General features: G+C 34.4%; 28 protein-coding genes and 2 pseudogenes across 47 annotated transcripts; 14 read left to right on the top strand and 16 right to left on the bottom strand.

The window, feature by feature from the left end:
* Positions 1–6073: 6073 nt before the first annotated feature.
* On the bottom strand, positions 6074–10377 carry LOC108205300 (3-ketoacyl CoA thiolase 1, peroxisomal). Its single transcript, XM_017375203.2, has 14 exons — positions 10070–10377; positions 9229–9305; positions 9010–9094; positions 8754–8880; positions 8242–8340; positions 8094–8161; positions 7885–7992; positions 7726–7803; positions 7430–7562; positions 7251–7347; positions 6946–7069; positions 6751–6859; positions 6522–6605; positions 6074–6416 (listed from the first exon to the last, which is right to left on the bottom strand). The coding sequence occupies exons 1-14, from the start codon at positions 10154–10156 to the stop codon at positions 6325–6327; spliced, it is 1368 nt and encodes a 455-aa protein (XP_017230692.1). The 5' UTR covers positions 10157–10377; the 3' UTR covers positions 6074–6324.
* A 2242-nt stretch (positions 10378–12619) lies between these two features.
* Positions 12620–20098, bottom strand: LOC108203436 (uncharacterized). 2 transcript variants are annotated; one of them, XM_017372362.1, is made up of 9 exons: positions 19734–20098; positions 16090–19532; positions 15916–16002; positions 15141–15293; positions 14907–15070; positions 14680–14827; positions 14163–14285; positions 13974–14061; positions 12620–13207 (listed from the first exon to the last, which is right to left on the bottom strand). In XM_017372362.1, exons 2-9 carry the CDS (start codon positions 18967–18969, stop codon positions 13017–13019), a joined length of 3834 nt encoding a protein of 1277 aa, XP_017227851.1. In that variant the 5' UTR covers positions 18970–19532; positions 19734–20098; the 3' UTR covers positions 12620–13016. The 2 variants fall into 2 exon arrangements, with proteins under 2 accessions (XP_017227851.1, XP_063942234.1); XM_064086164.1 differs by lacking the exons at positions 12620–13207; positions 13974–14061; positions 14163–14285; positions 19734–20098 and having other exon boundaries at positions 14694–14783; positions 16090–19114.
* A 2986-nt stretch (positions 20099–23084) lies between these two features.
* Positions 23085–32487, top strand: LOC108204309 (sterol 3-beta-glucosyltransferase UGT80A2). The gene is made up of 14 exons (XM_017373682.2): positions 23085–23551; positions 24453–24640; positions 27050–27289; positions 27482–27593; positions 28482–28652; positions 29366–29429; positions 29546–29603; positions 29852–30029; positions 30462–30592; positions 31133–31235; positions 31352–31428; positions 31752–31799; positions 31896–32045; positions 32118–32487. Exons 1-14 carry the CDS (start codon positions 23371–23373, stop codon positions 32298–32300), a joined length of 1884 nt encoding a protein of 627 aa, XP_017229171.1. The 5' UTR covers positions 23085–23370; the 3' UTR covers positions 32301–32487.
* A 1614-nt stretch (positions 32488–34101) lies between these two features.
* On the top strand, positions 34102–38136 carry LOC108204310 (probable pectate lyase 8). The gene is made up of 6 exons (XM_017373683.2): positions 34102–34349; positions 34843–34902; positions 35411–35485; positions 36357–37103; positions 37230–37368; positions 37454–38136. Exons 1-6 carry the CDS (start codon positions 34240–34242, stop codon positions 37667–37669), a joined length of 1347 nt encoding a protein of 448 aa, XP_017229172.1. The 5' UTR covers positions 34102–34239; the 3' UTR covers positions 37670–38136.
* Positions 38137–39497: 1361 nt separating this feature from the next.
* Positions 39498–59372, top strand: LOC108208015 (transcription factor ABORTED MICROSPORES). Of its 4 annotated transcripts, none has more exons than XM_017378502.2 (10): positions 39498–39627; positions 39814–39881; positions 39985–40090; positions 40195–40404; positions 40513–40594; positions 40699–40767; positions 41135–41797; positions 41887–42189; positions 42272–42448; positions 42736–43088. In XM_017378502.2, exons 3-10 carry the CDS (start codon positions 39990–39992, stop codon positions 42946–42948), a joined length of 1818 nt encoding a protein of 605 aa, XP_017233991.1. In that variant the 5' UTR covers positions 39498–39627; positions 39814–39881; positions 39985–39989; the 3' UTR covers positions 42949–43088. The 4 variants fall into 4 exon arrangements, with proteins under 4 accessions (XP_017233991.1, XP_017233975.1, XP_017233999.1 ...); XM_017378486.2 differs by having other exon boundaries at positions 39526–39708; XM_017378510.2 differs by lacking the exon at positions 42736–43088 and adding an exon at positions 59216–59372 and having other exon boundaries at positions 39577–39708.
* Positions 46500–47949, top strand: LOC108208042 (uncharacterized). Its single transcript, XM_017378527.2, has 2 exons — positions 46500–47170; positions 47258–47949. Exons 1-2 carry the CDS (start codon positions 46658–46660, stop codon positions 47939–47941), a joined length of 1197 nt encoding a protein of 398 aa, XP_017234016.1. The 5' UTR covers positions 46500–46657; the 3' UTR covers positions 47942–47949.
* Positions 59373–59536: 164 nt separating the features above from the next.
* LOC108208000 (B3 domain-containing transcription factor ABI3) lies at positions 59537–62211 on the bottom strand. 2 transcript variants are annotated; one of them, XM_017378468.2, is made up of 6 exons: positions 60618–62211; positions 60435–60527; positions 60239–60339; positions 60063–60115; positions 59903–59979; positions 59537–59790 (listed from the first exon to the last, which is right to left on the bottom strand). In XM_017378468.2, exons 1-6 carry the CDS (start codon positions 62124–62126, stop codon positions 59629–59631), a joined length of 1995 nt encoding a protein of 664 aa, XP_017233957.1. In that variant the 5' UTR covers positions 62127–62211; the 3' UTR covers positions 59537–59628. The 2 variants fall into 2 exon arrangements, with proteins under 2 accessions (XP_017233957.1, XP_017233965.1); XM_017378476.2 differs by having other exon boundaries at positions 60063–60109.
* A 6901-nt stretch (positions 62212–69112) lies between these two features.
* Positions 69113–70027, bottom strand: LOC108200652 (uncharacterized protein At4g13230). The gene is made up of 3 exons (XM_017368876.2): positions 69894–70027; positions 69663–69785; positions 69113–69434 (listed from the first exon to the last, which is right to left on the bottom strand). The coding sequence occupies exons 1-3, from the start codon at positions 69960–69962 to the stop codon at positions 69270–69272; spliced, it is 357 nt and encodes a 118-aa protein (XP_017224365.1). The 5' UTR covers positions 69963–70027; the 3' UTR covers positions 69113–69269.
* Positions 70028–71663: 1636 nt separating this feature from the next.
* LOC108194351 (glycine-rich protein 5) lies at positions 71664–72472 on the top strand. The gene has a single exon (XM_017361304.2). It carries the CDS (start codon positions 71727–71729, stop codon positions 72192–72194), a length of 468 nt encoding a protein of 155 aa, XP_017216793.1. The 5' UTR covers positions 71664–71726; the 3' UTR covers positions 72195–72472.
* Positions 72473–74603: 2131 nt separating this feature from the next.
* On the top strand, positions 74604–79750 carry LOC108204702 (26S proteasome regulatory subunit 4 homolog A). 2 transcript variants are annotated; one of them, XM_017374265.2, is made up of 6 exons: positions 74604–75204; positions 76695–76940; positions 77706–77875; positions 77947–78163; positions 78318–78458; positions 79547–79750. In XM_017374265.2, the coding sequence occupies exons 1-6, from the start codon at positions 74731–74733 to the stop codon at positions 79628–79630; spliced, it is 1332 nt and encodes a 443-aa protein (XP_017229754.1). In that variant the 5' UTR covers positions 74604–74730; the 3' UTR covers positions 79631–79750. The 2 variants fall into 2 exon arrangements, with proteins under 2 accessions (XP_017229754.1, XP_063942233.1); XM_064086163.1 differs by having other exon boundaries at positions 74654–75204; positions 77658–77875.
* Positions 79751–80900: 1150 nt separating this feature from the next.
* LOC108205474 (uncharacterized) lies at positions 80901–88128 on the bottom strand. 2 transcript variants are annotated; one of them, XM_017375447.2, is made up of 11 exons: positions 87910–88128; positions 87767–87829; positions 87557–87658; positions 87328–87449; positions 85890–86162; positions 84979–85112; positions 82218–82332; positions 81714–81809; positions 81558–81629; positions 81391–81473; positions 80901–81209 (listed from the first exon to the last, which is right to left on the bottom strand). In XM_017375447.2, the coding sequence occupies exons 1-11, from the start codon at positions 88001–88003 to the stop codon at positions 81125–81127; spliced, it is 1239 nt and encodes a 412-aa protein (XP_017230936.1). In that variant the 5' UTR covers positions 88004–88128; the 3' UTR covers positions 80901–81124. The 2 variants fall into 2 exon arrangements, with proteins under 2 accessions (XP_017230936.1, XP_017230937.1); XM_017375448.2 differs by having other exon boundaries at positions 81391–81470; positions 87910–88098.
* Positions 88129–96219: 8091 nt separating this feature from the next.
* LOC108225296 (pre-mRNA-processing factor 39-1-like) lies at positions 96220–104012 on the top strand (annotated as a pseudogene).
* Positions 104013–106756: 2744 nt separating this feature from the next.
* Positions 106757–108911, top strand: LOC108199114 (B3 domain-containing protein Os06g0194400). Its single transcript, XM_017366873.2, has 6 exons — positions 106757–106879; positions 107353–107387; positions 107480–107639; positions 107741–107947; positions 108261–108330; positions 108465–108911. Exons 2-6 carry the CDS (start codon positions 107374–107376, stop codon positions 108623–108625), a joined length of 612 nt encoding a protein of 203 aa, XP_017222362.2. The 5' UTR covers positions 106757–106879; positions 107353–107373; the 3' UTR covers positions 108626–108911.
* A 10385-nt stretch (positions 108912–119296) lies between these two features.
* Positions 119297–125941, bottom strand: LOC108225288 (uncharacterized). The gene is made up of 16 exons (XM_064087424.1): positions 125878–125941; positions 125683–125788; positions 125318–125380; positions 125030–125176; positions 124848–124921; positions 124543–124645; positions 124330–124429; positions 123579–123641; positions 122675–122895; positions 120985–121105; positions 120825–120913; positions 120585–120698; positions 120331–120504; positions 120109–120252; positions 119880–120025; positions 119297–119412 (listed from the first exon to the last, which is right to left on the bottom strand). The coding sequence occupies exons 1-16, from the start codon at positions 125939–125941 to the stop codon at positions 119297–119299; spliced, it is 1845 nt and encodes a 614-aa protein (XP_063943494.1).
* Positions 125942–132089: 6148 nt separating this feature from the next.
* LOC108205002 (uncharacterized) lies at positions 132090–141748 on the bottom strand. 2 transcript variants are annotated; one of them, XM_017374742.2, is made up of 17 exons: positions 141670–141748; positions 141509–141579; positions 141325–141427; positions 140132–140191; positions 139818–139982; positions 139650–139723; positions 139327–139429; positions 137985–138027; positions 137144–137206; positions 135535–135764; positions 134325–134445; positions 134147–134247; positions 133603–133716; positions 133352–133522; positions 133132–133275; positions 132902–133047; positions 132090–132518 (listed from the first exon to the last, which is right to left on the bottom strand). In XM_017374742.2, the coding sequence occupies exons 2-17, from the start codon at positions 141570–141572 to the stop codon at positions 132367–132369; spliced, it is 1854 nt and encodes a 617-aa protein (XP_017230231.1). In that variant the 5' UTR covers positions 141573–141579; positions 141670–141748; the 3' UTR covers positions 132090–132366. The 2 variants fall into 2 exon arrangements, with proteins under 2 accessions (XP_017230231.1, XP_017230232.1); XM_017374743.2 differs by having other exon boundaries at positions 141689–141707.
* A 2173-nt stretch (positions 141749–143921) lies between these two features.
* Positions 143922–146108, bottom strand: LOC108204301 (GDSL esterase/lipase At4g28780-like). The gene is made up of 5 exons (XM_017373665.2): positions 145734–146108; positions 145490–145617; positions 145056–145298; positions 144711–144963; positions 143922–144396 (listed from the first exon to the last, which is right to left on the bottom strand). The coding sequence occupies exons 1-5, from the start codon at positions 146020–146022 to the stop codon at positions 144164–144166; spliced, it is 1146 nt and encodes a 381-aa protein (XP_017229154.1). The 5' UTR covers positions 146023–146108; the 3' UTR covers positions 143922–144163.
* Positions 146109–149295: 3187 nt separating this feature from the next.
* LOC108204299 (uncharacterized) lies at positions 149296–156002 on the bottom strand. 2 transcript variants are annotated; one of them, XM_017373664.2, is made up of 6 exons: positions 155807–156002; positions 154836–154976; positions 154101–154174; positions 150612–152393; positions 150221–150371; positions 149296–150139 (listed from the first exon to the last, which is right to left on the bottom strand). In XM_017373664.2, exons 2-6 carry the CDS (start codon positions 154966–154968, stop codon positions 149442–149444), a joined length of 2838 nt encoding a protein of 945 aa, XP_017229153.1. In that variant the 5' UTR covers positions 154969–154976; positions 155807–156002; the 3' UTR covers positions 149296–149441. The 2 variants fall into 2 exon arrangements, with proteins under 2 accessions (XP_017229153.1, XP_017229152.1); XM_017373663.2 differs by having other exon boundaries at positions 154830–154976; positions 155807–155946.
* Positions 156003–159546: 3544 nt separating this feature from the next.
* Positions 159547–163050, bottom strand: LOC108208225 (protein LOW PSII ACCUMULATION 1, chloroplastic). 5 transcript variants are annotated; one of them, XR_010288286.1, is made up of 6 exons: positions 162746–163050; positions 161389–161961; positions 161258–161308; positions 160837–160993; positions 159972–160151; positions 159547–159858 (listed from the first exon to the last, which is right to left on the bottom strand). XR_010288286.1 is itself a non-coding variant. In XM_017378760.2 (5 exons), exons 1-4 carry the CDS (start codon positions 162943–162945, stop codon positions 160855–160857), a joined length of 963 nt encoding a protein of 320 aa, XP_017234249.1. In that variant the 5' UTR covers positions 162946–163050; the 3' UTR covers positions 159547–160151; positions 160837–160854. The 5 variants fall into 5 exon arrangements, 3 of the variants coding, with proteins under 3 accessions (XP_017234249.1, XP_017234228.1, XP_017234241.1); XR_001804274.2 differs by having other exon boundaries at positions 159972–160041; XM_017378760.2 differs by having other exon boundaries at positions 159547–160151.
* A 1197-nt stretch (positions 163051–164247) lies between these two features.
* On the bottom strand, positions 164248–166486 carry LOC108198837 (probable indole-3-pyruvate monooxygenase YUCCA8). Its single transcript, XM_017366620.2, has 3 exons — positions 165720–166486; positions 165081–165452; positions 164248–164787 (listed from the first exon to the last, which is right to left on the bottom strand). Exons 1-3 carry the CDS (start codon positions 166380–166382, stop codon positions 164563–164565), a joined length of 1260 nt encoding a protein of 419 aa, XP_017222109.1. The 5' UTR covers positions 166383–166486; the 3' UTR covers positions 164248–164562.
* Positions 166487–174126: 7640 nt separating this feature from the next.
* Positions 174127–179001, bottom strand: LOC108211937 (uncharacterized). Of its 2 annotated transcripts, none has more exons than XM_064086162.1 (13): positions 178984–179001; positions 178479–178560; positions 178275–178364; positions 177942–178019; positions 177780–177854; positions 177490–177542; positions 177039–177189; positions 176285–176395; positions 175544–175670; positions 175238–175335; positions 174628–174766; positions 174354–174406; positions 174127–174224 (listed from the first exon to the last, which is right to left on the bottom strand). In XM_064086162.1, coding segments are annotated over exons 1-13 (1143 nt in total). In that variant the 5' UTR covers positions 178986–179001; the 3' UTR covers positions 174127–174140. The 2 variants fall into 2 exon arrangements, with proteins under 2 accessions (XP_063942232.1, XP_017239148.1); XM_017383659.2 differs by lacking the exon at positions 178984–179001 and adding an exon at positions 178715–178862.
* Positions 179002–180178: 1177 nt separating this feature from the next.
* Positions 180179–189822, bottom strand: LOC108212345 (DEAD-box ATP-dependent RNA helicase 16). Its single transcript, XM_017384092.2, has 15 exons — positions 189560–189822; positions 189063–189221; positions 188888–188977; positions 188664–188792; positions 188427–188527; positions 188095–188209; positions 187120–187251; positions 186877–186942; positions 186557–186727; positions 185797–185892; positions 184897–185031; positions 183738–183820; positions 182899–182936; positions 182595–182809; positions 180179–180493 (listed from the first exon to the last, which is right to left on the bottom strand). The coding sequence occupies exons 1-15, from the start codon at positions 189731–189733 to the stop codon at positions 180407–180409; spliced, it is 1791 nt and encodes a 596-aa protein (XP_017239581.1). The 5' UTR covers positions 189734–189822; the 3' UTR covers positions 180179–180406.
* Positions 189823–191634: 1812 nt separating this feature from the next.
* On the top strand, positions 191635–196957 carry LOC108205267 (NADH dehydrogenase [ubiquinone] 1 alpha subcomplex subunit 9, mitochondrial). 2 transcript variants are annotated; one of them, XM_017375155.2, is made up of 13 exons: positions 191635–191818; positions 192073–192169; positions 192331–192395; positions 192514–192599; positions 192706–192790; positions 192887–192957; positions 193853–193984; positions 194560–194675; positions 194781–194904; positions 194979–195047; positions 195964–196084; positions 196326–196517; positions 196679–196957. In XM_017375155.2, the coding sequence occupies exons 1-12, from the start codon at positions 191734–191736 to the stop codon at positions 196463–196465; spliced, it is 1191 nt and encodes a 396-aa protein (XP_017230644.1). In that variant the 5' UTR covers positions 191635–191733; the 3' UTR covers positions 196466–196517; positions 196679–196957. The 2 variants fall into 2 exon arrangements, with proteins under 2 accessions (XP_017230644.1, XP_017230645.1); XM_017375156.2 differs by having other exon boundaries at positions 191659–191818; positions 196326–196521.
* A 441-nt stretch (positions 196958–197398) lies between these two features.
* On the top strand, positions 197399–199901 carry LOC108205266 (subtilisin-like protease SBT1.2). Its single transcript, XM_017375154.2, has one exon. The coding sequence runs from the start codon at positions 197499–197501 to the stop codon at positions 199797–199799; it is 2301 nt and encodes a 766-aa protein (XP_017230643.1). The 5' UTR covers positions 197399–197498; the 3' UTR covers positions 199800–199901.
* A 1425-nt stretch (positions 199902–201326) lies between these two features.
* Positions 201327–204163, bottom strand: LOC108199465 (nuclear transport factor 2). The gene is made up of 9 exons (XM_017367290.2): positions 203696–204163; positions 203442–203576; positions 202865–203300; positions 202485–202693; positions 202113–202281; positions 201875–201996; positions 201732–201797; positions 201570–201657; positions 201327–201494 (listed from the first exon to the last, which is right to left on the bottom strand). The coding sequence occupies exons 1-9, from the start codon at positions 203729–203731 to the stop codon at positions 201394–201396; spliced, it is 1362 nt and encodes a 453-aa protein (XP_017222779.1). The 5' UTR covers positions 203732–204163; the 3' UTR covers positions 201327–201393.
* Positions 204164–205434: 1271 nt separating this feature from the next.
* Positions 205435–212369, bottom strand: LOC108204012 (pre-mRNA-processing factor 39-1). 2 transcript variants are annotated; one of them, XM_064086161.1, is made up of 14 exons: positions 212210–212369; positions 210760–211220; positions 210198–210301; positions 209280–209509; positions 208982–209149; positions 208526–208886; positions 207885–208028; positions 207507–207659; positions 207308–207424; positions 206961–207041; positions 206673–206822; positions 206193–206489; positions 205904–206020; positions 205435–205696 (listed from the first exon to the last, which is right to left on the bottom strand). In XM_064086161.1, exons 2-14 carry the CDS (start codon positions 211217–211219, stop codon positions 205583–205585), a joined length of 2496 nt encoding a protein of 831 aa, XP_063942231.1. In that variant the 5' UTR covers position 211220; positions 212210–212369; the 3' UTR covers positions 205435–205582. The 2 variants fall into 2 exon arrangements, with proteins under 2 accessions (XP_063942231.1, XP_017228753.2); XM_017373264.2 differs by having other exon boundaries at positions 205435–205693.
* A 3322-nt stretch (positions 212370–215691) lies between these two features.
* LOC108200122 (uncharacterized) lies at positions 215692–216816 on the bottom strand. 2 transcript variants are annotated; one of them, XM_017368203.2, is made up of 4 exons: positions 216735–216816; positions 216445–216595; positions 216249–216341; positions 215692–216086 (listed from the first exon to the last, which is right to left on the bottom strand). In XM_017368203.2, exons 2-4 carry the CDS (start codon positions 216536–216538, stop codon positions 215893–215895), a joined length of 381 nt encoding a protein of 126 aa, XP_017223692.1. In that variant the 5' UTR covers positions 216539–216595; positions 216735–216816; the 3' UTR covers positions 215692–215892. The 2 variants fall into 2 exon arrangements, with proteins under 2 accessions (XP_017223692.1, XP_063944918.1); XM_064088848.1 differs by lacking the exon at positions 216735–216816 and having other exon boundaries at positions 215812–216086; positions 216445–216627.
* Positions 216817–218711: 1895 nt separating this feature from the next.
* Positions 218712–231709, top strand: LOC108225260 (uncharacterized). Its single transcript, XM_017400091.2, has 14 exons — positions 218712–220073; positions 220165–220293; positions 220373–220509; positions 220708–220924; positions 221041–221278; positions 221365–221515; positions 221607–221904; positions 228043–229413; positions 229504–229620; positions 229813–229949; positions 230355–230571; positions 230652–230889; positions 230973–231123; positions 231301–231709. Exons 1-14 carry the CDS (start codon positions 218777–218779, stop codon positions 231601–231603), a joined length of 5001 nt encoding a protein of 1666 aa, XP_017255580.2. The 5' UTR covers positions 218712–218776; the 3' UTR covers positions 231604–231709.
* Positions 223366–226917, top strand: LOC108225271 (G-type lectin S-receptor-like serine/threonine-protein kinase At4g27290; annotated as a pseudogene).
* A 2018-nt stretch (positions 231710–233727) lies between the features above and the next one.
* Positions 233728–248543, top strand: LOC108205225 (DNA glycosylase/AP lyase ROS1). 2 transcript variants are annotated; one of them, XM_017375086.2, is made up of 20 exons: positions 233728–233894; positions 238688–238993; positions 239492–240319; positions 241865–242179; positions 244306–244396; positions 244490–245015; positions 245114–245193; positions 245285–245369; positions 245449–245540; positions 245674–245742; positions 245886–245922; positions 245993–246075; positions 246637–246987; positions 247159–247195; positions 247274–247346; positions 247476–247597; positions 247688–247753; positions 247848–247962; positions 248042–248080; positions 248218–248543. In XM_017375086.2, the coding sequence occupies exons 2-20, from the start codon at positions 238726–238728 to the stop codon at positions 248358–248360; spliced, it is 3420 nt and encodes a 1139-aa protein (XP_017230575.1). In that variant the 5' UTR covers positions 233728–233894; positions 238688–238725; the 3' UTR covers positions 248361–248543. The 2 variants fall into 2 exon arrangements, with proteins under 2 accessions (XP_017230575.1, XP_063942229.1); XM_064086159.1 differs by lacking the exons at positions 245114–245193; positions 245285–245369.
* Positions 248544–254779: 6236 nt separating this feature from the next.
* On the top strand, positions 254780–265671 carry LOC108204719 (probable inactive histone-lysine N-methyltransferase SUVR2). 2 transcript variants are annotated; one of them, XM_017374287.2, is made up of 11 exons: positions 254780–254934; positions 255589–255687; positions 260098–260330; positions 260415–260453; positions 260536–261064; positions 261825–262822; positions 262953–263218; positions 263767–263833; positions 263926–263976; positions 264725–264818; positions 265339–265671. In XM_017374287.2, exons 3-11 carry the CDS (start codon positions 260148–260150, stop codon positions 265365–265367), a joined length of 2256 nt encoding a protein of 751 aa, XP_017229776.1. In that variant the 5' UTR covers positions 254780–254934; positions 255589–255687; positions 260098–260147; the 3' UTR covers positions 265368–265671. The 2 variants fall into 2 exon arrangements, with proteins under 2 accessions (XP_017229776.1, XP_017229777.1); XM_017374288.2 differs by having other exon boundaries at positions 254893–255017.
* Positions 265672–267582: the final 1911 nt, after the last annotated feature.

The following is a 267582-nucleotide window of genomic DNA, read 5'->3' as shown; positions in this document are numbered from 1 at the left end:
TGCGACAACATTCACGTACACGAATGGCAGTTGTACACTTTTAATGCGACAAAGACAGGACTTGCGATTTGTCTGCAGAGCTGAGTTTACATTACACAATTTCTCATTTGAGTAACAGATTAACAAGGTTCAAGTTTTATGGTGTACATGTAAATTGTGTGCTCGTGTTGTATGTGTTCTGTAGAGTGGGGTTCAGGGAGGGTAAGATGTAAAAAGTTGATCAGTGGGTAGATAAAGCGTTTCCAGTGTAGTTGCTTGCAACTGCAGTATTGAACTTTGTCACTTGTCATGTGTGCATGTGTTTGATCTTTCCCAGATCTTTCCTTACCAGCATGTCTGCAATAGATTCAGAAAGTAGGTGACATGTCACAGCATTATCCACCTAAAGGTTTGGGCTCGACGACGACGTGGTCTCGTTGCGTTGGGAGCAGGACTTATCAGGATCTATTATATTCTAACGTTCTCCCTCACTCGAAAGCCCATAAAATGGGTCAAGCATTGATCACAGGCGACCATCGTTCTAATACCATGTTAAGTGACCAATTCTCTCAAAATCTCAAGTTGTTGGGAGCAGAGCTTATCAGGATCATATTATATTCTAACACAATCATAAAAAAAGCGCCAGCTATCAAGATTGTTCCCGTTGTAAGGGAAGTATTGGAAGTTAGATTGCTACACAGAAGACAATCTTTCCACTTCTCAATTACTCCAACCCTCAATTCCGGTTTAGAAAACTTTGAGGCTTCGGCCAAAATCATTAGAGATAGAGCCTCGAGCTCCATGATTGTGGATTTAGGCTAATACTTCTACTGATCTCAACATGACAAGCTCCAACAACAGTAATGTACTACTTACACAAGCAGAATTAACCAAAATTTTGTCGTCTAAAAGTAAGAATCAATACTACATGCCAGGATTACGCGTGTTTTTGATTCAGCAAGTACTGCTATACTTGATCAGTTGTTCTATATGTAACACCCCACTTTTACAATAGGCTAAACAATTCTAACAAGTCTATATTCATTTAGAAATATAATAATTTAGCAAACTAAGAAATCATAGTAAATACTAAAATCTGAAACTCCATAATAAAAACTCTAACAAAGTCTTAAAACAATATGAATATTAATCCTGAAGTCTTATTATAGCCCCTAAAGCAACTAAGTGTGGGTGTCACTCAATCACGCTCCCTGCTACCCCTGATTACCTGCGGAAAGAGAACAAACGGAGTGAGCCAATGCCCAGTACGAATATAAAAATAATGTCGGTGCAAGTGCAAGGAGTGTCAATAATCTCGAAACAATGATGTAATAAACTAGTACAAATAGTAACTCAAGTCACAATAATCGAGATAAACAATGAACTATAAATAGGACTCAGTGATGAATAGATGACACAATACGGGTCTCTTACACAAAACTGTACTTGCTCAACTCCAATCACCGAGCAAATACAGAACAATGATTTCTTCTTCGGCTATCCACAAGAAGAAATAAAGAATGTATAAAACATTCCCCAAAACAATAACGATCATGATCTTCTCACGTCTCATACCCCAGAAACGTGCTCGTATGCTTAAATCACCGATACGAGTTGGTGTCTAGTTCACCTTTACTACGAACTCCATGTGAACATTGTCCGTGATTTACCCACACGGATAAGTTTAAGAGCCCAACCAATTACAAAAGTTGCCGACTCAATGAACAAAATATATACAGTGATACAATAATAAAACGAAAGGAAGCAATATGGGTCAAGGCAACAATAACTCAAATATATGGAGGCCAAATGAAAAGAGTAGTGTGTAATAACAAAAGAGATTTTAAAGATGTCACAATAATAAATATAATAAATATTTATTATTTAAATAAAAGGAGAGAAAGAAGTAGAATCCGTACCTGATATGAATACTAAACTAACTCCAAAATATCCGCAACAAGATATGACTACTCCTTCAAAATCTAAAATCATATTTATTAACATTAGTCAGCGAAAGAATTCAACGTATAATAATAATAATAATAGTACTCCCTCCGTCCCCCTCAATTGTTTACATTGGAGAGGGACACGGAGACCAAGATAATGTATGAAAAATGAGTAAAGTTAGATGAAAAGTGGGTAAAGTGGTGGGACCCATCAATTTTTAATAATAGATTTGAGATAGTGGAGGAAAGTAGTGGGTGTAATAGTAGTTTTTATTATTAAATATGAGATAGTGGGGGAAGATAGTGGGTGTAATGATGGAAAAAACTTACTATTTATGGTAATGTAAAAAAATGAGAGGGACATCTCAAAATAGTAACTGTAAAGAAATGAGAGGGACAAAGGGAGTAACAATTTAGTGATCACTGTGACACTAAAATATAACAGTTTGCGGACCAAGTCAACATATCAGTAACGTATACTATCATTTAGTATAGCACCAACCAATCTGCTAAGCCCATGATTATTAAACTAAATATTGTAAATTGTAAAATTAATGAATCCTTAATAAATTATTTATTACAAACACAGTAAATAACTCTAATTCTAAATTCATGAATAACCCGTAAATACTAATTAGCCAACAAAGCTACTGCTTTCGATAATCAATCCAAAATCAGAAAAACTAATATATACATAAAATTATAATACACCACATTATTAAGTATTTCTAAAAGAATTACTTTTAATGATATTCATAATGAAAATAAAATAAAATGAGTTAAGAATCTAGTAAATCATTAATGTAGAATAACATAGCACGTGTTTGTCAAAACTAAATTCATTTAAAAAAAGACATAAAAGAATTATTTAAACTAACATGAATAGTGTGACCTGTGAACTGCTATTCTCCTGCTAGACATTAACGACATCATTGTACATATTCACGGTGTAAGACTTATATGCAGAAATACGAGTTAAAATAAAATTAGAAGTACCAGTGTAATTACTGTGACGCATAGTTCAATGTATTCCATAAAATAACTTTAAAAAAACAAACTCTATTTCGTCCAATGAAATATCATCCTTACAATAAATATAAATATAAATTATCTTTAAGATATAAATATAAATAAATAAATATAAATAGAAAAATATTTCTCTAATTAAGCTAATTACAATAAAAACATTTGCAGTTAACACTAATAAATATAAGAACAACAACTAATCATATCGCCATCTATACTATACTATTAAAGCCGAAACATTAAAAGTTTGGTCGGTCGGTACTTGGGCCGAAGTACGGGCTTATTTGTATAATTAATTATTCTTTTAATATTGGGCCGAAATCTATTCCATACTTTTAAAACCGAAACATTGAAAGTTTGATCGATCAATATTTGGGCCGAAATACGGGCCTATCTTTATAACTAATTATTCTTTTTAACTTTGGCCCGAAATAAGACCTATTTGTATAACTAATCATTCTTTTTAACTATAATATGTTATTTTTTTATATTTTCTAACTAAAAAAACTCAATTTTCTAAAATAATATCGAACGATATAATTATTACCTTTTTAACTAAAATATGTTATCTTTATTAAGGTTCACAATACTATTAAAATTGAAACATTGAAAGTTTGGTATGTCAGTAATTGGACCGAATACAGGCCTATCGACATAACTAATTATTCTTTTTATGTTTGGGCCGAAATATAGGCATATCTATATAACTAATTATTCTTTTAAACTAAAATATGTTATCTTTTTATATATTTTCAAACTAAAAAAAAATCAATTTTCTAAAATAACATTGAACAATAGTGATTACCTTTTTAACTAAAACACGTTATCTTTTTTATGATTTACTGACTGAGAAAATTGATCTTCTACAATTAACACGGCGACATATATATAAATATATAATATTATTATTATTAAATAAATGGTGATATTTGTCGATCAAAATATATTAACGTTATTTTAAATACTCTATTTATCTAAATTTAAAAGTAATATAACAAATATATACTATATTATATATTATTGTACTATTAAAATAAATAGAAACATGAAAAGTTCAGTTGGTCGGTCGAGTTTGATAAACCAGTTCATATTCGATCCATGGACCTCCTTAATTTATAAAATATTCTAATATATTTTTTTATTGTCTATTAAACTACAAAACTAAAAATAAAGTTAGTTTTATGGATTAGTACACTTCCCTTTCGCTTACAATATGTTTTAAACTTCTATGATTTTATTTTAAAGAATGGTTCTATATTTTATAACAAAATATTAAAAGGTTGATTGGGGTGTTTATATCTAGGTTTATATGTCTTCTTAAATTATAAGGTATAAAAAATATAATATATTTTAACATTCTTATTAAACTATATACTTGACTTACTTTTAAATTAGCTATTTGACGGATTTAACTATTAAGAATTTATTCAGTCGTTAAATAAAAGTTTTATTTAATAACATTATTCTATCATAATTTTAATTTCAATAAAATTAGTTAAATTTGAAATATATACGATAAAATAATAAATATCATAACCGCCCGTGCATTGCACGGGTTTTAAGCTAGTAATATTATAAACAATTAAATTACAAATACATGGCAGAACACATTGGGTAATCGCAAAACTAATAAAATAAGCAATTTAGAGGAACATATTCTCATACCAAAACTAATATTTAAATCAAAATTAAATCTATACAATTTATTATGCAATGAAAGAGAATAACGAAAGCATGATCTTACATTGATTTAAACTCAAACTAGTACGTGAGGTTGTGCAAATGGACGCTGAGAGCTAACAGGCTCCTGCTCACGCAAAGTTTATAAATCATTATATTAATATAGATATCTAACAATTGAAAATACAACTATAGATTACTGAATTCACGCACTACCTCGAGACTCTGCTTCCTATACACTTTTGTGGCTATACGAGGTACTATATCTATAAATAGAATAGGATAACTATTACTCCCTCCGTCCCAATCAATAGTATACATTGGGGGACGGGGGCGCGGCACGGACTTTAATGCTTCAATATAATATAGTTCTATAAATTATTTTTAAGATTTTCTTTTTCTGTATAAAAGTATAACATTTATACTTTTATAAAAAAAAAAAAAAACTTAAAAATAAGTTGTAGAACTATGTTTTATAAGCGCCTTAAAAAGCGTGTCGAGCAGTGAAAAAAAAACGTATACAATTGACCGGGACAGAGGGAGTATTAATTTGAAAGTAGTTGTCGTAGATATCTGTTAAACCAAATATCTTATCTATATTATTATCTTCCTATTGTTCAGGTAGAAACTCCTGACGCCTTTCTAGTCGGATGCCATTAAAAATGACTAAATAAAATATCACTAATAATTTATATAATCATATAATAAATATTTTATATTACTAACATAGAGAATATTGGGATATTATACTATAAGCATGCCAGCCTGCTAAGTTAAGGTAAACTAAGCTTGTTAAAGTGGTCACCTGACTCATTCTGGATCAGGAGAACCACCAGGCAGTCAGGGACCAGCTGCATGGTACAAAATGTATTAGTAGTGACTTGAGAGGCAAAAAGCGTAGCAACGTGAACTATTCATTGTATAGCAATTAATACAAACCAGATTTGAAGCTGGCTGAAAAGAAATTAATGTGTCTGTCCTTGGGGACATTGTTGGAGCTAGATACATTGTACTGGGAGATTAAATATCTGGACAAGTCCATAAGACCATAACAATAAGTATCATAGATGCTGATAGCTGGCCTAATGTGAACCGATAAAGGTACATGCATCAACAGAATACACGTAATAGTAAAAATGAATACAAATTAGAGATAAATAGCTGTGTTCCTAATATATCACTAATTATGAAGTAAAACCAACTTAAATACACAATATTTTGGATTTGTTCCTAGTACAAAAATGATTTACAACACGACTCAACAATCACACAACAAAACTCAACAATCACACGATCCTAAATAATAAATCTGTGGTACTTACATTTTCATGTCCAAGACTAATTACACATGATAAAAATCCCAAAATGAAGATTATCATCACATAACTATCGCAACAAAAAGTATACGTATAATCACATTTAAATATGGCAAATCATTACCCTTAATGAAAAAACAAATTTTAAAAAATGTACTTATAATCTCTTTATTCCCAGAAACACAAAGAAAATCGATCCAAGGGCCATAACATAGGTCTCCACGATCTCCGTATATGTGGGTCTTTACGGAGCCCAACTCTATTCTAATATAAATACTTTGACCGAAATTTGAAATTACAATATATATAAGATTGTCCTATAACATCTTAACTTCCACAATGGTTTTGAAGACATCGATCTATTGGGCATCCTTTGATCACGAACTGCTGGTTCCCGCAATTCTAGCATTGGACAGCTCATCGACACAGTCCCCTCTCTCAAAAACAGCTGCAGCCCCCATGCCTGATCCTGTAATTAGGACATTACATGTTAATAGCTTATAACAATGATGTTTTCAAGTTCAAAGAAACAAGACTGATTGCTAAACATTGCTGGAGATGAAGTGATAGATACCTATGCACATTGAAATCACACCATAACGAGAGTCTTTACCCCTACGCTTCATCTCATTCAGTAGAGTTGCAACACAACGAGCACCTAAAACAATAAATTATTAGTTTTACTTCTACTTCGAGACTTAGCATGGTCCTAAGTTTTATTTAATAGACTTGTGTGGAAACAACTTAGCAGAAGCAACTATATAATCCATTTCACGAGTCCTTATACAACTTTGGAAGTCTACCTGTAGCACCCAAAGGGTGCCCAAGAGCAAGTGCTCCTCCATTGACATTGACCTTTTCTGGATCAAGCTCTAGCTTCTTACAGCAATATACGTACTGCGATGCAAAAGCCTGTAAAAATTTATAACGAATTAGTCCAAGTTTATCACCAACTTATTATAAAGTAAAAGAAAACAAAAATCAAGCAGACAAATCACCTCGTTTATTTCAAACAAATCAATATCATCAACTTGAAGACCTGCGGACTTCAAAGCAGCTGGAATTGCTACTGCTGGCCCGACTCCCATGACAGCAGGATCAACTCCAACAGCGGCAAAACTCCTGCATGAAAAAACATGATAGCACCCTTAGGAGTAATATCTTATGTCTTGCAAATAATTTTAGCAATAAACCTCAGAGGTCCAAGACCGTAACAAAATTTAGGAATTTCAACAAGAACACAAGTTAATACCCAAACTTTTAATGTTTGACCAGAAATCACTTCTTGAGAAGATAACAATACCTGAATACACCAAGAATGGGAAGTCCCTTTTTAACAGCTACACTTCTTTTCATGAGGAGGACTGCCCCAGCACCGTCACTTACTTGGCTAGCATTACCTGGAATAGCAGATTGCATACCTTCAGGTGTCAATCATATAGTTATAAATGACAATATTAAAATAACACCACCAGTGCTTACCAGCAGTTGTGGTCCCATCCTTCTTAAATGAGGGTTTCAGCTTTGACAGAGCTTCCATAGTTGTGCCAGGTCGAATGCCATCATCTACAGATATTGTTACAGATTTCTCCTCTCCGGTCTTCGGGTCCACAATCTGCCAATTGAATTTGCCATTTGCAAAACCATCAGTATGTCTAAATACATGTAAAGGCAAAGGGGAGAGTAGTATACTAGATGTACAGTGCTATGATAAAATATGGTCTATTGTTGAAAGTGGCAGAAAATTTTAAATGAAGGAGATAAGACCACCGCATTACCTTTGTATTAACCGGAATAATTTCATCCTTAAATCTTCCAGATGCATTTGCAGCAGCAGCACGCTTATGAGATATAACCTATGGAGCCAGAAACAAGGGGTGTAAACTGTAAACCCTGCTTGGAGAATTTCTTCCACAAAAAGATTTTTAAAAACTCACTGCTGCTTGATCTTGTTCTTCACGTGTTACGCCATAACGCATTGCAACATTCTCAGATGTAATTCCCATCGGAAGAAGACATTCCCTAGCTTGTTGGAACATTTCAACCTGTTGAGAGAAGATATATTGATAATTATTATACAGTGTGAAAGACAACTTGCTCAGAACTAACCAAACAATTGCTGGTAAATTCAAAGTCATAAACTCACTTTTGGGTTAATTTTCCAATTTATGCCCATTTGATCAACTGTCATGGACTCCAGTCCAGCCGCAATACCTTTAAGAAAACATCGAATAAAGTGGGGCTAAACTCACAAATAAAGTAACTAGTACCACAAACCAAAGTACAAAACTCACCTATATCATAAAATCCTGTATTTATGGCTGAAGCTACATCAGCAACTGCCTGGAGGCCAGATGAACATTGCCTGTTGACCGTTCTAAGAGGAACAGTATCTGCAATAAAGATAATCATAAAATACACATTGCCACACACCCCCACTCTTAGACCATTAAGCCTAGGTCTTGTAGTGTCCGAAAAGTATGCATCACTAAGTGAAACTGGTCTTATAAAAACTCTTGGTGCGAACTAATCGTAGTGACTTATCTAAATTGAGAAATCTAAAAACATGGCGTCAAAACAAATTCGTGACATAGCTTTCCAAACTATTGGACTAATAAACTCCACATGTTTATCATTTTAGTTCAGTAGTTGATTATGTTAAGACTTAAGGATTATGATCCAGTCATTCTCATCTCAGAGACACTTGAAAATCCCACTGAAAGATGATTTTTACTTTTCCATATTGTTCAAATATACGTTATATATTAAACTTGGAAAAATTGGTCAATAAAGTAAAGATAAGTACCAGGAAAACCAGCATAGAAGGCTGCCATCCTGCACTCAATAGCTCTATGTGAACCAGGAGCTAAGACAGTGCCAACAACTATATCCCCCACTTCACGTGGATCCAAGTTTGTTTTGTCTATCACTGCCTGTTACAACATAATAATAAAATGAGATCATAGAAAACTAAGCATACTTCTACTGAGAAGCAGAAGATTAATAATTATTTGCATTAAATACATTTGTATCTGATTTTCTCGGTTGTTTGGTATATCTACCTTCAAAACAGCTCCAAGTAAATCATCTGGAAGAGTATCCTTGAAACCCCCACGCTTTGCCTTGCATATAGCAGTTCGATATGCACTGAGAAAATGAATATGCAATTACATCAAGGAAACATATCTAACATCAATTAAAAATCAAATCAGTTTGTTTAGCGCAAAAATGATATTCAAATCAGTTTATATGTGTCAGAAGTTCAAAATGAATTGTCTTACGCCACAATCACAATATCATCTCCAAAAGCAGCCTGTCTATGATAAGCACTACTATCTCCGGCAACACAAAGCGAAGCCTGAAGAGCAGACACAAGCAATTTAAACCCGCAACAAGATACAAAACAGAACTACGAATTGAAGTCAAGAAACAAAAAGTGGATACAACTCTATATATATATAAAGCAAATCCTTCCAAGAACGTACTCAATGATTGAACCAATTATAAATCAATATGTACAGTTCTTCCATGTGAATACAATGACAGATCACCTCCCCCTTAGTAGTCATAATTCCGTTTGAAAGGTTATTTATTAATATTTCAATTCATCCCCAAATTGGTCCAGCCACAAAATACACACACAACACTAGTCAATACTAACAAAATGGGCCAATTCAATGACCGTCCAGTTCAGAAATTATTATTCAAACTAACACACACCAATACAATATCTTAATATTTTTTATCTAGTTAGAAGCCTCAAGGCCTATCCATATAAATTACCCCAATGATCAGCCTGCAATTCATAAAACACACAAAACATTTACACGAAATCTATAATCAAGTTCAAAGGCCTGCCTATCTATATCACAATCATCCTCAACATGATCAGGCTATAAAACACACACAAATTACACTAGGAAATTTATAATCTAGTTTAAAGACCTATCTATACATAATTCACAACTCATCCTCAACCTGATCAGGCTATAAAACACACACAAAACATATAAAAACACACTACTGACAAATGGGCTAATTCAAAAAACTGTAAACACAAGAATCAAGATCATAAAGAACAAATTAACGAATAAATACATATACAAAGAAAAGGGTACTTACAGATAGTGAAGAATCTGGGGAAGATGATGAAGAAGAGGGCAATAGATGTCCTAGCAAAACCTTCTGTCTATTCAAAGCTCTCTCCATCTTTCTCTCTCTAATCTCTCTATTCTCTGTGGGTTTTGATGACTATTCTTACATGTGCAATAAGGCTATATAGAGCTGAAAAAGGACAAGAAGAGATTTTATGTAGAGATTAGGTGTGTATATAGAAAGTCTGTGAGTAGTGGACGGAAGACACAAGGGCCTTGTAATTTTGTAAGACCAGAATCTTTTCTCAGAAATTTAGTGGAATCTGTAGTGGGAAACTAAACTCACTTTCTCAAAAATAAGCACATTTTACATGATCGGATATTATGGCGATCCCATTTTTTAATTAAAAATTACACCCTCCGTCCCTCTCATCGTTTTTTTAGCACGCATTCTAGCACTCTTATGTAATATATTTCCATAACTTATTTTTGAAATTTCTTTTTTGTGTATAAAATTCAAATATCAAATTTTTATTCAAAAAAAAAATTATAAGTTACAGAATTATGTTTTCTAGGAGCATTAAAATGCGTGTCAAACTCTCGTCCTCGGAAATAAACAATCTAGGAGGACAGAGGGAGTTATTTTTAAAAAATTGCACATTAATTTATTAGTTATATATTAAAATAACTTAAATCTCTGATTTATTCCAAATTCTCTCATAAATTGTTTACAAATCATGAATCGCTCGATCAATCCATTAGTTCTGATTCCCGATTTTATGATAAACGTGTTTAAACATTACTATTGTTTTTCATTAAACAACTTTGTTAAACATAATTATTTTTGAAATGAAGAAACTAGTTTAATAATGCCCATAATTGGCTAAATTTATTTAGCCAAATTAAGAACTTATGAAAAAAATATTTTATTTGATATATATATATATATATATATATATATATTTGCAGAAATAAGTATTCAAGGGTGTATTCGATTGAGATTTTAATAATAGTTTTTTATGTATGGATTTTGATGGTTTGTATGTGATTTTGATTTTGTGCGATTCTTGATAAAATATAGTAGAGTTGATATAGATTTTTAAGATTTGAGCACAATATTTCAAAATTTCATTGAATTTTGATGGAATTTCAAAAAACTTAAAACTCACTGAACAATGCCACAAAATCCATTATTTTATGAGATCCAAATAAATCCACAACAATTGAATGCTATCAGATTTTAATGGATTTTTAATAATTTCAATTGAATACCATCAGATTTTTAAGCATAATTTAAAATTCAGATTAAATAGCACTAAATTTTGTAACATAATTTAAAATCTCAATTAAATACCTCAAAATTTTAATGAATTTTAAAAACACTCAATTTTAAAAATTTTAATGAATTTTAAAAACACTCAGTTTAAGACTAAGATGTTTTTAGACTCGGAATACGGGTTTTTGAAAAGTTCATGAGATTTAAATATATTTATCAGATAATACAGGGAAGGGGGTTGGTTCTTGGTTGGGTGTGCTGGACAACTAATGAAAGAAGTTAAATCAAGTAAGCAAGCGGAAAATATATGAACAGAGTTTTGGTTGTTGGCTGAAAAAAGGTAACATGGATATGGTCAAGGACGCCTCTTACCAAACAATGATGCTCAACTGTGCTAAATGTCAACAAATAAAACCGGGGTTGGTGATTGAAATTGTTGACTCCCTCTAATAATAAAGATCGAAATTCAAAAACGGGTAATTTTATTTTAAGAACATTACAAATTATTTATAACTAAAAAAACTTATTAATTCAGAATTTTGGATAAGACAGTGAAAAAAAAATATTCACTTCATCGTGTTTCAATTTATGTCATAAATCAAGTTATATATTTGTTATAATTGAAACAAATAATTTAATTATTTCTAACTCATATAATATTTTAGGAGTATTATCCAAAACAGTGAGCTGTAGAATAATTGTTTCATATTATTTTAGGTATTTGTCATCTCGAAATCTTGGGATATAATATAAAATATTTATATTTTTGATAAAGATTGATTGTAAAGTTCATAACACTTACCCAAAATTTAAGAAACAATTGTCAAGTTTTCTAAAAACAATTTTTTAATCAAAATTTATGATCCAAAATATTATTTTTAGATTTTTATTAAATATTCTTTTCGATCTATTTCAGTAAAATTATTATTAACATTTTTCAACAACCATGCCCAAGTCAGCGAAGAAAGTCAGGTCAAACATGGCCTTTGTTTAGCCATCGGATGGATTTATTTATAAACAAGCGAGTTGGTAAACACATGGACAACCAAATTAGTTGGTAAGCATCATTTTTATATAATTATCGTTAGCAGTCTAATTCCTTAACAATCATCACAATTGTTTCTGCAGTTGACTCCAAACAAATTCATTCATGTCATTTTCCAAAAACATGATATTAGATAATCTGAAGCCTATTTATTTTGAACAATTTTCCTGCCCATATTTTTCCACTTGTAATACAATTTTTAGTCATTCTGAAGAATCTGAACCATACATAAACACTCTAAAAAAAACACAGGGAAGTAATTAATCAAAAAATATATATTTACCACTGAGAAAAACTCACATACAGATACCAGGTACTGTGAACATGAAGCAAACAAAAAGATGAACTCAGGTCCTCGGGTATTTACACATATACACACATTTTTACTCGAGCAAGAAGATCATAATCCGAGATTTACACGTGATGGCCTCCTTCTCTGATACTCACACAGATTTCCAGAAAATTGAATGGAGTGCATATAATATACAAATGAACAAAACTGGAAGAAACGAGCAAAAGAGACCACTCGAATGCAACCCTCAGAGAGAAACGTGATTATTTTCGTCGAAATAGTCTACCACTCAGCTGCAAACACAAACCAGGAAGCTCCAAGCAATTGCATGATGCACATATAGCTTATATAAGGAAATCAGGCTATGCTTCTCTTGCCAGACTAGGTCCTTTTCCTTGCAATTTTGCAGACATTAATCGTAGAGAATTAGTTATCTCAGTAAATGATGGTCGGACATTAGGGTCAGCAGACCAGCATTGTTCCATCAAATTCTTCCACTCACTATCACACCTTACAGGAATGGGGGGACGAAGAGTATTCTTCACAATTCCACCTACATTCATAAATGCAAATAAATCAAACCACTACTGACTAGCAGAAGCTGGACCAAAGATTTAAATCTAATGGGGGTCGAGTAGCAAAAATTTTAAACATGCATTGTGTTTTCAAAATTGGAGTCGAATTTATAGGATACACAAATCAAGTCATTACTGGTTATAGGCTTATACCAAGTCAAAACAAAAATCTCCCTTCAATTTGTACTAGACCATATCAAATTTTTAGAAAAAGACAATACTAGTGGATTCATTCCCTTGTACGTAAATTATTGCCCACCGACTCAATAACTCAAATCAGTAACAACAAGCACTATACACATATAAATATCCTCTGCTACCTTCAAACCTGAACTTCCAAATATGGCAGGTCTTACGTCTTAGATTACAAATTTCTATTCTAAAAATGCAAGATGCAGGTCTGTGTTCATTTGTTCTGCTTCTCAAATATAATTTATTCATTTAACAAAGAGAAATAGATAGACCAGAGCATTTGGCATTCAAATTTCTTCAAAATTCTTAACAAGATGATCCATTCATGAATTTTCCTTTGTGGTACTTAGTTACTTAATTAGTTGACAACTGATCTACAATTGCATTAAAATATTGAGTTTTAAGAATGCACCATCCAAGTAAATTAAGTAGAGATTTCGCATTCAGGTGGCAGCATCATGAAAGATAGAGCAGAGCATTTGGCGTCACATTTCTTTAAGATTGTCTATGAAATTATCCATTCATAAACTATCCTTTGTTTTGAATACTCACCTATGATTGCACCACAATGCATATTCGCATAGGGTTCTTCGCCGGTCAAGATCTCCCACATTGCAATGCCAAAGGAGAAAACATCTACCTGTTGGAACATATTTATGACACATGTTCTTAACAAATTATTCTAAATTCATAAAGAAAAAAAAAAGGCAATTGCATGTAATATGTAACATATCAACCAACCTTTTCAGTAACCCGGTTGCTGCTACCACTCAACAGCTCTGGGGCCATCCAAGGTAAAGTTCCTCGCACGCCTCCAGAAACTAAAGTATTGCGTTTGATTCTCGAAAGCCCAAAGTCTCCTACCTGAAAGGATCTGAAAATGTAAACGCACTAGAGAGAAGGGACACATCAGGTATGATGTACAGTGTAAGATGTTCCTCTCACTGGGTAAAATACCTTACCTCATGTTCTTAAATTGATTTTTACATTAGAATCCTATGATGTGGGATTGTATTGATTATTAAAATTTTAAGTCTTTGAACTGTTGTGTTTCACTATTATTTCTCTTTTTGATGAACCAGTAACTAAGTGATATTCTCACTACATATAAGCAAAGCACTGCTAAAACAGTCTTATCCGTCTTCCAAATAGTTACTTCCTTTATTGGTACAATTTTGCAGTAAATAGTTCAAGACTGCACTCTTGCTACTTGCATAGGTGAATACATAAGAGAACAAGCTAGGGTTTTTAACATTACCTTGCATATGGGTCGTTGGGGATCCCTGAGATTGACTAGCAAATTATCACATTTCAAATCAAAATGGACGATATTCTTTGAATGCAAGTATTCCATGCCGAAAGCTGCATCCATGGCAATTATAAGCTTCTTATGTCGATCAAGTAATCTGTATATTAATTTAAAATCACATAAATTAGAGTTGAACTGGGAGTAAATGCTTGAAAAAAAATGGCTGGTATATTCACCTATCCTTTTTAAGAAGGACATTCCTGAGTGACCCGTTTGCCATGAATTCAGTAACAGTCGCCAATGTTCCCCCTTCTCCATCTGGTACGACCCCATAAAATGCGACTACATTTGGATGATGAAGATTTGAAAGAATTTGTGCCTCCCTCCAAAAGTCCTTGGCCTAATATTAATTACAGAAATTATTAGTGACGCTCAATTAGATGGAAAGCAAGAATGTTCACATTACTGACCAAGCGTTCTTGCTCTGATGATCTGCCAACAAAGCAACCCTTTTTAATTCTTTTAATGGCAACATCTGACCCTCGCCATTTCCCATGATAAACAGTTCCATATGTACCACACCCTAGCTCCCGTAGTTCTTCAAGATCAGCATTCTTTATGATCTGGCATAAACATCAGAGAATGCAAACTATGCATTAAACACAAGTAGCTATAAATTATAAGACAGTAAACAGAAGAAAACTGACAGCTTTTCAAATTGATCCAGGATAATATGATCTATACCAGATAAGAAACTTTGTGCTATAATCAAAAATCGATAAGATACTGATTAATACCGCAACTCTTTTTGGGAATGAAGGGTCCATACTTCCACGCATGTTAGAAGATAGTGATGCAACTACTATATACTTTCAGAAATGACTAACATATTTAATCATTAGGCGCGTGCTGCTTTTACAAGTAAGTGTCCACAAGTCCCCCGTACAGAGGACAAGTGTGCTTATGAATGACTGATCGTTATTGCTAGGCTACACATTTTAGTGAGAACTAGTGTGTGCAAATTCCAAGCAGCTTAAGATATGCATTTTCAAAATGGGAGGTGAGTCTTTATGTGGAATTAATCCTTGTTCATCAGCAAAGTTTACTCTTTCCTGTAAATTCTGAACTACCCTGATAAATAAACTATTATCCTTTTTCCATCCAATATATGTATATTTCCTGATCTTGTTTTCCCTTCTTATTAACAATATATATTACAATTATGAGTAAATAAAGGATACAAACCTGTAAACCATATATATCCGCTTCTATCTCAGCTATCATCGCATCACTAAAACATTCATCTTTCTCTCTATCATCAGTTCTAACATCCTGCATAAAACAAGAAAGCAACTTCAGACTCTAAATACACAAAAATTATGAAAAGAGGTATTCAGTTACATAACAAAGCAATCTCACCTCAAATTCCAACTCATTTACGGTGACATTAGCTTCTGCTGCATTTGGAGATTCAACATCACAATTGGCGGTATCAATCATTTGCAGAATAGCTGAGGAAAATTCCATGCCGGGTGATATACTAGCAACAGTGCATCCCATAAAATCTTCCGCCTCTAACCTGTTTTGCTCAGCGTGTTTATTTTGGGCGATACCGTGAACTTTTTGCTTCTCGTCATAGAAATCACCAGGGAAACGATTTTTTACTTTATGATCAGGATGCTGAAACAAATCATTATCAAGGAGAGACACTTCTTTGATAACAGTCCCTTCGGTTATATTATGCATCAGAGTAGAGCTATTTAAACATGTATTGCTTTTAGCATCTTCACTAACAGAAAGATGATTCAAAGTTGATGAGCCATTTCCCGTTGGTTCTTGGACAATATTATTCTGACAGTGAACATGTAGAGGCATCTCAGTGCCCTGTAACAAGTGGCCATTGGATAGTTTGAAATATGGATCAGTAATAGCATCTTCCTCCTGGTACTGTTGTATGGGGTCCTGTATTATTCCAGCTACTTCTGAGTTCTCGGCAAATGATCTGTTATTATGATGCTCACTGCCTTTTATCCCAGTTGAGGTGTGCAGCTCACCCACCGGATTTTTCTGACCTTTGAAAATATGCTCTGCCTGAAAATTTTCTGGTTGATAAGGTTGTTCAACCACTGCAGCTTTGAAAGATTTTGGTTCTTTAGAGATGATGTCATTAAGGACTTGCAGATCTTGAGTGGGTGCTTCGACACCAACATTTAATACCGGATCAAATGTGACATTCGATGAAATCTTGTTTTGTTCCCTAGCAACAAAAGGATTCCAAGAATCAGAAACACTGCCACTCTGAAGAAATGGATGATCTCTTCCATCAAACCCACTTAGTTTTCCAGAATCCAAAGAGTAGTCCTTGTTAAGGTTTGGCTTTATATCTGAACGAAAAGCATCTCCATAAGGATTATCGACTCTGTCCACTGATTCTGAGCTTACCACGCCATTTGAAATATTCATTCCTGTGTAGGATACATTAGGATCAGCATTCAGTAACCTGAATTGAACTTCTGGAGTAATCAGATTACCATTGTCCTGTATTCGCACAGGCTTCTCTGGCAAAGCAGCAGAGAGTCTATCTAAAGGTAGCAGTGGTGTAACTTTTAAAGAGGATGATGTACTTGTTCCTTCTTCCAAACATAATGCAGGCCTTCCTCCGTGTTCTGGCAGAAAAGAATCAGAAAAAGCATGTAATAGCACAGGATGGGCCCCTGTTGACCCATTAGATGTCAATGGAGATATTATATGATCGCCAGGTTGTGCAATGGGCTTCTTAGAAAAAAACTCCATTTCATTTAGTACTGGATTGTCAGAACAGTGACTATAAAGATTTGTATCACTGTAAGTTTGTCTGGGAGGACTTGCCAGACCTCTGCTGGGAGTGTGGATTTGAGAATGCACTTCAAAATGTTCACGAGGACGATTACAACTCGTCATATCAGCAGATAATTGTGGAAAACGGAATTCAGTTATGGGTTTTCCAGGCATCAATCGACCAGTAAAGCCAACTTTGGCGTTTTCAGTATTACCATGTGCCAAGATTTCCTCGCACTTACGTGACTTACCATTCTTATCTCGTTGTAGGGATTTCTTGGGAGAATAAGATGTAGAATGATCGAGACATCCAATAAATTCATGGGATTCATTTAAAAGCGGAGTAAGGGGAGAACCACTAGTAGTAGGCTTGCCCAAAGGTGGCAAGGAAGAGAGAGAGTCTCTGCAGAAGCTAGAACTTCTGTCCATCTGGGGTTTCGACATACTTCCTTCACTGCACAGTGGTAGTTCGTTGTAGTTTTTACCAAAACTAGGTTCAACTATGCCATTGACAGCGACAACATACTGATAATCATGGTTGCTCTGCTCCGTAGTGTCAGCAACAACTAGAGGTGTTGTTTCAAATTCATTGAGTGGAATTAAGAAAATCCTTAGTCGTTGAGAACCAATGAGCCTCTCGAGCCCGTAGAATTCATCAATCATGTTTTGAAGATCCTCATCACAAGAAACAGAAACAAGGGAATCAATGTCCTCTCCTGGAAGCTGGTACTTTATTGTGTGAGGCTGTTTGCATATACCAAAGGTTTTTCTGACAAGCTCTTCCCATGGAATATCCTTACTTATGGAAATAATACGTGTATCACCCCCAACATATCTAAGTTTTCCATCACTAGGACGATGCAAGATTTTCCCACCAAAACTGCAGAGCAGCTTTATTTTGCCAGATTGAGATCCATCTGAAACCAATGACCCTGAAGGTTGGAGTAGCTTGGATTTATCATGAGTTATAACTGAAGCATTTGGGTCAGGAGCAACCTGATTGTAAGACCTATCTACACTGGCCTCTTTTGGCTCATAAAAATAAGCAGAGTCCGCCCTGTGAATCTGGAAGTCTTTATTACTAAAACTACCAATGTCGGACTCAGAAATAGACCCTTTTGCTGAAAGAAAATCACTTATGTCAGAACTACATTCTGAATCCATACGTTGCAGCCCTAGAATCTTAGTGAGCCCCTGATACGTCACTGGAATATTCTGAATGTTATTTGCTCCAATTACTCTTCCATTATTTTGGACCAGACAGGGGACTCCTTTTGTACTAGTGCGATCAAAGATAAACTCTGTGGAAAAGTCCTCACCTGTCCGTACAGAAACATTATTTTTTACAACACCTTTTCCTGCATTTATTCTCTCTCTAAATGTCGTGGCTGAGGTTGATTCTTGTTGTACTGCCTGACAGCTACGGCCTTGTCCCTGATTGGTCATAGCCTCAGATACGTTCTTAACTCTATTCAGTGGCATAAATCATAAAAATATCTCTCCCCCCAAACTGAACTCCTTTTTCATCCCTCGATTCAAAATCATCTTGTACCAATTCAGTAATTCCTATTACAGTAACTTACTACGTAATATGTATACTACGGTCATGTGACCCTTGTCATCTAAGTCTCAACCCCTGTTCAAAGTAGCTCAAAAACTACAAGATACAAATAACATATCCTACGAACGGCCACTCAATCTGAACAGCTACTGCAGCAGCTCGTTGTATAAAATGCAGAATTTCCTCTATTTTCTCCAAACCCTATGTTAGTTTGCAGCACTATACTCGAAACTATTAACAAACCCTACTCCCAATTAACAGTAAACTCGATCTTTTTAAACTTTACAAAAGAATAGTAACAATAACAAGCCAATCCAACTCTATGACCTCTAGAATATGTGCACAGACCTAACAAGTATTTTATATATATATACCACTTACAAAACCCTACAACTATAGTAATCCAGATTACTCAAAAACCGATAATTCTTGAGCTGACTACTAATACTTTCATTCAATTTTCATATCCACAGCAACAAAGATCCTGGAACAAAACATGAACCGTGTCATTAACATCTAAACTACAATCAACACAACCTTTACCAATCTAAAACACAAAATTTAACAAAAACCCACTAAATCAACAAAATCCCAGATGGGAACAACATCAATATGCCCAATTCACAAACCCATCAAATAAAAATCAAATCTTTTGTTTTTTTCTCAAACTTCATCAAAATAGTACCTTTTTTGCACAATCAGCTCTGCAATTCTCCATCCGGGGTCTGTTCTTTAGCTGATTATCCACCATCTACACCATCAAAATCAAATCTTTCCGCAAATCAAACGAAAAATACTCAGAATTTGACAAAAAAATCGAGAATTTCAAGAAATAAAAATAAGGGCGTGTTTGGATAGGGTAAAAATGGAAAAAGAGAAAGGGTGGGTGGGTTATGAGGGGTATAGTTTCAGTTATCGGACATTGGCTGAGAAAATGGCGGCATCAAGCCAGGCAACTGATCATATAGTTTCTCTCTCTACATCATTGTCATTTTTTATGTACATTTGTATGTATATGTTCTGTAATTATGTATGTATTAATGTATGTGTGTGATGCATGTTGTGTGTTGTGATTTTATTCTCTTGATCCTACGTGGATTTGCATGGCTAGAATTGGGAAATTATAAATTAAAAGGGCCAATCGGATGCTTTCGTCTCTTACAAAGGTGATTTTTTTTCCTAACGTATATTGGGAAATAATTTAAGAATTCAGGCTATTAAGGGGCTTGGTCTTGGTGGGAAACTAGTTCTACATAATATAATTTGTTAAAATTCTATTATTTGCTAAAAAGTTTGAAATTTTTTTGGTAATCACTCGTGCAAGGGGGTGAATTTAGACTGAGATAAACTTAGAATGTGAGCTTTTTTGCTTTTAGTCTATTGAAATAATTCTGATTAGTCTTATTTCAAAATTCGGATTCCATCATGGATTAGACTCAATACTTCTTCTTTTTTGAAAGATTACCGGGTTTTGTAGACTGCTACCGTGCTACGTATAACACATGATAAAGTATTTGGGACTCAAAATCAGTTATCAAAATAGGGTAATATAGAGCAGTGACAATGAAAAAGAAATTTAAGACTAGAAAGACATGTTTGCCACTGCAATTAGTAACACCTTAAGCAGATATTGGTTGTGATCTAATCATGCGAAATGAAATGTTGAGCTTCTGGTTACTCTTTCTTGTTTACGGAATTGATTTGAAGTGTATCTTACAGTCTACAGATATCTTTATCTCATGTGAAGTAATAATGGTTTAAGCCGTTTTTTTTTACTGAGATGAAAATTATACGATCTAAGCAGTTTATGTGATGATAAATCATATAATTTCTGTAATTTTCTATCAAGCTTGGTTAAAAGTCTGCAATGCATTTGTTTTTTCAAAGATTTTACGTATTTCAACCATTCCTAAAATTCTCAACCATTTAAAATCAACGCTTTTCAAGTTAATGTATAGAGATATTAAAATACAACAGTAAATAAAGACAATATTCATGTCGCTCGTAACATGTCAAAATTTTATTTTTTTTTGAGATTTTTTAAAACCAAGACATGAACATTCTATCTGGTTTCTCACAAAAATAAATTTTTAATTCCCAATTGAAAAACCTGAGATCTTGATGAACAGATAGGATTAAGACTTTCGTATTTGAACATTGTTATATTGTCAAGATAGAAAAAGTAAACTGATTTCTAGTAAATTGCGGAGAATGCTTATAAATATACACACACATATATCGAGTATGTATATATCTATTTTAGAGATAGAATCGTGATTTGGCTAAAAAGAGATGTTACCGTTCCACCACATCGAATATGATTTAGCATATCAAATTTTTTGTTTTCTGTTTTGAGTTTGGTGATTAACTTGATAAATTTAGCCAGCTTGTGACTCATTTTATCATTGACTCTTTCATAAAATCAAGTATTTTATTGAGATTTTTTTTATAATAAAAAGTTGATCTTCTTTAAATGAAAAGTGCGGTTATGCACTTCTTGATCCATTTTAATATAGATTAGTCTAAACATTTTTAAGAGATGGGAAGAGAAAGGTATAAAAATAAAAACACCACTTTTTTTTTCCATCTTATTTATTAACGATATTGTACGTTTTAAATTGTCATATATTTAAAGTGAAATTATCCAAGCATTTAAATATTGTTCAAATTCACTGAACATCGATAATTTATCAGAAACATTATTTGTTAAACAATAATTTTTAACATGACTTATATTATTTTTCTTCAAAATAAGACTTATTCATGAAAATATGTGTATATTATATTTTTTTTGTTAAGAAATAAGTAGTATTATAGAATTTTTAACCTTACTTACATCTTATTTTTTGAAAATTATGTTTTTTCTTAAAAATTAGCTAATTCTAGAAATTGAACGCTGACAAAAAATTATTTGGTGTCCTATAAGAGTAGTGATGAAATTAAAACCGTCCCCCACCTCACGGGAGTAATGCTTTTTGACTTTGAGCAACGGGGAAGAAATATACTATTCTCAGGAAATTGCTCCAATATTTATTTTTTAATGTTTCAATCTTCAATGACAAACATTGGTTTCATTGCTTAATTTTTTTTCTTGAAATTTTCAGCCATGAACCAATTTAATTTATGAGGATTGGATATTTTTAAAAATCTTTCAAAAATTTAACATTCATTCCGTTTCATCAAAAATATTAATTTATTATGATATCAATACAATATCTGTAAAGTGCAAAATAAATTTAGTTTGTTAAAAGTTTAAAATTAAAAATTCGACTTCCAGGCCCATCTAATAATACACGAGCACTCAATCCACTAAACCACCGGCAATTGGAACCTATATTTCACTTTTCAAGTTCTTTTGAAAAAATAATGAAAGACATTATTCGTTGTTTATACTTTGAACATAATTTAAGAGCAAAATATCTCACTTTAAAAAGCAATATGAACATGCGCATTACATTTTAAAAGTATAGGGCTTTGCGTAATTATTCGTTGTCACTGTTTCTTAAAGCTAGCCAAGGCACTAATTCAATAATCAATAATAAAATGAAAAAATTATCATAAATTAGCTCAGCCAAAATAAAATTAATATTAAATTTCGCTTATTCCCCGACACTAAATTGAGTAGTTATTTAAACTACAACTCCTGTTTATTAAGTATATAAAAAGACATAATTAATTAAAAATTAATTAAATAATAAGAACTTCAATCAATCTAACGAACTGATAAATTTTTTTATTCCTGGCCCGACTCGAGGCCGACCCAACCCGAAACCCGATTTACTGAGACAGAAACCCGAAAGTGACACGAATATCACCCGATAGACGCGAAATGACCCAAAATTAGAATTTCATTTCTAATAACTTCAATTTTCAGTTTTATTCAATTTTAAGTGATTTTAGCTTGACCCGAAATCGACCCGTTACACGAAATTGCCACCTCTACTCTGAGTCACCGATTTTTAGAAAAAAATATATAAAATAATCGAAAATCTTTGGACTAGATTATTGACAGTTTGCAGATTTGGAGTTGAAAGGCAATGACCAAATTACCCAACTAGACAGCAAAACAACAGAAAATACATGTTTGTCCTGTGCGATTAAATCGGAAGACTGCTCTGTTTCGCTGGCTTCTACCACAAATCACCCCTCCCCCCTTTATCCCCTTCCACTTCCACAACGTGGTCTTATACACACACCTATACTTACAACTATACACATACCTATACTTACGCCTATACATACAGATATTCCTATATATGTTTATATTCTCTAGGTGACTTGTGTTGTTGTGCCTCGAATCATTTTTGCATTAGCAGATCTGGATGACGGATCAGCAGCGCAACAGCGGTGGGAGCTCGCCGGAGTCGGTGGTTCCGGCGAGGGATGCGGCGGTTCCGGCGACGGAAGTTGCGGTGAAGTCCGGGAGTAGTAGTGGGAGTGAATTGGATAGTAAGGAAGCTATGGCGAGTTCGCTGTCTAATGGCGGTGGAAGTAATTCGTCAGGTATTTGTGTTTTTGAGAGTTTCGATGTTTCTTGTTTCGGTTATTGAGTTGAAGTTGTGTAGATATGTGTTGTTGAGTTGATGTGTTTGTGTGTGATTGATGGAATTGAACTTCATTGTTGAAACGGAAGATATTTATGTGTATGTTCTGTACGTGATTTGTACTTGTGGCGAGGTAGTGTCTGTGTGTGTTTTAGAGAGAGAGGGAGTGTTTAGAGAGAGAGGGGGGGGGAGAGGTATTTGAGAGAGATTGGGACTGAGTTGTTCAGAGAGAGAGAGAGAGAGAGAGTAATTGAGAGAGTGAGAGGGAGAGAGAGGGCAAGGAAGAAAGGGAGTGTTTAGAGAGAGGGAGAGAGAGTTTTTGAGAGAGAGTTCTTGAGAGCGAGAGGGAGAGGGAGAGAGGGGGGACTGGAGAAATGTTATGCCTGGTTTAGCTGGAAAGAATTGAATGAAATGAAAAAAATGTGAATGAAATTAAAGGTGATATGATGGGTTGTAAGAGACGGAAGTGAAAAAGTCTGAGAATTGCTAATTTTGCTAATTTTCTGTGGTGAGGTTTGGGAAGAAAAGGAGTAAGGAGGATTAAAGCATTCATGTAAAAATTTGTGGGATTGTGTTGTAATTTAAATGCGTATAATATAAAATGGAGGGAAGAATGAAAATTATTTGTGTATACAGTTTTTTTAGTGGAAATTATGAATATCTACCTACAAAATAGTGGAAATATATATTATTCTAGTTGCACCTTCATTCATTACATGGAACATCAAGAACTAGGCTTTGACGTTAGGAAAATGTGACATCACTATACTGAATATGGTGTTTGAGTGCTTATTGTATTTGTAGGTACTGCATAAATTTTTGAATATTGAATGTGAAACTGTTAATCTTTGATGTGGCAGGCAATGCTAGCAGAAGTTTTCCGAGAGTTAATACTTTACCTGTAGAGTTTTTGAACTCAGACAAGTTTATGCCACCTCCAAGCCAACTTAAGTTAGAAAGATCAAAGACTGAGAGACAAAAGCATCATAACATAAGGGCTGAAGACGCAGCACAAATTTTTGATGATAAACTTCCTATCAAGGAGAAGGTAAATAATAACTGTGTATAATATAATTTACATCAGTACATTGCTAGCTCAATTCCTTTTTCTTTTTTTGCCTCTACAAATTTGTTTTTATACAATTTTAGTATGTGGACTCCAATGGCATTGACAACAAATTTGTACAGGGTTTGTTTTTGTGCACATACAATTAGAAATTGCCTTTGTGAAAGGTTCGAATTGATATTGTAAACATGCAAAGCTTTAAATGTGTACATAGGAATTGCCTTAGGTATATTTCATATAATGTGATAGATGCACTTTCAAATGTACCTTTACTCTCTATAAGTTCATGTTTGTGTGATTCGCAATTTTTTTGAATGCACGATGATGAAATATGTGAACATGCATGTCTGCAGACTGCAGATCATGCCGTTGATCGGAGCACACCCTTTGACCTTCACATATTCTAGTATAATCATAAGATTAGTCTAAGAAGTTTTCCTTTATCAGAAAGCGAATCTGTATTATGTTTCTCAGAGTAACACTGTACTGTCTTTCCCTCTTCCCTCCACCAAACAAAAAAGAGAGTAGGCTGACGTCATATTGGTAATCTGAAAGGAGAAATGAACCAACCAATACTGTGAAGGCTGTATTTGATTGTGTAGTAGTTACAAGAGAATTTCAGACCAAGGGGCTTCATGGGTCTCAAAATTAGGTCCTATGCTATTTGAGATTTTGCAATTTAAACAACACTGTTTTGGGGGACCAAGGCCACACCAATAACGCTTCCGCGGGCGTATCGCACTATGCTGAAAACTACTACTATGTTTATGCATGCAACCCATCTAAATTTTTTTGACTGCATATATATATGAACTATTACCCCCTCTGTCCCTCTCATTTCTTTACACTCTTTTTGCATTGCTCGACACGCATTTTAAGGCGCATATAAAATATAGTTCCATAATTTTTTTTTGAAATCTTTCTTTTTTGTATAAAAGTTTAGATAGTCAATTTTTATTTAGACGAAAAAAAGGTTTAAAATAATTTATCAAACTCTATCTTATGAGAGTATTAGAATGCGTGCCAAGCCCCCGCCCCCCAATGTAAACAATTGAGGGGGACGGAGGGAGTACTTTGTTAGTGTACATGTGCAGGAATCATTTATACCTATAAGATTAAAAATGAGTAATGTATATTTGTAGTCTCTTAGTGCGCTTTAGGGATCGTTTGGTTTGAGAGGTGGTATGTGGTTGGAATTAGGAATCGGGTTAGTGGGGTATAGGGATGAGGTATCATTTCTGATATCATCATGTGTTTGGAATGAATATGTTTGATTTTAGATAACTTTGAATAATCAATTTTAGTTAATTTAAAATTTTATTTTTATTAATTAATATTTTTATATTTCTTTGAGCTGTTGGTTTATTTTTGAATAAAAAACATATTATGTAATTGTATAAAGATAAAGCTTTCACTTTGCTGGGAATGGAAGATAAGCGGTATCCGTCCATTGGATTGGTTCTTCTTTTACCGAAGATGTCACTCACCAGCGACAAAGATGATATAAGAAGAAATCATACCATGCATGAAACCCACCTCCCCACTTGGGTATGAAAAACTCATACCTTGTGGGTTTGAGGTATGAGTTTCAAAATATTTTTTTTCTTAATCAAAACTGGATATGAGTTTGGAATGAATAAAACTCATACGTGATACCTGAACTGCTTGAACTAAACGACCCTTTAGAAGAGTTTGAACCAAATGACCCTTTAGATCTCTCCATTAGTGGACCCAAGGTGGGACTAGGACCACTATCTGAAATCTTAGGCATACCATTACCGACCCAAGCTTTAAATAATAGTATGTAGTACTTGATTTATTAATCATATTAGCTACTAATTGGGTTGATCTACAGTTTTATTCGGTAGTAATTGCTCCCATTCTAATATTTATGTCTTGTCATGTATTTTATGTTTATACTTTATAGTATAATTGTTGTCATTTATTTATTGGATTATGTGTACATTTTTGATTAATACACTTTTAATACATTTAACCGAAATGATTAACTGGATACCAAAATAGTTTAGAATGATATTATGAATAGTTTTTTATAATCTTAACTAGTAATTAAAATCAAGATATTTTTAAGCAGTTGAAGTTTAACAACTGGTAGGTTGGTAATAAATCCCAATTGTTCTAAACATAATTTTAGTAATAGATGCTGAGAGCAAATAGCAGTTGAAGTATAATGTACTCACCCCTATATGAGGTAATTACAAACTAGGTCTGTAGCTAGGTCCTTTTGTTTCTGACATGGTTCTGCACATTATGTTTACAATGTTTCTTTGTTGATGCATCAAGCAATTTTGTTACTTCTAGTGTAGTTTATAACAATATTTCTTATCAAGCGTAACAATAGAATTTCATTTAACATTTGAGCAATTACAGCTAAGCCTATTGAAGAGAATAGCTACAGTGAAAGATGACGGAACCGTAGAGTTTGAAGTCCCCGGAGATGTTGCTCATCAGGCACTCAATGTTCCGCCTGAGAGTGTTTACAATGAAGTTGATGATGATCCTCTTGACTCGGCAGACCTTCAAGATATTCCTCCTCTACAAATTGTAATTCTTATAGTTGGTACACGTGGTGATGTGCAACCCTTTATTGCAATTGGAAAACGGTTACAGGTGCTATGATTTCCTTATTATATTATCTCAATTATCAAAATATGCTACTAAAAATACTGTTCATTTTAGTGATGATGAATATCCGCAGTGGACAGTAGTCCCCAACTTACTACCTAATAAAGGGATGGTACTGTTGAATAACTTGGTGTGAGCCTTTTACGTAATTGTAATGCTTCTTTGTTTGTGATGCAGTACTATGGGCATCGTGTTAGGCTGGCAACTCATGCAAATTTTAAGGACTTTGTTTTGACCGCTGGGTTGGAGTTCTATCCTCTAGGTGGAGATCCAGTGGTTCTTGCAGGATGTATGTTACCAAAATCCTTCTCTCTTTTGGAACTGATTTGAGAATCTCTTGTCTGGACCCAGTGATGCTTATTTGTATTTTTGTTGAGTGCTTGTTATTATCAGCTTTAAATGTGGTTAGAGTACACGTGAATAGAAAAACAATACAAATTTACACGATCAGTGATGGGCTGAAACTTAATTGGTTTTCCTGAGGTTTACTGGGTATAACATAAATGCCTCTACGATTTTCAGATAATTGAATACAGGAGAAGATACCGTGTATGGTATATTTTAGTAATAATGTCTTGTGGTAAATACAACATATATAGAAGATTCCATTTATATATATTCCATAAAAAATGTAATAGCATATGTTGCTCGCGCATACTAATAGTCTTGTATCTTGTTAACTGCCAACATTCATTCGATAAATATCATAAAGACTGCTGTTAAAAATTAGAGTATTTTAATTTTATATTACCATCAAATGTTGGGCATTAGACAATGGAAATTCAAGCTCTGACATTACTATGAATTTTATGTCTCCAAAGTTCGTATGTCTAGACACTTCACTGGAAATAAGAATATGAAATACAAAAGAGATAGATATTTGTGTGCTTGTGATATCTTTGAAGATGATTTCTTGTTATAAAAATCATAGTACTTCACAAGTTTTCCATTTACGTAGTCTACTCAGACTGCGTGTCCACGATGGGATATAATAGTATATTGATGTCATGGTTGACCTTACATTGTTTCTCATGTTGAAATACTTACTAATTGTATAGTACAAGTACTTATTAAATATCTTTCACAAAATAGGAGGTGCTCATTTAACTAATTTAACATAGTGATCTCTGGCAAAAATAAATGAATTAACATAGTAATTTGTGTTTTCTTCCTGCAGACATGGTTAAAAACAAGGGATTTTTGCCATCAGGACCTTCGGAAATACCTGTTCAAAGAAAGGAATTAAAAGAGATTATAAATTCTTTGCTTCCAGCGTGCACCGAACCTGATGTTGATACTGGAATACCATTTAAAGCAGATGCTATTATTGCCAATCCCCCAACATATGGTTAGAGTGGAAACAGAATATCGTTATCTCATCTTATATTACGCTGCTGGAATTTTCAAATATACATATGTGTCTGCGCCCCTCACTTTAAATCATGGTGTACTCTGTTGGATATTGTGTTCCAACTTTCTGGTATTTATATATCAGAACATTGTAATTGCCACCTGTAGAATATCGTCATCATGCCTTATATCATGCTGTTGAATTTTTCTGATATACATGTGTCTGTGTGCCCCTCGCTTAGTGCACCCTGTTGGCAATTGTGTTCCAACATCTGGTATTTATCAATCAGAACATTGTAATTGCAACCTGTAATTCAGATCAAATCTGAGTCCGTAGGACTAAAGTTGGTTGCTGCTCTTAGCTACTGGAAAATATTAAACTGTTCATAGCCTGGCTACATTCTTCTCTTCTGAGGTTGAATATATTCTTGGAGTTGTTATTTAATACGGATTATCTTGTTTCATCCATATACTAAGCTAAAAATGGCCTGATTGTAATTTCTGTTTGCTTTGTTGTCAAGTAAAAATGGTTCCACATTGACACTATACTTAGCGCTATTGTATCTTGTGGCTTGAACTGACCAATTTACTTTTATTAACATGCTTAATTCTTTTTCACTTGCGGGTCATAAGCTGCTGTTTTTAGTTCGTAGTTGTACCATATTCCCCCAGTACATAGTTTACCACTCATTTTTTATAAACACCTTTCAGGACATACTCATGTGGCTGAGGCACTGAAAATACCAATTCACATATTCTTTACAATGCCATGGACGTAAGTGTTGTCTGGGTAATGGAGTCTGTTTCTAGTATAATAGGATTATTCACAGTATTTTTATTATTATGAACCTTTTTTCTCCTTACATTGAAGTAAATGTATTTTTCCTTCAGGCCAACTAGTGAATTTCCACATCCTTTATCTCGTGTTAAGCAACCAGCTGGATATAGAGTAAGTTCGTTAAATTACAGAATTTTGAAATCTGTTCTTGGGTTTAGTAGTTTGAACATTCCTTTTGTGATAAAATTATTTTCATTCTTATTTATGTGAAAGCAGAACTAATTCGCAGCTAGCAGATTCAACCATTTCCTTATTAAATACCATATTCATTCTATGTATAATTGTATGGTGATTCAGTACAAATTCTTCTCCTAATATTTCAGTCTAATCACCTGTGTAAACTTGAATGACTACTGCAGTTGTCTTATCAAATAGTTGATTCCTTAATCTGGCTCGGAATCCGAGACATGATAAATGATGTCAGAAAGAAGAAGTTAAAGTTACGACCAGTCACATATCTAAGTGGTACTCAAGGATCTGATTCTGCTATTCCATATGGATATATTTGGAGTCCGCACCTTGTTCCTAAACCAAAAGGTAACTACTTCAGATATGTCCATTTGGTTCTACTTCGTAATCTTTTTTTTAGATGGATATTTTTGTAATTAAGACATTGAATATCTCATTTGTTTTGCACTCTTCAAGTACATATTGGATAAGGTGACATCTTTTATAGATTGTTCTGCTGAGGAGATGATTATATTGGAAGTTTTATATATTAATGGAAATTATATGACGGGGACAATTTTTTTGCGTGCCCTAGCATAGGTCTTTTACGAATCTATATATTGCGCTCAATCTAATTAGAGTTACTTTTTTCGAAAATATATGGCGGACCTTATTAATACAAATGCAAGCAAGTACTACAATCCTATAGATATAAAGAAAACATGCCAAAGCAAGCATACTATTATATTGTGTAGAAGCTATGCACTTTTTATTGGTAAGTGATACTTATTAATTTTGCAGATTGGGGGCCTAAAATTGATGTTGTGGGGTTTTGCTTCCTTGACCTTGCATCGAATTATGAGCCTCCTGAATCACTTGTCAACTGGCTGAAAGCTGGCACAAAGCCTATTTATATTGGATTTGGTAGCCTTGTGAGTTTTTTTGACTTCCTTTCAGATTATGTTCCTTGGCCGTGCTACCAAAATGATACTCCTGTTTCTATTGATGCTTATGCTTCACCAGGATATGACTAGTGTTGAAATAATTTTTTGAACTTTACATTGTTTAGCTGCTCAAATTGCTTTCTGATCACCTATTTATGTCGAGTTAAGTCTGCACCCGGCAAGTGTTTATTGTTGTAATGAAGTGATTCCATTAGAAAATACAAACATTGATTGTTATCTAGGAATAAATTCATACAATGTGAAACTCACCAGTCATATGGTTGTCCACTTTTTGTAAATATGAGTCAAGTGAGTTTGTTCATATGATACATATAAAATTTTGGTGCCGTTTAAATATAACATTTATTAGTATGACTCAAAGTGAATTTTTTCATATAATACATCTAAAATTTTGGCGTCCTTCAAATATAAAATTATTAGTATGACTATTTCACAACCAGTTTTGTGTATCCTGCTAAATGTTTTCTTGAGATGCAATTTTCGTTTGACATGTTTATCTCATTTCAGCCTGTTCAAGAGCCGGCAAAAATGACCAAAATAATTGTTGATGCCCTAGAGATTACTGGACAAAGGGGTATCATTAATAAAGGTTGGGGTGGTCTTGGTGAATGTAAGTTTTCTTTCTTTTTCAAACTAGCATTTTCAGGGCCTTCTCCCAAGTATATAATACTTTTGCCTCTTGAGTCCTGCATTGAAAAGTTTTTTTTTGTTACATTTGTTTTCTAGTGGCCGAACCAAAGGACAATGTTTACCCGCTTGATAACGTTCCTCATGATTGGCTATTCTTACAATGTGCTGCAGTGGTAAGGTTACTTAATTGCTGTGAAGCATAATCACACTGCTATGTGTATAGCTAATTTTTTTGTGAAAAATCAGAATACTAAAAGTTATTTGGATTAAGCTGCGTAACAAATCTGAACTATATATAGGATTTCATAGCCTGCTATTACCTTCTGGATCCAATAAAGCCTACAATTTACATGAATCTGTATTTTTTCAAGGGTTGGAAAATTGAACTACAACATGAATGTTTTGATGATTTTGCAAAGACACGTGTGTGTTTGTGGGGTCTCTGTAAATTGTTCTCTTATTCTGACAAATCTTATCACTTTCTCTTCACTGTTAGGTGCACCATGGGGGTGCTGGGACAACAGCTGCTGGTCTCAAGGCAGCGGTATAAGCTAGAGCTTTATAATATTATCAGTTTTCACTCTATTTGTTTATACTACGGTGATTCTAATTTAATAATTGTGATTTCGCTGCAATATAGTGCCCAACGACCATAGTACCCTTCTTTGGCGACCAAATGTTCTGGGGAGAACGAGTCCATGCAAGAGGAGTAGGACCCACACCTATTCCAGTTGATGATTTTACACTTCCCAAGTTGGTTGATGCAATCAAGTATATGCTAGAGCCCAAGGTATTCTTCTAATAATTCGCAAGGGATCTTTTTTGTTCTAGACATGTTAGAGACTTATAACAAAATTTGCAGGTAAGAGAGAATGCAATAGAACTTGCGAGGGCAATGGAAAATGAAGATGGAGTGGCAGGGGCCGTACGAGCATTCTTTAAACAGCTTCCTAACAAAAACAAAAAGAATACACCTGAGCGTGAGCGTGAGCGTGAACCAGCGCCATCAAAATTCTTCTTGAGTAAATGTTTTGGGTGTGCTTAGATTTTCATTTCCGTTAAAAGTTTTGCAGTTTTTGTGTATTCTCCATCAGTGTAATTAGAAAATGATGTCGCTGCTGGTAAATATTTCTCAGCTTCAATACTATCACAATTCGCTAATCCGCATCAACTCCAATTCCAGTTCTTGTATCTCAGGTTTTTGTTAAAATGAATTCCATCTAATTTATTTTTTTTTGCATTCAATTCAATAGTTCCGTGCAGTTGTTATCATACCTTTCCTGGCTTCCACTTGCTTGGTTCCCCTATTGGTTGTGGAGGGGCCATGTGAGTTTGAATTGAGGTGTAGTTGACACACCATCTAGTTAGAACAGAAGAGCTTTATTTCAATTTCGCTGTGAATTCTACCCTCCAACCAAATATCCGGGCAGTTGGTCGGGAAGAGAAACAAGTCCTCCGTAATAAATACGGGAAGTTATTACAGGCGTTGAGGAAGATGGTACAATACTATCAAATTCAGGGTGTGAATTAGAATGTGGAATTTTTATATCGGCGGGGTGGATCTAGTAATAGGTAAGGGAACACGTCTAAGACGGGTTTTTATCATTTTAAATTTTATAAAATTATAGAAGTGTCTTGTAGAATTTGAACATATACAGGTATTTTTTGAAAATATGCTCAGTGCCTTTAGGAAAATAATCTTAAATTCGCTGTACATGTGTATGAGTTGAAAGGTTGCAGAGGATAACGTGATACGCAGACAACGAACCCGTGACATATAAGTCCGAAATCATCGATAAGCTTTCGGAACGTTATCAACAGAAATGCATTATTATTAGATCGAATAGGCGGATAGGTGTTTGAGTTTACCGTACGTCTTGAAAGTTGAAAGTGCTTCAGAAAAGTCTATTTTTCTAAAGACAAGTTGTTTCCTGAAACTCGGTCGACATGTGAAGCTTGCAGTCATGGTTTGTTAGAAGGCTAGAAAGAAGGGCATTCATGAGTCATAAATGCTTTTTCACTTATCACAAAAATCGGAAACTAAGACGATAAAACAGGGCTATCCACTTAGAATTCTCCTCATTCTTCACTTGTCGGTGAGATTTATTTTTCCAAGTAACTCATCACCGCCATATTCGTCTGGCTCATTTTGGCGTATACAAGTGGCTTATAAGCCGGAAAAATATATAATTTTGGTGTTTACAGAAAATACAAAATTTCCTCATTTTCGCAATTCAGTTAGCATTTCAGTCTAAATTACTCTCTCCCTGATACCGTAGCCAGATACATGATTAAAACACACTCATTGTTCAATTATAAGTAGAATAAGAACGGGTTATAAAGTGGGTGTTTGGCAAAAGCCCCGCTTCTGGACTTTTAAGTTGGAAACACTTATTCGTATCGTTTGTGTAAAAAGTCGAGAAACGCTTATAAAAAGCTACGATTCCTAGCTTTTGTTTCACGACTTCTACTTTTTTTCCCAAACACTTTTATCACTTATAAGCCTTAACTAACTTCTAACTTCTACTTCACTTTTTTATTTTAAGCAAGAAGCACTTATTTTAACCTCACACAGCCCAAAAACAAAAAAAACGAACCGAAGTTAAAAAAGACAGAAAAGCAGGACACAATGAAGCAGGAAACACCCATCCGAAAAAAACGCCAATTTCACGTTCACAAGGCAATGATTTATTATCATTTTCTGTAATAACAATTCAACATGCAGTGTTTCACAAGTAAATTTTCCATGTTGGATTTCTGTTTAAACTAAATAAAAGCAACCAAAAAATAAAAAATAATTCAAGTTGAGCCTTAATAAATGAGACAGAGGTGAAGTCGCGGACGCTATAAAAACAAGTACTGGATTGTACCTTCTTATTTGCCTCCATACTTTTCTCTCTTTCTTTCTTCCTCGCTCAGAGAGAGAAAGTAACTTATTATTGTTGCTCTGATATTTACTTAAAAGCTAGAGCATCTGCAGTAAAATGGCAGAATCTATCCGAAGATTGCTCCCTTTGTGTTTGTTGTTGCTGTTGATGTTTGTCAGTGTAAAGGCTGCTCTCAAGACTGATGATGAAATCATTCCAAACTCAAGGTATCTATTCATTCCACACAATGTCTTTCTCGAAATAAGTATCTCGGGCCGAAATCCCGACTGAACTTGAAAATTTTGAAAATTTAGGAAGAAAGATTTGTTAGGACCTAAGCTTTTGAAAAATTAGTGTAAATTACTATTTCAGCTATTATCCTTGAAAATTGGTGATAACTTTATAAATAATTCTTTCTCTAGTAAGTTCGAGATTCTGGTTCCGTCACTGCACACATTGATATAATCCGTTCGGTCTCTCAACATTGTGTGATATATTGTTTTGAGAATCGAGCAGCATTTTGATTCGTTGTATTGTGCATGCAAATTATTTTGAGTTAATACTTGCTGTTCACTTAATATAAGTACTTATTCCCAGAATCCGAACCAAACCAGACCAATGCAGTGAGTCCTAAGTTTGTTCCGAGAGGTTAAAATGTACGCAGAAATTACCTCTAATACCGTACGTCTTTTTAGTAATGCACCTCGTTCGTGTATGCAGAGCTGGAGAAAACACTCAGTTGCAGAGTTCAAGCAACAACACATCAATGGCTACTGATAGGTAAGCTTAATTGCAATATTTATCAGTACAGAGTGTTGGCTATGGCTTGATTGCAGAATCATATCACGTGGTTTGGCTATGCAAAGCTTTTAATTCGGATAATATTTTATTTTCTGCATTATTAATACTGTGCATATAATGTACTCCCTCCGTCCCATTTAGATGTATACATTTGTATCGGGCACGGAGACTAAGAAAAGTGTATAAAGTAATGTAAAGTAATAAGAAAGAGAAAGAAAAGTAGGTAAAGTGGTGGGACCCATTAATATTTAAGTGATAGATTTAGAAAAGTAGATGAAGTTAGTGGGTGAGTGAGATTTTTATATTATAAAAATTTACTATTTTAGGAAAGTTTTGAAATGTATAGAATTGAATGGGACATCCCGAAAAGGAAAGTGTATAGAAATCAGAGGGACGGAGGGAGTACTTAATAATCCATGCATTATGTAGAGTATATTTAATATCTATCTACAGAATAATTATAGTGTCGGTGATCTGTGAATCACAGAGTAAATGAAGATGGTGAAATCAGGCACGAGCATGCGGTGGATGATCCTGAGGCCATTGCTACAATGGTTAACATGTAAGTCGCTCTCTTATCTTTTCTCGAAAACTCCGGTACCATGTTAAATGACCAACTCTCCTCTCTTATTAGAAATGTTTTAGATGAATCTGGTGTGATTTTAGTTACTAATAAGACAAAATTGTGAAAGGAGGGAAATGCAAGTAATAATATGAAGAATCATGAAATTATTTTACTTGATGGGCAAAATAATATTTTTATATCCAATTATTTGCTTGAATGTGGATTTTGGGAGTTAGAGGAATAAAAGGGGAGGCCATGTTCTTTATAGCATATACCATGTGATTGTGGTTGTCATTAAAATAAGGGCATGGGTCCAAATAGAATATGTAGATGAGATCTAAATTAAATTTTGTCTTTACCCTTGTGACTCTTTTTATTTTAAATAAAAAGTATTTTAATTTATTTACTTGACTCCTGACAACGAATTCTGTTCCCTGGTGTTTAATTTATGTATGGACGGGACCGTACTCACTCTGTTCTTCACGTTCTATTCCATTTAATAATCATAGATTGTATTATCACGGATACTCTAGTTTTGTACTCCCTCTGTTTTAAAACATACGATGCTCGGATTGAATTAACGGAAGTACTCAACAATGTTCATCATCTGTAACATAGTTTTAACAATGTCCAGGCTGCTAAGTTGATCTGATGCAACTTAAATTAGCAAATGGATATGAAGCCAATGTCGGTTTAGATTAAAGTCCTAACTGATCTTCGAAAATTAGTATAGAATTTTCTTTACAAACACCGATTCATAATCTAAAATTAAGAAATATTTAATTTTTAACCCCGACTGACTTCCAAAATTCATCTACTCTGGTCCCGATTATTTTGAAATCCTGATACGATAAAATTATGTGCGCAGGGCTATTCGAAATAGCACAGAGAGGAGGAAGTTGGGTTTCTTTTCATGTGGAACGGGTAATCCTATCGATGACTGCTGGCGTTGCGACCGCAACTGGCAAAAAAACCGCAAGCGCCTAGCTGACTGCCCGATTGGTTTTGGACGCAGCGCCATTGGTGGCCGCGATGGCAAGTACTACGTTGTCACGGACCCGAATGACGATGACGCTGTGAATCCTAAGCCAGGCACTCTGCGGTATGCTGTTATTCAGGACGAGCCTCTGTGGATCATCTTTAAAAGAAGCATGGTGATCACATTAAAGCAGGAATTGATTATGAACAGCTTTAAGACTATCGATGGTCGCGGACATTCCATCCATATTGCTAATGGAGGATGCATTACTATTCAGTTTGTGACTAATGTTATTATCCATGGACTTAATATTCATGATTGCAAGCGGACTGGTAATGCTATGGTGAGGAGTTCTCCGAGTCATTATGGTTGGAGGACGCTGGCTGATGGCGATGCCATTTCCATCTTCGGGTCAAGCCACATTTGGGTTGATCACAATTCGCTCTCCAATTGTCCGGATGGCCTTGTTGATGCTGTTATGGGATCAACTGCAATTACCATCTCGAATAATTATTTTACTCACCACAATGAGGTGATTTTGTTAGGACACAGCGATTCATATACCAGAGACAAGGTTATGCAGGTGACTATTGCTTATAACCATTTTGGTGAGGGCCTTATCCAGAGAATGCCAAGGTATGCAACAGAACTCAATAAAACTGTTACTATTTCATTTAGCAAAAAAAAGTAAAATGTTACTATTTCTCGGGTTATCTGTCTGATTTTACGTGTCTGGTCTTTAAAAATGTTACTGATTTGCAGATGTAGGCACGGGTATTTCCATGTAGTGAACAATGACTATACTCACTGGGAAATGTACGCGATTGGAGGGAGCGGTGATCCCACAATTAACAGTCAGGGCAACCGATATCTTGCTCCTAACAACCCTTTTGCCAAAGAGGTCAGAACACGAAGATACATTATTTTCTTTCTCTAGTCTCTACAATTGATCTATGGACCTTAGGCTAACTAAATTAAACATACAGGTGACCAAGAGACTTGAGGTAGGCGAATGGAAGCACTGGAACTGGAGATCAGAAGGCGATCTGATGCTCAACGGGGCTTACTTCATTGCATCCGGAACTGGATCAGGAGCTAGCTATGCAAGAGCATCAAGCCTAGGTGCTAAATCCGCTTCTGTGATCGGTTCCATCACCTCTGGTGCAGGCGCTCTCAATTGTCGCAGAGGAAGACAATGCTAAATTGCATCTTAGTCATCAAACCAGGACCACAGAATTAAACATTCACGAGTAAAGGGATTTATCATTGCCAATGTCTCAACTCTTGCAAACTCCCTCTTCTTTCTATCTGTCTCCATAAATATTTCATGAGGGTTCCTTTTTCTTCAACCCCTTGTTTCTTTTCCTCCAACTTTTTTTTAATCTTTTACATTTTGCTTGTTTTCTTTTTGGGGTCATATTGTCCTAATGACTCTATTTCTTTCTTTGCTTCCTCCTTCCACTCAGTGACACATTGTTCTTGAAAAAGGAAAAGAAACTAAGGAATTATAGTGTTCTGATACAAGATGTTTAGGTTTGGAACTCTGTTTTGATGTTTTTTCCGGTGCAAATGTAATTATGATTTTAGTTTGTTGTTTTAAAGACAGAATTAAACTTGTAAATCTCCCGCTTACAACTTTATCGTGAAATCCTCTATCATTGAATGAGCCCTCCACCACACAAATTATATTTCATGTTCCTATTTATAATTTGTATGGCACAAGAATTATAAAAATACATACAATAAATGATAAATGGAGCTCATTGGATTCTTTAGACCAGTCACGAAAATTTAAAAATTACATGCTATTTATACGGCGCAAGAATTATGAAAATACATACAACTGGCAAATAATTAAACGAAGCTCATTGAGTTTTTCAGGCCAATCACAAAAATTCAAAAACCACCCGTGGATCGCACAATATATGCAGAAGGGACTTTTTTAAATACTGCTCCTAATGTATATTATTGATTAGAAGTTGCAGAGTGTAAGAAGCATGAAGAATATAAAACTGAAACGGAACGAAAGACTCATAAGAAGGTAGTTTGGGTTTTTGTAGACCATATTTTTTATTAGCTCATGCATTCCATCCCTCCCCTAATACTCCCTCCATCCCCCTCAATTGTTTACATCGGAGGGGGACACGGAGACCAAGACAATGTATGAAAAATGAGTAAAGTTAGATGAAAAGTGGGTAAAGTGGTGGGACCTATCAATATTTAATAATAGATTTGAAATAGTGGAGGAAAGTAGTGGGTGTAATAGTAGTTTTTATTGTTAAATATGAGATAGTGGGGGAAGATAGTAGGTGTAATGATGAGAAAAACTTACTATTTATGGTAATGTAAAGAAATGAGAGGGACATCCCAAAATAGTAACTGTAAACAAATGAGAGGGACATGGAGTATATTTCAATCTAACATTCAACAAACAAATCCTTAGCCTATGTCCAAACCTTCGTAATCCTCAGCTAAAGTCAATTAATATATGTTACAAATAAGAATTATAAAGATTATGCATAAAAATTTCAACTCCAATAAAATATTATTATTATATAGAATTTTAGCCAATCACCTTATATTAATCATATTTAGACAACATATTAATATATTAAAATAATATATCTAATTCAAAATAACTTATAAGAAGAATAATATACATTATTTTTAAAATATAATCATTATTGTGAAATAAATATTTTACAGAATTCAACAAATTTTACATAATGTCTTAGAGGTCTAGTTTAGTCAACCATACTTTTTATAGTTAAATTACTATTTCTTACCAGAAATTATGAACTGTTTTTCATGATTTTGAATAAGAAAACACATATGGAAAAAAATTTATATATATTTTTATTGATATATTTTTTTAATTTTATATTGTTATAGTATATATACATATTTTAAAAAAAATCAATCAATTTAACGGAGCAATAATCGCTAATTAAATTCCACTAAACTTGCTCCTCTCTTGGTAACAAACTCCAACTCTCTCTCTCATGCATGTCCGGCACCTCACCTACCATAATAACAGCCGAGCTACTCACAATTAGTCACATATAGCCATAACTCGATAAACATTTCAATTAACCAAAGTGCTTAAAAGCAAGATGATCGGAGATTAATCAGATGATCTAGAAAATATATATGAATCAAGGTATGGAATTATCAGGATTGTTGCAAAGTGATGGTGCACTTGGCCATTGCACTACATAAATCTTCCGGTCCATTTTATTCGGTAGATTTTAGCCATTTTTCTTGTAGTGTTGCTATCCGCTTATTATTAAGCTATATCGTCTCTGCTGCTGTTTTTTGTACTTAAACTTTTTTCATCTCTTTACAGCATTCTTCTCTTCTGCTCAATCACAACAAATTTTAGATAAATCATCCCATTTCTAAGTTTCCATCCAGGTACATATACTGCATGCACAACATATTTTTGTAAATTAATTAATTAAAATCTAATCGAGCTCAGGATTGCAAGGCCAGATGATAAGCTAATCTGATGTAGCAGGAAGCATGAACTTTTCGCAACTTATAATGGAGAAACTCCGGCCAGTACTTGTCGGTGTCAAAGGCTGGAGCTACTGTGTTTTCTGGAAACTTAGTGAAGATCAGAGGCAAATTAATTATAATAATAATAATAATTATTATTATTATTATTATGCACATGTATTGAAGATGTTTTAGCCCTTATGTTAGTTGTGATTTCGGATTAATGTAGGTTCCTTGAGTTGATGGATTGTTGTTGCGGTGGAAGTGAAAAGAAAGTGGCTGATAATATGAATGGTGAAGAAGGTGCAGGGGATGATGAGGAGCTTGTGTTTACAGTGGCTTCTATGAATCCTTGCAGAGATCTCGTGTTTCCGCACCCAACGACTAAGGCCTGTCAGCTTCTTTCCCACCTACCTTCTTCCCTTCCCATGGATTCCGGGTAAATATATATTGTTAAGTCACCGGTTCTCCTAAAACGTTAAGGTGTCAGGGAAAGGCGTTTTAGTATGATCATTAATATTGTTTGTGCAAATTAATTCTGTCATAGGATTCATGCCCAGGCCTTGCTATCAAATCAACCCAGATGGCTCAACTTCTCTAACACCTGTCACTCAGACATGCTGCATGAGGTGAGAGTATCGGATCATTTAAAAGTACAATTTTATAAATGCGCCATTAATCATGTCATTGCAAGGTAGCTACTTGATTTCTCATCGACTTGTTACTTTGCCAGGATGCAGTGGAGACTAGAGTTTTGGTTCCAGTTTCTGTTGGACTGATTGAGCTCTTTGTAGACAAACAAGTAACTCGATTTCCTTCCTGCATAAGTTTGTAACTGTATATGTTTAAGAAAATGCTTCAGACACAAAATTGGATATAAAATTTTACACAAAATGACATGTGTTAAGTTTTGATTGGAATGAGCCCCTGTATTCACATAAATAGCACCAGTTAAAACATCCCACCTCAATTGTCATATGTCATTTTATGCAAAATTTTGTACCCGATTTTGTATGTTTACTATACTTCCCGCTCCTGTTGTATGTTTTTGAGTATAATAGGAGCGGAATGACAATCTGAACTCATGCTTTTGTCATTGGGATGTCGATGAATCATCTTCATGCATATTATGCTAATGCATTAAGAACTGACTAGTTATCTTTCTGCAGGTCCCTGAAGATCAAAATTTGATAGATTTTATAACATTACAGTTCAACATCTCACAAGATCACCAAAGCATGATGAATTCAAACTTCTCCTTCAAGCCAACTGAAAGTGATCATAAACTTCAAAAGGAGCTTTTCCATCCACCAGTCTCTCCAGCAACTATGATCCAGACTCTGAATCTTCAAGATGAAATCAGCCCGGATCATATTCATTTACACAACTCTTCACTCAACTTCTTCCAACAATTTGATGATCACAATATGGAAAATGAAAACAAGGGCTTACTAGAGAGTCCTGATGAACAGCTGAATGCGGATCATAGGCCCTTGAACACTTTTGGTCAGGAAGATCTTGACCCATTCCAAAAGTCCTTGATTAGTAATGCCATTGCAAGCGTTGATGCACAAATGATCAATACCAGTATGGAGCCTATGAAAACCAAGAAAAGGCGAAGTAATGATGATAGAGATTCCATGAACAGATCAGATTCTCTCTCTGATGATGAAGATAATAATGATGATGAAGATAATAACGATGGCAAGTACAGAAGAAGAAATGGAAAAGGCGGAGCTCAATGTAAGAACCTCGAAGCTGAAAGGAGGAGAAGGGCCAAACTTAATGAAAGGCTTTATAATCTCAGATCTCTGGTTCCTAAAATTACCAAGGTACTATACATAAGCTGAATTTTCACTTGAATGAAACTGATGGATTGCATAAGTATAATGTACTTTGTCATCTTTTCATTTATGTTCAGTTGGATAGAGCTTCAATTCTTGGAGATGCTATTGAATATGTAATGGAGCTAAAGCAACAAGTCGAGGATCTTCAGAACGAGCTAGAGAGGAACATAGAAGACGAACCAAACGACAATGATCAAAGCACTCTTCAATCAGAGGTTGTGCATGGAAGTGAAGGTAAAATCGGGACAAAGTCTGAACTTGGTAAAACTTACAATAGGGCTTATAATGTGGGAGCATCATCAAGTATCGCGACAGAGGTCTCCACCAAGAAAAATTTGAACTCTGAAAGTACTAATGATAAGGTGCAACAGATGGAGGTAAGCTGTTCATGTATGTGTGAATGAGCCGAGGCTGTGTTTTGTGTATTTATTGTTCAATTATATGAAAATGTTATTGCAGCCGCAAGTGGAAGTGATTCAGTTGGATGGAAATGAGCTGTTTGTGAAGGTATTCTGCGAGCACAAGCCAGGCGGTTTCGTGAAGTTGATGGAGGCTCTGAATTCTCTGGGGCTTGAAGTAACCAATGTGAATGTTACCAGCTTATTATCCCTCGTTCTCAATGTCTTTAAAGTTGAGGTATGTTTATATAAATAGTGGCGGAACCAGGAATCAAAATGAGCCGGGGCTAATATCTAGAATAATAATTATTTGAGGTTAGCCCGGGCTCAAATGAAGAAATATATTGATTTTAAGAGTAAAAAATGACTAACAATTAAAAAAATATCATTGATTTTTCCACTCAGCCAAAGTCTTAGCTTAGGTTAGTCTTTGCTGGTTCCGCCCCTGATCGTACGTAATATAAAAATTGACAGCGTGCACATAAGAACTGATTTTTTGCAACCAATATATGTTGTTCCAAGCAGAGGAAAGACTGTGATATGATTCAAGCTGATCATGTAAGGGAATCTCTGCTGGAGCTAAGCAGAAACCCGAACCGGAGTTGGCCTGAGATATCTAAAGCAGCAACATCAGAAAATGGAAATGGCAATGATCCTCACAGCTACCATCCTTATCACCACCATCAGCATCCCGTGCACTTCCACCACAATCATCATCTCCATCATCTTCACAATTAGGCCTAATCGACAATTATAGGCCCCCTCTTTTCAAAACGCGTTGTTTCTTCTACTGCTACATTATAAAATTAAGAACTAGCTGGTGATGTATGAACTTGAGTTACATTTGCTTGAATAAAATAAGGGCGCCTTTTCATCTACATAGAATACACTTGTTCTATTCCTCTGTGATAACGCTGGATCCCGGTCCCGTCCTTCCTCCGCCTTGGGTGGTGGTTTTGCGGTGTAGCTGCTGGAAAGGGTCCTACAAAACAACGCCGGCGGGGGGGTTTGGCCCCAAAGCGCCTCCGGCGTGAGAGTAAGAGTAGGTCTTGGAAGGATAGAGATTAGGACACAAGTTATCTATGTGTGTGGAAGGGCGGTGTATGGCTGTTGTGTGGTGGTTGCTGGTGGCTGGTGGCTGAGAGTGTTTGAACATATGCTGAGTGCAAGTGTGTGTGAGAATGAGTGTAGAGAGTGAAGTTAAGTTATCCTTGAACTCTTGATCCTTGGTCTATTTATAGGCCAAGGATTAGGGTTCAAGGATGCGTACCTGGATCCTGGTCCTACACGTGTAAGGGTTTGATCCCCTACACGTGTCCAGGTGTCAGCGTAGGAGTAGTATTTTGGAATGTTCCCTGGCTTGTCCCTATCGCCAGTAGTTGACCGTTATATTTGTCTTCATCGTGTCAGTCTGTGGCTTGTGCAGTAGTTGTCGGCTGGTACATGTTTGGACCCCGGTCGAAGGGTGTGTTCAGGAGGTACCCGGGTCCAATCCCTACCCCGGGTCATGTAGGTCTGAGATGCTGTGCTTCCCGAGGACCATGGTCCTCAAGTTGGCCCGGCTGTGGAGGATTCGGGTTATACCGTATCATTTGCCCCCCACTCCCTTATATAGATTTTCTATGTGAGGGAGTAGAGTAGAGTTCTTGCTTTGGCCTAGTGGATCCAGGTAGATGTAGATGTTTGTGTTTGCCCCTCTGCCTGCGTGGATCCGGGTAGAGGTAGTTGTTGTGCTTGTCCCCCTGCCTGCGTGGATCCGGGTAGAGGTAGTTGTTGTGCTTGCCCCCCTGCCTGCGTGGATCCGGGTAGAGGTAGTTGTTGTGCTTGCCCCCCTGCCTGCGTGGATCCGGATAGATGTGGTCGCCGGGTTTAGTTGTTTGCCCGAGTTCCTTGATTGTGAAACGTTTTTTGGGTGTGGAATTCGAAGTGATGTCCTGTAACGTCTCGCGCCTTGGAACTCGTATCGTTGCTGCTTTTGAGAGAAGTAATAATTACAGCCGTAGTTATTATTTTCCTGCGAATAAGGTGCTGCCACGTGGCCCCTAGTCCCCAGGCTATATATAAAGGTCTCCCCCCTCATTCTACTTTTCATTCTTGCCTTCTCCATTTTCTCCTTTCTCTTTCAAAAAATAACTGCTCTCGTGTATTTCTTTTTGCCGCCGTTCGTTGGGGCTGTCTTTGGAGGTTTTCGCTGGAATCTCAGGCATCATTATCATCGCTGTTCTTGCTTCGTCGCCAATCACGGTGAGTCTCCTCTTCGCCTTCTTGCTCTTACTTCGTACATTTTCTCTGTTGATATTTTCGGTTGTTTTGTCTTTGTAAGCAGTCGTGCTTTTTGCGTTTGTTGTTTTGGTATTTTGCTTTCACAGTAGATTAGGTTGTATGCTTGGGTGGGTTGGTTTGATTTCGATATTTTTCGGTGTTTTTCTGGGTTTTGTGGTTCGAGTTTGGCTGGGTTTGTATTTGAATGTTTGAATTTCTGGGTTTTGGCCTCGTGTTCTTGGCCGTATATGTGTGTCTGTATGTGTATAACTGTAAGGGCTTGGGTTTTGATCTTGATTTTTGGTTTGAAATGTTTATAAAACTGTTTGTGGCTTTTGGTTTTTGAACTGGACCCGGGTGTGATAGTCATGCCCGGGTAGGGTAAGTTTGGGGCTGGTTGCTTTGGGGTTATTTGGACTGAGCCCGGGTTTTATCCTTCTGCCCGGGTTGGGTAGATTTAGGGTGTTTCGTTTTGTACTTGGGAAAGCTTTTTGTGTTGTAGTATGTACATAGGACCCGGGTTTGCTTGTAATACCTGGTATTCCTCTCCCCCATAGATCTGAAAAAGGAGAGGACCCGGGTTGGTTAATTTTATGGTGGTGACGTGTAGATTTGTGTTCGGGTGTTTGTGGTTTGTGGTAGGTATATAGGGCCCGGGCAGATTTCCATTGGCTGGGTAGCGTCCGGGTAGATTTCCTGTGCAGCTTACTTTCCCTGCGTTAGATTCAATCAAATAGGACCCGGGTAGCTTTGTCTGTACTTAGTCGCTTCTTTTCTCCTTGGTACGCTTCATATAGGATTAGGATGGGATCCGGACCTTAATAAAATTTGTAACAACGTGTGAATTCTTAAAACTGATCCGGGTTGCTTCTTTATTTAGGTCCCTGGTCCGGGTCCCTAGGCGGCAGAGACGAGATATTGTGGCCTATTCCGCTGTTCCCGGGGAGTTTTCTAGCGATACCGAGTCCGACGAAGTTCATACTCTTGCCCATCGTGCCCGGGTAAGGATGGCTGATCGGGAGATTGAAGAGTCCGGAGTAGTTTCCGCGCGCCAACGTGTGGTGGTTTCGACCGGTCGACAGGTCATCATGACCCCGGAGGGTGTTTGGGGTGACAGCAAGTCATACTTCATCACCAAGGGCCCGCTTGTTGAAGAAAAAAGTTTTTATACCAATATGTCGGGGTTTTATAGGTTCAAACATCCGAACGGTCGTCTGGCTCCTTACGATAAAGAAAGATTTGACGAGATGTTCCGAGAGTTGCCCGGGATTCGGGATCCGTTCCCGGTGAGAAGTCACATTAAGAAGATGTCTCCGGACGCTGCTGACCGGATGATTCGAGCGGCGTTCCAATTGCCCCCTGAGGTTGAGTGGAGGTGGCCCGAGCCCGGGGAAAAGATATATCATCGACCCGATGATGGTTTTGTCCCGGTGTGGATGGAGCATCTCCGGTCCGGGTGGAACCCCCGATGGCACGTCTTCTTCAAGCATTTGTGCAAGTATGAGTGGAAGATTTCTCCAATGCAGCTGACCCCGAATGCGGTCAAATGGATGACCTGGTTCCTGTGGGCTTGTAATAAAATGAATTACTATCCAACTCTGAAGCTGTTTCATATTTTGTTCCAATTCAAGAAGTCCGGGGTAAAGCCCCTATATGAGCTGCGCTTCCGCTCAAAAGAATGTGGCCTGGGGACCGGGCTTGTGAGTCCGGTCATTCACCAAAGTTCGTTGAAGCTCTGGAATGGTGAAGTGCTTATGCTGAAGGGCCTGGATCTGGCCTTTATGCCGTACATAGAGACGGATGATAAAAAGGTAAGGACCGACTTTGGTGCTCCGGGTGCTGATGGAGAATTCCGGGCTCAATTGGTCGAGTTCTGTAGTTGCATCGGGTTTCAACTGACCCGCGATACATTTATGCAGCACGACAAGCTGCACGAGGGTGGCTGTGAGTTGCATTCTCTCTTGCCCTTGGATTTTGCTTTTGTAGTGTCTTGCCCGGGTTCCCCTCTTTATAACTTGCACATTCCCTTAGAATAATTTGTTGTAGCATGTTGTTCGGGTCTATTTTCTTTGTCCCGTTTCTCTAGTGGATTTTTGTTGGATTTGTATTTTCGTTATTTGCCTTGACCCGGGTTCTCTTTGTTTCGGCAGGTCTCCCATACTTTGATCCGGATCTCTGGGCTGTCATGTCTGCAAAAGATTCCTTCGCTGCTGCTCTTCGGAATTTGGGAGGTGTGCACGTGCCCCCGAAACCTCAGCCGAAGAAGAAATCGGGAAAAAAGGGGGACTCGAAGAAGGGGGAGTCCGGGTCCTCCCGCCAGGATACGGAGGGTACTGGGCATTCCAGTGCTACCCCGGATGTTACCCCGGATCCGGACCCGGAGTTGGTCGCTGAGGCTGAAGAAGTGGAGAGCCCGGATCAAGAGCCGAAGAGAAAGAGGAAGAAGACTGATGCTGGTTCTTCCCACAGGCATGTGATTGATATGACGGTGGAGGATCCGGGCAAGTCGGCAGTGGAAGTGGTGGATCTTGGGGTTGAAATCGGGGGCGGTTCCCGGCCGGCCCCTAAATTCGGCAAGTACCCTGTTAAGAAGGTCCTGGGCTTGATGTCTGAACTTCCTTCCGACCAGGATTGGGAGATGATGGAGGACGAGGGTCTTGCTGCAAACTTCAGAGAGGTCGGGAATCTCTGGGGACAGGTACTCTTTTTTACCCGGGCTTTGTTCTGCTTCATCTATATTTGTGGTTTTGTCTTTGCTAACCCTGTTGCCATATCTGTTTGTCAGCTTGGTGGACGCTTGGCCGGGTTCAATACCCATGCCTTGGCTGCTTTGAAAAAGGAAAGAGACCTTTCCGTGCAGAGCCTTGCTCGGGTCACCAAGATGGAGAAGGATCTTGACATCGAGAGGTCAGCCCGGGAGGCTCTGGAGGCTGGGACGTCCTCGAAGATCAAGGAGGCCGAACTTCGGAAGGAGACTGAGCTAGGACAAAAGATTAAGGATGCTGAAGCCCGGGCTGATGGTGCTGAGAAGAAGATTTCCGGGTTGGAGAAGGAGGTGTCTGATCTTAAGAATCTTTTGGAGAAAAGGGAGGAGCCGGAGAAAGTTGTTGCCGAGTTCCAGAAGTCCACAGCTTATGCGGATGCCTTGGCCGCTGCTGGAGCTCTTGAAGTTGTCCGGTGTTGGCATGTTGCCGAGCGACACATCAAGACTGACCCGGAGGCTTCCTTGCAGAGCTTTATAGAGCTCTATCTGGCTGCTAAGGATAAAATTAAGGCTGGAAAGGGAGAGCCGGATCCTTACGAAGGCCCTTCTCCTAGCTTTCTTCCTCCTGCCAACCCGGGTGTTGATGGCGATCTAGATTCTTCTTCTGCTGACTCTGAGCCGGCTGATGAGACTCCGGCTGATGAGACTCGGGCTGATGGGACTCCGGTCGATAAAACTCCTGCTGACGGAACTCCTGCCAATTGATCCTCCTTCCCCCAGTTTATTCGTATTTGGTTTCAAAAACAATGTCTTGTAATTTAATTCTGTCTGTGTCTGGATTTGAATATTTTGATGTGGGTCTGTTTGGGCCCGGTCCCAGTATTTTAATCGTTGCTTGTGAATGGATGCTTTTGCTTTGTGTATCTCTTGTCCGGATCGATTTGCTTATAATGATTGCTTAGGTATGTTTGACTCAGAAATTTTTCTAAGTAAAGATGAGCAGGCGGATCCGGGCGTAGTCTGTCCGGGTTGGTTGCTCAGACCATTTTGTACTTAGAATTTTTTCCAAGTAAAATGCACAGGTGGACCCGGGTAATCTATGCCCGAGTTGATTGCTTAAACCATTTTGTACTTAGAATTTCTCCTAAGTAAAATATGTTTGTACTTGGGAAATTTTTCCAAGTAAATGAAATGGATGGACCCGGGCGACTTCTACCCGGGTTGATTGCTTTAATATGTTTGTACTTGGGAAATTTTTCCAAGTAAATGAAATGGATGGACCCGGGCGACTTCTACCCGGGTTGATTGCTTTAATATGTTTGTACTTAGAAATTTTTCCAAGTAAATGAAATGGATGGACCCGGGCGACTTCTACCCGGGTTGATTGCTTTAATATGTTTGTACTTAGAAATTTTTCCAAGTAAATGAAATGGATGGACCCGGGCGACGTCTACCCGGGTTGATTGCTTTAATATGTTTGTACTTAGAAATTTTTCCAAGTAAATGAAATGGATGGACCCGGGCGACTTCTACCCGGGTTGATTGCTTTAATATGTTTGTACTTAGAAATTTTTCCAAGTAAATGAAATGGATGGACCCGGGCGACTTCTACCCGGGTTGATTGCTTTAATATGTTTGTACTTAGAAATTTTTCCAAGTAAATGAAATGGATGGACCCGGGCGACTTCTACCCGGGTTGATTGCTTTAATATGTTTGTACTTAGAAATTTTTCCAAGTAAATGAAATGGATGGACCTGGGCGACTTCTACCCGGGTTGATTGCTTTAATATGTTTGTACTTAGAAATTTTTCCAAGTAAATGAAATGGATGGACCCGGGCGACTTCTACCCGGGTTGATTGCTTTAATATGTTTGTACTTAGAAATTTTTCCAAGTAAATGAAATGGATGGACCCGGGCGACTTCTACCCGGGTTGATTGCTTTAATATGTTTGTACTTAGAAATTTTTCCAAGTAAATGAAATGGATGGACCCGGGCGACTTCTACCCGGGTTGATTGCTTTAATATGTTTGTACTTAGAAATTTTTCCAAGTAAATGAAATGGATGGACCCGGGCGACTTCTACCCGGGTTGATTGCTTTAATATGTTTGTACTTAGAAATTTTTCCAAGTAAATGAAATGGATGGACCCGGGCGACTTCTACCCGGGTTGATTGCTTTAATATGTTTGTACTTAGAAATTTTTCCAAGTAAATGAAATGGATGGACCTGGGCGACTTCTACCCGGGTTGATTGCTTTTTGTTTGCTTTTATACTTAGAAATTTTCCAAGTTAGATATTTCCCGGGTTGATTGTTGATATTGCTTGGTTGCCTTAGAAATTTTCTAAGTAAGTAACAATATGGATTCATAAGTAGCAAAAGACTTCATTGATATTCGAATGATTACACAGCTTTGATGATCAAAAATACATGGTTGCTTTTTAGGAATATGTGGCTGTCTTCTAAGGTCTTTTCTTCCCGTCGGTTTTACTGATAGAATTTCCTCAACCTGAGGCCATGCCAGGTGTTGGATACTTCTGATCCGTCCATATGCTCCAATTTGTAGGTACCCGGCCTTAGGACTTCTTTGATTTTGTAAGGGCCTTCCCACTTAGGCATCAGCTTGCCTGTGTTGGTTGGATCAGAGGCTTCGGTGTCTCGTAGGACCAGGTCTCCTGTTTGAAAATTCCTAACCCGGGATTTTTTGCTGAAGTGATCCCGGGTCTTCTCTTTGTATTTTTCCATCCTTGCGATTGCTTGATCTCGGACCTCGTCTACCAAGTCTAGGTTGACCCGGAGTCCTTCTTCATTCGCGATTTCGTCGAAGTTGATCACTCTGTGGGAAGGTGACCCGACTTCGATTGGGAGCATTGCCTCCGTTCCATAGGCCAATTTGAAGGGAGTTTCTCCGGTGCTTGTCCGAGGACTAGTTCGGTATGACCAGAGGACATGAGGTAGTTCTTCTGGCCACTTGCTTTTGCTTTCTTCAAGCCTTTTTTCAATTCCTCTCAGGAGGATCCGGTTGGTGACCTCTACCTGGCCATTTCCTTGAGGATAGGCGACTGAAGACTTCTTGTGTTTGATGCCTCTTTCAGCCAGGTAGTTTTCAAAGTCTGACCCTATGAACTGGGGTCCATTATCTGAGACCAGGACTCTTGGTAGCCCGAATCTCATCAGGATGTTGTCCATGAACCGGATGACATCTTGCTGGTTGATCGTCCGCATCGCCTTGGCTTCAACCCACTTAGTCATATAATCAATGGAGACAAGCAAGTATCTGAGGTCTCCTTTAGCCCGGGGAAAGGGTCCCATGATGTCTATCCCCCATACAGCAAAGGGGATCGGGGATAAGACCGAAGAGGGTAGGACAGGGCTTGCCCGGGGCACGTTGCTGAATAGTTGGCAATTTTTGCACTTCTTAACAAACTCGACGGAGTCTTGATGAATTGTTGGCCAGTAGTAGCCTTGCCGGATGATTTTGTATGCCAGGCCTTTTGCTGACATGTGATCTCCACAGATCCCTTCGTGAACTTCTCTCAGACAATATTCGGCCTCCTCCGGACCTATGCATTTCAGGATTGGGGATGAGTAGGTCCGGCGAAAGAGTGTTCCTTCTTCGACAAAAAATTTGGCCGCCTTAGCTTTCAGCCGTTGTGCTTTTCCCTTGTCTTCAGGTAACTCTCCCCTCTCTATGTAGTTGATCAGGGGAGTCATCCAGGTAGGGTTACTGTTGATTTCGAAAATTTCTTCATGATCTATTGTTGGCTTGTGCAATTCCTCGAAATAGACTGAGCTATCCAGGTCTGCTGAATTTTGGACCAACCTGGAGAGGTTGTCTGCTTCAGCGTTTTCTTCCCTGTTGACTTGCAAGATCTTGCACCCGGGGATCAGAGTGAGGTAGCTTTTCACCAAGGCCTGATATCTGGTCAAAATTGGGTCTTTGGCGAGGTATTCCCCGTTTGTCTGCCTGACCACAATTTGCGAGTCGCTGTAGATGGTAAGGTTCCGGATTGACAGGGTCCGGACCAATTTTAATCCCGCCAACAGGGCTTCGTACTCCGCTTGGTTGTTGGTTGCTGCGAAGCTGAAGGAGATTGCTGTTTTGATTACAAACCCATCCGGGCTTTTCAGAATTATCCCGGCTCCTGACCTTTCGGTTGTTGAGGAGCCGTCGACGTGAAGTATCCAAGACTCCGGGTTGGGTTCTCCCGGGGCTTCCAGGTCAGTTTCCATGGGGGTTGTCTGGTTCTCTGGAAAGTTGCATTCTACTACGAAATCGGCTAGGACCTGGGCTTTGACTGCTGTTCGGGGCAGGAATGTTAGGCTGAACTGGCTAAGTTCGATTGCCCAATTCACTAGTCTCCCGGAGATGTCCGGCTTGTGAATGATTTTCCTTAGAGGTTGGTCTGTGACAATCCTGATCTCTCTTCCCTGAAAGTAGTGCCTGAGTTTCCTGGAGGCGGTGATCAGCGCGAAAGCAAATTTCTCTAAGTTGGGGTATCTGGTCTCTGCATCTTTGAGGACCTGGCTGACATAGTAGACAGGCTTCTGCTGCCCGTCTTCTTCCCTGATCAGGGCTGCCCCAACGGCCAAAGGTCCTGCTGACAGGTATAGATAGAGGGGTTCTCCAGGTAAGGCTTTTGTCAGGATCGGAGGTTTGGACAGGTATGCTTTTATTTCGTCAAGAGCTCTCTGGCAATCCGGGCTCCATTCTACCAACTTCTGATTTTTTGCCCCTTTTAACAACTCAAAGAACGGTAGACATCTTTCGGCGAGTTTGGAGACAAACCTTCGAAGTGCTGCTAAGGACCCTGCTAGCTTTTGGACTTCTCTCTGAGTCCGAGGTGGTTGCATCTCTTGTACAGCTTTGATCTTCTCCGGGTTAGCCTCGATACCCCGGTTGCTTACCATGAAACCCAAAAACTTTCCAGCCTCTACCCCGAAGGTGCACTTGTCTGGATTGAGCTTTAACTTAGTTCTTCTCATGTTCTCGAAACATTCTCTGAGATCTGAAATGTGACCCGGGACTGATGTAGATTTGGAGATGATGTCGTCGACGTAGCATTCCAAATTTCTTCCAAGTTGGTCTTTGAAAATTTCATTCATTGCCTTCTGGTATGTAGACCCGGCGTTCCTTAACCCGAAAGGCATCAGTTTGTAGGCGTATACTGCTCTGTGGGTTATGAAAGCTGTTTTGGCTATGTCTGCTGGGTTCATCTTAACCTGGTTGTATCCGGAGAACGCATCCATAAAGCTTAACATCAGGTGTCCTGATGTGGCATCAATAAGCTGGTCTATGCTTGGTAGAGGATAAGGGTCCTTGGGGCATGCCGCATTCAGGTCCGTGTAGTCAACACACATCCTCCACTTTCCGTTTGCTTTCTTTACCATGACTACATTAGCTAGCCACTCCGGGTATTTGATCTCACATATGATATCGGCCTTCATTAATTTGCCAACTTCCTCATCTATTGCCTTTTGCCTCTCCGGGGCGAAATTTCTTCGTTTTTGTTTAACAGGCTTCTTTTTGGGATCGACGTCAAGGCTGTGCATTGCCAATGATTCATCCAACCCGGGCATGTCGTCCGGGCTCCAGGCAAAGACATCTGCATAGCTCCGGAGTAGTTGGATGAGTTCCTCTTTAAAAACAGTATCCAGGCCTTTTCCGATTTTGACTTTCCTTGTCGGGTTGTCTTTTTCGATCAGGACCGACTCGGTCTCGACCGCAGCCTCGACCTTGGTTAGTTCTTGTGCCGAGATCATTTGCTGGATCCGGGCGTCAGTGTTCTTTTCCACAAAATCTTGAGCTGAGCTCATGGTTGCTTTCTGGTTGCTTTGTCCAGGACCAGGATTGATTGCTCCCGGGCTATGACTGCCCGGGTCTAGGTCGATGACCTGAACTTCACCCTTAGGGTTTGTTCTCGGGTAGGGTCGATGCTTCTTGTTACTTCTCTGTTTTTGGAAGACGGTAGCCTTTCTCTTGTTGTCCATGTGGGTTTCCGCAATAACTAAGGCTTGGCTGTAACATACCCCGGCTGTTTCCGAATCTCCTTTGACTTCGCCTACACCGAATGGGGTTGGGAATTTGAATTTTAGGTGCGTGACAGAGGTGATGGCTTCGATTTTGTTTAGACCCGGACGGCCAATGATCACATTGTAAGAGGAAGGAGTGTCTGTAACATAGAATTTGATCATATGGACGACCTGGGTTGGGGCTGTTCCAAAGCGGACCGGGAGGTAAAGAGTTCCTAGGACCGGGACGATGCTGTTCCCGAATCCGTATAAGGGGTCCTCCCTGTAGTCGTTCATCCGGATGTTCCCTAGTTGCATTCGGTCCATGGTATGTTTAAACAGGATGTTTGCTGAAGAGCCGTTGTCCACTAGGATCCGTCTGACCTCATTCTCGGCTATATCCAAGGTTACCACCAGGGCCTGATTGTGACCCCGGGCGACACCCTCGAAGTCCTTGCTGCTGAAGGAGATGACTTGTTCGGGGAAGGCTTGGATGGACATGACTTCTTGACAGGAGTCCGGGCTAGGGGGAGGGGAACAGGATCCTCCCAGCACTACGTTGACAATGTTTTTCTGTTTCCCGGATCCTCCTGTTTTGTCGGCTGTATTCCGGGCTATATATTGTCCCATGTTGCCTTTGTGGATTTGCTCTTCAATGAAATACTTGAGGGATATGCAGTTTTCCGTTTTGTGACCGTGGGTGCCATGGTAGTCACAATGTCGGTTGGCGGGTCTGCTCTCTGGAGGAGTCTGCATGGGTTTTGGTGGGTAGTAGAAGGGCTTGTCTCTGATTTCTTTGAGTATATCCTCGCGGGATCTGTTTAACGGAGTCCAATCCGGTTCTGGTTTTAGCTCCCTGGTTGCTTTGTTTGGACCGGGGTCACTTCTGGACCCGGATCCTGGTTGGCTGGCTCTCTTAGAACCTGAATGCTGGATGAAGTTGGTTTGTCTATCTGGCTTGAATTTCTTGTCCTGGTGATATTCTTTTCTGGGTCTATCTTCGACCTGTTTCCCTCTTGAGCTACCCTGTCTGGTCATTCTCATGGCTTGGAGTACGTCGGTCTCTTTGATGAATTTTGCAGCCATGGCATAGGCAGCCGCCAGGCTTTGGGGCTCTTTGTTGATTAACTCGACCACATATCTCTCATTTTGTTCCGGGTCTAGGTTTCTTCTGAAAATGCTTAAAGCCTCACGCTCATCCAGGTTGGAGATTTTGTTGATTGCTTCCTGGAAACGTTTCATGTAATCTGAGAGTGCCTCATTGTCATACTGACGAACCGTTTCCAGGTGACACATATGAAGTTCATGCGTCTTGTTTGCTCGGAACCTTCTGAGGAAGGCTTCCCTGAAGTCTTTCCAGGACCCGATGCTCCGGGAGGGGATCCGGCTGAACCATCTCTGGGCCCCTCCCTTGAATGTGGATGCGAAGAAGCGGCATTTGGTCAGATCATTGTAGTAGTAGATCAGGGCTATCTGTTCAAAATAGTGCAGGTGTTCCTCCGGGTCACCTAGTCCATTGAAGGATTCGAAGTTGTAGTGTTTCATGCCCTTTTGCCGGGGAATGGATTCCAATGAGTGGCTGAATGGAGTCAGGGTTCCTCCAATTTCAAGCCCGGAATCATTCCCAATTTTCCTGTTGAGCTCATTGATCATGTCTCTGAGGTTGGTTTGCCCCGGTCTCTCATCCTCGTCATCAGAGAGGAGTTCGGGTGTTGTTTCCTTCCGGTACCGCTTGGACCGGGATCCCTTTATCAATTTCTCTTCTTCGAGCTGCATCCGGATGGCAATTTTTTGTTCAAGTTTTTCCTCTTCCTCTTTTCGGATCTGTTCTTTTCTTTCAGCCAAGATTCTTAGCCGGGTTTCCTCACTATCCTTCTGTTTCTTTTTCTTGGCTTTGTCTCCGATCCGGTCGAAGACGGAACCCCGGGATTGACGGCTGTTCCCGGAGTCCTCGGATTCGCCGATGTCTTCAAGTCTGCGGTTGCTTTCCCGGCGATCATGGTACTGCCGGATGGCTTCGGCCAACTCTACATTAGTGAGCTGGGATAGGTGGAGGGTGGTGACCGGGACATCGGTGTACTTGTACTGGTTTGCTTCGATCGTGACCCGCGCATCATTGGGGTTGATTGCTTGGTTCTCGTCCGGGTTCACATGGGTGAAGAGAGGTCCCGAGGCATGATCCTGGTTCGGGTTGTCCTGGTCTGTCTGAGGGTTATCCGGGTTCTGGGGAAGACCCAGGTGGGAGCGTGTTCTTTTTGTCATGGTTTCAAGAACTCACACAGGGTATATGGTTGCTGTTTTGGTGGTAGTGCCCACAAATAATATAGACAGTGACAGGATGACAGAAATAGTGTGTACAGGTAGTCAACTTACTATTTTCAGAAGTATCACAAATAGTTAAGTGACAAAATGTGTGCAGGTGTGAGACAAAAAGATTTTATGTGCTACAGACAAGATTAGGGTTTTGCTCAGACAGGGTTTGCTAACATGCACACATCAAGAAAAACCATGGCTGAAGGTTTCGAGGAGCTGGGTGTTTCACGAAAGCTTACTGGTGTGATTTGGACCCCCGTTTCGGGGGTTTGTTGAAGAAGATGAGTCCAGTGGCACCGTGACCACAGGACAGAGGACACCTTCCCCTCCTTCTAGCGCCAAATGATAACGCTGGATCCCGGTCCCGTCCTTCCTCCGCCTTGGGTGGTGGTTTTGCGGTGTAGCTGCTGGAAAGGGTCCTACAAAACAACGCCGGCGGGGGGGTTTGGCCCCAAAGCGCCTCCGGCGTGAGAGTAAGAGTAGGTCTTGGAAGGATAGAGATTAGGACACAAGTTATCTATGTGTGTGGAAGGGCGGTGTATGGCTGTTGTGTGGTGGTTGCTGGTGGCTGGTGGCTGAGAGTGTTTGAACATATGCTGAGTGCAAGTGTGTGTGAGAATGAGTGTAGAGAGTGAAGTTAAGTTATCCTTGAACTCTTGATCCTTGGTCTATTTATAGGCCAAGGATTAGGGTTCAAGGATGCGTACCTGGATCCTGGTCCTACACGTGTAAGGGTTTGATCCCCTACACGTGTCCAGGTGTCAGCGTAGGAGTAGTATTTTGGAATGTTCCCTGGCTTGTCCCTATCGCCAGTAGTTGACCGTTATATTTGTCTTCATCGTGTCAGTCTGTGGCTTGTGCAGTAGTTGTCGGCTGGTACATGTTTGGACCCCGGTCGAAGGGTGTGTTCAGGAGGTACCCGGGTCCAATCCCTACCCCGGGTCATGTAGGTCTGAGATGCTGTGCTTCCCGAGGACCATGGTCCTCAAGTTGGCCCGGCTGTGGAGGATTCGGGTTATACCGTATCACTCTGCATTTCACATATAACCGAAAAACATGATCACAATTCACACACAATAACTTCACGTATGAACCCTACATTACAAGGCTAATGCTGCAGCTATGGAAAATATGAGTAAACTAGCACGCCAGCTTCCCTTCGTCCCACTGTTTTGATCTGTACTCGGTGGCAGAACAGCCGTATTATTATTGTTATTATTATTATTATTGTTGTTGTCGTATACATTGATAGCAAATCTCATACCACCAGAGCAATGGCCCGGAACATCACATATGAACCAATATTTCTTGGCCTCATTCAGCACAATTTGATCATTTCCACTCTCGTATCTCGCCAGAACTCCAGTGCTCGAATTGCAGGACTGGTATGTAGCTTGCGTTACCACACAAGTGTTATGTTGGGTCAGTACATAATTAAAAACTGCATCACAGTTTGGCCAAAACAAAGATTAGACCATATCAAAGAAGTATACCACGGGTCGACTAATGCTAGGTGCACATATGAATGCCACAATAGTGGTCGAGACGTTTATTGATACGTATTTTCTGTATCCGCTTCTGTGCACCTAGCATTACTCAAACCAAATACGATGATTTACAGGAAAGAGTTGGAGAGAATGCTAACCAAGAGTATCTCCGAGGGTGAAATTGTATTTCTGCGACCAACTTAGATAATTGACTCCTGTGTTCCAGTTTTCGGAATCACCAACGTTATAAACCAGGGACTCAACAATACTAGTGCTTAGAAATATAGGATAGATGATGAGGATCATAAAGCAACTCAAACCTTGAGCTTGTTTCATCTCTTCCACCGATCCTAAGGACAAAGCTAGTAGTAACAGATCACATAAATGTTTTATATTTTTCTGATTTTCATATATAAATAGACAACTGGCCCAGAATATACAAACAATTATACTCCCTCCGTCCCCCTCAATAGTTTACATTGGAGGGGGACACGGAAACCAAGACAATGTATGAAAAATGAGTAAAGTTAGATGAAAAGTGGGTAAAGTGGTGGGACCTACCAATATTTAATAGTAGATTTGAGATAGTGGAGGAAAATAATGGGTGTAATAGTAGTTTTTATTGTTAAATATGAGATAGTGGAGGAAGATAGCGGGTGTAATGATGAGAAAAACTTACTATTTATAGTAACGTAAAGAAATGAGAGGGACATCCCAAAATAGTAAACGTAAAGAAATGAGAGGGACGGAGGGAGGGAGTAACAATTAAAGTATTTTAGGGAGGAGCCAGATGGGTGAAAGCATTTACGGACTTCTCAACGTTAAACATCTTTGGGTGTCATAATTAATTAATACTGTTTCGGATAATTCGAGGCATAAGCCTTGTCATAATTTATGAATTATTCATTCAAGTCCTTCCAAAGTCCATGTGTTAGAAGCCCAAGGGTGTAAAAAGCGCGGCTAAACGGAATCGGTCCTAAAACGCTTCAATTTCTAAACACGCTATTAAGCGTTTTTAAAAATTAAGCGGACTATTAAACGGATTAAGCGGTCAAAATGATGTTGACTTGCTAATTTTTTAATTTTAAATATTAATTTTTTTATAATATACTTATAATTATATTTAAAAATTAAAAAAATATATTTTATTAAAGATATTAAAATTTTAAATTCTTACCCCAACATAATATTATTTTCAAATACATCAATATTGTAACTAAATTTTTAATTATATTTTATTAACCCGCTTAAAATTCCGCTCAAACGTCCGTTTTACTGCTTAAGCGCTAGAAGGTCAATCCGCTGCTTAGGAGCCAACAAATTTGAATTTCCAATATGCTACATTTTTTATTAATTTAATATTATAATTTGACGTAGTAGAAATTCTTATAAATTTATGTGGGCGCGAATATATAAAATTTTGACGGATGAATAAATAAATAAAATTTTGGATTGTATACTGATATGCTTAGTATGAACTGAACTTGGGCCCTTAAATAATTTACCAAGATTTTAACTTGGGCCCTGTAATGATATTTTACCTGATCACGGACAGGCTGGCCCAGCTATCCACTCTGCAGTCACTCCTGCAATTTAGGGAACAAGGATGCCGCTACACGGCTGCACCGCCGCTTCTTTCATCATTTTTAAACGGAACACGTACTTATCTCTAAATTATTTCCGAATATATTACATACACTCATGTGATCACAAAAAAATAAAAATAGAAAAGCGCTTATGTCGACGCTTTTATCGCTTTGTTTAGAATTATTATCACTATGTCGTCGGCTTTGCAATAATCGAACAAACACCAAAACTCATCTGTCACTCATTTTTGACCCTTCCTATATTTCATTTCTCATACACGTCTCCGCTCGGGTGGTTTTGTGTTTTGATCATCACTGCTAACCATTTGTGTACATTCAATGTATTTCATAGATCGAGGAGTACGTCGAATTCAATATAAGAAATCAAGAAATTGAAAAATTTCAATGAAATTGATTTTTAAAAAAATTTCCAAATGTTAATTACGAGTTCTCTCTTCATCGAAATATCGGATAAGAGGACCGTTATGTTTATTATAAAATTTGTTGAACAGATGAAATATATAATCAATTTTTATCTATAACATAGAATTTTTTTTATTTCTTTTTTACTTCTTTCTTGTAAATTTGAGTATTATTATTATTTTGATTAATCTATAACACAGAATTTTTTCTGTTGCAGGTAGTATTCAGAGCTCAACACAGAAAATGTAAGCATCCATTACAGATAGCTCTACAGAGAGTGCAAAATAACCAAGTCGAGGTCGAAATATCATTAATATTACAAGGCACAAGGTCAGAGTACCTAACAAGCTGATAACTAGAAATCAACAACAAACCCTAAGCATCTTACATTCTTCGAATTCTGTATACATAAATATATACCAAAGTTCCCAAACCATGTTGGTGGCGTCGATCCATTGCCAGCTTATACAGCTGCTAGTAGCTCGATCATGAGCTCGTTACTGAGTTACATTTGATACATATCTTTGCTGGAAAACGTTTGGCTCGCAAGCATTAATCAATGAGCTTAGTCGATTAGTACCTTATACAGAGTAGTCCTAATTGAACATTAGGATTCATTTCACTGTCTGTTTAATTTGATGGTGTATATGGAGGAATGTCGGTACCAGCTCCAGAGTTGCTATGGTTTTGAGGAATGTCGGTGCCAGCTCCAGAGTTGCTATGGTGTTTCCTCGTTACCTTGGCCTCGAGTTTCCCCTTCACGGGTTGCCTTACCTTCACTCCTCGTATAAGCTGTATATGTCAACAATGCAAGTAGTTGTGATTAAGCAATCTTTGGATAAGATGAACAAGTGCAAAACAATGACCATATATAGATAGTTATGCAGTATCTAAATATCCGTACATATTTGCCACATTTGATGTCGGAATAGATGACTATGAAATCACCCTCTTGGAGTCCATTTTCCTTCACAAACTCTCCTGAATAGTTAAAAACAGCACAATAAGTATAAGTAGATAGTACTAATTAATGTAATTTACTGCAATTTTGAAGACATTTGTACCTGTATTTTCGAGGACATACATCCTGCTTTTGTTATTCGGCCAGTATCTGAGACTCCACGATTCAAAAATTGAACGCAAATGTAATTAGTAATAGATAGGACAGGTAAGTGCAACTGTAATTGCACTACACATATATAATTATACATCGGAGTGTGAGTTTGCATGTATGTTATACCTGTAGCGCAAGTTCCAGACCTTCGAAGTTCCTATATCTTCCATGACAATTTGTATGCCATCGCGGTCTTCTAGTTGTGGAAGTTGAGTTTCAGCTTCTCTCTGATTCAATAATCAAGCGTTTAGACATGAGTATAATTCTAAAAGGAAACTTAACTATGAACAGCGAAATAAATTTGAAGATCATGGACACTTACTTTAGGCAATACAATTCTTCCAAGACAACCAACATCACTCTGCTTCAACACCTTTTGTAACAGAAATTTCAAGTTCTTCTCACCTTTAAACCCCTAAATAACACCAGAACACATTCATAAATACATTACAATATCACAATCTAGCTTGTACCGCCTGAAAATAATCTATATCAAGTGCCAAACCTGTTTCTTTTGTTGCTGTTGTGCCGGTCGACGATTGCTCTGTGCTTTTACTGGTAGGAAGGTTGGGTAGCCCTGCTGATACTGATCCGGTTGCTGAGATTGTGCTGCCATAGGAGGCTGTGCTAACTTTGGAGGCCCAACAGCAGGCCAGTAGAGCCAATTGACAGGGCTGGATTGTCCGTTGATGCTGTTGGTGAAATTTTCTGCACCAAGCTTCTTTTCACTAATTTGTTCCGGTGAATCAGTCTTCTGAATCTGATTTTGGTGAGGTTGATTGCGGTGAAATGAACCCCATCTTTTCCTTGCCATCCTCTTCTGCCTTGCTTCCTTGGTAGCAGAAGGGGCCAACCTCACTACCCTGTCACTATTAGATCCATTGTAAACTTGAGATGGATACTGTTCTCCATAGACAGGTGCAACAGGATGCGGTGCAATTGGAACAAAATTACCATTTTGATCAGGAAATGAATTATATTGAGGGGCCAAAACAAACTGTGACCGCGGCCATAACTGAGGAGACTCGAGCATTTGATATTCTGGTTGCGGCATCTGTGGTGGGTAAGGCTGACAATTCACTGGACCAACATTTGCACCACCAACAAAAGGGTAAGGCTGGTAATAAGCCACCGCAGGTGGAGCCGGCCCAGAAGGCACTACCGCCGGGGGATCAATACTACTACTTTGAGGAATAGGAATCCACATACAAGCATTAGCACCCGGGGTCGGCATGAAATTCACAAAGTTAGAGTTAGGGTTAGGGTTAGGATTCGGTTCCTGATACAGACAGGGAACTTGATGTGAACTAGCAGCTTCAGCAGCCGCCTCAGCCGCCTCTCGGCTCCGTTTCTTCTGAAGCTGATACTGCTCAACCCATTCAAGAATAAGTTTCAAGAGCTGTTTCTTCCCTTCTTTTGAACTCCCCATACGCTTATAAGCGCACTCAATCGTCGATTTCTTAAACCTGATATTCTTCATATCCTCCGCTGAAATATGCTCTTTATTCGTCTTTAGCCACTCAAAAAACATCACTCCAAGCTCATCCAATCCCATCTCTTCCTCAACTCGCTCCTCCTCTTTAAACCCCCCTTGATCTATCAACTCCTCTCCAACATTCGTCTCATCATCATTCCGAAAAATCGAAGACGGGTCCCACCCCTCATTCCCATCCTCAATCAGATCCATGTACCCAAATTCTTCCATCACACCCATGCAATCCGTCGACGACAACGCCGAAGGCGAAACATCCACCTCATACTTAACACTCCTCAAGTTCCCATCCGATTTCACCACCGCAGACGAAGAAGCCGAACAACCCGAAGACGCCGAAGACGAAACAAACTGCCTATTCAAGGCCGGATTCGATGACGACGACGATGTCGACGACATGCATGGAAAATCAGGAAGAGCCGGAAAAACATCACAAAAAATCGAAGACTCCTCACTCCCTCGCCAGATCTCCTCACCGAAAGCCTCCATCACTTCATCAACATCTCCATGCTCTCCTTTCATCTCTATCTTCAAATAAAGAGATATACAACAAACAGGGGTATTTACAACGGATAACTTATTACGGATCTGCTAACAGAAATATGTATTTACTACTGTTCCTTTCAAGTCACAAGGGTTTGGTGTATGTATGAGACTAAGGAAACAAGTGGATACAAAGAAGCAACATAAAGCATCTGAAAGGTACAAGAGAGATTTGATTACTTCTTAATTAGCAACCAAAACAGTACTAATCAAATATATAACAAATAATCAAGAAAGCGACTTGGCTGCCCTAATCCGTACTTTACAATTATTTAACACATATCTTTAGGTCTAAGCCACTGCTTAAGTACTTAAGTAGAGAAAACTAGAACAGAACCTCTGTAGACAAGAATCTGGATATCATCATGCTGAACGATACCCAAAGAAAAGAATAGGGGAAACCAGCTTTGCCAAGAACACTTTCAAGCTCTCAACCACCATGTATTTATAGATATATGTGTGTAATAATAATATAAATATAACAGTCCTGAAACTAAGAAGAGGGCTGGTTTCTTTGTTCTCGGAAGTTGTACTTCTTTTTCTCTCTTTTATATATTGCAGGAACCACAAATTAAAATGATTTAATATTTTTACTGATTAATTAAATTCAAGTTCTAGCTATTTATAATGGATTTTCTAGGGTGTGCCATGGCACACTAAAACAAACACTTTTTAAGTAGGCGGAAAACTTTTATCGGCTACATATCATTAATAATCATATGCACAAAAATTATGTCTAATAAAAACCCTTCACCTCAGCAAAAAGTAGTTGTTAGTGTGTGCCCATTACTAGAAACACCCTAAAAATAGAGTATACGTTAGCAGTCGAAATTTATCTTCTTTTTTCATATTGACAGCCGAAAATTTAAATTTATAATACATTGATCGTATGTTGTTTTAATTCATAAAAAAGTGGCTCACACCCCCTATTTCAAAGAAAAAAAATTAATTCTTCTTGAAAAAGTGACCGCTTGTCATTCCTTTGAACATGAAAATAAAATCATGCCATCTATTAGTGAATTTGAAATTTTGATCATCAAAATATAAAAACAGATAATTCGATCATCATTTTAATTTTCTTCTTATAAACAAAATTTTATACCAATTTTGACATGAATCACCTTCCTGTAAAAACCGGATATATATTATTTAACAAAATTACGTGTTCCCGTAAGAACTGCATATATAATATTTAAGAATATAATGTGCAGAGAAGGATAGGGATAAGATGGTGATGAGTTGAGGGAAGGCGGTTTGAGGGAAAACAGGCGAAGCAAAACCATGGGTGCCACTACTTTCCACAAACTCTACGTCAGTGGCAGCCATACGCTCGATGCTGAATGGTTAAACTGTTGCGGTGCCATTCAGCCTTTTCTCATTTCTTAATGTCTCGTGTTCTTACACTGCTGTTTCTGGATAACTATGGAGTTTCGGTTTTATTATTTGTTTATGTTTACGTAATAAGTTACTCCCTCCGTCCCACCCATTTCTCATCGAATGGGTTGGGCACGGAGGTTAAGAAATATATATATAAAATAGTGGAAAAAAGGAAGAAAACTAGGTAAAGTGGTGGGACCCATTAATTTTTAATGTATAAAAAGAAGATAGTGGAGTAAAAGTAGTGTGAAAGGGAAATAAAAGTGGAGAAGTGGTGGGACCCATTGACTATTTTTGGTAAGTTTGGAAATGTAAAGAATTGGGTGGGACATTTCAAAAAGAAAAGTGTAAAGAAATGGGTGGGACGGAGGGAGTACTCTATTTTTTTTGCTAATTAGGGAGTACTCTATTTTATCAGGCGCAGTGTGGCAGGGGTTAGGTCTGGAGATGAACCAGTGAGTCAATCGAATTAGTTTGTTGTGAAATATGTATATGAATGGGTCAGTTCGAATATGGTTTTATAGCTAGGTTTTACAGATCGTAGAAGGATTTTGATAATTGGTTGGTGCAATATTAATTATTTTGATAGATTTTGGAATGCATCTCATTTTGTACCATTTAATAAGACATGTTGATGACCTCATTAATTATATATGGATCGACTTCTAAACTTGATAATCATAATTAATTTCATATATCTTATGAATTAATTAATAAAATATTCAAGATTATGAAAAGCAAAATAAAATTCAATTATTTATTCTGGCCAACTTTTGATTATAAAAATAATCCAAATTTGTTAATATAATAATGATATGTAGTCAATCAGATATGACAAAAATTACTCCCTCCGTCCCTATTTATTTGTCCATTTTGAAAGTAAAAATTTGTCCTTATTTATCTGTCCATTTATACTTTCAAAACTAATTTATTGATAGTTTTTCAAATATATCTCCATAATTTCAATTTTCAAGGCTTGACTTATTTAAAACTTGGTTGAATTCATGTTTTCAAGACATAAAGTAGGGATATTCCACCATTTTCAAGACATTAATTAGAGGTATTTAATGAAAAAGTTTATACAATCAAGTATTCCTTCGTATGTGTTTTTTTTTCCAAAATGGACAGATAAAAAGGGACGGAGGGAGTACATGAGATGATATGTATGCTAGCAGGCCACTCACGTATGACAAAACAATACGTATAAAATGATATCTTCGGTAAATTAATATATATTGTGATTAAAATTATATACAATAATAGATTTCTACAGTCGATTTACATATATTGTATATTGTATAAATTTTTCTAATGAAAATGTTACACCGTATAAAAAGGAGACAGTAGAGTAAAAGTAGTGTAAAAAGGTAAGGAGAAGTGGGGAACTGGTGGCACTCATTGATTAATTTTGAGAAGTTTTGAAATGTAAAGAATGGGATGAAACATCCAAAAAGAAAACCGTGAAGAAATAGTCGGGGCAGAAGAAGAAGAAGTACTTTTACAGTCCTCTCATTTCTTTACGTTATTTTTTGACACGTTTTTCATACTAATTTAAAGTATAATTTCATAATATATTTTTAAAATTTTTTCTCTTTGAATAAAATTTTGATATTTAATTTTTTATTAAAAAATAAAAAAAATTTATGAAATTATAATCTGTAAGAGTCTCAAAATACGTGCAAACAATGTAAATAAACTATTACGCGGGACAGATGGTGTATATATTTGTACACATGGCCGAGAATTCGAGAAATCAATTATCCCCCGAGCTAAACCAAGAGGTGTGCAACGATTAGTATATAATATAAGCGCCCATAACTAAAATAGCATGTTCATGGGGGTGAATTTATATTTTATTTTATTTATATTTATATTTTATAGCAGTAAAGTTTTCGTTACTCCTAGCTAATTGGGTTGGAGGGATAATTGTATCTCATATTTTTGATTGGGGGTTAATAATACTCGAATTCAATCGTATAACAATGGTAGTTGCATCTATACGTTTGATTGATGAGTTATATTATACTCCTTCCGTACCAAATTAGATGGCCCTGGTGACTTTGAGCACACAATTTAAGGTTCATTGACCGCATAGATACGTGACTTATTTTTAAAATTTTATTTTTGTAAATAAAAATTAAAATATGAAATTTTCATTTATAAAAGAAAAAATAAAAAAATAAATTTCGGAAGTAGACGGTCAATGCACCTAAAGTTACGTGCCCAAAGTCAACGGAAGACATCTAATTTGGGATGGAGGTAGTATGTGTGAGCCTCAAATTAATTTGAAGTCATCGGCGCACGAACAAGACTAAACATCTGTGAAGGTATCGATGATTTTTGTTTGAAAACATGTATTTTTTTAAAAAATTTATATTTTGAACTACATGATTTGAGATGTCATTTCAAAATTATAATTTATTTTGATATTTGAACAGTACTTCAAATACAGTTCAAATCTATTTTCTGTGTATTCAAACGTGCAAGTCCATTGATTATAAAATTTCAAACGAAATTTAAGTTCTCAACAAATCATTAGAAAATTCGAATTGAATATTCAATTTTCTTTTCAACAATAAGGTATTGGTATATCAATTTTAGAAGCTTTAATTGACAGCTGAAATTATTGTATAGATATTTGTAGTAGCCTTTACCAATACACAATTCGAACGTATAATCCTATCCTATCCTCTGTGAAACCTCAAATTTGTACTCCTAATGAGGTAGTTCCCCACGAGTACGGAAGCAGTACATGGGCAAATAAGGAAACTCCTTCAACCTGATCTATGTAGTACAGCTTTCCTAAATACTTCGGGGTTAAGATTTTAGACCGAGCGAAGATATTAAAATTTTCGGAATTTATGAAAGTAAAAGCAGTTTTCAAAACTCTAATTTATATATATTGCATCCTTTTATATATTTTAAAATAAAATGATCAATTTTTGAAATTCCATTCATCAAGTTTTGGGGCAAATAACGGTGACCAAAAACCCAAATCTGGGTCGGTTCCTGCCTCTATATCTTCCAGAATATGACATAACGGCCTAAATTTCTTTCATTAATATTAAAATATTAATCTTTTATCTATATTTAGTTAATTAATTGATTATATATATATCTGACTATTAAATACTTATAATTATTCAATATTTTTTACTTGCTTTTACATATATATATTAGAACAAAGTTCCATGTAGTCCACATATTTACCGTAGTACCGTAGTCCACATATGTTCTGCAACTATATAATGGTATAAAAACATTGCAAAATATGTTATTTTGCAAATCATGTTCTATAAACATCATTATTTTGTTAAAAATTTTGACAATCCTAAACATTCTACAAGTTAAATAGTGAAAAACATATTCTTCTGCAAAACAGGTTAAGTTTGCAGAACATATTTACATATTACAGAACATATGTGTTCTACTTGTCGAACATAAATGATTTACAATATTTTTCATGAAATAGTGATATTTATACAATGTATTTCACAAAATAACAAGTTTCATACATTTTGCAATGTTTTTATACCATTATACAGTTGCAGAACATATGTGGTCTACGGTACTACGGTAAATATGTGGACTACATGGAACTTAACTCATATATATTAATTATAAATATAATGAAACTAAACACTCTTAAAATTTATTAAATTCAAGTTAACAATACATTAAATTTAAAATAAATTTGTTGAAATTTAATTACAAATACAACTTACATGAAAACATAATATAAACTAAATTTTCGAAAACATAATATAAATTATAGCTTTAATATTTTAATCAAATAGATTATTTTTTAATCCTCCAAAATAATCATAATATTAAGTTTGATAATAATATGAAATTTTATTATTGTTAAAAGTTCAAAAAAATAATATAAAGACAATGAGGAGAATAAAATATTAATATTTGAATTTAAACAAAGATTTAGACTAAAAATTTTGAAATGAAAAATTATTTGGTCTAAAATCAGACCAAAATTTTGTAATTCTATTGGAGGTAGCATTAGACTCCAAAGTATTGCCGTTTTGAAGGAGGCAGCCCATGGTCGAGACAGCTGTGTAGACAGAGCCAGATAATACTCTTGCAAGGAATATTAGGGTTCATGTTTATATGACTAATCCAACGGTAAGATCGTTGTTTGTCCAGACGAAGGCAAGCGAGATCAGCCGTTGGATAGCGGTCAAAGATAATATAAACTGTGAAGTTTGACTTTTAAATGAGTAGAAAATGTTGTCTTGATTTAGAGCACCGAGGTGAGTTTGGTAGTAGCAAATTCTGATGCCCTAGTTTTGCGACACGCGTCGCACATGCATGCAATGTAACTGATGAAGCAGGCAGCTCCCTGAGATTATAAAATTATTCTTTTGAGATAAAGTGCACACCACCTATTGACCTAGCTACCTACTCCTTATGTAATTGTATACGATCGAGTTGTTCCATTGATGAGTAGTAAAAGAGCAGACAACGTACTCCCTCCGTCTCATTTTAGTTGTCACATTTCCTTTTTTGTTGGTTAAATTAACTAATTTTTGATCAAAGATTACAAATCACTCCTTCATTATTTTAAAAAACTGAAAATTACATCTTAAAGTAGATTAAAAGTTATTTTTGGTGATTTTTTTTTTTTTTTCAATTGATAAAATATTAATAAATTTGAGTATGACCGGCACATAACCAAATGTGACAACTAAAATCGAACGGAGAGAGTATAATATAAAACTATCACAGCTCGAATGTGATAATTATGAAAATGATGTAAACGTGGAGTTTCTGATAGAGAATTAAATTATTAGACTGGAAAGTTAACCGTATGATTCAACTTCACCTAAATGAATAAAATATAATTTTCTTTATAAATATTTATTGCTTTTGACAACCATTTCTTGTAATAAAATCTACTATGTGTAAATTAATTATCAATATGATAATAGAAAGTGTTATTTTTATAAAATCAGTATTCCATTGCTTATATCTATATAAAATATATTAAATATAGGATGATTAATGTTAGAATAATTTATATGTAAGAATAGTAAGAACAATTATAGTCTACCATTTAGAAAGTACAACAATATTATTTGGCTATAATTCTTTTACAAATATTTATATTTTTTTATTGTTATATTGTCCTGCAACAGGATAAATTAGATTTAAAGTATTAGTTCACTACTAAGATATCTGTTACGTGATCTATAAATTCTTTTTTTCTGATTATTATATTAGGCATTTTCATTTATATTTCATATTTTTAATAATGGAGGATATTAGGCATTTTCATTGTATTTCATATTTTTAATAATGGAGGAATCGATATTGTGAAATAAGATCATAAAAATAATATAATTATTAAAATTTAGATGCCCTTCGGACTTGATTTTGACATATAATTGGGAAAGGAGAACCTTTACCAAAAGTTGCTAGTATGAGTAATGATCTAGCATTAGATAAGAGATGTCCATCACATAAGGTGGCCCAATAGTTTGCACAGTATATGAGAACTCGGCCCGGGTTTTGCATAGGCTTATATTCTGGGCCTATGAAACCTTCCACTGATGGCCCCAACCCAATGGACCATCAAAATCCAAAACGCAGAGTCTTTATATATCTCAAAGTGGATGATTATACATCACTTGTACAGTGTATTAATCTCGAAATATTTCACTAAAATTATTGTAATTTTAATACAAGATTATATACAATAGATTACTAACAGAGCTCTTGCTTGCATGCATCTTACTTCTTGCGTTTGACATTCTCCTTGGTCTCTTCAGCCTTTCCAACAACAGTATCTTTGATTTTCTGAGTTTTATTCTTAACAGAATCCCATGCCTCTTCTGCATTTTTCTGAGCTTTTCCACCACTCATATTTTTTGCTGCATCTTTCGTTTTTCCCGCGACCTGAATTTGTTCCACATGTAACAATAAATTTGACGAGATTTAACAAGAATAAGGAACGTGAGATGCATCTCAGTTAAATTCACGGTCTTTTTTTAGGTTCCTTGTTCTCTAATATAAATAGTGCAGAGTTAGGTATTTTTCAGTTTTATATATGCACCGTTGAATTATGATATGATCCAATTAAGGACTCCTCGTAACATTTATATATCGAGTTAGATATATAATTACCTCTCCTGCAGCAGCAGAGGCCTTATCTTTGGCTTGTTGGCCAACCTTAGCTGCTTCATTGGCGCCCTGTTTTGCAGCTCCTGCAGCCTTGTCATAAGTCGATGAATTCCGGATACAGTTTGGCTGTTTCACATCAAATTATATACCGAAAAAAAAAAAATTAATCGTAATAGGAAAAAGTATGAGTAAATAAAGTTATTGAAAATTGTGGAGGTTATAAAATTGATATACCTTCACAATTCTTGGAGCATTGGCTACAACCTTACAGCTCAAATTCGAAAGGGCGGTTTTCAAAGCCATGTTTTGCTTCTCTTTTTGCTAATATATTTGTTCTTCGGGACTAATGGTTTTTGTTCTGCTATTAGGAAAATTTACTCAGAAATAAGTAGGGAAAGCTTTTAGTAAATTGCAGTGGACACACGTTTTCCTCTCAATTTGGATGGTTATTGTCTACTTGATTGTATAATACCATTAATATATAGGTATTAGTTGAGTAAAATAGGCACTTCCAGTGAATCAATTGTCGTTTAGACTCAAATCTGACTTCTGAAAGAGTTTTGTGTCCAACAAAATACCAGAACAAAGATGACCGTTCATTCTAAATTTGACGAATACATTTATTCTCTCCATAATAAAGAATCAAGGATTCTGATTTTATTGAAAATAAAAACATCCCTTGTAATATACTCTAGTAACTCCCTACGTAGAATTTCATAATAAAAACATCTAATGTATTATATCTCCTTCACTAAAAATAGGCATTTCTTGTATATGAATAGTCATCTAGACTCTGAATTTCGAAAACTGACCAAAAATATGATCGTTCATATCTTGATCCATTCTCATGATCATAACAAGAGGTCAGGGGTTTGAATCTGCGAAAAATAAAATTCTCTTTCATTTAATTCTACTAATAAAAACAAGGTCGTGTTAGATTGAAAAATTTCACAGTTGAGCAGTGGTAAATGAGCGCCATGTGGTGGATGTAACTAAAGAAGAGCCAGTAGTCTGTAGTTACTACTCAGCACAGCGAAATCATGAAATTTACAGTTATTGATGTACGGAGCCAGTAAGCTCATCTGACTCTCTGCAATTATTTTTCAACTACCCATGAGCGATTCATCCAGGGGTCAGTACAGTGGCATTAAGCCCCCCTCTAAGCTGTCATGAAGCTGCCCTAGCAGTAGCTAGTCTGCCCTTTGCATAAGATTGAAAACAAAAGAAAAAAGTTTTTACAAATTTAATTATTAAAAAAAAGTTGTTTTTACTCTATCTAATGAAATTATTTGTGATCTTTGAGATGTGTACCTTCGTTTAGTTTGTATGAATCAGGTTGCAGTGTGACGGAAGTAGCCTCCTCTTGTTCGGGCCAAAGATTGTTTTATCAGGACTCTGTTTTATAAATCTAAAAACTTTTTTTAAAATAATAATTTTTAATTTAAAACTTACAGAAAAACATGTTCATCATATTTTTGAAAAAAATTGTTTTCAATATTTAAGAAAAGTTGCCATGTTAAAATTCATTAAAAATATTATTTTTTTCATATTATATGATTGTATCATCAATTTCTTATCAATATTTTCTAAAACAGTAGCACCATTTTTAAGACCCCAAGATTCTAATACTCCAAGGTGTGGCTCGTATAAACATATATTAATTTGTGAAGAATAATCGAAATGTAACAAAATGTTGACTAAGTATTTACTTCACTTAACTCTGCTCAACTAAATTATTTGCGCAACACGACACATGTATCTTGGAGTGAAGATTATATGTTGTCGAATGCATTAACTTGTGAAATTAAAATCGGAAGATCTACTATTGAATTCATTTATTCACAAAATTTGAAGAGGCATCTATACCTTCTTTTAAAAAAAAATAATTAAAAGCCAGCCTCTAAAACATTAAAAAGAGAAATAGTAAATGTATTAAACTCCATTAAATGCCCTCTCAACTGTGACCACCTATACGTACCTCTCTGGCCTTTAAAAGAAGAACCAATCTCACCTCCTCAACTCACTTCTCATCGATCTCCTTAGTGCTAGCTAGATACTTACCTCGAAATGGCAAAATTGTGTATTTGCATGTTACTTGTTGTCTTTGCATGTGCATTCCGCAATGCTAATGCAGCAAGAAATGTGCCTAATAAAAAAGGTGACAGTGTGAGTGATGAGAAGAATGTTGTGAACTACAGTGGAGTTGGGGTTTACAGCGGCGTTGGTAACAATGGGATGCCTTTTGGTGGGATTGGTGGTGCTGCGGGCACGGGAGGTGATCTCGGTGGGGGCGGTGGCGGTTTACCCGGCTTAGGCGGTGCGGGTGGTTTGCCAGGGATAGGTGGTACTCCGGGGACTGGTGCTCCTGGTATTAGCAGTGGGACTGGCTTCCCTACTGTGGGTACTGGTAATGGTTTTCCTGCGGTTGGTGGCTTTCCGACGATAGGCGGTGCTGGTGGACTGCCTACTCTAGGCGGTATCGGTGGCTTTCCGGGTACTGGTGGTGGTGCTGCTGGGGGCCTTCCGTTTCCTTGAAGTGGAGTGCTGTAGCTAGGGTTTGGTGTTTTTAGGGTTTATGCATGCATGGGAGTAATATTTATTTGTGTGAGCAAGCTAATTAAGTCTATTAGTTATCTTGGTTTAATTAAGTAGCTAGTGTTGATTCCTTGGGTGTGTGATTAAATTGGCGAACTAGTGGTTTAATTATCAGTTCCTCGTTATGATTTATGTAAGTGTCGTTTGTTTTCAAGAGATGTATCCTATAATTAATCAGATAGCATTATTTATCTACTTATGATAAAGTTTTTATTCCAGTTCCAGCTTAATATTTGTATCTTCAGTTTATTTCACATTCTTACGCTTTGTTCTTGAAATGTTTTTAGCCATAGTAACTAAACAAAGTAGTATATATCATCTATACAAATTAAATTACATGTTCGAGTGTTAGATTTTGTAATATTTTAAGATTTAACAATTCTATATAAAATAAGTGTCAAAATAGTCACATTCGTGTCCAAGTATCGAGTTTCCCGATATAAATAACTGAAGCAAAATGAAGAGTCTGAATAACATAATATATTACTTCGAATTACAATTCGGAGTTAAATTTTATATGAAATTCCGATCGAGTCCAAGAAGGACTACTCAACAAACAAAAAATTTGAAAGTATCTGAGGACCACAATGAAAAGTTACAGAATAGGGCAAGTATTGAGCTCTGTGGCATTCATTACTCGTACCAATACAACAAGTAAATGAATTTGCTAGGAACTTAAATGTGTCTGCAGTCAATGTAATGAATTGACTATTGATTTTCCAGATTTGCGATACATAGATTGGTTTGAGTAATAGCCTACTGTACATTTGATTAAGATTTTATGGTAAAGACCTTTCACCAATATATATCTATCGATGTCATTGCATTAAATTTACGTATCCAATGTGCATTATTCACCGGAGGACCTCGCACAACGTTGAGTGAGATGGACTGTTTTGGGGTGTGGTTGACTGGTTGTGTCGTTTTGCTGGTTTAAGATTATTTTGTGGTTGATGGTAGCATAAATAATGCACGTCTGTAATAACCAATAAAATCAGGTTCATGTCGGATATATCAGATTATCGTACTTTTAATTAAACTCGAATTTAACAAGTACTTGTTAAATTCGAGTTTCAATACTCAAACTCAACCTTTGATTCAGTTTCAGGTGACCTGGTATGTCCTAACTTATTGTGTGAGCGTATGCGTACGTGTTACCGATCATTGACACCGACCCGACCCGACATGATATATTATAATTAAAACTTACTGGAATATGGAATATGAGTTGAGAACAGCTCAGTGATAAAACTATACATCAGTGCTCAAGGTTTTGAGTTTATTATCAAATAATTTAATCTAAAAAAAACTTGCGGGGATAACATAAATCATTTTATCATTTTATTTATGAATGTTTATTGTTTAAAAAAAACAAAACTGATAAAAGATTATATATTCGTCAACCAACAAAGTACAAATTTCTAATTCAAATATAAATAAAGTGGAAATCCGACTTGAATTCTATTCAAAAGGAAGTGGAAATTTTTGATTGTCCGATGGCTCCAATCCGCATATTAACTTGAAACAGTGGAACTGCAACTCCAGGAGGACACCTTCATCTCTATTCTCATTCTCTTCCCAGAGCTATCAAAGTACAACATGATCGTCCGCGGTTCAACTGGTTAAAAAAGGAATTCGTTTTCATACGTTAAATTTGCGGGCACCCAAATGATCTTCACCTATCATTTGTTCTGGACTCTGAATAGTTATGATATAACAAGACTCTAATATAGTAATATGTATGAAGATGTTTCCACAATAGTGTTTCATATAAAATGTATTGACAAGATAAATAATTGTCTCAAAATAATTTTATTTTTAATTGATTAACAGTATAATGTAAATTGTACTGATAAGATAAACAATAATTTCTTTTAAAATAATTCGTCTTTATAATTGATTAACTATATATTGTGATAGATTCATGTATTATAATCAAAGATATCACTACATATTGAAAGCATATTCATTAAGATCCTCGAATCAGAAAGATTTCGCACTATTAAATTTTTTGCAAAAAATTTAATAAACGGTTAATTAAACTTACACACCTAGGATCACGAATGCAAGAAATAATCAAAGTAGTGCTAAAATCAACCCTATTCTTTAATTTCCTTTTCTTTGAAGTACTATACTTTAATTCCTTAAGAATTTATTTAACCAGAGGACTATATACATATACTTTCTCCATCATGAAGCCCATAAAATGTTCGAAAGCATGAAAAGCAAAAATATAAATTAAAAATGCTTGATATGCAATTTGCATCCACACGCATTTAAAAATGCAACAAGAAGCCCACACAAAGCCCATAAACATTCACTCAAGCCCAAATAAACCTAACCCACCAAGCCTCTGAGTCTTTGACCAAATCTAGTAATCTACTGCAACTTCAGATTTCTTGAAGCAAAAGATACTCAAACCTCTACAAATCTCTCTCCCTCTCCCTCTCGCTCTCTCTCTCTCTCTCGATCAGCCATGGGTCAAGGAACACCAGGAGGCATGGGCCGCCAATCCGGCGACCGGAAGCCCGACGGCGACAAGAAGGACAAGAAATTCGAACCAGCCGCTCCCCCTTCACGAGTAGGCCGCAAACAACGCAAACAAAAAGGATCCGAAGCCGCCGCTCGGATCCCCACCGTCACGCCGCTAACAAAATGCAAACTCAGATTACTAAAACTCGATCGAATCAAAGATTATTTGCTAATGGAAGAAGAATTTGTCGCAAATCAAGAACGGCTTAAGCCGCAAGAGGAGAAGACGGAGGAGGATAGATCTAAGGTCGATGATTTACGGGGCTCTCCGATGAGTGTGGGCAATTTGGAGGAGCTGATTGATGAGAATCACGCGATTGTTTCGAGTTCTGTTGGACCGGAGTATTATGTGGGGATTTTGTCATTTGTTGATAAGGATCAGTTGGAGCCTGGTTGTGCTATCTTGATGCATAATAAGGTGATCGTTTTTTGTGTTTTGGCGGTTTTCGTGTTTAATTGTCGGTTGAAGTTGTGCAGATTGAGGTGTAAAATTAACTGATAATTGAGGTTTATAGTTTGGAAATAGCTAGGTTTGGGGTTTTTGATGATCAATTGTGGTAATTGACTTAGCGAGAGAAGAGTGAACTTTCCGCGAGACCTGAATCTCTATTAATAGGATAGCATAGTGAAAACGGGGAGCTGTCATTAGCAACAATTGAACCTCCTTCTTTTTTTTTTTAATGAAACATGGTTAAGAAGAGAAAATTGTGGTTTTAAACTAAGGTTAAACATGGAAGAACAAGTTTAGTGTAACTGTAGTCCTATAAATTGAAGTGCCTACTTTATGATTTTTTTTTTATATGATGTGAGCAGGGGATGACCGAGCCGAACATGTTGTCCTGCTTGAGCTGATTGGAAAAGTATCAAATAGTGTCAAAAGCTCGTTATAACTTATAAGTTTGACTCTATTGAGTATTTAATATACATATCAATTTCCTATTATATCATTTTATCTATTATTTGGAATTAGTATATCTATTGTTTGTAAATAAAGTTAGTTTCGGCTTGCAAGCCTACTTTCAATATATAGGATCGGGGCTTGCATAACTAACAAATAGGTTGAAGAGTTCAAACTCCTAGTCCCGAGGGGCGAGGAGTGTGGCAGTTACTGTATGTTCTTATGCTTAGCGAATAAGCTGAACTTTTGATGCATTTTAGTTTTTCTAATACTAATTGTGCAGTTTTTCTAACACTAATACTGCATTTATTACAACCGATGCAAAAATACCAAATTTTCATATTGTTTTCTTGAATCTTGATATTTCTCAATCTTGAGCATTTCTGTCTTTGACAAAGACTTGCTATATAGTTGTTGGTTGGGCATCTAGTATGTGTTGTGATGATTGATTTCCTATTTTTATAATGTTTCTTACAGTTTTCATTGTTTTTAATAATATCCTTAATCTTAACATTTTAAAGACAACCTTGCTGTTTAAGAGAAGTTTTTTTTCTTTTGAAGGTTGTCGGAGTTTTTCGCCCTAGATAAGTATGATACTCTTGCATAGGTTTCCTGTGCGCATAGAATAAATTTGCAAAGATTTAAACTATTTTTCTCAAATGTTAAATTTATGCTTGCATTACAAAATATTTAAACATCTTATATTAGGACCAGAACAAGCTTGTAAATATTTTGTGGACAAATCTGAACAAAGGGAGAGTATATGTTATTCATGTTGACCGGGGAGTTGGGGACTATCATTTATTTTGTACAGCCACTCTTTTTTCACTATCATTGTTCTCCTTTCCGGGTGCATGCGGAAATTTGGAATATTGGGTATTCATATATCTTTCTTTTTGTAGGTTCTTTCATTCATTTAGTGTAGCCACTCTTGTTTGACTGATAATGTCTTCCTTACCGTGTGCATGTGGAATATTGAAGATCGGGTATTCATGTATCTTCTTTGTCAGGTTCTTTCTGTGGTTGGTCTGCTTCAAGATGATGTTGACCCAATGGTGTCTGTAATGAAGGTTGAGAAAGCTCCTTTAGAATCATATGCTGATATAGGTGGTCTAGATGCTCAAATCCAGGAAATCAAAGAAGCAGTTGAGCTACCACTGACACATCCTGAATTGTATGAAGACATTGGGATCAAGCCTCCTAAAGGAGTCATACTGTATGGAGAACCTGGAACAGGGAAGACGTTGCTTGCCAAGGTATGTCACAAATAGCTATGACACGCTTCCTTTTGTCATGTGAATTCGGAATTCTATTCTTACATTCTTCATAATATAAATTCTTTTATAGAATTGATGCATCATATTAGGTCATAAATCGTAAAATTCATGGAGACATGTAATTCATTCATGCGGGATTTCCCTACCATTTACTATTTAGGCATCTCTGAATAAACTCTGTTGTCCTTGTTTGACTGAAATCTAAAGATGTTGACAGCGAGTGCTTCCTACACTAGTCATAATCTTGAGGGGGCAGAACTTGTTATATTAAAGTAGGTACTGAATTCATGATAATAATATATTGAACTTCTTTTCCTTTTTATGATATAAATGTGTACCCCGTAAACAACCACACATCAAATAAAAATGCATTGAAGAGTCGTTTCATAGTTTCTGCTGAACAAACTATCATTTATTTGGCTTTTTTGAGCTTCAGTTTTACAGTCATATTCAAAAACCAAGTGGCGCATATTAAAAAACCAACTGCATTTGATGAGTGAAATCCTTAATTTGTCAAATTTACGTCTCTATTATGTTCCCCTGTTTTTTTAAACTATATTTATGCTGGGATTTAGTGCTTGTATGGAATTTGGCTCAATGGAGCTTTTTTTATGTATTTTTGTTTTATTTCATTTGCTTACAGAGCTTTTATTGATTGCTTTCCATGAACCTTGTGATGAATTGTAATTGGAACAGTTTTGTGGGGATGAGTTTTGTAATTTGAAGACAATTTATATTTCTCAGGCAGTTGCAAATTCTACATCAGCAACTTTCTTGCGTGTTGTTGGCAGTGAATTGATCCAAAAATACCTTGGAGATGGTCCAAAATTGGTGAGAGAACTCTTCCGGGTTGCTGATGACCTCTCACCTTCTATAGTCTTCATTGATGAAATTGATGCTGTTGGAACCAAAAGGTATATATATTTTGTTTTTTAACTATACCATTGCAGATGTCATTTTTTAACTTTGCAAATATGCTTCACAGATATGATGCGCACTCAGGTGGTGAACGTGAAATTCAAAGGACCATGTTGGAGCTCTTAAATCAGTTAGATGGTTTTGACTCTAGAGGGGATGTCAAGGTCATTCTCGCTACAAACAAAATTGAAAGTCTAGATCCTGCTTTGCTCCGGCCTGGCCGTATAGATAGGAAGATTGAATTTCCTCTCCCTGATATTAAAACAAAGAGGCGCATTTTTCAGGTAATAAAGTTACACAGTTGTTTTAGTCATACCGTGTCTTGTACTTCTACTACTATGACTTGCACAGAATTGTTTTAGTTATATCGTGTTATGTACTTCTACTACTATATGACTTATTATGTTGCTAATCAATATTTTTAACTATGGTGCATAGATTCACACATCTAGGATGACGTTATCAGATGATGTCAACTTGGAAGAATTTGTTATGACCAAAGATGAGTTATCTGGTGCTGATATCAAGGCAATATGTACTGAAGCTGGTTTGCTTGCACTAAGAGAGCGCCGTATGAAGGTAAATTAATTTGAGTTGCTCTGAACTCACAACTTCATTAAAATTCAGATGGCGTAGCTTGATAAGAGCATGTTGTGCAAGTCAAGATGAAATTTGCTCTCTCGAATATGTGTTTTTTTAGAGTATTCATTTTGTTAATTACCCAAACATCTTATAGAGTATCTTTTGCCACAATTCTTTTTTGGTCAGAAATTAGTAGACCTGACAATTCGTTTCGTGTACATGAAACACAAACACAAACACGACATGAGATGTGTTCGTTTACCTGAATTAGAAACACTAACACGGACACGAAAAAACGCAAAATTACATGTAATAAGAAAAGAGTAAAATACTAATTTTGAATATCAATAAATAATTAATTTACATATATTAGTTGATATTATTTAATGTTATTTATGAAATTCTACCAATCTCAGATTGTAGATAAATTGTGTTATTATACAATATATTAATATATTAATTATGTCGTGTGCTTTTGTGTGATGTCAATCTTGACTCAAACCATTTATCCCTATTTTAACAAAGGAAGTACGGGTGTACCCAAATCGTAAACATAAACTTGACAACACATTTTATGGTGACCTTTGTTTTCCTGCTCACGAAATGTGAACGCCTAAATTTGCGTCTGTCTACAAAATTACTGAGAAAATTAGGATTAGTTGACTATGCTCATTCAGGTGTGTAATTTTAAGACATGCTACCTGAATTTTTTCAATGTAACAAGTGTTCATGTCCATGTATTTACAACTATGGATGAAATTAAGTTTGCGAGGATCTTTCCAGATAAATATACACAATCCATTCCATTACACCATCAAAGAGTAAACTATGTTAATTAAGCTTTGGTCTAAATGCTCTTCTATATTAGACCCTGCATACCTATCTACTTTCACTGAATACCTTTATATGATTGTTATAAGATAATTTTAATTCTACTGTGGTAAGTGTGGGCAAATATCAAATGCCATGACTTCCTGGTGTACGTTGCCCTGTCTATGCCATCTGGGGATTTGCTTGATGGACCATGGTTTGAAGGTGTCTTATTTCCACTGTTAATTCCTTATCATTCATTGGTTTGCTTTCAGGTGACCCATCCAGACTTTAAGAAAGCAAAAGATAAGGTCATGTTTAAGAAGAAAGAGGGGGTTCCAGAAGGACTTTATATGTAAAATAACGGTTTCATATGCTTCGGCTTGCTTTCTGTAATTTTAGATTCAAGCATTTTGGCTTGAATGTAATTGTGTATGACCACCCTTGTTAAGGAAAAGTTCTATTTGCTTTGATTTTTATATTTTTTGTCAAACGGGTTCCGCATATATGATTTAACGGCTTCCATCAATCTGCTTATATGTTAAACGAACGTTCCTATACACACTACATTGAGGCTGAAAATGAAAGTTAACATGTTTTGATTCAAATATGGCTTTTGATCACATGATTCAGAATAGTACATATAATTTGTATTATGATATGTATTATAGAGGAAAGTTGTAATATCTTGTAATTTAGGATAATATTAATTGTAACAGAATTTCAAGATTTGGTTAAAGATGCGATAAAATTTCAAGGATGCCCTAAGATATGTCTATGAGCATTCCGTTTAAACAAAATCTTATTTTTGAACTCGGAAACGGTGGCAAAATCATACTCGCGCACACGTGAGCTTGAATTAGTTCAAATAATTAATATATTTTTAGAAAAATCATTAATCTTTTATATATGAATCATTTGCAAAAAACTAAATTCACGCATTTTCATTTTATAATATCTGTAGTATCATTGGCATTTGAAAAATACGATCATATAAATTTGAAACGGGAGTTCGTCTTTCTGCGGATAATATTCGCGGAATGAAACTCTTCCGGTCTGCGGATATTAATATAGATCCAACGCCCCGTGCAATGGGTTAGATAAGTCCAATTGTCAAGAAACAGACCCATATTGCTATATGATCATTTATATATTCATATATGCGCTGTGTACAGAAACCAATTTCAGTCTTTATGGCCCGACATAGCTGAGTAACATCTGTCGGAGCATCTCCAACAATGGGTTGACAATTTAGTTGTCAACCTTACCATTTAATTTTCATTTTATTTTTTATCAACTTGGCAACATTCTACTTCAGTAGCTAGCAACCTCTAAAAGTCGTCTCTGTGATCCCTTGAATTAAATTGCATACGACTCATGAACTAAAAGAAATATTAATAATATACACCTTTTGCATTTATATATGTATATTAACCATTTTGAAATGTTGCCCAGTTTTGACAAACTTGGTCGGCAACCATACAACTTCAATGGGTTGGCAACCAACGTTGACATGCCACATAACATTTGGGCTTTGGCAACCTCTAATCCTCTATTGATGATGCTCTTAAGAATGAAACTATATGGCCCCGTTGTATTTAAACCACACCCTCGAAACAACACAACAGGTAGATATAAAATGCAATCTATTTAAAATGTAGGAAATAAAAGTCTGACAAATTGACAGCTTCCACCTACACCAGTTCGTGAAATGAGCTAAGTATCACATAGATATAATTTCACCAAGTCGATTTCATATTTATATTACTACAGACGATGGTGATTAAACAAACGTTACCAGCCATCTCAACACACTTCCATCAACAGACATTGTCCACGCAAGTAGATATCAATTACCAGCTTGCAATATCAACAGCAGCACGGGTTTGGGACCCAATCAGAGGCTCCATGGTCCAATCAGAATCATCTCCCAGCCAACTGCCAATGAACACAGATATGCATGTATTAAATTGAGTAGAAAACAATAATCTGCCACATATTGATATATATACATATGTACTTATAAATTGACAATATTAGAAAAAAAATGAAAGATGAAATGAGCAAACACGACTTCAGTTTTATGAGTAACAGGAGAAACACAAACAGAGAAAATTACCTGCTACAGAACTTTTTGTCATTGACATTAAGATTGTCGGCAACCACTAATTTACGACCATCATTTACTTTTACATAAACCTGCTGCAAATGTCACAGAAGTTAAAAGATATAAAATAAAAATGCTAACTCCTAAATATAGAACAAGTGCAATGTTGTAAAGCTGACCATAAAATTAGTGTGCCCACAAGCACTCAAAGTACTCAACACGTTGGATGCAGCATTTAGTTCTTCGGCGTACTACAAAATCAATGAAGTACATAATAACCAAATGCGATCATGATCAAAACTAAGAAACAAATTCGTTACAAAATTTACACATACCACGCGAAGGCCACCAGATAATCGACTTCCGTTCACAGCAGTGATTGAGTCACCAGGACACACTTCAATTTTGTCAGCAGGTGATCCTTCATATACCTGTTGATAAACAAGATCATTTTAAAACTCATACAAGAATCCAAAATTACATAAATTAGTGCCATAAGTTGATCAAGAGATAGCTTGGAGGCTTGCACCAATGATAAGACAGATTTAAAAATTGTGATTCAAACCCAATTAAAGGAGAAAAAGAACTTGTAAAGCAAATTGTAGAAGCTTAAGTTGTTTAAACTTACTCTCATACGAGAGCAGACACCAACTCCTAGGTGAGATTTGTAGCGGTTGGGAAAGGTTCATACATTTCTTGCAATTTTTTAAAAGGTTTTTTTTAGGTTTTACACTTAACCTAACAACTTTGACGTTTACACCTAAATTAAGAATTTGCGAACTAATTAACATAACCTATTTCACACATAAAACTAGAAATTGCGAACTGGTTACCATTACCTCTTTCACAACAACTGTACTATCAACGGAGGATTCAGGCATTAATTCATATGTATCAGGAGGGAGAGTAGCAATGTCCATCACAGTAAACCCAAGCCAAGGTCGCATGACAATACTGCATACATCGGATCAATTATTCAAGTCAATCCAACAGTACATTATTTGGTACATTTATACATATATTATCAATCAAGCCCCATATATTCATCTTTTGTAACCACTAGCAGAGTAGAAAGCAAAAATCTCTTCAAAATAAAACTTAGATAGTGAGCATGCTGGAAATTAGATGGTTTGGACACATTAAGTTCTTCCAAAACGTGATTATATTAAAACCTAAATTAGTTATCAGTTATCACAAGGTCAAACATCTATAATGACTAAAAAAGTTTTTTGCTAAAATCATTTTACAATCCAAAGGACATCCTGATAATTCGAACTCCAAGGCAGATTAGGAATCATCACGTCACTCATTAAAATAAGGAAAATTCACTATGGTACACTTGTGGAATTGGCTTTTCTCGATGGTACAATCACATTTTTGACTTTTATCTCTGGTAACCTTGTATTTATGGTTTTCCATATATAATACCCCCATGTTAAGTAAAATATAATAGAATTGATTTCTAATTGTAAAATAAATTGAATATTTGAAATCTTTGTAAAAAAATACATGAAATAGACTCTTAAATCATATAAATCGGAGTCAAACCAAGTGAGATATAAATGATCAAAGTTCGGTTATGAAGTTTAAATATATCACACTCAATTTAACTTCGATTTATATGATTCAAAGGTCTATTTCATGTATATTTTTAATAAGGATTTCAAATATACAATTTATTTTATAATCTGAAATCAATTCTATTATGTTTTACATAACACGAGGGTATTACAAGTGAAAAATCATAAGTACAGGGTTAGCAGAGATAGAAGACAAAAATGTGATGGTACCATCGAGAAAAGCCAATTCCATGAGTGTACCATAGAGAATATCCCTTAAAATAACTATGCAGGTGAAGCAAAAGGAAAAATAAATTAATTTGATCTTAAATTCAAAAACGACAACGGAAGGTATGATAAAGCAATACATATATGTACCACTTCAGTTAGAAGCGAGTTATGTCTGCCTAGGAAGCAAGTTATGTCGAGAGTAACTTCAAGAAGACTCGACAAGTCACTCGACCATAGTTGGTAAGGCGTCTCGACCATAGTTGTTAAGGCGACGGCTAGCGCCTAAGCACTCAACAATGCGTAGACATCCGACCGCCTTAGTTTTTATAGGGCAAGTCATATCCAGGATAGACTTGCCTTGGCCCCACATAATTTCAATTCAACCAAACCCAATATATTTTGGACCCGATCCAACCATATTTGACTGGAAAAAATATATATGTCGTGCTGTAAACTTTAAGGCCATCATAGCTCACAAGTAAAACCTAATCTGCAACAATCTAAAAAGGGAAGGGGGAAAAGTCAAATCCTTTAGAATTATTCCATACGGTTCTTCAACTTTATTATTCTTCTTTAAATTTTTTTTAAACACACACACACACACAGATATATATATATATATATATATATATATATATATATAGTATATACATGTGTTTATAACTTGCCTACAATATTTTAGTTGTATAACTATAGTTATTCCATTTTATTATTACACACACACATATACATATATATAAAATGCATGTGTACTGTAAATTAAAACACAATATTGAAAAAAGTATCGACTCAGAAAAAAGTTATAAAAAGATGATGGTACACAATAATCATAGTATCACAGTGCCAATTCGAGGATTAAGGGCTTCGGCGCTCCCAATACGAGAAGGCTACTCGCTAAGTGAAAACATTGCATCACGAATTAGGCATCAATGGGGCCCATAGGTGAGGAAGAATCTATATACATATAACTGATAGTGCATTGGATCAATATCTATTTCTAAAAATGCACAAGTCCGACTAACCAAAACCTAATATTTTTGGATTAAATTCTTGTTAACTCTTAAGAAAAATATTATTCATTTGTAGTAGGAAATGTCTAGTACGGAAATAAAACAAACATGAACTGTAGTAAAAAGGTGTAAAACCAAAACCACATACATATGACTTTAAATATATCACTGGCTCAATAAAAATACAAAAGGAATGTAATACAAACTTCCGACCAACCTCAAGATGATATGGCCCTGGTAGATAAAAATGGATCTAGTAATAAATCATATAACTAAAATATAAAGCAGAATTACTATTTGGGACACCCTGAAATGTCTTTTAGGTGGTCCCTCCACTCAGACACTTCCCTGGAGTCACAACTTCCACATTAGTTACAAATATATTTATTGGTCCACCTCTAGGAATTTGGCCAAATAAATATCCACTTAAGGTAGTCCACCTGAATCTAAAGTGCATCTCCATGCAATCAATACGTTTCACACCTTTAATACATACAAATAGTGTATCACAGCAAGCCACTTTCTAAAACCAAATGTAAACAGACATAAATGAGAGTGTGACCACTAAGAGTACAAACCAAGATGATTTTGTAAAAAGAAACGTATTTTCCTGTACATAAGAAAATATGCAAAATCCTATTATGTTGGAAACTTCAATCCCTCTGAATTCCATTTAGCTACCGTGCCAAATTTTGACGAACATTTCATAAACAAGCACGATGAAACCAAAAGAGTGACACGTTTCTGAGCAGGAAAAATTGGCAGAAAAAGAAAACAATAAGCTACAAAGAACACTGTACCCATATGACTCCCAATTCCTCAGGCATAAATCAATCACTGATGTCGGTAGAGGATGAACACATCGATGGCCATCAAAAAAGTTGATGCCACAAACAATACCCATTTTATTGATGAGCGGTCCTCCCTCACCAACCTGGTTGAAATAAAATTGGCGAGCGAATATATGGATATCAATGTCACAAATACTGAAAACAAAAGCCATTATAGAAATTACACAACAAGCACGCATATCATCAATCCATGTAAACTTGACATGTTTTTCCGTACTCAAAATATCATAATATTCGGTGTCCTTTGATTATTGGACAAACATACCTAACCACATGAATATAACATACAAGTATCCTAACATGCAACTACCTGGAGATTTCTCCACTAGACCACAAAGCAAACTGCTATGAACTAACTACAGAACAAGAATTCTAGTGACAATTAGCACTCAGCAATTATAAAGCAAAAAACATACAGGAGATTTAATAGAATTGATATTAGAATAAGAGTATTGAATAACAAGGATAAACTAAGCAATTCGAGAACTCAAGGACTCCTATTCTTCCCTGAGCCAGGGATCACAGTTCTACTCATCAGCTCCCTTTCTAACATGGGATGACTGCTCTCATTAAGCTGGTTTGTTGCACAAGCGTACTTTAAAGAATATGCATGCAAGATCAAAATTAATAACAAAATTCAAAAAATCTTTTTTTATTATTTTCTTTCATTATCTAGAATATTCCTTCTAATATATGTGTGTATATAATATAACTCTGATATATAATACCATTGTATCTATCTCTAATTTTTTAATAATATAAACTAAACACAAACTAACATTCAAACTTTTCATTCCGCGTCAATTATATTGCATATTTACATACAATAATAAAACAAAATGTCAGTTTGATGTGGATACCTGGCTACTCCTACAAGTAGAACTGAGAAGTTGCTCACATCCAAAATAAGGATGATCGTGATGAATTGATCCGCCAGTCTCTGACAACTTACAGTTGTGGAAATCTCTCCTTAGAGCAAAAACTTCATCTCCATCTGAAGTCTCCACACAACAAAGATCAACAGGTTTCAATTTGGCATCCGACTTTACTTTAAAAGTCGCTATGTTGTGGTAATAATCCACATAGTCTTCCACAGCCTCAAGCAATTTCCCATTCGCGAGTCGAACAATAATCTGAAAATTATGATAACAACAATGAATGAAATAGCGATTAAAGTACCTGACAAAAAAGTTAAAATAAATAGCAATAGGAGTAGATGTAGAAGAAGAAAAAAACAAATAAACACCACCAATTGAAGGAAAAAAGCCAACATTGAAACTGTGTGTATGTATCGAGTGGGAGAAGGTTAATATGGGGTTTAGGGCCTTGGAAAAAATATACTCCCTCCGTCCCACCAGGTTCTTTACAGTTTCCTTTTTGGGATGTCCCATCCAATTCTTTACATTTCAAAACTTACCAAAAATAGTCAATGGGTCACACCACTTCCCAACTTTTCTTTCCTTTTCACACTACTTTTACTCCCTTTTCACACTACTTTTACTCCACTATCTCTCTTTTATACATTAAAAATTGATGGGTCCCGCCACTTCACCCACTTTTCTTTCTCTTTTCCACTACTTTATACATATTTCTTAACCTCCGTGCCCAAACCAAACGTAAAGAATTGGCTGGGACGGAGGGAGTATGAAAATGGAGAAATATCATACATAATGTGCTTGAATTCCCAAATTTGCATTAGATGGGCAATTATTACATAAAGGTATTAGGAAAGGCTAAGAAACGTGTAGAAAACAAGGAAAGTAGACAGTGAGACCCGTGTAGGGAGAAATGCCCTGTGAGATCCGCAGATTCAACGGTTCTTTGCACTTTAAAAATAACAAATGTACATTAATATAAGTGTTTTGCTGGATTACTCGAGGAAGGGCATCATAGCCTAATCAAATTCACTGTGTCATCCAAATAAATTCAGGAGCTTTGTTGAGCATGAAATGAACCCAATATATACCCAAAGCTGAATGAAGCAAGTATCAAGGCAATGGCTACAGTTAAAGAGGAAAGCAAAGGCGAAGGTACAACAATTGTTTTCTTCCATAATCTCGCAAATTTACATACGAGACAACATAAACGCTTATCCTCGACAATTTTCTATCGTAGAATATGTGGTGACATAACATGTATATTTAACAAGTAAACTGGTTATTGTATATGGAAAAATGAATATAACAAGGAATGCCACGTTAATAACACCCAGATAGATAGGATTAGTTCAGTTAGTAAATTGGGATGTACAGTCCTTGTAAGTGATAAAACTAACAAAGACTAAAAGGGCATACATACATAGTAATCGTCGCGTCCCAAAGGAGACCTCATTAATTTCGCAGAGGTAAGAACTGTAGCTACTTGTGTAAAATCATCCCAGCGGATAATAAAGCCCGAGCAATCGACCTTCCTCTGTACCCCTGAAACATAGCATAGATTATATATTTGGATAATGAATTGAAACATACCGTTCCATAAATATTTAAATGATGAAATCAACAACTCACACACAAATTCAATATATTACCATAGAAGTAGGAAACGGCAACCACAGAAGGCGAGATATTCCTAATTGCAGAACCCAGCGCTCTGTCACTATAGGACGCCATTTCCGATTTCCGATGAAAATCTAATTTTACAGAAAAATAATTAAAATTCAGTACTGAAACAGAAGAGTAACATGGAACAATAAGCACACCAATGACAAGAAACAAAAACCTCAAACAAGTAACCGTACCCAGGGGCGACAATTTCGGGAAGCCTCGACGAGGAGCGGACGGCTCGTAATGCTTCCGAATTCCTGTTACAAGACAAAATTTAACAAAATTAATTTTAGGGTTTCAGAAAGAAACGGAATAAAGAGGCCATGTATCTTCTTACTTGACAGATAAATGGGTAAGAATTGCTTCAGCGTTTCACCGCAGTGGTAAATAAGATCTCTATTGTCTTCACTACTCTCCGTCGGACTCTCCATCGCCGATCGCGATAACTTGTCCTCTTGCCTCGGCGTTAGGCGTTGGTTTAATTGATTGCAATCTAAAGTGGAATAGAATAATACTCCTCCGTTCCCTCCGTTTTTTTCTATACGTAACTTCGACTTTAGACCAGCATTTCAAAATATTATGACCAAACATCTAAAATTATTACTCCCCCTCTGTCCCATTTAATTCTATACGTTTCTTTTTAACTGCTCGACACGCATTTCAATGCTCTTATAAAATATAGTTCCGTAACTTATTTTTGAAATTTTCTTTTTCTGTATAAAAATATAACATCCAAACTTTAATTCAGAAAAAAAAAATTAAAAATAAATTGCACAACTACACTTTGCAGGAGCATTAAAGTCCGTGCCGCGTCCCTGTCCCCCAATGTATACAACTCAGGGGGACGGAGGGAGTATTATTTTAGAAGATAGTGTATAATCAATATACTTGTATAAAGAAGAAGCGAGCGAGGGGCGTGTAGGTGGCGCCTCTCACATCGCTCCGTTCTAATTTTCTAATTTTTTAGATTTTTTGGATGAAAAAATATCAAAAATTAAAACTACCTTTTTTGGTTTCGGGTATATTAGAAGCAATTTTTAGAATCTGATTTTGTTTCAAATTATTTATGGAATATAGTAGTTTGAAAGTTTTAATCTGATTTTGTTTCAGATTATTTAATTATGAGAAAGAGTAACATACAACTCCCTCTGCATCTATAAATACCCTTATAGATTGTAGGGTTTTGGATCATCTAAACACAACCTCCTCTCTCTCAATATTACAACCATACCTCTCTCTGATGATAGTTCTTTTACTCGATTTCTAACTCGGAGGTGTCGTTCTTCTCCAACGATAAGTGAATGAAGGCTGTTTTGCAAAGGTAGTTATATACTGTTATATTGGAGTCGACAAATCCAAAACGGGAAAAAAATATAATCTTGACATGATATTGATGGTTGATATCAATAAAGTAACTATTAGTAATGTATGTTTGTTGGTTATTCTTTTATAATATTTGTTTTGTTCATCACACATGTTTGTTATTGTTAATTTTTATATGATTTACTTTGTATACAGGAAAATATTATTCATGCATTATCTGTTTGCTCCGTTCAAACAACTTTTAAGAAGGTATAATTACAGACCGCTATCTCACAGATTTAAGTTACATGTTTTTGTGCACAATCAATCCAAAAAAATTGGAGGATGGTAACAATGTAATAACATGATTACTTTAAAAAAACAAATAAAATTAAGATTCGTCATGCTTTAAATTGTTAATTACGTGTATAAATTTATTTTCATTTTTTCACCATGAATTATAATCCAATTTTGCAATTTTATATATTAGTATTGGTATTACATCAAGATTTTTATAATACATTTTTTTTTATCTTACAAATATTAATTTTGAAACATTAATATATTTTTATAGACAGCCACAAAATTATTTTATTCTGCAAATATTAATATTAAATCATTAATATAATTTTTATAGACCGCCGCAACGCGCGGCTTCTCAACTAGTTGTTAGCTAAAATAATAAAAATAAATGATATGTAAAAATTTGTTAAACTTGTAAGTGTTTCTCCTCCTCCAACGGTGTTAGCTGGTCAGCTATATGTTATATTATTATTTTCAAAATTAAACAAATATAAATTTAAATAATAATTATTTATTATAGATAAATTTTATAAGTAACGCTTTCTAAGTTCAATCAAATAAAGTTTTACATAAATATATATGTTATTTTAATTATTTGAAATTTTATTGTTTAAAAATTTATATTTTATTATTTTCAAATTTCAACAGTTATGTTTTCAGGTAGTAGTTATTTATTGTAAATAAAACTTATAAATAATTTTTTTTAATTCAATCAAACAAAAATTTTATAAAAAGATATACGGTTTTAATTAATCAAAATAATTCTACTTAATGATGCAAATCATATAAGTTTTAAAACTAATTTAATTAACAAATATTATTTCAATATTACAAAAATAAAATAATATCCTTCTAAAATCACAAATAACTTATACTCAACTTATGTTTTTATCATTTTTATATTACTTTTTCTCATAAAAGTTTATATTTTGTTGACAAAAATAATATATATGTGTGTGTGTGTGTGTGTGTGTGTGTGTATTAGTTTCATATGCAAATTATAAAAATAAAAATAATAGGTTATATATCGATAATAATAATTATAATATATATGTATATACATATTGGTATCTAATTTTAATTTATAACAAATAATAAAATATGTCTTATTTATATTTTTATTTAATTTTTTAAAGGTAATAATTGAATTTAGCTTTATTAACTTAATAAAGAAACTAAAAGTATAGTATATATAATATAATTATTTGAATAATATAGGAGAGACCTTAATTAATTTAATAAAGAAATTTATTAAAATTATAGTATATATAATATAATTGTTAAGTAACATAAGAGAGATGTAATGGGTCATTTGGTTCAGGATTCCTGATATCAGGTACGGGTTTTGTTCTTTCCAAACTCACAACTTGTATCAGGTAGGGGGAGGTGGGTATGAAATGGGTTTCAGGAATCAAAATTGTTTTCTTTTATTTTCATTATTGTTTATATTATTTCTTGTAAATTTTTAACGCAAAATAAAATTAATGACTTAAAAATATATATAAATATTAATTTCATGATATTTTAAATTAATTATAATTAATAACTCATAAATATTATAATTCAACCATATTTATTCAACACACATTCCTTATAATTGGACTTAGGACATGATATAGGGAAGCTGCTGCAGTTCACTGTGTTGGAGTACTTGTTTTGCAACCATTAACTATACTTTTAAAACCTAACATAACATGACAACTAGACATTATACATAACATGTGCATCCTTATACTTTTAAAACCTAACATAACATGACAACTAGACACTATACATAACATGTGCATCCTTGGAGATGCTCTTACAACATTTAAAATTGTGATTATATATCTTTATTTAAAAAATAACATTATAAAAATAATAAATAAAAATACATGGTCAAAAAGATTTTAAACTACGTGCAAAAAGTATATTCTTTCTTGCAGTTGAATTGGTTTCCTTAAAATTATTAAAATATCATGAATCATTAATATATTGCTTCCCTTTTTCTAATATTCATTATCATGTTTTTATTGTTACTAAAATCTAGACTATAGTTAGGTCTAAAATATAATATAATTTTTTTAGAAAAACAAGTGGGTATGAGTTCCTGCTAGTTATTAATTATTAATGATATATATAGTTTATTAATGATATATCTACGTGCCTGATCTCTAAAATATTTTATGCCTCGACAAAATACAAGTTATCGTCCTTGGGGGTTTATTTTGCGTTGCTAATATGCTTGTGTTATTTATTCATGAATCTGTACTCTAGTATGATGTTCTTTTCTATGAGACCTCTCTCCTCGATAAATAAATTACCAGAACCTGAACCCAACTCCACTTCAAATATTAAAAAATTGGTTTTCACAAAATTTGAACCCAAAATCTCTTCGATATAAATATATCATTCAAATCATTTGAGCTACACACATATTTAATTTGTTAGTGAAATGCATTAACCACATACATTAAGATTGTTGTATTTATATTCTCTTCACTATCTTATCTATTGAGATAAGTTATTGTTTTAATCAAGATTCATATATTGTTTGCTTGATAAATTAATTTCTATTGATTTATTATTTGCGTCAATGAATATAAAATTGAAATAAATTTCAGGTATCGGGCTCGAACCATGATTCAAAATTTTAGAAATAAATATGATTCATATTCGAATAAAATACGAATAATTTTAAATATCATTTGATAGTTTAAACGTTACCCAGATTGATCTTACAACACCAATATATGATCAAACGTTTTTGGAGTAGTTTTGATATACAATTTTAGGGGTGTGCATCACATTCACTCAAAAGATGTCTAAGACAAAATCTAATGTAACTACCCTAGGAGACGACTCTAAATTTACATGTATTAATTTAAAGGTTTAGAAAAAAATATGCATTGCGATATTGTGACAATGTTTTTTAAGAAAATTGTACATTATGAGCTTACAATATTTTAACAATTTTTATATTATACTACCATATCACATACTTACCTATATAATATATTGTTTCTCATATGCAATTTCTAACAAATAGACTGTTGATTCGGAAAAATATTATCATCAATGTTACCACAATCTAGGTAAAGGTTACTTAAAAAAATTTTATGTCATGAATGTGAGGCATATGCATAAAATTAGGGGTTAACACAAAATTTGTCAAACTGAACTTTTATTCATGATTTTATTTATAAATCCAAATCCGATCTTGATCGCAACTTTTTATGCACTCGTTTATCCGAATTCGATCCATTTTTATTTTATTTGAAAAATATATTTAGAATGAATAAATTTACCAGAGAGAAATCGTGAAAGATATATATCATATTATGTTAAATTAAAGCAATTTTTTAAGTAAGCACATATTAAACCGAAACTTATATATTTTAAAGGAGAAATTACAGGATTTTCAATATGTACTGTGTTATATCAATTATATAATTATAAAAGGTGATTTATAATGAGATTACAATATTTTTTAGGATGTAAAATTGAGTTAATGAAAGAATATTCTTATTTATATTATTTGTATTTTAACTTATGAATTCATAATTCAATGTGTTACTACAAAATGTTAAAAAGAAATTATGGAAGTAATTTAATGTGTTACTTAATATTATTTATGTTAATAATTTAATGTGTTACTTTTTAAAAAGATTAAAAAAGTAGTATACTTGATAAATTCTCAAAAAATTATTAATAAACAATAAAGTATAAAGATACCCAGATTCCATAGTACATATGAAAGGACAACAAAGCCTTGTTTTAAAAAAGAATTTCCCATACCCAAGCAGCTTATCACAAGCGCCCTGTCTCCTAAAAAATACTCCTTCCGTCCCATTTAATTCTATACACTTTCCTTTTTTGATGTCCACTCAATTCTATACATTTCAAAACTTTCCCAAAATAGTCAAGTTTTATAATATAAAACCTCACTCACCCACTACTTTCAACTACTTTTTCAAATCTATCAATTATATATTGATGGGTCCCACTATTTTACCTATTTTCCTTTCTCTTTCTTCGTACTTTAGAGGTTGTTTGATAAAACTGAATAAAAAATGCTGAGTCATTAAATTTGCTGAATACACTGAATGAAGAATTTACCCGAATCAAAAATTTACTCAAAGAAATTTATTGTTTGATAACAATCATATTAAAATATCTGAATGACAATATATTTATCGTTTTACCCTTATAATTCCAACATACATCATAAATCATCCAAAATTATAACAAATATAATTTTATTCAAAATTATAAAAAAAGTATAATCTTATCCAAAATTATAAAAATTAGAAAAATGTAAATGATCCGAAATTATTAAAAAATTATAATTTTGGATAAATTTTTATAATTTTGGATGATTTATGATGTTAAATTTTTTATAATTTTTATAATTTTGGAATTTTATCCATAACTATAATTTCAAAATTATTTTTTTAAACTTTTATCTAAAACATATCATAAATCATCCAAAATTTTTATCCAAAATCATAAAAAAATTAATCCAAAATTATAAAAATCATCCAAAATTTCCATAATTTTATATATTTATAGCCCATATCAAGATTAATCAATTCTTTTTCTTTTTTAAAGAAAAGTGACGGGCACCTGATAACACACTGTTAAAGCAGCTAGCATAAACGCAGGAAGAGTGAAAATAAAGGGTTGAGTTTGAGGGTATATATTGGAAAACCCTGTTCAGAGTCTCTCTTACCCACTAAGCGAGAGTCCACGCTCTTATCCAATAAGTGTGTTTTGGTTTCATTAAGCACGTTTGATAATCTGTTAAAAAAATTAAATCTCTGACCGAATAAGTAAAATGGCTATTAAGAGGCTATTAAGAGTTATCAAACACCCCCTTACTTTACATTACTTTATACACTTTTCTTAGTCTCCGTGCCCGATCCATATGTATACAATTCAGAGGGACGGAGGGAGTATCATTTATTATTAAACTACGAATCGTGACTGTTATAAAAAAAAAAACAGTTACAAATCGTGACTTGTATTTTAATACTACAACTTAGATATATGGACTCCATAAATCTAATTGATATTATAATTTTTCTTTATACACCTGTTAGGAAAAATTTCTCTCACACTCAACACATAGGGCTCTCAAATTTTGACATTTCAACAAAACTGAACCATACCCTGATTACATACTCGGATTTTGTGCACATGTTAACAATTTCTAATGATTGATACATACTTTGATTACATACTTAGATTTTGTGCACATGTTAACAATTACGTGACACATTTCTAATGATTGACGTTTTATTAATAACTAGTTTATAAATCGCGCTTCATAACGGAATTATAATTTTATTTTAAATAAATTCATAAAAGAATAAATAAATATTCTACAATACTACATATACTATAAATTATTCAAAATAATATATTACAAATTTTGATAATTGTATATTTCTAGTTAATAATTGTATATAATACGAACTTTGAAAATGAAATCAAATTTGAATAAACTAAACTCGTACACTATATTCTACATATCAAATTTAAAATAAAATATCAAGTATTATTTGTAATTTCTTCAAAAAAAAAAGTATTATTTGTAATTAAACTTTTAAAGACAGTTTTTACGTTTATATTTAAAATTCAAAAATTAAAGACAAATTAGAAAAATAGATTACAGCTATTTAATAAATTATCCAATATTATTTATAATTTAATTTATATATATATATATATATATACAATTTTTCCACCATATAATATGTTTCAATATTATTTTTTCCCCATTTCGAAACTTACATATGATAGATCTCCCCTCTAATTTGGAAACTTTTCATATTAATTTTTTTTAATATTAACAATCTGAAACTTCCTTCCAATAATTTCAAAATCGGAAATGATAGTTTTGAAATTTTATTCCAATATACTCGTAATTTTGAAATTTTCTTGCAATAATTTCGCAAAAAAAAAAAATGTAGTTTTGTAGCTTTGTCCCAATATATTGAAACTAAAAGGGTAATTTTTGTTTTTAATATTTGTAATTTAGAAATTTCTACATATTGTTTTTTAAATTTTATTTTTCTGAATAAAAGTTTAACATCTATATTTTTATTCAGAAAAAGAAAAATTAAAAAAATAATATCTAAAAATATGTTTTTTTTGCACATGGAGTACTAAACTGACTCCAACGTTAAAAATATGTTTAAATTTTTGGTTGTTTTATTTGATTTAAATAAAAATAAATAAGAGATAAATTTAAAAATCTAAAAATATTACTCCCTCCGTCCCAGTGAGTTATATACACTGGGATTGGACACGGAGACCAAGAAAATGTATAAGAAATAAGTAAAGTTAAATGAAAAGTGGGTAAAGTGGTGGGACCCATATATTTTTTAATAATAGATTTGAGATAGTGGAGGAAGGTAGTGGGTGTAATAGTGTTTTTATTATTATAAAATGGAGATAGTGGGAGAATGTAGTGGGTGTAGTAGTGTTTTATATTATAAAAAGTTGCTATTTTGGGAATGTATAGAATTGATGGGACATCCCAAAAAGGAAACTGTATAGAATTGATTGGGACGGAGGGAGTATCTAAAACGGTCTTTCTAATGTGTGCCCAAGGGCACACAATAAACACCAACTTTCATGAAAATAGCTTGTTTTGATTGGTGGAATTGATGTGAATGCAGGGGGGCCATTTACATTTATTATTCATCCACCAATCAAAAGCTAGAATTCTTATGGGAGTTAGTGACTATGGTGTGCCCTTGGGCACACCATAGAAAATTCGTATCTAAAATAATAGAATTCATAATCTTCCATTTAGATGTAATACCATTCATAAAAAATGTGCGAAACTCAATATATAATACTTTCAAAATTTCTACTAATGATAGAGTGATATTTTTGATACAAAATTTTCTAATGAGTGTTTCATTTAAGTCAATTTGGAAATCAATAACTCAATTGATACATTTGAACGAACTTCATATTTATCCCCTTACTAGAATTAATAAAACTGAAGTTAATAAAACATTAAATAATAGTAGTAGTACTTTGCTTTCAAAAAACATAAAACATTAAATAATACTTAATTAATTATGAAGAACACGAGAGCACAGTCGTCTTCAACAGCAAGCTTCAAAAAATCAAAGCCCTCGCGTTTCAATCAATCAGCTCAATTGGTATACACACACACACACCTGTACTCACACATGTCTCTGTTTTGTTCGCTGTAATTTCGCATTTTACAGTGCATAATGTTTAACTGTTTCGTGTTTTTCAGGGTTTTGTATTGAGTTGTAATTTTTGTGTGATTTACAAGTGGGTTTGTTTGTTTTAAGGGGTTAGGTTTTTGGTGTGGTGACTGGTGGTGAGTTTTATTAGCACTAGGTTTTCGAGTTTTCGGGGGGGTTTTTGGTGGTGTTTTGATGTGTTGCTAGTTTTGGGTTATGTTATGATGTGTTATTAGTTTTGGGTTAAGAGCAATGCTGTTTGGGGGTGTGAATTGTCATTGCAGGTTGGTAATTTGGTAAGTTGTGAGTGTTGGTTTATCTTTATGGTTTTATTAGTTTGTTTTGGTTTATATTTTGATGTGTTGTGAATTCAAAAAAAAATATTTTGATGTGTTGTTGGGTTTGGGTTGAGTGGAACTGTGCTCGGGAGTTTGGATTGTGGTAGGAGGTTTGGTATGTCTACAGTTTAGGAAGTCTGATATTTTGTCGATTTGTGTTCAAACTTGGTACAATTGGATTAATAGTGTAGACATACTATTTACATCAATCAGAGGCATTACAAATGTAAACTTTTATATGTATATATTAATATTAATGTTACACAGGGGGCGCGGTTCGATATGATACGTGGGATGAAAACAGATCCACGGCTCATTACTTGAATCCTTATATTTACATGTTTGTTCTGTGTCAAGTTCCCGTTGCCTACATTATAACTTTACATTATTGTAGTCTGCTAAAGTGTCTTATTTGGCTTCACTAAAGAATTGTTGTTTTGTTTGTCAGTATGGGTGACAGTGAGACAGTGGTAACTCAGACAACATCTGTGATGGCCTACACATCCACTGAATACGCCTCAACAGATAATTATAATGAAAATGCTGCATCTGATGCCGTCACATCTGATGCTGGCGTTGCTGGAAATGTACCTTCTAAAATTTCTGCTGGAAGTGGAGAAATGAAAGTTCTTACTGACGTGATGGTGACAGATAATACATCTGAGCACACACAAAATCCAACTGATGAAAATGGAAACCAAAATCTTGCCAAGGAGGAGGTTCCTACTAAACAAATGATGTTAGTTGCCAATTCTGCTAGTGAATCAATGACACAACATATGTTTCTGATTACAATTCTTTAAATGGCATTGATGCTACTGAAGCTAAAAATGTTGTCTCAGATGTTGGTGAGAATGGAACTATCGCAGTTGCCAATGATTTCATGTCTGATGCTCCTGGTATACCTACTTCAATACATCTACTTAATGCTATCAGTGTAACCTTTCACACAATACTGTGATCTGACAGTGGTAGAATTGAGCTATACTTGTTTTTGGTCTACAGTAGATAGATATTATGTTTGTACTATAAATGAGATGGTGAAATGTGGCCTTAGATCATCATCAATCAGGATTTTCTTTTACAGGTGTGTAGGCTGTTTTAATTATCTTTTGTGCATTCTTTGACTACAAATACTTGTTAAGGGTGAGAATATTTGGTGCTTGCTATAAAAATTCAAATAGTAACATGCTTGAAGTCTAGTCTAATACTCTTTCTTGTCTAAACGAATAAACAGTATCTGTTGCTGCTTTTTTTTTACTGCTTAGAGAGAGATAATAAGTCCAGTCCCCTACAGATATATTTGAACCTTTTTTTTACTTTATTTGGAATAAATTGCTGCAGCTTTGTCTGCTGAAGAAGAAAGACTTTGGAGTATAGTAAGAGCTAATTCTCTGGAATTTGATGCTTGGACTGCCCTGATTGAAGAGACTGAGAGAGTAGCAGAGGTATGTAAAATTTGCATTGTTAGGTCAATAATGAATATTTTTAGTTCGACTCCAAGAGGATCTCTACTTTGTTTCAGGAGTTAAAATGAGTGTTTAACAGATTAAGAGCGTCTCCAAGAGGCTCTCTATATAAGCTCTTAAGTAGAAGAATAAGGTGTCTTGGTTCAAATAGAGCTCCAAGAGACTCTTTATAAATTTAAGTGCCTCCTCTCTCTCCTCTCTTTTAGGAGCCTCCATATGGCTCTTAATTTATTTTTACTAGTAAAAAATTCATTCTCTCCCCTACTATGCACCACTTTTCCCTCACTTTTTAGTTCATATATTAATAAAATATAAAATAAAGGAGTGTAAAGAGTATTGTTAGATTTGACTCTCTTAAAATTGTGCCAACTTCCTAAAAAGCCATATATTTTATATTACATTTAAGGACCAACTAGGAGACTCCTGGAGATGCTTTAACACTTTAAAAGTCTCTAAGTGGCCCTCAAAATATTTAGGACCCGCATCTCTTTTATTTTGAGGAGCCTCTTACCCCTGGTTATTTTTGTGTCATTAATAAGGATTTTATTTCCATCTGTTACCTAAATATGCTCCTCTTTTTGTTGATAATGTATTAGCAAACCTGTACCCAATTCGAGTTCAAAATTGGGTAACTAATATATTCACTTTCCTTATTTTCAGGGACACATATCGAAGGTTCGTAAAGTTTATGATGCTTTTTTAGCAGAATTTCCTTTGTGTTATGGCTATTGGAAAAAGTATGCAGATCATGAAGAACGTGTGGGTTCTACTGACAAAGTAATTGAGGTCTATGAAGGGCAGTACAAGGAGTAACCTATTCTGTAGACATGTGGTTGCATTATTGTGTATTTGCCATCAACACATATGGAGATCCTGATACTGTTAGAAGGTATATACTACCCTGCTGGCTCTTTTTCCTCGTCAGAGAAATCGGTTTTAGCAGTTTATCGAGTGCCACAACGGTTTTGCTATTAATTTTGTTGGGCAATAATTAGATTTTGTTTTAATGTATGTCAGGCTATTCGAACGTGGTTTACTCTATGTTGGATCAGACTTTCTATCTTACACTATGTGGGATAAATACATTGAGTATGAATACACAAAGCAGGAATGGTCTCGTCTTGCCATGATCTACACACGGATATTAGAGAACCCTAATAAGCATCTGGATCGTTACTTCACCAGGTGATCATTCTAAATACATGCTTTTCTTATTACTATACAGCTCTTGGTACTTGGGTTTCCTGGAGCTTACTTGAAGGTACAACTCTTATTACAGCTTCAGGGAACTAGTGGCACAACGGCCTCTGTCGGAGTTAAGAACTGCTGAAGAAACAGCTGCTGCTGCTGCAGTTGGCACCACTGTTCAAGAAATTGAGGAGGAGGTTCATCCTAATGCTGTAGAGTCTCCGAAGCCAGTAAGTGCAGGCATAACAGAAGCCGAGGAGCTGGAGAAGTATATCACGATTAGAGAAGAAATGTATAACAAAGCTAAAGAGTTCCAATCTAAGATCATTGGTTTTGAAAGAGCTATAAAGAGACCTTACTTTCATGTTCGCCCACTTAATCCTGTAGAACTGGCAAACTGGAATAACTATCTTGATTTTGTAGAAGCTGAAGATGACTTCCAAAAGGTATTTACTTTGAAGTACTGGGTAAATCCTCATTATGTATTTATTGGTTTATAGTTAGCTGCCGTTGTTATGCATTGACTTGCAGTTAGTAATATCTGCTGCATCATTTGCTTTACTAACCGTTGGAAGAAGAACCCTTTAAAAACGGGATATTGAACTTGGATAAAGCATGGACCTTCCTTTTGGTTTCTATAAGGCTAAGTACTTTAATCCTTCATTTGTGAGTCGAGCATTCTGGGTTGATCGTGTTGTATGGTAAAATATATATTTAAACTTCTAATGTTATGCATGCAGGTGTGTTATCTTCCTAACAATCTGTCTGTCAGGCTAGGAAGGTCCCTCGAAACGTATTTGAGGGGCCTATTTTTTATGAACGGAGTAGATCATACTCGTCACTCCTTAGCCCTCTCTGTTTCAGATTTTTTTTTTCTTGGGTTCACATGAAAAATTAATAGAAATTCTGAATCTCCACACTTTTTGGGGACAGGTTGTCAAGCTATATGAAAGATGCCTGATTGATTGTGCCAATTATCCCAAGTATTGGATACGTTATATTTTGCATATGGAAGCCAGAGGAAGTACAGATCTGGCAGAGAATGCACTTGGTCATGCTACTCAAGTCTTTGTCAAGGTATGGTTATAACTTATAGGTCTCTGATAGTTGATCTGATTATCAATAAATAATTTCCAGCACATTTACTATGCTATATTGTTAAGTATATGCCTAAGTTTGTTAGGGTAGACAGACAGAGTGCAAATATGGAACATCGACTAGTAAGACTATTGAATAAAGTATTTGTCAACTAATTTGGCTTTATTAGTATTTGGATGAAGTGATTTTTTGGTATATTTGCAGGGGAAGGCCGAAGATGCATGTTCCTTGTATGAACAGGCCATTGCAATTGAAAAAGGAAAAGAACATTCCCAGACCTTGCCACAGTTGTTTGCTCAATACACTCGATTTGTTTATTTGGTATGTCTCGTCCCTATCTATTAGGACACTAGCGCTTTGCTGCTATTTTCTTCTTCAAAATTTTATTTGGAAATACTCTCCGTAAATTTTTACAGTTACCAGTATTTCATAATCGGAAAAAATCGGAGATTTAGGCAATTATCTTAGTTCCAGTATTTAAATCATGGTGGATGCCTTGCTCTTGATATCTGAAGTTCTTATTTTATTGTTGGTCATATAGCTGTGTATTTATCAACTTATACATCTGTTGTATTTAGGTTTGCGGGAAGGCGGAAAAAGCAAGGGGAGTTCTTGAGCAAGCACTTGAAATTGGCCAATTATCAAATCACTTCTGGAGGTTGCACATCTCTCTCTCTCTCTACACACACACACACACAAAACCAATTAATTCACTAGTACATATATTGATAGATAAATCAACTTATATCGCTTGTGATGCTATCTGAACTTGAATTTTTTCATTTGTGGCATTGCAGGCAGTTATTCATTTAGAATCGATCCAGTCAACCCCAAAACAGATAGAATTTCTTGATTCACTGATTAATAAATTTAATGCACCTAATCCTGATAACCCTTGCGCTGCAAGTTTTATTGACAGAGAGGAGCTATCAAGCATCTTTTTAGAGGTATGGTAATGTGGTTTTTATCGAGAGGAATTGCCAATTCTTACATTGTGGTTACCGAATAAAAGTCTCATGGATTTAGTTGAGATCGGGCAGCCACCTTGATAAGCCATGTATAAAGCAGATATTGTAGAGATTTTTAAATCCGGCATTTTATACTATTTTTACCCACTGCGGGCTTTTGTAGTTTTTGGATCACTTGGCGGATGCAGATGCTTATTCTGTTAAGTAGGCTGAAGATAGGCATTCCGAATTATTCTTTGTGCACAAGAGCACATCAGAATCCAAGATAAGGCATGCAGATGACATTCTGCAATCTGACAAAGCAAAGCTAGCTAAATCTGGTTATTCATCCTCCCCATCAGTGATGGGTGCCTATCAAAGCACAAAAAACCAATGGCCAGCAGGTTATGGTGCACAACCTCAAGCCTGGCCTCAAGCTACACAAGCCCAAGCACAGAACTGGACGCCTGCCTATACTCAGGTATTTGCACTTTTATATGTTAGAAGAAGATTCATGAAGAGATTGGAAATTACATTTGTGGGGTTTAGATTGCTCTAGACTAGTTATGGTAAGCCTAAAATGAATTGCATATTTTTAAGCCTTTTGACGTCTTTAAATTGACAACATGACATCATCTTCTATGAATCCGTAGGCTGCATATGGTGGTGCTTATGGAAATGCGTATGCCCAGCCACAAGTACAAACATCTGTGCCCCAAGCAGCTGCTGCTACTGCTTATGGTGCCTATCCTCCTGCATATACAGTTCAGGTAATAAAGTTCGTTGCAAATATGTATAGTGTATAACTCTAGCTGTAACTATAGGTGGCCAAACGAACGAGCTGAATCGGCTCGCCTTTAAACTCGCAGAAAATCGGCACACGGCGAGACGAGTTGAAACTCGCCTCGGCTCGTAAATCTATACGAGACGATCATGAGTTTAGGTTTGAGAAATCGGATTCGGATTCGCCTCGGCACGCACGTATCGGCACGGTAACGTGACGGGACAGTGACTCGGGATGTTTGGAATCGCCTCTCTCGACTCGCCGAGCCGTCTCGGCTCGTCTCGGCGGAGACGGGTTGGTGGTCTTGTTTTTGTTTATATAAGTACCTATGCATGAATGATGATGAACGTGTAGCAGTACTGTATAATAATAAAATGGTCACCAGTAGTAACTGTATGTTTAACTCCATTTGTTAATATGTTCAGCACTTGTTCCCTTTATTTAGAATGTAACTTTATTTCGTTTAAACTGTAACTTTTTGTTTATATTTTGTTTAAAATGTAAATGTGATTTATTCCGTTTTTTGGAGACTCAAATTATTTGTAATTTTTTTCAATTAGTAAAATAAGTAAAGGTACTGTCCTTTTTTTTTTTTTAATTACATAATATAGTAATAAAAATTAAATAACTATTGATTGATTTGATAAACTATTATTACCGTGTGTAATGTGTATACATGACTACATGAGTATTGTTATAAATTAATAATAAATTAAAAACTGTAGTACATAGTGACATTATTGGACAGAACTCTCATGTTGAGTTGATAGCTTGACTTTGGTCTGCTGCACCTGCACTTCTGTCTGTCTCGTCTCGGGCGAGTTGGACAGCCACCTGCACATGTCAATACACAGATAAAAAAATAAAATAAAATAGACTAACTCGCCCAACTCGCGAGTTGGACACGAGTTCAATTTTGGCTGATTCGTCTCGTCTCGTCTCGCCTCGCCAGCCTGAAATGAGACGTTCACGAGTATAGCTTTCACCAACTCGTCTCGTCTCCGACTCGTCTCGGGATGCTCGTTTGGCCACCTCTAGCTGTAACTAAGTATATATGCATGACTATATATATACATATAATCCTGCATAATTGTTGGTCATCTTCTCGCTTAGTAATTATTTATTTTTTTTTATTTTTTTCCGTCTAAATTTCTGTTAAACCACTAATATTTTATTTTAAAATTTCTTCTGTCTAAATTTCTGTTAAACCTCTCTTCGTTTAGCAGGCTCAGCAAACTTATGTGCAAGCAGCTACGCCAGCACCTCTAGCTCCAGGCTCCAGCACAGCAACCTGCTGCTGCTGTTGCCCAAGCATATTATGGCACTTACTACTGCTGAGTCAACTAATGTTTCATACGATTCTTCAGTTTGTAGCTCAGATAGTTTGTCATTGGGTCTGTTTGCGGCACCTAATAGTTAGAACGTTAATTCAAGCAGTATACTGTGTTGAGGTTGTAAGTTTAAACGACATCTGTTTTGCATGTTTTTGTATTCCTCGCATAGTGCAGATTGCGGGTGGCTTTGCCGAATGAAGATGATTGCCGTCTTTTCACCAGAGTATGCTGGCGGGTTTTTAGCGGTTTTAGTAAAACTTCAGTTAAGGCATATGTATCTACAACAGACTTGAAATAGGAAATAGAATTTCAGGTGTCAGTGCTGTTTAACTGTATTGTTTTTTGGAATACTTGAATAGTAAGAAGGCCTCTAGTTGTATTGACTATAAACATGTCAAAGTAATTAGAATAATGTCAAGGTAACTTGCATTAATAAAACTTGAACAATGTTAAGTGGTGGTGCAAATTTGTTTTATTCACATGATGCTAATATTCAATTCTACATCATTCATTTCCTGCGGTTTACTTGATTGAGATTAAAATGTGCTTTTATAAGGGTAATACTAATATATAAAGATAACTTACTGCGACATTTGATTAACATTTGTATGTCGAGGACTTAATATTTTTGAGACTTGGGAGTCATTTCTTGCGCTGTATTAGTTAGGACCCACAACACAACAATCTTGCCCAAGAAGATAAGCATGTACGGCACTGGCCATCCCCTTCATCTCATGTAATAAAAATATAAAATTATAAAACCCGTCTCATGTAATAAAGTTATAAAACCCTGTTCACTTTTTGAATACCCCTGGCCCTCACTATCTTCATTCCCAGAGCCCTAACAAAAATACACTAACAAAAAAGCAAAGGTCAGCAGTATTCATTGCTCTAAATCTTTATTTCTATTTAATGATTTGCGCACATTTATGTTTATGCACGAATCTACATTGGACTGTTGTTTCATTTATCGAAGTTAATAGTATGTTCTGTGTGTACTTTTGAGCACAAAATGTGTTGATTTTTTCATTGTTTTTACTGTTTTGTGATCATCTAATGTTATGTAATATGCAAACCCTAACATATATATCTTTGATTACGAGGGCTTGTAAGTTGTAAGTGAAATGAGATTGGGGCTTGTATGTGTGAAATGTGATTATTGTTAAAACTTGTTTGTATTAAACTCCTTATTTTGGTAATATTGTTGTGTGTTAAATTTATTAGAGGGAAAGAGGGGGAAATTTATGTGTATGAATTAAATTTTAAATATAAGATATCAAAGTACTTAATAAGAAATATTTAAGCAAGAACTATAGAATGTAAAAAGAACTATAGAATGTAAAAAGTATGAGAAAATATAAAAGGGTAAATATAATAGGCCGTAGTGTGCAATGACTTAGGTAAATAAGTTAAAACCGGAGTACAAGGAGCCTATAAATGGGAGTCAGGAGATGTGTTTCATTTAGACATTTTGTTTTTTCTTCTTTTCTTTTTCAACAAAAAAAAGGTTCACTTCAGTCCAAAATGGTCTTATTTAAGTTGTTAGATGGATTTTGTATTGCAACCTAAAGCGTAATGGTTTTAAATAATGTGTTTTTGACATGGACTAATACAGGGAATGATGGAACAACAACAACAACAACAAATGCCCACCGTCTTTGATGATCACATAATTCGAGGGTTTGAGCAAGAATATAGGAAAGCAGTAGCAAAAGTTTTTATTCGTAATCATGGTGATAAAGGGTGGACTGGTTTCATAGTTAGTCTTAGCCCTACTGTTGTCATTACAGTTGCCCATGCAGTTGGGTCGTTTCCTGTCCATCAGGTTTTCTCTGAAGATCAATTTTATCTGAAGTTTTATGATGACCCCGCCGAATATAAAGCAAGGGCACTAAAATGCAGTTTCAAATCAGATCTGCTTATGTTGCATTGTGAGCTCCGCCCAAGTGCAGTATCTTTTTTCGAATTTGCAGACCACACCTCTCCATTATTGAGTTCAACAAGTTTGTTGTGCATATCACATCCAGCTCAACGGGATTGGGTAACTTTACGGGGAACAGTCTGCCGTGTTCCTTTTTTGATGGGAGAGAATGAAAATTATGATCATAATATGCAACTATTTGATCATGACGCTCAGTGCTTTCCTGGATCATCAGGAGCTCCTATCACGGATTTAAGAGGTCGAGTCATAGGCATGAATTTCTCAGAGTATACCATCAAAGAACATTGTTTTTGTGTTCCCAATAATGCCAAGGAAACAAACCTCAGTACATATCAAGATGGCAGAGTCGTGCCTCACCAAATCAAAGAATTGACATTTCTGCCATGCAATGTGAAGCAAGGGATCACTTTGCAATATATAGCCCAAACCATTAGAAGTTTCTTTCAAGATGAAGGATTTAATGATGTTGATATGAATCTTAACAACTATGTCAGGAGGTCAGCTATTAAATATATTATGAAAGAAGCGAAACGTAAAAACCAAGGAAAGCAACCATCACAGACACCTCAGGGGAAACGGCCAAGAGAACAAAGACCTGCTGAAGTAAGCCTTCTTAACTTTTCTTTTAATCATAGTCATTACATCAGCATTTATATGATTATTGTTATTATTCCCTTTTTTGTTTCATGGAAGCTCACTTATAGGTTAATTTATAAAATAGAAGTGTTAGTAAATCACACACACATGCGCACACGTATAATACTACAAAATTTAAGATTTAGAAATTAAAAAGTGTCTTGTACAAGCAAATTGTATCTATGACGTCCTTGGCATCAATTTTTAAGTATCGCGGTTAACGTTATGAATTCATGACTGATACACACATATATTACTAGAATTTTAAAATGTGGAATTTCAAAAGTGCTGTGTACAAGCAATTTGTACTTGTAACATCCTTAACGTAAATTTTTAAGTGTCATGGTGAACATTATGACTACTAGCATTATTTGTTTGTGGTAATTGTAATTTTTTTGTTTTCATGTAAGTTTCTAGTCAACAACTTGGCTATCTTTGTCGGTGAGCAACCACTAGCCCTTTGGGAACTACATGTTAGACGGGGGTGCATGAAAGAATCAAAATATACACCAATTGTTTGTTGGTTTACCTTTTTGTGAAGATAACTATGCTTTACATGAAGATATCTACACTTGTGCTGCCTGCAGTAAGTTCAAATATTAATTTATTGCATTCTTAAATATCAGGAAACTACTGAAGAAAGTAATGTGTTCAATCCTTGTTTATCAATTTCGGAAGGACATGGGGAAACATGTTTGGGGGACATCAAAAAATGTCGTAAAAGTGAGCAGATAGAGGCACCTCTGGATGTTGAAGTACGTTCTGAACACTTAAAACCATATCTTCTTTCTAGTTTGATCTTATGGAAGAAGATATCTACAAGCAATTTGTTGAGTTGGCATTTACTTTTCAATATATCATAGTGAATGTTGGGGCTGCTGTTTTTGAGTTGCAAAAATTCTTTTCTGTAATAGTGATTTATATAGATGTGTGATTGTTATATTCGCAACCGACATGCCACCAAATATTTTCTCCACGGCCAGTGATGCTAGAAAAACAAGTTTTTAATGTTGTGCTGTAGGATAAGAGAATATCAGCATAATCCTATTATGAACTATGTGTATTTCAATTTTATAAACTGTGTTGTATTAACTGGGGTTAAATTTATAATATATTAGTTGATTGGTATCTTTTGTTTTTACATTGCCTATTTAGAAGCTGCCATGATTGGTCACATTTTGTTTTTGCTCATATAGGTCTTTGAATAATAATTTCAATTTATTTGCAGGTTGTTTCTTTTAATCTTGACATGTCTATAGCAAGGTCAGTTAACATCATTGAATCTTCTTTCCAAAGATCACCACCTTATATGCTTTTGTGTTTTGCTTGCCTAAAAAGATTGTCTCGCTTTGTAGCCATGAACCGAAGGTGACAACAAGGGTTGGTCATAAATTTGATCAAAAAACATTCTCTTTGATGAAGCAAGCTCTAGAAATTCAAGCAAAATTAGCACCCAAGTTTCCCAGTTTTGTGAAAAATATGCTCCCATCACATGTTGCTGGTGGATTTTGGCTGGTAAACTATTGATTAATTAAGTAGTATTTCCAAAGAATAGCTAGACTCATGTGTTTCGATTAAGTTGAGTTGTGATTTGTGAATACTTCCTTCAATGACAGGGTATTCCAAAGAACTTTAGTGACATGCATTTACCAAAGCATGATGAAACTGTTGTTCTGATCGACGAAACCGAGCTTGAACATGAGACCAAGTATTTCTTCGAAAAGAATGGACTGGGTGTTGGATGGAGAGGGTTCTCCATTACTCATAAATTGCAGGAGAACGATGTTTTGGTTTTTCATCTGATCCAGGAATGTAAATTTAAGGTAATGGTTCAACAATCTAGTGCATTCGACAGCTGTGTCTCCCACTAGTGGTTGTTTCTGAATGATATGCCTTGTGCATTTCTAATGCCTTCTCTTGCAGCTCTGGAAAAAATTATACATATAATACACACACATATATGTGTGTGTGACAGATAGATAATTTCGAATGTTATTTGTTACTTTGAGTTTTTAAATTGTTATAACCCAGAGAGGCAAATAACCCAAGGTAAGTCGATAAGTGAAGAGAATAAAACTGAGCAAACTTCTATTTATAGGTCAAATTCACTATATGTGCCTTCCATATATTATGCAGGTTTATATCGTGAGAGCTAATGCCTTGACTGGAAGTGATGGAAGCGCCTGTGTAGAAGAGATGAATTGCGGTAAATGAATTATTGTTTAATTTCTTCTAGACTCTAGTCCAAGGTTAATGATATTAACCATATCTAGTATTCATTTTTTGCTGTAAAATTGGAAGATCATGGTGAAAAGGACCTGAAAATTACTGTAATGGCAGGCGAGGAACATTTGGAGCACTATTCTTCTATCCACTGTGGTCAAAAGAAAGACAAGCAAATGACTCTTTCATCAGATTTAAAAGGTGCTATGAAATGCAAGATACTGGAAGAGGAAGAAGCGGGAGGCACCATGGGGAAAGCCCAAGGAATTATCATGTAGTAGCACCGAGAAAGCACTACTTTTTTGAGCCCAAACAATTTATGCGTTTACATCCACAGCCTTAACGTGAAAGATGATATATAACTCTTATTTTGTGATGCATGCGGTTAGATAGAAGATGATACTACATACATTGAGACAGTCAACTTCATCTCTGTTTTTTTTGTGCTGTACAATGCTTGTACTTTTGGGCGTACTTCTAAATCACTATTGGTTGTACACGATCTTGTGTAACAAGTTGCACTGAATTTTTATTCTCTTAAACTGGGTATTAATCCTTTCTCATCTCTCCTGCATTGTATATCTCTGGTTGTGCAGAATTTACAACCTTTGTTGTTCATGATGATGTCTTATTTTCTTTTACTACTGTCTTAATATTGTTGTGTTTATAAGAAAGATGGGAGGTTCTCGATCTTGGTGAAGTAGGATTCATCTTTTACAATAAAATATTGAATTTAGGGGTGCTGGATGCTGCGTGTGATATTTCATATGGGTGGATTACCCTTGCACTTTTTGATTTGCTTCATTAATTACCTGACTTGACTACTAATGATTTAGCTGATATCTCAGTCCCGGTCTGCAAATCTACAAATCTATTATATACAATGTGACTATCTGGGAGGCACCGACTTCTACTTCTTTTGTTAAATAAGTAGCTTCTATTCTTTTATACCCGTTTGTGTAAAGAAGCATAAGCACTTTTGAGAATGCTAAGTTTGCTAACTTTTCTCGCCGAACTTCTACTTCTTTTGCAAACACTTTACTAACTTAAAGTCTCAACGTGGGCAGTGAGCACCTTCCAAAAGGCATCATACTAATTGGAGTTGTATGGTTGTTTAAATCAACAGTTTGGATGGAAATCCTGTGTTACAGATCACGGGTATAAGCACTTCCTTTTGTGTGCATGATGATCTTGTTTGTCCACCTGTTTCACCATAACAGTCTGCACTAGTCAGAAAAAGTTAACTTGTACAAGTACGAGAAGAATAATCTGTCACCACTTGATTTTGCAAGCATTATCATTTTGGAGCTTCTAAACTTTACCATTTTGTTGTAATGCAGGCAGGAGAAGAGACATTTTCTGCAGTCACAAGAAAACAGGTGAAGGATGGCTTCAGGTTTGCCTTACTTTGATCCTGACTACGAGAATCTGAGCTCTAGAATAAACCCTCCAAGCTAATCCCTCTCACATTATTTTCCCAAGCTGGCTGTAGTATTTTAGTTAGTGCGTCTATCATGTCAACAGTCTTCATGCACAATCTTTGGAATCAGAATTTGCAAACTAGTTAAAGAACTTATATGCCACAATATAATACATACTGTCTTTATAACTGGTACCATACGGCAGTTTTTTAAGATGAGTACATAACTTTTAGTGGGGTAAAAAAATTTCTCCTAATCCCTTATCTCCACCAATCTTTTGGTAGGGTGTCGTGGTGGACAGCAGTAGTTAAGCTGGCCAATGTATCTCACTGTGTCTATCCCCAACAGATTTTTCGAGCATCGCTATGCTAGCAGGTCTATCACACATAGTATTTTCCTGTCAGGTCTAAACACAGAAGCTTTCCTGGTTTTAATCAGAAGGAATATCGAGTCAGCAAAGCCACACAGTTTACAATACATGGCAAGGCAAACCAGAAAATTAAATATTCTTGCATATTAGTAAGTTCGGGGTTAACTCTTATTTTTCTTCGTAAAGGATATATATAATACACACTCCATGTTTCAAATAACTAATAATGTTCCTTTTTATCTGACTCCAAATGACCGGATGATGCTTTAGACAAGAAAAAGGACAAGGACTGTAAAAATTACATAAGCCTCCTCATTTTATTATTATATGCTTAAAAACTTGAAAACGAAAAACATAATTAATAATCAAAAAATAAGTTTCTCTAAGATTTATAGCCAAACAGAATATACAAGATTTCTATATATTATGGTATTGTTGCTAGACAACCTTAATAAAGCACGATGAGATGTAAATACAAACTTCTTCAGTAAATCAAACAAAACCAGAAATTTCTACTCAAGAAAAGTGTACCATTTGCAGTTTTCACCGAAGAGCCGATTATAGCCATAGCTTCAGCAGGCAAAGCATTGTAACTTGCATCAAGTTTGATAAGTCCAGGGGCCGATAAAAGGAGTTTTGATATAAATTCTGCAGCTCCGATACCTCCACATTTTCTCCGCAAAAAGTTATAAACATGTCATGTTCGGGTCTGGGAGGGTTATTTAACTCTTTTACAAATGTCATGAATGTCAATAGACCTTTTACTGATGAAAGCAAGCTTCACCCCTTCTGTTATGGGCTCTTGCCGAGTATACGAAGGAATTTCTTCATTGTTTAAGGCAAAAATGTACAATTGAAATTAAAAAACAGTATGTATTTTTTCTTACAATATAAAGGCATCATATATATATATATATATATATATATCAATTCATTAAAATCAAATCAAATTTAGTAAATATTTTATACAACACCGTTGCGGTGAATTGATATTTAGACAGAATTTTGATCGATCCCAATCTAAGTACAAACGGGATGTAAGTACAAATATAACTCAAAGTATACATATAATCACAGTGCAAGATAGTTTAGTAAATTTAGTTCTTTGACATGTATACATGATAGGAATTTATATACATAAATTTTAAGAAAACAAGATAAAATCTTTTTTATTTTGAAAAATTCCGGTTCGGTTCATTAAATTAATAGGATAAAAAAATATTCACAATTTTATTCAATTAAATGCAATCAATGGAAAAAACGAAAACTCTAAGCAAGAAATTTTTCTCTCAAAACCCTAATGAGAATCGGTCGCCATTCATAATTATCATCCATCCTTCACCGCCCCCTTCTTCCATCAAAACCACATCCATCCCATCCATCCTCTCATCCCGTTTCCTCCATTTCTATATCTTTAATTTCTATTATAATAGTTTTCAATAAAATCGAGATCTAAATCTTTTTTGGTGTGATCTTGTTACCGTACCCATCTTTTTGGGTTGTTGATTGTCCTAAATTTTTGGGTGTATGTCTTGTTGTGTTTTTGATTCGTTGTCATGTTGCGTGAAGAATGATTTCTACGGTGTATTGGGAGATCTGGGCAACCCGCTTTAAATCTGGAATTGTGGTACTTATCGCGAGAGCTCACCTCGCATAACAAATGATTGTTCAATATATGGGGCATCTGTACCCCCAACCTCAGTTGGTGCAGATGGATATGAACAATGTTCTATCACCGGTTTTTTATGTGCGCAGGTCAATTGTGATTCCACTATTTTCAGTGATGTTGGTGTCGACTGGATTGCTCGAGAAACTTTTGTAATCATTTTTATTATCAAGAATATTTATATTCTATCTGTTAAGCAATCTGAAAACAAAGCGGCTATTTGTTTAGCTCAATTTTTGTTCCACAATCAAATTGTAGTTGTCAGTTTGGGGGTTTGTCCCGACTGTGTTCTTATGTTTTATGTTCAATAAAATCTTATTGTTCGTCAAAAAAAAATGCAGTCAATGTATTTATTAGGATTCCAATATTAACCTTAGAGATCGCTTACTGTCAAAGTCGAGATCTTGAAGGACAAAATGTTGGCAGAAATTGATAAATTAGGGGGGAAAAAAAAATACAACACTCCGATTCCTGATTTGACGACATTTTTTTATTTTTAGAATTGAGTATATAATAACTCTCGTGATAATGTCATTATTTTCACAAAATACTTTAATTAATAATTCTTGAAAAATTAGATGCTCACTGGATTATTCAATTAGGTTAGAAAGGATGTAACCGAGCAAAAAGCTAGGTAATAATAATACTCACACGAGGAGGATATAAAATAGAGGAATAGAAAAGATGTAGCTGAGCAAAAAGTTATGCAATAAAAAATAAAAAAAATGAAAAATTGCATAATATCAGATGTTATTTGACAAATGTATGAAAAAGGAAGACAAGAATTTGAGAGAGGGAGATTGAAAAATTGCATCTAATTAAGTGAATTAATGAAGATGGAACACAAGGATTGATTTTATAGATGAGATTGAAAGGATATGAGAATTTTCTATCAAGGCCGGATTGATTCGGGAAAAGTCGAGAAACTTCTGGAGGATAATTATTTAATTTAGACTAGATTGACGGAAAAGACGAGAAACTTCAGGAGGATAATTTATAATTTATTAGTTAATATTTTAATTTAAAATAGAAAACATATACATATAATTTTATAAATAATAAATGATCATGTATGAATTTATTCTTATTTATTTGTTTATTATATTTCTACTTCAAATATATACAAATAATAAAAATAGAAAAATAGTATTATATTTTTTCTTATTTTTCTTTTTGATTTTTAATAATTTTTTAAGATATATTTTTTTAGTATTTATAAGTTTTGAAATGTTTGAGAAATTACAAGATTAAATTTAAATTTAAATAACATAAAATATAACAATATGCAAATTTTGAGTCGAACCTTTTTCTTCCAAATAATAATAAGACCACAATTTCAGATCTTTTTGCCAATCAATGAAATATATATATATATATACACACACACACATTATCAAGGAAATTAGTTAGAGAAAGTTATCTTGCAAGATGATGATTATTCTTTAATCCAATTCAAAGATAAACATCAAATATTATTAAAAAAAAAGAAGAGGATAAACATCAAATAAAAATTCTAATTCAGGAGTTAAGCCGGCCAATATATCTCAATTTGTTTATTTTCAGCGGATTTTTTGAGCAACTCTATGCTAGCCGGTCCACCACATAGAGTATTTCCAGTCAAGTTTAGACACAGAAGCTTTCCTGGTTTTAATTAAAAGGGAATGTCGAGTCAGCAAAGTTGAACAATTTACAATACATGGCAAGGTAAATCAGAAAATTAAATATTCTTGCATATTAGTAAGTTCGGGGTTAGTTGTTTTTTTCTTTTATAAAGGATATATATAATACACACTCCATGTTTCAAATAACATATAATTTTCTTTTTACATCACTCCAAACTAGCCAATAATGCTTTAGACGAGAAAAAAAGGACAAGAACGGTTAAAATTACATAAACCTCCTCATTTTATTATTATATGCTTAAAACCTTGAAAAAGAAAAACATAATAATCAAAAATAAGTTTCTCTAAGATTTATAGTCAAACAGAACATACAAGATTTCTATATCTTATGATATTGTTGCTAGATAACTAACAACCTTAATTAATAAAGTATGATGAGATGTAAATTCAAACTCCTCCTGTAAATCAAACAAAAACAAAAATTTCTACTCAAGGACGAAAGTTCACCATTTGTAGTTTTCAGCGAAGAGCCTATCATAGCCATAGCTTCGGCAGGCACAACATTGTAACTCGCATCGAGTTTGATTAGTCCAGGGGCCGACAAAAGGAGCTTTGATATAAATTCTGCTGCTCCCAGACCTCCATCATTTTCTCTGCAAAAAAGTTATAAAAATGTCATGTTCTGGTCTGAGAGGGTTTCTTAACTCTTTTACAGATGTCATGAATGTCAGTACACCTTATTCATGAATGCAAGCTTCACCCCTTCCGTTATTTGCTCTCGGGCCTCCAAAAAACCCGATGATTCGATCCCTATGTTATTGCAATGAAGTTCTCTGACACCTGTGCATTATATATATTTTCCCAAATGTTCCCCCACTTCACTGGAGGTCACACGTATTAAAATTAAAATAACTAAATCAACTTATATATAGAGTAATGAAGCACATATGCCAAGCAAACCTTCCAAGATTATTCTCTCCGATGCGGAGAGAATTTAACGGCTTTCTACTGGATGAAAGAACTCGCAACAGGCTTATGACTCCTGCACTTGTAAGCTGGCATTCTTCTAAATTCAAATTAACCAGGGAGGCTGACTCCTCATCAGCCATACGTGTAAAGTATGGCATTAGACTTCTGAAATTTCGACAAGGAAATGGTTAGAGAGATGAATGTATATGATGAAAGTCACCAAAAAAGTAAAACACACAACTTACTCAAGTCCATCATCTGTGATTGGGTTGTCAGATAGATTAAGTGTCTTCAAGTTCGGAAAATCAAACAGCTCATAATTTATAAGCTGTGCTGCATCAATTTGTTGTAGATGAAGCAATTTCTTCATGGTTTACTGCAAAAAATGTACAAATTGAAATTTAAAAAAGGTATGTATTTTTTTTTTTACAGATCAAGTTAAAAACATCATATATATCAATTCATTAAAATCAAATCAAATTTAGTAAATTATATTTTATACAACATCGTTGTTCTGAATTGATATTTAGACAGAATTTTTATTGATCCCGATCTAAGTACAAACGGGATGTAAGTACAAATATAACGCAAAATATACATATAATCATAGTGCAGGATAGTTTAGTAAATTTAGTTCTTACACATGTATACATAGAAATTTATATATATAAACTTCAAATATTATAAATATAAATTTTAAGAAAACTAGATAAAATCTTTCTTTTCTTTAAAAATCTGGATTGAGATCAAATTAATAGGATTAAAAATATTCACAATTTTATACAATTAAATGTAGTCAATGTATTAATTAGGATTCCAATATTAATCTTAGAGATCGCTTAACTTAAAAGTCGATATCTTGAAGGAGAAAATTTTAGCAAAAATCAATAAATTAGGGAAAAACAAATTACAAATACAACACTCTGAAATCTGATTTGACGACATATTTTTATTTTTAGAATTGAGTATGTAATAACCCTCATGATAATGTCAAAATTTTTGCAAAATACTTTAATTAATAACTCTTGAAAAATTATATGCCCACTGAATTGTTCAATTAGGTGAGCAAGAAAATAGATGAATAGAAAGGATGTAACTGAGGAAAAAGCTATGTAATAATAATACTCACATAAGGAGGATTGGATTAGTAGAAAAGGAGAGAGCCCACATAATATCGGATGTTATTTGATGAATGAATGAAAAAGGGTGACAAGAATTTGAGAGAGGAGATTGAAACAGTGTTGGGATAGTTTCGCATCTAATTAGGCGAATGAATGAAGATGACACACAAGGATTGATTTTATAGATGAGATTGAAAGGGTGTAAGAATTTTCTATTAAGGTCGAGTTCATTCGGGAAAAGTCGAGAAACTTCCGGAGGATAATTATATAATTAAGACTACGAAAAACACTAGAAACTTCGGGAGGATAATTTATAGTTTATTAGTAAAATTTTAATTTAAAATAGAAAACATATCAATATAATTTTATAAATAATAATTATCATATGTGAATTTATTCTTATTTATTTATTTATTTATTTATTTATATTTTTACTTCAAATATATGCAAATAATAAAAATGGAAAAATATTTTATTTATTTTTGATTTATAATAATTTTAGAACACTTTTTTTTAGTATTTATAAGTTTTGATTAATGTTTGAGAAATTATAAGATCAAATTTAAATTTAAATAACATAAATTATAACGATATGCAAATTCTGGGTCGAACCTTGTTTTCTTTCAAATAATAATAAGATTTACGGCATTCGAATATAAAAATTCAGAGTCAATTATTAAATATACTCTACAATTTCAGATCTTTTTCCCAACAATATCATATCATTAATTAATAAAATATATATTTACATACTCAAAGAAAGTTAGAGAAAGCTGTTTTGCTAAATGATAATCATTCTTTAATCTTCCAGAAAAAGCAATACTCAAGGATAAACATTAAATAAAAAATCTAATTGTGGAGTTAAGCCGGCCAATATATCTCAATATGTTTATCTTCGACAAATTTCTTAAGCATCTCTCTACTAGCACCTCCACCACACAGACTATTTCCGGTCAAGTCCAGATACCGAAGCTTTCCTGGTTTTAATCAAAAGGGAATGTCAGTCAGCAAAGCCACACAATTTACAATATACATGGCAATCAATGTTTCAAATAACTAATAAATTTCTTTTCATCTTACTCCAAATTACCATATGATGGTTAGACGAGATAAAGGACAAGAAGGGTAAAAATTACATAAACCTCCCCATTTGTTTATTTTATGGTTAAAAACTTGAAAGGAAAAACATAACAATCAAAAATTAAGATTCTCTAAGATTTAGAGCCAAACAGAACATACAAAATTTCTACATCTTATGGTATTATTATTGCTAGACAACCTTAATAAAGTACGATGAGATGTAAATTCAAACTCCTTCAGTAAATTAAACAAAAACAGAAATTTCTACTCGAGGAAAGTGTACCATTTGCACTTTTCACTGATGAGCCGATCATAACCATAGCTTCAGCAGGCAAAGCATTGTAACTCGCATCGAGTTTGATTAGTCCAGGGGCCGACAAAAGGAGCTTTGATATAAATTTTGCAGCTCCCATACCTCCATCATTTTCTCTGCAACAAAGGTATAAACATGTCATGTTCTGGTCTGAGAGGGTTACTTAACTCTTTTACACATGTCATGAATGTCAGCAGACCTTACATTGATGAAAGCAAGCTTCACCCCTTCTGTTAATTGCTCTCGGGCTTCCAAAAAACCCGATGATTTGATCCCAATATTGTTGAAATGAAGTTCTCTAACACCTGTGCATATATATTTTCCCAAATGTTCCCCCACTTCACTGGAGGTCACACGTATTAAAAAAAAATAACTCAATCATTTTATATATAGAATAATGAAGCACATATGCCAAGCAAACCTTCCAAGATTATTCTCTCCGATGCGGAGAGAATTTAACGGCTTTTTACTGGATGAAAGAACTCACAACAGGCTTATGACTCCTTCACCTGTAAGCTGGCATTCTTCTAAATTCAAATTCACCAGGGAGGCTGACTCCTCATCAGCCATACGTGTAAAGTATGGCATTAGCCTTCTGAAATTTTGACAAGGAAATAGTTAGAGAGAGATGAATGTATATGATGAAGGTCACCAAAAAAGAAAAACACAACTTACTCAAGTCCATCATCTTTGATTGGGTTGTCAGATAGATTAAGTGTCTTCAGGTTCGACAACTTAAACAGCTCATAATTAAGCCGTGCTGCATCAATTCGTTGTAGCTGAAGCAATTTCTTCATTGTTTACTGCAAAAAATGTACAAATTGAATTTAAACAAAAAGTATGTAATTTTTTTTTTTACAGAACAAGTTAAAAGCATCATATATATATATATATATATATATATATATATATATATATATATCAATTCATTAAAATCAAATCAAATTTAGTAAATTATATATTATACAACATCGTTGTGCTGAATCGATATTTAGACAGAATTTTGATTGATCCCGATCTAAGTACAAACATAACTCAAAATATACATATAATCATAGTACAAGATAGTTTAGTAAATTTAGTTCTTACACATGTATACATAGAAATTTATATAATAAACTTCAAATATCATAAATATAAATTTTAAGAAAACTGGATAAAATCGTTCTTCCTTTTAAAAATCCGGATTAGGCCCAAATTAATAAGATTAAAAATATTCACAATTTTATAATGTATTAATTAGGTTTCCAATATTAATCTTAGAGAACGCTTCCTTTAAAGTCGAGATCTTGAAGGAGAAAATTTTAGCAAAAATATTCGATAAATTAGAGAAAACAAATTTACAAATACAACACTTTGAAATCTGATTTGACGACATATCTTTATTTTTAAAATTGAGTGTTTAATAACCCTCATGATAATGTCATAATTGTTGCAAAATACTTTAATTAATATTCAATTAGGTGAGCAAGAAAATAGATGAATCGAAAGGATGTAACTGAGAAAAAAGCTATGTAATAATAATACTCACACGAGGAGGATTGGATTAGTAGAAAAGGGGAGAGCCCACATAATATCGGATGTTATTTGATGAATGAATGAAAAAGAGAGACAAGAATTTGAGAGAGGAGATTGAACTGGTGTCGGGATAGCTTCGCATCTAATTAGGCGAATGAATGAAGATGCACAAGGATTGAATTTATAGATGAGATTGAAAGGGTGTGAGAATTTTCTATCAAGATCGGGTTGATTCGGGAAAAGTCGAGAAACTTCCGGAGGATAATTATATACTTAAGACTACATTAACGGAAAAGACTAGAAACTTCGGGAGGATAATTTCTAATTTATTAGTAAATATTTAATTTAAAATAGAAAACATATCAATATAATTTTATAAATAATAATTATCATATATGAATTTATTCTTATTTGTTTATTTGTTTATTTATTTATTATATTTCTACTTCAAATATATGCAAATAATAAAAATAGAAAATTATTATTATTTTTTGATTTATAATATTTTTAGAAGATATTTTTTTAGTATTTATAAGTTTTGATTAATGTTTAAGAAATTATAAGATCAAATTTAAATTTAAATAATATAAATTATGACGATATGCAAATTCTGGGTCGAACCTTGTTTTCTTCCAAATAAAAATAAGATTTACGGCATTCGAATATTAAAATTCCAAGTCAATTATTAAAAGTACTCTATAATTTCAGATCTTTTCCCAACAATATCATATCATTAATCAATAAAATATATATTTACATTCTCAAACAAAGTTAGAGAAAGCTGTTTTGCTAGATGATGATCATTCTATAATCTTTCAGAAAGAGCAATATTCAAGGATAACCATCAAATAAAAATTTTAATTCCGGAGTTAAGCCGGCCAATATATCTCAATATGTTTATCTTCGACAGATTTTTTAAGCATCTCTCTACTAGCAGCTCCACCACACAGACTATTTCCACTCAAGTCCAGATACCGAAGCTTTCCTGGTTTTAATCAAAAGGGAATGTCGAGTCAGCAAAGCCACACAATTTACAATATACATGGCAAGGCAAACCAGAATATTAAATATTCTTGCATATTAGTAAGTTAGGGGTTAACTCTTATTTTCCTTTGTAAAGGATATATATAATACACCCTCCATGTTTCAAACAACTAATAACATTTCTTTTCATCTTACTCCAAATTACCAGATGATGGTTAGACGAGATAGAGGTTACGAACGGTAAAAATTACATAAGCCTCCCATTTGTTTATTTTATGATTAAAAACTTGAAAGGAAAAACATGATAATCAAAAATTAAGATCGATTCTCTAAGATTTAGAGCCAACAAGATTTCTACATCTTATGGTATTGTTGCTAGACAATCTTAATAAAGTATGATGAGATGTAAATTCAAAATCCTTCAGTAAATTAAACAAAAACAGAAATTTCTACTCAAGGAAAGTGTACCATTTGCACTTTTCACCGATGAGCCGATCATAGCGGTAGCTTCAGCAGGCAAAGCATTGTAACTCGCATCGAGTTTGATTAGTCCAGGGGCCGACAAAAGGAGCTTTGATATAAATTCTGCAGCTCCCATACCTCCATCATTTTCTCTGCAACAAAGGTATAAACATGTCATGTTCTGGTCTGAGAGGGTTACTTAACTCTTTTACACATGTCATGAATGTCAGCAGACCTTATATTGATGAAAGCAAGCTTCACCCCTTCTGTTAATTGCTCTCGGGCTTCCAAAAAACCCGATGATTTGATCCCAATATTGTTGAAATGAAGTTCTCTAACACCTGTGCATATATATTTTCCCAAATGTTCCCCCACTACACTGGAGGTCACACGTATTAAAAAAAAATAACTCAATCATTTTATATATAGAATAATGAAGCACATATGCCAAGCAAACCTTCCAAGATTATTCTCTCCGATGCGGAGAGAATTTAACGGCTTTTTACTGGATGAAAGAACTCGCAACAGGCTTATTACTCCTTCACCTGTAAGCTGGCATTCTTCTAAATTCAAATTCACCAGGGAGGCTGACTCCTCATTAGCCATACGTGAAAAGTATGGCATTAGCCTTCTGAAATTTTGACAAGGAAATAGTTAGAGAGAGATGAATGTATATGATGAAGGTCACCAAAAAAGAAAAACACAACTTACTCAAGTCCATCATCTTTGATTGGGTTGTCAGATAGATTCAGTGTCTTCAGGTTTGTCAACTTAAACAGCTCATAATTAAGCCGTGCTGCATCAATTAGTTGTAGATTACAGCTCCTGGAAACAAAAAGATACCTCGGTCACATACGAACTGCCAGTTTGGTCCAGAAACATTTTTTGAGGAATCAATTATAAGTTTGCTAACTTATAAGTTTGTTTAGAATCATAAACATAATAAAATACCTGAGTCTGAGCACACGCAGTGACTTCAATGTGCACAATTCATCTGTTGAATATTTTTTCCACATCAAAAAAGGAAGCCAGCCAGTAATCTGCATTAAGTAACTTGTACATTGAGTTTTAGAAGAACACAAGCAAATTGTAAATAAGGTACGTTACTGACATCATTTTCTGAAAGGTCCAAAACAGCTATATCAGATGAAGCCTCAGAAAGTTCATTGAAGACTTTTTTTGCAGAATCCCTGGACAAATTGCTATCGCAAAAATCTACCGTACACAAACTCCTAACAAAATGAACAAAGGTTAGTCATCTGTTGATGATGAGTACAACTTCGTAAGTAAACAAAAGATTGGCTTTAAATTCTTTTTGAAATTGAATAATAACACATTATTTTCACTTTTAGAAATCGGTTCAGGTTACTGATCATCTAATAATATTACTGATCTTTACACTGAACATAAAATCAAGTGATGAAGCAAAAGCACCTATATATGAATGATGATTGAAAAAAGAAATGAAGACATTATATGAAATTTCATATTTATATCATTATTTCATCTGATAAACACAGTCTTATAGTCTTTTGTGCACTTCCTAAGGAGATCAACTATCAAGGCTCTATTTGACAGCAGGAAATAACTTGATTCTGGATACAAGGAAGATTTTTCTCTGTAAATAATTCTGAAAAATGTACTTGTGAAAACAATTTAATTTGCCTTCATTTGAATATCATTTAGAAAAATACTCTTAAATATGAAAATTTAAAATTTTTGAACATGGTTTCATCATATGAAAGGAATGTTATTTTCCCTAATATCATAGATATTTCAAGGGATTTTTCTCTTTTGAGAACAAATATAATTACCAAAAATAAAGCAACCTATTATATCATTACAAGAAACGATTGGTTTCACCGATTACATCATTTTCCGATTAGAAAATCAGGTCGGTAATCACCGACCGACCCGACCCACTACTCCGGTCGTTACTTTATCTCACAATTGATATTTACAACCGAGTAGTTAATAATTAAATGTAACCCATTTCTGACCACCTTCAAGGAATATCAGTCGTAATAAAATTGGTCGTAAAATTAAAATGCAAAGTGAATCTGTTACGAACGTGACCGCGGTCAAAGCTAATTATAACCGAGTAAACTGTCGTAATGATGGTTTAGAGTGACTAAATATCCAAATAGCAATTGGTACCATATTGACCAAGGTGGTCGAAAACTTATTACGACCAATATACCAGTGATAATAAATGGTAATAATTGTTATCTTACTCTACATAAATTAAGTGTACGTCCCGCCACATTTGAAGGAAGCACATCAATATAAACTACCATTTTCTTCGAGAATAATAAAATTGTTTTTTTTTTTTGACGAAGGAGAATAATAAAATTGTTATACTGGTCCACTGCCGGACAAAAATAAATTAATTTAGCGGATATTTTTATGAAGTCAATAAAACCGGATGTATTTAAGAAAATTAAAACGAATCTCGGAATGTGTAGTCGGAGTGTGGGGTGGTGTTAGAACTCAAACCCTTCCAAAGTAATAGTTTTATTATATACACAGCACAAAAGCTTTAGAAATCAGTAAATGGAATCTTGGGTATTCAAGGATATTAACAATAATCAAAGCACAACAGATAAAGTGATAAGGTTTAAAAGCCTGCTATAAATAATTCCAACGACGGATGAAGATGAACAGAAGACAAGCTTCTAGGTTTTCTGGGTTAATAAAACAGAAGAAACTGGAAAAGAACAGGAGCAGCAGCAGCTACTTATGATTTAGTAAACAAAACCCCATAAAACGTAGTAATAATAAGTTGTTAGAAACAGACATACCTTGCTGATGATAGGAAAGACACCACACGAGTAGGTAAACCAGCTTCAAAAGATCTAGATGAATTAACTCTAAAATGTTTAATTTTATGTGTTCGACGATCCTCGGCAAGTAGTGAATCACATATTTTACTAAAAAGCTTTGAAGGAATCTGGCAATTCTCAAAGCGAAGGGAGACCAATGTTTTAACGCTCTGACTCAAAATTTTGTGTAATCCATCAACCTATGAGTTTTCACATGAAACAAACAGGAAAATAGAAAGGTAAGACTAACACTCACAGTCCATTTTTATTGTAAATATCCACACAAATGTATTATTAATTAATACTTGAAATCTGTAACTTAATCAGTAGATTAGTATTAAGGAGTTATTTCCTTAATTATTTAACATGCTCAACTCTTGTTCCTAGCTACCTAAGAGCTTCAAGTGAGAGATTTGATTGTTCGTGTCTCCTATATTAAGTGATATAACCATCATCAGAAAAGATAAATATTGATATATGTCAGGTACTGTTAGCGGAATAAATCCATGAATAACTTAATCTTAAATTTTTGATTATCATCCAGCTGAAAACTGACTTAATTATAATCGATTGTTCCGGATCAACACCATGGATATATTAGCAATTTTGTGTTATTTTGCTATTTAGGAATCATTTTATTTCTAGTTTATTCCTTCCTTTCACCTTGTTCTACAGAATTAAGTAACATGAAAAGCTTATGTAATGCATATACTTATATCCTTCTATACTCTATTCTTCTTTTCTCTTATCTAGAATGCACAAAAGTCTAACAATATTGCATGTGGTTTTTACATATTAGCTTTACAAATTAATCAGAAAACGCATAGATGGTGATGAATATCATGGATACTTCATCATGCACACACACATTAGAGAAAGTTACCTGCTTTTTAGAGTTAACATCATGAATCTCCAAAGCTTCCAATTTACTTTCCCTTAGTAAATGCTGCAACAGAAATAGATCCATGATATCCCAGCACATGAAAAGCAGGATCCGTCATGTTGCAAGAATCAGCTCAAAATTATATTTCAGTGGAACGGTTAGATGATTAGCTTTCATAATCAAAGGAAGATGAACTCGGTAAAGAAATCACCAATCAAGAACAAAGCGAACAGGTTTTACTGAATATCTGACTAATTTATTTGCTGTGCCAAATTAGAGAAATATTAGGATGCTACTGACAAAATCTTTCTAAAAGCACTTTAATAATATTATATGCATGAGCGTTAGCTTCTGGAAGATGAACAAGCATTATCAGTATGAGTTCAAATTTTTGTCCCAGAAATGAAAATCTTTACAAAAGAAAATTTAGTTGTTACTTAAACAAAGTATCCAACACAAATAGAAAGAACACGCAAGGATAATGTCAGTTGGATACATATATAGTTCTTACTTAAACAAAGTACGCAGCACAATTAGAAAGAACACACACCGGTATAGTCAGTTATGACCATGGCCAAATATTTATTTCCCTTTCCGAAGACGTAGTTATGAACCTTTGAGATTCATGTGCCCTATCATTATTACACTCTTATTATTATTACCCCTAGTTTTACCAACTAATAAGTTTCTCTGGTAAGCAAATGTGATTTTTTATTTGAATCGATATGCAAAGATATGTCTATTTCCATACTAGCAGATTGATAAACACAAATGAAGCACGAAGCTTTCTTTTTGTATTGCCACTTACACTAGTTTCTTCCTGTAAAAGCACAGATGAAAGTGTAAGACACCTGCATTAATTGTGAAATGAAAATGATTAATACTGTCAAGCAGGGTTAGCCCTTTAAACAACATATTATGTATGAGCAATATTGTAAATTTAAAACCTAAAACGAAAAGCTACCTTGCATATAAACCAAAATGCTGACAGTGATAAGCAACCGTTGAGAAGTCAACTTCTGAATAACATCCACATTTCTTAAAGCCCATGGATTTCAAAACAGAATCTGCAGAACCCATAAATGATTGAAGAATCCCAGAGACATCGATTAGATATGTGCAAATAGAACACTAAATTTATAACATCTTAATGTAAGACCAAAGTGACAGGAGCAGATAGCCAGATACGAAGGACATGAATTCTTAGAGTAGCAGCAAGTTACAATGAACGGCATATTAAGTCCATGAAATAAGACCATCATCGTATACCTTCAATCATGACTTCACCAAGACTGCGCTTAAAATTAGGATTACTAGCTATTGCTGCTGCCCACTGTAGGCACCTGCATATTGTCAAGATATCTCAAATACTCATTAATTAATCCGTGTTTGTATATATTGTTCAAGATATAAATATTCAGGCACGTGCCAATTCAGCTAGATTCACATACATCTGTATATGGCAGTTCCAGTACTGCTCCCTCCAGTTTTCAAATTTATATGCTGCGCGGCAGTGGCTGCAGTTCTTAGGTATCGTAATCCACGAAGGGAGGGATGACTTATATAGTTTCATCCATGCTGTATCAAAGTCCTCCAATCTGCAAGACCATTAACACTCAAGGGTATCCACAGACAGTTGCTTCAAAGAAGCACCAAAACATGACTTGATGCCTATTTCAAAATTACTAGTGAAATGTTCATTTATGCTAATTTTTCTACTATATTTTATCGGATCAAACCTTTTAGACTTTCTCTGATCAGTTCCAGAGCCATTTCCATCTTCACTCTCGTAATTCGATGGTCTGCAAAAAAGGACACACATTCACCTGATGTACTACAAAGAAAATCCAGATGCTGCTATCTCATTACAACATCTGCCCCGCTGGATCATATAAATAATCTCATCTTAATACAAATTATATGAAGATATTCATCATTTACGAAGAGTAGTACAATCTCCACGACTGGATCAAATATATAATCATCATTGGAAAAAAAACATGATAGATCATTTCAAGATGTAATTGAAAAGAGATAAAATTAAAAACACGAATAGATCAACACGTAAGGCAAGATATATATGTATGAAATGAGATCGACTAACAATGCATCTTCAAACTTGAGCAACGCAAGAGCGGGTAGTCGCGGTATCAAGCCATCGATGATTTGTGATGGAAGTAGTTGATACAAAATAGATATATCTTCATCACCTGTACAGCAATCAAAGAAGAACTATAAATTAATACTGCAGTGCATAACTTCAGATTCAACTAAATCAACAAATTAAAAACAGACTCACCAAAGAGGATCAAATCTTTTACTGAGTCCAGACATAGTGTGATCAGCGACGGTGCTTCTCTCATCCTTGCAAATTACAGAACTGCAGTTAAAAAAAAAAAAAATCTTAAGGAACTCGACTAGGGTTTGCAAGAGTGCATTATACAACACTGAGTGCACTATACATACATTGAATTGGAGGAGAAACCGAGGAAACTAGACTCGAACGCTATTCTGCTGAAATGCTAGGTGTTGGGGGTAATTTGTATTTATTTAAGAGAAATGTAGAGCACCAAAGAAATTTCTCTTAAATTTCTTACAAATGAGTCACTATGTTTTGGTTCATTCTTATAAATGTAATGGGTCCTCTATGCACATCAACACCACAAATTAAAATATGCCACGTGTAGTTTTCACAGCTGTTTTCATACCCCTCTCAATGCATTTTTTTTAATGTTAAAAATTTCGGCCAACTCCCTGTATTATATTCAATTTGATTTTAGCTAAAATCTTTATATATATATAATCTAATGATGAAATACAAACCATTAAATGCGAACTTTAAATGCAAATCAAGAGAAATTAGGTCTACCCCTAGATGTCATCACCCACCGGAGGCTCACTCCCGTCCCCACTTAATCCATTCTGACCCACTAAAGCCTCACCAAGGTTATGGATATGACCCGAGGGCCAGAAAAGCTCAAGAGCCAATATTTTGCCCCACTCCTTCCCACTGGAGCCCACCCCGTCCACTAGGCCCCGCCTAAGTCTTGCCAAGGCCCACCTCGGGGTCCATTCTCGGGGCCCTCATACTTTTAAAAGCATGGGTTCACATTTAGTAGTTTGTAATAGAGTGACTCTCTCTCTCTCTATATATATATATATACATACACGCAAGCGTGCACGTCGTTTATATATATATAATCTAAATTTCAAAATATAATAGTAAAATTTTGTGATATCTAGTTAAGATTTTCAAATTATTCAATTTGTATCCAATAATTATTTTAAATAATTATCCTTTAAATTTTGTGTTATACAAATCTAATAAATTAAAATCCATTAAATTTAATTATATTCAAAAAATTGTTAGATTCTCTTAGATTTTATTAAATTATCGGTTCTGAGTGGGGATTCGTTAGCGTATTTGTTGTAGTTGGAAATATCACAATAATCAATGAGTTTTAGAATATTTGTTCATAATTTTTTTTAACTCTTCAATGGAGATGGAGTTGTAATCCAATTAAAAATGCTACTGTTAAAATTTAGTGGAAGGAAAAGATGATTTGCTCAATATATTTCTTTTAAAAAAAATGAGATTATACAGGTGGGTCTCTGTGCTTTTCTGAGAAAATTTTGGTACTGGTGTACAGGTTAATGCAGTTCTCTTTAAGACTTGGGCATATTTGTGTGACACAGCAAGTAGCAATGTTTGGGCAATTACAAATGTTATTGGGGTTTTATGTTTGATATGCTGTTTTTGGGTATTGATCTTGTGGCAGGGGTTTTCTACATCAAGTTCTCAGGGGTTCAAGAAATAAGGGAGTTCAAAATATTCTATAATCAATTGTCCTTCAGGTTTTGCTTGCTGGTTTGTTTCATTGTTTTCAGAACGAGGGAGTGTGGAAAGTATTAGTCTTCGAAAAGTCTACAATTTTTTTGTGCTACAGACCTCCAAAATCACTGGTTTTTTCAGGTAATATATTGAGTTGTTTTCAGGGATTTTCCGGTGGGTGTATGTATCTTTTGTTCAAGCCTGCAGGTTTTCTTTCTGGGGTCTTTTTCACATGCTCTAGCTGCATCTGATGTTTATTTGGAGCAGGTGGAGATGTAATTTATGTATGAATTCCAAAAAAAAAAATAATGGTGCCTTAATTAATGAATTTACGAGGAAGATTTTTGTAGATTTATTTGGAGCAGATATATGGAGTGTCAGGATTTTAAAAAATATGGGGTTTTCCGATCATGACATGGGCTGGTGCTAATTTTTAGTCACCTTGTGTTGTTTTTGGTGGAAATTGCAGATTGTTTGTCCCTGTAGGCTAGTGTTTGTTTGGATTGTCTTTTACATCGTTTGTTTTGTCTATACTTAACGTTGGATCACTAATAAGAGGTGTTTGTACTAAGAACACCTCTAATTGTCATATTCTAAATTATAAAAGCAAAATCTTAAATCATAAAGCTAAATCCTAAGTTCAAAACCTTTCTAAACTTTAAATTCTAAATCATAAATCTAAACCCTAAAATGTTATAAACCCCAATTAACTTTTAAGTCATAACTCTCAAAAAGTTCAAAAAAAAAACCTAATAAAAATAATAAAACATACAGTGAAAAACGGACAAAAAGCACCAAATGTGCATATTAAGTATCAAAAGAGTATAAATTGTAAAATTAAATATTTAGCAAATAAAATTTCAAAACAAACACCAAAATATTAACAACATACTAATTTAAAAATATGCACAAATCACCAATAATATATATACTAAGCACCAAATAACCTCAAAAATAATCCTAAAACCTACCCTAACAGCTAATTCATGCACTCCAATTCATAAACCCCAAAATGCTAAATCCGTCAAAATTTGCGACGCACAAATTTCGTCGTTTTTGCTCGAGCAATAAGTTCAAGAAAATGTCATAATTTTCAACACCGTCGTAAGTATGATAAAATGTCACAAGTTTAACCTAGTTTCGAATATGGAAACGGTCGTAAGTTACAATGCAAAAACAGTATTGCGCTAAGAGCTGGTACACTTTTTGATTATTTTTTAATTAGAAAAAATATTCAAATGTGTAATTTACGACACATAGATCTATTCGTCGTCAGTACATGACATCATTTTTCCCGCGGAAAAATTCGTATTATCCAACTTTCTTATGCCGTAATTTAAAGATTAAAAATCATCATAATATCTTACAACGATTTGGTGTCTGTAGTAATATCTTACAACGGATTTGATTTTTGTCGTAAATAGACTTGTTTGTTGTAGAGCTAACTTTTAAATCCAAAATTATAGAGCTAAATCTTAAACCCTAAATCCTAAAATTTAAACTCTAAACCAATATAACTCTTCATATCTTGAACTCTATACATGAACCGTTAATCTAAAACCATATTCCCTCTGTCCCATTTAATTCTATACGTTTCTTTTTCACTGCTCGACACGCACTTCAATACTCTTATAAAATATAGTTTTATACCTTATTTTTTTAAAAAAAATTCTAAATAAAAATATAGCATTCCAACTTTTATTCAGAATAGAAAAATCTCAAAAATAAGTTATAAAACTATACTTTACAGGAGCATTAAAGTCCGTGCCGCGTCCCGTCCCCCAATGTATATAACTCAGGCCTCAAGGGACGGAGGGAGTATAAATTAGTATTTACACAGCACTAATTTAAAAATACACACAAATAACCGAACTTGATAGATGGCCTGAAACTCAAAGTATAGTAGTTTGCTGCAAAAAGAATGCCCCAGAAAGAGCTAAATTGATCTCTCGAGAAGGTAAAATATATGTTCAGTACTTCCCCCGAGTACGACGAGTGATTTTGGAGAAATATGGCCCAAGTTGATTGGTATGAGTTGGTCTGTTACAGCTTGAATTCAATATTTAAACATGCTTTTATTCTCTGGCTGACAATTCATCATAATAAACTAAGGGTTAATGCTTTATTATTGTAAGTTTTTAGATGCTTTATTATTTAAATGAAAACTTTTTTGACTTGGTAGGCCAATTGAAAGTTTTGGTCCAGTACAGTGACCAATTAGAGTATTAACCCAATAAACTAATGACCCAGAAAGGACCGGAACCGGAAGGCACGGGGTGGCAGCCGTCCCCCAAAAATTATACACACTTCTACTTTTTTCTATAAAATGTCAAAATTGTTATTTAGCCCCCCTATTTTTTTACTTGATTACTTATATTAAAAGAGTTGATGAAAAATTTGACAACAAAATAGGTAGTCGAATATAAATTTAGCGACCAAGTTTCATCGAATATGAAGATGGTCGAAAATAATTTATATTTCGACTGCTACGACGTAGTTAAAATAAACACTCGAAACTAAAGATATTTTCGACTGCTTGACATTCAGTCGAAAAATATCCCATCCAATAACTTTCATGAGCGCTTCCCGCGAACAATTTGGTCAAAAATAATTTCAACCGAACTTAAATTTCCAATAGGATTTTTGCCTCCGGTTTTTTGGACCCGACGCCAACATTTTTCCGTAGGAAAAAAATATATTCGGTCAATTTCGATCGAAAATTTCTTGTCGCGCGACAATACCGAGTCGAAAATAAAAGGCGATTATATCTAGTCGAAAATTTTATTGCGACCAGAGTTGGTCGAAGCTATAATTTCAACCAAAAGTATATATAAAAGGTACCAAAACCCAAGAAGTTAACCCCCTAAATGCTAAAACACTCCCCCTAAATCTTATAAGCAAATTGGAGAAGCAAGTCGATAGTTAATGTTATTAACCGACTAGTTCTGGGAAGCATGATTTATTTCATACAGCAATAAGGAAACTTGAGGTTATTCAATCAAAGCATCAAACTCATGGCCTGGTTGCGAAGCTAATCGATGAAGCGGTCCGTATGAAGATTTTAGGACTGAGACTCCGCAATAATAGCAGAGTTATTCATTCTCTTCGTACATGGAATATAACATGGGAGCTCTTTTTATCCACATTTAGCGACGGTTAAATATACACCCGACGCGTATAATCTGTATAGCGACGTTACTTACAGAACCGACGCAAAAGGTGTGACGCAGAAAAGTAAATCTGTACTCGTGATGGTCTCCGTCTGCAATAAGACGGCTAACCCAGAGTAATAACTAATAATCATGTTTATAGGGTGCTTGATCACGGCTGGAAAAATCTGATCAACCAAGTATTTCATCGCAAGTTGCAAGTCTGGATGGTGGCCACAGTTTTTGTGTCCTGCTCTTGCTTGGCTTTTTATTCTAGCTGGGTTTTTTAGCTAGAAATAGATGTTTTCTCCGTATCACAGTATATATTTTAAATATTTTATATTTCCACTTATTGACCTGCTTGAATTTTACGGTTCCATTGAGCCTATGTACCAATCCTTTTTTCACATTTTGGGCATTTGTTTAAGTTTGAAATGTAGAGTTTGATTTTGTTATATTTTCTCCCGTTTTCAGTAAAACTTCTTTAACCAATTAGGTTGATCAAGAACAACAGTAGGAATTCAATACGAGAAACACGAGATGTATCTTATATGTCTCTCAAGAAAAGGAGCTCAATACGAGAAACACGAGATGTATCTCATATGTCTCTTAAGAAAATATTTGTAATTTAATTTTTTTTCTTACCTCTCAATCGGTCGACTCGGCTTTTTTACTTAAAAGCGAAAAAGATTTTCCATAATTTAGAACTACTTAATATTTTTCATGATACTGGTTTAAACAAGTCTAAACGAAGGGAAATTAATAAGCAACTCGAACTCCACTCAAAATATTCACGATTAATCCAAACTTGGCTCCTGTTCGATAACTTTAACAGGATCCGGCTTTGTAACGAAGGCCCTAGCCCTAAACATAGGTCATATAAACAAAACTACTTGAGATATATACATAGATCATATAAAATAAATGATAATCAATATTATCATGTCCGTTTATTTTAATAAGTATATAGAATCGCTATTGTCATTTCTATTTATTTTTCTCAATATTCTCATTAATCCTTTTCAAGTGCCATAGAATGTCTAGCATTTATCAAAAATACTATTTTTCTTTATATTTTTATAATTTTACTATCTTTTAAAATATTTGTAAATAAACGATTTAGAAAAACAAACATTTTTTTTCAAAAAATTTAGAAGAGAGTACATTTTGCAAAAAAGTCCAAAATGTTATTTGGAGCAAGTAATTTGATACAAGATCTGAGATACTCCTCTTCTGCAAAGAATGGTTTAGCAAGTTATAACATGTATTTATCTTAATCCTGGGAACTTAGACTTGTAAACCTAATTCCAAGGAGCTTCAAGATACTGTTCAACTCAAAAACTGATAAACAAGCAGGCTATAATCTATTCAAGAACAATTTACCATATGGTACTTCAAAGTCCATTCGCCTCGGAACTCAAGTATTTTGCCACAAATTTGTGTCATAATTATGAACGGGTAAATTCATTTGTTGACAGAAATATAATAGATAGAACCTAAAGTTTTCTTCCCAATGGAGGGGCAAGATCATTGACACAGCAAGGGAGCATTAAAATAAAATACAGAAATACATGATTAGCCACTCTTGTAGTCTTGTTCAGTACAATTTCCTCAAAACTCCCCCAAGATATTAAACCCAGGTGAACTGGTAAGGCCCATAGTATCCACCTAATATACAATGCTAACATGTAATACAGAAATACAGGGTAACATATGACTATTACTCCTACTCTTTTAATAGAAAGCTGTATGCATAGGGAAGCCATGGCAGATGATGCTCCATCTGTAGGCAAGTGAAGAGCAACGTTTAAGGATCATCATCATATTGAAACTGTGCACTTGAGTTGGGCATAGGCCAGACTATATCGATATGTCCACTCCCTACATTCTTGAGCATTGCTATGCTAGCTGGTTGACTGCACAATGCATTTCCTGTCAGGTCTAAATGCTGAAGCGTACCTAGGTTTTGAAACAAAAAAAAAAAAAAAAGAAAAGAAGAAGAAGAATGTCAAGTCAGTAAAGCTAGTATACTATCCTGTTTAAAATTACTCGGAATTTTACTGTGTAATGCCGGATGAAGGTTTAGAAGAGAAAATGACAAGAACATTAAAAAATAACTTCATTTTGCTTAAGCTTAGGAAGTTGACCTGTGTATATATAATTATTATAAATCAGTAAGTTTAGCTTAAATTCTTTTTAATGATATCACAAGATACGTAATTTACAGCTACAAAAACAGACAAAGTTTCTAAAGTGTAAGCACTACAAGATGTAAAGACAAACTCCTCAAGTACATCAAACAACATTAAAAAAAATTGCTCAAGGAATGACGGAATGTGTACCTTTTGCAGTTTCCAGAGAAGAGCTGATGATAGACACAGCTTCAGCAGGCAAAACATTGTAACTTGCATCAATTTTGACTAGTTCAGGGGCAGATATAATGAGCTTTGATATAAATTTTGCAGCTCCCACACCACCAGAATTTCCTCTACAAAGACAATTATATGAAATGTAATATTTGGGTGTGGAAAGTGCTCAACTCTTTTAATAGACATCAAGAATGTCAGTATACCTAATATTGATGAAAACAAGCTTCACCCCTTCCGTAATTTGCTCTTGTGCTTTCAAAAAACCAGATGAGTTGATCCCAATATCATGAAAATGAAGTTCTTTTATACCCGTGCATATAAATTTACCTAATTGTACCCCCACTTCACTAGAGGTCACACATATTAGAATAAAACACTTAAGAATTCATATAAAGAATGATGAACTGCAAATTCTGAGTATACCTGCCAAGATTATTGTCTCCGATGCGAAGAGAATTCAGCGGCTTTTTGAAAGATGAAAGAACTTGCAACAAGGTTTTAACTCCATTAAATGTAAGCTTACACTCTTCCAAATTCAAATCAACAAAGGGGGTGACCCTCTCAGCCATCCTGGTAAAGTACGGCATTAAAGTCCTAAAATTTTTGACAAAGAGCTTGTGAGAGAGATGACTGTATACGATCAAGGTTGCAAGATAAATAAAAAAAAATCTCACATAATTCCATCATCTGCTATTGGGTTGTCACATAAATCAAGTGTTTCCAAGTTAGGCATATGAAACAAAGCATAGTTAAGACAGTCTGCATCATCTTTCTGTAGATTACTTCCCCTGTAAACAGTAGAATACCCTTTGGTCACGCAAACTTTGAATATAGTAGAAAAATATTGGTCAAGGAATCAAAACATTTAGTACTAATTTTAACGAATTTATAAGTACGAGATTTGGTTCTGCGCTAAAGTACAAAATCACGTCCTATTTTATAAAGATAACAAGTACTAACATATTTATAACACATTGGGCCAAACACCCAAGTTGTTTGTGTGCTTGGCTTTAGATTAATCTACACTTCACATTACTCGCTTAAATAAGTGATGAAAAAATAGGTGTGCTTCTTTGATCGCAGGGCAGCATTAGTTAGTGTCGTAGTAAAAGCTTTCCTGATTTTATAGTCATTAATCACTTTACCATGCAGTAATGATTTCCATATTTTGAGGTCACCCAATTACTAACTTACAAATTTGTTTCTTATTATTGTCACCTTAGTTTGAGCACGCGCAATGACTTCAATGCACATATCTCTGGATTTAAATGTAATTGACTTGAAGGTTTCCATTTGAAATGAGAAAGCCAGCCAGAAATCTGCATGAAATTGATTTAAACTTAACATTGACCTTTAAAAGAACACTAGCAACTTGTAAATGAGAAATGTCACTTACGTTGTTTTCTGAAAGGTCCAGAAAAGCTATATTAGATGAGGCATCAAAGAGTGCACTGAAAACCGTTCTAGCAGAATTCTGTCGTAACTCGCTATCACGAAAATCTGCTGTACACAAACACCTAATAAGATGAACAGAGGCTTTATTAATTAGAGCATATATTGAACAAGACCTCCTGATTGTTGGTCAATCTGTTGAAGTCTAAACTTCAGAAGATACACAAAGATTTTATGCCTTGACATCCTTTTTGAATTTGCCTAATTCAGAACTTCGTTCTGGTTCCAGATCAACCAATAAAATATACACAGAACATTAAGTCTAATAACAGAGCAAAATTATAGTGGAAGACATATGCTGGAACAACAGAAACCTATTATCCCTAAACTAAAACTTAAGAAAATAAGGAAAATATCCTCCCTAAACTAAACAAACAACAGAAAACCATTTACATTGTAATTCTTCTCCCAGAATCAAGTGAAGTGTGATGCACTGGGTTATGAAATGCACACCTCAATTGAAATGAACAGGCAAAAGATACTACTAGCCACTCTTAATAATAGATGTGTTCGAAACAGAACGTAATACAAAACCCTGGGATAATTCGAGAGCCTCAGTCGTCTATCCCGAACTGAGAGATAACACACAAATTCGATGATAACCCTGATTGCACCCCCCCCCCCCCCCTTCTATCTCCCTGGGCCCACCACTACCTAACTTCATTTATTTAATTGTTTTCTTTAACATTAGTGCCTTTTGTAAATTACTGAAATGCCCTGATTTACTTCACTTCTTTCTTTCGTCTTGCAAATGTTTTAAGCCTGGTTGAGCGTTGACCCTGATGCATGACACGAAGCCACGCATATCCTGTCCTCGAGAAGGAATTAGTATCCATCAGGCATCAGCCCTTAAAAGGGTATCTATTCCTATTTTCTTGTAACAAAAAGTCATCAACGTTAAACGTATATCCTGTTACCATCACTGTTGTTTCATACTTGTACTACAATGAAATACTGAAGATGAAGGAGATAATATACACCAAAACCAGTAACGTGAACTTGTTAAACAAACATAAATGCCAATCGATTTGATTATTATTTGTAAATACTTACTTAATACTGATGAGTATCAAAAGCATTGCACTAGCAATATTTGTTTTTAAAAAAAATATAAGTATGTAAAAAGCATATGAAGTTTTTAGAGAAAGACGTACCTTGCTGATGATAATAAAGACTTCAATCCAGTAGGTATGGAAATAGAATTAAATTCAAGAAGTCTTGACGTATTAACTGTAAAATGTTGAATTCTATGCGTTGGAATATCCTTCAGGAATAGTGAATCACATATTGCATTGACAAACTCCGCAGAAAGCTTGCAATGGTTAAAGTGAAGGGAGGACAATGTTTCAACATTCTGACTCAAAAGTTTGCATACTCCTTCAACCTATGAGATTAAACATGCTACAAAATTTTAATAGTTATAGGACATCTTACAGATGAGGGATAGGAAGGTAAGACTAAGAGACTTAAGGTCCAACTGTTAGTAAATATAGAGTCAAGTGTATCATTTATACTTAAAATCTGTAACTTAATAGTAAGAGGCGTTATTTACTTGTATGACCTGCTTAAATCATGTTTCCACATAAGAGCTGCAGAGTGAGAGATTTCAAAGTTTGCATATCGTTATCAAGTGATGTGACCATTGTAAGATAAAAGATAGATGTGGTATTTGATGAATAGGGACTATTATGTTAATTTGCTCTTAAGAAGTCCTTCTATCTTCAGTTTAACCCTTCCTCCTACTTTAATCTCCATAACTGATGTGCAAAGCTAATGACATCCTAATCTTTATTGTACTGCTATTACTGAAGGACACTTGAAATTGCAATACAAGGAAGGAACTAGATAAGCTATGAAGAAAAGTAGATGACACCATATTCACAATGCATTCATAACAATTATGTCATGTTGGTACAGTGACACTCGAGCAGAAAGCAGACACATAGGCAGACTTCTAAAAATTATTCAATTCACATTCACAGGTTTTTTATAAAATCTTTAAGCACATAGTCGCAACAGAAATACCACAGGTCCCTAAATATTATTCATCATATAAGTCTAATATACTTAGAAAAAAACTTCAAATTCGAAAAGAAGGTTACAAAACGACCTAACGCTTCGGAAACCCACTCATCTCGCGCTTAAAGTCTGGCTAGCCTGTTACACAATTCTGGTTATTCCATCTATATCATATAAATGTACCAGCTACACATTGCTTGAAACATATATCAACATCTATGCAAGTGCAGTAGCAGCTGCATCATTTGTTCAAGAACTAGATTTCACCAAAAGTCCATAAGTCTTAACTGCGAGAAATTAACGGAGATGGTGTATTAACAATGATTCTAAGCTAGGTAATGTCTGTTTATGGTTCTTGCATGTTGATATCAGTGTCACGATCACAATAGTCACAATCTGCCAGTGATTTATACAAGCAGTGATATAGATCAAGCAATTTATAGAAGCTGTTTCCAGTAGCTAAAAGAATGGCTCCTCTACCAATATATTGGTGAATGACAGATTTTTAAAAATCAGTTGGTGTTTGTCTGTCTTATTGTTATATTATATACTTCTTTTCTGTTTTAACTTTTCTTGTTATATACGATGCGCAGAGCTGACATCCCATTTGTTAAATTAACAGATTCGCTTTTAAATTTAGTCAGGGAAGATATTTTTTAACAGAAGATTTGCAAACAAATCATGCATGCACATTAAGGTCATATATCACGCATTCCATAAACTGATTTCAAAAACTGATACTACCTGTTCCTTGGACTTTATCCATTGCACCACCAGTTCTTCCAATTTACTGTTTCTCAACAAATGCTGCAACAAAAACAGTTCCCGATAAACATTCACCAGATATCTTAAGACACGGGCAGCAGAATCCACTACGTTTCCAGAATCAGTTTAAGAGTTCTATTTGACCTTGAGTATCAATAGAGTGCAAAAGCTAATTATCTTTCATATTTGAAGGAAAGAGAACACCACAGATTAATAAGACAACTACCAAGATGCTACTCACAACTCTTTTTTTACAGCACATTAATATTGTGGTGCTCATGGACATTCACTTGCTAAAAAATGAGGAATTATACTACTATATGTAAACCAGTATCAGCAGTATGAAATTTTTCTTGTCCAGGAGATGATAACAAACTGTACAGGAACATATTCTTCCTTGTACAAAGCATGCAAAAACTATAAAAAGAACAATACTACACAATGACAGAGTTGGTCATGACCATTTTCAAACATTTTTCTTCCCCTTCAAAAACATAGTTTTAAAGCTTTGGGTATCACGTACCCTAAGATTATTAACATTATTTTTTCTACATAAATAATAAGTTTTCCAAGCAAACGTGATTTTTAGTCACATTGCAGTATGTTTCACAAGGAGTATTAATAAACAAAGTTATGTCTAGTTGCAACTTGCAATAAATCCAACAATGACGTCATACGAGAACCTAACAGTTGCAACACAAGCAATCCAGACATTACTTGCACGGGGACATTATAGTTAAGCCTTGGAGTATGATACAAACCTAGAACTAGAAGATAAGCACAAATTAAGCGGGAAGCTTTCTTTTGTAGTGCTACTTACACAAGTTTCTGTCTGTAAAAGCACGTTGTGAAGTGTCAGACGCCTGCAATTGAAACAAAATTAGTTAGGAATAGCAACTGGGTTACACTTATCTCTTACCAGAAACTAAATAAAGATATTCCTCTGCTTCCTCACGTATCTATATAAGAATGCAAGCAAACATTGATATAAATAATTTCTTTCAAATGTATATTGAAAATGTAATCAGGTAATGGTTGGAAAAATTGATGCATTATATTAAGGAAGCAAATCAAAAGGCTTATACAGATGTACAATCTACACTAAAGATTGAATTGAATCTACCATACATTTTACCATTATTAATCACACTTTAAGTGCATGGATAATAATGTCAGTTGACAAATCAATCCAAGTCATATTTACCATCTTTCAGTTTTCCCCTCAAACCCTGTCGTTTATATTCAATATAAAAATTAATTTAAAATAAACTCCTTAATCAAGCTACAAGATTCAAACAATACCCGTCATATATTCCAAAGCACACAACAGAGAACTTCTCTATTAGTGCACCTCAAAACATGTATTTCATTACTTTTTATTTATTCAACCATATTTATGTCAAATTCTTGGCAAAATAGATGTGTGTTTAAAATAGTGAAAGATCACTTCTGTAACAAATAACAATACATGTTTTTATTCTTTTTGTGGTATTTCTCAACATTGAGGATTTGATATTATGTATATGTTATAAACATATTGCTCCAAGTCACTATATTATAAGAAACTTTGCACATTACCTTGATTTTTGTATGGGATTCACCTAGATAAATTTTGATTATTCCAAAAAAATTACATTATGAAATTTTCAGCTGCACTAATAGAAAAGTTTTCTATTTTATGCTTTAGAAATTCCATCAAAGTAGTACTATTTGTTATATGTGTAATGTGCTTAAAAAAAGCTCTTGCTTTCCAATAAATAAATAATATAATCTTTAAAATTACGTACAACAACACATATACTATAATTTATTTTATTTACTTATATTACAAATGTCTAGTATATGCTTTTTTTTATTATTATTTTGTTTGAGATAATAGTATTACTGAAACTGATTTTATTCTATGTCATTATTTACATCTACTATATTTTATAACATTATTAAATATTACCATATTAATAAAATTATTCTTCTTATATTTAATAAATTATTAGGTAAATAAGTCACAGTAATGCAAAGGTTTTTCCGACCCTACTAATATTTGGGTAGAAAGGTTCACTACATGAAAATAATGGCTGGCAATCTGGCATATTGTGTATGAGCATAGAGAATTAAAAATCTCAACAAAAGGCTACTTTAGATCAGGGGAAGATATTTGCTACCTGGCATATAAACCAAAATGTTGGCAGTGATAAGCCAGTTTTGAGTAGTCAACTTCTAAATAACTTCCACACTGCTTATAACCCATAGATAACAAAATGGTATCTGCAAACCAATTAACAATTAAAAAAATGTGCAATAGAACAAAGAAAAGATTTATCGTAAGTATAGGTAAATCAAAATCAAGTAACAACATCTGAATGTAAGAATTAAATGATGAAGGCAGATAGAGCAACAAAGGCCATAAATTTATGTAGCGAGATGGAAAATAGCAGCAGGTTATAGTGAATGGGCTATGAAGCCTTTGAAATGACAGCATTTATACCAGGAATTTTGATTTCACCAAGACAGCCATCAAAATAAGGAAGAACAGCTTTCTCTGCCGCCACAGACAGGCACCTGCACATTGTCAACAGAATTCAAATTGTATATATATACTCTTGCTCATGAATGTGACATTCACAGGCATGCCAATTCAACGAGATTTGCATACTTTTGTATATGTGAGTTCCAGTACCGACCCTGCCACTTGTTTCCGGAATCATGAATCCCAACTCTTTTTGCATGGCAGTAGTGGCAGGTCTCAGGTTTTAGACGTCGGAAATCAGAGAAACGTGACTTATATAATGTCATCCACGCAGTCTCGAAGTTCTCGCATCTGCATTATCACAATGTTAAGTACAAATCTCTGGAGACAGTTGCTCCAAAGAAGCACCAAAACTTGACCCGGTGGCTAACTGTCTACTTTAACACTAAAAAATTTACTCATTCAGGTTACTTTTCAGACAATATTCCATCCGTCCAAACCTTTTACGCTTTCTCTGGCTTCCAGAGGCAACTTCATGTTCGTTCCCATAATTCAGTGGTCTGTAAAAACAAAAAGGATATGATTAATCTAATGGACTAAAAAGGAAACCCAGATGCTATCTCATTACAAATTCATAACCAATTTGATGACTTACAAAGAGCAATATAATCAACCATAGTGCCAAACAAAACAACACCTACCTTGAGCTTGTATTTTTTTAACAGAGTAGATCTAAAAACAGTATTGTGATAAACTAAAAGGATTGATGTGTCGCCATTTATAAAGGAGAATATAGCCAACGAAATCCATCTTTTGTACTCGAAGCTTATTATTATCTATCTGAGAAGTAGGGGACTTGATTCCAAGGAAAAATAAGAAACAACAAGATGTATAATTGTATATACACACATGAACATGTGGCATTCACCAGTATTCTAGTATACTTAAATTAGACATTAAACATAACAACCTGAACTTAATTGACTTGATTAAAATCAAGGGTAAACGTTACACACATCAACTTATCATGTTCTAGCTGACCTAAAAGCACATAACTAAGTTGCTACAATTGATCATTCCAGACACAGATATAAACATCGGAAACAACATTAATCACACACTGCAAGTTCAAACTCGAATGCGTTCTCCAAGGAGCTACAATTACAATATTAAGTATCTAGCGGAGCTTTAACCAAACATAACTTAGAGCCTGTTTGTATAAGCTTTAAGTCAGAGGCTTAAAGTTGTTTCTGACTTTAAGCTAAAAAACATCTGTTTGTGTGATAAGCTGGAAACTGACTTAAAGTCAGAAATAAGTCAGAAACTGACGTTAGTTTGAGTTACTTTTTTCAGTGACTTTATTTTTCCAAACTATTTTTGATAAAAGTTACTCATTAGTCATAAATTACCCATAAATCATTTTTATTTATACTAATACATTTTTAATAACCTATAAGTCATTAATAAGTCAAAATTGCATTGGGCTTGCTCTAAGGTCCCAGCTTATCACATTAAGTCACGTTAAGTCATAAGTCACAATTTTAAACTCAGCCAAACGCGCTCTTAGTTACTGCAATTAATTGTTCCACACACATATAAACATCGGAAATCACCATCACCGAGACAACAATACATAAATAAATCATTCATATAGCCAAAAAAAAAAAAAAAAAAGGGAAACTATAAGACTGACAATGCATCTTGAAACTTCTGCAACGCGAGAGCCGGTAATCGCGGAATCAAGCAATCGATAATTTCGGTTGGAAGCTGATACAGACTGGATAAATCATCATCACCTGTACATACAAAATCAGATACTCAACGCGCAAATTAACATTCCAATTGACAGTGATGTGAAAAGAGTGTAAACAACTAACCGAACAGGATGATATCTTTGATTGAGTCTAGGCAGAGATTATATAGTGACGGAGCTTCGCTCATCTTTGCCCTGAGTAAGTTAATTAAATAAGTGAAGAAAATATCATAAACCCTAGGAATTCAATTGATATTTAAAGAAGAACGAGGAGATATGTTTTACAGAAATGATGTTGGCTCACTGATTGAATGTGGTTTACTACTTTACTTCCTTCTTCGCGGTGTTCAAGAAAAAGTCGATTAATCGCACAGGCACCCCAAATCAAATCGGTGATTAATCGGCTCGGATTATTTTTTACATAAAGTTTGATTGATTTTAACTCGGACAAAATATTAAATTATGTAAAAGCAGTGAAAGCAAGTTTTAAAATTTAAGTTAACTATTTTCAAAAAAAAAATTAAGTTAACTATGTAAATTATTATATTGTAAATACTAAATAGTATTAAATTAATTTTGATAAATGATATGAGTATTCATTAACATGGTTAACAACATATAAGTTTGTTTCTCATTTTCTATAATATTATTTTTTTTATATAAATGATGAAAATTTTATGACAAAATTAATAGTTCCGAATATTGATTTTTTATTTTTATAACAAAGATCAAACCTTAGCACAAAATTTATATATTATATAACTAAAAATTTTATGAATTATGAGGTCGTTTGGGTTAATTTTAAAAAATGACTTTTTGCTTAAATTAAAGAAGTGAAATAGAAGTGAGAAGTAAATAAGCTAATAGAGTGTTTGAGAAAAAAAATAGAAGTTGTAGAAGTCAGTTTCTGCTTCTTCGCAACCAATTGATTCTAGAATTTTTTACATATATGTTGGAATATTGGGGCTGCATGTCCGCAAAAATAAAAATAAAATAATTAAAAGAGCTAATGGATATGAAGGATACGTTAAGTTAGCAATAATTTTTGTAATCACATAATTTTGAGAAATCCATTCTAAAAAAAATAGATTTTTTTTTTAAAAATCTCAATTAATCATTGATTTTAGTGATCACATAAATTTAGATTATGGAAAGTCCAAAATAATTTTTAAAGAATTCACTATATCAAAATTTATTATTTTTATATGACATTATCCTTAATATCATGAATCCGTGATTATTTAATAATGATAAATAATCTTCAATCTTATATTCTAATGAGTTATTCTCGTGAAAAACTCAAGTTAGTTTTGTCTCAAGATTTTGAGGTTTGTTGTCATTTTTTTAGATTTTTGGAACTCCTTTTTAATTTTCGATTTAATTCGAGTGAAATCTACTAATATATTTTTCTCAATGTGTTATTAAAATATTAAAATGATCTCTCAAGGAAAAATTAAAATTGGGAATTCTAAATGACAATTAAACTTCTTTTGATCTCAAACTCTAAAAAATACAAAATTATCACACTTAGATGATCAAACAAATCATCAACTTTTGAATCAGCAATTTTTCTACGAATGATCGTCATTCAATCATTTTAGATTTGAGTTTCGATCATAAAACTCAAATTTTATTTTTATTATAATCATGTGTCAATAAGCTTCTTTCGAATATTTTATTTTTATCATAATCATGTGTCAATAAACCTCTTTCGATGTGATGGATTAAATCAAACTATACAGTCATTAAATATAGTAGTTATTATAATACTCTCTCCGTTTCAAATTAGATGTCCACTTTCAAAAAATCTCACAGTTTAAGAAAAGAGATTGGTCACAAATTAATTGAATTAAATGAGCATAATATGTGGTGTGTGATTGATCTAGGAAATATAAATAAGAGATATGTGGAGTAGAATTGACTTTTGGAGATATAATTTTGTATTGAAAGTTGAAGTGTACAAGTAATTTGAAACAAAAAAATTTCTTGAAAATGGATATATAAATTGAAACGGAGAGAGTATTACTTTTCCTTTCGTAAAATTGACATTATTTACCGATACGATGATGGTATTGATATTTGCCAGAGATGATTCTCATCCTTATTCTGGATTTCACAGAGGACGTGGAAAGCCGCGTGCTAAAATATTAATATCCCTGATGCTGCAATAACTTCTGACTTCCTAGACATGCAAACTCTCGTTTTGGTTAATGAAAATAGCTGGCTAACTTATGCATGATGTATTTGGGAATGAGATATTGCGATAGTTGCTCTACAAATGCAAAAATATTATACTCTCTTCATCCCAAATTAGATGACTTTTTAAAAAAAAACATATTTTAAAATAGTTGAGTCTCTCTATTTTCAATGCACATCTATCAACAATTTTCCAGTTTTGCCTTTTTTTATTTATCATTTTCAATATACAATCAAGTTAATATAATAAAAAGTAAACACAATAAATATGGGTAGAGATGGAAAAAATAACAATCATTCAATACTCTTTAATATGTGTGAAATGGAGAGAGTAATTCAATAACGATGAAGAACATATCAAATATTAAAAACAAAAGACTCCTTGTCCTATATAGAAGAATTAACCAAATACAAATTTTAAAATGTATGATTCTCCAGCAATCAGTATATATCTAGCTAGAACATAATAAACTTAAACTTATTTAGCTTATGAATGCTACCATCACATTCGCAACTGAGGTTTGCGAAAGAGCACATAACAAATGAACAGATAACGAAATTAAAGTTGAACAATGCAGATGTTTCAGTATAATAAGCCCATGTTCATGATGGTCTGGAGATTCATCGGATCCATATGTTCTGTAGTTCCATTGTAAATGGTCTCGACAATCATCTTGTTCGCGTGTTCTGTTGGATGGTAGGCGTCCCAGAACACGTAGTTCTGTCGGTCCGGACACAGAAATGAGAATCTGGTGCAGAGTCCAACTCCATTGAATGGCCCTTGTCCGCAACACGCCACCCTTGCTTCCTTGAAACCTGCAGAACCAGGACTTAAAATGACTCGGGACTGAAATACTTAATATTATGGCCTCTTTTGGAACTTGAATTTCTTTTGAAATCATGGATTTGATCAAATGACATGTTTGGGGGCAAAAAAAAAGTTGGATTTAAATTTCATCTGAAATCCAGGACATTCAAATACTAATATAAAACTGAGAATTTGAATGACGCCTCAAATCATGTCATTGAAATCCAACATTTGAGATGAAATAAATGTCCCAAAACTCAATATTAAAATTTTCGTGATTTTTAAGGACGAAACAATACTTGAGAATAGTTGATGTACGAACCAAAAGCAAGGGGATTGTTGAGGAAATCATTTTGCCGATTCAGAGCATTAACAGCAACAAAGGCATCTGAATTCAATTCCTTGTTGAGTTCTTTAATCATCGCAACAAGCTTCGGATTGAATAAATTTGCAGCAAGCTGAGGCTCTGCAGCACATGTCCCATCTGTGCTCCTAAAGGCCAACTCCCCCGGAACGCATCCTAGCGGTCCGGTTCCAGTCACCAGAACCCTCCTAGACCCCAAATCATACAGCCTCTGCAACAAAAATTATACAAGAAACAGTTAATTAGCTGCTAATATCATGCTCTACGCATTAATTAATGTACCGACATTTTCTTAAAAAATACCTGGAGTACTTTCTTGTATTCAGAAATGAGAAAGGTCGTATAATCTTCAAGATTGAATTGAAGCCTTCTAGCAGTGATCGGTGCCAAGAAATAGTTGTTAACAAAATCGTTACCACCGAGAGTGATCAAGACCAGAGCATTGTTTACGAGCCTCCTGGCCTCATCTATTCCAATCATGCTAATGATTCGCCTCTGGTACTCTTCGAAATAATATATTTGTTGCCCGATCTTTATTATGTTCGCCTATAAATCCGAGCAAAAAAGTGTTAATAATTTCGTCACAAATAATAAGAATTCAAAAGATGATAATTCTTCTGTATACCGTGTTATTCTAGTTAAAAATTATATTTTATTGATCAGGATCCGTTCAAAAAGTCAAAATATCGAATATTAGATTTTCTGTAACATTTCTATAAAAAATAAGTTACACTCACAAACTGAAATCCGGTGTCGTTGAGGATTCCGACGCCAGCAGAGGCGAAGTTTGCACCGATCAGTAGATTATCTCCGTTAAACTGCGGGCTCAAGTATGGCAGTGTTGGCGGTGCCCCAAGCTTTTGGCCTGAAAACAAAAAAAAATCAAAAAATCAAAAAAAACATTAAACAGGATCAAAACCGACCGCTTAAATACGACTGTCAAGAGCCGGTCGAAAAATAAAAACATAATCATAGGCATACTGATAAGGTCAGGGATGTTAAGGCCATTCGAGAAGCGGCCAGAGGGGAGGTGAGTAGGAGTATCAACGCCATAAGGCGGTGAATCAGCTCGTGCAGTCGTTAACAGATAATTATTATTTCCATTGTCGACGAGAGAATCACCGAACACAAAAAATGCTCGTGGCCTCTGCGGTGTCTGTGGTTGTTTTGCTGCTCCTGGTTTTGCTGCTCTTACTGGTGCAGCAAATGTGTTGGTTGTAGAAAAAATTACAAGGATGAGAATGGCTAGAAAAGTTGAAGGGCTCAACATTCTGCAGACCAAAATTGTAACTAAATTATAATCTTTTGGTAATTCTCTATGTTTTTCAAGACTCTGATGTGGTGAAAAGGAGAATGTAGATGCTCTTTATAGGAGATTTTGTGTACTAGTTGGTTGAAACAGTAATAAATGCATAGTAATAAACAATTTGTAAACATTGCTAATTAGTTGGAGGGGTAATTAGTTTAAGAGGGATTATGGTCTTGAGTGTAAGTTTGTAGGTGCTAATCTTGCTTATGAAGTGAAGAGCAAATGCACAACAAATTTATATGGTATATGGTTGTGACCAAATGTCAACATATCACATATGGAGATTTGTCTTTGTCAAAATAGTCAAGAGATACATTGACATATGGTCATATATTTGACAATGAGCATGAGCAAGGATACCATAATATATAAGGTCAAGGTCAATGTAAAGGTCAAAGTCAACTCACTAAATGCACCAATAGCAAATAGAGATAATACTCTTTCATTTTCAAAATATTAGCTCATCATTTTTTTAAAATCTATTCAAATGTTGACTAAAATTAATATATATTATATTGTTGAAATATAGTATAATAAACATTTATTATCTTTTCAAAAAAATAATTTTTAGTTTCCTTAGATTATGTAAAAGTAGTTTATAACTTTTAACGGAAATTACTTATTTAACCACGACAATCGCAGGTGGAATAGTAATTTGAAGCGGAGAAATTTTATTTAAAAATAAATTATAAATTGAAAAGTAAAATATTTTATATGTTTATTAATCATTTTAATAAGATAAATCAAAAATCTAATTGTGAGTTTGTGTGATAATTATATATTAATAAAATTTAGGATTGCGATTCATGTAATTAAATATAAATTCAACCAAAACTAAAGGGTCAAATATTCATTTACATGGGATCGAGCTTGCCAGCTGCAGGTAGGCTAAATACAACTATCTCGACCAGCATTAATTATACAGAGAATATCTTCTTATAAATTATTATGAAAAAATTTATATACACTGGAAATGCCAACAAAGAAAATAGAGTAAATACTCTTTATAATATCCATAATATCTAGACCAGCATATTTGCAGATATGCATGTATCTGAAACCTAAAAACCAACCAATTTAAAATAAAATGTACCTAAAAACCAATCAATCTATAATAAAATGGTACATGATACTAACTATTTATAATATATGGCTGCAGATAATTAATTATTATGAGTCATTTAATATAGATACCTTAATAGATTGTGGTTGGAATAATAATCATATTAATTTCAGAATAGTTTTGATGGGCTACCAACCTAAATTCTACCAGCTGTGAAGTATCAAAACTAACAAAATTAACTAATCATATGAGTATAGTTCACAACCAAAAAGGTAGAAGCTTAACTCTATTGCATGTGCATGGGTCATATTACCCACATTTTTTGTTTACAAGTAGATTATTTCTTTTGGCAAAATACAGTCTAAATATACGTCTTCTAAATATTTTCGCATGAAGTGCATTGATTATAGAATTAAAAGGAATATATTTTTTGAAAATAATAAAATTATGTTAATATATTTTTTTCCAAAATGATATCTATAAATATGTGGTCAAAACATTTTTAAATATATGAAAAAAAAGTTATAAATAGATATTCAGAAAACGCCGGAAGTATTCGGAATGAAAATTTTTAAGAGGGTAATGTTATGAATGAAAGTTTTTTGAGTTGGATGACCCAATTTCAAGTTTCCAGTCAGCTGAGTTATCAAAACGTCATTTAACCCAAGTATGATATTTCTAACAAGAGACTCTTGCCACCAGGGCGGATTTAAGAAGAGGCACGGGGGACACGTGCCCCTCTAATTTATTTTTTACATTTTTTCACCATTTTAAATTTTACAAAATTACAAAAGTGCCCCCCCAAATTTGAAAATATAAAGATATTTTCTAAAAATTTGCTTGGTGCCTCCCAAAATTTTGGGTCTAGATCCGCCTCTACATTTATATTTCAACTAAAACCTGCATAACTCAACATGCATAACTCAAAACCTGTGGCGATTTAGAGCAGTATAATAAAGATGCATACATAATTACATATTACATAGTATATATGCATGCATTTAGTTCTTTACGCTGAAATTCTTCAGCTCTTAACAAATCTGTGCTGATCAACCAAATTCAATTCATCCGTCACAAAAGCATTTACTATCAGATTTTTTATAGTCGAACTTTGTTGATAGCTGGGTTTGGATTACGAACTGAAATTTTCTAGTTCTAGTCATAAATTAAAACACATAAAATACTTGGTAAGTTTCTGTTACATGCTCATTAAGTTTGAAATTAAATTACAGCCATATGTAGAAGTTATTTGTGTTTTAGTTCGTTTGATTTAAGGCACCTGTGAAAGAAATTTCTAAAATTGGATGCCATTTCTTGCCTGCACAAAGAGATTGATTAATTAATTTATATGGTAGAGAATCGACCTCTTAATATTGATGAAGTTAGAGCAGATTGATAGCCAGGGCAGGCTGTTCAAATCTGGTGTGCAGGTAAAAAAAATAATTTTAATAAACATTTGATATTTTGAAATATAATATCAAAAATAATATTTTTAATATAGTTTGAAGATGAAATATGTGAAAGTTTTCCATAAAAATGTAAAAACAGTTTGCGACAACAATTGTAAAGTCGGAACGGATTGACAGTGTTTTAAAGAATTGACACAGGACAGCCACGTATTTGTTCATAGTCATTAGAGTCAACGTGGCTGGGCCATCCAATGATCATGTGCAACTTCGCTTTCAGGCCCATGAGGCCTTGACTCCTGATATTATGGGCTTTTGAGTTATCTTCTATATCTTTTATTCTTCCGACCCAGTTCTCACTTGATAAACTAAATATTTATAATCATTTCTCACCAGTAACTAATATTGGTTATCCTTTTCTTAGTTTGCCTGGCAGATTTAATCAGGGTTCATGCACACTGTACAGGGTTAGTGGTCGCGGATCTAACGGAGAAATTTGGTAATCAACAAAGATAAGGTTCGTCGTCGAAACTAAAATCTGTCACGGGAAAGTCACGGTGGTTGTTTTCCGAGAAATCCGTTGTAGTGATTCTATTGAAGTTTTACTTAAAATCAAATAAGAAAAGGCCCAGCACGACGGGCATAAATACTGGTTTTATAATAATGACAGATGACAGCACACAGCAATGTATTGTATTTACAAAGAGAGGCTGGAGGCACATCAAAATATTAAGGAAACACAAACACAGCTTATTCCCAGTGAAGTGGATACTGAAACATATATGCATTACTAAACAAATGCGAGTGCTCGGGAGCCATACCGTGGAAGAATATATAACATGATTACGAAGAGTTGTATTATAACAATTCCAAAAAGAACTCGTGAATTAATATCATAAAAAGAAATCTCATCACAAACTACCTGTGAAATCTTCTACAGCCTCTTGCACGAGCTCTTGCAGCAACTTCCCTTCTATTTCCTTGCTGAAATCGTCCCTTTGCAGGCTCGAATAGTCAACCCAGCCTTTTCCTGCAACCTGCTTCCTCACTAACTCCTCCGCAACCAGGCTATCTCTGTCCCCACCTTCACCCACAATAAAACTCATCTCATCAGGAAACAACTCCATCTGGGTCCACAGACAGTCTAGTATGGACTTGTTATCCTGAAGATTATAATGGATCCTGCTTTTCGATGGATCTGACCCACAAACAGCTAATTCCACCAATGCTGCATTCACACAATCGAACACAAGCTTTTGCACTGATTTTCTATGCCTCAGCTTGGTCTCATGCATTGTCTCGTCAATTAGGCCTACGTAATTATCCCTCAATGATGGGTCCAATGGGCTTTCTAGGGAATGCCAGCTAGCGAAAAATGTCTCAGACTGCATCTCATTGCCGAGCTTTGCTGCCGTTAATAGCGTCTGGACAAGGAAAACCAATTCTTGTCGTTCCTCCTCGGGTCCTACTGGAACGGAAGATGATTTTATAGGACATGGACTTGCATCATCTGTACAAGAATCATTCCACGATAGTGTCCGAGCAACGGATCCTATTGGTGGAGATTTATCAAGAAAATTGGAGTTACGGTGCACATGCAGATCTAACCCTGTTTAATAGAAAGAAACAGTTAACAGACATGAAGTGGATTGATAAATAGAGGCACTTCGGTAGGGCTTCAAAATATTACCATTTCGGACTTCACTTGAGTTATCAGATAATTCAGGTTCCCCAAAATCATCTTCTTGGAATGGAGGTTCCAGGACTGAGATTGGACTTGGTTGCTCCTGGTTCTCAACAGGAAACTGAAGGGGACAGGGTTCGGTTACTGAGACTCCAGCCTGCAAAATGTACAGAAATCGTGTTAAACATTTGCATAGGCTCACAACATTAGAACAAATGCACATGTCACTGGCTAATAGAACATAGTCTATATCAATGAAATCCAATAATCCTTCAAGAAAGGTGTCTAATGTTTATCTATGCGACATGAACTTCAATAGCTGTTGGCCTACAACAACTTCATAGTTCATGAGTAGATATAGCAGATTAACAAGCAAATACATATTCTCTTTAGATACCTTGGTATGAACAATGTCTTCTTCAGGTTCGTCTATCAGCGAATGTAAAGGGGATGCTTTGTTTGATGATTCGAGTGGATCAGGCAGTTCCCCTGCTGCTTGAAACCTAATATCGACATCCTTTTCAGAAGAGGGTATTGGCAATTCGGATGATTCAGTTTCATCCCTGGAATTACTTGCTTTTTGTTTACCAGTTCTATTATTCCTTGAAAAAAATAAGCTTGAAACCCTTCCCTTCAACAATGACGTCATGCTCTTTGTTTTTGTCAGCTCCTTATTTATGTCTGGTCTCTCCATCTTAGAATCTGAAACTTCTGAATGGAGCCCTCCCACATAAGCATTAGAAGATGCAGGAATAGATTTTGACCTCAAAATATTCCTTGCAGGAGCATCACATTTATCCTCATTACTGAAATCACCAGTGACACATGATGTGGATGTCCTAATTTCTTGTTCACTGTTAGTCAGATTTCCAGTGCATATCACTGACTTGTTCATATCCGAAAGAGCAAGCATCTCTCCTAATGTACTAGAACTTCTTCTCAATTGTTTCTGTTCCTGGTTTCCTTTAGATGCCATCATGGCCCATCTTTCTGACAATCTCTTCTTTGCTTCTCGACAAACAGACGACTCGGGAGAATAAGATGCACGGCTGAACGAGGAAAATGAGCAAGAGCTACCAGGCCTGTTTATGTAATCCCAAGAATGCCTGGAAGTTGGAGATATAGCTTCTGAATCACTAAGATTCTCTGCTGCAAATTCAATTTCTGATTTGTCGAATGAACTTTCATCACCAGTATATCCATTGGAAAACACAGAAGAGTGTAGAGTTTCATCCCTTCTATGCCGACTCATATTTTCATGCATAGGTTGAGTAATCTCCTCTGCCAGTTCTCTTGATTCTTGAGTATCATCATCATCAAACCCTGTATACGGATCTTTCACATGTAATGCCTTGGGTGACGTGGAAAGAGGTGAAACAACAGCCTTAATGTCATGAGACTTTCCAGGGCTAGGTTTTAGTACCACTATTCGAGTTGCTTGCACCTGACTATCCTCAAGTTTACAAGCCGTTGGAGAAGAAAACCCAGGACTATTGTCTAGCCTGCTGACCCGACCGAGGCGGGAAATTTCATTTATTTTTGTTCCATTCTTCTTGACCGGTCCGGTGATTTTATTACCCTCCACAACCTTAGCAGGTCTAAGAATGGTAATCCTCTTTGCCTCAGAAGGTGGAGAAATAGACTGCATATCAGACAATTGTTGGGAGAACATTGAGTTCGGTTCTTGGAGAAATTGAAGGAATGAATCTTTGTTCGAACTTAGAACCTCTAAAGCATCCTGAAACTTTTGGGAATGGCGAAGCTTTTCATCAGATGAAAGACGTTTTAATTCAATAAAGTTCTGACGAACAAGAGACATCCTTTTCTCAATAGAACTTCCATCGAATCTTTCTTGTTTAGGCGATTTATCACTAACATATTTATTGTGTGGCTGCCATACTTCGTAAACATCTTTGTAGTCGTCGTGCTTTTGAGACTGACAAACTTCTTGTTCCTCCTGCCAAGAACCAAAAGACACGCAAGACTTACTTCGTGAAGAACCTCTGGAGTGACTTCTTTGTGAAGCTGTTGAAGGCTTCTGGAGCGGCAGGGAGTCGAGCCCCATTAGCTTTGCAACCAAACTGGGCGGCTTTTGCTTAAAATCCAATTCTTTCAACATTTCTTGCGCCATAAGCATTTTTATGGGTGTTCCATGTGTTGTTTGTAATTCGGATTTAGTCTGCAAGTTCAAGCAACAGTTTACAAGTGTCAAGATACCACAAACATAAACTTCAACTAATATATTGGAACACTGTAGTTTGTTAAAAAAACCTTACAGAAACAACACAAGGAGTTCAAAACTTAAGGTATCTGCTACACAAAACTACCATAAATTCGGTTTTTTCATACTTGAGAAGTCAAATTGAAATATATGTTATAGCTTATCATAATTTAAAAGGGGAAATAGATTTTTTTGCCACCCAACTTATTATTTGTTTAGAAACCTAACACTGAACTATAATTTTTTTCTTTTTTGCCACTAATGTTAGGTTCGGATTTTTTTTTTGTCACTAACGCTAGATTCGGATTTGATTATTAACACTATGTTATTCTTTTTAGAGTTAATTGCATTTGGCACCCCTTTGATTTCAGCATGTTGCACATTGCACCTAATAGTTTTAGAATAAACACTATGCAACCCCTTATTTTTAACCCGTAGACACTTTGCACCCTTTCTGTTATCCTCTGCCGTTACCGGTAACTTTTGCAGGGACATTTTGGGAAATTTTATTATATTTAATTAAAATCAGACCTTTATTTAAATTTTCCGACCATCTAAATGATATTTTTCGGAAATCTATTTTTCGGTAGTCTGCAATATAATGGTGATCTGTGTCTATATCTTTATATGCAGTACTCCATATATGTCCTAGGTAGTTTATCTTGGAGGACGAGAGTACGGATTTTTTTACTCCGAAAGGAAATCTCAAAATTAAATTATGGAACTATATTTATAAAAAGTGGGAACCTTAAAATACGTGACAAGTACTGGCAAAGAACTATAAAGTCAAGTGATACTATATTTTTGTGGAGTCTTAAAATAATTTATAAAACTAAATTTTTTAGGTTCTTAAAATGCGTGTTAAACTCTCGTACTTCAAGGTAAACTAGCTAGGGGACATATAGATGACTGTATATAATGTTATAGACACATATCCTAGCTAGGGGACATATAGATGACTGTATATAATGTTATAGACACATATCATATCACCATAATATTGTAGACTACCACTATGTTTTTATAATGCTAAAAAATAACATATTGTTAATAATCAAATCAAAACATAACGTTAGTAATTAGCAAAAAAAAAAAACATAACGTTAGTGACAAAAAAAAATCCAACGTCTTTTAAGGAAAAAAAACCAACATTAAAATTTATTCAGAAAAAATAAAATAAAATAATTTTTGAAATTTTTTGGAGTCTCAAAATGCGTGTCCAACTCTCGTCCTCCAAGATAAACTACCTAGGACACTACATATAAAGATATAGACACATATCAGATCGCCATTATACTGCAGACTAACACTATATTTTAATAATGCTAAAAAAATAACATAGTGTTAATAATGAAATCCGAACCTAACGTTAGTGACAAAAAAAAGTCCGAACCTAACCTTAGTGACAAAAAAGAAAAAAATTATAGTTCAGTGGTAGGTTTCTAAACAAATAATAAGTTGGGTGGCAAAAAAATCTATTTTCCCAATTTAAAAAGTATAATATACATTTTCAAGAATATGTGACATTTTAATTAATATAGGCTGAGAAAACATTAAAGTGTACTATTTCATCTATAAGCTTCAGTTCCCTAAATGAAAACTATCTTATTAAGCATGTTCTTCATCAAGAAATATAGATTCGTTAAATCATAGTTAAAAGTTTACCGCTTTATCTTCTATCTGACTGTCAACCGGATTCATTCCTGACACATCTGAACGACTCCTGGACAAAAGGGAACCTGTTCACAACTGAGGTTAAATTCACAGCAATAGTGACAAATAATGGTCCTAGTATACTACTCCCTCTGTCCCCCTCATTTCTTTACGTTACTTTTTGGCACGTTTTTCCACACTCATCTAAAGTACAGTTTCATAATATATTTTTAAATTTTTCTTACTCTGTATAAAAGTTTGATATTTAAATTTTTATTCAGAACAAGAAAATTTTGAAAAAAAATTATGGAACTATACTTTATAAGAGCCTCAAAATGCGTGCAAACAGTGAATGTAAACTACCTACTGGGACGGAGGGAGTACTACCAAATATATACACTACACAGAAAGACAAAAATGATTGTATACAAAAAAATGAAGCATAATTATTTAAAAGATTTCTTGAAAGCTGGTTTCTTCACAAAAAAACCTCACTACTCTAAGAGTACAGAAAAGGTTTCTTCACATCTCACCCTACCCATATGCTAATTCCAAGAGAAACATACTATATATGCTTAGTAATGAGAGACAATTTTACAAAGCATCCCATAATAAGATCAATAAAATAATGTAGTAAACTTTACAGGAAAATAATTTAGCATACAATTCATGATTTTTACAAAATAATAGCTGAAAACCTAAAGAGCAAAGAAAATTTTGAAACACAAAAAAGAAATTCACCAGCACCATGAGGTTTATCCGCGAGCAGCCTATTTTCTGGGATGCCTGCACTCTGGTCAAAAAGGTTCACCACACGTCCTAAACATCCTAAAAAAGGTTTCTCGATATTGTGAGCTTGAGGATTCTGAAACCCATTCATTTTAACACCTGTGGAAAAGTTTCACATCCATTATTAATCCCAAGATAAAAGCCTTCTCTTTATCAGCGAAAACATAATTAACAAAGAAAAAGAAGAGATTAACACGGAAAAGAAATATCATCACAGCAGATGAGCTACATATGTGGCTTCTTCACATTCAGTACTGATTTCAAAAATTCCCTTCACAAAGTTTAGTAAAAACAATTCTACGATGCAAACTACATGTATTTTCAGTACACTAATGCAGAAATGGCAGGGATGATTCGTCCTCGAAGAGTTCAAAAACCTCTTATGCATTGGGCTAAATCAGCTAATATTAAGTAAATTGCAGCAGTAATTCAATATTATGTAACAGTATATTTAGAAAACATCAATTTTTCAGCTTGATTATCATACCAAAGAATTCCATATGTGTTTTATATGTTATAGCTTGATTATCAATATAGTAAAAAATCACACCTTGAAAATTACTAATTCAGTCTTCGAAATACAGGGTCATGCTTCAAATTGAAGCGAAATGCTATAACATATAAAACACTGAATAGAAAGGAACAAGTGTAGCCCAATGTATGTTAATGTTAAAATTTTTAAGACTTGCATAGCAGGAGGGAGAGAGAGAGAGAGAGAGAGAGAGAGAGAGAGAGAGAGAGAGAGAGAGAGAGAGAGATCCCAAAGATGTAATTACAGCAGGCACAAAAGCAGATTTACAATGAGATAAAAAAAAAAGTAGAGGGAGAGATAGAGGTAGAGAGAGCAGGAGAGAGAGGGGGGGAGAGTCACATTTCAATTAGTTTAGATAAAGATGAGATCAATACATATGCTCTAGAGAGAGATGGACCTGGTAAGCAATCTTGGGGCAAAGGCAGCGAGCTGACCGGAAAGTGACATTCCGATGAAGAAGTGGCCGGAGATTCGCCGGAACAAACGGCTCAGAACGAGAGCGGTGGTGTTTGGTTTTTTGCACCGACTAAAGCGGACTTGAATGACTACTTTGTTCTTTATAATGATTCGTGTATGACTTTCGATTACGTCTACACAGAATCGAGTAGACAATAAATAATATAATAAATAATACGGTTTTTCTATGGTGTGGGTTTGGTGCATTTTTATTGGTCACCTGATATAAATAAAGATGATCCCCCTGTATTTACATCAAGTCCACCGATCAAAATCCACCAAAACCATCAATTTTAGTGTATAATGTGTGCTCATGGGCACACACTAGACAAACCCTAAATAATAAATATTATAATAATTACGGAATAAAGACAAAATGTAGGATAATGTTATTAAGTTTTTGTGTTCTGTGCTATATGGCCCCTCCTCCTTGGTGAATTTTTATATTAAACTACTATTGTTAATATATTTATATAAAATATTTTTATGGACAAGATTTAAACTATCTACCGTTTCATCTAAAAAAAATAAAAATATTAGAAAATTTAAGTTGCCCCGAAAAAATTCATGAATTATACACATATCATATTTTAGTTGATAATAAAAATAATAAACAAAATTAAATTATTTATCACAACACCAAATAAAATCTTTCATTATACTATCTCTGGCTAATCATTTCGAGAAACTAATTCGGCTGGATCAACATTTATCGGTTACTGTATAATATTCGTATATATAAAAAAATCGTCGAGCTTGTCTTAAGTGTAAGTATAAATTATTTTCGGAATCTATTATGGAAAGAGATTTGGACACGACATTCTACATTACTTGAAATTTGAAAAGATAGGCAAGTTTGATCGGTAGTTGAATACTTTGTATATGTGGATATCTTGCAGCTGTATTATTGCTTTGCTCTCACTTCCAAACAAAGAAAAATAATATTTCGTGCAAGAAAGTGTGATTTCATTGTTATTTACAAGGTACAATATCTTTTGTCTATTTATATTCGAGATATTCTGCAGTTTATCTTCATTTTCTTTTCTTTTCTTCATTATTTTTCATGTACCGACGATGTATCTTGTTTTTTGAATTCAAACCCTCGGTGGAATATTAAGTAATTTGAGGACCGTAAATTAGTGTAATGGTGTTCCTTTGAAAATCAAATCAATTTTTGTTTCCGAGTCTGAACAAATTAACGTTGCGTTTGACAAAGAAAAAATCAAATGAAATGTAATGAGCAACATTATTTAGAATCAATAGAAATAGGAGGAAATTTTAAAATAAAAAAATTGATATGATGAGATTAAAAAAGAAGTTGGAGATAGAAGAGAATGAAATATTTTATTACAAATAAAAGCTGTGACATCTGGCATGTGAAATGTGGAATAGAAGAAAAAAATAAAATTTATCAACAATTCATAAGATAAATCACTTTTTATTTCATTTCTCCCGAATTATCAATCCACAAACCAGATAAACCCGCTGGTAAAAAACAGTTTACTGCACTGTACTTTGACAAGATCTTAATCTTATGGTTAAATATTTGGTCATGGAACAGGCAGCGCATCTTCACATTTGAAAATTATTGCAAAATTTTACATTAAAGCATGCATGATCTTTGAATTGTATGGTTTTCTATTTCAAAATGATCATTACATTTGGTTAAATTAATCTACAGTAATTTTCACAAAATATACAATAAGATACGCAAGTAGAAATTATTATGTTATAAAACGAGCAGGAATATATTGTGTGCGCAGTGTGAAATGTGACTTGGGACGCATTGGGGCCGTTTGGGTTAGCTTAAAAGAAGTGACTTATTGCTTATAATAAAGAAGTGGAGTAGAAGTGAGAAGTAAATAAGTTAATAAAGTGTTTGGAAAATAAGCAGAAGCTGTGAGAGAGAAGCTAGCATTCTCAGCTTCTTAAAAGTGCTTCTACTTCTTTGCACAAACGGGTCAAAAGAAGCACTTCTGGCTTCTGCTTCTCTTGGCCAAACAGGCCCATTGACTAATTAAAATTGCCAGCTAGCCTGAGCTGACACCCCCGCGTAACGGGCAGTGACAGTAACAGTTACACTGTGTGAACAGTTGATCAATGAATCATAGCCGTTAGATTTTTGTCACGTTGAATTGCGAGCCGAAAATAAGCTGAACCTTTGAATTTTGTCACCAGCCTTTCTTGTGTTTCTTGCCACAGTTTAAAACACGATTATTCAGAGAGCGTTGGATTAATTTGAAAAATTATTTATTATATATATGACAAGAATTATAATGGATACCTAAAAAAAAAAAATTTAATCCGGACTCTTGAAATACAGATCTGATAGTAATGGAGCTGTGTGTTAGATAAAACCTCGGTTATCAGGATCAAAACCCTTTTGTAAATCCAGCTTTTTTTATATAAAATAATTCACCTTATTTAGAATTTTTAAATTCTCATATTATATCTTACAATTTGAGAATTAATTTATAATTTTGTTACATAAACAATACAAATAACCGTCTTTTAACTTCTAAGTCTAAAAGCTCTAAGAGGAAGTTTTGTCAAACAGGTCTTTAATCTAAGTATAACTTTGACAGTTGGAAGACTCAAAGTTCAACTTCTTATCATTCCAAATACAACGAGAGACTCGAATTTGACTCTCTGTCATCTCAAATATTTTCATAATTCTCATTTTTGACATCCTACTCTCTTCAATATTTTCATAATTCCGGATTTGTAATATGACAATTCTGAATAACTTACAAAAGCAACACATTTACAATCAGATTGATTGAGATTCGTGGAGGCATATAATAAGAATAATGCCTACATATACCATTGCTACATAAGTTTGATATTAGTTTTTTTTTTATAAAAAATAAAGATTCGTGTAGCCGACAAATTACGTGATTTTGGAGCAGAGGCTGTTTGACTTGGGAAGCAGGGTCACGGGTCTGGAGCTAGTCATTTTTTTATCGGAGGTTTCTTGTACTTTTACAAATCATCTCTTTTCTAATCCGGTCCCTCAATAAACACTGACATACTCGGTGTTTTGTTTTTGGTTTATTAAAAGTTTTATTTATATAATCAATAAAATGTATTTGACAAATATTTAAAAACTAATTCGAGCCTTCATATTACTTAGTTGTTTGAAAGTATAACATGAGCTTGAGTTGTTTAAAAATCTAATTGTTTAAAAATTAGTTACACGCTCAGAAATCTAGATTGACAAAGAGGAGATTCTCCGTTGTAACAATGAATCTTATTTGTTATTTCTTTTAACAGCTTTCACTTGCAATATAAACATGGAGCTTGAGTTGTTGACAGGATTAAAGTTTTGAAATTATAGACGGTGAGAAGCATAGTCATACCATATTTTCAGACAGACGACTCTGTGACTGTTATAAAGCTTGTTAAGGTTAACAAGGGGATCACGAAAATGTCTGTCGGAGATGATCATGACTACAGGCGAACAAGTCTTGCCGTCTGGACATACACCACAAGGACATTGTTATCTTAAAAATAAGGTTGTCGGATGTCCTAGTATTAGTATTTTAAGACACCACTATAACATTGTTGGAGTGCTCATTTTTTCCAAATGCCTATGATGTTGTGGGACTTGCTCTAATTCAAGTAGTTATATCAGCACGGGGTGGACACCAACAGCAAACAAAAAAAATTCAAGACCTAATGTATTCAAAGCACTGGAATCACTCAAATATTGACATAAAAGATAAAGATCTCCATCAGTGCAAATAGATCCTTCGTAACAATTTTAAAAATTTTGGGTCGACATTTGGTGAAGGATAACTACAAGTGGCACAACAAATGCTATAACCATAGACCTTTATCCAAGAATTCTTGAGGAATCAAAAATTCGAATATCCAAGTAAAACTAAATGATAAGAACGAAATTTAACATCCTTTTAGCTACAGCTTACACAAATTCCACTTTCAAGGTTTCAGAACATCTTTCTGTTAAACGAGCCAGCCCCGGAAGATAATCTGGAAATTTTGTTGCCGAGAGCTCATTTTGTAATCACCTTCAAATGTTCCCACTTGAACTGTGAATGTTGAAGTCTGCATCTAAGTTCATAATAAGGAAGAGCTGACATTACCTGTAACAGTGACAAATTTGCATAGGAATTCAACTCCACGAACCATATCAGTTCTTTCATCTCGAGCCACCTAAAATTTCAAATTGGTTGCTCAATAGTTAATTGTATAGGGTCCTAAAATATATTCAACCAATATAAATTGAGATTGGCATGCCATTTGCACATTGCAGGCTTCTGTTACTGTACAACATAAAACAGGATCAATTAAACTTGCAAATAAGTGAAACTATCAATACCAAGTGTATATATTGTAACAACAGACAACATATCCGTATGTAAGGTAATGTGATAAAAAAAAAGTAATATGTGATTTAGAAAAAGGAGAAAATGTAATTATCCTTTGTTAAGTTGCAAGTAACAGGCTTGCATGAGTTCTTGGTATGTCATTTTTCTGAAGTTCAGTATAACTCTTCAGCTACTTCATTACTAACCTGTAATCTGTTCACATTTTCTTCAGATTTTGAATGTCTTATATACTACTATTTTTTTTTCTATTCTGACGTACGCCCAGATTTTAAGGTGAAAGTTTCCGATAAAAGCAGGTAAAAAAGATTAAATCAATCTGCATCACGTTTCCTTACATATCTGCCATCTGTAGCCTAAAAGCCCAGCTATTAGTACGTTACTTGCATTACTTATCACAAGAACAAGATTAGCAAGTATACACTATATTTCTGGAATGTCTAATTGAGAAAAACTGGCATGACTAAACCAATAGTATATCAAATTTTGCAGAAAACAACAGTATTGACACGAAGATAAACCAATAGTATTTCAGATTTTACAGAAAACAACAGTATAGACATGAGGATAATGAGGATAAGGGAAACTAAAGCAACTAAATGTTTCTGACGGAGTATCTAACCTCTGTTAGTGGAACAAGTCAAACTGGTCCATCCATGCCATCTAAAAGACCTGACCATAGTCCCTTTGTTGGTGGTAGTTGTGCGACGAAAGCATTCCAAGGAGGGTATCCAACTCCACTACCACGAACACGACCGCTCAAGCGCAGGGATAAATACCTTATACACAAAACAAATGAAACATTTTTTTCAGTGAAACTTGCTCGTCCCTTTCCCTTTGATGTCACAAGCTACAGTTACTTATAGATAAATGTCCAATTACTAGGTATAGCAGAAAGTAAGGAGCAAACTAAAACTAAGATTTTGTATTTGTGATTTTGTATGATCTTAGTAGAGAAAAGAGAGTTGAAGTGTAATAGTATATTAGAAAGTTAAGCCATGCTTCCCCAAAATTTGAAGATAGATAACTATTTAAACACTTACACAGGAGATTCTGTTGAAACATTAGCCAGTTTCTTTTGTTCATCTAACCACCTGTTGATAACATAAAAATTGGGGTAATTAGTGTTTAGTTTATATGTATCACATATTTTTACCTCTGAGAAAGAACTTACTCGGACCACTCAGTCGAAAAAACAGGTTTTAGCTGCCAAAGCCTTTTCCTTCTTTCAGTCAGCTCCTTCATATCTTCACTATCATCAAACTCGAAATCAGGTAATTCCCCATCCGTGGCAAAAGGGACGACGAGAACACCTCTTTCCAGAAGACTTTCGGTGAAAGGTTCACTTAGTTTAAAAGATTTAGAAATGAAAGATGAAGGGCCAGAAACCAATACAAGGCGAGCAATTCCTCTAAAATCGCCGACAGGAATAACCTTCTTCTCATCCACACGAAGCTTAAGATTCGAAAGGTTTTCCTCTCTTGTCAGTCTAGCCAACTGGGCGTTCTTAGCATTGTTATCCCTGGAATAAAGAAACGCGCATACAGATACAGCTGAAATATCTATGCCAAGACCCTCGAGAATTTTAGTGACTTCATCCGCTCTTGAGGGATTTGACAGTGCACCAATAAGCTGGGTAGTAGCTATCAGTCCTCCTAGGGACGCACTGGCAATAAAGGCAAGATAAAAAAACATCCGAACTGATCTAAATGGCGAAAGAACTTCACTCCGTATCTTCGCATCCGTACTGAAAAACATATCAAAATCACTTAAAGTTTCCAATAACATTATCAAACTTAATACCCAACAATTTCAATAACGGAACCAAATTTAAGTAAACATTGCAATCTTCATGTATTTTCTGATATGTATTCCTAATTACTGTAAAATTGGAAAATATCACCTTCGTTTCTTTAGACTATGCAACACTTATCCAATCAATAGCACTAATAAGTAATATCTCATCACTTTATACTACAAAAGAACAAAATGATTTATACATCACTTCCAGTCATGTACTCAAGCAACCTAAACACCCTCATGAGGCATACATTTCGAGTTTTCGACATCCCGATAACACAACATAAACTAACATCATTACAAATAAACCATTCCATATATCACCAAAATACTAACCATATAAGCCATTCAATCTATTATAGTCTAATGATTTCACAACTTCAAATAAGAATCACATTTTGCACAAAGATAACATTTTTATTAATAATACATGAATAAAGATTACATAAAAAATTTCAACATTAATTCCAATCATGTTTATAAGCAACCTAAACACCCTCATTAGACATACACTTCGAGTTTTCGACATCCCGAAAACACAACATAAACTAAAACTACTGCAAATAAACCATTCTACATCACCATAATCCCACCCAAATATGCCACTCTATCTAGTATATACTCAATAAATATAAATTTTCACCACTTCAAATAAAAATCACATTTTTTGCACAAAGATTGCATTTTTAGTACTAATTCAATTAAAAAGATTGCATATCTGATAATTGTACCTGAATTGGGGAGATGGGGATGGCTTATCAGAAGCAAAGCAAGTGAGTGAGAAACGCAGGCCCTTCCTGCGCAACTGTATTGGAGAGATGGTGATAGTGACAGTGGGGAAGATGTACACCGAATTTTCCGGGATAATTTGGCGGGAAAGGGCCGATAATTTCGGATGGTGGCCGAAACTAGAGGTGATGATCACACTCATGGTGTACGATTTGCTATCCGGGTTGCTAACATGCGCCAGGTGTGTTTGTTTCGAGGTTTTTATAGCGTTCTGGAACCAAACACGGTCTTATTCTATTATTTTAGCTTTTTCTGTTCTTCTGGAAAAATATTTATGTGTGTACTATATATATAGCATGGATTATCATGGGCTCATTATCTTTTATTTTACTTTTATTTATAAGTTTTTTTGAAATAACTTTTATTTTTTAATTATTTAATAAAATGTGATCATCAATATATAAATATTATATCATATCATATTTTATATTTTATATGAATTTTCGGGAGAAACAAACTCTCTATTATGTGGAAAAATTGACGGTCAAACCTGGTTCCGAGCTAATTCACAATCTGGTATCATTTTATTGTGTATTTCACTATATGTTATTTTGACTTTTAATATTTAATTTATATATTTTATCTGTAGTATTAAAATAAAATTTTAAAATATTTTTTGTGAATAAAAATATACCATCAAAACTTTTTTTTTGATAAATATGGCTCATAGCCTTAGAGCAACTCCAAGGGGCTCTCTAAACAAGTTCCTAAGTCTAAATTTTAGAAGTATATCAAAATTTAGTGCTCCAATGGGCTCCTAGATGCTCTTTAAAAATTTAGGAGCCTACTCCCTCTCCTTTCTTTTAAAGAGCATCTAGTAGCTCTTAACTCAATATTATATTAATTTCTCTTCAATCTTCTCTTTCATTTATTTAACTTTTTCCTCTCATTTATATAAAATAATTATAAAATGTGAATAAGGAATCAAGCATAAAGAGTAGTACTTATTAATGAGCAATGAAACGTAAGAGGGAAATCCACGTTTAAATTCTTATTATGCGGCAGTTTATCTGCTCAGCCCTCAGGTTTACCAACATATAAGCATTGATTAGTACACAAAATTTCATTAACTTTTTGCCTGGATGCTCAATCCATGTGCTCTATATGAAGCACTAAACTTCGTTGTTATTTAATCCATTCTTAAGTTCAGGTCAACCTCTAAAATATTCATCTTATCATGCATAATAATGTAGCGCCATGTTCGATTCGAATAGCTTAATTATAAGTTCAAAATAATATATAAAAATTAAAATCACTTATCTTCAAAAAAAATATGAAATCATTATTATTAATAAAATTATATATTTGGAGATGTGTTGAGTTCGGGCTGTAATATTTTCAATAATTCATCTGGGATAATAAGACGCATTATACTCGCAATAATTTTGGATATCAGAAATAGTAAAAATAAACAAAGAATTTTCATTGAATTCATCAGTGTATGATTTTACAAACTGTATAAACAACTTTTGTATACAACAAAAAAGAAAAAAGAAAAGCCTCATCTTCCTCTATTTACAAAATGCCCAAAAATCTTAAATACTTCAGGCTTTTTGGAGAGGGCTTGTATGTCTGCTATCTGTTCTTTCTTGTGTGTTTTTTACATGTATAAAAAAAAAAATCTGTATGTGTTCATGTATGTATAATAAATAATTAAGTATATTAGTTATGTGTGTGTGTATTTGTATTTTTATGTATATGTATATGATCAGTGTCCGTATATCAGAGCTCGATGCAGGGAGGGGTCTCGGGTTCGTATTTAGAAGGTTGAAATGCATCTTCTGTGGGTAGGGACCTTCTGTTTCTTCTGCTTAAGATCCTCCTTCCAGACTTTGGAGATGTCTTGAGCAATTTTCATGGCATCTGAGGATGCACCAGAGAGTCCTCTCTTTGTAAACCCAACGGCATAAAGTCCAGTGTTTCCCTTCCATCCATTTGGGAATGGTGTCTTGGGATATCCAGCTTTGGAGAAGAACTCAGCTTCCTACACATAAGCAATGACAATACATGAGTCTAACATGTCACAGTAAGACGGTGAGATAATTAGTGAGCGCGATAAAATATGTTGCAACAATCATCTGTCAGGATCCGACCCTTACTTAAAAATGTTCTTTTGATATGTTGATCAGATCTAGATTTTTATTATTACAAAAATGTAAAATAACCGTCATAGTTATACTGCAACAATCATATGTCAAGTTTTGCGAAAAAATTATTTTTTTTAATTTAATTTATTTTTTTTCAAATTTTTATTGGGGGAAAGTCACATTTTCTCACCTTTAGCCAGATGGGGACATTGCTGCAGTATCCAGTGGCCAAAACAACTGAATCAATGGCTAGTTCTTCACCATTAACAAGCTCCACCATGTTCTTTGAGAACTTCTTGATCCCAGGAACCACTTCGATGTCGCCTGCTCGGATTTTCTCCAGTGCTCCAACATCAAGAACAGGGGTCTTTCCATAAGTGTTCTTCAGCTCCAATGGACCAATGGAAGGCCTTTTTAATCCATAGCTTTCGGTGTTGCCAAGAATAAACCATGTCAGCAGGAGTAAAATCTTGTCAACAATCCATACCGGGAGCCATTTCATCATCATCATTGCTAATTCAAACGTAGATCTGCCAAATATTTCTCTAGGCAGCACATGAACCTGAAAATTCCAAAAAAAAAAAACATCAGAACACAAAAAACCACAGTGCTAATTAATCTGAATCATTTGATTACATAAGATTGTGTTTGGAAACATGTAGTTTATTTCAAATTTTGGATTTCAAATGACATAATTTGAGATGTCATTTCAAATTCTCAGTTTTATACTAGTATTTGAATGTCGTGGATTTCTAATCAAATTCAAATCTAACTTTTTTTTTAATCAGAACATGTCATCTGATCAAATTCAGAAATTTAAATGGCTTACCGAGCTACGTGACACCATAGATGGCTTAGCATTGTGATTAACAAGATCAAGTGAAACCTCCATGCCAGAATTTCCACATCCCACCACAAGAACTTTTTTCCCACTATATTTCTCCCCGGATTTGTACTCACAAGCATGAATAATCTCACCATGAAAGTCCCCTAATCCGTCGATCTCAGGCACCACACGCTCTGCATTCTCCCCTGTAGCCACCACAATCCACTGACAAATGTACTCAATTTCAGACCTCACAGAGCCCTGCACAGAAACAGTCTTAATGCGCCACAAACGACACGCCTCATCGTACTTAGCAGACTCCACAGACTCATTAAACTGCGGCTTAATGCCAAAATGATTTGCATATGATTCGAGATAATCTATGAATTGTTTTTTGGTGGGGTATTCGGGGAAATGCTGAGGAAAGGGTAGTTTTGGAAGCTGGCAAAATTGCTTTGGTAAGTGGAGCTTAAGGCGATCATAAGTCCTTTTTTGCCACAAAGAAGCAATGCAATCAGCTCTTTCGAGAACTACGCAAGGAATGCCTTGTTCTTTGAGGCATGCTCCCACGGCTAGGCCCGAAGGCCCGGCTCCCACGATCACGGGGCCGTTTACCCACACACATCGACGAGCAAACAAGTCGTTTTGGTCGGAGAAACTAAACATTTTGCCGAGGTTTTTGGGGGGAATATGTTGAAGGTGTAGATTTGTTGAAGGGGGTTGAAGATTTGTTTGAATTTTTGAGAATTGGAGAAGTTTTTTTTTTGTGTTTGTTTTGGAGAGGAGAGTGTTGTGATTGTTGTTGAAGGGAGAGGGGAGGTGGGAGTGTTTATATAGAGGTGGTGATCAACTGAGTTGGAGATTTCCACGTCTGACGGAGGAGCCATGCATTTTGTCATTAATTTACAGGTTTAAACAGTGATAGAGATTATTTTATTGTATTAAGTAGTTTAGTCATCATGCCTTTCGATCAACGGGTTTCGGTTTCGGTTTATAAGTTATCGGTTTTGATTTCGATTCGTTTTTTAACGATTTTTAGTGGTTTCAGTTTCGGATTTATTCGGTTTTTGCTCGCCCCTGCTCTGCAACATCCTGTAAAAATCTCTCGCCGTCTTTTTTTCCAAACCGTTCACCATGATTTTTATCGATTTTATCAGGAAAACAATGTCAAATTAATTATTTTTTGTTCTATTTTTTGTTTTATTTTTATTTTTTCGATAATACTTCTCCTTAGTGTAACATTTTCTACTTTCCAAGATTATTTTGTTTGTTTGATAAAAAAAATCTAAATAATTTTATTTCAATTTATTTGCATATCAATTAAATAATTTTATTTCAATTAAATATCGAGACCGTTATATTTAAAATAAAATTTCATGCAAATTGTTGAAACATAGGTAGCATTATCATGAACGTGCTACGCAGCTATACGGGTACAAGCAAGTGATGGAAATGCTCAAGTATGAACCAAATAGTCCCGAAAAAGAATGATAAACCATATAGTTGCCATGTTCAATCATTCATTATTTCATTTCATTAGTTGCACACAAAATGCTGAAAGGATTGATATCAAATGACTCAAGATTGATATATACGAAACAATATTCTGCATGTTATTTCAATAATTTGTTAATTAAAAAGTAACTATTATTAGTGGCCATCATTTTTGTCAGTGAGATTTGGTATATCTTCCACTAGATTAATAAAACATATGCTTACACTTATTCGTTACTCTCTTTTTTTTTAGAACTACTTATTCGTGTACCATTGAAAGAAAATATACAGAATTACTAATATTAAGTATTTACTGTCTACAACAGCACATAAAATAATTTGTCGTACCGTAACGATTTCAATGATAAAGTGTCGGATGGCGGTTGTTGTTATCGTCGTCAAATATTTTTGTGTCTTCCTCTTGGTTACGTGAATTCATTAATTCATTCAAGATTTTCTCGGATTAAAGTCAGACAGTATGGTACATATGTCTGTGTGTAGGGTTATGAGTTCTAGCGGTTTAAATTGTGGGTTTTGGTGGCACCATGGATAGTCCAATCAGCGTAGTTTAACACAAAACCCGTGAAAGATGGATAATCTCCATATGTGATTGTCGGGATGGTTCTTGATTTCTCCGTTCATTTCTTCCACCGGACTTCGCGACTGACAACAGGAAATGTTTGGGTAAGTCCCATGTGAAGAATGTCATGGATTAAGATATTGTATCACACACTAAGCCGGGGGTCTTCACGAAAACAGTCTCTCTACTTTAAGGGTACGCGTATATTTTACCCTCCTCAGACTTGCTTAGCTCTAAGCGGGATACTGAGTATGTATGGTATGGTAGATATTAACTTTTTACCACTGATTTTTTCACTCTTTACTTCACAGCAGGTAAGAGAACAGAGTTATAGAAAACAGAATCGAAATTAACACGTATAGATGGTGTTTGGCCACGGCTTAAAAGCCGATTTCTAGGATTATAAGTTACAAGCACTTATTTCGTACTGTTTCTGTAATAAATCTAAAAGTACTTATAAAAAGCAAAAAACTGAGAATGCTGGCTTTTGTTTCCTGACTTGTGCTTATTTTTCAAAAACTTTAATCACTTATAAATTTTAACATGTTTCTAACTTCTATTTCACTTCAAGAAACACTTATTTTAAAATCAACCCCATAGTTGTTCAATAATACTTCTGCAATAATGAGTAGTAGCTAATACTTCTGCAATAATGAGTAGTAGCTAGCTACCATCATCTTCTGCGGTCTCTTAATTTTCATGTATCAGCACAATAAAGTAAGAGATGGAAATAACAAAAGATTTGAATATATATGTATAATCATCAAATAATTATATATCTACTGGAACAATCGATTTAATATATACCAGACTATACAACCAATCAATCAAAATATATAAAATATCTTATACGAGCTATGACTGAATACCTGAATAATGGATAACTAACTTAACAAATATCTAATTCAGTATCTAGGAAGGTAATTCTCCAGATGACGGGATAGGTTAATTTTTTAGTGACTCATTTTTTATTTTAAAATTTGATTATATATAAAAAAATATATAATATTTTATAACTTGTTTTTTATTAATACTTTTTATACCTAATAAATATAAATATAAAAAACGACATAAAAATATATAAATTAAAATTAACCTTCCACCAACGAATAATAAATATCCATTCAACCTAAGTCAAACTAAACATATGCGCATGTCTGAGTTTATAACTTACAACTTAATGTGACTTATTTAAGCTGGGAATTTAAAATATTTATTTCGGTAATTTAAACTTACTAATAAATTATGAGTTATTAAAAAAATATTAATATAATAATAAAATTAAAAGTGATTTATAAATAATTTATGTCTTATGAGTAATGTTTATCAAAATAAAAATTCAAAAAAATTAATTCACTAGAAAAATTATCTTAAACTAACTTTTGAATGTAAATCACTTTCTGATTCATTCTGATTTTGAATTGATTTATATATAATTTCTTACCTAAACAAACATTTTTCGATTTAAACCTTAAATTTGAGAACAGTTTTAAGCTATGTCCGGTCATGGCAGGAGGATGTAATATTGAGTTTTGACGTATAGCATGGTGCAGATATAATTAGCAAGTCACCGTCTAAAATAAACATTTAACGAGAAAACTAAACGGTAAACACGGATTCACATGTAAGCGCATCACAAACGCCAAACGGCTGGCCAGTCAATGCATTTTCCATTCGGTCAAAACGGGAACGAATATTATCCATAACTATAATTGTGTTGCATAATACTCCCTCCGTCCCTGTTTATCTGTCCACTTTGGAAGTAAATCCATTTATACTTTCAAAACTAATTTAATGATAGTTTTTCAAATATATCTCCATAATTTCAATTTTTAAGGCTTGACTTATTTAAAACTTGGTTGAATTCATGTTTTCAAGACATAAAGTAGGGGTATTCCACCATTTTCAAGATATTAATTAGAAGTATTTAATGAAAAAATTTATACAATCAATTATTCCTTGTTATGTGTTTTTTTTTTTTTTCAAAATGGACAGATAAAAAGAGCCGGAGGGAGTAATTCTATGATTATAAGATTACGAGGTAAAGCTCGGTTGTTAAACAAGTCTTTATTCTTCAGCTGCTGAGTCATACAGCTGCTATGCCATGAGGTTGCACGCGGCGTCTAGAACTAAAATGGTGGCTGCAGCCTGCAGTTCAGTGATTAAATATTCCGGTACCCTCATCTTGTATTTCAAGAAATTCGAATCATCTGCACTCATTGAAAGAGACTTAGATCAATGATCACATTATTCAGACATAAATCGATTCCTTATATTTAAGATTCGCATCCAAATCGGTAGTATATTTCTTATTTTTTTAACTAGATAGTTTATGATCTATCGAATACGAATCATATATAATACATTAATATTGATATTTTTGGTGATCTATAAAAACTGTATCGAATCTGAGACGGTGGTGATTATTGCAAGAGCTCACCTTTCACAATCAAAGATTGTTCATCATTTACGGGTTTACACTTTCGGCATGTCTATAGTTGGTATCCGGCATGTAGATAGCTGGGGTGCCTTCGGCAAGTCTATAGCTGGTATCCGGCATGTAGATAGCTGTGGTGCCACTTCTCCAATCTCAATTTATGCGGTTGGTGTTTCTGAACATTGGGCTATCAATAGTTTTTATGTGATATGGTCAATTGCGATGTTACTGTTTTCAGAGATTTTGATGCAGTTTGGATCGCTTGGGATGTCTGTGATTTCGTTCTTAGCTTCAAGAATTATTGAATTCTATTTGTTAAACGATCAGTAAACAAATCATCTAATTGTTTTTAGAATGCTATTTGTTTTACCACCTGGTTGTATCGACAGTTGGGGGTTTGTCCCGACTGTATTATATTCGAGTTAATGAAATCTTTTGCATTTGTCAAAAAAAATAAAAAAATATTAGATTTCATTTTTATTTCAACCATTTAAATGGTTATGACACAAACTTACCACAGCCTCAAAAATCATAATTTGTTGGTGTAGTACTTGTGTTTATAAATTCAACTAAATCTGCACACGGTTTGATGTGGGACTGCCATGTTATATAAAAATTTTGTAAATATAATGGACAAAATATAAAATCTATATACGAGTTAGAACCTGTTACGAATCGGGCATCATATTCACATATTCAATAAGGATCATTTTATAGAAACTAATATGAGGCACTGAGACTTATTATGAACAGAAACATAAGTGCTCGTATGGGAGATATTTTAAATTTTTTCATGATATATTTTCGAGTTAGATATAATTTGAGATTGAACATAATTTTGATCAGCTCTAGCTGGGTCTTATATCTGTAAATATATCAATAAAAATCGAAGAACGTGTTTACGGGAACACTTGATCAAAAACGAAGCAGATGTTGCGCCACGGCCGGCCATCAATTAACGTTAAATGAAGCATGTTCATCGCTTAAACCTTGGTTTACTTCTAAAATTAAATTTTTTAAATTTCATTACCGTCCATATCTCTCCGGTTATAAATTAATGACTTGGTATCTCTTTAGTTAAGTAAGTGCTCCCTAGTACGAAGTAAAATATCGGTGTGACCAAATGATGTTGGTCAAATGAGGTATATCTCGCCCAAGTGATGGTCAAACCATGATAAAATACTGAAAACTTCCTGCACTGTTGGTGGCAAATAGTGAGGCATGATCAGTGAGCATAAAATAATGCCTCATTAATATTCAGCGTATGTTATATGTATAATAATTAAAAATATTATTATTTTTCATCCCCTCGACACGTCATCTAAATATTTAATATGATGGGTGCACTCGATATAAAGACAAAAAAGATACCATATTATTTTGTTTTATGAAAAATATAGTTTGTGATTTAAGTTACGAAATTAAACAAGAATGAACTTTAATGTTTTTCCAAATTTTTTTAATTTAAAATTTAAAATTTTGTATACAATCTAAAACAAACTTTTATATATAATATTATCTTATATAAATCGGAAATTGGGATAAATGGTGGAAATTGTGATAAATGGTGGGGTATTGATTAGGGATTAATCGGAAGATCAGTGATTAATCATAAAGATTAAGCGGATTAAAAATCAGATATTTTATTAATTTAATTTAATATATAATATATTATTTGAAAAAATTTATATTAATTAATTGAATTTCAAAACTCAAATCGAGGAGGCGTCTTTGCGGTGATTAATCGGTCGAATCGAATTTTTGAAATAATATTTAGATAAAAGTGTAATTTGTTTAAAACGAGAATTTAAAGATGATCTTGTTGTGTAGTAATGACCTAAATTTATTAAATAAATTTAACACAAAAAATCTATTAAATTATTGATACTAATTAGTTTATAGATTATACCTAAGAAACATGTAAAATACTCCCTTCATTTTTTTTATATATATGTCAGTTTTGACTTGGGCACGTACGTTGATCGACTAGTAATAATTATTAGTTTTAATTAATTTTTTTGTGAATTAAAATTTTGATTATATTTTTTTATTCAGAAAAATAAAATTTTAAAAATAATACTTTTAACCTTCAGGTCAAAACTTAATTGTGTGGAGGAGTATATCCACAACTCCTTTTTTGACTTTTCTATTCTGGTTTGTTTCTACCTTCAAGTTCTGTGAACCTCGAGGAGGTGGAGATCAGTTGTCACCTGAGAACAATCTGAAAACTTGTATAGTGATGAAGCCAGTCAAACATAGAGATAAATAATCCAACAGTTTTGTAGCAAACTACAACTGGAATAATGCCTCACAAAAAAAAAAAACCCAATTAGAATAATAATTTATTATTCGAGTTTAAAAATGTCGTAGTGGGCCAAGGAGCCACGAATCACTATTTAATTTAGTAACTGATTGAGCATAAAATAAGAAGAGTGGGTCATTAATCCCTGTACAATTAGTAACTAATTAAGCACATAACTAAGGTGAGTTTGATCATTGCATGTTAGGAAACAAGTTGACCAAAGACTATGACTTTCGAACACATGATGTGATCACATGAAGAAGTTGTTTTAAACCCTTAATGATTTAATAAGAAGATTTTCTGACATATTTTAGCCGGTAAAAAAGAGCTTGCTTTGCTTTCCGTCTTTCTCTTTTCGTGTCAAATTATATGAACTATGATCAATATAATTTAATTTCAAATATAATTTAAATACTATTTTAACATTTATTTTCCTAGTTACATAACATAATCAAATTTGATAAAAAAATTTAATTTAAGAAAGTAATTTAGAACCGAGGAAAGCTATTGATGCAGATACAATTAACAAACATGTGCAGGGGAATAATTGATTTCCAACGGGATTTGACCAACTTAAACCTGCAATTAGTGGTGGCTGCAATTAGCAACATAATCGATTATGGAATCTAACCACTTACTCGTTAGCTTTGACTTTAAAATATTTCCATGTTCTTTTGATAGTAAGTTATAATTCAATATTTAGTTGTACTCACTGTATAAGTATCATGATGTTATTTTTTAAGTTTGTCAAATATTACTTAATCACACCTAATCACAAGAAGACAAAAGAAATTATAAGACGAATGATCTGGACGGTCAACTTAGTGTTAGTTATCGTTAGTTATTGTCTGTTTTAACTTAAATTTTTTTTTAAAATTAATTGTCAAGTCAATGGTGGTGAATAAGATTTAGAAGTGTTTGGTCTAATGTTTCAGAAAATCGAACAAATAACTTTTAGTCGTTGGAATACAGAATGGTCGGTGCTGTTCAAATTTATTGATGAATGTGAGAGGTTTTTTTTTTATTTTTAAAAAGTAGTATGCGAGAGTTTTTATCACTGTATCCGCAAATAATTCCGACATGAAAGTTGAAACTGGCCAATTTAAGACCCTTTGCGAGTGATAAATTTGAAATTTGACCATACATAATTATATAACGATCACTTTGATACTTAACTCTTGATTTTTATAATTTTATAAAATTTAGAATGGTCAAAAACTGTCTAAAAGATCAGAGAGAACACATTTTCTCTATTTCCCTCGCTGAGGAAGTGAATGCCTTATTTTTTTTGTAATGAGAAGATTAGTAAGTTTGTTCCTCCTGTAATTTGTAGGAATTGTAGCTAAGATATATGAATATCCAGTATCCAAAGACATTTTTCCGGCACCGAATACTTAGTTGTTCGTACAAATCATGGTCTGCATTGGTACCCTGTTATTAGACCATCTGATGGTACCAATGCAGAGGGAGAATTGTTACAAAAGCTTTGACATTCTACACATTGATTATATCGGAAACTATCCTACTGTAAAATGAGGGGAGGGGACGGGGGTCGCGAGTTGAACAGAAGAAGACATCTTTTTCCTTCAAATTATGGTTTGTTGGGAACTTCTAATTTAAAAACGGTACCAGTTGTGGATCTGCACGATGAGGAAGACCAGTTCTTGCTCCCAAAGCTCTACAGCTGGCAGCTGCCTGCATTGGACACTTTTAAACATCAACAAAAAATCTCAACTCTATTTAACAAAACAAAAAACGGCAAAAGAATATCAAGGCGTGAAGCAAATCAATTAATTTACAAGAAACATAGAAAAGTTGGTGTACCACTTGAGCAGCAAACGGCAACATTTTTTCAGGTGGCATGTTGGCACAGATAGCTACAATGAATTGCCAACAGAAATGATAAGATGTACCAGTGAAATATTGAGAGCAATTGCAAATAGTAAACTAGTGAAGTGATATTCAGTTTCTGTGAAATATGAAATTAGAGGCTTTGGCAGTAATGTTCTACGACTGCTCATATGATTAAGAAACAGTGGAAAAAGGTAATGGAGAGGTGCCATTCGATGTTAAGAAACATATGAGACTATCTACGAACCATATAGGACTGCTCCGATAAATGCATCTCCAGCACCAGTTGTATCAACAAGTTCTGAAGGTGGTATCTTTTCTGCTGTCCCTAAATAAAACCTTCCATTCACCACTCCAAGCCCTTCCGCACTCAACTTTAGCTGATTCTGCAAGGGTTTAAAATTGGAAAACATCAGAAACATAACCAACCCTTATAGATATTATTGTAAAACCGGATTTATTAGGGTCGCTAAAATCCGAACAAAGCATTTTGCGCAGCAGCAAAGTAAAGGCTCAATGAAACGATAAAAGCCAAATTAGCTCTAATATCGAATATCCTATATTAACCAGTTTAATCCTTTCTTAAGAATTTGCACCATGAGACTGACAATACATGAAGTAAAAGTTCTTACTAGTTGTCTTGATTGTGGTATCTCTTTTTTTAGCTTCAAACATAGACACTTTGTTTAGCTTTAAACATAGACACTGGTAGTAAGAAAGACCTCAGTTGAGTAAGTTGCCAAATATTCTCTGATATCGTACAAATTGGTACTACGAAAAATCATCTAGTTTGTCTTGTGAAAATATTATACCAATTAAAACAGATCAACTGTAACTAATTGGAGATAGAAACTTACAGATGAAATACAGGTTGGGATGGATTTGTTCGTGTCTCTTTTCTGCTTCAATAATTCATATTGACTGTCCGCTTCCATTTGTTGAGATTGAACACCCTCTGCTACATGTAAAGACTGCTGATTACATTCTAGTATCATTACTGCATATGCAGACATCTAGTTCACACCTTAAAGCAATGTTTCAAGTGCACAGTTCATAGGATTTGAACAATTTCCTAAGGCTATAAATTTCTTAACTTTGTACTCAGGAACACAAGTACATAACAAATAAAAAAAAGAGTTGAGCAGTTTATACATAGTACATACCCCCTATACATCTCTCAAGCATCAGGCAACCATCGTCACCCAAGGTCACTATCACAAATTTAAGTTTCGGCAACTTCAGAAGCATACAAACAAGCGCATTTGGAATAGATGGAGCCTCAGTCCAAGCCTGTCAAGTTATAAGCATACACATGCATTCTAAAATTATTGTCTTTGAGTAGCATGTGCAGCCATATGCATGATAATACTGAATTGAAGTTCATTAAGCTTATGGATCATCTCGAGACAAATAGCATGATATAGCTTTTACATATACAGCTTCAACTGAAGCTCTGAAAGTAACAATATTAAGAAAACCCATTTCCCAATAGTAGAAATAATAATAATGAAATCTTCCATAATAATTATTCAATTGATTGGAGAGGAGGAAAAGCTTTTTTAAAGTTAATCGACATGAACAAATTTTATTTTATTTTTGCATAATCTTTAAATACATTATTAAACTTAATACATATGTTATGCAGATTCCCCAGTGCAAATATAAGACCTACAAGATCCAACTGGTGGACCTTAGATACATTTTAGTACTTGGACGAAATTGTGATACAGTTAGAGATTCTCAAAATTATGCCTCATAAAGTAGAATGGAGAATAGTTTGCTACTATATATCCAAGTACAGATTAGTGCCACTTTCGAATAAAATCTAGTAACACGACTTGCAATCAATTTTTTTATTTGAAAAGTAACTCTTATCAAAAGTTTACTACTATTAGGTTGCTTGCCTGTGGAAATTTCGCTGAGCATACAACATAATCTGTTAAATTCAAAAGATCATCTAAGCCTTCCCTTTTCTTTTCTGCATCAATGAGCATAGGTATACCAATGCGATTTGCCTGCACTGGAAGAACAAAAATATGGACTTACATTACATGTACATTGTCAATTATGATTTACCTTGAAATGTTTATTTTCAACAATAAACTCCATTAAAGACATTTCACTATTCCAGTATTGAACTTGACAATTTAAGAAGTTTGACGTACTTATTCGGCATCTTCTGGACATACTGAATGCAATGGTCATTTCATATGAGTTTGATGCAACTTAAATAAATTTAGTGTTTGAAGAGAATAGTATGATAAAGGTTGTATGAACCAGTATTGGTGTCAATTGCCAAATGCATTTTCTTCTCGAACCACATCAGAGGATTTTTCTATGTAATTATCAGCAAAGCATAACACATTACTCAGGTCGTGCATTTTTTAGGAAAAGCATGATATGATGGGTAGTTAATTTCATGAGTTTTAAGATATACAGGACTTGCCGGCAGTTTTAGTTTTAAAACAAAGGACATTATACAGCAGACAAAGAGTTCATCCTCCCTATATGCTCAAATGCACAAAAAGAAATGGCAGAAAATAGCACTAATCCGAATTTTATGATCGTGGGCTACCAAATCAAAGATTGACCATGTTCACAAACTAGCATCACAGTAGAAATTTTAAGAAATATGTAATAAAGCAAAAGACAAATTACCTGTTGGGCAATAACTAATGCAGTTTCATGCAATCTTACATCAGAATAAAGTATTCTGACACCATCCAATGCAGCTAACAAATTTGACTTGGAAAGGTCATCAGGGATCATGGGAGGGGACCCTGGAGTGTGAATACATGTCCGAGTCTTCCTGTAATATAATAGTAGTAATGTTTCTTAATAAGTGCCTTCCAAGAAAAAGTGATGGACTTCACCTCGCGATATCTTAATATAGCTTGCATGTATATTTTTATTTATTTTTAAATACTCGGAAAGGTATCTAGAAACCAAAGCTTTAAAACTGGTCAATACTGAAGAAAACATGCTTTAATGACATCTACAGTGTATTCATGTCATCCAGGAAAATGTCTAAACCACAATACATGGTGACGTGTATGCCCCTAAAATGCTATTATAGAGTAAAATAGTGAAAGTAGACAGAAAGGCTCACGTTTCATTGTCAACAATGATATAGGTAAAAGGTGAGTTGCCTTCCTTAGAGACCTGGAATAGAGAAGCGGCATTATAATAAGTATGCAAGACTACAGAAAAAATTGATGCAGGACAGTTCTGGTTGAATATATTGAAACATTAAAGAAGTGGCAAGAAACTGGGGAGGTTTAATAGGTAGATAATGTTTATGTGGTACTAGCTTTATTATCAGGGCAAACTGGACGCAGGCCTTTTCCTGGCCAGAAATGCTCTATACGGATGTGAATTACTAGGCATTATTCAGCTTACCACAAGAAAAGAGGTATCAACGCTATCAGCTTGTAGTTCCTCCAGTATACCTCTTCCTTGAGCATCGTCAGCTATCTATCAGAAAAATCGTAGGCACATACCTATTTAACCTCAGCATACAAAGTTAATGATAGTATAATACCAGTAACAAAAGTTGGATACCTTGGAGATCAACCGTGCATTTAAGCCCAGACGAGCTGCACAGGTTAATGCATTTCCTGCGTTCCCACCTCCTTGAACCTAAGAAGATAAAAGTGTCCAAATAGAGAAATCTTTAACAATTCCCATCAAATACTACTAATTTTCAGTTATAAAAGCAAAACTATCGAAGAAGCATAAAATGATATAGAGAGCAAACTCTTGTAGTTGGGATAAACCACAAATTTCAAATCCAAATTTATACATCATTTAGCGATCAGTCAAATTAATTAAAACAGCAAATACTAAAACTGAACAATAATTTGATTCAAAACCAATCAAATTCGAGACGATCACCTTCAAGCTGGTGCTCCTAATCTTATCATCCGGATTCGGATAAGTATCGACAGTAGCCAAAATATCCACTCCCACACCCCCAACACCTAACTACATCACAAAAATTCAATCTTTAAAACACAAATTACTAACCACAACAATTACATTATACACACAAATATACTAAAAAACATACACATAGAAATTAGAATCAAAGAATTATACCACAGTTCTTCTTTCAGGGAGAGGTGGAAGTGAAGCTGCAGAAGCTTGAACCACAAAAGATGACATTTTTACTCTATAATTCCTGCAAGAACCAAGCTTTTTACTATTTTGTATAGATACAACCAATCTTGTATGTAAAGAACCATGCTTTTTACTATTTTAGTGCCATATAAAACAAGAAATGTGTGTAATTAAATAATCAAAATGCAAATTGGGGAAAGAATGTGAATGGGTACCTAGAAGAGAAAGCTAAAGGGCAGAGATTAAGCATGGTGCTGCTCAACATTATCATTTTCTTGCTAAATATTTACTAATTATGACCAAGAACTGAAGAAGTTATTTTAGCATTCTTACTAATTCTTGCTAAATTCTTCCTAATTATATAAATTTTAGGGGATTTATTTGTGATAAATGGAACTGAAAAGAAAAGACTGGCTGACATTGTTTAGAGTACAGAGAATGTGCAGCCAAAGCAGATAACTTCAAAATTTGTCACAATTCATACATTTTGTGTTGCTCCTCAATCAGAGTCTGTCGTGACTCGTCAGCCGGGTGCCTTTAAATCGGTCAATTTCAGGTAAAGTGCTCGTATTAAGTTTGAAGGAATGAAATTCGAATTTTGAGTTCATCACTCGGTCTATTATTCTATGTTTTTTTTAGAAAAAAATAATATATTCTAAAAATATTAAGTAATTGTTTTCTGAAACATTTAATTAAGTACTTAATATTTTTATTTATCTTAATTTAATTTAATTATATTATATTATAAATATATGCATATTAGTCAAACATTAAAAATTATATTTCAAAAATGCTTTAAAAGAAATAATTCGAAAAGTTGCTTTGAAAAGAAAAAGAAATAAGTATTTTAAAAAAAATTACAAAATGATATATGTAAAATGGGACATAAGAAATATTTTCCAGTCAATCAATCACGTTGTCATTAATTTATTAATTAAATATTAATAATTTTTATTTATCAACTTTACTTTTTCACATATTTTACATATTGTGTTATCCGTGTCTAATTTTGGTGTAAAAAATTGGATTAGATAGATAGAGAGTAATTGAAATTTAAAATTTAACTCAAAACAGACAAAATAAAAGAAAATGCCACAGAACTTAAAATAATTTCCACATTTTAATTTCAAAACTAGCTCAAAAAAAAAACACTTATGAGTCGTAACAATGTCACAAAATAAATAAAAATGTTAGAGAACTTTAAAAAAACACTCAAATTTTAGTAAGTTTTTCTAAGCAAAAAAACAATCTCTCTGAATAATTGTTGAATCTCATGAAAAACATTGTCAGAAATCACAAAAAGTTAACCCTCTTACCCATGGTTAAGAATATACACCTTTGTTACATTTATAAACAGTTAGTGACCGCATATACATTACAGGGAACATTCAACTTTAGAACCAGGTTGAGTTGCTAAGAGAAGTGGCCAAGGTAAAGATTTTTCCCGATTTTCTTCCTGTTTTAACTATAGTTCTTCCCAAGTTATTTGCTCAATGCTATGTGATTCATTAACAAGTCCCCTTGGCTTTATAACCAATTAAATTTTTTAAGATTCGGACTTTCGGAGCATCAGTACTACAGTACTACTATCTCATTACTTATATAGTAACTATCTTTCAATTTGATGTTGCTAACAGTTTTCCGTGACAATAATTCTGGCTGTGCTAACCACCCCCAAATAGCACAAACATGTATTTCCATTCCAATGTCCCGAAAATGGTTGAGACCTAAGAGCAGTGTGGGTAAGCTAGTTACATATCATGTTACCTGAAGACTAACAATACATAATTGAGAACCGCAGGGGGGGACATATTCGTTATGGCATTACAAACTCGATACAAAATTGAGGGACATTACAAGTGACAACATTAGACCACCTTAAATTATATGCAGTAAAACAAAATGCATCATGTGTGTTTTGTTTTGGATTTTTTGCCACTATCCCCGTCTGTTCCCTTCCTTTTCATCCCTCCTTTTGAAGAATTCTTCTGTCCCTGTGACCACAGAAGGAACATGCATAAGCAGGAAACAATGCAAACTAAATGTAATACCAAACAAAACCACTATACCATACATATTTTCATCAAAAATCAGCAACTTAAATTAGATGTTGATGCCAACACCCAGAACATAATATTCTTTGCAAATAGACAGGTTGAGCCTATCATTTTGTATTGATCATTTAGAAGTTGTTTGGTTCATGAGGGGGTATGGGGTTGGAATCAGGAATCGGTTTGAGATGGTATGGGGTTGAGGTATAATTTCTAATATCAGAGCATCTCCAAGAGACTCATAGATAGGCTCGTAAGTCCAAAAATAAGGAGCATGAGAAAAAATAGAGCTCCACGAGACTCTTAGTGGCTCCTAAAAACACTAGGAGACTCTTCTCATTCTTTAAAGAGCCACTACATGACTCCTTAACTTGATTTTTATAATAAAATATTCATTCTCGACCATTTGAATTTGAATTTTTATCATAGTGGAGTTCAAATAAGAATAAGATATAATGTTAGGAGTGGGTATAAAGAGCATTGTTGGAGTTCACACTCCTAATGATGTACTCACTAGCTAGGAGCTCACTATTTTTATTATATTTAGGAGCCAATTAGGAGATAATTGAGATGCTCTCATGTTTTTGGTTAAGTGCCGGAATAATTTTTTTTGATTTAAAATATTATCAAGTTATTAATTAAATTAATATATTTTATCATATTAAAAATTGTAAATATTTTTTTATTACTATTATCATTTATTTGTACATATAGATATTGTTTTTTAAGGAATAAAAATAATATTAAAAAGATACCTTGTACCACCATCCCATAGCCACCATAAGCTTAGGAGTCTGAGGTATGGGTACAAAAATAAAAAAAGATCAACCAAACATGAGGTATGGGTTTGGTTGATTCTAAACCCATATCTGATTCCTGATACTAACCAACCAAACAGAGATGGCAATTTGTACCGAACCGATGGATACCCGAACCGTACCGATCCGATTGGGTTTTACCGAACCCGAATATTTCGGGTTTGGGTTCGGGTTCGGGTTTAATTTTTAAACCCGAACTATTTTCGGGTCGGGTTCGGGTTTATGGCATACCGTTTCGAACCCGACCCGAAAACCCGAAACCCATTTCAAACCGAACCCAAACCCGAACCCGACCCGAAACCCATATATATATATAAATTATTAATATTAATATATTAGTAATTAGTAATATACTAATATGTACATACGTGGTGCGTAGTCTTATTAAGTCATTGTGACTTTGACCCCAAACCTAATTAGCTTCGGGCCTCCTGCTTCTCGGTTCTCACTTTTGAGAGTTGCGATTCAGCGGCACATCAGCGGCAGTGCGGTACATGAGTTCTCGGTTCAGTTCTTATTGACTTTGTTTGTCACCCACAAGGTAAACTATCAGGATGATTTTAGTGCCTTGCTTTTAGTGCTTTTTTCCCCATATTAGCAGACTAAATAAATAAAATGGACCATATAGTTTTGTAATGTTTAAATTATAATTTCCTTTCAAATTTTCAGAATTTGCAATATTTTTATTTTAAACTACTGAATTTTTAAAATTTTATTTTTGCAAAAAAATTATTTATTTCGGGTTTCGGGTTAACCCGAACCCGAAGAGAACCCGACGGGTTCGGGTTCGGGTTTACATAGTTCGGGTTTTTTCGGGTTCGGGTTCGGGTTCGGGTTTACAATATAAATTCGGGTTCGGGTTTGGTTTTTACAAAACCCGTTTCGACCGACCCGTTTGCCATCCCTACAACCAAATGACTCTGTAGTATCTTTCCTCTCATACTTTACAACTGCAAATCATGAAGCTATCTCGGGAAAAGCTCTGGGTAACATGAGGGGTGACAAAATGAACTAAAGGGTTTATAACCTTTTTTACTGACTTGAAATCTGCCTAATGGGAACATTATCTTGAACTTGCGTGCAAACTGAATAATAGATCTTACATCAATATATACATCGATATCATTAAGTGTAAGCTCAGGGAGTATTGTCAGAATTAATTAAAACAATTCTTTTATAAAGGTTAGAGAAAAAGAAGCATAAGAAAAACAATAACTTCTATATACCTGGGCAGAGAAACTTTTGAGAGGATCTCTGTTCCTAGACTTCCCCTGTGATCCTCTGCGGCGAGCAGAGTTATTATTTCTTCTCATTACTGCACTAGTAAGCTTGACAATCTTGCTTGCTTCTTGTGTTGTTGGATCCAATAGGTATGCAGGGACATCACGGAGGTGAGGAGCAGGGGCCTTTTTACTTAAAGGCTTATCATGTTTCAGAAGATCTGTCCACATAATAATAACAGATCAACTCACTTCTCAGATTATCAAAAAATAATAGAAAATAGATGATGCGGCTAAAAAACTCTCTTACCTAAATCCTTGGGATTATTTTGGAAATGGGCCTTCAACCTGCACATGCACAACAACATGTATGTTAAATCATGTTAAGCTTTGAACATTATTTTTCTTCAAAATTAGGTGCATATATGTATGGTGTAGTTTGTAGAATGTCCTTATGATAATGTTTGCACATACAAAGTCAAAACTTATTAAGGTTGACTGGAAATAACTGCAGTCCAGTTAACAAATTTCAAGCGGCATTTACCAGCAGTTCTATGATTAAGTAGATAGAAGTAGACAAACAGCTCATTCATTTGCAAGTCCAAACAAAAAGACAATAACATCCCATCTCCAAAGTAACGTGGCTACACACACACACTAGCTTATAGCCTGTGTGATACACAGGTGAATTATAATATTTGTTCTTTTATTGTACTCCTATATGTTGTAATATTTAATTTACTTCATGGATACATTCATTTTACAATAAAGAGGCCCGTAAGTTGACCCAAATAATGACCGACCGACCAAAACTTTTATTGTTTCGGCTTTAATAGTATATATATATATATATATATATATATATATATATATATATATATATATATATATATATATATATATATATATATATATATATATAGTATGGATATGAGAAGGTACATAGCCTTGTACAATCAAGCACCACATAGTTGTAACAATGAAAAACAGCAGTGTAAGTCTTGAGATAATTATGATATTTAGTTTTAGAAAAAATAATAAAAATTAGGTAAGTAACTATATTTCAAAACTATAGAGAGAAAATAATATAAGGACATGTGGTGCAGATTCAAGGCATGCATATAGAATATGGAGCAAGAAATTACTCACTTTTCAGAATTTAAAATCTCATTTCTTAGATCCTGAGCTCGTGATTCTCTCACTGCAATTTTTGTTACACTTCTTGCAACATCCTGTCAAGGTCAATAAAATAGTATCATGTTATTCATTAAAATAAAACAAAACAGTATACAAAGTGCTTAATACACATATATTACATCCTATACATGATAATTGTAAGAGGGCACCTTAAAAAACAGGCATAAGGGGAATCTTATGCAAAGTTCTAGGGTTCCAAACCCCTTCAACAAATATTTAATATCCAAGATATATAATTTATAAAGATACTACAAAGGTTTTGAATCCGGTTCTTGTCAACAATATATTACAAGCTACTATTAGTTTTATAAAATCCAAAGGTACTAACAAAGTTTAGGAGTTCGATTCCTATCAAACAGCATATAAGGATTCCAAGCTTGACAAATGAAAATATATATATTTATTTGTGAAAGGTCACAAGTTGGATACTTAATTATTACTCCCTCCGTCCCACCCAAATGTTTACATTTGGGTTGGGCACGGAGGTTAAGAAATGTAGTAAAGTACAGATGAAAAGTAAGAAAAATGAGGATAGTGGTAGGACCAGTTGATATTTAATGTATAAAGTAAGTATAGTGAAGAAAGATAGTAAGAGTAGTTGATTGTTATATTATATAATTCTACTATATTTGGTAAGTTTTGAAATGTAAAGAATTGGATGAGACATCTCAAAAAAGAAAGTGTAAAGAAATGGTTGGGACGGAGGGGGGACATAGGTAAAATATATCCGTCAGAAAAAAGTATTACATTTTGACATAAAAAGATAAGTCATGAATTCAATATATTGAGAGATTGCATGTATAAATATATGTGAAGGAAATATGATTCTAATGTATAAAATAGCTATTTAAATATCAAGCTATAAATTATTTTAAAAAAATCTTGTGCATCTGGTTAAAAGGTAGTATTTTACATATATTAATCAGAGATACAACTCTACCATGCCAGACTCAATATTTGTCTTAATGGCTACCCTTGAAATCAGTTCATGTCAAAGATAAATTATAGAATAATTGAATATGTAATAGATAATTCTAATAGAGAATAAACTGACAACTTCAAAAAGAGTGACAAAAACTGACAAAGTAGTATAGACCATTAAAGAACATACCTCAGCTCTATATCGTAGAGACTCAACAGCATTCTCAGTCGGAAAACGGAACTTAGCAATAGGGTTTGAGTCTGGACCATTTTCCCCCAACAAAGCTTCAATTTCTTCGAAAACGTTTTCTTCCTCGGGAGCAACCTGTATATGACAGAAATAGTCAAAAACAATAAAACAGACATTGAACTAACAACTTAAATTGATCTACAGCACAAACATTAGCTCATTTACATCTCGTCAAACGGCAGCTCTCCACCATATAGGCTTTTCTAATAAAGCATTGACTAAGCATAAAAGAAATATCAAACATCATTATGTCGATCAAAAAATAGGCTTAATTAGTTTATGTTGACAGCCTCTAGTCATCGTCTGAATTGTATGTTGATGTACTCAACATATTATCTTTTCTTACTCGGTTAACCCTCTCATTGCCTCCACACAATTAAATGAGTGACATAATTCAGGGAGAAACCAATATCCAACTAGATCACTTCCAAGCCAACTTAACAGGTATATGAATGACAAGGAGTAATATATTAAAAATTGGTGATAACACTTATAAACTAGTCAAATAGTACTAAAGTTGCCCGGTAATACAAGGATTTGATATATTATGAACATTTTAGCTTTGTCCTTGTCCAGGGCCAGAGAGAGAAAAAGAGAAAGCAAGTGCAACATCGTTACGACTATTAAATAATTATTATTTTTAAAAAGTATATTATTCAATGGAGTGCCAGGAAGAAACAATCGTAAAAGTGAACAATCCTTCGAAGGTGAACGCGTTTCTTAGGTCAGTTCAGTGATTAGAACAGGCTTAACCCAGAAATTAAAGAAGGCCTTCAAACCAGTTAAAACATATGAAGATAAGTCTATAAAAAAAAACCAATTCTTCAATTAAAAGCTTACAAGAGACACTGATTCACCCAAGTCATGCGCTCTTCCAGTCCGCCCAATTCTATGTACATATCGTACCGCACTTTGTGGCATATCAAAATTTATAACCTGTTCAAACCACAGCACATGTTACCAAGTGAAAACATTGTATATCGTTTACAGTAAAATAATTGTCAGTTGCATGCTTGCACTTGCACAATTGTTAATGCCTGCCCCTGCACACAAAAGATTCAATGCTCACTACATTAAGTTTTCCCAAGGTCTAACTTGGACACTGATGAGACAAACAACTGATGTCTTTTTAAATCTTTCTTCATATTACAGAGTAAGAGTCTGAGAGATGATACATGACTTGCCTCTTTCTAAGGTCTAACTTTAATGAATACTAATGATTAATTATAAACATCACCCTACGATAAGAGGAAAAAAACAGAGTATCAAACAAATCATTATCTGCAACTTCCTGTAAAAAAAAAAAACTTTATCATATGCCTAAACAGAAGTAGGAGCAGAACATATCCAAGAACTTTGCTTTCATGTCTAGGCTTAATACAGGGAAAATATTAATTAAGATGTTTAACTCTATCAAAAAAGAATGGGAAAGCAGCAGGTAGCACCCATGAAAGCAATTACCAGGTAAAATATATTCAAAAGAATACATGAAGGCACCCATTTAAAAAGTTAGGAACATCTCCACACATTTTTGAGCAGCAAAGTCAAGAACTGATAACTTGATTAATTAACAAAGCCAGTATACTGTTTATGTTCTTACCGTATGCACATTTTTGAAATCTATTCCTCTCGCTACACCAGCTTCAGTGTCTTTGGCACGCCTTTTAGATTTTTTTTTCACGGCATTATCTCCATCCCCGTCTTTTTCCTTTTCTTTGGAGTCACCATCATCAGTAGCAATCATATAATCAAAAAGTCCAGCACTAAATCCCTATGAACACAGTAAATTGACAAATTCAAGACCAAACCTTACATTATCAATGAGATTTAAAGCTTACAAACCATCGTATTGCAAAACTAATAATTTTTTTGAAGTTTATAAAGTGAAGAAGCACAGGACTAGCACTCCAAAGGCTATACCTCAATGATATGTTTACGAGAATTCAGTGGCAACTCGGAATTGAAAACAGCTGATTTGATTCCAAACTGACAGCATCAAAGATATTGTTAACAATTTCAGAAATCTATAATAGCTAAAAATGTATACAGTAATTTAGCCACACAAAAAAATACACAATACACTTTATTCCCAGAAAAGGTTAGTCACATGAACACCTTGCACTAAAATCAGCCATTTCAAGATCTTTCAAGTAGTTGGCCTACCTGCTCCAAGAAAAGCTTTAGTCTAAAGCTCATGTCTATTGTGTTGGTAAATATTAGAACTTTTTTCTGGACCAGCTCCAGCTTTAAGAGGGCAAGGATGTGAACAAGCTTATCGCGAGAACTGCATTTGATCTGCATAACATAGATTAGAACTTCAAAAAACAGCACCATAGCAAGATTTAAATAATTACATATTATAAGTTTCTCAACAGTAAATTACTTTTTCATTCATTTATTCTGTATATCTAAGAAGGAATGTAATTTCAGAGACATCAACAAAGTATAGGTATTAACAAGGATTAATGGAAGTAACAGATTGTAACTAGTAAAAGTGAGGAGTTATTATCTTCACCTTTTCTTCTAGGCATTAGCTTTTCAATCATATTAATATAAATGTTTTAAATTTCCTAAATAGAACTACGCAATTCAGTTGTTTGGATTACTTCAAGCAATGTTAGATTCTCCTTCCTCTAATGTTTTCCGTTCATAATATATCCAAGTTTTGTCCTGCAAGAAGCTTGTCATCATGTCATGTACATCAGTATATCAACCTATTCGTTCCTTTTTATTTTAGAAAACTGCTTCGTCCTTCATCTTCAAGACACATTGCAGTATACAGAAATATTGGTACAATCTTTTGTCTAGAAAAGTAGAACTTTGATAAAGTGACTAAATTACGTAGTGAGAATATAGCTCTAACAAAACCACTTCATTCCACCCTAATCAGTTTTGGAATATAAAAAATCAGTTCAACAAGAGTCTATGTTAGATGTGATATATTCATAACTGAGATTATATTAAATATTAAATATTTGAACAAACAGGTAGTGATGAGGTGATACAAAAGGAAACACTGCATACATCTTCCAGATAGAGTGTGTTAGAATTCAAGTTTAGGGTAGAATCAAACAAACAGAAAAGTAAATATAGCAGAAGATATTCTGGAGAAACCCAAAATGGTCTTGAAGTGCTCACATAATATTGCTGAATATTTTTAGACACAATTTCATCCTTTTCATTCCCATTATCACACAAAGTCAAGATATATGGATTGTGTAGTAGAGGCCTTGCCAGCGTTTCAACTTCTTCACTGCAAATAAACAGAGCAGAAAGTGGATAGTGCATTTAGGAAGTGGAGAATGCATTTAAGGTAGAACAGGATCATATTTACGTTAACCAGAGCCCTAAAAAATTGTCAATTTTGTGCTTGAGGTTCATTGAAGTTTCAGAAAGTTATGGATACAACAATTTGAGGTGCATGGCATAAAATTAGACGCTGAGATTACACATAAACCACAGAAACACACCTTATAGTAGCAGACATAAGAAGGCATTGACATTGGCGAGGTATGTGAACAGTTAGAGCTTTCAAATCATTCCCATGCCCAAATGAAAGCAGAAGATCAGCCTGATAAGATATACAACTAGTTAAACTTGTTTGTACATAATCATCCTGTATTCCCACCAATCCATGTATAAAATTACCCACTACGCATGAGGTGCTACACATAAACTGATTGCTAATACCAACAAGAAGATGTTACCTCATCTAGAACAAGAACAGAAAGTGAATCTTGAATCTGTTTTCCTTGAAGCACCCCTAATTTCAAGCATTTAAGTATACCTCCAGGAGTAGACACAAGAATATCAGGCCGCCCTGCCAATGCTACTTTCTGCCACCAAAAACCGAATATCACTAAACTTCTAAACATGCACACAGTTTTTTGCAAAACTTTTTACCATCAAATATCACAAAATGGAAAAGTACCAAGTCATTAATCTGCGCATCCGTAGTAAATTGAACAACCTTAAGTTGAACTCTACACAACTCAATCAACGACATGGCCTCATTATACACCTACATTCACAAAACCAAAATTACCTCATTTTCTAAACCCAAACACAACAAAATCACATCAAAACCAAGCAATTTCAATCATTACTTGTTGACAGAGCTCCCGAGTCGGAACAACAATAAACACAGCCGGCGCAGCCTTCTTCTGCTCCGAAACCTCCGAAAACAGCTTCTGCAGAACAGGTAGCAAATACGCAAACGTCTTCCCTGAACCAGTATGAGCTCGAGTCACCACATCCTTCCCTTCCTAAACCAACAAACACGCCAATCCTTTAACATTTTGAATAATTTTCAATACGAAACCTAAAAAAGAGTAAGAAACAGTGACACGTGCACAGAACGCATATAATCCTTTGAAAGGATGGTTGAATTGCAACAAACACATAAATTCCTGGATCGATATATTTCATACAAAACCAAAAAAAAAGTGCCACGTGTACAATGAGAGTTGGATTGCAACAAACACATCAATTCTGCGATATTTTTCGACATTTTTAGATGCGAAATCAGAAAACAAGGAAAAAACAGTGCCGCGTGTACAAATTCATATAATTGGATAAAATCGAAGTAGAAATTGAGATTTACTAGGATTAACGGGACGGCGGAGCATTGGATTGGAGTCGGCTTGTTCACGCCTTTCTTCGAAAGAGCGCGAATGAGACGAGCGTCGACCCCGAGCTCTTCGAAGCTCTTCGAAGTCTCGTCGGCTTGTTCTCTGTCTTCGACTTCGATATCTACCGACGATTTCGCTGCTGCCATTGTTTTAGGGTTTAGGGTTTTGCAGGTGTTTGGAGTGTTAACAAACGAAGATGTGACTAGTCATTTTAGGTTTGGCCTACGCGGCATTCCAAAAATTTATAAAACGAAATATTTATTTTTCTTCAACTTCTTTCCCTTGTAGTATAATTCTCGTAGATAACTTTTTTGTTTATTATAAATTATAAATTATTATAAATAGAGATGGAATTTGAAGTCAAAAAATAAAGAAATTCTTAACAAGTATGTTGATTAGATTTTGATTTTGATTTTTCCTTTAGTTTTCATGTGGTTATAAGAAACAGAGATTAGTTTTACTCTTTTTTTAGAGAGGTCGGTTTTACTTATTATTTTAAATAAAATAACTTAACTTGTACTTAGGCATTGCAATAAATTGAGTTTTAGCTAATAAACTTAACATATTGTTTAATATTATGTTCAAGTTTAAATATTTCATATGATGTTTAAAAGTTTAGCAGTTTTATTGATATCGAGGACACTTTTTGATAATAACTAATAGAAATCGACATAATTGATTAATATTATTAATTAAAAGTGTTTAAAAATTGTCTCGACATGAAAATGTTATTATTAGTTTTATTATGTATTTAGATTTAAAATCTGAAAATTTATTTTTTACATAAACAATGTCACTATTTTTAAAATGTTAAAATATATACATATATTACACACCGTTTGAAACTAATATACACACTGTTATTTTTTAAATAGTTAAAGTTAACGGCAGATTGAGACGGAATAGTGACCAGCGATCAGAGGTTACAACTTGCACGGAAATGTTAAGTGTCGGGTGTATATTGCCATGTTTTAAAGTTCATGTACTAAACTGTATTTGGAGCAACTTAGGAGTTACAAAATATAATTAACTCTATTTATAAAGATTATGATATTGTTTTTTATATCACACACTTTCGAAACAAGTCACTTAATTTTAAAAAAATCCTAAATTTAAAATTTTTAAAACACACTGATATCTAGTATTATATATAGGGGTGAGAATCGGGCGGTTTGGGCGGTTTAGAGGTCTAAACCAAACCAAACCGAAATAATCGGTTTTTCAAAATCTCAATCCAAAACCAAACCATTATGTTTAAAATTCAAACCAAACCAATCTGTTTAAAACGGTTTGGTTCGGTTCGGTTTGGTTTCGGTTTAAACCGTTTTTTATATGTAAAACAAAGTTAGCAACAAAATTAAATTTTAACTTGAAAAATAAGGAATGAAAAATTCAATTTATTTTTTCTATTTAATCATATTTAAAGAGGATGCAAGAATATATTAGCTTGATAAATAAAAAGAGACGGAAGAAAATAAAAAAATGTGATTCGTATACTTTTATAAAAATATAAATAAAAAGAATGAAAACATAATACATACATCAAAATTAATATCATAAAATAGAATGAATAATATTTGTAAAGAAAATCTTTACTAGGATACCTTTTATATGTTTAAGATTTTACATTTTTTTTTGTAGATTATAATTTTATTTTTAATAATACATTATTAGTAATTCTACACATTCAGTTCGGTTCGGATTTATCGATTTGGTTTGGAGGTAAAAACCGAAACCAAACCGAAATAATTCGATTTTTATAATTTGAAATCATAACCAAACCAAACCGTTATTAAACCGTTAAATTCGGTTTGGACGGATTGGATCGGCCGGTTTCGGTCGGTTTGGAGAATTTTTGCTCACCCCCTAATTATATATGCCTGTCAACTTGTTAAAAACATATTTTATATTTAAGTACTTCTTTAATCCAAAAGATAACCCGTTTATTTCATAATTTATAATTATTGCACAATTATATTATTATATTATTTATTTTTCTAAAAATCTTACTGGTATAAACAAAATTTAATAGCATCGTTTATCTTTTATTTATAAAAAGACCGGAGAGACATTTTCATCCCGGTCGTAGACAAGCCCTCTCAACTAAAATCCCCAATATCTAATCGAACAGCCAGCGAAGACGAAGATGCAAGCAATTTCAAAGCGATTAGGGCAGCAATGCCCCAAATCTTCCTTCTCCGTCAAAGCCCTCTATCCAATCTCTAATCACTGTATGTACTCTCTCTCTCTCTCTCTCTCTCTCTCTCTGTCTCTCCCTCCCTCCCTCCTCCAGGGCTACAGATCTTCAATTGCACACACACACAGAGACTTATTATGTATGTAATTGACTGTGTATGTGTATGCGTATGTGTATGATACATTAAGTTCAGTGGAGGTAATGTACATTTAATTTGTATGTATATATGTTGTATGTGTATGTACTGATGGTTTACAGTTTTTATGTGTATGTGGAATTGATTGTCAGATAATGGTTATGATAATCCGAGGTACGCGTCGTCCTTGGCGACTAAAGGCGTGGGGCATTTAGTTCGTAAAGGGACTGGCGGAAGATCGTCTGTTAGGTACTTCTAGTCTTTTTTTTAAAAAAAATCTATCGTGTTTGCTGTGATTGATGTTTTGATTTTGGAGTGAAGTAGACATGAGCTGGTTTTAGGTTGTGGTAGTATGGTTTGCTCGAAGTCAGTTTGTTGTCAAGTGTTGTTTAATTGTTTAATTCTGGCAGTGGCATTGTTGCTACGGTGTTCGGGGCTACTGGGTTTCTTGGCCGGTATCTTGTGCAACAACTCGGTGAGTTGAATGTTAATTTTGTTTAGTTAGTATATTGAAGATCAAGCATAGTCTTATATGGTTGTTAGCATTAATTTTTCACTGAATTTTATACTTGTATTTTGTGGTTTTCCTTTAGCTAAAATGGGTTCTCAGGTGCTAGTTCCTTTCCGAGGTTCTGAGGATGATCCTCGACACCTAAAATTAATGGGAGACTTGGGTCAGGTAAGCGGAAGATGATCTGACTGTTTAATTATTTCTTGTGAATATGTCTGCAATGTTGGTACTGGTTTGACTAATTTTTAACATATTTATACTTTTTGTATTGCAGATTGTTCCAATGAAATACAACCCGAGAGATGAAGATTCAATCAAAGCAGTGATGGCCAAAGCAAACGTTGTTATTAATCTTATTGGTACTGGTTATATTTTTTTAAGTTTTTATGTTGGAAAGTTCAGGATAGGGTCGGTACTCAATATTTGGTTTTATAGCAATCTATTAATATTGGCAGGAAGGGATTACGGAACTAGAAATTATAGTTTGGAGGAAGTAAACCACCACATGGCAGAAAGACTTGCAATTGTATGTTACTGCACTTTCTGCACAAATATATCTGTGTATACATTATGTTGTATCTCTTGTTATTGCAGTGATAATTTTTTTATTGTCATATTCTTCCTTTCTGATATAAGTTATAAACTGATATAAACAGAATAATAGGAAGTGGGTCAGCCCAACAGATTAGTAGAATAATAGATTCACGCATACTTGCATGTTGTATCTATTATTAATTCACACTAAAGAGACAATTTGCGTGTAAACTCTTTTGTATTTTTTTCTAGGATTGGAGTACATTTTGGATTTTAGCTTGAAAGTTGAAATTCTAAATAATTCTGCATCTTTAATATTGTTAAAATTAAAATGCCTATATCAACAGCCAGTCATAAAAACAACTAGGTTTTTTTAGCAGTTTTTGTAGGTTCTAGAGGTGCCGTGTATCACTGGCGAAAAATGTCAATTGTTAATATACATGTCGCCATGTCGGGAGTAGTCTTGGTGACTTGAGGTTTCATAATTCATACACTGATAATCTAAACTACTGGACTTGGCCACACTTCGTTTGGGCTATGGCACAGCTCCATCTTGAGTCCATCTGTTTAAATTTATAACTTTTAGGAACAATGGACTTGGCAGCACTTTCTTTTGGGATATGGCATAGGTCGATCTTAGGTCCATCTTTAGTACTCCCATGATCCCATCTGTTCAAACTTTTACCTTTTAGATAGTACTTATTGTAATAGGCTCGTCGGGTAGCAGATATACCGGATAAGTACTTAATGAAATATTAACCTTTTAAAGCACGTTTAAAGTAATTGATATATGTCAGACTGAAATTTGGAGTTCTCTGCGAGTGAGATGCTAAATTTACCTTTTGAATTGGGTCTAATAAACATATTTGCTCTCAACAATTCTGCAGATCTCCAAAGAACATGGTGGTATTATGAGATTTATACAAATTTCATGCTTAGGGGCATCCTCCTCATCTCCTTCTAGAATCCTTAAAGCTAAAGCTGCCGCCGAGGAAGCTATATTACGAGAAATACCTGAGGTGAGAATATTTTTATTCTTCTCATAAGCTATTATATGATTTGGGAATGAGTTAAACTCTTATACATCAGGTCTCTGAAAATTACCATAGCTATCACAGTTATTGTGGAATGAATGATAACAAAACAAATCTTGTTATACACCAGCCATATTGCTAAATTATTTGCTATTTTAAACTTTAGAATGATACTTTTATTTAATTGTAGTTTTTTTGATGTTAAGTATGTTTTAAATCAGGCAATTTGCTCATGCTAAGAGTTTAGACAAGCTGGTGACACATAAACATCTTGTTATGCTCCTGCTAAATTGCTATCTTATTAGTTGGCGTGGTGGTTTTTGATGTTTGGTTGTCTGAATTTTACCCGTGAAATATTAAACTATCCTTTACGAGCACAAGTGACTCTCCTTGATGTAACAGTAGCTCAGTGCTAATTGAAAAGATTCTGAATGGAATGAAAGAAGACAACTATCTTACAAATGCGATTTTTCTCATTCATTTAGAAGTATCAGATCCTGGTTTGATAGACCTTAATATCAGTGATTAAATGCTGCAACTTCAATTTTTTTTATTCTCAGGCCACAATTATGAAATCTGCTCTGATGATTGGTACAGAAGATCGGATTCTAAATCCATGGGCTCATATGGCGAAAAATTATGGCTTTGTCCCACTGTTTGGGGATGGATCTACCAAGTGTGATTCTAACTGAAATCTGTGGAATTTCTCATTTTGCTACTATGGAATGTGTTCTACAGTAAATCCTTGTTAAATACAAAACTGACAACAGCCTGTTTGCAGAATTCAACCAGTGTATGTTTCTGACGTTGCATCTGCCGTTGTCTCGGCCTTGAAAGATGATGGTACCAGCATGGGAAAAGTTTACGAACTCGGTGGACCAGATATTTATACCATGCGTCAGCTGGTAACTAGGCTGTCCTTTTCCTTTAGACGTTTTCCTGTTTTCTTTGATTTACACTAAATTCAAGTGTGCTGCAGGCAGAGCTCATGTATGAGATGATCCGTGAATATCCTAAGTATGTGAATGTTCCATTCTCAATAGCCAAGGTAAATGCATAATCTGTTCCTTTTTTGTGAAATTTAAGTCATTACTGATCACAGAGACGGAGATTAGTATTGCTATTGCTATATGTTATTGTTATCTATTATGAATTTAAGTTAAAAAATTGTCATATTTAAATATTCGAGCCTTGAAAAGTTGTATATATGTGAATTATGTATGAACATTTTGATGTATTGATAAAAATTGTTGAGATTCGTAAACTATATGTATATTGTAGAAAGTAAGGTTTCAAAAGTGTCCACCCCATCAACAATTTTATCCTAGGTCCCTGACTAGATGGATTTAACTTCACCAACTCCACATATCAGTTTGCAACTGGAGTATTTATTCTACATATCCTAAATCTTTCTTTTTAGCTAGCAAAGTTCATGCTCTCTGACAATATAGGATTCTTGGATACATGTTAAACTACTGTATTTCTGAAATCAGCGATGTCTGGTTCTGAAATTAGACTCTTTCATAGTAGGCCATTAAAAGAAAATAAGATATGTTATTCATTGATAACATTTTTTATTTTATTTTTGTGTGACTGAAATGCTTTGTTAACATAAACATAATAAATATGGAACTAATAGATACTGAGAGCTTGCATGTAATGATATTATGTTAATCCACTTTTACTTTGCGGAATGTTAATCCACTTTTTGAGCTTTTGCCTTTTTCCAAGTACGTTTATGTCTTCTACTTCTGTTCACTCTATACTCTTGAGATTATTTTTTATCAAAATTCATATGTAATAAATGTCACTGCTCTTGTTACAGTGTTAAGTTTCTCTATCTATTGCCGTGTTTATTGCTTTGCAAATCTCTGCTTCATTTTATTGTTCCATAATTCCCTGTGAACTGATTTAATTCTTTTCAAGTCATCTTATAATACACTGTCAAATGTCAATATTAACAGGCCATTGCAACTCCTCGAGAAATAATGCTGAATAAACTTCCGTTTCCGTTGCCATTCCCAACTTATTTCAACTTAGATATGATCAATGCCCTTACATCAGATACACTTGTGTCGGATAATGGTTAGTGCATTAAGTTCTGTTATAAATTGTATAATTTGAATATTTAGAAGTGTTTTATTGATAAATAGATTCCTCGCAAAATCACTAAGTGGATCTTGCACTATCTTTCAACAGCTAGGCAATAAACTTTTTTTTTGCGGAATCCACTTTTTGAGCTTTTATACGCAACTTACCTTGCCCCATTAATAATATTATAATTATAATGTATTTAATTGATAATATTCATCGACGTCTTTTCCAGCTTTAACTTTCAGTGATCTTGGGCTTGTGCCACGGAAGGTGAAGGGCTATCCTGTTGAGTATCTGATCCAATACCGTAAAGGTGGGCCAAATTATGGTTCTACAGCCAGTGAAAGAGAAATTTCAGAGTACAATCCATGATGTCTGATCTCAAATGCTGGACTATCTTTCCACAAACCTAGAAGCTTTGAAAGTAGGTAATCTGCACATTTAAGAATTCTAATACTTACTTTTTTGTCAAAATTGAGTCAAATCATCTGTGTATGTTAGACAATACTGTTACCAAAAATATATTCCGATTTTTAAAAGTGAGTTCATTTTTTGTACTAATGAATCTAAACTCTCTCCAAACAGGTTTCAGATGGCTGTTCTTTCTTTTGAGACGCTAACAGCGAATAAAACAAATGGAGGATTATTCTTGCATCATGATTGTATAATTTGTGAAATGTTCAGATCACATGTTAAATACCAGAGAACAGTCGTGTGATCATTTGGGCTGGATCAAGCCTTGCTTAATACAAGTGTAGAAGCTGTTTGTATTTTTATTAAAGCTTGATAATTCATCAGCTGGCATATTCACTTCCTTTTTAGTTCAAGTTTTCTGCGGAGGGAAATAAACCAAATTTGATTGCACATGTTGATATACTGCACAACGGATGACCGAATATATTTTATATGGATTTGCATCATGTTTCATACATATTTAACCTAACAAAATTTTGAACTGGAATCTTGGGTTATCGTTTCATTTTTGGCAAGGGGTATATCAAAATTTCTCAAGCACTGTAATGTTTCTGAGTAATGTTTTGAGTATTGTTTTTTTGGCATCTCTGGCGGAGCTTTCCAAAAACATTGTTAAGAGAAAAAACAACTGTACAGGTCTCTCGATTGAGTTATCTGATTTGATCGGTGATCTTTTAGTAGATATGGATCTGTTAAAACTAGATACGATCCGTAATTCGTGACAGCACTTGACTCTGAGAACAGGCTCCTTCTGTCTCTGTTCAACAAAAGATTCTCGTGATGAAGAGCCCTTGAGTTTCACGAGTTTCAATCTGAAGCAGCTCAAACTCAAATTTGAATTCATGTTTTTTGGGCCTTAAAATACCCCCACAAATCTTCTCATCACCATGCAGCAGAACTTAGTTGCATTACGCAGATTATTCATCCTGCGATGGAAACCAAAGAAACTGTTATTTTCGCGATTCTTTTACTCTCCGTTTGCTCTTTTGATGTTCATGGCCTTAAAACCTACATAGTTCAACTCCATCCACAAGGTGCTACCAGTTCTCTTTTCGCCTCAAAGCTGCATCGGCACTTGTCGTTCCTTGAGAAGGCTGTTTCTGCTAAGGAAACACCGTCTTCTCGCCTTCTGTACTCTTACCATTCTGCTATAGAAGGCTTTGCAGCTCAGCTTTTGGAGTCTGAGGTGGTTGCTTTACGTAAATTGCATGATGTTATTGCGATAAGGCCTGACAGGCGATATGAAGTTCAAACTACTTACTCGTACAAGTTCTTGGGACTAAGCCTTGCAAAAGATGGTGCTTGGATGGAGTCAAGTTTTGGTGGAGGCACGATAATTGGCTTGCTTGATACCGGAGTCTGGCCCGAGAGTCCGAGCTTTAGTGATCATGGGATGCCTCCAGTCCCCAAGAAGTGGAAAGGGTTATGTCAAGAAGGGGAGAAGTTTAGTTCCTCGAATTGTAATAGGAAGATCATTGGTGCTAGGTACTTCAGTAGAGGCCATCGCGTGGCTTCTGCAGCTTCGTCTCTGGATAGTGTTGCAGAGTACAAATCAGCGCGAGACTCTCATGGTCATGGGACTCATACTGCATCAACTGCTGGTGGCTCTGCGGTTCCTATGGCAAATGTGCTTGGGAATGGAGCAGGGGAGGCTCGAGGAATGGCCCCGGGTGCTCACATTGCTGTATACAAAGTTTGTTGGTTCAGTGGCTGTTACAGCTCAGATATACTTGCTGCAATGGATTTTGCTATTAGAGATGGAGTTGATGTGCTCTCGCTTTCCCTAGGCGGCTTTCCAGTTCCGCTTTATGAGGACAATATTGCTATTGGTAGTTTTCGTGCAATGGAGCATGGAATTTCAGTCATCTGTGCAGCTGGAAATAATGGACCAATGCTCAACTCAGTTGCCAATGAAGCTCCTTGGATCGCGACTGTTGGTGCTAGCACACTAGACCGGAGATTCCCTGCCATAGTCCGTCTAGGCAATGGAAAGCTCCTCTATGGGGAATCCATGTACCCGGGGAAGAATAATTCAAGCGCTGAGGAACAGTTTGAGCTTGTTTATCTAGCTGACAGCCAATCTGGAGGTGACTACTGCATGAAGAATTCTCTTCGACGAGCAAAAGTTCAAGGTAAAATGGTGGTCTGTGATCGAGGTATCAATGGAAGGGCAGAAAAAGGTCAAGTAGTGAAGGAAGCTGGCGGTGCTGCTATGATCCTAGCAAACACAGAGATAAATTACGAGGAAGACTCTGTCGATGTCCATGTTCTGCCAGCCACATTGATAGGATTCACAGAATCCGTACAATTGAAAAAATATATTAGTTCTACAAGAAAACCTCGGGCTAAAATCATTTTTGGAGGAACTAGCATTGGAAAATCAAGAGCACCAGCAGTAGCTCAGTTCTCGTCGAGGGGTCCAAGTTTTATGGACCCTTCCATTCTGAAACCAGATATGATAGCTCCAGGGGTCAACATCATCGCGGCCTGGCCTCAAAACCTGGGCCCTGCTGGAATACCAGAAGATTCTAGAAGAGTGAACTTCACTGTCATGTCAGGGACTTCCATGGCTTGCCCTCATGTCAGTGGACTCACAGCGCTGATCCACTCAGCTCATCCAAACTGGACACCAGCTGCAATCAAATCCGCGTTAATGACAACTGCGTACATAACTGACCATTCAGGAAGGCAGATCATGGATGGGGATCAGCCTGCAGGGCTGTTTGCAATCGGAGCTGGACACGTAAATCCAACAAAAGCCATTAGTCCTGGACTGATATACGACATCAGCCCAAACGACTACGTGACACATTTATGCACACTTAAATACACAAGCTCTGATATCTTCCTGATCACTCACAGGAATGTGAGCTGCATTGATATAATGCACAAGAACAAGGCCTTCAGCCTCAATTATCCTTCCATAACCGTCGTTTTCAGGCCTAGAACGAAGAGTAAGATGATTAAAAGACGATTGACAAACGTGGGGAGTCCTAATTCCACCTACTCTGTGGAAGTCAAGCCACCAGAGGGAATCAAAGTGAGAGTTAGACCACAAAGGCTGATTTTCAGACATATGAACCAGAGTTTAAGTTACAGAGTCTGGCTTATATCGCGGAACAGGACAGCTTCGCGGAGGTTGAGCAACAGCCACGGGTATCTCTCATGGTTTAGCTCACACAATAGTCATGCCAGGATCAGGAGCCCTATATCAGTGACTTGGGATAAGTGATAAAATAAATTATCTATTGACGTTTGAAGTTCAGTCGAGACTTTAGCCTACACGGACTCCCCTTAGTTCGGCCCTCATAAGTGATGATGTTGCTGTGGTAACAGCCGTAGTGATCACAGCATGTTAGTATGTCATCGTGTTGATTCAGATGGTACATTTCAATGCACGCATTGAAAATGATAAAGCAATTGCATTGTTTACTTATTTAGAAAATAAAATATAATGCAATATTGACAGTTTAGAACATCTCCAACTCACCTGTTTAAAATTGGTTGACAAAATTGGATTGCTTCGATAATATTGGTTGTCGGTTGACTATATATTTTAAAACCAGTATGTTATTAATATTCTAGATTGTTAAAAATATTAAAAAGTTATTTTAGGTAAATTTACTAGTTATATATGTTAGTTTCCCATAATTCGAAATTTAAATCGATTGCTTGTGAGGATTTTCTTTTTCCTTTTAGACTTGCAGTCTACAACCAGAAAATGGCGTTCTTAAAAATATCAAGTCACTAAATTATCCTTAGATCTAGCAAAGATATGATCACTGATTAGTAAAAATCATAAATAATTGTACTTCTAATTAGTGATTCTTTCCCCTGTTAGCTTGTGTTTAGTTGTACAAATATGCTGTTCTTCTGTATCATCATTGTCATTAACAAGTCTTGTTTTTGATAATTCTGAAAGTAGCTCTCATTTTCTATGATCTTGCTATGTTTTTAACTGTAATTTTCTACCACTTTTGCTTGTCATGCTTCATGTTCTTCTCACAATTTCTTCTGAAACTCTCATCTTGTGTTTTATGCACACGAGACAAAACCAAACGTACTCAGTGTATCCCGCTCATCGAGGAGGATATGATAGAATACGGTGAAAATGTCACACAATGTGTTAAGTCATTTGATGACATTGTGAATATAGGAGGGATGAACTTTGAGAATGTGAGTTTGAATGTTGGGACTAATGAGTCCATGAGGGAGGAAACAGAGAGGAAGAGAAATTTAGCCTGTGAATTATTGGAGCGGCAAGGTGAGACGGAAGGAGAGGACAGGATGGACTCACTCTGGGAAATCTATACGGTTCTGGACACGTTTCAGTCTGATTTCACGACTAAGTCTGCACAAAAAGCTGTTGTTGCTGTCGACAACAAGAAGAAAAGGACTCGGTCTGATGTTGTACAGAGGCGGACCAGGCAGCCTGGTTGCTTTGGTTTACCCTTCAAGTTCTTTTCAAGAAAAAATCATCTGGGGATCGGAAGGACTCAAATTGTGAAGATCACCAAGGGCCTCAAAGGGATTGATTTGTTGCCATTGCACCGTGTGATGAAGAGGCGGATATAGTAAAAGGGACGGATTTTGATTTAGTTGCTTTTTGTTATTTATATCTGTTGTCTTAAGTACGTACTCAGCTAAGTTAGGTGCGTAAAAACACATGTTACTGTCGATCAGGAGTACCATTAATTTATACTACGTACTTATATCACTTCAGAACGCAACTTTTAATAATTATATCAAACATTCACTCGATAAAACATATACTGAGCATATCTGCAGATAAAGCATGAAGTAACTGATATGAAAATATGTTTAAGCTAAATCACTTCTCTGTGAACACCCTTGCCAAAAGGCCACTTTCCGAAACTCCCTCTAACAGCCTCCTGCTGATAACTCCCTTTGCCTCCTTCCTCGCGTCCTGGGAATCATAATGATGTTAATAAGGGGAAGGCATGAAGAAGTTATATCAGGCAAACCAGTTCAAGGCACCTACTTCCTCCGCGCATGCTGCTGATGCTCTTGCTGCTTGGTTTCCTCTCCTCGATGTAAACTTCTCTCCCGGACAACTGTATTGGAGATGCCTAAAGAGAGGAAAATTAATTATACAGAAGGGAAAAGAAAATCATTTTAGTCTAGCAGTGGAGGAAGCTCATACCATGATTGCATTGTGAACGCTTTGAACATCTTCAAACTCGACAAAGGCAAAACAAATACCAATATCCTGTAAAAAGAATTGCAGTTGAGGTAAATTACATATAACATAAGTGAACATTAGAGATCAGAGAACTTTATACTGACCGTTCGGTTTGTTATCAGCACTCCATCAGGCTTTATTCTCCCAAAGCTTTCAAACTTTTGTGAAATATCAAGGGCGGATACAGTAAGAGGCAGGTTTTTGACATAGACGGATCTTGATTCACCTGGGGAGAAAGTAAAATATTTATCAACAGTTACCTATACACAAATGATCAATATGTGAATTGAAAACGGAGGAAGAACAAAGCAACAATTTGAGTCTCATTTTTCTGTGGAAAACCTTCTGATACGACGTCCACACTAGAATCAGGGGACGAGGATGATGAAGTGTCTGGCAGCTGACTACTTATGTGCAGCGTTGGACGCCACTCAGAAACGAGTATGGATGTCTTTTCTGGAAGTGTCATAGCAGCAGCCAGTGTAACAGTTTTCCCCTTTGGCGCTCGCAACTTCATGTTGAGGTGTTTATGTATAGGAAAACCATGAATTAGTCCAACAAGAACAAATACACCAGATTTCAGCATTTAGAGCAACAAGGTATATATGAGAAGGTTATGATTCTTATGCATCAATCACTTAAAGAATGATCCAGCAAAGGCATGAGAAATGAACAAGACTGATCAAAAGTAGCAGTAATAACAAAGGCACATACTATTGACGCATGAGTAAATTGCTGCGGCTCTCCAACAGCATATGGAGGTTCCTCCTCATGATTCGCCGCCTCATTACTTAAAGAAGACGAGTCTTCTGCAGAATCCTTTTTCATGCATACAGCTGCAGACTCCTGCTGATCTTGGAGACTGTATTCAACACGCTCTGAAGTAATATGTCCACCGGCTTCCACCTCACCTTCAGGAATATCTGAAACAATCAGATATTAGGAGAGTCGAACTTGAGACCTTTGTCAAACCAGAGCTCTGATATTATGTTGAGAACCAATCCAGCTAAAACCTTAAGGTGCTAGAGGAATGTCCCAAATGAATCTTATGCTATATTTCAACAGTTACAGACTACATAGTAATGACTATATACCTGTTTTATGTGAAAGGGGACTAGAAGCAGCTGGCTGAGGACCGACTCCATCTTCCAACTGAACAGGCTGCGGATGCTGGCAATCAGCTCTCGTCACCTGCAGTAATGATCTTGGATGCTGATATTCAGTTCTGGCATCCATTAACACGGGTGTTTGATGTAGGTAATCAACTCTGCTCTCCAGCACTAAAGATTCTGGATGCTGGTGAATGACCTCCGTGCTGAGAAAGTGAAAGATGTCATTTAGAATAAAGTAACCCTCTTCTTGAGGAGCAAGGAGCAGGGTCTGCATGAACTTTCTCCGGCCTCTGAATTTCAGGGATTTAGCTGAACCAGAAACCACAACAAGAACACCTCCACTCCATGATTCAAGGGAATTTATGGCCTTGATTTCAATTCCAGTGAAGTCCAGCAACATGATAAGTTTATTAATTTGCTGCACAGCCACAAGAACAGAAACAAAATTACGAGGGTTCTCATCAGACTAATAGCTACTTGAAGGATTCAAATTTGACAACATGGTTTTCAAAGCACAAGTCTATCAAACTATTGATTAGCATAATGAAGAGTAAATTACCAGTATTCCAGAAGCAGTATGAGTTGAGTCCTCAGAAATGCGAATAATTGTGCTGGCATCGTTGTAAAATTTATGAACATAATCGAATTGTCCCTGCAGAACTTGGTAGTACTGTTGAACAAAACAGTAGCCAACCTACAAAAAGTTTGATAAAGAATCAAGTAAACAACACATAATGGGTATGTTTGTTGAAGTTGAAAAGATTGAATCTTTTGAAGGAAATAGATTATTAGATTATTCACCCTTATGATTACCTGGTCAGCACTTACAGGGGAAACTGGATATGCCATTAATATGAAGGATCCAATAAGGGAGAAATAGTAAAATCCTTGACTCTATGCGAGGAAGAGAATTATGTGGTTTAGTGCTTTACAAACAGGTTAGAAGATCTCTCTCTCCCCCTCCCTCTCAAACGGTTAGAAAATCTCTCTCCCTCTCTCTGTCTCTGTCTCTCCCTCTCTCTCCCTCTCTCTCTCAATACTCTTCCCCCTCCCTCTCTCAATGCACATACATTCTCCCTATCAGTATCTGAACATGCATGTGTAACAGTATAAAAGTGAACACAAGAAAGAGTAGAAGCACAGTTACCTCTCTCACTCTCTAAAGTGAATATTTGAATATATAAATGTACACAAACGTGTGCAATAGTGAGACAGATAGAAACGGAAAAAGGAGATGGAACTTGGAGGATCAGAAAGAGCAAGTGAATAAAATATGTTGGGATCCAACATAAACTCTAGCATTCCTTGTTATAATATTCATCTTTGAGAGAGAATCAAGAAGGAACTATTCCTCTGTTATATTTTGTGGACGTAACATTTGACACCAGTTTCTATCTTCTAGTTTGTCGTGGTACTTGTAAGCATTAGATTAATGTTTTGAAGATTTCCATGCAAATCATATTAATTTTTTTTTAAAGTTGTAGAGTTTAATCCAATGTTGAAGCAAACCAACTGGCTTGATTACAATTTCACACACCACCCTCCGGCCTCCAGGCTGTAACCACAATGTAGAGTTTGATGAGGCTCCCTTTATTTCATTGTGTTACTGTTGTGTTGTCGATCATAACCGGTATTTTAAAATTTTTCGATTTATTAAAAAATTCTAGATTAATTCTTATAAAATATTTTACCGATTTACTGGTTTCTTTACGATAAATCCTGAATCTGACAAGTCAACCGATTAGTTTTAATTCTCAATTTTTACCGATTAATTCTAATTCTCAATTTTTATCCATCACTCATCAATTTGATTAATTTTAAATCTCAATATTTATTGATTAATTCTAATTCTCAATTCTCAATTTTTTATCGATCACTCATCAATTTGTCTCGATTTATTGAAAATCTCTCATAAATCTTGAACCAGGCAACCGATTAGTTCAAATTCCAGTTACAATCATGAAAATAACTAATACCACGTCACATATAAATGTTAGTTACAGTATATACAAGCGATTAACTAATACCACGTCACATATAAATGTTAGTTACAGTATATACGTATATACAGGCGATTAACAATTTTTTTATGTTGGAGCAACGTTCCGACATTCTTTTCCTAACCTACAAATGTCACAGTAAGTTGTCTTTATAAATTAGTATTAGCCTCACAAAACCACATTTGAACCTCAATCAAGTTAACCGCAGGAAATGAGTAATAAAGAATTGTATCATTCGAATAAAACAAATTTGCTCGACTAGTTAACACTGTTCTGGTTTTATTAATGCAAGTTACTTTGACATTATTCTAATTATTTTGAAATGTTTATAATCAATACAACGAGAGAGGCCTTCTTAGTGATCAAGTATTCTAAAAAGTAATATAGTTAAACTGCACTGACACCTAAATTTATATTTCCTCTTTAAAGTTTGTTGTAGATACATATGCCTTCACTGAAGTTTTACTAAAACCACCAGCATGTTCTGGTGAAAAGACAGCAATCTTCTTCATTCAGCAGACCCCCGCAATCTGCACTATGTGAGGAATATAATAACATGCAAAACAGATGTCAATTAAACTAACAACCTCAACACAGTACACTGCTTAAATTAACGTTCTAACTACAAGGTGCCGCAAACAGACCCAATAACAAAATATCTGAGCTACAAACTGAAGAATCATATGCAACATTTGTCGACTCAATAGTAAGTGCCATAATATGCTTGTGGGGCAACAGCAGCAGCAGGTTGCTGAGCTGGAGCTAGAGGTGCTGGCGTAGCTGCTTGCACATAAGTTTGCTGGGGATAAGCCTGCTAAAAGAAGAGAGGTTTAACAGAAATTTGGACAGGAAAAAGTAAAAAAAAATAATTACTGGTTTAACAGAAATTTAGACAGAAAAAAAATAAAAAAAATAAAAACTAAGCGAGAAGATGACCAACATTTATGCAGGATTATGTATATATACTTGGTTACAGCATATAGAGTTATACACTATACATAGTTGCAACAAACTTCATTACCTGAACTGTATATGCAGGAGGATAGGCACCATAAGCAGTAGCAGCAGCTGCTTGGGGCACAGATGTTTGTACTTGTGGCTGGGCATACGCATTTCCATAAGCACCACCATATGCAGCCTACGGATTCATAGAAGATGACGTCATGTTGTCAATTTAAAGACATCAAAAGGCTTAAAAATATGCAATTCATTTTAGACTTTCCATAACTAGTCTAGAGCAATCTAAACCCCACTAATGTAATTTCAAATCTCTTTATGAATCTTATTCTACCATATAAAAGTGCAAGTACCTGCTGCTGAGGGTAGGCAGGGTTCCAGTTCTGTGCTTGGGCTTGTGTAGCTTGAGGCCAGGCTTGAGGTTGTGCACCGTAACCTGCTGGCCATTGGTTTTGTGTGCTTTGATAGGCACCCATCACTGATGGGGAGGATGAATAACCAGATTTAGCTAGCTTTGCTTTGTCAGATTGCAGAATGTCATCTGCATGCCTTTTCTTGGATTCTGATGTGCTCTTGTGCACAAAGAATAATTTGGCATGCCTATCTTCAGCCTTCTTAACAGAATGAGCATCCGCAAAGTGATCCAAAAACTACAAAAGCCCACAGTGGGTAAAAAAAGTATAAAATGCTAATTAAAAATCTATACAATGTCTGCTTTTTACATGGCTTATCATAGGTGGCTTCCAAATCTTAACTAAATCCATGAGACTTTTATTCGATAACCACAATTTGAGAATTGGCAATTCCTCGCAATAAAAACCACAGTACCATACCTCTAAAAAGATGCTTGATAGCTCCTCTCTGTCAATAAAACTTGCAGCGCTAGGGTTATCAGGATTAGGTGCAATAAATTTATTGATCAATGAATCAAGAAATTCTATCCGTTTTGGGGTTGACTGAATTGATTCTAAATGAATAACTGCCTGCAATACCGCAAACGAAAAAATTCAAGTTCAGATAGCATCACAAGCGATATAAGTTGATTTATCTATCAATGCATGTCCTTGTGATTCAATTGGTTGTGTGTGTTGCGTGTAGAGAGAGAGAGAGAGATGAGCAACCTCCAGAAGTGATTTTGATGGTTGGCAAATTTCAAGTGCTTGCTCAAGAATTTCCCTTGCTTTTTCCGCCTTCCCGCAAACCTAATAACAACAGATGTATAAGTCGATACATGCACCAATATATGACCCAGCAATAAAATAAGAACGTAAGATATCAAGAACAAGGCATCCACCATGATTCAAATACTGGAATGAAGATAATTGCCTAGATCTCTGATTTTTTTTTCAATTATGAAATAGATTTAGAGGTAACTGTACAAATTTATGGAGGGTATTTACAACTAAATTTTTGATGAGGGAAATAGCAGCAAAGCGCTAGTGTCCTAATAGATAGGGACAAGACATACCAAATAAACAAATCGAGAGTATTGAGCAAACAACTGTGGCAAGGTCTGGGAATGTTCTTTTCCTTTTTCAATTGCAATGGCCTGTTCATACAAGGAACATGCATCTTCGGCCTTCCCCTGCAAATATACCAAAAAATCACTTCATCCAAATACTAATAAAGCCAAATTTGTTGACAAATACTTTATTCAATAGTCTTACTAGTCGATGTTCCATATTTGCATGTTTAACAATTGCTTCCATGAGACCTGGTGCAATTTCAGCGTGCACAAGTTGATAAGCAGCACGAGCCCCTGGAATATCTCCAGAGTGCTCTCGAGATCGAGCAGCAAAAAGGTGAATCTCAGGTCGTCTCTGTAGACATTGGAAACAACTCACATAGTTAGTAATTTATTTGATGGTTACAAACTTTAAATCTCAGAACCACTGAGATCAACAAATGCTAGTTGCACTCTCTCTGTCTACCCTAACTAACGTTGGCATATACTTAACAACATAGTATAGTAAATGTGCAGGAAATTATTTATTGATAATCAGATCAACTATCAAAGACCTATAGGCTATAAGTTATAACCATACCTTGACAAAGACTTGAGTAGCACGAGCAAGTGCATTCTCCGCTAGATCTGTACTTCCTCTGGCTTCCATATGCAAAATATAACGTATCCAATACTCGGGATAATTGGCACAAGCAATCAGGCATCGTTCATATAGCTTGACAACCTGTCCCCAAAAAGTGTGGAGATCAGAATTTCTACTAAATTTTCACGTGAACCAAAAAAAAGAAAAGAAAAATCTGAAACAGAGAGGGCTAAGGAGTGACGAGTATGATCTACTCCGTTGATGAAAAAATAGGCCCCTCAAATACGTATCGAGGGACCTTCCTAGCCTGACAGACAGATTGTTAGGAAGATAACACACCTGCATGCATAACATTAGAATTTTAAATATATATTTTACCATACAACACGATCAACCCAGAATGTTCGACTCACAAATGAAGGTTTGAAGTACTTAGCCTTATAGAAACCAAAAGGAAGGTCCATGCTTTATCCAAGTTCAATATCCCGTTTTTAAAGGGTTCTTCGTCCAACGGTTAGCCAATAAAGCAAATGATGCGGCAGATATTACTAACTGTAAGTCAATGCATAACAACGGCAGCTAACTATAAACCAAAAAATACATAATGAGGATTTATCCAGTACTTAATAGTAAAGTACCTTTTGGAAGTCATCTTCAGCTTCTATAAAATCAAGATAGTTATTCCAGTTTTCAAGTTCTACAGGATTAAGTGGGCGAACATGAAAGTAAGGCCTCTTTATAGCTGTTTCAAAACCAATGATCTTAGATTGGAACTCTTTAGCTTTGTTATACATTTCTTCTCTAATCGTGATATACTTCTCCAGCTCCTCAGCTTCTGTTATGCCAGCACTGGCAGGCTTCGGAGACTCCACAGCATTGGGATGAACCTCGCCCTCAATTTCTTGACCAGTGGCGCCAACTGCAGCTGCAGCTGCAGCAGCTGTTTCTTCAGCAGTTCTCAACTCCGACAGAGGCCGATGTGCAACTAGTTCCCTGAAGCTGTAATAAGATTTGTACGTTCAAGTAAGCTCCAGGAAACCCAATTAACAAGAGCTGTATAGTAATAGGAAAAAGCATGTATTTAGAATGATCACCTGGTGAAGTACCGATCCAGTTGCTGATTAGGGTTCTCTAATATCCGTGTGTAGATCATGGCAAGACGAGACCATTCCTGCTGCGTGTATTCATACTCAATGTATTTATCCCACATAGTGTAAGATAGAAAGTCTGATCCAACATAGACTAAACCCCGTTCAAATAGCCTGACATACATAAAAAATAAAATCTAATTATTGCATACCAAAATTAATAGCAAAACATTGTGGCACTTTATAAAACTACTAAAAAGCGATTTCCCTGACGAGGAAAGAGAGCCATCAGGGTAGTATATACCTTCTAACAGTATCAGGGTCTCCATATGTGTTGATGGCAAATACACAATAATGCAACCACATGTCTACAGAATAGGTTACTCCTTGTACTGCCCGTTCATAGACCTCGATAACTTTGTCACTAGAACCCATACGTTCTTCATGATCTGCATACTTTTTCCAATAGCCATAACACAAAGGAAATTCTGCTAGAAAAGCATCATAAACTTTACGAATCTTTGATATTTGTCCCTGAAAATAAGGATATGAGTATATTAGTTCTGCAGTACAGAACCAATTTTTAACTCGAACTGGGTACAGGTTTGTTAATATACTATCAACAGAAAGAGGAGCATATTTAAGTAACAGCATGGGAATAAAATCCTTATTAATGACACAAAAATAACCAGGGTAACAGGCTTCTCAAAATAAAAGAGATGCCGGTCTTAAATATTTAAGGGCCACTTAGTGACTTCCGAAGTGTTAAAGCATCTCCAAGAGTCTCCTAGTTGGTTCTTAAATATACTATAAAATATATGGCTCTCAGGAATTTGGCACAATTTTAAGAGAGTCAAATCCAACAATACTCTTTATACTCCTTTATTTTATATTTTATTAAAATATGAACTAAAAAGAGAGGGAAAAGTGGTGCATGGTAGGAGACTATGAATTTTTTAATAATAAAAGCCATGTGGAGGCTCCTAAAAGAGGGGAGAGAGAAGAGGCTCTTAAATTTATAAACAGCCTCTAAGAGTCTCTTGGACCTCTATTTGAACCAAGAATGCTTTATTTTCCTACTTAAGAGCTTATATAGAGAGCCTCCTGGAGATGCTCTTAATCTGTTAAACACTCCTTTTTAACTTCCTAACAAAGTAGGAATCCTCTTGGAAGTCGAACTAAAAATATTTATTATTGACCTAACAATGCAAATGTTACATACCTCTGCTACTCTCTCAGTCTCTTCAATCAAGGCAGTCCAAGCATCAAATTCCAGAGAATTAGCTCTTACTATACTCCAAAGTCTTTCTTCTTCAGCAGACAATGCTGCAGCAATTTATTACAAATGAAGTAAGAAAAAGGTTCAAATATATCTGCAGGGGACTGGACTTATTATCTCTTATGAGTAAGCAGAGGGGAAAAAAAGCAGTAATAGATAAATGTTTATTAATTTAGACAAGAGAGAGTATTAGACTAGACTTCAAGCATGTTACTATGAAAATTTTTATAACAAGCACCAAATATACTCACCCTTGACAAATATTTGTAGTCAAAGAATGTAAAAAAGATAATTAAACTTGCCTACACACCTGTAACAGAAAATCCTGATTGAAGATGATCGGAGGCCACATTTCACCATCTCATTTATAGTACAAACATAATATCTAACTAATGTAGTCCAAAAACAAATATAGCTCAATTCTACCACTGTCAGAGCACAGTATTGTGTGAAACGTGAAAGGTTAAATTGATAGCATTAAGTAGATGTATAGAGGTAGGTATACCAGGAGCTTCGGACATGAATTCATTGGCAACTGCGGTAGTTCCATTCTCACCAACATCTGAGACAACATTTTTAGCTTCAGTAGCATCAATGCCATTTAAAGAATTGTAAGCAGAGACATGTGTTGTGTCCATTGATTCACTAGCAGAATTGGCAACATTTTCACTAACATCATTTGTTGTAGTAGGAACCTCCTCCTTGGCAAGATTTTGGTTTCCATTTTCATCAGTTAGATTTTGTGTGTGCTCAGATGTATTATCTGTCACCATCACATCAGTAAGAACTTCCATATCTCCACTTCCAGCAGAAATTTTAGAAGGTACATTTCCAACAGTGCCAGCATCAGATGTGACGGCATCAGATGCAGCATTTTCATTATAATTATCTGTTGAGGCATATTCAGTGGATGTGTAGGCCATCACAGATTTTGTCTGAGTTACCACTGTCTCACTGTCACCCATGCTGACAAACAAAACAACAATTCTTTAGTGAAGCCAAATAAGACAATTTAGCACACTACAATAATGTACAATTATTATCTAGGAAACGGAAACTTGACACGGAACAAACATGTGAATATAAAGATTCAAGTGATGAACCGCGGATCTGTTTTCATCCCACGTATCATATCGAACCGCGCCTCGTGTAACATTAATATTAATATATACATATACAAGTTTCCATTTATTACACCTCTGATTGATGTAAATAATCTGTCTTCACTATAAATCCCATTCAACAAATTTTAAACACAAATCGACAAAAAATCAGACTTCCTAAAGACATACCATATCCCTACCACAATCCAAATTCCCAAACACAGCCCCACTGAACCCAAACCTAACAACACATCAAAACATAAACCGGAAAAAAACTAATAAAACCATAAAGATAAACCAAAACTCACAAATTACCAAACTACAATGACAATTTAAATCCCCAAACGGCATTGCTCTCAACCCAAACAAATAACACATCATAACATAACCAGAAACACACCTACTAAAAAAACCCGCAAATAACCGTATACCCCACCTCCAACCATAATCCAAACACCCAACCACTGCCCCCCCCCCCCAACCCAAACCTAACAAAACCTCGAAAAACAACTAGAAAAAAACAAACCCGCAAATTACCAAATTACCAACCTCCAATCACAATACAAACTCCCAACCAGTCTCCCTCCTAACCCAAAACTAGCAACACATCGAACACAACTCACTAGAAACCCCGGAAACTCGAAAACCTAGTGCTAATAAAACTCACCACCACAAAATCCTAACCACTTAAAACAAACCAACCCCACTTACAAATCACACAAAAATTACAACTCAATACAAAACCCTAAAAAACACGAAACAATTAAACATTATGCACAAAATAGAGCTGCAAAAGGCGAATTTACAGCGAACAAAACAGAGATATGTGTGTGTATAGGTGTGTGTGTATACCAATTGAGCTGATTGATTGAAACGCGAGGGCTTTGATTTGTTGAAGCTCGTTGTTGAAGACGACTATGCTCTCGTGTTCTTCAGATTTGTAAACCTAGGGCCCGTTTGGTTGATATCTGATTTTTGGGGCTTGTGTTTTATATTGGTTGGTTTGGGCGTTTTAGTGGGCTTGGGTTTGGCCCAGTTGGATTTTGCTATGTTATTTTGGATTTTGCTATTTTTAATTAATTAAGTATTATTTAATGTTTTATTGGTTTTGGTCTTATTAATTATTATTTTTGGCGCAAAAGGTTTTATTAACTTGAGTAAGTAGATGGGTGTGTGTTTAATGTTTAGTGTTTGGGTTTAGTTTAATAGGCATGCCAAAATGTATAATAGTTATTTTTTATTTAGATGAAAATTTTTAATTGATTGGAATTTTTGTGTGAGAACATCATTATAAAAAAATATAATTTTTATATATTGTATTGTCTTAAATCTGTCATTTGTTTTTTCGGATTACATCAAGATTTCATTTTGAGATTAGTTATCTATTGAGAAAATAACTTATTATAAGGGTTGATTTGCGGATGAGAAATTAATAACAAAATTGACATATATCAATACACCAAAGGGCAGCTCTCTCTTTTGTTTGGTCTATCTATAAGAATTAAGAATAAGGGGAGGTCATATGAAAATTGTAACCGATTCTTTCGTTCGTTATTAATTAATAAAATAAAAAGTAAAAAAAATTGTCCATTTAAAATATCAACACTTTTTTATATTGTCTAACACTGATTTTAAAACATATATAAAATATATATTAAAATTTTATTTAGAAAAGGGAAAAAATTAGAATATTAATAATCTTATACTATATAGAAGGAGTTTTAAAATGCATGTGAATCCTCCATCAAAAAATGTTAATAATCCAAAATAAGGGTGGAATAATAAAACTCACCGATCAACAAATCTATACTATTATATACTTATATATAATAAGCGTAAGGTAGATAATTTGGTCGCATGGTCCTATAGTCCAAAAGCTTATCATCCGTTGAATCGTATATTGAACAAATAAGTACCGTTAGATTAGAACAAAATTAAATTATGTTCTATAAGGAAACTGATATCTACTTGCATGTTTATAATTCCTTTTCTGAATCCAAAACAAATTCTGTCTTTCACGTGTTTTTGGTTTTTTTAATCCAAAATAAATATTTCCTACCAATTTTAATTGTAGAATCGTATAAATCGCACCGTCACAAAATTAATTTTATCCATCGAATCGTATATTGAACAAATAAGCACCGTTAGATTAGAACAAAATTAACTTCTGTTCCATAAGACAACTGATATCTACTTGCATGTTTATGATTTCTTTTCTGAATCCAAAACAAATTCTATCTTTCACGTGTTTATGATTGTTTTTATCCAAAATAAATATTTTTTACCAGTTTTATTTGTAGAATCATATAAATCGCACCATCACAAAATTATTTTTATCTCATATATCTTAAGATTAATAAGCCCGATTTATGTGAGGAACGAATACAAAAACTTTTTCTTAATCCAAAACAAATTCTATCATCTTATTGCATGTTTATGATCCATCTTCTTAATTCAAAACAAATTATGTTTATCAATTTTAATCTCGAACCATAAAAAATTTTAAAAAAATATTTAAATTATATTATAATAATTCTAATATAAAATACATTTATAAATATAATCTAATAGGAGTTGGCGTCACATATTCTACTTAAAATAATTTAAAATTTGATAGAAAGAATTTAATACGTTGGCATGATACATACAATTTTAATTTAATATTTATAAATTAATTTTTTTCACACCATTTAAAATATATTTAAAAAGTTTATAAATAATTAAAAAACTCACGTGCCTTGCACGGGCTATAAGCTAGTACTATTAAAGCCGAAACATTAAAAGTTTGGTCGGTCGGTACTTGGGCCAAAATACGGGCCTATCTATATAACCAATTATTGTGGGCCTATTTATATAAATAATTATTCTTTTTAATTTGGGCCAAAGTACGGGCCTATTGGTCGGTCGGTACTTGGGCCAAAATACGGGCCTATTTATATAACCAATTATTCTTGCCCTATTTATATAAATAATTATTTTTTTTAATTTGGGCCAAAGGACGAGCCTATCTATATAACCAAATAATAATCCTTTTAGAGCCGAAACATTAAAGTTTGGTAGGTCTGTACTTGGATCAAAATACGGGCCTATCTATATAACCAATTATTCTGGGACTATCTATATAACCAATTATTCTTTTTAATTTGGGCCATAGTACGGGGCTATCTATATAACCAGATAATCCTTTTAATTGAAATATATTACTTTTTTATATTTTTGACTAAAAAACTCAATCTTCTAAAATAACATTAAGAAACATGGTAATTACTTTTTTAACTAAAATATATTATCTTTTTATAAATTTTCCAACTAAAAAATTAATATTTTACAATTAATACGGACATGGGCGACATATTTATACGTAAAGATGTGTGCCAAAAGTCTAAAAGTCAAATAATAAAAAATAGAGGGAGTATTATTATATTGGTCGGGCGGTCGGTACTTGGGCCGAAGTACGGGCCTATCTATATGTATAACCAATTATTCTTTTTAACTAAAATAAATTATCTTTTATATATTTTTTAGATAAAAAAACTCAATCTTCTAAAATAATATCGAGCAACATAGTAATTGTCTTTTTAATCAAAACGCTTTATCTTTTTTAGATTTCTAACTAAAAAAACCGAGTTTTTACAATTAACACGGACGCCACATATATAAAAATATAATATCATTAAGTATAATTATTAATAAATAACATGTGATATTATTCAACCAAAATACATTAATAACATTATTTTTAAATACTCTAATGATCTCATATTAAAAGAAATATTACAAATCTGTCATATATTATATATTATTACACTATTAAAGCCGAAAATAAAAATTCACTTGGTTGGTCAGTTAGTTAGTTGAGTTTGGTGAATCGTTTGGTATTCGACCCACGGAGCTCTTGAATTTATAACATGTTATAGTATATTTTTTATTATCAATTAAATTAAAACATTAAATTTAGGTTAGTATGATGGGGAGGTATTTGGTTTCATGCGTATGTTTTATACCATATTATTAATTATTAATAACGAAATATCAAAGGTTAATTGGTTAGTTTATATCTGAGTTTATAGGCCACCTTAAATTATAACATGTAAAAGAAAATATTTTAACATTCTCATTAAAATATATATGTTCGACCTAATTTTTAATTAGCCATTTACGGACTTAACTATGAAGAATTTATCCAACTGTTAAATAAAACATTTATTAAACCACGTTATTCTATCATAATTTTATTTTTATAATAAAATTAGGTAACTTTAAAATATATATAATAAAATAACAAATATGTTAATCGCCCGTGCACGGGTTATATAAGCTGGTGTTAAATTATTCTGAAACTTCAAAACCGAGGACTATATTTCCAATTTCATGTTACAAGTTACAAACAATAAAGCAGTTAATAATCAGAATTTATAATCTGCAAAACAAAGGTGGCAAACAAACCATACAAATATATCATCATACAATTCATGCATCACAATCAATTTTCTGTGCACACAACAAAAGAAAACTGCTGATGAACTCGCAGAAATTTATGAAACTGGAGCTTGGTCCTTTTCGATTGACAGACCAACTGTTCTCTTGTGCTTAAGAACAGTAGTATTTTTTTTCTCGAAAGCTTCGTTTCGAAAATTTGCTAAACATGGAAGGCCTATTTTCTTCTGGCTCGTTTCGAATTCACCTTTGGAATAAATCATCTCTTGCCCGCCAATGAGATGATCATTTTCTGAAATTAATCGTAAGTTTATGTAAATCACGGATGGTAGTATTTAGATGTGTAATTGAGATAAAAAGTGTTTTAACCCGAGTTTGAGGATCGACAATAAGCTGAGTGTGTAAGTGTGTTTAATTATGAAAAAAATCGAGAAAAACCGTGTTCGGATTTTACCGGGACTGGATAAGACTGCTCGAGGTCTAAATTTCTGACTATTCCGGCTGGCTTCAAAGTTTGGCCTTTTCTGTTGAACGTTACTGCGATCAACTGGTAACAAAGATAAGACGTAAATTAAAATGAAATACATGCTCCCAAACGTCAAACGCAATCTAATAGAAATGTCACATATGTGCCTGTGTTTTGAACTCACCTTTGGATGTAGGAATCACTAGGACATGATCAGAAGCGTTTGTAGCCAGTGATTTCGCAACTGATGGTGCCACAGAAACACGACTTTCTCGCATTTTTCAGATACTTGCTTCCAGAACCAAACACACTCGGAAATAGGGCGTGATTTAACTCTGCATCAAGATATGTTAGTAAAATTTTCAATTTAGAAGAACTAAAACAATGCGGATCAAGTATAAAAATCTGCAGATTCACAAACGCATGCATAGAGATCAAGCTGAGGAGAAAGAAGCTGTACAATTTTTTACATACTATTTTAAAATACGCTTCAAATACTCTCTGTAGATGGATGTTTCGTGAGGAGCAGCACTGGTATTTATCACTCAGAGAGAAATGCATGTGGAAATGACATGGGCTTATCTGAGAACGTAAAACAGAAGAAACTGAAAACTGAAAAGTGTCATTTACTTGTTGCTTTGCTTACAAAAAAATGCAACATTAGTACTTCTTTTCGCCAGATGTTCCTCTGCGTTTGATTTCTTTTCGAATTGCTATACATTTTAATTTTCTATGTCTTTTGTTCTTCGTATCTGAACTCGAACTTGGAATTTACTAACTGACCCTAATTCCTAGTATCCTACAAAACAATTACATGTTTTTGGCAAAAAAGTGAAAAAAACTGCAGAAATTATCATCTGACACGAATCATCAACTAATCAATCTGAAACATCTCTGATATACTAATAATTATTTTTATTAATCTGCTAAATGTGATTCATATCTCAAAGTTCTAATATGTACTAGTCCACTGAGACCCTGGAACCATGAATGGCTGAACCAACGTTCCAAAGAGCGCGGGTTGAAAAAAGAGGCTAATTTGTAGAGGTTAGTCCTGAGTTAAGATAATTGTTTAAACCATTTCTTAACTAATATTTTGGATTTTGATATAATATATCAATTCTCGACGAAACTACATACTGGTGGCATGTTGGGGGCAGACCCAAAAATAGCCCATTCGGGGTTTATTTGGTCAAAATTAGAGCCTTTTGGTTCAGTTAAGCACCAAACATAAGATTTTCCTGATCAAGAAGCTAGACTAGAATTAACAAATATAATTGTTAAAGGAAAAATTGAATCCTGTGTCATTCTGACAAAGATGGATTCAAGTCGGACTTGATTAAGGTGATGCCTATCTCTAGTCAACTATAGAAAAATGTAATATCTATTTATTCTAACAATACTGAAAATGTCTGAATAAGTAGGTATCAGAACTTGATTCACATTAGTACATGCTTAACTCTCAAGTAAAACATTTTGTCAAACCTATTAATCTACTTAATTTATATTCAGACATGCTTAACATTCAAGCATATACCTGATTCATGTGAGCTTATTTTATAAACTTCAGAGTCATATAAGAATCTAAGTCTGAAATCACCTTATCTGAAGATAACATAAAGAATCCTGCAGTTGCTTAATACAAAACCTTATACGTTTAGCCAATTAAAAAGCCCTGATAACTTCATTTCATTAATGAGAATCCCGGAGCAGATAACAATTCTTCAATTATTTGGTCATAATGTGTCATTATATTATGTTAAGTTACTAAGTCTCACAATATCGGGTACCAGAAGAATGGTTCAATGTGTCTCAGTCCCGAAGATTATTATACTCACTCTTGAGTATGGTTTGTGTCATTATATTATGTTAAGTTACTAAGTCTCACAATATTGGGTACCAGAAGAATGGTTCAATGTGTCTCAGTCCGGAAGATTATTATACTCACTCTTGAATATGGTTTGAAGATGGTCCGATATGTATAAATCATACCCACTCCATGAGAGTTATAAGTATTCAAGTAACTTAAGTTACCAACTGTACTTGAGCCTTACAAGATGTGAAAATAACTTAATATGGTCACACCATACCTCATGCTAATGTTTGTACAGTTGTACGTTCTCAGACTGAGTCTTGTCAAGTGTCAACTTCCCGGGCTTAAAAGTAAGATTTGAGCCATAATCACCGAAGCTTCAAGGAACTTCATACCAGAGTCGTATCTTACTTTTCTTTTGTAAATTGTAGAACTGCACATAAGAATCTTAAATAAGTTATAGATTTAACCCTTGGGATAGTTTAATAATTTGTGGCATATATAGTCTTCACAACCGTACCTCGCATGTGGAAGGCGATATTGAATAATAGCAGAAACGAATGTCCTGACGTACTGTTGGTAAATAAGAGGATTAAAATAGAAGTGTCATGCAACAGTAAGTCTGCGTGGTAGGTCAGAAGTACCTTCGTTCTTCTACAAAATTTAAAGCATTACAGCATTGAAGTTCAAAGTGCTTGTAAACATGACTAAGATAACGAACTGCTTTATGCTAGTCATGTTCTGCTGCTTTTTGTGCTCGTTTATAGCAACATCCAATGCAGGAGATATTCTTCGTGCAAATCAGCCAATAAAAAATGATGAAACCATTGTTTCAGCTGGTGATGAGTTTGAACTTGGTTTCTTTAGTCCAGGCAGTTCAAAGAATCGATACTTGAGCATACGATACAAGAAGGCAGGTGAGGCAATCGTGTGGGTTGCCAATCGAGAGGCTCCCCTTACTGACGCATCAGGGACGCTGGTTTTGAGTAGCGAGGGCACTCTCAATATTTTAAATGGCACAAACAGCACAATTTGGTCATCAAACTCGTCAAAATCAAAATCTATAAAGAATCCTGTGGCACAGTTACTAAAGACAGGAAATCTTGTTATCAGGGCAGGTGATGACCCTGATACAGGTAATTTTCTTTGGCAAAGTTTTGACTTTCCTGACAATACTCTCCTACCAGGCATGAAGCTAGGAAAAAAGATAGCAAAGAACTCATCAGCTGGCCGAGATTGGTCCTGCAGGTCATGGAAAAGCAGTGATGATCCTTCTCCAGGAACCTTCCAGGTTGAGATTGATATCAGTGGTTACCCCCAACTATTTCTGTTGAATGGTTCTACCAAATATTTCCGAAGTGGTCCCTGGAATGGTGTCAGATTTAGTGGTATTCGTACTTCGGGTCCAAATGGCATATTTGTGTTTGATTTTGTCTTCAACGAGGATGAGATATATTATAAAGATGAACTTGTTAGTAGTTCAGTGCTGACAAGGGTAACTGTAGAGCCTGACGGGCGAGTAATACGTTATACATGGACTGATCAAAGTAATAAGTGGGAGCAGTATATATTTCTCCAGGCAGATCTCTGTGATGTTTATGCACACTGTGGGCCATTTGGTAGCTGTAATATATATACCACCTCTCGCTGCGAGTGTTTAAAGGGATTTCATCCCAAAAATCTTACTGCTTGGAGTCATTTAAATTTTGCAGAGGGGTGTGAACCAAAGACAAAATTAAACTGTAGTAGCAAGGATACTTTTGTGAAACAACTAAAGAAGAACTTACCAGATACACACACCTCGCAGTATAATTTCAGCCTGGACCTCAAGGCTTGCGAGAAGAAGTGCCTTGAAGACTGCTCTTGTACAGCATATGCAAATACAAATATTACTGGAAAAGGTAGTGGATGTTTGCTTTGGTTCGGTGACCTAATTGATATCAGAGATCAAGGAGAGGTTGCTCAAGATTTTTATGTACGATTTGCTGCATCTGGATCAGGTAAAACATATATGACCAGTAACTATAGCCTTATACTTGCAGGTCATTGTTAAAAGTTATGGAAAACTTAGTACCGCTTTTGGTTTTTCAGGTGCAAATAATACTTCCAGAGCAAGGCGAATTGCACTAATTGTATTTTTATCCATAATATTAATTACAACAGTTGTACTTGGCTTCTACATGTGGCATGTATGCAAGCACAGAAAGCAAATTACAGAAGGTAGATATAAACATATTATGAGATTACTCGCTTCAGAGGCCTTGGTTTCACCAGTATGTATTTTCTCATTAATTTACAGGAGAAATGCTTGAAAATGAAGTGGATTATGAGAAGGAAGATTTACCGTTCTTTGACTTCAGAACTATTTCTAACGCCACCAACAACTTCTCTAACAATTGTAAACTCGGGGAAGGTGGCTTTGGACCTGTCTACAAGGTAATCATACTGTTCCAACTTTTAAGTGCAAGCTGTTTATGAATTTCTGATTTATAAACCCTTATGTGTATTTACCTAATGAAGATACCTTAAACACAATCACAATTTAAAATTTTATGGGATTTTTTTTAAATAAAAAAGGAGAAAAAGATGAACATATTATGATATTAGTATATGCACCATAATCATGAATTGCAGGGTACTCTGGAAGACGGGAAAGAAATAGCAGTAAAGAAGCGCTCAGCATGTTCAATGCAAGGAGTAGAAGAGTTCAGAAATGAAGTATCTTGCATTGCCAAGCTTCAACACCGGAATCTGGTTCGGCTGCTTGGTTGGTCCACCACTGAGGAAGGAGAAAGGATGTTAGTCTATGAATATATGCCCAACAAAAGCTTAGATTACTTTATATTTGGAGGTATAATTATCTTGACTTTCTTAGTCCATTATCTGGAGTACCAATATTTGCACACTCTTTTCACCTTTTTTCATAAAGATATTTCAAACAAACAATGAACTTGTCAAACATGGCAGATAATGCAAATAAAGCATTACTAGATTGGCCTCAGCGTTACAACATAATAAACGGCATTGCCAAGGGACTACTTTACCTTCACGAAGACTCCAGACTAAGAGTTATTCATCGAGATCTTAAAGCTAGCAACATCCTTCTTGACTACAATATGAATCCCAAAATCTCAGATTTTGGTATGGCTAGAAGTTTTGGAGATGGTGAAACTGAATCAAACACAGCAAGGGTGGTCGGAACATAGTAAGACTTTCTACAACAGTGTTAATATTTAATTTCTTTTCTTTATTTTTTCAAGTCATTAAATAATATCTTCATCCAACCTGCAGCGGCTACATGTCCCCTGAGTATGCCATGGATGGAGCATTTTCAATTAAATCCGATGTCTATAGCTTTGGTGTACTGGTGATAGAGATTGTTAGTGGGAAGAAAAACAGATTCTTCACTCATCCGGACCACAACCTTAATCTTATGGGCCATGTAAGTAAAAATCTGGCAACTCCCTTTGTACCTTTCTGTACAATACTACCTTCAAAAGCTTACTACAAAACGGCAATTTCTACTTGTCCAGGCATGGAAGAGTTATAAAGAAAACAGGCTTTCAGAACTCATTGATGTATCAGTCCTGTCAAGTGACCAAGATGAAGTGTTTCGAGTTATTCTAATAGGATTACTATGCGTTCAACAATATCCAGAGGACAGACCGAACATGTCATCAGTACTAATGATGTTGACAAGTAAGGCCACGCTGCCTCATCCGAAACAGCCTGGTTTCTTCAATGAAAGAAAACTTGACGAAGCAGATACTTCCCATAGCACGCTTTGTTTGTCTTCATTGAACCAAACCATTACAATTGTTGCACCTCGCTAGAATTCACAAGCAATATGGAATTCTGGTTTTTTTTTTCAATTAGCAGACCAACTGTTTTGTTTTAATTAGGAAATGATTTGCCTTGCATAGACAGCCAATTTTCTTTTCGCTCATTTTGGTTCTACCATTGAAATATATCATGCCTTGCCCTCCAATGAGATGATCATTTTCTGCAATCAATCATAAGTTTACAGAAACAAAGGATCTAAATACCTAATAATTACTAGGCACCTAAAAACATTCAAAAGATCGTGATCACGGAGAATTATAACAATGTGGATCAGCTGAGTTCCAGAAGCCTTATTAGTAGCAAGTGAGGAAAGCAGCAGAAATTACCTGCTGACGCGATTTATCAGTTGTTCTATCTGGAACATCTCATATATCCTAGACATAATTTTTATTTATTTGGCTGGCATAGAATGTTTCAGTAACAAATGTAATTCATATCTTGAGGTTCAAATTGTTTCTTTCCTTTGTCCATCCATTAGTCCACTAAGACCCAAGATCATGAATGGCGGAAGAATTTCAAAATAGTTTGTGTTAGAAAAAACTAGTGTCGTAGAAGTCGGTTGACTCGGCAGTTGACTCGGCCGAGTACTTAGAAATCGGAAGTCAACCGAGTCAAATTTAGCCGACTTCAACGATTACTCGGAAATCGACCGAGTACTTGGATTTCAAAAATACCACTGCGATTTCCGATTTTTATAATTTCATAAAAATTATGGCTACATTGTAAAATCTACTAATTACATGGTCGAAATATGGTAAAAAAAGACGATAGACAATGAATTGCTAAAAAAATCGCAAAATGTTGTGTATCAAATTCGAAATCAAATTTCCGAGAACAATGGATTTTTATCAGGGATTATATCCTTTCCATATTATCACCTCCCTTTTCAACTAGAAAGAATGTATTATCTGCTCTAATCTGACTAAATATTGTTAAAATGTCTAAATAAGCCCCCATATATTCTAGTTCACATTTAAGTATGATTTACACAAAGTAAAACAAGTTGTCTGTCATTCCCTGATACATGTGATCTTATTTTGTAATCCTCTGGAGTCAAGTCATCTTACCTGATAACAAAATAATCCTGCAGTAGCATAAATAATCTTACACGAAGTCCTGACGAAGTTTACTCTTTGTAGATTAGAGCACTTTAATATTTGGTCGAATATATCATTGCATTGTGTTAAGTTACCAGGTCTCTCAAGCTCGAGTATCAGAAGAACGGTTCAATATGGTATCTTATACTAATATCTCTATCAGCGAAGCATCGAGGAAGTTCATACTAAGGTCATAACTATTTTTTTTTCTTTTTGAAAATTGTCTAATTGAATATAAGAATCTTAAATGAGTTATGGATTCAACCCTTGGGATAGTTTAATAATTTGTGGCAGATAGAATCTTTTCACAACCTTACCTCACCATATATGAAGGAAATTTCAGAGGATTAAAATAGAATGCTAATGCAACATTAAGTCTTGAAGTACTTCCATTCTTTTATGAAGGTAAGCATTATAGCCTTGAAGTTCAAAGTGCTTGTAAGCATGAATAAAATGACGAAAGGCTTTATGCTAGTCTTGTTCTGCTGCTTTTTGTGCTCGTTTATAGTAACATCCAGTGCAGGAGACGTTCTTCGTGCAAATCAGACATTAAAAAATGATGAAACCATTGTTTCAGCTGGTGATGAGTTTGAACTTGGTTTCTTTAGTCCGGGGGGTTCAAAGAATCGGTACTTGAGCATACGATACAAGAAGGCAGGTGAGGCAATCGTGTGGGTTGCCAATCGAGATGCTCCCCTTGCTGATGCATCAGGGACTCTAGCTTTAAGTAGTGAGGGCACTCTCAAAATTTCCAATGGCACAAACAGCACAATTTGGTCATCAAACTCGTCAAAATCTATAAAGAATCCCGTGGCACAGTTATTGAAGACAGGAAATCTTGTAATCAGGGCAGGTGATGATCCTGATGCAGGTAATTTTCTTTGGCAAAGTTTTGACTTTCCTGACAATACTCTCCTACCAGGCATGAAGCTAGGAAAAAAGATAGCAAAGAACTCATCAACTGTCCGAGATTGGTCCTGCAGGTCATGGAAAAGCTTTGATGACCCTTCTCCTGGCAATTTCCATTTTGAGCTTGATATCAGTGGTTACCCGCAAGTATTTTTATTAAATGGTTCTGCCAGATATTTCCGCACTGGTCCCTGGAATGGTGTTAGACTCAGCGGTGTTCCTACTTCCGGTCAAAATGACACAATTATGAGCGATTTTGTTTTTAATGAGGATGAAATATATTATAAGTATGAACTTGTTAGTAGTACGATGCTTACAAGGGCAACTATAGAGCCTGATGGACGAGTAATACGTTATACATGGATTGACCAAAGTAATTTGTGGGAGCAGTCTATATTTCTCCAGGCAGATAACTGTGATGTTTATGCACACTGTGGAGCATATGGTAGCTGTAACATTGATAAGCCCTCTCGTTGTGAGTGTTTAGAAGGATATCAACCCAAAAATCTTACCTCTTGGAGTCGTTTAAATTTTACAGAGGGGTGCGTCCCAGTGACAAAATTTAATTGCAGTAATAGGGATAATTTTGTGAAGCAACTAAACAAGAAATTGCCAGATACACACAAATCGCAATATGATTTCAGCATGAACCTTAGGGATTGTGAGAAGAAGTGCCTCAAGGACTGCTCTTGTACAGCATATGCAAATACAAATATTACTGGAAAAGGAAGTGGATGCTTGCTTTGGTTCGGTGGCCTAATTGATATCAGAAATCAAGGACAGAATGCGCAAGAATTTTATGTACGATTTGCTGCAACTGGATCAGGTAAAACATATATGACCAGTAACTAGAGCCTTATACTTGCAGGTCATTATTATCAGATGGAAAAATTAATATTGTTTTTGTTTTTCAGGTGCAAGTAGTAGTTCCAAAGCAAGGCGAATTGCACTAATGGTAGTCTTGCCCATTATAATAATTTCAGTAGTAGTATTTGGCTGCTACGTGTGGCGAGTATGCAAGCACAGAAAGCAAAATACAGAAGGTACATATAAACATATTATGAGATTACTCGCTTCAGAGGCCTTGGTTTCACTACTATGTATTCTCTCATTAATTTACAGGAGAAATGCTTGAAAATGAAGTGGATTATGAGAAGGAAGATTTACCGTTCTTTGACTTCAGAACTATTGCTAATGCCACCAACAACTTCTCTAACAATTGTAAACTTGGGGAAGGTGGCTTTGGACCTGTCTACAAGGTAATAATCATATTGTTCCAACTTTAAGTGTAAGCTGTTTATGAAATTCTGATTTATAAACCCTTGTGTCTCTTTACCTAACCGAATATACCTTAAACACAATCACAATTTAAAATTTTATGAAATTTGTTAAAAATGGAGAAAAAGATGAACATATGAGTATATGTACCATAATCATGAATTGCAGGGTACTCTGGAAGATGGGAAAGAAATAGCAGTAAAGAGGCGCTCAGCATGTTCAATGCAAGGAGTAGAAGAGTTCAGAAATGAAGTATCTTGCATTGCCAAGCTTCAACACCGCAATCTGGTTCGGCTGCTTGGTTGGTCCACCACTGAGGAAGGAGAAAGGATGTTAGTCTATGAATATATGCCCAACAAAAGCTTAGATTGCTTTGTATTTGGAGGTACAATTATCTTGACCTTCTTAGTCCATTATCTGGAGTAGCATTATTTGTACACTCTTTTTACCTTTTTTCATGAAGATATTTCAAACAAACAATGAACTTGTCAAACATGGCAGATAATGCAAAAAAAGCATTACTAGACTGGCCTAAGCGTTACAACATAATAAACGGCATTGCCAAGGGACTACTTTACCTTCATGAAGACTCCAGACTAAGAGTTATTCATCGAGATCTTAAAGCTGGCAACATCCTTCTTGACTATAATATGAATCCCAAAATCTCAGATTTTGGCATGGCTAGAAGTTTTGGAGATGGTGAAACTGAATCAAACACAGCAAGGGTGGTCGGAACATAGTAAGACTTTCTACAACAGTGTTAATAATTAATTTCTTTTCTTTATTTTTTCAAGTCATTAAATAATATCTTCATCCAACCTGCAGCGGCTACATGTCCCCTGAGTATGCCATGGATGGAGCATTTTCAATTAAATCCGATGTCTATAGCTTTGGTGTACTGGTGAATGGTGATAGAGATTGTTAGTGGGAAGAAAAACAGATTCTTCACTCATCCGGACCACAACCTTAATCTTATGGGCCATGTAAGTAAAAATCTGGCAACTCCCTTTGTACCTTTCTGTACAATACTACCTTCAAAAGCTTACTACAAAACGGCAATTTCTACTTGTCCAGGCATGGAAGAGTTATAAAGAAAACAGGCTTTCAGAACTCATTGATGTATCAGTCCTGTCAAGTGACCAAGATGAAGTGTTTCGAGTTATTCTAATAGGATTACTATGCGTTCAACAATATCCAGAGGACAGACCGAACATGTCATCAGTACTAATGATGTTGACAAGTAAGGCCACGCTGCCTCATCCGAAACAGCCTGGTTTCTTCAATGAAAGAAAACTTGACGAAGCAGATACTTCCCATAGCACGCTTTGTTTGTCTTCATCGAACCAAACCATTACAATTGTTGCACCTCGCTAGAATTCACAAGCAATATGGAATTCTGGTTTTTTTTTTCAATTAGCAGACCAACTGTTTTGTTTTAATTAGGAAATGATTTGCCTTGCATAGACAGCCAATTTTCTTTTCGCTCATTTTGGTTCTACCATTGAAATATATCATGCCTTGCCCTCCAATGAGATGATCATTTTCTGCAATCAATCGTAAGTTTACAGAAACAAAGGATCTAAATACCTAATAATTACTAGGCACCTAAAAACATTCAAAAGATCGTTATCATGGAGAATTATAACAATGTGGATCAGCTGAGTTCCAGAAGGCTTATTAGTAGCAAGTGAGGAAAGCAACAGAAATTACCTGCTGACGCGATTTATATCAGTTGTTCTATCTGCAACATCTCAAATATCCTAGATATTATTTTTATTTATTTGGGTGGCATAGAATGTTTCAGAAACAAATGTAATTCATATCTTGAGGTTTAAACTGTTTCCTTCCTCTGTCCATTCATTAATCCACTAAGACCCAAGATCATGAATGGCGGATATAGAACTTCATAATAGTGTGTGTTAAAAAAAATTATGTGTCGTAGAAATCGGTTGACTCGGCCGAGTACTTGGAAATTGGAGGCCAACCAAGTCAAAATTAACCAAGTACTGGGTTGAGAATGTTGAAAATGATTACTCGGAAAGCGGCCGAGTACTTGGATTCGAAAATGCAACTGCGATTTCCGTTTTTTATAATTTCAGAAAAATTATGGCTACTTTGTAAAAAATACTAATTACATGTTCAAAATAAAAAAAGATGAAAAAGAATGAATTGCTAAAAAAATAGCAAAATGTTGCCTATTAATCTCAAATTTGAAATAGATTTTCTGAGTACATTTGGATTTTTATCAGAGACTATATCCTTTCCATATATTATCACCTCTAAAGTGATGGACGTGCTGGGCAAACATCTCTTGTCAACTAAAAAAAATGTATTATCTGCTCTAATTTGACTAAATATTGTTAAAATGTCTAAATAAGCCCCTGCAATATTTTAGTTCACATTTAAGTATGATTTGCACAAAGTAAGACATGTTGTCTGTCATTCCCTGATTCATGTGATCTTATTTTGTAATCCTCAGGAGTCAAGTCATCTTACCTGATAACAAAAATAATTCTGCAGTTGCATAAATAATCTTACACGAAGTCCTGACGAAGTTCACTCTGTAGAAAACAGCATTTTAATATTTGGTTGAATGTATCATTGCATTGTGTTAAGTTACCAAGTGTCTCAAAACTTGAGTATCAGAAGAACGGTTCAATATATCTTATACTAAGATCTACTGTCAACGAAGCATCGAGGAAGTTCATACTAAGGTCATAACTTATTTTTTTTTCTTTTTTAAAATTGTCTAAGTTGAAGATAGAGTCTCTTCACAACCTTACCTCACCATATATGAAAAACATTTCAGAGGATTAAAATAGAATGTTAATGCAACATTAAGTCTGCGTGGGAGGTCAGAAGTACTTCCATTCTTTTATGAAGGTAAGCATTATAGCATTGAAGTTGAAAGTGCTTGTAAACATGGCTATGATGAAGAAATGCTTTATGCTAGTCTTGTTCTGCTGCTTTTTGTGCTCGTTTATAGTCACATCCAGTGCAGGAGACACTCTTCGTGCAAACCAGACAATAGAAAATAATGAAACCATTGTTTCAGCTGGTGATGAGTTTGAACTTGGTTTCTTTAGTCCGGGCAGTTCAAAGAATCGGTACTTGAGCATACGATACAAGAAGGCAGGTCAGGCAATCGTGTGGGTTGCCAATCGAGATGCTCCCCTTACTGACGTATCAGGGACTCTAGTTTTAAGTAGTGAGGGCACTCTTAAAATTTCCAAAGGCACAAACAGCACAATTTGGTCATCAAACTCGTCATATTCTATAAAGAATCCTGTGGCACAGTTATTAAAGACAGGAAATCTTGTAATCAGGGCAGGTGATGACCCTGATGCAGGTAATTATCTTTGGCAAAGTTTTGACTTTCCTGACAATACTCTCCTACCAGGCATGAAGCTAGGAAAAAAGATAGCAAAGAACTCATCAACTGCCCGAGATTGGTCCTGCAGGTCATGGAAAAGCAGTGATGACCCTTCTCCAGGCAATTTCCAGGTTGATCTTGATATCAGTGGTTATCCACAAATATTTCTATTGAATGGTTCTGTCAGATATTTCCGAACTGGTCCCTGGAATGGTGTTAGACTCAGCGGTGTTCCTACTTCGGGTCCAAATGACGTATTTGTGAGTCAGTTTGTCTTGAATGAGCATGAGATATATTATAAGTATGAACTTGTCAGTAGCTCGATGCTTACGAGGGCAATTATAGAGCCTGATGGACGAGTAATACGTTATACATGGACTGATCAAAGTAATGTGTGGGAGCAGTACATATTTCTCCAGGCTGATTACTGTGATGTTTATGCACACTGTGGAGCATATGGTAGCTGTAACATTGATAAGCCCTCTCGTTGTGAGTGTTTAGAAGGATATCAACCCAAAAATCTTACCTCTTGGAGTCGTTTAAATTTTACAGAGGGGTGTGTCCCAGTGACAAAATTTAATTGCAGTACTAGGGATAATTTTGTGAAGCAACTAAACAAGAAATTGCCAGATACACGCACCTCGCAGTATAATTTTAGCCTGGACCTTAAGGCTTGCCAGAAGAAGTGCCGTGAGGACTGCTCTTGTACAGCATATGCAAATACAGATATTTCTGGAAAAGGTAGTGGATGCTTGCTTTGGTTCGGTGACCTAATTGATATCAGAGATCAAGGACAGAGTGCGCAAGATTTTTATGTACGATTTGCTGCATCTGGATCAGGTAAAACATATACGACCAGTAACTAGAGCCTTATACTTGCAGGTCATTATTAAAAATTATGGAAAACTTAGTATTTTTTTGGTTTTTCAGGTACAAATAGTCGTTCCAGAGCAAGGCGAATTGCACTAATGGTACTCTTGCCCATAATATCAATTTTAGTTGTAGTACTTGGCTGCTTATGCAAGTACAGAAAGCAAAATGCAGAAGGTAGAAATAAACAGATTATGAGATTACTTGAGCAATTTTTTTTTCATAAGAGTATTGTAAAGCTCTCTGCAGTAAGTACGTAACACTGTGAAATAGTTTAGGTCTCTTCAGATGTCAAGTGTGCTAAGAAGCAATATTTTCCATGGATGTGCCTTGGTTTCACCAGTGTGTATATCTCTCATTAATTTACAGGAGAAATGCTTGAAAATGAAGTAGATCACGAGAAGGAAGATTTACCATTCTTCGACTTCAGAACTATTGCTAATGCCACCAACAACTTCTCTAACAATTGTAAAATTGGGGAAGGTGGATTTGGACCTGTCTACAAGGTAATCGTATTGTTCCAATTCTAAGTGTGAGGCTTGCCTAAGACTCCATGATTAAATTGTTACTGATAATGTGTATCAATTAAATCTTCTACCAAACACCATAAGTTTTTAGGAGATCTGGGTCGCTGGTAACTTAACATAAGTCAAGAACAAACTGTCAAAAGTAAACTATCTCACCTATTTGCAGATTTATGTATGAGATATCTCACCTATTTGCAGATTTATGTATAAGATATCTAAAACCAGATCTTACTCTAAAATATTAGTACTAATTACAAGCATGGTGCTCAGTTTATTATGCATTTCTGATTTATAAACACTTAAGTCTCTTATCATCATACCGAGGGCTGAACATATTAATAGACTTATTTTAGCGATTATATGTACCATAATCACGAATTGCAGGGTACTCTGGAAGACGGGAAGGAAATAGCTGTAAAGAGGCGTTCAACCTGTTCCACGCAAGGAGTAGAAGAGTTCAGAAATGAAGTTTCTTGCATTGCCAAGCTTCAACACCGCAATCTGGTCCGGCTGCTTGGTTGGTCCACCACTGAGGAAGGAGAAAGGATGTTAGTCTATGAATATATGCCCAACAAAAGCTTAGATTACTTTATATTTGGAGGTACAGTTATCTTGACTTCTTGAAACCAATATCTGGAGTACCTAGTTACCATTTTCACAAGGGCAATCTAAACATGACAGATAATGCAAATAAAGCTTCACTAGATTGGCCTAAGCGTTACAACATAATAAACGGCATTGCCAAGGGACTACTTTACCTTCACGAAGACTCCAGACTAAGAGTTATTCATCGAGATCTTAAAGCTAGCAACATCCTTCTTGACTATAATCTGAATCCCAAAATCTCAGATTTTGGTATGGCTAGAAGTTTTGGAGATGGCGAAACTGAATCAAACACGGCAAGGGTGGTCGGAACATAGTAAGACTTTCCACAACAATACTAATTTTTATTTCCTTTTCTGTATTCTCGACACTCAAATGATGTCTTCGTTCTACTTGCAGTGGATACATGTCCCCTGAGTACGCCATTGAGGGAGCATTTTCAATTAAATCCGATGTCTACGGCTTTGGTGTATTGATGATTGAGATCGTGACTGGGAAGAAAAACAGATTCTTCACTCATCCGGACCACAACCTTAACCTTCTGGGCCATGTAAGTTAAATTGTGGCACTTTTTTCCTTGCACCTTTCTTTACAATAAAATGCCTCTTTGAAAAATATAAGATACCTTACGGTTTTAGATAGACTAGTTACTTCATATGGTATCATCGACATTTTAAGGTTTTAGATGTACTGGTTAATTAACTACCGGGAACATCTACTTGTGCAGACATGGAAGAGTTATAACGAAGACAGGCTATCAGAACTCATCGATGCATCAATCCTAGAGTCAAGTGACCAAGATGAAGTGTTTCGAGTTATCGCAATAGGATTACTATGCGTTCAACAATATCCAGAGGACAGACCGACCATGTCATCAGTAATGAAGATGTTGACAAGTAACATTACTCTGCCTCGTCCGAAACAACCTGGTTTTTTCACTGAAAGGAAACTTGAAGAAGCAGATACTTCCCATAGCATGCTTTGTTTGTCTTCATCGAACCATAGCATTACAACTTTAGCACCTCGCTAGTATTCTTTTTCATGGAGTTGCAACTTATTCATTGCATCGTTAGTTTCTCGTGTATAATTTTGACAATATTTTGTGTGAAAACTCAAAATTTAGTAACTTTTGTTAATTGCAGATGTCCGGAGATACTACTTAATTTTCACAAATAACATGGCAGACAAATAACTGATTTTAATTTTGTAATTTATATGCATAGAAGAGTCACATTATTATTAGTGTCGGTGCAATCAATCATACATTGACATACATGATCCAATGACGGGCAGTAACGTCAGCAGAGTCCTCAGCAGGGTACTTTTATCCACCGTTTCTCAATCTCTGATCGTCCATCAATCCAAGATACTTGCGGCCGACACCGGAATTGTTTGCTAAAAAAATTACTCTGGAGCACGGGAACAGCTGTACTACATTCGGGATCATTTTTGTGGTCCTCGCAGTGCCTCTCTGGCTCTCTTTATTGAGACGGATCGCGAGCAACAGCTCATTGAATGCTCCCGCTTTTGAGTGAGAATTTCAAGTCTGGTTCGGTCTGAGAGACAGTGTTTCGGTGTTAGAACGCGATAATTCCAGCTATTTTGAATTTTTTCGAGTCAGATTCGGGTTCCATAAAAAAAAAGGTTAAGATTTGGATTTACCATCAAATCATTGCCATCCCTGATTTGTGTTTATATGATTTTTTCTATTTTCATTTGTTAACCTTATCTAACTAATACTCTCTTTTTTTTTCTTTTTTTTTATTTGATATTTTGACTTTTGACACATATTTTTAGGTGAGTTGGCTGAATAACAAAAATTATTATTTTTGATTAATTTTTTGTGTGAGTTGAAATTTTGATTATATATTTTCATTCAAAAAAATAAAATTTAAAAAATAATATTTTTAACTATTCGGTCAAAACACTTAAAAGTACGTGCTCAATGTCAAAGCGTTAAATATTAAAAAACAGAGGGAGTATTAGAACATCTCCAACCATCTAAAACCCTTGGCTAAAAGGTGAGTTGGCATACTTAAAATAAAAAAATTTAGCCAACAGCTTCAAAAACTCAACTCCAACCATGCTCGGCTGTTGTCTATAAATATAGCCAACCTCCTATGGTGGCTAAATTTGTCGAACCTCTACAGGTCTGTAAGAAAATCTGTAGGAAGATTGTACATCATTTATTATCATATTGAACTGATATATTCTATTTTAACAACTTAAAATATTAATAACATACTATTTCTAAATTATAGCCAACTATATAGCCAGTACCATTGAAGCAAAATGTCTTACAGGTTCAACAAATTTTACGTAATGTCTTACAGATCTAATTTAACCAACGATTATAGCCAACGTCACTGGAGATGCTCTTATTTACATAACATAAGAGCATCTCCAACCATGAAGACCCCTTAGCTAAAATCATTACTATCATATCAAAAATAAAAATTATAGCTAATGGCTTCAAAAATTCGCGCTCCAACCATTCCCACCTGTTATCTATAATTATTGCCAACCTCATATGGATGACTATATTTGTCGATCCGCTATAGGTCTGTAAGAAAATCTGTTGGAAGATTACACATCACTTATTAATATATTAAAGTGATATATTCTATTTATAACAATCCAAAATATTAATAACATACTATAATTAAATTATAACCAACAAATATAGCCAATACCATCGAAGCAAAATGTATTACAGGTTCAACAAATTTTACATAATGTCTTACAGGCCCAATTAACCAACCATTATAGCCAACACCGTTGAAGATGCTCTAAGTGCTTAGTTTTCTAAAAAGTATTTAAGCACTTCTATTATTTCAAATCACCATCAGCTAAACAATCATAAATTTAGATATATTCAGTATCTCACCGGCTTATTTAGATAGATATACAGTGAATTTTCAAAAAATTTAAGATAAATTATTTGTCATTTATAAATAAAAAGTAATTAAACAATAAAATATAACAATCTAATAATAAAATATTATAAATTATCTTTTAAGATCGCAACATACATTCTTACGAAATCAATTTTAGAAATAAAGTTAATCACCGAAAAATAGGTTAAATTTTCAATTTCTCATAATTCTTTTAAATTTATTACATATTAAACCCGGCCCAAGACCGCTACCTCAAACAAACCTAACATGTAATAAACCCAACAGAGTGTCCGTACGAGAATACAAAACCCAAGCGATCACCACTAGTACAAGGGTTTAGGAGCAACAAATCTCGTTAAACGACAATTCATCCTCTGCAACGGACACTAAATCGCCGGAGAGCAGAGCTTTGCGTCAGTTGAAGGTGCGTGATAATCTCAATGAGTCTTAACTGATTATGTTTAAAGTGTTTATGTTACTGTTTACGTGATCATGTTTTTTAATTAGTTAAATTAACTTGTTTATATGAGCTGCATTGGTATCCTATGTTTTTGCTTGTTATCACTTCGCAGCCACTAATTTACGCGATTATTGTGATTGATAGACTCATGATCGTGTTTTAAGTATAACATTGTTGATAGGAGTATGGAATTTGGGAAGAGGACTCTTATCATGTTCGAAATTATATTTATTATGTTCGGGATTTATTTCTTCTTTTTAATTTACAGTAGAAAAAGTTTTTTCAGAGTTTTTTATAGGGTTTGCGGACTGCGGTAGCCTATGTTTGCTTATCTTATTATGTGCTTAGCTCTTTGGGAAAGGAGCTAAGAATTTATTTTTTTGAAAAGAAGATTAGCGAAACAGGGCATTGATCTTTAAACTAGTTAAGCTGTTACATATCTATATTTGTTATCTCTTCTATCTCTCAACTCTTCCTCGTAGGAGTCATGGTCATTTTTCCCTTTGTAGGCTATGATGTTGTTATAATTGTAAATAAGAATATTATAAATAAGATTAGCTGAAGAACAGAGAGTGGACCTTAATCTTTGAACTTGCCTAACTTGATATGCATATCTTTTAATCTGTAAACTTTCCAAACTTGATATGTATTTAGAATGATCACCCGGTGAAGTAACTATCCAGTTGCTGATTAGGGTTCTCTAATATCCGTGTGTAGATCATGGCAAGGCGAGACCATTCCTGATGTGTGTATTCATACTCAATGTATTTATCCCACATAGTGTAAGATAGAAAGTCTGATCCAACATAGACTAAACCACGTCCGAATAGCCTGAAATCCATAAAAACAGAATCTGATTATCGCATCCCTAAATTAACAGTAAAAAAAACCCATGTGGCACTTGATAAACTGCTGAAAACAATTTCCCTAAAGAGAAAAGAGAGCCAGTAGGTAGTATATACCTTTTAATAGTATCAAGATCTCCATATGTGTTGATGGCAAATACACAATAATGCAACCACATGTCTACAGAATAGGTTACTTTTTGTACTGCCCATTCATAGACCTTAATATCTTTGTCAGTGGAACCCATACGTTCTTCATGATCTGCCTACCATTTCCAATAGCCATAACACAAAGGAAATTTTTCTAAAAAAGCATTATAAACTTTACGAATCTTCGATATGTGTCCCTGAAAATAAGGAAAGTAAATGTGTTAGTTCTGCAGTACAGAACCAATTTTGAACTTGAACTGGGTAAAGGTTCACTCACAAACTATCAACAAAAAGAGGTGCATATATAAGTAACAGAATGAGAATAAAATCTATATTAATGAAACAAAAATAAGCAGGAGTTAGAGGCTTTTTAAAATAAAAGAGATGTGGGTCCCAAATATTTAAGGGCCACTTAGTGACTTTCGAAGTCTTAAACTGTTTAACACTCCTTTTTAACTTCAGAAACGAAGTAGAGATCCTCTTCGGAGTCGAACTAGAAAAATTGATTATTGACTTAATAGTTCAAATTTACTTACCTCTGCTACTCTCCCAGTCTCTTCAATCAGGGCAGTCCACGCATTAAATTCCAGAGGATTAGCTCTTCTTCATATGCATATCTTTCGATTATCTCTATTTCCCACTGCAGGAAACATAGTCATTATTCCCTTGGTAGGCTATTAAGATTATTACTGATTGTAAATATAGATCTTACCCATCTGATCTTCTATTCAATTTCCAGCCTGGACTAGGACAATTGTACTCCCTGTCTCAATGATTCTTGCACCCCCCCTCTCCTTCTACCTTCTTGAGGAGGTTCCAACATGTGATTCTCGTGTTTTATAGCTTACACATTCACCTTCCCTGATACACTCCAGTGAGTTGGCATCGATATGTTTATCTCTCTCTTTATTGTCCTCCATCGGCTGTCTCTACCTAAATAATAGTCACGCAAAAACACTCTTCTTGCACACTTCATACAAACTCAATTGCATGTGAAACTATCTTACACCATCATAAATCTTTACTAATTGTTATGGCCCCGCTGCTTACTATCCTTCTCTTATAGTTTTATCATTCCAAACACATTCAGGGAGTCAAATGCAAGAGATACAAGTCTGCCTAGGCACAGTGATAGAGGCTTCGCTAATCTCGACTTCGTAAATCTTACACAACCAAATATTCTGACTACTCCATTCCCTTTGCTCTAAAGCGTTTTTATTCACATATATGTTATTATGTTATAAGAAAGATATGAAGGCTAACAAATATGATGTTTATGTACATCTGATCCTTCATATTTCTTTTAAGCTTACCTTTTTTCCTCAATATCAGTATGACATTGTGTGACTTGTTCGCACCTGGTTGCTAGACACCATGTATTATATCATCTTAGATCTTTATGATCCAAGTTAGCAATTATATTACTAGTATCACAGTTCTTGTTTACCTTGCCTTCAAATTTTTTGTATTTAATTAGCAGTTTGAATATTCTAGTCATACACACACGCAAATAAGTGAAACTTAGAACTTTTCAATGATATAATTAGTTGGATTCGCTAATTTAATATATGCAAGATAAAAGTTATGTTGCAAAAATAATATCATTATTGCAAATTATACATGTGTTATTGTTCTGGTTAATATTAAAATAGACAAATTCTAAATAAATAATTGTGAGGCCATACTACATTTTTCAAATAAAGGGCTGAAAAGAGAACATTACCAGGTATTCTTTTCTTCCTGTCATTTAAAAGGGATTTGGAAACTATTTGCAGAACGAAATTTATATGAAAGTTTTCACTTCATTTTTCATTTTTCAATATAAAACACAATGCAAATTAAACTTTTAAGAACCGAATGTTTTTGGAATAAAAATTTGAAAAGAGAGAAAGAAAATAAGTTCAATAGAAGAATGAACTAAAGCAGATAATGCAAATTTAGTATTATGAATTATTTAGAAGATGTGTATAAATGAGAATAGAAAATTCATTTTTAGTTATAAATTTGAGTTACGACTACAAGTTAGAAAATTATAATGATTGTGAACAACTATTATACATTATTTTAAAAATTTAAAAGAATATGTTTCAAAAAAACAGAAAGATATAATAAATATTGATAATAATTATCCTATAATTTATAAGTTTAGAGATAGATATAAGAGCTGCTGTCCTTAAAACAAAACCAACAAATTATACTTTTAGAATTTTTTTAAAAATAAATGATATAAAATGATTATAAAAATGTACAAACCTCAATCATTTCCTCTCAAATTTATCAAGCTAATCAATTCTTGAACTAATAAACCCATCCCAAGAGTGTTACTTAAGCAAAGACCAATATGTAATAAACCGAGTAATTACGTGGTACATGATTAACACGCCTCAGAGATATTAAATCCAAACAATTCACTAACCAGTAAAAGTTTTTATAGAACCCATTAAACAACAATTAATACTAAGTGATAATCTTAGTTAGACTAAACTGATAATGTTTGAAGTGTTTATATCACTGTTTATGTGATCATGTTTGTGAATTAGCTAAATTAGATTGTTTACATGAGTTGCATCGTTTAACTATGTTTCTGGCTTGTTATTACTTTGTGGTCACAAATTTATGAGGTTATTGTGATTCATAGATTTATGATTGGATTTGTATGTTTCAAGTTAACACATAGTTGATAAGAGTTTTTTAAATTGGGGAGAGGAGTCGAAAAAGAATTGTTCATATTTGCAAGAATATTAAGTGTCATGACTTAACTTGCTTTCTGGAAAAGGTGATATAAAATATGTGAGGATTCTCTTTTTGCATGAAATTATATTATTATGTCGCTGAAGTGTTGCGTGTAGTGTGCATCAAACTCCATTGATCCAAGTCCCTCCTATTGTACCTACCTTTAGACAACTTGTTTTTAATATATTTGGGTTTTGTTTCTAGCTTTCTTCCTTGTTATTTACGGTAAATTTGATTGTTTTTATAAGCCTTTCGGTAGCCTCTGTTTGGCTAATCTCATTTTGTGCTTAATTCTTTACGAAAGGAGTTAAGAACTTATTCTTTGAAAAGAAGATCAGCAAAACAGGACATTGATCTTTAAATTGGCTAAACTATGACATATTCGGTTTTGTTATCTCTTCTATCTCTTACCTCTTCCACACAGGAATCATGGTAATCATTCCCTTAGTAGGCTCTGATATTAATATATTTGTAAACATCAATCCATACTTATCTTGTTCGTATATATCATAGTATTAAAATATATTGTTTGATTTTACCATATGTTAATAGACATTGATGGTGAGGAAACAATTATATATGAAAATATTAATATATGTAGTTATCGTCCAAAATAATAATAACTAGGTTCACGATTAATATTAGAACTAGTCTTGTAAAAAGACATCAAATCCATTTTAATAACAGGAGATTTCTGCATTAATATTTGTTAAAGTGTGACATGGTATATTTGACTTACCATCATGTAGCAGAATATTTGTTAAAGCGTGACATAGTATATTTGAATTACCATCGTGTAATATTGTTGTTTAATGTGCATTAAGAAATGATGTGTAATTTTATTTTATTTTTGCTAATTGAAATGATGTGTAATTTTCTTTGACTTTTTTGGTTTTGTTCCAAAAAGTAGGTTGATCTTAAGTAGTTAAAAAGATAATGTATATTTCTATTTCTGTTAAAGGTAGTTTTTGATTCTTTGATATTTGTATTATTAATTAAACTTTAAATGTGTGTAATCTTGATTTACAGGGAACCGTAGAAATTTAATATAAAAGAAGTGTTTTCAAATGGAAGGAGAGTTCGGGAAAGAATATATTCTAGCACCATCAATTTCCGAAAAGCAGAATGTAATGAGTCAAGTGTTGATCAATGCAAGGTTGGAAGATAAGGATTTGGAAACAAGAGGGGTGAATGTTGTCCAACTTGATGAAGAATCAGGGGCTGTAGTTTATGGTAATCAAAGTTCGAAATTCGAATTTGAAGCAACAGGCGTTGTTTCGGCCAAGGTTCAATCTGGTGGTACTGTCAATACTCTAGCCATGCCCGTCCAACACAGTAAGTAGTTTTATTATGTCAAATGCAATGGGTTATCAAGATATTATTACGTTTGACTGCACATGCTTGATTTGACGACAAAAAATTATTATGTTTCACACGTGTCTTTTTTGATAATCAAAATTAATTAACAGTGTAATCTTTACTGAACCTTTTTGCTGTTTATCGTGAATTAATTCGGTCATATAACAATTCTTATGAGGTTTTCTGCTATTGACAAGAGAAATGTATTGTAATTCGTGTAACATTTTCTTGATTGTAATGATGATTATCGAACTTTATTTAGAGTGAAAGATCAAAGCAAACTATTTAGAATTTTTTTACCTATTATATTGGTATAATGTGAAATAAAAAAATGGATTCCAAACACGTTTAGTTTATTTCGTGAAATTTCTAAATATAAATTTACATGGTCGTGTTTAACAAACAAGAGATGTTAGATTTTCTTATGCAATTAGTGTTACTGAGATTTTCTATTTATTTTTTTTGTTCTTACAGATGATACATCATATCATTCAAGTAAGGAAATTGATGGAGTTGTCTTGGCTACTTCGACTCCAGAAAAGCAGGAATCAAAAAAGAGGCCTAATAGTCGTATTCATCTCAACAAAACACCGCAAAAGAAACTCAAGAATCATAAACCCAAGATATTAGAAAGCGCCAAGAGAAAAACACATAATGATCAAGCCTCAAAATTTATGCCGAAAACTCCTTTGAAGCGATCAACTCCTATACGACGTTCAAAAAGGAGTCATGGTAAAGAAACTATTTCAAAGGAGGTTTCAGTAAAAAATAATAGGTGGGAACATGTTTTTGGTTTGTCAAAAGATGTTTTGCAGGGACATCTTCCAAATTCATCATGCAAACGAGCTCTGAAGTTTTTTGAAAAAGAGACACATGACGAAAATGTGGGCAAACCTTTGAAGGTTTGTGATTTCAATATGATTTCTTTCCCCAAAATAAACAAGCGAAGGAGGAGTGTGAGACATTGGATCTACAAAAGACTCAATGAAACAACAACGGATGATTGTGTGAACAACTTGACATCATGTTCGATAAATCGGAGGAAAAAGAGATCACCCGGATGCACTAAAAGGCGCATATACACTTCTCGGCCTATAAAATTTATATGCAGTTCGTCATCATCAGTCAATCTTCTGGAACACCTAAGTAATGAGTTGTATCACAAAATTGCAAACAAAAGGATGGAAATGAAGAAGAGACGGAACAATATAAAAGCATCTCCCAAAAATGAATCTGGAAAGAGGATCGAAGAATGTTTATCGCAAGAGAGCCTCCTTCAAGGAAAGGATTCGAATGTGCATAGTAAGCATTTTATATTGATTTAAATATATTTATATTTATGGATATGGATATGCATTATCGTATAATTTAATGACTTATTTGCACTTATTGGCCTCAAATATTTTATTTTTGCACAAACAAATCTCTTTAATAAAGTTCACATTTAATGAACTAAGCTTTCATTTTTCCTAACAATATATTGCAATTCGTCAAATTTATTAACGGGCTTTAATTAATAGAGGGTATATATGTTTAATCAATTTTATACTAATAATTCTTAGCAGCACTGCACCCACATTCTTAGTAACACTACACCCACAGCTGCACAAAGAAAGAGACCTATATTTGATTTAAACTTGCTTAGAGTTATAGTATGCCTATTAGGTTTGTATAAGCACATACATATACTCATTAAGTTTGTATATATTATAACCTTAAAATCATCTCCTACACATACATCTACAAAAAGGCTCAACGTTTTCGAAATCATACAAAAGCCTAAATGAAGATCACACATATCATTGGAACGGAATAGATAGTTGTCATAAATATTTTGTAGGCAAAATAGTAGATACGCTTTATATTGATAATAGTGGAGGGTTCATTGAATTCATAAAAATAAAAACAGTAATATTAAAAGATCAACAATCATATAATGTAGAGGTTTTGTAATATTATAATGTATAAGATCATGCTTTCATTGCTATATATATATATATATATATATATATATATATATATATATATATATGTCATGTTCAAGAGAGAATCATTAGAGAGAGAACCCAAAGAACCATTACCTTATTTCTAGTCTTATTTTTAGTATTAGTTAGGGTTCTGTAGCACAACTGCACATGAAAAAAATGTGTTATTTATGTATAATATTTTGAAATCACTTCTGAACGCACACAACGATGCCAAAAAAAACATGTATATAGATTTAGATCCTGAAAATCTATGTAAAATATAGGGTTCTGCAACAGAAGCTTAGTGGTTCTATTTTAAGCATTGGTTGTCTCTTGAGCGCGAACCATATATATATATAGGGCATTGCTCAAAACAGAACACCCTTAAAAGAAGAACAAAGAAGAACACTTTGGAATCGAACATAGAATCTCATCTAAAACTTGAATTAAATTCTAACTTTAAGCTAATTAACCATTTATTATGAATAATAATAGTATCTCACATGTTTAACAACAAATATGGATTAAAAATAACATGATTCCATGTGATATTAATCATGGAAAGAATATATACATGATTCTATTATGGATTCCGTTCTGGATTCTATAATATTTCATATTAATAATTTGGATAGATTTGGATGTTAGATTTCATATATTAAGTTTAGTTAGTGCTTAACTATGTAATTATAATCATAACAAATCATTTTTTATGAAAAGAAAAAGTGTTATGATAGTGTTCTGTGTTGTTCTTTTTTTAAAGTGTTCTGTGTGGAGTGCAACCCTATATATATATATATATATATATATTGTACTTTACTATATTTTATCTTTTATGTTCTACATTGTTATACATTATATATGATTATATTTTATGCAGGCTTTGTCGATGTTATTGATAAATTTGAGTCTCCTACCATTGATCACAAATATGATCAACTCGTGGTGCGAGATCGAAGTGTAGGTGCATCAATAGTTCCATATAAAGGAAGATTTAATCCTTTAAAGAAGAAAAAGAAGGAAGCATTGCCCAAAGTTGATCTTGATGAAAAGTCCGAGAAAGCTTGGCTAAAGCTTATGGATAGTTGTGGTAAAAACTATGAACAAGGTGAAGATGAAGAATACTGGGATACAGAGAGACAAATAATGATAAATAAAGTAGAATCTGTGATATCTATACTCGGGGGCTTTCAAGGTATCTTTTGGAATCCATGTAGGCATTACACATTTTTAACTTCTTGACAAAATAGATATAATAGTTACATTGATTAAAAATATTAAATAGAGTAAATATATAAACTCTCATCCTTTTTATAACGTGTAGTTTTCTGAATAATTAGCAAATAAATACATGCCATATTTGTTTTTTTTTGTTTAAGTAAAGAAAATCATTTTCTAAGATTAGAATGGAAAAATGTGAAAGTTATAATTATATATAGTTATTAAGTCTAAATGTTAAATGTTACGTTATGTTTGGACCTTCTTAAATAGTCACTTGTGAAGTCTGTGATTCATCTTTTAAATTTGCACGAGTTTGAAAACTTTTATGCGTAATTCTATTTTTTTCTCTCTTTAACAAGTATTTTCCTTTTGGTCTTAGTTGTGTCAATTAGTGTATAAACTGTGTCCTTTAGCAAATACATTCAAAATAAAATTCATTATTAGGTATAATGGTGACAAGTCTTGCACCTACAGAATGGTACGATGCTCAACCAGATTGTAAATCAACTGATCAAGTAATGTTGTATCCTAATCATGAAAATACTTCTTAAACTATTTTACGCTTATGTAATATCCTTATATTTTTAGTATTTTACTTCTACATTTCCTATAACATTTTTTAGCGAATCATAGTAATTGCTTGTTCTTTTAGAGTGTCTCCAATGAGGCTCTTAAACAAGCTCTTATCCTTAAATTTAAAGAGAAAATCAAAAAACAGTGCTCCAATGGGCTCCTAGAAACTCTTTAAAAATTTAAGAGCCTATCATCTCTCCTCTCTTTTAAAGAGCATCCACTAGCTCTTAATTTTTTATTCATGAATATAATATTATTTTTTCTCCCACTTTACATCCAACCTTTCTCTCTCTTTTCACTTTTCTCTCTCATATATATGAATAAAATATGAATAGAGAGCAAGTATAAAGAGGAGCATTGGAATTGTCATCTTTTTCAATGTCTTAACTCACTAGGAGCCACATATTATAATATATTATATTATATTATATTATATTATATTCTAAAGAGTGATTTAAGAGCGTCATTAGAGATGCTCTTGCAAGTACTTTGTTATTTGGTTTAGTATCTTTCACATGTAGCTTTTCATTTGGTGCACTACGAAACCTGACTTTAATAAGTGTTCAATATTAGTAGTAGAAAAATAATAAATGCAGGACAATATAACAAAATGATAACTCAAGAGCAAATACCAAAATGAGAAAGAAATGAAAAATAGAGGCAGCAACGATAACTACTTTATCAGGAAGATTGACATGTCTTTAGATAAATTGTTTATATTTTTATAGAGTACTTTGGAAAGATGAATGATAAACATATAAGACTCTACATATATGTATATAGTTATTGTTAATAGCTCCAAATTCCAACACTTCTTAAGACCCCTATTCATCAGATGCAATGTTTATGCGACATAATTCTGCTTTATTAGTTTATTTTGCAAAATAAAGCTATTTTGGATAAAATACATGATGCTTATTGGATAAAATCCACATTCCTTGATATCTTATACGTCATCGCTTTATGTCAGCTTAATTTACACTTACTCACTACTTGCTCGAGAAATAAGCAATGGCTTTCGTTAGGAATATGTATACGGCCATAAGAACATGAAATACATAAACTGACAGAAAAAGAAACAACTAGCTTTTAATTAGCCAACAACATCATTGGGTTATGTTTCCAACTTTTTAATCTGCAAAGCTTAATATAAGCATGTTATTGTCTAATGTCTATCACTAAAAATATGTGTATTACTCGGTCAGAACATTTATACGAAATTTAGAAGAACATAAATCTTATCTGGTTGAAACATGTTTGCCATTTTACTTAACTGAAAAATTGTAGAAGGTTAATGTGTGTTTTTTTGTTTTTAAGTAGTTAACAAAATAAATAAGAAAGATGACCTTTGGAAAAAGGAGATAAAAAACTGAAAATTTATCTCCCCCACGTCGAACTGTCGTTGGTTGAATTCTTCCAATTCAGCCTTATAGAACTATGACATGAACGTTGAAACATAATATTTTACAGTTTTTTGGATGACAATCACAAAATATTGAATTTTAAGTACCCAATTTGACTTTACAGGTAATAGAAGCTTCTCAAGATGGAAGGGCTCTGTAATGGATTCTATTATAGGAGCTTATCTGACTCAAAATGTTAGCGACCACCTCTCAAGGTAAGTAAAAAGCTAATGAAAATTATTTTTCACATTACCTTTTTTTTTTTGCCAAATCACAATGTCAATAGAAACATATGTTGTATTTTTCAGCTCCACCTTTATGTGTTTTGCGGCACGCTTTCCACCAAGAGATATAAAGAGAAGTAGTAAAATCCATGAAAAGTTATCAGCATGTCTACCACTAGAATTGTTCCCAAAAGATGTCGAAATGCAAAAATGGGGAAATAAAAGTACTTTCCAAGAAATTAGTCACATTGGATCTCAAAGTGAAATTGAAAGTCTGGTCAATTGTGCTTCCATAATAGATAGAGAAGGTACTAAAGTCAAAAGTTTTCAAGCAAAAAGTGAGGCTAAAAAGGAGAAAATAATTGGACCCATTTTCTCGTTAAGCAATGGGTACAATAAGCGAGGCTTTCCGGATAGAAAGATTAAGAAAAATGAGAAACATAAAAGGGATTGGGATAAGTTAAGAAAAACTTATTGTCAACCAAGGGAAAGAAATGATGACAATATGGATGCTATAGACTGGGAGTCTGTTAGGCAAGCACCAATTGCCGAGGTTGTTGAAATCATACAAGGTCGAGGAATGGAAACTGTACTTGCAAATGAAATCAAGGTACACAACTTTTGACTAAGTAAATAAAGAATTTATGGGTTAGTCTTATGTTACGAATTATTTTTTGAACTATCTATAATGAATAAAAAATTTTGAAGGCTTGTCTTGATCGTGTAATGCGTGATCATGGGTCTATGGACTTGGAGTGGTTGAGAGATGTCCCACCAAAAGATGCAAAGTATGTTGCCATATAAGCAACTTGACTTCATTTATAAGAAAAACAATAATTGATTTAATAAACTATAATTATTTGTAATTTGTTTATCCAGGGAATACTTGCTGAGCATATATGGTATAGGCTTAAAAAGTGCAGAATGCATACGACTTTTGTCACTTTATCATGTGGCATTCCCTGTAAGTGAGCAAATTTTTTGTTGTCATTTGTTGTCGTCAAACTATGGTTGTAATATAAGGTAATTTGCTTTGTTTTAAGGTTGACGTAAATGTTGGTCGAGTTGTAGTTCGATTAGGATGGGTGCCTTTACAGCCACTTCCGGAAGGGCTCCAACTGCATCTTTTACAAGAGTAAGAATTTCATTTACGAATCAATTATTAATAACTTATCTATATGTTATACAAATTTTTGCAAGATTGCACATGTAATAAGTCATCACCAACGAATAAATAATATTATTTTACCGACTTTTATTCCATGTAGGTACCCTGTGATGGATAACATTCAGAAATATCTATTTCCTCGTTTGTGCACCCTTAGCCATGAGACATTGTAATGTTTATATGATCCAAATAATTTATAACTCTCCTACGATTCCTGACTTTGAATATATAACTGCATTCTCATTCCTTTATACACAATTCCCAGTATGACTTATGACTTGCTCTCTACCCTAACTTTTGGTCTATTTGCAGATATGAATTACATTACCATTTAATAACATTTGGAAAGGTACGTGATAATGTTTTTTGAATGATTTATTATATGAACTCATTACAAGATGGTATTGGTCTATATGTAGATTATTTGTACAAAAAAGAAACCAAGATGTGACGGATGCCCACTGAGCGGACAATGCAAGCATTATGCAAGTTTATCAGCGAGGTTTATATCATATCCTACCCTTGTGTTACTGATACTCTATTAAAGATGAATCGTGAAACCCAACAAACATGAATTATATACTCTTTTTTTGTAACTTTGATGAAAATTATATTGTATTTACTGAAAACAACTATGTCAAAACTTAATAGCATGCTAGGTAAGACAATGTCTTTGATAAGAAAATATAAGTAAATCATTTAAATTTTATTTAAAGCAATACAATGATTTCGTTCAGTTTTGATAAGTAATAAAATTTGTACAAACTCTACATATGATTTTCAGCCTTAAATGATATTAGATATTCAAATTTATATGGAGTTGTATTCTTTCCTTCAATGTCGTTACTTAATTTTGACATGATTGTATATAGACTCTCAAAGTATGCGTCCCAAATCATTTCATAATTATCATTTATTTTATAACTCAAGAAACATTTAGACAATCATTCTTATTTGATTATATTAAGTTTAATTTTATGCTATTCTCTATAGTGTTCTGTTTTTGTGGTTGGATTATATATATGAGAATCCGTGGATAAAAGTTTCTTGAATTGAAATTTAGCAAAAGGTTGGCGCTGCCTGCACCAGAGATAAAAAAGAAGCCAAATGTGAGAGAGAAACCGATTGTCGAGATGCCACATAGTCCACAGAATTACGGTGAAGAGTTTGATCTTCCGGATATCGAAGATTGTTACCAAGATCGTAAATCTTATCTTCATGATCTTAATGAAAATCCTTTGCATGAGTCTGATGCCGATTTTCACACGTCCGATGATGACATACCTACCATCAGAATTAGTAACAAAGAATGTAACAAGCATGGAGGAAGTAACTCACATTTAGTTGTTCAATCAGGACCTAAGGCAACACCTGTACCCAATCACAGAGGCCGTTTAGAAAGTGTACACCAAGTGTAAGTTCAAGTAATTTGGTCATTTTTAAGTTCTAGTAAAATTTTACATGATATATTGTAGATTATACACACAATCATATGTAGCTGCTAGAGGTGACACAATATGTAATCATCATGAAATTATAAATTTGAATATATTCAAGCATATATAACAATATGTTTAAACTGTAGGTATGAGCTTCCGGATTCACATCCAATTTTACAGCAAGTACGTTAATCGATTCATTTGAGTTGTTTTATGGTTTTTAGATTAATTTGTGATATAATTAGGCATTCTTTATTACAGTTACAAGTGGATAAAAGGGATCCAAATGATCCATCTCCGTATCTTTTTGCACCATGGGTATTCTACGAAGAAGGTAATATAATGGTTATATATACATATGCATTATGCACAAGATTATTAATATTTTTTTGCAGTAGTTATTTTGACGAGATTGTAACTCGTTACTGAGCAAAATTCTTTAAAGATAAAATCTTTTATTCAGGTAGCAAGCTAAGGAGTTCATTTTCACAAGGTTCCAGTTCTTCACGTGAAATTGTATGTTACCCCACATTCAGTAATAACGAGGATGATGATTTTACAACGACAGTTAGTGGAACATTGATGGTGAGGATGAGCAACACATCAAGTGTCGTTTTTGTTTAATGTGATGATGGATGAATGTACTATATTGACGCTAGTAATATTTGTGTGTAGATTCCCGTGCGTAGTGCAAATAAAGGGAGTTTTGCACTTAATGGAACATACTTTCAGGTTAATGAGGTGAGTCCATGAATGTTAGTTTTTGAAATTCCATATTTATTTATGAGTCTATGTACTTTGTATATTACTAGTGCTCAAATAAGAATGTTGGTAGGTATTTGCTGATGACGAATCTACCAATGTGCCAATTTGTGTACCTAAACAATGGTTATCTAATCTTCCAAGTGCACTACTGTATTGTGGAGCCAATGTAACATCGGCTTTCAGAGGTAAGGAAGATTCGGACTTTGACAATTTGAATCTATTCTCAATACATGAAATCTACTTACGGAATATTAAAATTGACAGAATTACCGATGGAATGTATTCACAAGGCCTTTAGTCAAGGTAATGGTAACTCTTTCTTTTCATGACATATTAATTGCAAATTTTTTACCAGACTCCATATAGAATGACAAACCCGTTAAAGAACAACGTTTTCAATTTATACAACGCTATAAACACAAGTCACTTGGCTTCTGCAGGTTATTATTGTAATCGAGGATTCAATAGAGAAACAAGGCTTCCAACTATGCTAAATAAATTATTCCATATGAAGACATGCAAGCAGCGAGGAAAGACTACGCAGACGAAGGGAGAAAAGACCAAACGATCTGTTGGTGCATAGAAATTGTGTATAGATAAAATTGATTAGAGGTTTTTAACACGTATTTGGGTATGATACTACTTTTCAAATGTGGTATCTCTTGGTTGTTTCTTTAAGTTCCAGTTTCATAGTTTGCTAATATCTGATGTGTTTATACAATATTTATACGTATATCTATAATAGGTGGTTAAGTTTTGATTCTTAGGAACATCTCCAAGGGGGTTGGCTAAAATGGTTGGCTGAATTGATATAAAATATGGATCATGTAGAATTTACTGAACCTGTAAAACTTTGTGCTCCGCTGGTGTACTAGCTATGTTTGGCTATATTTTAAAAATATTATGTTATTATATTTCAAGTTGTTACAGGTCTCTAGTGGTTCGACCAACATAGCCAACATCAAGAGGTTGACTAAATTTTTAGCCAAGGGGAATGTCCCACTAGAGTTAATAATTTTTTACATATTCTCTATAATTCTTATTTATGGTATTTTTGAACTTTTTGCTGAGAGTTTTGTATGGTTGGAGATGCTCTTATATCATATTTATTTGTTGGAGGTGCTTAAACAATTATGAGGTAAAACACTTCTAGTGTGTTCTTATTCGAGGATGAATAAGAAAAAAACTGGTTTGGTTGGACAAGTTTTGTAACTTCATATGCAATGTTCTGGAGCAATGTGAAACTATTTTCCAGATATTCTTGGACAACAGAGTCTATTATTAGATCTTGGATCTCAGAGGTTAGTTTGTAAACTTTTCTCTCTGTTTTATATTTTTATGTTGACTCTTGTTATTGCTGCTATATCCGCTCTATATGACAAGTATAAGTTGTTTCTTAAGGGTACATTGCAGTAATATTTTTAAAAGTTCTCAGACATATAAGGTTGTGAATTTACTGCAAAGTGTACAGGGTAATTCTTCTTTGGGTTTAATATTATATGTATATAAGTGTATGTACATTGACCATAATTGGTATTTGTTCAAGTATATGCATGTACATATATTAGGTGATCTATGAGTAAGAGTATTGCAGATGAATGTGTATTGTTTAGTTATAAATGATCTATATCTCTTTCTCTGTTTGTGTCCATACTGCTTAAATTTTGCTTGGTAAAATTAGTCATTGAGCATCAACGCCTGGATGGGCTAATTTAACATGCAAATGGTTTAAATTTTAAAGGAGTTTCGGATATATTATTAATTCACTCCCATCTTGATATAGCAGGTCAAAAGATCAATACTCCCATCTTGATATAGTAGGTAGAAAGATCAAAAAGGACAAAAATCGCAAATCATTTTTGGTTTTTGTGTTTTTTTAATGATCTTCAGTTTCAAATTGCTGTTTGACTACATGTTAGTCGTTTGTTTTACTATATGTATGTTGTTCAAGTAGTTGTTTTTGCTGGTAATAGTGAGAGCTGATTTGCGTGAAGCTTTGTTTGGTAATATCAATGTTAACTGAAGGTTTTGGTGGTTAAAGTTGTTGCATGTGGAGCTCTGTCTACGAAGATGAATATGTTAATTGACATTTATTTTTGTAGATTTGATGACTGTATAGTAATATATGAATATTATTGAAGGAAAATAAGTAAGGTTAGATATCTTCATTTGCATCACCTTAGGGATAGTGGATTTTTAGTGATCAAATTCACAAGTTTTTTCTGTTCCTTCATTTTAATTGGTGGCTTGCTTGAGTTTGGGTGGGATTCTTGAAGAAAAAGTGAAACTGGTCCTAAAAGATCTACTGAAACTGTATACCAAGAATTGGGAACTTCTGTAGAAGAAAACTATCGGGCTCTCGCAAATGTTGTACTTGAAAGAGATGGATTGAGGTGCTTTTTTTTGTCTTGTTCACTGGTTCTAATATATAAGTTTAATTTCCTTTATGGTGCTTACTCCCATTTTTCAGGCAGCAGTAGGCAAAAAACAAAAAACTTGTGAAGTTTTATACAAGTGATTTCCTTTTCTTCATGTATGCATTGCTGATGCAACTTGATCACTGCATACAGGGTTAACAATACTTTCACATTTACATTGTTTTGAGCAAGATGATAAAAATTTAGAGCAAGAAACACAATTGCATGATGAGCCCGGCCCCTCTTTTAAGAAGGTTGCAATTAAAGCACCAAGATAATCATGTTTTGTTATCTTGGACATATTGTAACCCTGCCTTAGTTGTTGGTGAACTCAGAAAGCCAAAAGACATGGCAGATGAAGTGCGTCACAAGATATAAGAAATCCTGAACCTTTGTGTGTACCATCACAGCCACTTGCTAGAGATATATAGGTCAGGAGGTCCAGCAATATATGTTCCATCTCATTCCTCTCGTATGCGTTCTAGAGTCAAAGAAAAGGATGCGCACCTACCGAAAAAAATACTCTTAAAGATATTTCAGGTTGTTTGATGAGAGGTCTTCTTTGCATGGTGTGAACATTAGGGAAACAAAGGTGGATACTGTAATTTCTCTCCCACCATCAGGTCCTCAATGGGCATGTGTTTACGGGATTAAATAAAGGCCAACTACTGGAGAAAAGCTACATGCTGATGTTGCGCTTACAGCCATCCTTCCTGGTATGTCTTATGTTCATATCTATTTTAAGTTCAATCTTGATATATATCTGATATATGGAAATGACTGTTTAATTGCTATAGCTCTACTCTCATAAGGTCTACAACCAGTACAAGTAGTTTGTGGACCTTTTGGCTTGTATGTTTTAAAGTGATATTAGCAGGGATGTGTAAAGCTTGTATTTTTCTCTGTGTTGGATGTTAGCCGTTTGATGCTCTCGATTACATTTTCACATTTATTTATGCCCCTGAAGTCTTTTTATATATCATATATTATATGCTTATAATAATAAAAAGTTGATCTATACTTAATGAAATGTTTCCGGCTTAAGCCTCATTGTTACTTTTCATTTAAATTGTTGACTGTAACACCAATGACCAACCATTAGGCCAGCAGGCCCCGTACTTGGATTCTTTTTCAAGCATCAGCTTCACTTGCACTTTCAGTTGATATCTAATTTTCTAAGATACAATCTTTTTAGAGCTCAAATATGTTTTCTTTCATCATTAAAATGCAGGCTCTTGGTGTCTGGACTAGTTATGCCTTTTAATTTTATTGTCTCTGATTGTGTCTGCACATGTAACTTGTCAACACTGATATTCAGATTGATGCGGACATTGAGATACATATGAGCTTTGGTTCTTTCTTGTACAAATTGGTCATGCTTTTTAATTACTCATTACTCTACAGGTACGTTCTTTTTGGTTTGTAGTTGAGAAGCAATATCTGAAGTTAACTGGGACAATGAAATCGAATTTTTTAGTCGTTTTGAAGCAACTCCAGATGACAAAAATTGGATTGCATCATCATAACCAGAAATTCAGGGCTGTGAAGAGTAAAATCGATACTTACATGGGTCGAATCTGGAAAAGGTACATTGGTGTGATTATGGGAGAGTCAAGGTAACCCAACTAAAGCCTTTGATCTACTTGTGAGGCAAGTGTCATAGTAATATAAATATTTTCATCAACTATAAGTCTATGACACTGTAGGAGCATTATTTTGCCATCACCCCTAATCTAAGAACACAAAAATGTCGAAATAATCTGAGAATAAATTCTGATCAATATTTACAAATCATCCAAGTGTGCCTGCTGCATGTAAAACTTCGGATATCATAATTAATGTCTTTTTCCATGGAGCTGGTTCAGGAATTATGACTGCCCTTGACCATTAGAAGCAAAGTGATCTCCCAGCTGTTCATTCTGCTAGGACTCATAAATCTTGTATAAACCGTATGCGGCTACTAATCACTAGAAGATATATCTTTAGCTATCAGAAAATGAGATCTTATTAGCACCTAAGTAGTGCAAACATAAACCCATGACTTATCTTCTGCACCTATAGCTATTTGGCAAACATAGAACTTCACCTTCTGTGCGCTGATAGAACTTTTCTTTCCACGACTATGGGGCACAGAAGCTAGGTAAATAGTCAATATCAGCGCATCCCATATCTAGTCGAACATCTGAAGTTCAAGTCATTTTTCATGGTTCATGGCAAATGTTTTTCCAGGCTAGCTCGTATGTGTAATCATTAATCTCTATGGATTGATCTAGGGGCTGAATGTCATGCCTTTGTAATTTTTTGTAGGGTGAATGGAGCGGGGCAATCTACCATGTGCACTTGCTAATAGTGTGGTGTGCTTTCATGTACTTTCCTATTACTCTTGCCGTTCTGTTTTCTTAAAAACCGTTTCCGCTATTATTTGGTTCTGTTCTTCTGGAAACACGCAATGTAGCTTCTTATACTCTATGTTGTGACTGTAAAAAGTTTCAGAGGATTACAACTGAGTTATTTTTTATGCTTGACATGTCAACTCTAATCTACTTGCATTCTTTGCAGTGGTCAAAGTATCCAGAATATATAACTGAAGTCGAACTGAAATCAATTTGAAGTCGAAAGAGATCACGAGATGGTAACATATGTACCAGGAGATGATAAGAGAAGTTTGCTTCATGATTAATGAGCCCGGTTAAGTTAACGGGAATCGGAACCTCAAACCGTTGGTGTTTGGAGTAGCAATTTGGTGACATGGAGTGGGAACCTCAATCACACTTGGAGCTGGAGGGTAAATTATTGCTCACACTCCTGTTGGCTATATTGGTTGGTTATAATATAAAAATAATATGTTTTTAATATTTAAAGTTGTTAAAATAGAATATATATCAGTTTAATACGATAATAAATGATATGCAATCTTCTTGCAAATTTTTTACCGCAGATGTTTGACAAATTTAGCGATTTTTGAAAGCTTGGCTAAATTTTTTATTTCTGGTATGCCAACTCATATTTTAGCTAAAGACTCTTGATGAATGGAGATGCTCTTAGATTCTTATTCACATTCACGATTCTAAGAAATTGTGCTGCATTGTACTCCATATACCATGGGAAGGCCGGAGAAATCCTAAGTTTTCTTCTAGTGGTAGTACCAGAAATAAAGTTTTTGGCAAATGTGCCAATTTCTTCATTTGTACGGAAAGTATAGATTAATATTACGGTTTGGCTAGTGTGTGCCCATGGGCACATGCTAAGCGCGAAAATTTTTATATTTGGGAGATTTTGATTGGTGTGGTTGGTGTATTTGCAGGAGGGTCCACCATTATCATGAGATAGGAGCCAATCAAAATGATCCAAGCACAAAATTTTCCGCGCTTAGCATGTGCCCATGATAGAAAAACCGTTAATATTATTAGACAAATAATTATTGGTTAAAAATTTTTCTTCTGACAATTCGATCTTTCTTGGTGAATAAATTTTATATTATACTTGAATTCTTGATTTCTCTTTTGATTTCATCTGGTTATTTTAAAAAAACGCAAAGTGGTGTTCATACCAGTATAAAGAATTGATTGGACAGAGGGAGAACGGATGGGACAAACGGAGTAAAATTAATTTCTTTTGAAATACTTAAAATTTAAAAATAGTATAAATATTCATAAACATCGAATAATTTCCTGCACCGTAATTATGTATTTTGTTGTTATGTATTTCATTTCAAGCGTGAGTGTTTGTAGTTAAAAAAAAGATGTTGTATATTTAAAATTATTTGATGTAATAAATTATTTGAAATTAGTTGAAAGTTAAAATGAGTGTTTGAAGCTGCTAGGGTTTTTGCATGTTTAGAATTAGTTGAGATAATAAATTATTTTAGAGTTGCTTTGATTTGAGCATTTGACGAAATATAATTCAAGTAATTAATTAATTTGAAAAATTTTGTCCTTATTAAATGTTATATTGACTAGAAAATATTATTAATCAATCATAACATATTATAATATAAATGAAGAGTTATAATTCAACTATATTTATGAGAAAATATTGTATAAATGGATATCCATACTCCATATAATTTAACTATACTAATAAAAAAACGTCATGTTAAAATAATTAATTCATTGGTGAAGAATATGTGACCATATATATTTATATTAGACAAACGAAATATATTTATTCATAATAATATATTTTAAAAAATATCGTTTCCAAATAAAAAAATCACAATAGAATTCATTCTTTATATTTGAATATTTGAATTGTTATTAAATTGTTAATGTATTTTACTATAATATATGCCCACATATATCATTTAAATATCCACATTATTAAATTTGAAAATATAACTAAAGTTAATGTATTCGATTATGATCGTAAAAATTCGAAATCAAAATTAATCTATTGATCTACTATTCATACCAATTCAAGTTTTATAAAAGATTTATTTAAAAAAATCAATCAAATTAGAAAAAATTCAGCAATTTCTTTTAATAAATCGAGAACATTTAAAACACCGATGTGAGATTGGGGATATTATATATTAAAATAAAAATTATAATATTAAAGTGGACACTTGTTCCTAAACGACTCTAGTATCAGTAATGAGCTCCAATTTGAACACTTATATGCAGTACGCAACATAAAACCCCACTTCATCCGTGGCTGCTTTCACGCGCCACCTCACGCGCTATTCTCTCCTAGAATACCCCTTTCTCTCCAATTCTCTCTCTGAGTTCCGTGCCCAAATCAGTATCTCTCTCTCTCTCTCTCTCTCTCTCTCCAATTGTCTTTCATCTTGTTTTTTCTCTTCTTGCATGTACACCCACTAAATTGTATGTATAGTTTATAATTTTAAGCGTATTTTGTATGATTTCTTGGGGTAATCAGAGGAAATTTATGTTGGGGTTTTGGTTTATAGTCTTTTTTATATTGTTTTTTCTGTTATTTTAGTGAAAAGGTGCTTTAATTGATTGCTGTGTGTTGTTTTTGTGATGGGGTTTTAGTGAAATTGAAAATATGGGTTTTGGTTTTTGTGATTGATTGTTTCAGCCCTTTTTGCGATTGATTGTTTATGCCCTTTCTGTAATTGGACAAATGGGTTATATATGTGTTATTGTAATTGGGGTTTTAGTGAAATCGAAAATATGGGCGTGTTGTGTGACTAATTGTTTAAGCCCTTTTCGTAATTGGAAAATTGAGCTGAATGTATGTTTATATATTTTTGTGATTTGATTTATGAGATGGGTTAATTGGTTGTAACATGCAAAGTGGTTTGAACTTTGAATTGGTTTCGGGTTCTTAGTTTATTACCTTTTTGACGAGTTTGTGTTAATTTCAATGATCTTCAGTTTCGAACTGCAGTGTTTTTACCTTTCTGATGATTGTTTTTTCTGGAATTTCAAGGTTTAATGGCGAACTGCTTTGCATGGAGCTTTATTTGGCAAGACCAGTGTTAACTGAAGGTTTTGGTGGATAGAGTTGTTTTTTCTGGAGTTTTGTTTGGTAAGAATATTATTATTCTGACATCTGTTTTCGTTAATTTTATGACTGTTTCCTATCAATGGATGGACAATCAGCAGAATATACGATATATATTTCTATATGAGGTAAGGATATATGATATATGAGTACTATTTGAGGACACCTAACTTAGGTAAATATGTGAATTAACTTGATGCAACTGAGTATGTGAATGAGTTAGATATTGATTATAAGGAAGATATTGATTATAAGGAAGATATTTATAAAAAAAATACTATCCATATGAAGACGCCCAAATTAGATAAATATGTGAATTAAATCAATGTAAATGATTAGTAATCAATGAGTTAGCCATACAATATGTTAATATATAACATATATGGTAGAAAATATTATAAAGGAAATATTATCTATACGAGGATATTCAAATTAGGTATGTATGCGAATTAAATTGATACAAATGATTAATACACCATGAGTTAGTGATCATTTGATATCATTGAGAATATATTATACAAAGATTAAGGATACTATGCAAGATATAATAGTTCTATGGAGTCCACTATTTCATCGTAGACCATGTATGTTGTGAGAAAAGTATTACAAAATGTATTATCATATTAAACATATGTTAGAAAAATCACCATTTCATTAAATATCTTGAAAATTATGTAAGTTTTGCAAGCAAAATATTGCAAAGTATTGTTCAGCAAGTTATAAAATATATCCTATCATAGTACATACAAGAATTTTATGATTTTTAATGAAATGATGATCTTTGTATAGTATGTTTAGTGAAAATACATTTTGCATTTTCTTAATTGAAAAACTTGTATGGTCTTCAGGGTCTCCGATGAAACAGTGGTTTCCATAATTTTTTTGTCTATTATACAGAGATTACGGATATGATGAAAGATATAATGAATATCACATTCTTTAGCACAACATTAGTTTAATGCTATTCTTTCACCCGTTATAAAAAGAGGATTCAGAGCAAGACTCGTTATACTCATAAGTTAAAAAGTTAAACAATAAAGAGTCATGGCTCACACAGAGCTTACAAAGCTCCAAGAGACTCTTATGTTGTGTTTTGTTGGGATGAATGAAATAGGAAAGAATAGAATGAAACATGAATTGTGTTATGGACAATCTTTCTGTATACTAAAATAAAGAACAATCTTTACATGTGTCACTCTCACATTTAATTTGACACATGTTATCTATTTTTAATGTACACATATCATCTCTTTCTTTAAAGTTATTGCCTATGTGTACCTATTTGATTAATTCATTCTCTGTTTCCACTAATTCTCTCCCCTCATTTTATTATAGAGTCAGTTAACCAATCCTCTCTCTTCCTTCTTATATAAACTCCACTAACTCTCTTAATTTCATTTTTCATTTTGTTATCTTTTATCAATATATTTTATAAAAGTACTGATTAAGTTGTATTATATTTATAAAAGTAATTCCTTTTTATTAATATTATTTAAATTTTGTGGTATACTATTTTATTTACATCTTATGTTTATATGTATGCTATATATTTTTATTATTTTTATTTTACATATATAACACACATCATTAATATATATTTAAATTATTTTTGTTAAAATTAAATAAAATAAGTGTATTATAACCGGGTATCCGCGAGGGAACTAATCTAGTTGTTTATAAATTTCATTTCTTCTTCCATTCCATTCCTTAAACCCTATACTAGAGATCACACCCCAATTTTGGGAAGATTCTCCATTTCTTCTCAAATTTCATTATAACAATTTTGCATTTACTCAATTTTTTTTAAAACTTCCCACCTATATTATTTTTGCTTATTTTTAATTATTTCATTCCATTCTGTTCATTCTTCCCAACCAAATACAACATTAGATGCTCTTTAAAAACTTAAGAGCACTCTTTCGTTTAAGAGCCTCCACATAGTTCCTAACGTTTAATAATTAAATGTTCACTCCGTCCAATTCATCCACTACTTTTCCCTCTCTTTTGGTTCAAACATGAATAATATATAAAAAAGGGAATGAGTATAATGAGCATTGTTGACACTCTTAATAATGTACTAACTTGCAAGGAGCCACATTATTTGTATTACATTTTAGGAGTCGGCTTCGAGACTCTTGGAGATGCTCTTATGGCACTCTAAGTGGCTCCTTATTTGCATCTCCAAAGGTAAATTTAAAGGAGTGCATTGTGAAATATTGCTCTGCGACTCTTAGTGGCTCCTCTAATCACCAAGAGCCTCACTTTCCTCATTTACAAAGAGCCCTATCCCACTCTCAAGTTATATTTATAATAAATAAATTAATAAGGACACCATCTTTCTCTCCACTTTCTTTTTTAATTTATGTATTTTAAGTTTTTTTTTAATCTATTACAAATCTATTAAGGAGTAAATATAAAAAACATTGGAGGAGGTGAGCATGTACTAAATTACTTGGACCGAATTCTTTATATTATATGTAGAGAGTGAACTAGAAGTCTCTTGGTGACGTCCAAGAAAGTATATAGAAGTAGGCTAAGACTCTCAATTTATATACTACAAAAAAACAGAAAAAACAAAAACTTATCTGTATATTTTCTTTCTATCTAGTAATCTAATCTGGAGATAGAGAAGGTTGTGTTTCAAGTTCATTGCAATTCACAACACTGACTTTGCATATTCGTAGTCTTCCTCAAAGGGTTGCATGTTGTTTATGGTTGGTTGGGTTGTAAGTGTTATCTTGTTTAAATTTAATTTTTGTTTATGAGTAGAAATTTATATGTTAGCTCTTCTCCATAACCTGTGTATTTAATTTATGTAAAGACATGTGAGGAGAAATTAAGTTGAGACTCATTTAGGGCATAGTTCAGGAAGTTTGGGCAGCCCTGTTGTACTTGGAATGCGGTTACATGTCACATAGCCCACTGTATCCGAAGTCACAAGGGTGCAGGGACTGAACACTAGACACGTAAAACTTATATAATCTTAATTCATTTTACATTTATAAAATAGTGTCTATTACTAATGAATTGTATACACACAAGTCCATTGCATAAAATCAAGAGACATCATAGAAACAAGTGTTGCATGACCTTACGACGATAGAGTTGAAGGATTTGAGTCAGATCGAGTCACTGGGGATTCTTTGGCAATCTTCCTTATACCAAAATTAAATAATTTTTCATACATGTGTTTTTCAATCTTCCATCTAGTGCCATCTCCCATTTAGTTTCTTTTAGTTTCTTTTAGTTATTATGGACCGAAGAAGTGACTTTGATTATTTATTTTTTAAAATGAGTTGAAGTTTAATGTTATTAAAAATAACATTAGCTCTTCATTTTGCTGTGAGTACCCTGGTCGGACATTCAACACTCGAGCGTGGACATTGGTATGGTCTAGACACCTGGACACTTGTTTACACCAAAATTAGTTTAAACTTATCAAAATTTTACCCAATTCTGGCACTTGGCATCTGGACACATATTCATGCTAACAAAGGTTTCTTGCAATCAGTCTACCCAAACTTATTGTTTCTTTCTCTTTAATATCTCGCATATTGTTTGAATTGTTTGGACAACATATCATTTGAATTTGTTTTTCCTCTTGCATGATTTCCTGTTTACAGATATTAGATAGCAAGGAATCAGATTTTTGCTTTGTAGGTGTAATCTATAGTCATAGGTGCAAGTTCTTGATTTTGGCGTGCAGGTGTAATCTATAGTCATAGGTGCAAATTCTTGATTTCGCTGAAATAACTAATCGTCTACATGAAGACATTGTGGATATACATGATTACTCATTTATAACCACTTAGGGTCTGTTTCGGGGGTGTTGTTAAAATTTGTTGTGCTGTCAGAAAAAGTGCTGGTAAAAAAAGTGCTGTTGTAGAAATCAAATAACTATTTGATAATTTTTTGATATTTGCTTATTTTGAGTTATAATATAAAAAATAATGTTTTTGGCGAGGTTTGATAGTGAAATCTGCAACAATTTTTTGCAAAGCTGAAAAGTAGCTTTTTCCAAAAGCATGGGCGGACCTCCTTTTTCTAAAAGTAGCTTTTCGGCTAAAAACTGCTGTTTGAAAAAGCTGTTTTAGATTTACCAAACTTTTTTTCACTTGCTTTTCAACAAAAAGTTGCTGTTTTCAACAACAATACCAAACAGTACCTTAGAGTAGTTAAAAGTTTTTATGTTTTGTTCACAATATTGGTTTTGATACCTTGATAATTAAGATATCAGGTATAGAGTACTAAAAACAAGACACACATTAGTTACGTATAAGAACAAGACACACATTAGTTACATACCATGTTTTTTCTAATTCTGTATTTCACATTACTTAGCACTTCACTTTCATAATTTTTTTCAATTCCCTTGTTACATATTGCACACAGAATGCTCCTGTTATATTTTTATCTCACACTAGTCGAATGCAGGTGCTTTGGCTTAGTTGCAACTTAATTAAAAAAATTCATTCAAATAAGCTATGGCGCCAAATCCACGAGTTTTGAAGGCCTTTCGTGCTATGAAGGCTATTGGGATTCTTGAAGATAAAGTGAAACCGGTCCTGAAAGATCTGTTGAAACTGTATGACAAAAACTGGGAACATATTGAAGAAGAAAACTACCGTGCTCTTGCAGATGCTATACTTGAAAGAGATGAAATGGAGGTGCATTCTTGTTTTTTCATTCTGTCTTGTTCACTTATATTTATATCCAAGTTAAAATTCCTTATTGTGCATTCCAATCTCCAGGCAGCATCAGAAAAAAACAAAAACCTTGGGAATTCTAATGTAAGTAATTTTCTTTTCTTCATTTATGTACTAGTTTTGTGCAACTTGACCAGTGCATCCTAATTTACATTGTTTTGACCAGGATGATGAAAATTTAGAGCATGATGAGCCTGACCGTCCTTTAAAAAGGTTGCGATTAAAGCACCAAGATAATCATCTTTCTTCTTCTTTGATAGACGGTAGCCCTGACTTAGGTGTTGGTGAATTCAAAAAGCCAAAAGTTGAGGCAGATGAAGCAAGTGCACGGGAAATTACAAATCCTGAACCTCAGTCGGTATCTTTACAGCCACTTGCTAAAGATAAAGGGAAGCAACCTGTTTCAAGTGAAGCAGGAGCTCCAGTAATATCTGTTCCATCTCATTCATCTCTTATACGTTCCAAAGACAAAGGAAAGGAGCCGCTCCTACCTGAAGATACTCCAAAAGATTTCAGGTTGTTTTCTGAGAGGTCTTCTTCTCATGGTGTGACCATTAGGGAGCCAAAGGTGGATGCTGTAATTTCTCTTCCTCCAAAAAAGGTTCCAAATGGTTATGCTTTGACAAAATTAAACGATAGTTCGTCTATAGATGAAAAGCTACATGCTGATGTTGCAGCTACAGCAGTTCATCCTGGTAGACCTTATGTTCCTTTATCTTCCAGTTCAGTCCTGATATTTATATGAATTAAGTAAATTACTGTATAATTGCTATACCATTATTTACATAAGGTCTACAGATCAATAATTTTTTTTTTATACCAGTGTCTAGTCAACACCAAATTTTTGGTGTAGGCCATACAAGATCTATGATATCTATGATTGAACTTATGACTCTGATCTCCATGAAGCCAGAGTAGCATATCAACCGTTTGGGCCTTTTGGCTTGTATATGTTAAAGTGATATTAGCATGGATATGTGAAACTTGTATTTATCTTTGTGTTGGATGTTAGCTGTTTGGTGCTTTTAATCTCATCCTCACATTTACTTGTACGTTTGAATATTTTATGTGATAAATATATATATTTTTAGTAAGAAAAAAGTTGATCTGTACTTGATAGAATGTTTCTGGCTTAACCCCAGATATTAGTTTTTGTTTGATTTGTTTTTTAATTATTTAATAGTAGGCTCTTGTTGTTTGGACTAGTTATAACTCATGTATTGTTTTCATGATCAATCTGTAAAAATCCTGGTTAATTTTGAATATTTATTAACAGTTTGATGGAATCTGGAAACAGAGTTGACTTCTGTTTCCTCTTCTACCAGGAAGAATTGCAAATAATGCCATTATTCCAAGTGCATTTTCACTGGTTAATGTTTTTGTGTCTTGATTATATTTAGAATTGAGCTACTGTGTTTCCTCACTAAAATGTCTGTTTTTTCCCATATTTGGCAGAGCCATTACCAGATGGACGCTCTACTGTTGAAAATGTTTCTGTACCTGATCCAACTGGTCAAACAGTGCTATCATTCCATTCAGTAATTGATAATGATGAGAACAATGATATTCCTGATTTTGCAAGTGAAAAGAGAATTAATTCAGAGCTGGTTAAAAGTCAATGTAGATCTAATCCAGACTTTGATGTCACTACTGCACCGTGTGGGGATACGGGTGTTTCTGTAAGCGATTGTTCAACTCTGGGGAAACCTGAAGTACAGTATGTACCACCGCCTTTAAATGGAGCAGACAACATTCAGCCTGATGCTGCGGTAGTTTCCCCTCAGGAACCAATATCTCTTCCACCATGCAGCGGTATGAATGGTTCACCACCTCATGATAACAGAATGGTGAATCATTACGAAGTCAACTCAGACAGAGCACTTACAGTCAACAATTCAACTAACTGTCAGAGTCTAATGGCTGTCCAGAAGCCTCAAGCTATGCTGAATAATGGGAATTCTGTGCATGATGTTAATGACTTGTCTAAGGGACAGGAAAAAGTTGTGGTTTATTTGCAAAATGAAATCAATAGCGAATGTCAACTATCGTTCAACTACATACCTGAAAATGTGATTTTTCAAAAAGCTCATGTGAACATCTCTCTCGCTCATATTAGAGAGAGTTGTTGTTCGAAATGTTCGGGTGACTGTCTATCATCATCCACTCCTTGTGCATGTGCAGATGAAAATAATGGCGAGTATGCATACACATCGGAAGGCCTTGTTAAGGAGAAGCTTTTAGAAGAGTGCATTTCTATAAAACGTGAACCTCAGAATCAGATACTACTACTTTGCAAGGAATGTCCCTTGGAGAGATTGAAAAATGAGGAAAAAATAGAATCATGCAAGGGTCACCTAATGAGGAAGTTTATTAAAGAATGCTGGTGGAAATGTGGTTGCAGTAAAAACTGTGGCAATCGCGTTGTACAACGTGGAATAGATCGCAAGTTACAAGTTAGTATAAATGATTGTATTCGCATCTCCTCAATTCTTGGGTTCTGATGTGATAATATGCTATCTTGGTTTTCTCCTCCATCTACTAAACAAACAAAATGTTAATAACTTTCTTTGTTATATGTATTAGGTGTTTATGACAGTTGGAGGAAAAGGTTGGGGGCTTCGCACCCTAGAGAGTCTGCCCAAAGGGGCTTTTGTTTGTGAGTATGTAGGAGAAGTGATAACGAATTCTGAGCTTTGTGATCGAGTCTTGCAAGGCCGCAACACTGGATCTCATCAATATTCTGTGCCTCTTGATGCTAATTGGAGTACAAAGATAGTGTTAAAGGATGAAGAAGCACTCTGCTTGGATGCAACCCATTATGGTAATGTTGCAAGGTTCATCAACCATAGGTAAGTAATAATGTTGGGCATCGTTGTCTGCATATTTGCCATCATATTTATAAGTTGCTAATCATTTTTATTATATATATTTAATCTGATTTACTTTTTTGCGCTGAATTTCTTATAACTGTTAATACAAGTCTGATTATGGCATTTGATCAAAAGGATCATATCTTTATTCTCTTCTTTTCATCCAAACCATCATGTCCCTGAGAGAACACATGCATGCAGCTCAACCTGCCAAAGAATCACCTTGATACAATTTCCTGTGAAGTGTCCTGTATGTGCATTTTGGTTTTTGTACTACCTCATCTACAAAAATTATTTTACCTCGTCTAGGTAATACTAATATATTTATAATCTTAGTTTTTTTTTAAATCTTAATTTTTGTTCCTTGTATTTTGCCACAAAATCTGAGTTATTTCATTCGTACTTGTTATTCTCCATCAACATTTTCCTAAGTTCCATACTAGATGCCTTTCTTGAAGTTCTATAATAATCCATGTTTAGTTGCCTTTCCATATTTTAAATGTTTTAGCTAATATCTGGTTTTGTAGGTGTGTCGACTCAAATTTGATTGAAATCCCTGTGGAGGTAGAGACTCCAGATCGCCACTATTACCATGTGAGGAGTCTTGTTAGTTGCTGTATTGTTTATTTACATGTGTACTAATGGTGTGCAGTACATATTTAGTAGTTTATTTCTTTTGATCACAGCTAGCCTTCTTCACAACAAGAGAGGTGAAAGCTTTGGAAGAGCTAACATGGGTAAGTATGTTGGCAAATATTTGTAGATATCTGGGATTATCGTTAGTGATTATTCCATCATGTTACTTTTACCCCTTTACCCCCCCCCCCCCCCCCCCCCCCCCCCCCTCCTCTTCTTCCATTTAGGTTGTTTATCCAAGTTTTTTCTCAATCATCGAGCCGATTAGTGTCAAAAATGGAAATTAATGTGGACCTCCACCGATCAACTTTTACCAGTTTAGCACATGGATGGCCTAACTACTTAACAAGCACACCATGGTTTTATTAATTATCTCACTATTTTACCAGTTCAGATAAGATTGTTTTGTCTGTATATAAGCTCAAGTTCACCAGAGTTTAATACTGAAAAGTGAATGTCATAGGATGTTATATCCAGATCAAACTAAAATGACCAAAATATATAGAAATTACAGCCTATATAGATCTGATTTTGTTTGTAATTTGCGGAATATACACCTTTAGTTGACACCAACTTTTGTTCTTTATCTGCCTCTATTGTTTTTGGAGCTTAATTCAAAATTCTTTAATATTGATGCATTTTCTAAAATTTTGTTTTTGACTGAATCTAAAATTGTTTTAATATGTTTGCTTCTTGCTTATGCATGTAGTTCAGCCACTTGTTAACTGCTTTGTTATCTCATTAATGTTACTTTTTTGTAGTTAACTTCCAGCAAAATTGGTCTTGTACATCTAGTTTATTGTATGCATTTTCTTTGTCAAACAGCCATTACAATTATGTTACTTGCAGGATTATGGTATTGATTTTGATGATCATGATCGTCCTATCAGCACATTTGAGTGCCTGTGCGGTAGCAACTTTTGCCGCAACATTAACCGCACAAGTGAGTACTTTTTTGTTTTGTAAAGCTTATAGGCTCATAGAGTAGGAGAATTAAACCCTAAACCTGGGATCGGCAAAGGATTTTTGTAAAGCTTATAGGCTCATAGAGTAGTATACATTCTGAGATAATCTTCGAGTGAGAGGGAATTGAACCCAAAACCTGGGATCGGCAAAGGATAAGCTTTTACTGCTTGGCTATACCATCACTTTCTCAAGTGAGTACTTTTATTAATACACAACAAGTTGTATATACATCGCATACGTTGACATAAGTTAGCTGGGGTTTTATAGATGAAAATAGACGGTTAAAATAATCAGGAAAAGTATTCTTCTTGGTCCATAAGCTTTAGGTACTCTTTTTATGATTACTGTGGATCTTGTTCAAGATTCAGGAGCAGCATCATATTGTTTATTCAAATCAAATTTATGCAATGTAAATTGTAATCGAGATTTGGTCAAATTTGCTTTTCTGTACCATGATCAGCTCCAATTCGCTGACACTTATCATGGGCTTCATACAGGATCTGCATCTGAAGCAACAGCGACATGATTGACAAACTGCTGGATTCGGTGTTTACTGATAATGATGACAATTTGTCGTATCCTGCTTATTTGCTTATTATATGAGTGTTGCCGTTAGTTCAACAAATATCGGTGTGGTGTATAACCTAGTTCCAGCTGACCTTGTTAGCGCATGCTGGTTGATTAGCTCTAGCCTTTAGGTTTACCCGGAAAAATTTGTCGTTCAGAGGACAGCTTGTATTTGTCGTTCTTTCTTAGCGATTATGTTTTATGATTCTTTTTAGTGTGCCTGGATAAGTAGTAAACGTATTGGAGAGTTAGATTTCTCTTTACCTTGTTCTGTTTTTTAAAATAATAGTTAGATTCCTCACCTGATAATAATGGTTTTTTTTTTTTTTTCATCAGAGAATTGTTTTATTGTTATGTTTTGAAAAGACAGAACTAGCATTTGATTAAAATTCCAAAACTAATTTGTTCGCACAAAAGTACATTTTGTTGGAAATGGAGGAAAGGCTCTAATTTGGAGAATTAAGGACTGAAATATCACATTTTTAAAAACTGGTGAACACAACTAGCTTTGAGGGGATTTTGCTAAGGTTAGGAGATATTTTCATATGGGATTGTGTTGTTTGGGCTTCGAAAACGTAATGTTACATTTTCTACCATTAGGATCCGTTAGTTTTACGTTGTATCTTCTCCCATCAGGGTCATAAGTCTTCTCCATTAGGATCGTCCTTAAGTTTCTAGCTGTTTGTTATGTGTCTCCTTAGGTCAAAAAGATTATAAACACTACATGATGTAGTGTCATGTAGTGCTTTTCTTATGTGCCTTCTTATTTAGGTTAAAAAAGATTAGAGTAAAATGCATTGTGTGCCTGCACTTTTGGTGAGACACCACTTGCAGTATCGCACTTTTAAAACCACCACATGCAATATCACACTTCATATGATTTATATAAACGCCATTAACAAACAAAGGGGTACTTATGTAATTTCATCTTTGTAATGGCTCTTTTATACTTTTTTTAAATTTAACGAAGCTGCAACCTCTTCAAATAATTATACAATCTCACGGAGCCCTAATTTTCCCGAAGTTGTCTCATATGATAGCTGGAAAATTAGGGTTAGGTGAGGCTGTAAAATGATTTGGGAGGGTTGCAGTTTCATTAAATGGCAAAACGAAGAACAAAAAAACCGTTACAGTGGTGAAATTATACAAAATACTCCTTTGTCTGTTAACGGCGTTAAGAATTATAGAAAAGAGTGCATAAATTGTATCGGGTTGCATGTGGTGGTTTTAGAAGTGTAATATTGCAAGTGGTGTCTCGCTTCGTTTAAAGTGCAGGTTCACAAAATGCACTTTACTCAAAAGATTATAAACACTACTTCCTCCGTGCCAATGAACTGTATACGTTACTTTTTGGCACGTTTTTTAAGACTCTTTTAAAATATTCCATAATATATTTTTAATTTTTTTTTTTTCTGAATAAAACTTAGTTATGACTCATGAGTAAGAATTAGATTCTATGCAACAACAGACAAGACTGAAATTGATGATTCAAAAGAGTGGATGGAAAAACAAATGCATAAAGCAATGATACTGATAAACATTGATCAGAAAGATCAGTGGTATTTTGCATCATCATGCAAGACTTCAAGCCTTAAACATTCCTGCGCAATTTGGCAATGCGCAGAGACACGATAACATTGTCTTTTACTCCCTCCATCCTAATTTATATGACCCTTTTGCTCATTTCACACATATTAAGTAATATTAAATGGTTGTTTTTTTTCCATCTTTGCCCATATTTATTGTGTTGACTTCTTATTGTATATTAGCTAGTGGTTCATTGGAATGATAAATAAGAGAGGGTAAGGATGGAAGATGGTTGATAAATATGCATTGAAAAGGGAGAAGCTCAACTATTTTGGGATAAATTTTTTTGCCAAAAGGCTCATCTAATTTGGGATGGAGGGAGTAGATCGTAGAGAAACAGGAAATATGCTTGTCTCCAACGACGGTTGAGCATTAAAGTTCCAATGATCCACCAAAAACTAGTGCTGAAACTTACATAGAGCCACCTTGTATATTCACTATCGTCTTCATCAGCTTCATACTCAGGGGATGAAGGCGGGATGTGACCTCGTATATTCACTTTCAGATTGGATAATTTATGAATGGAATTCGGAAGCACGCCAGAAAGTTGATATGCAGATAGATCCATATAGCTCAGATCATTCAGA

This window comes from Daucus carota, chromosome 1 (genome assembly GCF_001625215.2).
Source record: "Daucus carota subsp. sativus chromosome 1, DH1 v3.0, whole genome shotgun sequence".
NCBI classification, from domain to species: Eukaryota; Viridiplantae; Streptophyta; class Magnoliopsida; order Apiales; family Apiaceae; genus Daucus; species Daucus carota.
Note: the sequence above shows the minus strand (reverse complement) of the source record. Positions and strands in the feature narration are given on the sequence as shown.

Bases quoted from the DNA above. Each gene is read 5' to 3' on its own strand.
- LOC108203436 (XM_017372362.1), bottom strand. From the start codon at position 18,969: ATGCCACTGAATAGAGTTAAGAACGTATCTGAGGCTATGACCAATCAG. The intron at 15,294-15,915 runs GTTTGTATCCTT...TGTTTATGCCAG, and splicing joins CGGATATATATGGTTTACAG to ATCATAAAGAATGCTGATCT. The intron at 14,062-14,162 runs GTTGGTTGATAT...ATGTTCCAACAG, and splicing joins GCAACCGGGTTACTGAAAAG to GTAGATGTTTTCTCCTTTGG.
- LOC108225260 (XM_017400091.2), top strand. From the start codon at position 218,777: ATGACTAAGATAACGAACTGCTTTATGCTAGTCATGTTCTGCTGCTTT. The intron at 220,294-220,372 runs GTAGATATAAAC...ATTAATTTACAG, and splicing joins CAGAAAGCAAATTACAGAAG to GAGAAATGCTTGAAAATGAA. The intron at 229,414-229,503 runs GTAAAACATATA...TTGGTTTTTCAG, and splicing joins ATTTGCTGCATCTGGATCAG to GTACAAATAGTCGTTCCAGA.
- LOC108205266 (XM_017375154.2), top strand. From the start codon at position 197,499: ATGGAAACCAAAGAAACTGTTATTTTCGCGATTCTTTTACTCTCCGTT.
- LOC108204299 (XM_017373663.2), bottom strand. From the start codon at position 154,968: ATGAATGGGTTTCAGAATCCTCAAGCTCACAATATCGAGAAACCTTTT. The intron at 150,372-150,611 runs GTATCTAAAGAG...TACATTTTGCAG, and splicing joins AAGACATTGTTCATACCAAG to GCTGGAGTCTCAGTAACCGA. The intron at 150,140-150,220 runs GTAATATTTTGA...TCTATTAAACAG, and splicing joins CTCAAGTGAAGTCCGAAATG to GGTTAGATCTGCATGTGCAC.
- LOC108200652 (XM_017368876.2), bottom strand. From the start codon at position 69,962: ATGGCTTTGAAAACCGCCCTTTCGAATTTGAGCTGTAAGGTTGTAGCC. The intron at 69,786-69,893 runs GTATATCAATTT...GATGTGAAACAG, and splicing joins ATGCTCCAAGAATTGTGAAG to CCAAACTGTATCCGGAATTC. The intron at 69,435-69,662 runs GTAATTATATAT...GAACAAATTCAG, and splicing joins CCTCTGCTGCTGCAGGAGAG to GTCGCGGGAAAAACGAAAGA.
- LOC108204702 (XM_064086163.1), top strand. From the start codon at position 74,731: ATGGGTCAAGGAACACCAGGAGGCATGGGCCGCCAATCCGGCGACCGG. The intron at 75,205-76,694 runs GTGATCGTTTTT...CTTCTTTGTCAG, and splicing joins CTATCTTGATGCATAATAAG to GTTCTTTCTGTGGTTGGTCT. The intron at 77,876-77,946 runs GTATATATATTT...TATGCTTCACAG, and splicing joins GATGCTGTTGGAACCAAAAG to ATATGATGCGCACTCAGGTG.
- LOC108208015 (XM_017378502.2), top strand. From the start codon at position 39,990: ATGAACTTTTCGCAACTTATAATGGAGAAACTCCGGCCAGTACTTGTC. The intron at 40,091-40,194 runs GCAAATTAATTA...GGATTAATGTAG, and splicing joins AAACTTAGTGAAGATCAGAG to GTTCCTTGAGTTGATGGATT. The intron at 41,798-41,886 runs GTACTATACATA...ATTTATGTTCAG, and splicing joins TGGTTCCTAAAATTACCAAG to TTGGATAGAGCTTCAATTCT.
- LOC108208042 (XM_017378527.2), top strand. From the start codon at position 46,658: ATGTCTGCAAAAGATTCCTTCGCTGCTGCTCTTCGGAATTTGGGAGGT. The intron at 47,171-47,257 runs GTACTCTTTTTT...TCTGTTTGTCAG, and splicing joins TCGGGAATCTCTGGGGACAG to CTTGGTGGACGCTTGGCCGG.
- LOC108225288 (XM_064087424.1), bottom strand. From the start codon at position 125,941: ATGAGAGAAGCACCGTCGCTGATCACACTATGTCTGGACTCAGTAAAA. The intron at 125,789-125,877 runs GTGAGTCTGTTT...ATTGCTGTACAG, and splicing joins AAAAGATTTGATCCTCTTTG to GTGATGAAGATATATCTATT. The intron at 125,177-125,317 runs GTTTGATCCGAT...ATGGTCTTGCAG, and splicing joins GATCAGAGAAAGTCTAAAAG to ATTGGAGGACTTTGATACAG.
- LOC108205474 (XM_017375447.2), bottom strand. From the start codon at position 88,003: ATGGAGAGTCCGACGGAGAGTAGTGAAGACAATAGAGATCTTATTTAC. The intron at 86,163-87,327 runs GTATGTATGCCC...CATAATTTTCAG, and splicing joins TGGGACGCGACGATTACTAT to ATTATTGTTCGACTCGCGAA. The intron at 81,630-81,713 runs GTATGTGTAAAT...TTGATTTTGTAG, and splicing joins TATCTGGTGGCCTTCGCGTG to TACGCCGAAGAACTAAATGC.
- LOC108204012 (XM_064086161.1), bottom strand. From the start codon at position 211,219: ATGGGTGACAGTGAGACAGTGGTAACTCAGACAAAATCTGTGATGGCC. The intron at 209,510-210,197 runs GTATGTAACATT...CCTTATTTTCAG, and splicing joins AGACTGAGAGAGTAGCAGAG to GGACAAATATCAAAGATTCG. The intron at 207,660-207,884 runs GTATGGTTATAA...CAATGTCTACAG, and splicing joins CTACTCAAGTCTTTGTCAAG to AGACGACCTGAGATTCACCT.
- LOC108208000 (XM_017378468.2), bottom strand. From the start codon at position 62,126: ATGAAAGGAGAGCATGGAGATGTTGATGAAGTGATGGAGGCTTTCGGT. The intron at 60,528-60,617 runs GTTTGGCACTTG...GGTGTTATTTAG, and splicing joins AACAGCAACAAAAGAAACAG to GGGTTTAAAGGTGAGAAGAA. The intron at 60,116-60,238 runs GTATAACATACA...TGAATCGTGGAG, and splicing joins GTCTGGAACTTGCGCTACAG to TCTCAGATACTGGCCGAATA.
- LOC108204301 (XM_017373665.2), bottom strand. From the start codon at position 146,022: ATGTTGAGCCCTTCAACTTTTCTAGCCATTCTCATCCTTGTAATTTTT. The intron at 144,964-145,055 runs GTATTTTTTAAG...TTTTTGTTGCAG, and splicing joins AATACAAGAAAGTACTCCAG to AGGCTGTATGATTTGGGGTC. The intron at 144,397-144,710 runs GTTCGTACATCA...CTGGTTCTGCAG, and splicing joins CAACAATCCCCTTGCTTTTG to GTTTCAAGGAAGCAAGGGTG.
- LOC108199114 (XM_017366873.2), top strand. The intron at 107,948-108,260 runs GTAATGGTTCAA...TATATTATGCAG, and splicing joins TCCAGGAATGTAAATTTAAG to GTTTATATCGTGAGAGCTAA. The intron at 108,331-108,464 runs GTAAATGAATTA...CTGTAATGGCAG, and splicing joins TGTAGAAGAGATGAATTGCG to GCGAGGAACATTTGGAGCAC.
- LOC108212345 (XM_017384092.2), bottom strand. From the start codon at position 189,733: ATGGCAGCAGCGAAATCGTCGGTAGATATCGAAGTCGAAGACAGAGAA. The intron at 188,978-189,062 runs GTAATGATTGAA...TTGTGAATGTAG, and splicing joins CTCGGGAGCTCTGTCAACAA to GTGTATAATGAGGCCATGTC. The intron at 188,210-188,426 runs GTGTGTTTCTGT...GTTTATTTGCAG, and splicing joins CTTATGTCTGCTACTATAAG to TGAAGAAGTTGAAACGCTGG.
- LOC108205002 (XM_017374742.2), bottom strand. From the start codon at position 141,572: ATGAGCGAAGCTCCGTCACTATATAATCTCTGCCTAGACTCAATCAAA. The intron at 139,724-139,817 runs GTATGCAAATCT...GACAATGTGCAG, and splicing joins TGGAACTCACATATACAAAA to GTGCCTGTCTGTGGCGGCAG. The intron at 135,765-137,143 runs GTAGTATCAGTT...TTAATCTCATAG, and splicing joins GGATAAAGTCCAAGGAACAG to GTTGAAGGAGTATGCAAACT.
- LOC108205225 (XM_017375086.2), top strand. From the start codon at position 238,726: ATGGAAGGAGAGTTCGGGAAAGAATATATTCTAGCACCATCAATTTCC. The intron at 240,320-241,864 runs GTAAGCATTTTA...TATTTTATGCAG, and splicing joins AAAGGATTCGAATGTGCATA to GCTTTGTCGATGTTATTGAT. The intron at 247,963-248,041 runs GTAAGGAAGATT...TAAAATTGACAG, and splicing joins TGTAACATCGGCTTTCAGAG to AATTACCGATGGAATGTATT.
- LOC108204719 (XM_017374287.2), top strand. From the start codon at position 260,148: ATGGCGCCAAATCCACGAGTTTTGAAGGCCTTTCGTGCTATGAAGGCT. The intron at 262,823-262,952 runs GTTAGTATAAAT...TATATGTATTAG, and splicing joins GAATAGATCGCAAGTTACAA to GTGTTTATGACAGTTGGAGG. The intron at 263,977-264,724 runs GTAAGTATGTTG...TGTTACTTGCAG, and splicing joins CTTTGGAAGAGCTAACATGG to GATTATGGTATTGATTTTGA.
- LOC108199465 (XM_017367290.2), bottom strand. From the start codon at position 203,731: ATGGCATATCCAGTTTCCCCTGTAAGTGCTGACCAG. The intron at 203,577-203,695 runs GTAATCATAAGG...AACTTTTTGTAG, and splicing joins CCCCTGTAAGTGCTGACCAG to GTTGGCTACTGTTTTGTTCA. The intron at 201,658-201,731 runs GTATGAGCTTCC...TCCTCTCTTTAG, and splicing joins GCGTTCACAATGCAATCATG to GCATCTCCAATACAGTTGTC.
- LOC108204309 (XM_017373682.2), top strand. From the start codon at position 23,371: ATGACGGATCAGCAGCGCAACAGCGGTGGGAGCTCGCCGGAGTCGGTG. The intron at 30,593-31,132 runs GTGAGTTTTTTT...ATCTCATTTCAG, and splicing joins ATATTGGATTTGGTAGCCTT to CCTGTTCAAGAGCCGGCAAA. The intron at 32,046-32,117 runs GTATTCTTCTAA...CAAAATTTGCAG, and splicing joins AGTATATGCTAGAGCCCAAG to GTAAGAGAGAATGCAATAGA.
- LOC108200122 (XM_017368203.2), bottom strand. From the start codon at position 216,538: ATGCGAGAAAGTCGTGTTTCTGTGGCACCATCAGTTGCGAAATCACTG. The intron at 216,342-216,444 runs GTGAGTTCAAAA...CTTTGTTACCAG, and splicing joins AGTGATTCCTACATCCAAAG to TTGATCGCAGTAACGTTCAA. The intron at 216,087-216,248 runs GTAAAATCCGAA...GATTAATTTCAG, and splicing joins AGCAGTCTTATCCAGTCCCG to AAAATGATCATCTCATTGGC.
- LOC108211937 (XM_017383659.2), bottom strand. From the start codon at position 178,770: ATGATAATGTTGAGCAGCACCATGCTTAATCTCTGCCCTTTAGCTTTC. The intron at 175,336-175,543 runs GTATGTACTATG...TACATGTAGCAG, and splicing joins GCTTGAGAGATGTATAGGGG to AGGGTGTTCAATCTCAACAA. The intron at 174,767-175,237 runs GTAAGTTTCTAT...AAACCCTTGCAG, and splicing joins TCCCAACCTGTATTTCATCT to AATCAGCTAAAGTTGAGTGC.
- LOC108205267 (XM_017375155.2), top strand. From the start codon at position 191,734: ATGCAAGCAATTTCAAAGCGATTAGGGCAGCAATGCCCCAAATCTTCC. The intron at 192,170-192,330 runs GTACTTCTAGTC...TAATTCTGGCAG, and splicing joins GGCGGAAGATCGTCTGTTAG to TGGCATTGTTGCTACGGTGT. The intron at 196,085-196,325 runs GTTAGTGCATTA...CGTCTTTTCCAG, and splicing joins TACACTTGTGTCGGATAATG to CTTTAACTTTCAGTGATCTT.
- LOC108194351 (XM_017361304.2), top strand. From the start codon at position 71,727: ATGGCAAAATTGTGTATTTGCATGTTACTTGTTGTCTTTGCATGTGCA.
- LOC108198837 (XM_017366620.2), bottom strand. From the start codon at position 166,382: ATGTTTAGTTTCTCCGACCAAAACGACTTGTTTGCTCGTCGATGTGTG. The intron at 165,453-165,719 runs GTAAGCCATTTA...TGGAATTTTCAG, and splicing joins CTATGGTGTCACGTAGCTCG to GTTCATGTGCTGCCTAGAGA. The intron at 164,788-165,080 runs GTGAGAAAATGT...GCTTATGTGTAG, and splicing joins ATGTCCCCATCTGGCTAAAG to GAAGCTGAGTTCTTCTCCAA.
- LOC108205300 (XM_017375203.2), bottom strand. From the start codon at position 10,156: ATGGAGAGAGCTTTGAATAGACAGAAGGTTTTGCTAGGACATCTATTG. The intron at 9,095-9,228 runs GTAAGACAATTC...TCATTTTCTCAG, and splicing joins GATGATATTGTGATTGTGGC to TGCATATCGAACTGCTATAT. The intron at 7,804-7,884 runs GTGAGTTTTTAA...CTGGCTCCATAG, and splicing joins AAGAACAAGATCAAGCAGCA to GTTATATCTCATAAGCGTGC.
- LOC108208225 (XM_017378760.2), bottom strand. From the start codon at position 162,945: ATGAGTGTGATCATCACCTCTAGTTTCGGCCACCATCCGAAATTATCG. The intron at 161,962-162,745 runs GTACAATTATCA...TATGTTTTTCAG, and splicing joins TCCCCATCTCCCCAATTCAG to TACGGATGCGAAGATACGGA. The intron at 161,309-161,388 runs GTAAGTTCTTTC...TGTTATCAACAG, and splicing joins TTTTCGACTGAGTGGTCCGA to GTGGTTAGATGAACAAAAGA.
- LOC108204310 (XM_017373683.2), top strand. From the start codon at position 34,240: ATGGCAGAATCTATCCGAAGATTGCTCCCTTTGTGTTTGTTGTTGCTG. The intron at 37,104-37,229 runs GTATGCAACAGA...ACTGATTTGCAG, and splicing joins CTTATCCAGAGAATGCCAAG to ATGTAGGCACGGGTATTTCC. The intron at 37,369-37,453 runs GTCAGAACACGA...TTAAACATACAG, and splicing joins ACAACCCTTTTGCCAAAGAG to GTGACCAAGAGACTTGAGGT.